Source organism: Ambystoma mexicanum, chromosome 11 (genome assembly GCF_040938575.1).
Source record: "Ambystoma mexicanum isolate Mex_15411 chromosome 11, UKY_AmexF1_1, whole genome shotgun sequence".
Taxonomy (NCBI): domain Eukaryota; kingdom Metazoa; phylum Chordata; class Amphibia; order Caudata; family Ambystomatidae; genus Ambystoma; species Ambystoma mexicanum.
The window spans coordinates 230,606,619-230,894,976 of NC_090934.1; the positions used below are offsets into that span (position 1 = coordinate 230,606,619).

The 288,358-nt window shown below is 45.7% G+C and overlaps 1 protein-coding gene across 5 annotated transcripts; it reads left to right on the plus strand.

The window, feature by feature from the left end:
- The first annotated feature begins 46,464 nt into the window (after positions 1-46,464).
- LOC138503306 (ryncolin-1-like) lies at positions 46,465-218,136 on the plus strand. 5 transcript variants are annotated; one of them, XM_069622915.1, is made up of 8 exons: positions 46,467-46,733; positions 53,602-53,742; positions 63,917-63,970; positions 77,013-77,069; positions 84,197-84,330; positions 91,236-91,365; positions 141,948-142,082; positions 165,735-171,768. In XM_069622915.1, exons 1-8 carry the CDS (start codon positions 46,523-46,525, stop codon positions 165,980-165,982), a joined length of 1,110 nt encoding a protein of 369 aa, XP_069479016.1. In that variant the 5' UTR covers positions 46,467-46,522; the 3' UTR covers positions 165,983-171,768. The 5 variants fall into 5 exon arrangements, with proteins under 5 accessions (XP_069479019.1, XP_069479018.1, XP_069479016.1 ...); XM_069622916.1 differs by lacking the exon at positions 165,735-171,768 and adding an exon at positions 217,099-218,136 and having other exon boundaries at positions 46,468-46,733; XM_069622919.1 differs by lacking the exon at positions 46,467-46,733 and adding an exon at positions 50,128-50,333.
- Positions 218,137-288,358: the final 70,222 nt, after the last annotated feature.

The following is a 288,358-nucleotide window of genomic DNA, read 5'->3' on the forward strand; positions in this document are numbered from 1 at the left end:
GGTCCCCAGTCCCACATGACCCAAAACTGGTCAAACTTGGGATCCGGGGGGAGGGAGATCACACCAGGTACGAGAAAGTGTTCCTTGCTATTGTGCTGGGGCTGTGGAAAAGGCTCATAGCCGCCACATGGGATTCCTCTAAGAGACTGTGTCTTAACTGTTGGGCAAACAAAATGGACCAATGCGCGTCCCTAGAGAAAAGCATTTATAATGCCAGGGTAGGCCCTTGGAAGCACCTTAAAGTTTGAGGAAAATGGATGGATGACTCATGACTTCTCAGCGTGCATTGAGCCACCGGACAGGGGTCACAAGGCATGACGCGACACATGCCCAGACTCCCCCGCCGGCCCACACCTGAGACTCCTGGCGAGGCCAGACAACTGCACACTCCCCCTGTGCACCCTTGAAACGCACTGTCTTATGTTATTTTTGTAAATTCTGCAAGTTGTGACCCTGCACTATGTTTGATTACGCTGGAATGTTGACTGTGAACTGTTGAAATACCAATAAAAAGAGGTTTAAAAAAAAAAGAAAACTGGACAGAGGAGGGAGGGGGGTTCACTTGCACAAAAGTCCTGTGTTGCATTGGTTATATGTCTGCTCAGTGCTTTACTAATAGTGCTCATCAATCCACAAGAATCTGGAGTGGTCTTTATTTGCCACCACAGGGTAGAAAAACTTTTGGCTTGAACAGGTCAACATGAGCTTCCTTCATAGCATAGGTCACAAGAGGCCTCGGTAGAACAGATCGGATACAGAACTGGCCACAGCAGTGCACGGTTGCACAAATGGAGCACATCAACATGGGCAATAGAAGTGAATGTTTGCCCTCACAAACATGTCACCATGGACAGCGGTTACGCAAGCTTCCCTTGCACAGAACAAGTCACTGTCAGCCTCAGCATTAAGACCTTCACTCAAGTAGAAAATGGCACTGTGTGCTGCACTGGTGCACGGTAACCTTCACTCAAAACACGAGCCACAGAGGTGCAAGCATCCATTGTATAGAATAGATTGAATCAGCAGTGTAAGCGTCCATCAAATAGGATGGTTGCAGCATGGGCCTCAGCAGTGTACACCTCCCTCACATACAATGTGCATAACATCAGGCTTAGCAGTTAAAGCTCCACTCACAAAGAACATAGGAACGGCCTCAATAGTTCAAGCTCCCCTTATGTAAAATAGACACAATATGGGTTTCCCAAGTTCAAGTTCCTGCAAGAAAAAGAGCCACAGTATGTGCTTCAGAGGTACAATTGCACCCCACATATAACAGTCGCAGTATGGGTCTTGGTTGTGCCCACTCCCCTCATGTAGAATAGTCACAGTTTGGGCATCAGCATTGCAATTGCACTGCTAGAGTCACGTAATTTAGACATAGTAGGTGCCTTGCAGTCGTTGCTCCACTTACATAGAAGACACATTGTGGTGCAAGCAGTGGCCATGCAAGCTCTGCTTATGTAGAAAAGTCATAGCTTGGGCTTCCACTGTGCAGGTTTTCTTCTAATATAACAGGCACAGCATGTGTCTAAGCAATACAGTGTATCTTCACGTAGAAAAGGAACAGCATGGGTTTTAGCAGTTAGAACATACCCCATTATATAATATCCACAGCATGAGCCTTGGCAGTGCTTCCTTGATATATCCAGGCCCTTTGCAAACTTCCGCAATCATTATGTTGGGTGTCCAGACTGCTAAATTATATCAGTTGAGGGTGCAGATTTAAAAAACAGTTGTATATTTGTAGATGGCCTTTTCTTATTTATAGTAACAGAGCACTTGTGGACAACAGGGCATGTTTTGTTATATGCTTGAACTGAGCTATGTGATGAACTGAGGGCATTCATCCCTTCTCCCCAAGGTGGATCCCCCCACCCCCATGAGGCTAGCGAGGTGGGCCTGCTCTGCAACACCATCCACAGGGGTCGAGGCAAGTGGGACCTCACAGGGAGAGACTCCCCCCCATCCCCCCTTGTAGGACAAGAACTATTTTTCCCATGGGGAACTCCCTGATACCCTCAAAGTGATCACCTACATGGATTTGTCTAACATAATGGAACATTATCAATTCCATGAAGATGAAGCAAACTTATCCTATCCACAAAAGAAAACTAAGACTACCCCTTTAAAGCAGTCCCTCCAATGGACTGTACCGAGGTTGCTGAAAAGGGATGATATTGCAAGAGAGAGGTGGTGAGTGAGAGCAAGAAGCGGAGCAAATCCCAAAAGCAGAGAGAACCAGGGGAAGCCCCCATTTGTAGCAAGGATGGTGAGCTCTCGCAGAACGCAGAGCCCGCGTAAACCAGTCAAGCACTGATGTAGAGTCAAAGACGCTGGGAGACCGGCATATGAGGGCGGAAGACAACACAACACGATTGAAGAGAGAGTTTGGTGGTGGTGTGACCACACAGCAACAGTAGTGCCCACTACCGGGAGAAACCCACTCCCAAACTGCAAAACAAACAGCGCGACAAGTGAACCGCAGAGCAAAAAAGAAAGAGAAAGAGTGTCCAAGACCTTACCAGTGACGTTACCTCTCAGAATAGAAGGTAATACAGGGAAACAGATTACTGGACAGTTAAGATGGACTAATTAAAACTCGAACAAAACTCGTCATAGTGATAATGAGAATAGTATTGAAAATAAGCTGAGGAATGGGATCCATGTATATAAAAGGCAAAGCTACATGAAATTCACAAAGTGGGAGAGCAGTAGAGTAGAAAATGTGTTGCCAAAGTCAAACCAGGTCCCGAAGAACAGACAGATAATATAATAAACAGACACCCAGGAAATCAGGAAGACAAAGTTCATACATGAAACAGCACTCTGGTAAGAGAGGCTAGAACCTAACTCGAAAAATAGAAGGAACTTTATATAAAAGTAAGATTGTGCACATAAAAGGGGAGAGGAAAACTATCAGTCCCCTGCAAGAGTTATAGAAGTTAATCCAGAAGATTATTTGCGTATGCTCTACTGAGTGGAACAAAAGAACATAGAAAACCCTGTAACAAGTAACATGACAGAGTTACCAGGAGAAGGGAGTCATTCTCCTGTCCTGTGCTAGTTACATTGGTGGTAGAGTCAGATAGGTTAGGTTTGGTCAGTGGACGGACATTCATCCTGACTGAAAAATAGTAAAATAGGTAGGGAACACCCCATAGATATAGGTCTAGATATAAGGAGAGTTAGGCCTTATTTTACTTTAGCAGTTGAAAAAGTTGTGTTGTGCTTTTAAAAGAGAGAACAGCAAACATTAGAAACTTTGCCAAGTCCCTCACAGAGGGAGAAGAGACATATAAAATAATCATTGATGTAATCATGGACCTGTTACAGATGTAAGGGACTAGGCCGCTAGTACACAGGGAGTGCCACAATGTTGATAAATAATATAGGGGGTAATATAGAGAGAGTACTTATTTTACTTTAGAATACGTATCATGCTTAAAATGTCTTTACAGCCTCTGTGTCCTTCTTCTGATCCCCCACATTATCTATGCCATGCCCGGTTTTGAAGTGCTACTCTCCGTTAGTTTTGCTATGCTACCCTGTGTTATGTTATGCTATGCCATGTCATGTTTTAAGCTGTAGAACCTTATTGTGTAAAGTATTGTTTTGCTGGGATCCATGTGTTATTTTTCGAAAGCTAAATGCACGTTATCTAGGATGTACCTGAGTGCTGCTGCATGTACTCGTTCACTCCTTTGTGGGCAGGGTGGGGATATGATGTTGGTTTCCTTTTATACTATCTGGATAGGTCGTGTTATATTATGTTGAAGTTTCATCATAATGTTTTGCTTTAAATGTCTGATGTTCAAGTGGCTTTGAAGCTGCCATAAGACAGCAAGTACTAACCCCTAAACATTCAAAGAAAAGAAAGAAAAACCAGAACGGTAGACTCGGAAATCTAATCTGTTAAATAGATTATACACCCCTGTTTTGATCTAACTTTCTCATGGTGTCCTTCTATTAACAGGACACAGTAACTGCAGCCCAGGGTGAGTAGGCTAGTCAAAGGCGGGATTACGTAAATTAACTTCCATAAGCACCAAGCCTCAGTGTAAGAGGATTCCTGACTCACACACATATATAACCATTACCTTAAAGGCACTAGCAGGACTTGGGAACCTCTGGACAAGCTGGACAGGGGTTCCTGCTCCCAAGGAAGACGTGGTTGAAATGCCACCCTCAGTTAAATGGGCCCATATTTCCTTCCAGCTTTCCCATCTATTGAACCTATTAGTTTGTGGGCCAGTGGAGTGTATAGAGGTGCTTTGTATGATGTGGTTTCTTGAGCATGTTTTCTACATTCCTTGGTTTACCATAATACTCTGGAAGGCTCAGAAGTCTGGCCACTGTTCTTAAGCACCTTGCACACAAGCCTATGATTTTAGTAACCATGACATAAATACATGAGGAAACCGAAAAATGTGTTTGTTTTAACTTGCTTTCCAGGGAGCTGTTGCAAAATGTGTCAACATTTGGATTTCTGTAATACAACCCCTGCCAAATGTTGTTGGGGGATTTAGGGGAGTAATTAGACAGGCTTTGCTGCCTGTGTTTTCTTGGGAATGGCCTCAACATGCCCCATCTCACCATGCAGTGAGTAAATTCCAGACATACACCCGTTCGCAGCAAACGCCTCTTCTCCAGCCATCTATCCTTTTGATGCTGCGCCTCATAAAATACAGTTGTGTCCCACGATTAATTCTATCCAATTGTACACATAGCTCTGCCACCTTTTCCTTCTCATGCCTTCCTGAGCATCTTATCTATTCCTTGCCCTCATCCCAACATTCTGCCTGACTTTGCTCCTCCCTACAACTGCTGGATGTTCTATCATATTCCTCCTTTGCCTTTCTGACAGGCAAAAGCACTTCAACACCATAAACTATGACAGTAGGCGCTATGCAAATGCAAGGTCACATGACATGGAATATGTGTCCAAAAAATACTTTAAAACTACCTACACAAACCACTTAATTTATCTTAAACTCATTTTCTTAATGCACACTTCTCGCAATAACCATATGCAAGGCTGGGCAAATTCATTTCTGTTACCATTCAATGTACAGTGCTGTGCCAAAAACAGAAAATACTCATGACATGTACTTATAAATATAACTGTGGTACATCCTTGTGCAAATATACACAGGGGTGATACATTGCCTTTGCAATTTTTGTTCACGATGACCGCACAGGAAGGCCCATGATGACCACCACAGATGTTTAAAACTGAACGCAAAAGTCAGAGGCTGTCAGAGCAGCTTCTTATCATAATCCCAAAACAGAACTGTAGACCCTCTTTTTGTCAGTGTTCACAGAAAGACCTCAAAAATATATTTCCAAATATTAAAATAGAAAAGGGGCAGGTGGGGCATGGGTTTGTGTAAGCAGGATACAGGCCCAAACTCTCAGAGGTGGCAGCAGATAACAAAGCACATGCTGTGCATTCCTCACACAATGCCAACTTCAAAGGTGTCAGGAATGCCGGTGCTCAGCCCTGCCTATAAATTGAGTACCGGGGCTGGACACTGGTTAACACTAACACAAATTAAGCACGGGAAGTTACCAAAATCTGACAGACCCCTGCTATTGCCCAGCTGACATTCAGAAGTGGCAGGGCTCAGAGTAGACTGTGTGCAAAGCGAATGAGGTGGACACATAGAGGAAGAGCAACGTTGTGTGTGGGCCACTCCTCCGAATGCCGTACTGGCATGGCCACATATTCTGGGGCAGGTGAAGTTGGAGAGAATAGTGTAATATTCTGATAATATATTGTTATATATTGTCTGAGAGTGTGCTGCTGTACAGACCAGGGCATCTGTGCAAGGGGCTTCATGTGTTACATGATTGTTACCACATAGAGCCTAATCAGTTATAAATACGCAACTAAGACAACAAAAAAACAATTACGCATCTAAAAAAAAAAATGTTTAAATCCTGTATCAGTGCCTCGATGCCCGCGGGCTGTGTGAGCGCTTTAAAAATACTAAAATAAATAAAAATAAAACAAATAAATCAGTGCCTTGACGGTATCCCAGCGGTAATTGCACAAATAATGTTAACACTACTCGGTCCGGCGCTGTTAGCACCGGATCCCGAGTAATAGTAAGGCAGTAATTCCCATTTTTTTGAGAGTCCACAGGACTCCATTTCAGCGATATTACTGCATTTTCATTTGACAGATCACAATATGTGTGGTCCCGGACCCCTTTTGGGTATGTCAATAGTGGTAGTGAATTTGGGATATTCCTGAGCAAGGCACTCCGGGATGCAGCTGAAAGAGGGACAATAGTCTATGTGGATGATGTGCTAATCAAAAATGAAAACTTAAAAAGTCACCTCAATGAGATTAGACATGAACTCAGTCAGCTACAGAACGCTGGGGCAAAAGTATCATTACAGAAAGCACAGTGGTGCAGAAAAATGGCAAACCTCCTAGGTCATGAAGTGACAGAACACGGGTTAAATCGACAAAAGAAAAACAGGGAAGCGATCCATAAACTAAAAGATCACACTAATTTGAAAAGTTTAAAGAGTTTGTTAGGAATGATATGTTACAACAGGAAATGTATTGAGAATTATGCAGAGATTACACAACCTTTAACGAGATTACTGAAGCAGGGTGTACCCTGGAAATGGGAAAAGGAGCAAAATGAGGCAGTGGCCAGGCTAAAAGAGTGTCTAACAGAAGCGCCATGTTTGGCATATCCAATGAAAAACCAGGATTTCTTTGTGGAAATATGATTCACCGATCAATGCATGTCAGTTGTGTTATATCAAAACATGATGCAAATAACAAAAGCATTGCATATGCTAGCAAAGCATTGTCACAGGTAGAGTCCAAATTTAGTAAATGCAAAAAAGCGCTTCTGACCACTGTCTGAGCATTACAACATTTTTGCCCCATAATCCATAATTCAAGGGAAGCGGATGATTGTTGAAACAAAAAGAATCAGATGAAGGAATTTGACCCAGTCAAGAATTACTTCCTGGACATTAGCACTTCCGGGATTGCCTGTAGAAGTGAAATATGGAGAAAATAAAAAAGAGCCCAGTTGCTCAAGGACTAGCAGAGTTGCATGATTGTGCAGCTGTATGTGCGCTTGATGTCTCAGACCTAGTAACAAGTTCGAATTAATTTGAGCAGTCTCCACACAAGGCATTCAACAAAGAAACCTGTAAAGATTTACCAACTGTGTATGTAGATGGATGTGCATATCATGTAGAAAATTATACAGAAAAGAGCTTGCAGCAGGAATAGGAAATATATGGTTTAAATGTGACAACATTTCAAGAGTAAGCATGAGGATAGCTCCCAAAAGTCATCAAGTGGCAGAACTGGCCACTATTTATAATGCAATATCTACAGTAGTAGACAATAAACTCAAAGAAATAGTTCTAGTCACTGATTCTGATTATGCGTGAAATAGTTTTGTAGAGTATTCACCTGGCTGGAAAGTGAAAGGCATGCTCACCTATAACAAGAAGCCACTTAAACATTGCAAGATGATTCAGGCTTTAGACAAGCTTGTGTCAGAAAATTATCTGATAATCCATTGGAGGAAAATACGTGGTCATTTGAAAACACCAGGTGAGGATAAGGAAGGAAATGATAAGGCAGATCAATTAGCCAAAATTGGAGCTCTAATGCGGGAGTTATTTCCTATTGAACACCTGCTTGGTGAAATACAGGTAGATGTAATAACACGCTCCAAAACTCCAAAAGCAGTTGAACAGCCTGTGGCACAATGAAGTTTGGATACTCCAGATCAAGACTTGATCAAAGCACAAAAGGAAGACCTTATTCTAGGGATGTATATGTTTTGGTTGTGGCACAATTGGTGACAGCTGAATTGACTGTGGTCAATTCGCCCATGGCCAAAACCACCCTGTTTAAAAAAAACACACCCGCCCTACCTACCTTTTCACCGTCCGGGCCTTTACTGACCCTGCAGTGTCAGATCCGTCCCTCCTACGCGAGTTGGATCCGACGCCGCTGTGTCCGCTTTTCTTTTTTTTTGTCCCCCACCTCCATACCTCTGGAAGCAGGGGACACACCGGTTACCCACAAAGGCAATCACTACCAAACATGGGGAGCGGGGGACAACCCTGCAACCCCCCTCCCCATGTTTGTTAGTGATTACCCAAATTGGTCGTTTCAAAACGACCAAATGGTACTGGCCGAATTTGGCCAAATGTGCTATTTGGTCATTTCGAAATGACCAATTTGGGTAATACCTATTCAGGGCCTATTTAGAACCATTTGCTAGATGCAGAACAAAATCTTCTAACTGAAGAAGACTGCAAAGGGAAAGAGGAATTGAGAGTGCTATTAAAAAACAAAAAAATAATTAGATTACAAGATGGAGTTATGATTAGAGAATCTGTGACAGGCCAAATCCAGTGGGTTCTCATTTTGGGGATTGATGTTACATAATGCCCACAATGCCATAACTGTAGGACACAGAGGTTCCCAAAAAACTTTGGAAATTTTAAAAGATTACGCCTATTGGACACACATGTCCCTAGATCTTGAGCTCTACACCACAAGGTTTTTAGTGTGTGCACAGTTTCAACCTGCATCATCGGCTCATAGAGCACCATTGATGAAAAGGGGCTTGACACTCCCATGGTCTGATTTACAAGTCGACTATGTCGGGACCGTAAGAAGATCAGGAAGGGGAAACAGGTACATGCTGACAGTAACTTGTCTAATGTCCAAATGGTTGGAGTGCATTTCAGCTCCAGACTGCAGTACACAAACGGCGGCCACTTTACTTGTAAATCATATTTTTTCAAGATTTGGTTTGCCTCAAAGAATAGAGTCACACCGTGGAAGTCATTTCACTAGTGCATTAATGGCAAACATATGGCACATTTTGGGTGTGAGGAGGAAGCTACACTTTTCATACCAGCCTCCACTTCAGGGGGAGTGGAATGGTGTAACAGATCGATAGTTGATATGTTCAAAAAGTTTGAAGTTCAAGCAGAATCTAGTTGGGATGTGCAACTTCCATTGGTAATAATGGCTATCAGGTCGACGCCCTCTAACTCAACACATTTCAGGCCCCATGAAATATTGACAAGAAGGAAAATGTTTCTGCCACAACACTTACTTTACAGAACAAATGAACAGGTGCTTGTAAATGCGTCCACAATTCATGACTATGTGGAAGAATTAAGTAAGCACCTAAAATATGCGTTTGCATTTGCGCAGTGAAATTTGTAAAAGGCCGCTGATGGTGTAAAGACATACTATGATAGGAAGGCATCTGTCAGAGAATATGAAATAGGAGACTAGATATACACGTTTAATTTCGGAAAGGGTAAGCATAAAAATTCTAAATTCCTTGCAGCATGGCCATATCGAATTGTAGATAAGGTTTCACCTGTGGTCTACAGAATTGCTAAAAAGGAGGGAGAATTAACAGTTGAACAGTTTGTCCATGTTAATCATATTAAGCCCTTTAACCCGAAACATGAAGTGAAAATACTGCAGCGAGTGGAAACTAGTAGGGATTAAGAAAAAAAAGTGAAACGCTTACCTATTAAATAGAATTGCCATAGCAGGTGGATAGGTGTAAATAGTGCGAAGATGTCAAAAGGAGATTTAAAGAGGTAAAAAAAAAAGAAAGAGGGAAAATATATCAAGTTAGTGAACACAAATCCAAGGGAGCAACTAGGGGAAAGGAGTGTTGTGTTTGAGACACTTATCTGAAAAATGCCATATGATATTATTGTGATTAATTCATGATGTTTTCAGCAGTCATTCGGAAAATGTCTTGGCTGCATGGCATGTTATTTGGTATGATTTCCATTTGTGTGCATAACTAAATTTGATTTCAGATGCTCCAGTGAGAAAGGAAAAATAAAGGCTTTGATGTGCTTGATACTTAAGTTGTCTTTTCTTTTTACTCTAGAAAAATTATTGTTTTCCCCGTCAGCACTGGATCCTTGGAGCGCCGGATCCCTGGAGGATACCACTGGAATGGAGTCCCCTGGAAAGCCCCCTGGACTGAAGAAGGGGGTGAAGATGATGACCCGAAAGATGTGAAGATGATGACCCCGAAAGTTGTGAAGATAATGATCCAAAAGGATGACTGGCTCTTTTTCCAATGTGGCAGAGCAAAGAAGGAAATCTTTTGGCTACTGTTGGTGTTAGTAGCTATGAATGCTCCATGTGCCATGTTTGCGGAAGGCACACGTTCTGATACTGCCGGCACCGGTATCAGGAATTGCAGCAGAAGAAGCTCTGGGCTTTATATTGGGGTATAGAATCTTGTTGTACCAGAAACTGTATATTAGCCTAAATCATGATATAATCATTGAAAAGTTTCTTAATGGATCAGAAATAAAATCAGAGCAAGTGACGGGATGGGTGCAACCCTGTAAAGAAGAAGCTTGTTGGGCAACCAAGGAAATAATGCTAAAGTTAGAAAAGACGTTTGTGAGTTCATTTAGTGTTAAGAAAAGGAGGGGGGAAAAGGAATGCTCGTTTATTAGTGGCTACAATCATGATGACAATAATTGGCACTGTCGTGGGTACGACAATAGCTACAGCCAGTGCTGTATCTGTAAACACCCTGAGTAATAAGGCACATGAGTTGAGTTATGATTTGAAAGAGTTGCAACAAACTTTAGATGGGTTCAGGGGTGGACAGGATGAAGCGATCGATTACGTGAATGAAACAATTCTGGTTCTTATTGAGCGAGCCAAAATGTTAGAGCATCGTACCAATGTCATTGTTAAACATGATAAATGGCTGCATGATATTTTAAATGTGATAACTCCATTTGAAAGCATTCTGACAAACCATTTACAGGAAATTCAAAATGTGGTATCTCAATTGATTCAAGGCCATATACCTCTGTATTTTGTGTCATCTGATATCATCCGTCAAATGATGCCACAGATTACACAAAGGGAGGTGGAGATAATCCAAGAAAGAATTGTGTTTGAAATGGGAAGTGCAATACCATTATATATTAATATGGAGGGAATGGAAATAGGTTTCCTACTGTGCATTCCGTTTATCGCCCCACAGTTGATCTATCAAACTAATTTGGTACGTAATGTAGGTTTCTGGCAAGGTGACAAATATGTTAAGATTGTAACCCGGGAGATGGTAGCATTTCAAACATGGGAACCTGATGAATATCTGATACCAATGTAGGATACCTGTGTACAGTTCAAGGAACAGAATTATATATGTCCAGGCAAGACATTTATGCCTAATGCTGCAGATACTATTTGCGGATTGAGGTCCGACCATGTGGTGTCTAAGGGGTGTGAGATGATTATAAGTAATACATATTGATTAAGGATAGGTGGTTAGTGAGTACTTCAATGACAAATTACACAATTGCTCACTTTAACCATGGATCTTTTATTGTCAAAAATTTGAAGCATTGCGTGTTCTACATATCTAACCCTGAAGATACAGTAGTGTCGGTGTGTAGATTGACCCTGTTTCATGCTGATGGCAATTTATGGGAAGGAAAGGTGGAGAACATTAATTTCTTTCAGAAAAATGCATTTCCTATTGATCCAGATATTCAATTCTTACTGAAACGTAAAAGCGTACACACACAATTAGAATGAATCTGAATAAAGATAACATTACTCTGAGCAGTTCAGGCCTGAAAGAGGCAGATAAATTCAATTGTGGGACCTGGGTGGAAAGAAGTTTGGAGATGTTGGCGGTTCCAATGGTGATTGTTTTGATATGGTTGATTGTACTCACCATTAAGATGAAAATGATAATATTTGATTTAATGACGGTTGGGAGGGAGAAGATCCAATTGGGAGAAGCACATGTGTTTTAGAACATCTGTGTTTTTCTTTTTCCTGCAGTGATTTCGGGTTATATCCCGGCAGAAAAAAGGAGGGAGTGTAGGAGTATGGACTCCAAATTTCAACACTTAGACTCAGCATTTTAGCATTCTCATTTTAGTGTGGGCTTGAACTTTAACTAGGGGCAAGGGTGTGAAACTCATTGCTGGACTCAAGAGTGTGAGTCTCAGGCAGAATTAAAATGGATGGCAATGCGCAGAGATTTGTCACTTTGCTCTACGATGCTATTTCAATTAACTGAGCTGCACTGAATATAATACTAACATAATCTAACATACTAAATAACTCAAACCCAGTTAACATGTAACTGAATCCCATAATAACATTTAGTGCAAATTAGTCCAAGATGAAATGAGCTGGATGCAGACTGATGAAAATGCATAATGCTCTGAATATGGGAAGAAAAATTGACTTAAAACGTGCAGGCTGAATCTGCGCTGTGTGGTAGCTGAAAAATGTGAAGATCCGTTCTGCTAAAACATGGCTTTGTTTTGTAGCAGGAAGCGCAATTTTCAAGAGAAAATTGAAAAAATGTTCTCTTCAGTAATGCAGTTAGCACAATGAGGAAAGCAAATACGGCAGATTGTTTGATTGTTAGTGGGATGATCTGGTCAAGGTGAGGTGTCTTTCTAGATTGACGAAGGGGTTTGATAAAAAGGGTTTTGAAACAGAGTAGCCAGGCATTCCTGTTCTGGTACTGACTGACAAAGTAGGCAGAAGTGCTGGTTGCTGAGCAGACTGAGTTACGGTGCTTGCAAGCTGACTGTCTGCTGGGCTCAGGCTGAAATATAAGCCATCTCTCCCTGGGTTGGTAATCCTTAGAAAAACTGCAGTCTCGAGGATTCTTATTTGGGTTGACCCTGTGCGAGGCAGGCAGAAAGACTGGGGAAGATTTCACTGCCAAGCTGAGTCAGGAGTATCGGCAACAGATCTAGATAATTATCGAGTTAATTGCGGGGCGAGTGGAGTGAGTGGTAATTTAGCTTAGCTCAAATAGTTCTGTTCATTTTAGGTGCTACATTAGAGATTCAAATTTAAAAGTAAATGCCATTCTGTGTCCATATTTCTCAAAGTCTTGTTGTTTTTTTAAATGGTATTTTTCAATTGGCAGAGCTTTGCACAGATAGAATGCTGAAAGCCATCGCAAGAAAAGAAACATAGTTGCACTGTGAAGTACAATGTGGGCATAAGTGTCCTTCTGTGTAACGTGCCTAATTCTATTTTATGATAATGAACAGATTTTAAAAAGTTATTTTATTTGATTATATTTATTCTGAATTTAGTCACTTTGATTTGACATACATAGAGAGATGCATACATGCGGTAAGAAATATCTCAAAGCAAAGTAGCAGCAGGGAATTTTGTTACGTATAGAGGCTGAAAGAATGTGTTGTATTTCAAATGCATGCTTTACATTTGTTGAAACTCAGCCAAAAGGGCGTAGTTTGGTATTGTACATAAGATACCACAAGAGGACATGAGCCATCTACTCAGAATGTATTAATTCCAGTATTTGTTGTTGTTAGTGGCCCTAGTAAAATCATTATTAGGCACTATTCTGAAATTAGACCCACCACTATAAAAATAAAATACGACAAATATACCACCATAGCAAAAATATCACAAAGTAATATATAGAACCACAAAAATATATCTAACAGTCCACAGGACTCTATTGGGATTTTCAGCGCTATTACGGCCAGAGGTAATAGCGCCAGCAGTAATAGCGCCAGCATTAATAGGGCTGAAAACAGGCACAAAGCTTTACCTCCAGCTCAGAGGTAAATCTTCAGCTTTCCACCCAAACTCGGAATTGGGAAGAGCAGTAATGCAGCAGTAATAGCATTACTGCCTCATTTTTGCCGCTCCTCCCAACCCTTGATGAGGCCCAAAAGGTTTAAGGCTATGTCATGTTTGTTGCTTGTATATCACTTTAGGCCACAGGAAAGCTTGTCTCGCAACACTGAGGATAAGACAAGGGAGGGGAATCTTTGAAGCTTTATGCCCACAACGTAAACACCAGCGCTCCCAAACGTCTGCACCATAGAGGCATTCAGCCTGAATGGCCATGATCTACCAGTTCCATAGTAGTGATAAGTCTGTGACCCTGAAGACACTTCTATGTTAGGCTGGCTTTTACTATTGGCCTTCAGTATTTAGGTTCACTGCTGAGAATACAGTCCAGAGGCTGAGCAGTCACTGGCCCCTTTGTGAGAAACCTGAGGGTATTCTCCCAGTAAGACCTCGAGAATCCCTAATTCAGGTGGCCAGGACATGGTCATCGCTGTTGGATCCAGTTCCTGGGTGTGGACCAGTGGGGGAGGATCAGCTGGGTATGGGAACCCGGGATTATGCTCGAGGGAATATCCCAGGTGAGACGCGGTTCGATCACGGGGAACAAAGTCCCTGAAGCTTTTATAAGCTATTCCCACTCATCATCTCTTCCACCCATTGAATCTTCCTTACCCAAAGGTAAACTTGCTAAGCACCACAACTCCCAGACTCCTGCTTTTCCTGGTTCTTATCCGAATACTCCCGGTCACTCTTCTGCTCGTCCCTTTTCTGAATGCCAACTCTACTTTGACAAAACCCTACAAATCTCGTACTTCTGATTATCATTTCCTGCAATCAGGACAGAACACTACTATTCCCACAATCCCCTATGTTCTGTTCTCCATCCTGGTCATTCTCGTCCATTTCACAAATCTTCCCTATCCCATCCCGTAGGATACTCTGACACGCCAACCCCTCCCCTTTCCAGCACAAAGACTATAATTTCCGGTAATACCTTATCCCCATTTTACCACGCAGAATATGAACAAACTCTGCCTTTTCCCTTTTCCGACACCCACGCTTTCCCCAATGTAGAAAACAATGGATTTGTAATAAGAATGTTTACCTGACATGTCCCGAAACGAGCGTCAGGCGAAGTCAGGCAATTGACATAAACCACACACACCTGATAGGCCTTCCTTTTCCCAACAGGGATAAAAGGTGGCACAAAAGAGCACTGTACAAGCAAGGAGAGCACGGCAGACAGCACAACTATACAGCTAATCAGGCACAGCAGTTCAAGAGAAGGAGAAAGACAGCAGGAATCGAGAGGGTGGTGGGGAGAGAAGTGACCTTGCCCTTTTTGTCCCCGCGGAACCTTCTGGGAAGAGTGCCTAAGACCACGAACAGTAGCACAAGTGTCTTGCAGCAGATGTCAATGGTACACGGGGCAAGCCTATGGCGATAAGCAGGAGCGAGGGAAGTTCTCACGACCATGGTACCGGGGTGACTCCAATGAAGAGGAAAGCCAAGCGGTTCATCACAGCCAGTGAGTAGACGGGAGAAGCGATAAGAACCGGGCTGTGTTAATTGAGAATTGCAAAGTGGCAAGTTTGAATCAAGAAATGAACTGTGAAAAAACTGTAAAAAGTGTTAAGGGGAGACCAGCTGCTGAGGGAAACTGGCACCACGTGGGTGCTAAATCCAAAGACTCTGGTCGATCCACATCTGATCAAAACTACAGATACCAGAAGGCTGTAGGAGAAGCCAACGAAATAGGAAAAAGTGGTCATACTGACGGTCAAGCAAAATCCCTGTTCAATCAAAAAGCTTTGATCTACAAACGGTAGAAAGTAAGGGAAATGAATCCCGCAGTGAGAGGAAGTAAGGGAAGCGAATCCCACCAATATTGAATTGTGTCAAAGAAATGGCAAGAGTGAACCCGACCGAGAAGAGGGGCAAAGTCTAAAGTCCCAAGAAACAGTGTGTTGAAGTGAACCCGGCCAAGGGAGGTCTGCTGGAACTGTTTAAAAAGACATTAAGATTTGTGAAGAAGGAAAAGTCATAGTGACCCCGACCGAGGGAAGCTAAGATTCAAGAGGGGGTCCAAGCCCGAACGAGGGAGATCCAGGGGTGAAGCCATCACCCAGGAACTGTAGGTCAAATGGGGAAGCTATCATCCAAAGTTAATTGAGAAAAAAACTGCTATATGAATTGTGGAATACAATATGTGAGGGGTCCGCGCTCGGAAGAGGGGGAGTCAGGGGTTAAGCCATCACCCTACATAACTGTGGCTAAGTATTAAGAAGGGTCAGCGCCCAGAACAGGGGGACCCAGGGGTGAACCATTATCACCCCAACAAACTTTCATTTGGTTGGAGGAACTTTGGTTTTAATATTTGGAACACGTCAGGCCTTCGAAGGCAAGAGACTTTCAAAGTGAAACGAGACTTGGTCATCGACGGCCCTGATAGCTGAAAGCTGAACTGTCATTTCGTGCTGGGAAAGCTTGAGAGTGTGCTGTGCTCCATGATCCCACCTTACCCTGTGCTGAAAACATGGGGAAGGGAGACACAGGCTACCGCATCTTCACATTTTATTTGAGAACACTTCTTTCTTTTCTTAAGAACTATCCCACACTCTTTCTCTGTATTAGTTGTAAGGTTTGGCAATAGGTTTCTTAGTAAAGGTCTTTTTATTTGACACAACGCCACTGGGACTGCCTTATTTTTCATTTGATGGTCGACGCTTGCTCCTATCTTAGATTTAGGTTTAGAATAGGTGTTTTTCCAACCTGCATACAGAATTCATTGTTCAATAAACACCCTTGAACTGTGATCACGTGTGTCTGTCTTACTTGATGCCACTATGAGTTCCTTACACCTGCCACAAACATATGGGGATGCATGGTGCGTTATCGAGACTGGAACTCTGTTGAGTAGTTACTGGTCTCCTCTGGGAATCATCTGCATACATACTATCCCTTTCCAACTATGAGGTCCAGTTGCTTAGTCAGGTTAATAGGTGGCACTACTTTGAACCCAAAAAACGTTGGGAACACAGTTCAATTTACTGTACAACCAGCTCCTTGCATAACACTGAATTAGGCCAAACGAATTGTGGGTGGGTGAGAGGGCATGGAAGATACATGAAAATGGAAGGAGTCCAAAATCTGCAAAACATAATTGCCCACTGCTGGAAAATAGGCTGGTACCTGTTAGTGATTTTGGTATATTCCACTGAAACACTGGAAAGTGAATGCTCTGTCTGTGGGATTTCAAAATAGACTGGAAAGGGGTGAGGAGCAGGACAGTCCTTAGGACGAAAGTGGAGAAAATGTGATGGAAACATAAACTCATTGGCTTAAAAATAGATTTATAGGGAAAAGAAATGGCAATCTGGGCAGCTGAAATGCTTGTAAAGCCTTTAAAAACACATGTAGGGTTGCATTAAACTGCAGGAGTTGCAGCTGTGTGCGAAGACAGTTTGGCAGAAGAGGCTGAGCTGAAGCTACGAAGTCTTTCCATTGGACCGTTAGAGAACTCACCTGCAGGTAATTGAAAAAGCTTAGCACAGGACGGAGCGCACGTAGAGTGTGTGGCTCTGTGAGAAGACAGTTTGGCAGGAGAGGTTGAACTGAAGCTACGGAGTCTTTCCTTTGTTTCCATTGGCCCGTTAGAGATCTCACCTGCGGATTATTGAAAAAGCTTAACAGCGCGGAGCGCGCACATGACCGTGCCGCTGTGTGCGAAGACAGTTTGGCAGGAGAGGCTGAGCTGAAGCTACGAAGTCTTTCCATTGGACCGTTAGAGAACTCACCTGCAGGTAATTGAAAAAGCTTAGCACAGGACAGAGCCCACGTAGAGTGTGCGGCTCTGTGAGAAGACAGTTTGGCAGGAGAGGTTGAACTGAAGCTACGGAGTCTTTCCATTGTTTCCATTGGCCCGTTAGAGATCTCACCTGCGGATTATTGAAAAAGCTTAACAGCGCGGAGCGCGCACATGACCGTGCCGCTGTGTGAGAAGACAGTTTGGCATTGTGCCTGGGATTTGCCTAGAAATTCTATGAAGCAAAATTAAGATTCTTTGCAGTTCAGGAGGGTGAGTGTTTTATACTATCCCGCCCTACACTTTGGTATATGTATAATCTATCAGGTAGAACCAATAAGAGCAGAATGACAGAGGATTTGTTGTCAGCTTTACAAAGGGCAGCTGATTTACCCCTGCCTGTGTCTCCGGGAGAAGACCCTGCTGGTGAAGCAGCGGACATTATATCCACCTCTGCGTCTGCTGTAAAAAGTCTAAAAGCGGCCAAGATCACTTCTTATTTTAACACAGTCCTAAATCATCCAGTAAGTCCGGTTACAGTAGCAAGTCCCCTCAGGAGTAGATTGTACCCTCTATGCGGTTTTCTTCTATTCTGGATGACGACATGTTGAGTGTTGTATATGTGAGTTCCAGAACTTCACTCTGTGTAGGTTCTGGCACTCAGAAGAGATTCGGTGGCTGACGGTTGAGAGGAGGTCTGAAACTAGCTGTGAGAAACTAGCCGCTGCTGTGGTCCCTTTCCCATTAAACCCATTTCGCCCTCGCCCATTGTCGGTGTGATCTTTCCACAACATATGGCGAGGAGGTGGTTGGTGAGGAACCGCAGCGGCAGATGCTCCAGTACATGACAAAGCGGCATAAAGTATCGAGCCTACCTACGGTCACGAACAAGAAGTCATCACCACGCTTTGCTGCAGTGCCTCTTCTGGGAATTAAAGTACCATTTCGCAAACGTTGTGCACCGTGCATGCGCACAAGTGAGTTACCCTGCCGAGCAACAGGAACAGGTTACCAAGGCTACAGTATTCAGCTGAGCTGAATCAGCAACTGGGCCACTCACCAATCTCGTTCCTTGGCCCAGCCACTCTCCCCTGCACTGCCTTCCTGGCAACCCCTACACTGCGTGACTGTCTCTGTATCCCTACAGCCCCCCTTCCCAGCACTTGTCTGCACTTATCTTGCACTTGCCACCAGCTGGCCCTTATTATTTATCTTGTTCATTACTAACCCTGTACTGCACTTTCCCCTCTCCCTTTCCCCCTTGCACTTTTCCCGTCCCCTCTACCCATGCACTTGTGCGATCTGAATGACACCTGGCCTAGTAGGATCGTTGTCTGTCTCCCCTTGTTCCCCCCTCCCTGCCTCGTCGCTCCTTGAAACACTTGTGTATAGGCGCGTTACAAATGCCATATCATATCATATCATATCATATCATATCAGGTACCGTAGTGCCCACACAACGAGGCGTGCCAGAATTCTTACAAGCCAATGAGAATGACACAGATGCACAGTGTAAAGCCACAAGAGAGAATATATATATTAACAATTTCCACCGCCCCTGGTCACAGAGAAAAGCTAACAACCACGAGGAGTTGTCAAAGTGCTGGACTGGCCAGTGAATTTACACACTTCTTTTAATTAAAGCAACAAGTGACCTGTTAGCCACATCACAGCACAGTGTGAAACTAAAACTGCAGGGGCCTCACACTTGCAACTAGTACAGAAAAACAAATAAATACTCATCATGCAAAATGTTGCCTCTCTCTGCTCTTTTCTTGCCACACCGGGAGAACCCCCAACTCCCTGGTAGCAATGGTCTGACTCGTTCCAGGTGTACCTATGAGCTATTGGTGGAGCAAAATTCAGTGGTGATCTCAGAGAGGCATCTATCTCTCTTGAACTGCCTCGGGAGGGAGGGTCATTGTATCTTTCACACCTTGCCGAATATAACGACACAAGAAGTCTCAGGTGATGCAGCTACCACATCTACCAAGAAATATGAGTCAGCCATAGCAAAATTGGAGTGGCACTTCGGCAAAAAACCAATGTAGTTCTAGAGCGTTACTACTTCTTCAAGAGGAAACAAAACAAGGTTGAGGCAGTAGACAACTACACTGCAGCTCTAAGAGGGTTGATAGCAACTTGCAAGTTCACTGGAATAGCAGATGAATACATTAGGGACCAGTTAGTGATACACACGGCAGATTTGCCAACTCTGCAACATCTATGGTAGGCAAAGGGCCCCGCTCTTGAACAAGTGATAGAGATTGCCAGAACAATAGAGTTAGGGAATAAGTGTATCAGAGTGGTTCAACAGAGTGAACACAACTCCCAAGCAGAAAAAGCCCAGTTAGTTACAGAGAATGATGTGGCATTGATCAGAAAAGGTTCAAACTTTGTGAAGACAAAGATGAATTGGCCAGAGAACACCAACAGGGCGAACAACCGTCCATCGTTGTGGTCATTTCAGACATGCTGAGGTTGTGAAAGAGTGCCTGGCCAGTACTGTAGAATGTTTCAAATGTGGCTTAATAGGACACTATGGGAGGGTTTGTAGAAACCCACGTAGGAGAAACACAAAGAAAAGTACTGTCAAAGTCCTAGAGGAAATTGGTGGCCCGAGCAACCTTCCCACGATTATACAAGATACAGATGGCCCCATATTCATCTTGTCCATCAACAACAACACAAAGAAAGGCCCACGGGAACGCATAGTTGTAAATCACTTTGGATATGATAATCGACACTGGCTCCCCCCACACCATGATAGACTATGATACCTACACCAATACCCTGAGAGGAACTAAGGCCTACAAACGATGGAGCCATTGGTTACGGCAAAAGCACCATCTACATCACTGGTTACAAGTGGGTCCACCTGAAATTCAGGGATAGGTGCACATATCGCAAACTTTATGTGGCAAAAACGGATCCTCTATTGTAGGATGGGAAGTGCAAGCTATGTTACGCATCAGGATACATCTGGGAGAGTCCCAGTCCATTCTGAGCATCACAGAATATGTTACTCTCTCACAAGATAACTTAATGAAGATGTTCCCGTAGGGGTTTACCAACACAGTAGGGGAACTCAAGGGTTTTCAACATTGCATAATCCTCAAGAGAAACGTAAAGCCCATTGTACACAAAGTACACAAAGTACACAACATACCTGTTGGAACGAAGGATGCCCTACAAAGTGAACTGAAGAGACTATGCATTGAGCAAATCATTGAGGCCATTGAGGCATCTGAGTGGTTGGCCACCATCACCTTCGTTCAGAAACCAGAAAACAGCATCAGGATGTGTGTGTATTTGAGAGACCTTAATGGCAATACATGGGTCGACAGACACCCTCTTCCTAATATTAATGAAATGTTGTTGAAAATGAAACCAGCTAAGATATTTACGACTCTTAACTTTTTGTCAGCGTATCATCAGATTGTTTTGGAAGAGGGATCAAGACATCCCACCTCCTTCAATACCCCATCGGGAGCATTCAGATTTAGGCACATGCCGTTCAGATTAGCATCAGCGGCAGCCGTTTTTCCGAGACTGATGCAACAGTTGTCCAGGGGCTTAGATGGAGAATATTACTTTCACGATGATATATTGATTGCAGTATTGTCAGAAGAAGAACATGACACAAAATTGTTAGAAGGTGCTACAAACCATCCACAACAGAGGGCTCACCCTTAAATTCAAACAATTTAAGATGAAAGTAACAGAGGTGACATATTTGGGGCACGTCTTCACACAAGGAGGAATAAAGCCTAAGGTTAAACTGGTTGAAACAATATCAAAAATACCTCCACCAGCAAATAAAGATCAGCTGTGCTCATTTTTGGGCCTGGCAGAATATTATTCGAAGTTTGTCCCAAGGTTTATGAGCCCTGACGAAGAAGAATGCATTATTTGAATGGTCTGAACAATGCCAAGATGAGTTTACCAAGATCAAAGAAAGGGTGAGAGAAGCCCCCACACTCAAAACGTTTTCCCAGTCTGCAATCAACATACTAACTGTTGATGCGAGTGGCATTGGGCTGGGATGCATACTGAAGCAGATCCAGGGTAGAAATGATGTAACGATAGTGTTTGCCTCACGCGTGCTAAACCAAGCTGAACGAAATTACTCCACGTCTCAAAGAGAAGCCTTAGGAATTAATTGGGCCCTTCGACACTTCAAGACATTAATATGGGGTTTGCCGTTGACAATCAAGATGGACCACAAACCTCTAGTTCATACTATATGTTCATCCAAGTTCCCTTCAATTTCATAAAGAATCAACAGGTGGTTAGTAGATATAATGCAGTACAACATCAAAGTGACATATGTTCACGGCCACGAAAATGTAGTAGCAGACTGTTTATCATTGCAAATACAAGGAATACTATGACAGAACGAGAGCAACTCGTAATGCATAATTTCGAGAAGGGGACTGGGTGCAGGTCAGGAATCCACAGAGAGTGCTAAAAGGAATGTCAAGATACTGGAAACCTCAGCAAGTAAGAGATGTTGGACAGAAAAGTGTTAGATTGGAGGACAGTATGAAGTGGTCGACAGCCAATGTGGTCAACGCCACGAGGGACACAATGGCGGCCCAGTCTTTACATGGCACTAGGTTCTCCACCCCGGCTGTACACAAAAAGAGATGGGATAGTGATTCAAGTGGTGGCATACTTACGCCATCCAACTTTGGTGAAGGCTCCTCCGGAAGAGCGTGAAGTATAGTCCCTTGTTGGAGGAAGGGCTACATTTAATTTTGAAAGGATTTCATGTTTTGTTCTCCTTTCCCCAACCCGTCCTTCCTTCTTTCCCTTTCCCCTGTTTTTCCCTCCTTTGCTTCCCCCATCTCTCCCCACCTTGTTCTGGGTTATTTTATGGGGGTGGGAGGGAGATGTTGTATATGTTAGTTCCAGAACATCACTCCATGGAGGCTCTGCAACTCAAAGGAGATTCGGTGGCTGACGGTTGAGAGGAGGTATGATACCAGCTATCTCCGTACCGCTGTGGCCCTTTTCTCAATAAATCCACTTCGCACTCACCCCTTGTCGGTGTGATCTTTCCACAACATTGAGTCTCCCCAATACGTTGGGCCATGAAAATGTTTCAAAAGAGGATTATTTTCTAGGCACACCACCCATTTTCTCAGAGGCTGCAACACAGGACTCTGATACCTCAATTACATCATATACATCAACACCTGGGCCAGTGCCACTCAGAAAGTTGTCAAAAATGCTAAAACAACTTGATAATATGACATCCGCTGGGCATGATGGAGTCCTACAAGAAATCAATCAAGTGTTCTGTGTACTAGTATCCCTATATGCAGGTATATAATTGGAAACTAAGATCCACTCTGCCATGATGGAGTCTTAACGTTTTACATCTTAAAACATCAGATTTCAATCCAAATTGAAGGAATTTGTACAAATTCAGAAGATAGGGGGATAGAAAGGAAGTGACCTACGTCCAATGAACATGGAGAAGGTGTCTGAAATCTTGATACAGGAGACTGAGGAGGTGGATGTTCCTGTAACTCTTGTGAATAATGAGGGGCCATGGGTGGTGGGCATCTCTCAAGGGGCTGATCCAACTGAAGTGGCCCTAGGGTCATTTGCTCCAGCAGGTATTGATATTATCAATATGAGGTGCTCAGACCAGCTTGGTTTGGAGCCTATTTCTTCTACGGGGCCTGAGATTGCAGATTCTTTAACCTTGAGGGCGCCTGACTCTTCACAGTCTGCCAAGACGGGTAAGGCTATACAGGCAAATAAATTTAAAACAAGCCCCCTCAAAATTGCGCCAACCAATTGTGATGAATCCTGTGGAGTCATCACTGATTCTCCGGCGATTATCTCCTCCAACATGGCCAGGGACGGCAGCCGCTACCTGATCCTGACTCTGCGGGTGGTAAAATGAGGGAGGATCATGTGGTAGGGGACGAATACTGGGAGGAGGTGATGACTCCATTGGAAGAGATGCGGTATTCCCCCCTTTCTTATGAAGAAAAATCTATGACACCTAAACCTCTGATGGCATACTGTCATTCCAGTCAAAATACCATTTATACCTCACACACACATAACACACACCTAACATCAACTGTTTCAATTTTATTTCTAAGAAAATGTCCTAAACAGTATCACTTTTTTAATCCTAGAAATTCAATGGACTTCAACCCCCATAATGCCTCAAGTACTGAGACGAGGAAGAGGAAGAAGGAGTTGATGTAGATTGAAAGAAATACAAAGTTTAATATGCAGACTAGTTATTTTGGTGAATCATTAGTGCACAGGACATTTAAAAATGCTATCTGCACTCGAGATGCAGGCAGAGGCACAGAAGAAAGCAGTACAGGAAAGGATCATGCTGGAGGAGATTAAAAAAGCAGTCACTTCCAGACAGCAGCTCTCAATTGCGAGTGTTACATAAGAGACACTGCAGGCACCATTGGAGGACCGTCAGATCACTAGCAGCAGAAGGAGAGCTACTGAAGATATGGTTGTGCCGAGAAGCAGAAGTCTTGTGTCCCGGTCGCGCAGAGAAGCCAGTGGGTGAGCGCGGAACTGCAGGGAGAGCTGCAGGAAGGTCTGCAGTGCGAAGGAGGCCGCCCGAGACAGGAAGCTTCATCGCAGTGACGTGCCATGGGTTGGGAACACTGCAAAATACCGGTGAGTCTGCCCCGACCCATTAGGGTCCCCAGGGCATACCGACAGGCATGTAAACAAATAAATCAAATAACAATATTTGAATACCAACCAAATAAAGCGCAAAGACAGAACTTGAACAAGTCCCCATATATGAGATGTCAATGTGTGGAAAGTTCAATAAAGTGTTACCCTAAGCAAATAAATGCTAAAGAAATAAATAAAGCTGCAGAACTTGTCCAAGTTCCCATGTATGAGATGTCAATGTGGGGAAAGTTGGAACAAGTAGTACCTCAAGCACATAAAGTAGAAACACAGTGAAGTACTACAACTGTGCAATACTAAAGGACAGTGAAAAGGAGAACATCAGGCAGTGAAAATCTGGGGGAAAGATACCTGGCAGAGAAGTATACCAGGGGATTAACAAGACCTCAGAAAGTGATTCCTGGCATGGGAGTATACCAGGCATCCCTGGCAAAATATATGGAGGTATAAGACATTGTGGGAAGATACCTGGCAGGAGAGTATACCAGGGACCTGATGAGCCCATAAAGAAGAGCTAAACTTTCTGGAACATATTGTTTCCAAAAGAACGTTCTGAACTAATTATAAAGAACCAAATAAACAGGGCAAGGGAACCACCCTATGGATCCAATGATGTATCCTTGGAAAAGACTGTTTCTGTTGGGTCTATCTGTTTGCTTTAATTATGAACAGTTTTTACTAAACATAAGCCAGAGACATTTTGTTGCACCCTTAGTTGATCATTTGTAGTGTGAGGGTCAGATTAGTATGTTTTGGACATTAGGACAGTTTATAATTTTGACAACTTGACACAGACTGATCTTTAGTTTTAGTTTCCTAGGTAGGGACATTCTCTTTAGGATAGGGACAGAGATGCCTTCATCCAGCCCTTTTGTTTTAATAAAGATGTCTGATAATGAAAATATTACAACTTTCCACCTCTCATTTCTGACCCCTCACAAAATCCTCAAGGAAAGTTCTTTGCACATTGCTAAAGCAGCCCTGTATCAAAGCTGCGTTAGGTAAATCAACAGTGAGGGCTCCTTCATCTAGTTCTGGTCAGAATACTGGCGTTGTAGGCCATCTTGTGTATGAAGAGGTGGTTATCCTCTCGCCGTAGCCAACCCCACGTGGGTCTCCTGTGAAATTGTGTGTCTCTCATTCGATACAGACTGATCCTATTCCATATTCAGGTCTTATTGCTTCTTCAGTAGGTGATACTCATATTTCGCTTTCAGGTCTGATCTGTAACTCAAGTGCTACTGCGACTTGGTCAGTTGATACCCATTCATAAGGCGTGGCTGCTATGTTGACAAAAGAATGTACTTCTTTGAAGAATCCTTTTTTGGTAAGGTTACAGGGTCTGACTCTGACACATAGGTTGGTGCACGATGGAGAGAATGTTGGCAACCAATGGCTGTCTAATGAATGAGAAAAATATCCATCAACCTCGTCTATAGTGTTCTTGAAGGCACTAAGGGCCTGGACTCTGCAGGCATTTTTCATCGAGTTGGCATCCTAAAGGCCCAACCCTAACACATGAATTGGTCTGGAGCACTGGGTGAGAAACCTGAAGGTGTCTCCCTGGCTAAACCCCGCAGATCTGAATCCAGTTCCTGGGGCTGGACTCGTGAGGGAGGATCACCTGGATGGGGGTTCTCAGGGAGTGGTAGTGGGACACTGACGGGTGAGATGCGGTATCCCCCTTCTTTCAACGCCTTTTCCCCATCCTACCATGTGAGACATTCAAAACCAATGCCCCCCCTTTTCCAACACGAACACGTTCGCACGACACACAAGAGAACGGACTAAGACCAGAGCCATTTATCTGACATGTCCCAATAAAAGGGTCAGGCAAAGTCAGGAAATTGACAAGAATCACACACACCCAGCGGCCCTTTCACTTCCCCACAGGGATAAAAGGTGGAGCAAGAGAGCACAGTACGAGCAAGGCAGACCGCACAACGAGACAGCTATCTAGATGCAGCAGTTGGAGTGATCGCAGTCTGCTTACTGAGGAGCTCAACTTGATGGCTTTAAAAGGTGAAACTTGTGGCCTAACAGATCTATCTGTAAACCCTGCTGGAAATAGAATTTCATGAAACTCTAGGAATGTTATTTGTGTCAATGAAACTCTGGCCTCATCTCTTAAAGTTACTACCCTAGACAGGAAATATTCTATCTTTAGTATACATTTTCATAAATTCATTGACAATAATTATAAAAGACATTTTGAAACCTGTATTGTGTTAACGGAAGATATCGATTCTCAATCAGTGTCAACGGCATCTGTATGCCAATGATAAATTATCCAATAGTTGTCATCATTAGGATTAAAAAGGTTAAACATTCTTATCAAAACTGGCTGTGGTGCAATCAAGCTCTTAGAATTCAAGGGGATACAGAGAAAATGCTTTGAATTTTAAGTAACAAAAACTTTGGAAACTTATTAATGAGGTGGGTAACTCTCAGCTAGATTTCCAGCTTAATGCAGTCTCGTAAAAATAAGAGAGCACTTTGAGGCTCTCTATGCTGTTCAGGATGTCTATGTGTCTCCTGTGCATGACAGAATGGTGGAATTGAGAGACAATTGGAAGCTTAATGTTGACCAGGAAACTATTGAAGAAGTTCTAAGTAAAATTAGGAACCGGCAAGGGACAATCAGATTGTTTCAAGCAAATTGATTGGCCCTTGCCAGGTCGTTACCCGGCCGGGAAAAACTTATGGCAGCAACAGATCCGAACTCTGTGTCCCGCTGTGTTCTTGTTTGCTTCCTCAGGCCTCCATGGAAAGGGAGCAGGGACTACTTGTAGTCCCTTCTCCCCGATCATTGGCACCATGTTTTTTCTTTTTCACATATCTTTTCAATGGCCACCATGGGAAGGGAGAAGGGACTATTTTTAGTCCCTTCTCCCATTCCATGGTGGACATTTTTTGTTGTTGACTTTTTTCCTTTGCTTTTCAATGGCTGCCATGGAAAGGGAGAAAGGACTATGTTTAGTCCCTTCTCCCCGATCATTGGCGGCCATGTTATTTTCTTTTTCATATATCTTTTGAATGGCCACCATTCAAAAGATATATGTAGTCCCTTCTCCCGGTCCATGGTGGCCATTTTGTTTCTTTACTTTTTTCCTTTACTTTTCAATAGCCGCCATGGAAAGGGAGAAGGGACTATGTGTAGTCCCTGCCACCGATCCCTGGCAGGCATTTTTTTCACTTTTTTTCTCGAGTTGAGAAATGGTTGTGACGCTGTTTCTCAATACGAGAACAAAATGCTATTAGTACCCCAGTGCAATGTGCCGGGGTACTAATAGCAATAGGAGGGGGGCATTACCGGTCTGGTAATGCGCCGGGGGGTTCATTTTTCTTGGGCTTTTAACTTTTGCCCGGGGGCATTACTAGACTGGTAATGCACCCTTCATCGGGTTCTATTGCTTCATTAGTAACTGACGTGCTCTTGGTCCAAACTAATTGTCCAATGTTCTGTTTAAAAATAATCCTGTGATGTGGTCCTCAATTTTGACAATGTTAATTAGGCAAGTGGCTGATACACAGATCTTCCCGATGTCTTGGAGAACTGTGTATGTTGTTCCATTTTTTAAGAAGGGTTCACGATCAGAACCTAAAAGGTACTGGCTCATATCTATTCTTGATGCTGACAGCAAAGTGTAGGCTTTACTGCTGTTGTTGCATCTAGAAAGTTGAGAGAGAGAGGTAGCATGTCTTAAAAAACTGCAAATAGGTGTTCGGATGCATTATGGCACATCAATCAACAGTTTCATTTTAAAATGTATTCAGAATCAGGTCTGGTCTAAGCAATAAGAATCTGTTTTTATAGCCACAGTTGATTTATATGTGGCTTCTGATGCTGTAAATAGGGGGCTTTTGTGGAGTACATTGAAGCTTTGGGGGATTCTGATTGGCTTTCTGTGATTGATAGTGGGCCTTTATGACCATGCAAATATACAAGTTAGCCTAGATTACGATGGGGCACTTTCACGAAAGATTCAGACCTATGTTGGAGTTAGACAGGGATGCATTTTGGCCCCATGTCTATTCAATTTGTATGCGTCCGATATTGGTGACCATTTGGACCCGGTTGCGTTTCCTTCTCGGAAGGTATGTCATCTTAAATGTGTTTGGTTAGCATGCGCTGTTGATTTTCTAATTTTTGATTGTACACAGAAGGGACTCCAGAAATTAGTTAATGCATTTGTTGGTTATGCCTCGCTTAATTAGTTGAAAATGAATCCAGGGAAAACCAGGATAATGCAATGTACTTTTAAGAGAAAATTGACTAATTATCAATGGCGAATTGTCCCCGACATTTTAGAAAGGGTAGAAAGCTTTGTGTATCTGGGGTTGCCGATTACTTCAAAGCCCCATAACTCACAGCTAAAAGAATGGATGTTGAGTAGGGTACTAATCAAATGTGCAGGATTGACACAAGAAATGGAAATGTTGCCTAATCCCACTACTGAAATTTTATGAGGCCAACATTGTTCCTAAAAACTTATATGGCATAGGAGTTCAGGAGTTGTGGGTTGCAGACTTTTATCAAAACTTGAAGGAATCATTTTGTGAAGGGTCTTGAGGATAACTAGTTCTCTGCCATTAGCCGCCATTAGGTGTGAGCTTGGGATTAGACCACTTGTAGGTTTGGCCCATTGGAAGCGTTTGTCGTTTTATTCCAAAATTCTTTCTCCTATGCAGGACTCTCTTTTTGCCAATTTCAGTGCTATTAACAAAAGGAATAGGGTTCAGTCTCTGAAGAATCTGTCTGCTTTTGTCATAATTTATTGGGGCAGATGGACTTCATTGAGACTGACCTCTTGAGTGATCCTGGAAATATAAAGCAAATATTGTATAGGTTTGATTGGATCGCACTCTTGAACAATTTCATAATTATGAGTCCCTAATACATATTAGTTTGGACCACAGAAAGTAGGTTATTGGTGTCAGGATTAGTCCTGCGAATACTAAGGCAGCGAATATGGCAAGGGAAATGTGCACATAGGAACAACAACTCATGTATGCTAGAAGCCAGGAGTGCAAACAGAGTGTGATATTAAACCCAATATGTGAAAAGGGATGTGGGGTAAGCACCTGACCGCGAGGAAAGTCGGCAAGCGCCTTACCCCCAATTGCTGTTACAGGTACTGACAGCGCTAAACCCACGTAGAGGGCAAGCAATGACAGGATCTGTGAACTAACACTCTGATGGTATCAAATAAGGGAACTAAAGAACTGTACTCACAAGGACGAGAATAAACCTCTTGAACGTCAGCTAGCCCATGAATCCTGTTGATGAACTGGGACCCCGAGAGGCTAGAACAGCAATGGGAGAAGTAGGAAGGTCCAGAGGGCACGGGCTGTAGGTTGCCAGGGAGAGGTAGACTGTAGAACAGGGGGCCCAAGAGGACAAGGGCTGAAGGCAGCCGGAGCGAGGCAGGCTGCAGGGCAGGGAGCCCAGAGGACAAGGGCGGAGGCTGGAATGCAGCAGAGCGTGATCCGCTGTTATGTGGGGAGCCCGACAGGGCAAGGGTGAAGGCTGGAAGGCAGCCGAGAGTGATCCGCTGCAGAAAACTAAATACCTAAGTTGAAATAGTGATAACAAATAGTGAGGAAAACATAAGCATTCACACAGGAGCTAGCTAACAACCGCACACCACACCTAAAATCAAATGGGAAAATAAATGCAGAAGTGCTAAGGAAAACCTGGAATGGATCCCAAAAGAAGTAAGGATCAGGAGCAGGGAAAAAGCTAAATAACCAATGCAAACTTCTCCCTATCCTTCCAAGGAAAAGACAGGAAGCTAAAGAGGAAGGCTAAGGCATACGGGTTAACAGCAGCAAAGGACAGAGTCAAAGAAATACCAACTGGGCTGCATTTGAAAAGGGAAAGCACTGAGAAATGCTGCCTGTAAACAGAGGAAGGAAAAAAGGGAAACAAGGGAGCAGAAATCAATTAGAGCATGAATCAGAGATTCAGGGCGGAGGGAACAAGAAAACAGGAACCAGGACCTAGGTAAAAGGGCAAGGAACAGTGAACAAGGGACTAGTCAAAAACAGGAACACTGCAAACGATGACCAGCGCTGGACTGAAGTGAGACTGAGGCTTTTAAAGCTGCTAAACGAGCACACGCCTCAGGTGTGCTGACTGCTGCACCTGCAGCCACAGGTGTTGCTTATCCTCCACCCAACCTAGTCCTGCAAGGGTGGAGGTGGAGCAGTGGGCCAGGCATTCTGGGAAACACAGTCATTTGGTTAAAGAAGCATGCTGGCTGCCAAAGACCTGAAATGGATCCGGAAGGGAAGTAGTTTGGAAAATAGGGATTTTGCGCTCCCAATTCATTACAGCACTGTGGCATTAGGTTCGGAGGAAATGTCCAGCAAGGAATAAGCCCCAAAACATGCCCCCAAGTGGCGGGAACGGGAGCGAAGGGAGCGAGTCGTGACAGTATACCCCCTCCTACGGCCCTCTTCGGGTGCCCGCCACCCGCACGAGACTTCTTCTTTCCATGATGGGAGTGCTTTTTCTTTGGAGGTGGCACTGATGGAAATGGTGGCTTGTGGGTAAAGGCAGATGGGCTTCCATGATAGGAGTGCTTTGTCTTTGGAGGTGATACTGATGGAATCAATGGCTTCTGGTGAGGAAGAGACTCATGGTTTGAAGAAAGGCATGAAGGACTTGCAAGACCTGAAGCAAAGTTGAAAGGTCCAGGAAGCTCAGTCACTGGGAGTGGACCCTTGTAAGTCTTTGAGGAGGGAGGCAGGCTGGTGCAACTTGCCTTAGACAATGGTAGAAGTTCTGTTAGCCTTTCTGCCGAGAGCAGACATGCGGGAGGTAAGGAAGTTGCTGGCTTCAGGAAATGTTCATGTTCAGCCATTAGAGAAGGTGGCGGCTGAGGTAGAGGTTCAGATCTTTTTCTGTCATCCATCTGGGAAAAGGCTTGTGGTTGAAAATGATCAAGGTTTGATTGCACGTTGGATACAACAGCAGGGACGTTTGGCATACTGATAGGAGTGATAGACACAGTACTTGGTATTTCAGGCACACTTGCAGAAGGAGCAATAACAGACACATCTTGAACTGCAGCAGTCATTCCCTTCCTTTGGCTACTAGCACCCAACTGGTGCTTCTTGGCGGAATTCTGTTGCACAAGTTCTGTAGGTAATACGCCGGTCTGCACCACTCCCTGTGCACACCCAGATGAGTGGTTCCGACTCACCACTTGGTCTAGCTTGATGACTCTGAAGCGGGAGCTGGCAAAAGTCTCAAAATCTGATGCTGCATTTTTTGGATGCTCTGATGCTAAAGTGAAGCAGTTGGGAGAATCGTCTTGTGGAAAAAGCAGGCATTCTGATGCTCCTCCTGAAGCAAAAGAAAGGCAATCTAAACGTTCATCGACAGTAAATGTTTGGGATTCAGGAGGACTGTCTGGAGCAGTAGAAAATACAGCAGGATCTGATGGTGTAGACAGGTATACCTCTGATGTTGGAAGCGAAGCTAAGCAGGATACCGGTGTATCATGAACTGAAGGCAAACAAGCAATAGACTCTGGAACTGAAGACATGCACATATGATGGACTACCGGAGGCTCTCTGGCTGAAGGATGATCTTCTGGATGAGTCACTGTAGACAGGCAGGCCAGAGGACACTTTGAAGCGGAAGGCATGCAAGTTGGAGCCATCTCGGTAGCTGAATCCAAACATGTCAGGGTCTTTGGGACTAACCCCGTGCATGGTGGAGGCTCTTGATGATATGGCAGACATGGCAGTGGTTCATTGGTTGAAGACACGTGTACCAAAGATGACTGCAGGGCTGTGGATTGGATCATAGAAGAGTCAATGGTTGTAGGAGGACACACAGAAGTCTCAGAAGTTGATAGACACATTGGTGTCTCAGGAATGGAGGGCACCTTTAGGGCATTAGACTCCTTGGCTCCCGTAACCAAGGACTGAACTGTACCCTTGCGGTCCTTTTCTTTAGTGGGTGACACAGAGTCTCTTTCTTTGTGGAAGTCAAAATCAACCAGTGGAATCACCATAGTAAAGTCTCTGTTAATCAGGATTTCGTCAATTGTCCATTCCTCTGTCTTAGCTTCTGAAAGAGGCAGATTAACAATCAACAGTTCAGGATTCGCCTGCTGGTCTTTTGGTTCTGTATACTGTGGAATGAGTTCATCAGAACATGCAATCTGTACAGTCTCTGACTGTTTGTATTGATCAGAATTGGCAGAAGGAAGAGTGAGCCCAGAGGTAAGATCGTCTTCCACATCAGCTTTAAACTCTACTTCAGTCTCAGCAGCTGTATCAAGAGCAGGACCTAAGCCTAGTGTAGTGACTGAATCTGTGTATGCCACCTTTGAGTATTGTGTTTGGAGATCAGAAACTTGTATGTGTGCTAGCTCAGAATTATGACCGACTGCTACACAGAAAACTTTAGGTAAAGGAGTGGCTTGTAAATCTTCAGCTAACTGCAATCCCTGATAATCAGCAGAACAATTGTTAGAAACTGTGCCCAGGTTGAGCGCTGTGCTAGAAGAAAGACTTTCACTTCCAATAGATCTAACATATTGGCAATTATCATGATTTACCAAAGTCTCTGCACTCAGGGGCTGAACTGTGTTCACTTCATCAACATCAATGGATAAAGTCTGAGGTGTATTCAGGAATGCGTGCAAGATCTTATTCTCCTCTTGTAAAGAAATGAATTCTTGTGTTAACTCCTCAAGCTTGGCTCTTAGTATGCCCTGCATTAACTGTACATCACTATCAGTAGGCACAGGGGGAGGCATAGTAGCATCAGGGCTGGATCCTGCACTAGCAATCTGGATGTGCACCGATTGTGCACTGTCCTCTACTGCTTTCAGGTTCTGAGATTTATGCTTTCTCATACTAACTTGGCCTGTGTTACCCTTAAGCAAACTATTGACCTTAGACCTCTTGACATTAGGGACTACCGTATGTACTTGTGCAAAGAAGTATTTGGACTGAGGGTAGAAAACAGAAGTTATGCAAGGAACCCCTCCATTCTTTATGTTTGTACCATGAAACTGTTCTATCTGAGGTGAAGCACAACTGGAATCATGGGGTTCAACAACCGAGGTACTCTTGTATAATAAGTCTGACAGTGTGTTGTTTTCTACGGTTAAGGCTTGCGCTGACATAGAATCGGGATCAGAACAAAAGATCGAACTAGGATCAGGCAATGTAGGGTGAGCCATCCTATGGGAAAAATACTCTGCTCGTAAATGCCCATTCGTGACAAGGAGTTCATTTAAACCAAGACTAGTGATTTGATTGTCACAGGTAAATGTAGGGGAAGCTTTCTGTACAAACTTGTTAGAGGCCTTGCTGCCTTTCTTTCTTAAACTTGCCATATTCAATGGGAATTTTGGGCTGGTCATTCTGTCAGGATTAGTCCTGCGAATACTAAGGCAGCGAATATGGCAAGGGAAATGTGCACATAGGAACAACAACTCATGTATGCTAGAAGCCAGGAGTGCAAACAGAGTGTGATATTAAACCCAATATGTGAAAAGGGATGTGGGGTAAGCACCTGACCGCGAGGAAAGTCGGCAAGCGCCTTACCCCCAATTGCTGTTACAGGTACTGACAGCGCTAAACCCACGTAGAGGGCAAGCAATGACAGGATCTGTGAACTAACACTCTGATGGTATCAAATAAGGGAACTAAAGAACTGTACTCACAAGGACGAGAATAAACCTCTTGAACGTCAGCTAGCCCATGAATCCTGTTGATGAACTGGGACCCCGAGAGGCTAGAACAGCAATGGGAGAAGTAGGAAGGTCCAGAGGGCACGGGCTGTAGGTTGCCAGGGAGAGGTAGACTGTAGAACAGGGGGCCCAAGAGGACAAGGGCTGAAGGCAGCCGGAGCGAGGCAGGCTGCAGGGCAGGGAGCCCAGAGGACAAGGGCGGAGGCTGGAATGCAGCAGAGCGTGATCCGCTGTTATGTGGGGAGCCCGACAGGGCAAGGGTGAAGGCTGGAAGGCAGCCGAGAGTGATCCGCTGCAGAAAACTAAATACCTAAGTTGAAATAGTGATAACAAATAGTGAGGAAAACATAAGCATTCACACAGGAGCTAGCTAACAACCGCACACCACACCTAAAATCAAATGGGAAAATAAATGCAGAAGTGCTAAGGAAAACCTGGAATGGATCCCAAAAGAAGTAAGGATCAGGAGCAGGGAAAAAGCTAAATAACCAATGCAAACTTCTCCCTATCCTTCCAAGGAAAAGACAGGAAGCTAAAGAGGAAGGCTAAGGCATACGGGTTAACAGCAGCAAAGGACAGAGTCAAAGAAATACCAACTGGGCTGCATTTGAAAAGGGAAAGCACTGAGAAATGCTGCCTGTAAACAGAGGAAGGAAAAAAGGGAAACAAGGGAGCAGAAATCAATTAGAGCATGAATCAGAGATTCAGGGCGGAGGGAACAAGAAAACAGGAACCAGGACCTAGGTAAAAGGGCAAGGAACAGTGAACAAGGGACTAGTCAAAAACAGGAACACTGCAAACGATGACCAGCGCTGGACTGAAGTGAGACTGAGGCTTTTAAAGCTGCTAAACGAGCACACGCCTCAGGTGTGCTGACTGCTGCACCTGCAGCCACAGGTGTTGCTTATCCTCCACCCAACCTAGTCCTGCAAGGGTGGAGGTGGAGCAGTGGGCCAGGCATTCTGGGAAACACAGTCATTTGGTTAAAGAAGCATGCTGGCTGCCAAAGACCTGAAATGGATCCGGAAGGGAAGTAGTTTGGAAAATAGGGATTTTGCGCTCCCAATTCATTACAGCACTGTGGCATTAGGTTCGGAGGAAATGTCCAGCAAGGAATAAGCCCCAAAACATGCCCCCAAGTGGCGGGAACGGGAGCGAAGGGAGCGAGTCGTGACAATTGGCCCCTTATTTGTCTATATATCCAAACAGATGTGTGTGTGGCTCCTTCCTAATATTTACATGGAATTTTTACCACACAAAGCAAATTTTAGTTAGATATGGAATGTTGACTTTTGACAGGGCCAATTGCAGTTTTTATGACGATCTAAAATAATCTGAAACCTTAAAAAATCTTTTGGTATATTGTCCAGCTCCCCATGAGGTCCTCCCGCATTAACCCGACCCTAGAGGGAATATTGGGTAGTGGCCTAACCTCCCTAGCCTCAGAGGAAAGGTCTCCCCCCACGAGAGAAGTGACGACACCTAGTGAATGGTCACATTTGGGTTGAGAAACTAGTTGATATTAGTGATGGTAAACAGTGGGGACAGGCCTGTCGGGATAAGACGAATACTGAGGAGCACAGGGATCCATGAAAATAGGAGGAAAATACAGGCTCTTTCAACAGTGCACATTGTGGATGAGGCCACATCTGGAGTAGTATGTATGCTTCTGGATTCCATACCTCAAGCATTGTAAACAGTTCTAGCTTTATCACCTGGAGCATCATGTTCAGTCTTGGAGGCTGCACGTGGAATATTGCCCACTGATAAAAAATATTCTTTTGCAGGCTCATGTGACACTTTAATTATGAGCCTAGCTCAAAAGGTCACTTTGGGAGCATGTTCCCCACTTTGTGAGGCCGATTCTAAATTATTACCTTGTTCAAGAGGTCACGACTGCAGTATTTTGTCCAATTCTGATGCCCCACTCTGGAGCATTAGTCCAACTTGATGAGCCCATCTGACGTATTGTATCTATTTCTGGAAGTCACATCTAGGGTATTTTGTCCAGTTCTGATGGTCATATCTGGAGTTCTGCGACCAATTCTCTTCGGAACTACTGTGATCAGTTTGTGATGCATCTTGAGAATATTGTGACTAGTTTCAAAAAGTAACTTCGGAACAAGGCTCTGCCATATTGGTACCATGTGGCCATACAAAGACAACAGCTGGAACATTTTGTGATTATGTGGGCATATGATAGCAGTCTCTCTGAAATGCCTATCTAGTACTTATACAAAAGCCAAAACTGTTGACTTTTTCAATTCTTGTTTTTAACAGTGCTTCAGTGCAAGGAAGAGGCATCAATGGTGCAAGACTTTCCCTTTCCAAGAGAGCAGCCTGAGGAAAACCAGCTCTGAGGGGACTCCAACAGAAGATCTGCTTCACCAACAGTGATGCAAGGGACTGAGTCTCCAGGACCAGCAAGATGACAAACCACTTTCCTCTGCCCAATCTCCATCCGAAGGCCACAAGAGGCTCCTGTAGGAACATCAATCAGGAAGAAATTGCCTCATCCCAGAAACACCCTGGACAATATCAGAGAGACCAAACATTGATGGATTAGGTGATTGAGTGATGAAAGTGTTTGTCATATCTTCTGAACTCCTTAGATGCATCTAGCCAGAGATGTCCCAGTTAAGGGAAGAACTGTGAAGGGTGAAGACCAGCTGTTGACCTGCCTCTTAACCTATGAACTTTTGCTTTGCTGTGTTCTGCTACTTGTCTGTAAGTACCCTTTGCTTCTTCTCAGCTTCTCCCTCACCATGCAGCTCTAATGCTATCTCTTCCTTTCCCTCCTTCTTCTTTCTTCACTCTCCTCTGCTCAGAACCATCTCAACTCTCTTTCCATCCCTATTATCTCTTCTTCGCGATGCCGCCTCTCTTCTCGCTCCACTACTCTTTCTATTCACAAAACCTACTCCAACACTAACTTCCATTACACTTCCTCTTCTCGTATCTACCCTCAGTGCCTGTCTATTTCTCTGACTCAACATCGCTATGCTTCTACAACTCACACTCTTTGTGGGTTGTAAAAGCACATTCTGCTTATTGCTCTTTGGAAAGCAGTCTGCCTGCAATTAAACCTTGTTTACCTCTGACCTTTCCTTTCTCATTCTCCTTCTCTTGACCGGATTACCCCTACTGAAACCTGGATCTCTCCCTCTGACACTGCAAACCTTGTTGCCCTTCATGACTCTGCCTACACCTTCACTCACTCTCCCCGCCCCACTGGAAGCGGTAGTGGTGTAGGGCTGTTTTCATCCTCCCAGGGGCATTGTTGGGTGGCCTGGGGGGCTATAGCCCCATGTCTTTTGGTTGCAGCCCCGGATAGAAGCTCAGGGGCTACAACCAAAAGGCTAGCTAGCCCCAAGTCCTGACAATCCCAACATTAGCGTAGCCCCAGATGTTTTCCAGGCCTAGCAGCACCCCTGAATCCTCCAAACTTCCTATCTCTCCTACTCCCATATCACAAGCTAATTCTCCCTCATTCAAATAAAGGATCCCCACAATCACTGCCCTCTATCGCATATATATGATTTCTCTCTCTTCCGGGCACCTGGTCCGGTAGGTAAATTGTTCAACCACATCTCCCTACTAATTTACTCTTTCCCTCCTGATCACTACCTCATTTTCATTGGTGACTTCAACCTTCCCTCCCTCTCTGCTGTTATATCCACTGACTTTAACTCTCTTCTACTTAACCACTCACTCATTCTCTTGTGTTCAATGTTCTGCCCACTCTGAAGGCATCATGAAGCAAGACATAGACAACAGATTCAGAGTTCAAAATAAAATGGTTTATTGACTTAAATGTCAGGATGGTTGAAAGCCTAACTTGCCCTATGCTAAGGTGGGATTTCCCTACTTGAATGAAAATAAGGAAAGTCTGAGTCAGTAGGTTCAACTTAAAACTCTGTTTATGTCCAATACGTAACCTTGCCCTCACAACTGAAGCTACACAATGTGTAACGATATCATAAATAAAAGAAATAGTGATCAAAACAAAGTTCAGAGCTTCTTCTAGCTCCTAGCTTCCTTTTCAGCTCCCCTTCAGCAAGTTCAAGAAAATTCCACAAAAATCTTGAGATTACCTTTCTCAGGTTCACAAAAGTTGTACAAATCCTTGGGGTTCCCTTACCCAAGTTCAAGGTAACATAGTTCCACAAATCCTAGGGATCTTGAGGGCTTCATCCTCAAGACAACAGTAAAGTTCATCAAGCCTGAGGGTTCCCTTCCCCAAGACTTAACTTGCCAACTTGGTTTCAGTGTTTCAATGGTCAATACAACTCCAGATCAACTTGACACTTCTTCTGGATTGAATTAACAGCTCACTTAAATTACTTTTTCTCAGTTTCCTTCAACAATGCCTTTGGCTTTCACAATTGAGGGTTCCATGGTCTATCGTCCACCCATTACAGGTCACGCAACCAGGAACTCCAGGCTCTTCAGCCCACACAGGTTCTTCTATACTTGCCCTTGTGTAAAGATTTTCCTTGTCGGCCTCTTGGCTTCATGTGCAGGTTCACACTCCCTTGGCTTCTCCTGGTTAGCTTCTTGGCATTGCCACAATGTGTCACATATCCTCTGGCAGTCTTTGGCCTTACCGCACTGAATTCCTGCATAAGGTTCACTGCGTGGTGGTTTTATTTATTCCCCACATTTCTGACATGCTGTTTGCAACTTTCACACTTGCTCTCTTATTTCGTATATTGCTTTCAAATGGGCACTTTCCCATTTATCTTTCATCAGTTCATAGCTTCGCCTATAAAGTTTGCATTCAGTTTGGTATTCAGTATTCATAACTATTTCACTTTGCTGCTCAATTTTCATTCAGCCTGTGACTTCGTGTTTGTTTCCATCTGTATATGTCATTCAGTATTCGTCTCACTTCCATGCATCCCCTATGAACGCCCTAGCTTCGAGTGACGTTCCCCTTCACTCACTGCTCTTCAGCGTTCCTTTCGGGCAGCTGCGTCTCTCCACTTCTGCTCTACCTGCTGGTTTGCTTGTAGCTGTGAACGCTGCTCGTACTTTGGATGCTTCTCTATGCTCGCCGCCAGCTCTGCTTTGCCTTCTGCGGACGCAGCCGGCGTCTCTGTTGCTTTTCCTTCGCCCGCAGTTCCAGCTACGGTTTTCCATGCACTGAGGCTCCCAGACCTTTGGATGTCGGGTGGCCCAACTTGCATTGGGCTGCACAGGGCCTTGAGATCTTCTGCCGGCGTCCTGGCTCCTCTGGCTGCCTCTGCATATGGTATCAGGTAATAATGTCCCCATACATAATGTCGCTAGGGAAAAGCCATTGGCGACATTATATTTGGTGACATTATGTATGGGGACGGTGATGTCCCCTGCTCCCAATTTGTTTTAAAACGGGGATTGCGGGGAGGCCCCCTGCATGTTTAATGCAATAAAGTCTATGCAAAAAACAGCAACTTTTTTGTCAAGCGACATTTTCGCGGGGACATTATTACATGGAACCCTGCATACACAGGATTCCCTGCTGGTCTCTCCCACCCAGGCATCCCTGTTGGTCTCTGTGTTGCTGGTTCCCTCCCTAGTTATACACCTGCAAACCCTTGACAGGTTGCAGGTTTGAGTTTTCAATTAGCTTTGTCGGACTACAATTCGAGGGACAGGCCTGATCTTCGTAGTACTCTTCAGGCATGTGCCTCGTCTCAGTACTAGAGTGGTGAAATACCCTACTGGTGTTCACTACTCCTAGTCGCCTTTTCCGTGTGCCAGTACTGTAATAGATTCAATGAGGAAAATTCAGGGGAGCTGTTTTACAGTGCCCTATAAAGGCTGGTGGAGGGTTACGTTGGTTCTCAAAAGGGAAAGGGTGATACCATGTCTCGCCTATGGGTACCCCTTTTCCAATCCCCAAGGACCCGCCACCCAGGTGATTCTCCCTCGCTTCTCCACCCCCAGAATCAGGATACAAAAGTGATGGCCTCTCCCTGGCCACCTGAGAAGAGGATCCAGGGGGAGTAGGAGTGAGGAAACCCTCAAGTTTCTCACACCACCCATTCAAATGGAAACTCCTTTAACCCCTAATCTCTTATGACGTTCTTACGAGACCCTACAAAAAGGGCGAAATGAACTACCCAGAACTATACATGTACTATCTGGCTGCCAGGCACAATATGCCACTTGGTGGTTCACTGAACATGAATAGCCTCATGTGAAGAGCAAAAAAGCAGTCATGCACCTGGCAAATTTAAGGTCTATACTGTGGGGTAAGAGGGTTCATAACCAGCAGGAAAAACAGACAGTACACATAACCTGTACTGCATGGGACAAGATGGCTGAGCTGGTGGGATTATGCAGGCTATATGCCCCAAACGTCTCTGTATATGAGGTGGAGGGGATTGAGCTTTGAACTGAAGCAGGAAAGCATATTCTAATTACACTTTGAGCCCTCAGGAATTCACTCACTGCAAGACCTGTGTGTGGAGAGGAAAGTTATATCATTAGAGCAGCTAAAAAAAGAGCAAGGGTAAATGAAAAGATGATCCTTTCATACATGATGCTTAGAAATGTGCTCAAACAATATTTACGGAGAGCACTTATCACACCGACCATGTCCCCTTTGGCTCTATTTATAACAAACCCCCTATATGTAACAAAATGGTGTCTACTATATATAAGATGGTCAAAGTGCAGACAGTACTTGTGCCTGATGTGGCGAGAAATAGATGGGAAAACTCCCTTAGAGAACCCTTTGCAGATAGGCAATTGAGGCAGGCATGCCTACAAACAAGGACCATAGCAATGTATTCACCATAAATATCTGTATCAAGCATATTATACCCCACACATATTTTACGAACACCCCTTCGACCTGCGCTAGATGTTGACGTGATGAAGCAGACTGCCTACATTTGGCATGGGACTGTCCACTGGTGCAAAACATTTGGAATCAAATCATTGGAATTACGAATGAAATCATTACAGGTGCTTTTTCGGTATCGCCAAAGATATTGCTCCTTGATTTATTTCAGGTGAAAAGATATAGGATTTACACAAAAATTGCTTAGGATGGTGTTCATAACGGCAAGAACTCTAGTAGCCAGGGAGCGTGCTATAGGGGTCCAACTCCGATATTGACATCCTGGCTCCATACATTCTCTCACTGTGCAGCATATGAGACTCAATATGGTAATGCGCTGCCAGTCCGCAGCACAAGACATATGGGCCCTGTTGAGGAAGTTTGTAAATACAGAGGCAGAATGAAGGGAGAGTAATGGGGAGTGAGTGGGCTTGGCTGGAGTACTTTATGCCGCTTAATGTAACAAGACACATAGGGTGACTGCTATTGAATGTAACCACTCATGATACATGGATAGGGGGGCAGGGCGGAAGAGTGAGGGTATACATCAGGAATTATTGTGTGATGGAATGGGGAGGAGGGAGGACGGGAATTGGGACAGAGTTCTACAATGTCATAACATTTTTTCTATATGGAAACTCCCTGAACCGCCTCTCATCTCTCTGTCTCGAATATGTCTACCCCACCTTATGCCTCCGATCATCCTATCATCTTTGCTTCAATATCCACTCCTGCTTCCTCCTCACTTTCTCCATCTACTACAACTATTACTAAGTGCAGGTTTCCCTCCACCAAACTCCTGGACCAACTCTCTGACCTACACCACTCTCTCCTCCTACATTGAACTCAACATTAGCCTTCACTAACTTTAACACTGCTCTTTATGCTCCCTTTTCCTCTCACTACCCTCTTACTACACTCACTCCTAAATCCACCCCTCCACGGCCGTGGATTACACCTCTCATCCGAATCCTGAAAACAACAATTTGGAAAAAGATTAGCACTTGGCAAATGTCAAAACAATGCTCTGATCTCCAACTCTATCTCACTGCTCTTCAAAATTATTCCTCTACTCTTGACTCTGCCAAACGTGGCTTCTGTCTTTCTCTCATTTCGTCTCAACCCTCCCAACCTGGGTGCCTCCAAAAAATCTCTCAACTCGATTTGCTCTCCTCTACTCTTTCTGCAAATGGTCTTGCTCTCTACTATGCTTCTAAGATTTCTACCATTCACACATTACCCTCGCTAATTACCTGATGTCCCCTCCTCCTGCTCACCTTTCTCCACCACTCTTACTCTCCTCTGCCGCTACTATGGGGGTCATTACGACCTTGGAGGTAACCATGCCGCAATTTGCAGCATGGTTACCCCCTTACCGGGTCTGGGTTCCTTAAATGAGGAATTACCGGGCCATTCCAACCTTGGAGGATCCGGTAATTCCTCATTCGAGGAACCTGGACCCAGTACATCCCCATTCCCATTCGAGCCCCCATAGGGCTCAATGGGAATGGGGAGGGAGCTAACAATGGGCCCGTTAATAACGTGCCTGTTGTTAGCTCCCTGGTCTGCTAGCGGGACCCGCTAAGGGTGCCTGGTTTTACCAGGCGCCCTTTGCGGGTCCCGCGAGCAGACTCGTAATGGGGCGGTAAGGGGTTGACGGCTCCGGCACCATTACCGGCGCTGTTAACCCCTTATCACCAAGGTCATAATGACCCCCTATGTCTTCCTTTGCCCCCAACAACCATGATTAGATTCTTCCCTACTCCTCAAGGCTAAACCTTCCTGTGCCCCCAATGACCCACTATCACCACACATTGTGAAGCACATAGCTCCCAGTGTTTTCTCCACATCATACTTCCCTTTTCAACGCCTCTCTTGACAATGCCACTTTTTCTCTCATCCTATTAGACAGCTACTGTCACCCCTCTCCTTAGTAAACCTGTTCTAGATCCTAACCAGTGGTCGAAGTGAGCGGGAGTGGACGCGAGCGGTGCTCCTCTACTTTTTTTAATTACCTTTTACAGCTCCTATACTTTTATTTTAAAAAGAAACTGCTCCGGAATGGTTTCGTTTTAAAATAGAAGTGGAGGAAGAAGTTGAAACTTGCACTTTCAGTGCACTGCACTGAACGTTCCCTTAAACAGCAGATGCAAGTGTTTGGGGTGTGTATTGTGTGTGGGAGGGGATGTGGTGATGGGGTTTGTGGGAAGTGGGTGCAGACAGGCAGGGAACATAGCTCCACTACTTCTTTTCGTACACTTCGACCACTGACCCTAACCGTTCCAAAATCATAAATTGAAAAGTATTCCATCTACTCACTGAGTTCCTTGATACTTACAACCTCTGGGACCCTCTTCAGTCTGGCTTCCGACTTCTGCATTCTACTGAGACTGCTCTCGTCAAAGTCAGCAACTTAATCTCTTCCGCTCGGCATGCAAATCTTTCATCTATCTTAATCTTCGCAACTGCTCTACTGTCTTGAATACTGTTGACCATTCTGATCTTCTCTCTAAATTATCTCTCCTTGGCATCAGCGATAAGGCCCTTGCTTGGTTTGCTTCATACCTTGCCCCCAGACACTTTCAGGTGCTCTGGCACAGCCTTACCTCCCCACTTACCCCCTTTAGTGTTGGAGTTCCCCAAGGGTCTGTCCTTGGTCCACTTTATTTCACTCTCTATATTTCAGCTCTTGGCACACTGATCTCCTCTTACAGCTTATCCTACCAACTCTTCTCTGATAACACTCAGATCTTCTTCCCCTTTCACTCCTTATCCGATGCGCTGTTGTCGAAAATTTCAAACTTCCTCTCTGCCATTCAATATTGGATGACGTTTCACTTGCTCATGCTCAACTCCACTAAGACAGAGGTTCTCTACTTCCCAGCCAAACAGGCTATCTCTTCCTCTCCCGCCCAGTGGTCGAAGTGTGCGAAAAGAAGTAGTGGAACTATGTTACCTGATGGCCTGCACCCACTCCCCACAAACCCCATCACCACGTCCCCTCCCACACACCATACACACCCCCGACACTTGCACCTGCTGTTTAAGGGAACGTTCAGTGCAGTGCACTGAAAGTGCAAGTTTCAATTTCTTCCTACACTTTTATTTTAAAACAAAACCATTCCGGAACAGTTTCTTTTTCAAATAAAAGTATAGGAGCTGGAAAAGGTAATTTAAAAAAGTAGAGGAGCACCGCTCCCGACCGCTCCCCCTCACTTCGACCACTGCTCAAGCCTGATTACTTTCCTTAGTCTGCTTCCGCCCGTAACCTTCGTGTCATCTTTGACCCATCACACAACCTCCCGCTCTTCATCTCAAAATATGCCACTGCAGCCAGACTCATCCTCCTCAATATCATAAAAATTGGTCATCTTCGTCCTTTCAATACTGCTAAACAACTAATATCCTCCTAAGTCCCCTCTAGATCTGACTACTGTGCCAGTCTCCTCTATGGCCTTCCCAACTATGCTTTTTCACCTATTGACAAAATCCTCAACTTCAAGGTCTGCAAACCTTTCCACCTTTACCTCTACCTCTTCTGCCCATCTCCACATTGGCTGGCTATCTATGAAACAAGGGGCAAAGTATAAACTTCTTCTCATCATATTCAAAACTATCCATGGACTTGCCCAACCCTAGCTATCTGCTCATCTCACTCCCTACTCTCCAACTTGCTCGTTAAGATTATCATCAGCTCACCTCCTTGACAACATTTGCGCCAATGTGCTCCCTCTCGCCTCCTCTTTGTCTCTCTCCTCAATACCCTACTCTGGAATGTTCTTCCTCTCCCTCTCTGTTCTACTCCAATTCAACCACTATTTAAATCCAATCTCAAAGCTCTCCTTTCTGAAGAACCTGTCTCCTAGCACTCTATGCTACTGCAGCACCCTTTTTTCCTCTCTCCCTACCCTTCGTGGAAAACGCTACAGCGCCTGTCCGTCACCCCTCCATCCTTAATTCTGCACTTCCTCCACCATCCCATTCCTATGTCTTTCTGTCCTGTCCTCATCCCTGGTTTATATTTCCACCTTCCCCTGCAACATCTAGTCTTCAAGTTGCATTAATTTACCCTATTGTAAAGGACCCATGTCGTACGCTCTGTTATCAATGGTAAATTCTGTACACGTTTTTGTGCCAAAAATGAATTGCTTTCGTGTGATTTTTATAAACAAATAAAACAAATAAATAAACGTAATTATTGTTTAGTTTGGGAGGCCACACTTGGAGGATATTTTCCAGAGCTTGAGTTTTGAAGACTACATCGGTTCTATGTGATTTGCTCAAAAAGAGTCCATCGTATTAGATTACATAAAATACATTTTTTGGGGGTAGATTTTGCCTAAAGCCCCCTCATAACTCCCCACATTAGTTATCATCCTGAACCCATGCCCCACATATATTTGGGGCAAAATGTGTTGACAAAAATTCGATAAACTCGAATTGGATTAGTTAACCCGCGGCAAAACCTCCCTATCCCGACCACATCTAATGTATGCCTAGTCCAGCAAGCCATACCTAGAGTATCGCCCAGTCTGGAATGCCACATTTGATGTGTTGCTTCAGTTTATGTAGGCCTCAGCTTGAGCATTGTGTCCAGTTCTAAGGGCCACTTCTGAACAGGAGCCATATCTGTAGTCTTGTGCCCAGGTCTGGACGCCATATCTGTAATATTGTGTCCAGTGTCTGATGGCCTCTTCTTAACAGTTGTTTAGGTCAGGCGGCCACGTCACTAATATCATGTTGAGTTCTGGAGGTCATGGTTAAAGTGGTTCTATGTCATTTCATCAATGGATTTTTTTACCAATCGGTTACCGCTGGACCCGTAATGAATTACCCGTGCCTGACTGCCCGATAACACCGGGGTATTCCGATCCCGGCGGCCGGGAACCCAAGCCTCCATCCCCTATTGGGTTTTCTCTATTGCCGACCCCCCACCCCTTATATGAACTCCCCCTTTGCCCCCTATATTTTTCGATGAGATTTTTTGTTGAAAAAAGTTCTTTAAAACCCTATTCCCGACCCCCCACCCCTTATACGAAATCCCCCTTGCCCCCAATATTTTTCAATGAGATTTTTTGTTGAAAAATGTTCTTTAAAACCCATTAAAAAAAAGTCTGTCGCTGAAAGGACATTGTATCGGTTGGTTCTGGAGGGCACTTCTACAGTATTGTATATTTCAGGAGACGACAGCTGTCCATTTATGGAATCTACAGGATGAGTGTGTTCCGATGTGCAGGTCACAGCTCTAAAATGACGAAGACCCCTTGGTGCAAGTCCAGAGACATACAGTGAAAATAGCACCTACTATAAGCTGCACATCCTATGAGGGGAGGCTCAACAATCTAAACCCATGACCGGACATTTGGATGAATTCTCTCGAGTTCTTCCTGAAAGCTCCCTTTTGGTAAATCTCCTGAACTACGTTAGAGTGCAGCCTATGACCAGGGCTTTTCTGCTGTTAGCGGCTGTTACTCCAGTCACTGATGTTTGCAGCGCCCCCGTATATCCCGCTAGGGATCTAGTCAAAGAATTGTTACATCAATGTCGGTGATAGGGTAAGGCAACACTACGAGGCTGCCAATGGGGCCTCCGGTAGGGGTGGCCAGATTGCCAATACAAGCAATACATGTTTCCAACGTGACTTCTACGTGCAGCAATATGTAACTATGCCTACAGCAGCCAAAATACTTCCACTACTGTTGCTTCTCGCTGTGGATGGAGAGTTTGCTCAATCTTACTGCAAGATCTCACCCCACCGGGGCTCTGTGCAATGAAGGGAAGCTGCCCCCGCTGACCACTTCCCATTTCCTCGTCCAGCTATGTTGTGTAATTGCACTTGGTATATAAGTACCACAGTGCAGTATCCTGTGCACACAGCCTCTTTGATTGGAACCGACCTCAAAGAAATTCAGGCGCGGAAGCACAAAATGACGATTTGGGGAACCATGCTCTGCTCGTTGGCACTCTTGATGTTTTCTTCTTCCCCAAGAGGTGGCTTTTCAGAACCCGCCGAGTCAGATTGCTGTGCACGTGAGTGTTGTTTTTATTTTTCCATTGTAGAACAAGCTGCCTCACCTTTTCCGTTGGGAATGTGGCATCTATCTATCTGTGGTGACTTGGACCTGCTTTTCTGCATCCTGCTTGCATAGAGCTCATACATATTTCAGCTGCAGGAGCTTTACTCTTTCCCGCTTCATGGGAGCGGCCATCTTGGTATGACCTTTCTATGCCCATGTCTTAGATCTCTTTTGCTCTTCTCTTCTCTATCCTCTCGTTTTCTGGTTGAGGCGCCTTGGCTGAGCGGGCCTCCATTCTGATCAGAATCCCTGGGAGGCCCGTCTTCCATCTTATAGGGGGTCATTCCGAGTTTGGAGGCAGCCATGGTGCTACTAGCACCATGGCTGCCTCCAAACTCGGGTCCAGGTCCGGGTAGGCGGAATGGGGACTTACCGGGATATTCCGACCTATGCGGACCTGGTAAGTCCCCATGCTGAATACCATTCCCCATTCCCATTCAAGCCCCCATAGGGCTAAATGGGAATGGGGAAGGCGCTAATAACGGGCCCGCTATTGCGCCCTGGTCCCCTAACGGGACCAGCTAAGGACGTCTGTTCTGAACAGACGTTTTCAGCAGGTCCCGCTAGGGAACCTCGGAATAGGGCGGTAAGGGGTTACCGGCACCGGCATCCTTACCGGTGCCGGTAACCCCTTACCACCCACCTCGGAATGACCCCCCATACTGTTGGCAGGCAGTTACTTCTTGGATCACTCCTGTGGAGATAATATTTCCATTTATTTTTCTAGAAGGAGTCTTGACTCTCCTCACCCACTCTGTACGGATATGCCATCTTGTTGGAGCCTCTCTGGAGTTCTCATCTCCTTTCTCTCTGTGCGGGTGGCAGTGCTTCCTTGGTTCCTCCATTCTGCTGGTTGTGCATTTATGATCCCTTTTTTCCTGTGTTCCCTTTTGAGTGATAAACATTCTTTGAATTACATGTATCATACTGATTCAATTTGTTTCATTTCATGTTGGCTTTCTTACAATTTTGAATCATTTTCAATTGTATTACAGCTTGCGCAATATACATACTGCCTCATCACGAGTTTGGCGGTAACCCTTAAATGCAGTGTTAATGATATTACCGCCGCATTTAAGGGTCTGCAAATCATGGGCTTGGTGGATTTACCCCCAGCTCTGAGCTGGGGGCAAATCCGCGGCAATTTTGCCGATTTTCAGTGCTATTACCACCGGCAGTAAAACCACCGGCGGTAATAGCGCTGAACATTCTCCATTGGGCCCAATGGCGAATGGGAAATTCCCAAATGGGCCCAATGGGGAATGGGGACTTACTGTTATGCCAAACCTGTGATCTGGCGCTAATAGCACCGGGGGGGTTGGCGGTAGGGCTAATAGCCCCAGCAGTAATACCACCGGGGATAGCACCCAACTTGTGATGAAGCCTTAATTTAAGGGGTTGAATCTTAGTGTTGAAGAATGTGAATGTTTTGTTTTATAGAATAAGATTCAGAGGGTTTCCCTTTGCATAGGGGTTTAGGCTTGGTGGTCAATATTTATGTTTTAGTATATGAGTTATTGTTTAGAGATTTTGGCATAGGGATTACGGTGTATAACTGCCTTTAAACTGTTGGGGCTTAATTGTCTAGTTTTAGTGATTCTAGGAGACATGCTTAAACATAAGACATTCAGCTCAATTGTTTTATAGGCTTAGGTGCTACGTTTTTGGGGATATGTTTAGTTATTATGGTTTGATTTTGGAATGTTAGAGAGAGGCTATTTTTTACCGACTTGGACATGCATACTAAGGGGCTTATGTGTTAATGCTTAGGCATTTTGCTGTGGGTTGATATGCTTAGATTTATGGGCTGAGGCTGGGAGTAGGGTTATGACTTGTGCTTTGTAATTTTGGTTTAAGCATAGAAGTTTAAGCTTGGGGGCCTAGGGCAAGCGGTTTAGGTTTTTGACTTAGATCTTTTAATTTAGGCATGTGTGTTTAGTTTAAGGGGTATAAAGACAGGGGTTTAGGAGTTGATGCCTAAATTAAGAGATTCATTACTCTGGGTTTAGGTGTAGGGGGTTTGTTAGGCTTAGCTGTTTATGATCAAATGTTTAGTTTAGTTTCAGAGGATTTAGTTGATCACATTTCATTCAAGTCTGTCAGCCTCAGAATTCCGGAATGCAGGCAGCAGAGGCAGCAGCATAGTCCTGTAGCTCCTGACTCTCTCCCATTTGTGATTATATTGGATTCTGAACTCAAAAAAGAAGATTGACACTGCAGAAAACCCTATCCCCAAGAAACCCAAGCCAGCCTCTGAGATGGGTGAGGTTCCGAATACTCAGGATATTTATTCTCTGCTACTGAAAATGGCTCAAGATTTGGGGAAAGTGGCACAAGATATGGGGGATGTTAAGTCAGCTATGGAGGATATTTCCCTGAAGGTCTCCCAAATGGACTGCTGTGTTTCTGCTCTGGAAAGTGGTTCAACATCAATTTCTACGGAAATAGCAGGAAGTTTCAGAGCTTTCAACAGTTTGAAAGAAGATTTACAGAAAGGGAGAGATAAAAACCTGGAGTTGGATTTGAAGATCAGAAGCAAGAACCTGAGGCTGGTGGTGATAGAAGAAGATAATTCTGAAGATTTGCTACAGATGGTATTGGATATTTTGAAAACATCCTTCAGCTGTGATCGAATTGTTCATGGTGACATTGATAATGTTTACAGAGTTGGCAGAAAATCTGGCCCTAAAGCAAGACAAATTCTCATCTCTTTTATGTGTACAAGGGTCAAGGAAGAGATCCTGAAATATGCAAGAAATAAAGGCAATGTATTCTGCAAGGGCAAACAGATCTTTGTTTATCCTGATTATCCCAATGAGCCATTGGCTATCAGGAAATCATTTAAAGATGCTTAAGATTTAGCAAGACTGGTGGCAGTGAAAGTATTTTTTAATAGGAATAATATGCTAACTCTGGTCCTTCCTGGTGGTGATAAAAACACAATAGATCCTAAGGAAGCTGTGAGCTGGCTGGAGCCACTTCATAATAAGGATAACTGAAGGTTATTGAACTAACATACTCCCCACATTTATTGGTTTTGACTTTTCAATTTATAATTAAAAATACTATGGTTTGATATGGCTGAAAATGGCGCTGCAGTTTAGTACAGTTGAACGATCTTATTTTTAAAAGATCACTCGCTGTACTCGCACTTCTTTCCATCCTGTGTTTGGACTCGTGACAGCGTGAAGTTTGAAGAAAGGACCCGGCATGTTGTCCAGTATCAGCTGATTTAAGGAGGTCACATTCTACGACACTACGGGATTGTCTTACGATTGGCTTATCAGTAATGTAAGGTCGGAACTGTGTGTTCGTGCCGGGCTGTTCCCCTCACCTTTCAGTGTGCTCCTCTGCGCTCACGGGCGCACCTCTGGGCCTTGTTGTTGCTCTCCTCCACGCAGCTCGCCTCTGGTCCGTTCCCCTGGACACTCCGGGCATCGCCAGTGTTTCCTGGCTGCCTTCCGAGCCCCAGCGGCTGGGGTTTCCCATCACTTGCTCGCCCTCCACCGTCCGCTCCTTGTGCTTTCTACCCTCTCCCATCAGCCTCCACAAGGTAATGGAAATAAATGAAAATCGGGAATGCGATGGGTTAATTTGTCAATCCAGCCTTATTATTGGTAAATCAGATACGAATAGTGTTTCAGTATGGCCAGGCTCTCATGACCAAACGCACTGCAGACATTTCTTGTTCACTGTTGATATTGTGGTCTGCATATGATGTATACTGTCTTCTCCTTAGTAGTTTTATTTTTCCTCCGTTTAAATGGAGCAAATTGTGTGGAGACATTACGGATCATCGTGCAAAGCAACCGACTATAAAATGCAACGTGTCAATATATAAGAGTGTCAATATAAAAGGATTGAACTTCCTGACGTGGCGTGGAGAGGAATATGAGAGGTGTATACAAGACACGTAGCCATCGATGGTCTGAATAGTCCGTAGGTGTTGGTGTCTACGTTTGGCTGATGTCGGAAGGTGTGAAAGGTAGTTTATCCAAATCTGATGAGTCCTGCTGCCTATGAACCACTACACTGCCGTACCTGCTGAAAGTCTTCAGTGCCATGGCCGATGTACTTAATATATCTATGTCTGGAACTATCTCGGCCATATGTACCCACACCCACATTCTTCCAGTGGTATTTCCAGTGTAGGTGACCCACCATTGTCTTGCCCCGGGAATTTTAATTGAGCATCTGTTTGATTTTTGGCATTGGGCTTGGCAGTACAACAATGATGTTAGATAGCTTCTGGTCTGGGTCCTGCTATATAATCAGATCACAGGACAAGATGGTGATTATTATTACACTACATGGACATATGCAACACATATCCTGTTGGAATGGAGATGGAAATCTGATATACAAAATGTTTATATATATGCTTTTAGTAGGATTGACAATAATCCTCATGTGATTATCACACTGTGTCCCTGATAGGTCAACAGATTCCTTTTTTACTGATCTATTAATTGTATAGTGTTATACCGCTCCTGCTATGGACCAGGATCCTAGTAACTGTATTTCACTAGGTGTTGAAATTATAATATGCCCGAATTGTTTTAGAAAAGATCGTATTCATGATATTGTAATGTGGTTTTGGTTCATCAGTTGACAGCAATCCTCATCATGATAGATGTTGTGGAATGAGGCCAGAATTATCTTTTCTTACACTGTTATGTCTGCATGGTTGATTACATATTAGTTTTGGCATAGCTTGGAAGTAGTATGTAAATACCAACTGGAAGCGTACTTTTCAGGGGTTCGAGTGTTCTGAAGTATCTAAATTGCATGAAGAAAATACAGTTTACATGTGGTTCTTGATGTGTCTGTTTGTGTGGAGATTTGAGGCATGTTTATGTGTGGTCTTTATACCTCACTCATTAATTTGGGAAGTTGTGTGCCCGTGAGGTTGGTGCAAGCATGGTTGGAATTGAAGGTGTGAGTTGACCATTTCCTATTTTTTGATTGTTCAGCTGAGGTGTTTAAGGGGGTGTGGGGGGTGGAGGGTAGTTGGCACGACTGAGGTAATGGACACATTACCAAATGTCAATAATCCACAGTATGAGTAGCCAATAAATGTTTTCATGGAATTAGAAAATATGGGCATACAATATTGATGCTTTTGATTTGTTGAATAGTATACAAGAAGAATGTTATTGGATTGAACAAATAACTGTGGGATGTCTATTGATTTCACGCAGATTTGGAGGGTGTGGTTGAATTAGAGGAGCGATAGAAGTCATAGGGCCTCATTACAACATTGGCGGTAGCCATTCCGCTATTGCCGGCATGGCTGCCACCAAAACCGGGTCCGGGTTCCCTGAATGGGGAATTACTGGGCCATTCCGAGTTTTGAGGGCCCGTTAATTCCTCCTTCAAGGAACCCGGGCCCGGACCGTCCCCATTCCCACTCAAGCCCCCATAGGGCTCAATGGGAATGGGTGCAGGGAGCTAACAACGGGCAGATTACGACCGGCCCGTTGTTAGCTCCCTGGTCCCCTCTCGGGACCTGGTAACGACTCCTGGTTTTACCAGGCTTCCTTACCGGATCCCGCAAGGGAACCTCGTAATCTGGCGGAATGGGTTTAACCGGTCTGCATCCATTTGCGGCACCCGTTAACCCATTCCGCCAATGTTGCAATGAGGCCCATAGACTTCAGATTGTGATAGGCCAATGGAATCAACAAGTTGATTATGATCAATGGTTGCTGATGTCTTTTGGGCCCTGATTGCAATGTCAGAAAAAGTGGTTGTTCAGAGGGGTATGACTGGTAAGAAGAAAATTTTGCACAATTGGAAGTCTACTTTGACTTTGGATATTGAGACATGGATAGCTGAAATGCACACATTGGCAAAAATGGAAAGAGTGCTGTACAGGAGAGAGGGGAAGATGGGTTTGTTTGGGAAAATCTGGGGAAAGTTTCTATTATTGTACTAAACGTGGTGTAATAACTGTGTGTGTTAGTGGGGGGGTGATTAGGGGATGAGGCAGATTTAGTGGAGGATTATGATTTATTATATCTTGCGATGTATATAATTGTATTGTTAAATGCTTTGTTTATTATTATTTGCTTGTTTCATGAGTTGTATTTTTTTGTTGTAAATAAACGTTTAAAAAAAAAAGAGTACCAAGTCTGTCAGCCTCATCACGAGTATGGCGGTAACCCTTAAATGCGGCGGTAACGCTATTACCGCCGCATTTAAGGTTCCGCCAAATAACGGGTTTGGCTGCATTTACCCCCAGCTCTGAGCTGGGGGTAAATGCGCCGGGAATTTGCTGACGGTAGTTGCGCCGAAAATTCCCCATTGGCCAAATGGGCAATGGGGAATTCCCGAAAGGGCCGAATGGGGAGTTACCGTTCCGCCAAAACCGGGATCCGGCGCTAATAGCGATTGGCGTTAGGCTGTAACGCTATTAGCCCCAGCGATATCCGGGCAGTAATACCCGTTAGCTGTACCACCCGTTAGCACTGTGCCACCCGTTAGTGCACTTTATTACCTGCACTTCTCCATCCCCCCTGACCCTCAATCGGCACTTCTCCCCTTCCCTGCACTTGGCAATCGGAATGAAACAAGGCCTAGTAAGATCTTTGTTTTTGTCCTCCCTCTGTTTCCCCCTCCTTGTCTTGTCGCGCCTAGAAACACTTGTGTACAGACGTGTTATAAATGCATATCATATCATATCAAATGAAAGACTAGCAATGTAATCCTTTTGTCTCCAAGAACCAATATTTTCATGCATTCTGAATCTGTCTCATTTTACCTACGATATCTGAAATCAACACTATGTAAACGTCTTCTCTTTTCTGCCCCATGAACAGAGCTCAAGAGAGTTACCCTGTGTGGCCCGGATAAAGGTGTCTTTTTCCAGGGCCAGCCAGGCATGCCTGGTATTCCTGGAGTTCCAGGAACCAATGGGATCACTGGCAACAAAGGAGAACCTGGAATCACAGGCCCCAAAGGTGAGGGCCAACTTGGACATCAGTAACCTGGCAATATTTTCGCGAGAGATGAGGAACACCAGGGGTGGGAGTGGACGAGGGACAGAATGATTGGGAGGCAGGAAGGAAGGAGAGGGGTTTAACATGTACTATTGGAGATGGGAAAGGGAAGCTGGAAGATTTAAACACATTGGAGGTCATGTTTGCATTTATGTGCTGTTGGGTTGCCGGCATGCAATTTTCAACTTTTGCAATGTGAAGTTCAAAAGTAAAGTAGACAACAAGACAATATCATCTTTACTCTTCTTTCGCTCTCCATTTTGCAAAAATGTAAAGCCCGCCTGCAAATTATGCTTTGCAGGAGGCATTTACTAATGTATTCCTCTGGAACCCAATTGATCATTAGCAGATGCTAATGCGAGGCAGATTCCATAGGGATCCATTCATTTTATGCCTCTGTGAAAATCTCATAACGGTGTAAAACCCGGTGCACTTCCAAGACTGAGTAGGAAAGCCTGGCGGAGATGCAAACTACGCTTCATGCCGCTTCTGCATTGCAAGACGACGAAAATGGGCTGGAGAGGTAAAGGAAGGCCTAAACGCATTACACTTCGCATTGACACCTTGTTTTACCACTCCTTCCAGTTTAAAATAACCCCATATCTGTAATAGGTTGGTTGAGGCTGATGACTTAAGATATTTCCATGATTACACAATACGTTTGTGACAGAAAGGGGACTTTTTCTACTACATTTTAATCCGAAATGCACAGAATGCTGGCCAAATATAAAGGATGAGAGAGCATGTGAGTGGATTGCTCACAGATTAGCAAAGGGTTACTACACTAAATTCAATTTAATTTTAGTTTAAATTTAATAACTATGTCTTGGATAGTCCTCAAATTCATCCTATCCGGTGATTTCATCCCTCCAACTTACACAGAGACTGCCACATGGACTATGATAAACGTTATTTTTACAATATGTAATGTCAAAAAAAATATTTTTTAGATATATTTCATATTGTAAATTATTTAACTCAAACTGACATTTCATATTTAATTTGTAAGCAGATAGAAAAATGCTACACTCAAAATGCACACATTGATTACAATACATAACTCATGGTACAGAAACTGCCTAAACGTACAGACCAAAGACGAAAAATGTCAGGCAAAGATCATCACAGCATTCTATCACATTAAGAAAATCATACAGAAAAGGGGGCATCTACATACCCAACCCAATACTCATAGTTCAATGCATGATCAAATAATCCACATCACAGCCAAGCTACCCAAAGAGTACACATCCAGCACCCTCCCCAAGCCAACATTCATCAGCTAACCCCAACCCAGTCACCTATGAGCAGCCCCCCTCACCCACTGCCATTCAGGGTCATCCGAGCACCCCGCCCGCCACTCAGGAGGCATTTAACCAGCCCCGCCTTGCCAAGAGCCCCCAATTCGCCCCTCACATGTCCTCCACTCCCAAGCAAATTGTAGCCAAGACCCTAACCTCCAACCTTACAAGGAACGCTATGCTTTGCGAAAGGACAACTAGAGTTATCCCATCCAACCTGCCAGCACCAACCCTAAGGAGAAATAGTAACCTGAGTGTAAGGTCTCACGCTAGGTGCCCCCCTATAAACACCACGTTGTCTGCCTACCAGTTCGAGGAAAATACAACCGGCCCATGAAGAATGTCAGCTACAAACTAAACCGTGCCCCTAATTCCCACCACCTCCTGTCCCTGCCCGCAGACTAAAGGGATCGCCGTCACCAACAAGGAGCACACCAGAGAACGTAGTGCCAAAACATATGCACGGATAAACACTGAACAAACAAGCCCCAAGGTATATCCTTCTCATTCACCTCTAACCCCCATCCCAGAACATCAACAATGCCACACGCTAGACAGAGTCCTCATAAATGCCAGGTACCTATTTGCACATGCCCTGGACATCAATGACCTGATTAAAACCCTTAAACTAGACCTACAGGCCATCACTGAAGCATGGCTTCACCACAATGCAGGCCCTGCGCTGTCCCTAGCTCTGCTAGAGGGCTCTAGTCTCCTCGGATGTGATAGAACAGACTCCTGAGGTGGCAGTGTAGCTCTCATCCACAGTGATTGCCTCCATGTGAGACCTTGCAGATTCTCCACAGAAGGCCACTGTGAACGCCTCTCTGTTAAACATGTGTCTCAGTGGGCTCTCCTGCAATGCTAAAAACTCAGCCCGCAATTCACATCATTCTTGATAGATGGAATACAGATTCCCGTCTCAGACGCAGTAAAATCCTTAGGTGTAAACATGGATGCCTCTCTTTCCCTCACCAAGCAAATCAGTGCATTAGCCTCATCAGTAGCTTACACCCCCAAGCTCATCAATGGAGCAAGACAATTCCTTACCACAGAGAGCTGCATGACCATTGCCATAGCAATCACAGATGGGAGATTGGATTACTGTAACGTCCTATTTCCGGGCACCTCCTAACGGAACATAAACAAATTACAGGTAATTCAGAATAACGCCCTCCGAGCAGCACTGAACATCCCAAAAAAGGACCACATCACAGCCGCCAGGAAAAGACTCATTGGCTCCCTATCAGGAAAAGGGTTATCTTCAAGACTCTTCCTATTACACACAAATGCTTGAGCAAAACCGCCCCACAATGGCTGTCACAGAGAGAGACCTAAGTCTAACAGACCAGTAAGGTCCCTCCATGCCCATAGACTGGCACTACCGAAATTGAAAAGAGCCAAAGGAGGGATGCAGGAGGGGGTACGTTTCTAATCAGTCGCTGTAAACTACTGGAACTCCCTTCCCTCAGATCTAAGAGCAGAGGACTCCTACTGGGCCTTACACAAAGCCCTGAAAACATGGTTATTTGCCTAATTGCCCTTCTGCCTGGGAAAGTGATGTATATAACTTGTGTCCTGAATATCTGTTGCCCGTTTTGATAGTTAAGGCGCAATTCCGTGCTTAAGGAAGGTTTGTATCATGTAACTGGCTAGCAACAGCACCCTGATTCCTGAGGGTTTAGGCGCTTTACAAATGAAAAAATAAATAAATAAATTAAATAAATACATGTGCAACATACCTGCCTCAGCATCTACTGGGACTGATTGATTCCACTCTGTTATTCTTTATTCAACAACATGAGTCATTGTGCATCATTATGACCCTTCCAGTCCGGAAACAAGGGTGCCGGTAAGCTCACCGGCACCTTTATTTCCGGTCCAGCAAACCACAGGTTTGCATACCGGAGCCGCTGTGCCTGAGAGGTCTGACCCTGCCGGGCGCATCAGTCATGGTAAGCAAAGCCGTCACAGAAGCACCGGCACCGTTGTTAACGGTGCCGGTGCTTCTGTGTCCCCACTCCTATAGAGTTATATGCGACTCTATGGGAATGGGGATTAACAAAATCACCGCTGCCTGACTTCCCGGCCACCGGAGTTGAAATCTCACGTTGGCACCGGGAAGTCAGTCGCTTGTCATCTTTTACGGGTCTGGCGGCAACCCGGCGGTTGCACCAGAAGGGTTACCGCCGGGCCCGTATTGAGGCCCATTCTAAATTAACAAAGAATATTGCCCTATGTATATAAGCACTAAAATTCTGGCTTAATCCAGGCACAGCTATCGGAGCCATTTTGTCCTCACCTCCAAAATCATAAGCTGTCTGAAGGGGTGTATGTGGTTCATGATTACAAACACTTTTGTGGGATGAATGTAAAAAATTGAACGGGCACCAAGCTTAGTGTGCATTATGTACTTAGTAATTCCAAAATACAACTCTTTATATTTGTAAATTATAAAGTTCAGTGGTCATTCTGGTGTTCCAGAATACTCTCTTTGATTTCATGCAAATCATCCAGTGACTCTCATTAGTGATATTTGTCCACTTCCCTTTCTCATGGGGGTATGTCGAAAAGGTACAATAGCAGTGTACCAGACGGTCCATCTTGGAATGATAACCTATCAGAAAGTCATTTAAATCGCTATTCTGGGTTTTTAAAATGTGCTTTGCTCAGTAAGGTAATGTAAAATTATGTTTATTATTACAATATATACTGGAAGCAATCATTAGAAATTAACATCACATTGTATTTTGTGTTTAACAAAAGACATTTAGAATGTTAGTACAATTAAAATTATTCTTTTTTTAATACCTTATTCATTGAGAGTAAACACCACTGTGTCTCACAAAATGCCCTTCCTTCTTGGTTAGATTGAAATAAATGAAATGTTTCTTCAGGGAGAGCCAAGACATTATAACATTTTTCACAAACACTAAAAATTAACAACAAATAGAAAATAATAAATGCAGTTTTAGATCTTGCAGCATGGTCCTCGGGTGCCTTATTAGAACCCCAGCAGGTCTGTCAAAATCCTGGTACCCCCCACAGAGCTTCGAGACATCCAGACATCCCCTCACCCCCGATTGTACGAACAATGCTCTCTTAGTGTGCTGGAATGTGGCTACAGGACACATGGAACGACAATCTATGTCTCCAAATAAAAGACCGGTTCCCACCTCAGGGGATACCTCTACAGCACTAATTCATCTTTTAATTTTAAAAAAATCACTCCCTAACCCAGATATCTGTTTTTCCCCTCTGGTTGTGCTGTTGTCAGCCATGGCTGGGATGACTGTAGCAAACATGTAGCTAAATATAGGACTCTTGTCTACAGAGAGAGACAGAGGGGGAGAGAGAGAAAAGGGGAGTGAGATGTGGAGGTATAGGAAATGGAGAGAGAGAGAAGATGGGGTCAGAGAGAGAGAGAGACAGAGAGAGACAGACAGAGAGGGACAGAGAGAGAGGAGAATGAAAACGCTAGGTCAAGCAGGTTATGCTGTGTACAGCTAGCTGAATTATAATTTTGCAGTTAAAATTGGTTATGATTTTTCGTCCACATATAATTCATGTTATACTCTTCAGATTCATAAGTAGGAAAAAGTTTCCAAAATTACCACACCCATTTCATATCTAATCCAAATGGTCACACCCTCCATGTAGGTTAAGTAAGATGAAGGAAACACCATTACCTTATATAAAAGATGGTTCTGGTAGAAAAGTGACACCATCATCCTCTCATTATGAAAGATAATTGTTGTAACCTGGCTGTGTGTTAGGGCCCTTGGAATGGGATGACACACAGAGGGTTCTGTAGTGTCATTCCATTCCAGGGTTGCTGCTGTGGGTGTTGGTGGTGCGGCAGCTTGCATCAGCGGGATGTTCCCAATAAACCAGTAGACCAAAACATTTGCTCTACCACCTTTCTGCTGTGGTGACGAGGATGGGATTCGAACCCAGGCAGGTAAGGACAAGGCGTGCCTAGGGAAATAGTCATGGACAATGGTGTACAGTTTGTTTCTCGTGAGATGCAAGATTTTGTATCTGCCAGCACAAACAAACAGCCCTAAATCCAGTGGTCGAAGTGAGCGGGAGCGGTCGGGAGCGGTGCTCCTATACTTTTTAAAATTACCTTGTACAGCTCCTGTACTTTTATTTTAAAAAGAAACCGTTCCGGAATGGTTTTCTTTTAAAATAAAAGTGTAGGAAGAAGTTGAAACCTTCACTTTCAGTGTACTGCACTGAACGTTCCCTTAAACATCAGGTGCAAGTGTTTGCGGTGTGTATTGTGTGTGGGAGGGGTTGTGGCAATGGGGTTTGTGGGGAGCAGGGGCAGGCCAGCAGGGAACATAGCTCCACTACTTCTTTTCATACACTTCGACCACTGCCTAAATCCTGCAGAGAATTGAATGGTAGAGCGTATGAACTGTTTCGTCAAAGGCAGTATCGAGTTGGCGTGGCCAGCTCCCTTGGGTGGGAGATAGTTCTCAGAGAAGCCATTTCTGCATACAGACTGACACCTCATTCAAGCACTGGAATAGAACCCTCCACCTTGTAGAGAGAGCGACAAGCCACTTACAGACTGAACCCACCGTGGTTCAGAAGGACAATGAAGCTAGGATCGACCTAAGGGAGTTTATAGAAAAGATCAAGCAGAATCAATAGAAGTACTAGGATTGCCCTAAGGGAGATTATAGACAAGATCAAGCAGAATCAATAGACGTACAAGGCTTACCACGATACCAGACGTATAGTGAAGGAGCTCGATGCTGGGGACTGAATTTATCGGGTGAGAGAACCTCGACGAGTGCCCAAAGGTTGGCCCCAATTCCGAACACCATCCGACGTTGTAAACAAAGGGAAGACATCAGTGGTGCTGGACAGTGAGCAATGCTGGCCATGCTTGGGAGAGGTGAAGGTTCGCAGCGTAGGGGAGAAAGGGAGGGCAATAGCCGTAGAGCCAACTGTACTCCTGTTTGGACCAGATAACGAAGCCCCAGCCAATGATGAGCCTCTTCCTGAGGAGTCAAGTTGGAGGAACGTCAACGGATGGAGGGCCGCTTGCCCCGTCGTTTCATCAAGCCAACCTGGACAAATGACTATGCGTACTACTGACCTTGTCTGCCTTCTTTTTTGGTATTGCCACATTTTTCTCCCCGCCTTATTTGATTTTCCCTCATACCCCTTTCTATATTGTTCGGTTTATCGGGGAACCATGGTGTAACCTGCCTACGAGTGAGGCCTCTTGGGATGGGATGACACACAGAGGGTTCTGTAGTGTCATTCCATTCCAGGGTTGCGGCACCTTGCATCAGCGGGATGCTCCCAATAAACCAGTACACAAGAAAATGTGGCCTAAGACTTTTCTTCAGTAGCCCCATCAGATTGCTCATTCTAAATAAAATGAGACCAGGTCATTAACTCCAGCACAACTTTAAAATTAGATATATTCAGACAAATGGGAGTAGACACGTCTTTACTTAACCTGAACAATTAGTCTGAGAGCAAAGTTCTAGCTCAGCATTTTCAGGAGCCGGGTCCTTTCTCTAGAATATCGATTCTAACTACTTATGTATGGACCCATGCTAAAAAGCAACACGGGTAAGAAATAAGAAGACTCCAAATGAGGTTACACTCTGTAAACGAGAGAGAATATGATTAATTAAAAACCTCTAGTAAAACCATATAACACCCGAGGGAAAGGATCTGGCCAGACTGGTGGGCGGCAATGGGGGCAGAATCTTCTAGAAACTGCCTAAATTCTCTGAGACAGCTGAGCGCCTCCCCAGGGTGTCCACTACTGCTCTCCCACCCAGTCATGGCGAGCAATGGAAACAATAAAGGGATTTAGTCCCTTTCCTTTTTCCTATGGTGGCCATCTTGGTTTTGACATTTTTAATGGGAAATTGGCTGTGACCTTTCATTGCTGCTGCTAATTCCCATTTAAAAAAAAATATTACACCTCGGGACAAAGGTTTTGGGTGCTAATACTGATAAGCCATGCATTCCTGGATGAACATGGTGGATAATAGCGCTGAACACTCGCAAGGGCCTCACCTCGCCCAAGCCTACCTCACCCAGAGTGGTGGGCCATTACCAGTCCTGCCCACCCTGGAATGCAGGGCCAATGGCTATAGCAACTCACCCGTAGATGATTTACATAATCACACTAGGTAGAAGAAAGAAAACCAGTTGTACCTCTTTTACTGCCAGGACTAAGCAGCAAAGAGCTAGTCTAACAGTGCATAAAAGATTTTACCTGGGCCTCTATTGATGTGTAATTTCCACAAGTGATGTTTGATGCCACCATTAAGAGATCCACCATCTTACTTACAACACAATAAGTACAATCACGTACGACTTGCCAAGTAGGTTAAGATGCTAACTAGCGCCATCTGATGTGGGCCTTTTATTCACCCAATAATGCTCAGGGACAGCTTTCCAGTGAAAATAGCGCTTTTGTCAGGTGGTCTCCCAAAAACGACATGGATTAAACATAGGTAATTATTGCTCGACAGCAGCTATATCGTGCACTCCTCTAACACAACACCGTGTATAGCAAATGAGTCGCCATTTTGCAATGGGCACCTGAATTCTCACTGCACTAAAGTAGAACAAACGTGCATATAGAAGCTCTGTGCTGTAGGCCAAAGGGCGTGCTTGATGCACATTATCCCCCAGACCTTCATCATCTTGTTGGGTTCTCATCTGTATTTTAACCTGACAAATTATTCATCCTAACCTACAATACGCAGGAAACATACTCATTTATTTATTTATTTTAAATTTGATCCTCAATGATGTAGCCAGCAACATAATTCATCTTGAAAAAGATTGACCAGTATTTCATTGAAGACATGAGCTCCTAGGCACTAGATTCGTCTCTCTTACAGCGGCAGTGCACGAATAACATTTCTCTGGCGTTGGTCTTCGACCGCTGTTTCCAAGATCCACCATTGCGACCCAGTATCTGAGCAGTTCGATTCCAGATAAAGGTGAGCAGTGAGGCCTCTGCGCTCTTGAATCTTGTCCTCGACGTGTGTTAATCGCTCCTTATATGTTTCTCTCTGATGGCTTTGCCCACATAGAACATAAGCCCTGGACACCTGATGCAATAGACAGCCCACGTGCTCTTATATTCTCTCTATATCTGCCAAGACTTCTCTGCAGGTGGAGAGAAATCACCTTCAAGGTACATTTGAAAGCTGACCCGCCACCACATGGGTAATGGCATAAAACCGGAGATAGACCCCTCGTCAATCTTCCTCAAGTAACTTGCCCCCTCTGTTGCTGGCATAAATGCGCCAAATCAAGCTGTTGCCCTTGTTGAATGGTTGGCATGCAAAGAATGTTCGAATGAGCAAAGGTGCCCAAGTGCACCTCTTAGTAAAAACGTATATAGCTCTGAAGGGGCATCAAGACTGTGAAATGACCAATGTAAGACGCTAACAAGATGGACCAGTCCAGCACTTCACTTCTGAGCAGGGTGGTTTGCACAGAGGCAGTTGGGAAACTGGCACTGAATTGTAGGTTCCAACAGGTTTCCTCTTAGAAAATGCCCAACCAATGCAGGCGTGTATATATAGACATACACATTCTGGATGATTTCCCATTTCAAGGGACACCGTCCTTCCGGTCTCATGGTTCACTTCCTGTGGGATGGGCCGAATGCCAAGGGTCTCCTCTCATTGGCTACCACACTCTTTCTTTCAAAACAGTGTTCTTCCCAACCACTAACCACCATATACGTATGGCACTTTACTGTTCAGGTACGGGTGTGCTATGGCAAGGGATTGCATTTCTGTATCCATAGGGACACATCACAAAACAAGCGCCATATTTTCGAAAATGTCCACAACTCTCAAAGTCTTGTCCGTAATGCACAGTTAGCACGATGACTTAGTTTGTATAATTCTCCGATGAGAAATATCACATGCAGAAAGCAAGTTAGGACCAAGAGCACGCATTATAACAGGCACAGCAAGTAGGGCGAATTGCCAGGTCATTCAGTCACTAAGACATTAGCACTCCCACAAGTGAGGATTTGGGGATCGCCCCGCTCACCCAAGCACACATACTGCTGGCACGGCCTTTGCCATTTCAACAGTTGGGAAGGGTGGCAGAAAAGCACAGGCCCATCTGATTGGTGGGCAGTCTACTTGGTACTCAAGCGTGTCAAGAGGAAGGTGAGAGTAGCCACATTTTGTGAACATTGAGTGGGGAAAAGTGGGCAGAAGTGGCAGTCGACTGGGCGATGAAGCCATGCTTGTGCCATGTGGTTTGCTGGGTAAGGGCACCTTGAGATTCCTGGCACCGGGGCTAGGTGAGGATGGGGAGAGGGAATGAGAGATTGAAGAAGTCCAAGTCCATCTGCGTGATGCTACAGGATGCGGCCGCGCCTGCGCCTCACACACATTACATCTGAGCTGTAGTGTCATTTGAAATGGACCCTTAGGATTGGTCTGTGCTGATGCTCGATGTGCACCCTGTGTGGAAAGGTGCAAGGATTTAGGCCAATCCAGACAAAGTGGCAACTTCATTCCCCGGGGGCATTACCTTAGGCGGTACTGGCCCGCCGGCTCGGCGGTTATTGCCATATTATGACTCCCCATGGTGCCCATTGCTGGTGGCACTGTGAGGGGCTGCCCACAGGCCACCTCAGTTCCCTTGTTTTATAAGACGGGGTACAGTGCTTACTGCTTGGCGTATTCAGGGATGCTTCCCATTGCCAGGGCTCCATCTGAGGCCCAGAGATATATAGGCTGGGACAGTGCTTTGAAACAGAATGTACTGGTCTGGAATAACCCTGAAAAGTGCTGTGATTTCTCTCCCTGCAGGCGAGAAAGGCAGCGCCGGAATCCCCGGAAAGGCCGGCCCACGAGGAGAGAAAGGTAGGTGGTGGTCTCACCAAACACCTCAGGTGCGACGCCTATGTTAACATTGCCTTGTGGCGCATAACATCGGTTTGGGGTCAGCTGCTGAAAGACTTATCCATATCTAAAGACCTGAAACCACCATGAGACATGGGAGGAGGTGGGGCAGCAGGAAGGGGGGGGGCGGAGGGGGAGAGGCGGGTAGGGAGACGTCATGGAGCGAACCTCAGTGGAAGGTGTTCAAGAGCAGGGTCTGCTATTCAAGGGAAGTGGGGAGAGGTGGGAGATGGGGACGAGGTGCCACAAGGGTCATGGGAGAATCGGCCAAATGAATGGAGGGTTAGAGGTGATGGGGGGAAGAGTATGGGAGGGAATGTTGAGATTGTTTTTCAGTTTGTTGTTACAAATGCCATAAAGAGTGTTTTAAATTAAAAAGCATTGCCTTGAGACGTTTGTGCTGAGAGATTCAAGCTGGCCGCCCTTACTCCCAGGTTCCGCCAGTTAAAGAGCGTCCATTCAGCAGCACAGTGCATGTCAGCAATATGCAGCGAGGATGTTTTCTCAGTTCAGCAATGCTTAGGAATGGAGTCCTCTACCAGACCACCCCTCTACCAGAACAATGCCTGAGGATAGGGCGTGCTGTGAGGGATAGCTCTGCTGTCTGGGCCTCCTCTACCAGAACAATGCCTGAGGATAGGGAGTGATGTGAGGGATAGCTCTGCTGTCTGGGCCTCCTCTACCAGAACAATGCCTGAGGATAGGGCGTGCTGTGAGGGATAGCTCTGCTGTCTGGGCCTCCTCTACCAGAACAATGCCTGAGGATAGGGCGTGCTGTGAGGGATAGCTCTGCTGTCTGGGCCTCCTCTACCAGAACAATGCCTGAGGATAGGGAGTGATGTGAGGGATAGCTCTGCTGTCTGGGCCTCCTCTACCAGAACAATGCCTGAGGATAGGGCGTGCTGTGAGGGATAGCTCTGCTGTCTGGGCCTCCTCTACCAGAACAATGCCTGAGGATAGGGCGTGCTGTGAGGGATAGCTCTGCTGTCTGGGCCTCCTCTACCAGAACAATGCCTGAGGATAGGGCGTGCTGTGAGGGATAGCTCTGCTGTCTGGGCCTCCTCTACCAGAACAATGCCTGAGGATAGGGCGTGCTGTGAGGGATAGCTCTGCTGTCTGGGCCTCCTCTACCAGAACAATGCCTGAGGATAGGGCGTGCTGTGAGGGATAGCTCTGCTGTCTGGGCCTCCTCTACCAGAACAATGCCTGAGGATAGGGAGTGATGTGAGGGATAGCTCTGCTGTCTGGGCCTCCTCTACCAGAACAATGCCTGAGGATAGGGAGTGATGTGAGGGATAGCTCTGCTGTCTGGGCCTCCTCTACCAGAACAATGCCTGAGGATAGGGCGTGCTGTGAGGGATAGCTCTGCTGTCTGGGCCTCCTCTACCAGAACAATGCCTGAGGATAGGGCGTGCTGTGAGGGATAGCTCTGCTGTTTGGGCCTCCTCTACCAGAACAATGCCTGAGGATAGGGAGTGATGTGAGGGATGGCTCTGCTGTTTGGGCCTCCTCTACCAGAACTATGCCTGAGGATAGGGAGTGATGTGAGGGATGGCTCTGCTGTTTGGGCCTCCTCTACCAGAACAATGCCTGAGGATAGGGAGTGATGTGAGGGATGGCTCTGCTGTTTGGGCCTCCTCTACCAGAACAATGCCTGAGGATAGGGCGTGCTGTGAGGGATGGCTCTGCTGTTTGGGCCTCCTCTACCAGAACAATGCCTGAGGATAGGGAGTGATGTGAGGGATGGCTCTGCTGTTTGGGCCTCCTCTACCAGAACAATGCCTGAGGATAGGGCGTGCTGTGAGGGATAGCTCTGCTGTTTGGGCCTCCTCTACCAGAACAATGCCTGAGGATAGGGCGTGCTGTGAGGGATAGCTCTGCTGTTTGGGCCTCCTCTACCAGAACAATGCCTGAGGATAGGGAGTGATGTGAGGGATGGCTCTGCTGTTTGGGCCTCCTCTACCAGAACAATGCCTGAGGATAGGGCGTGCTGTGAGGGATGGCTCTGCTGTTTGGGCCTCCTCTACCAGAACAATGCCTGAGGATAGGGAGTGATGTGAGGGATGGCTCTGCTGTCTGGGCCTCCTCTACCAGAACAATGCCTGAGGATAGGGAGTGATGTGAGGGATGGCTCTGCTGTTTGGGCCTCCTCTACCAGAACAATGCCTGAGGATAGGGAGTGATGTGAGGGATGGCTCTGCTGTCTGGGCCTCCTCTACCAGAACAATGCCTGAGGATAGGGAGTGATGTGAGGGATGGCTCTGCTGTTTGGGCCTCCTCTACCAGAACAATGCCTGAGGATAGGGAGTGATGTGAGGGATGGCTCTGCTGTCTGGGCCTCCTCTACCAGAACAATGCCTGAGGATAGGGAGTGATGTGAGGGATGGCTCTGCTGTTTGGGCCTCCTCTACCAGAACAATGCCTGAGGATAGGGAGTGATGTGAGGGATGGCTCTGCTGTCTGGGCCTCCTCTACCAGATAGGCATACGCATAGAGGCCTAAACGTGTGCGACTATCTGCACTGTGTGATAGCTATAGTTCTGTCCTGGGGGAGTGGGCGTAGCCTGAGAGGTCTTGCCACTTTCTAGGACCTTAGCCTGCAAGACTCTGGGTTCTGTAGCCTACACCTTGGCTCTGTCATCTCTGATCTGCAAAACCTTTGTAATCTGAGGGTTAGCATGGCTGTCTGAGACATCAGCCTGTCAGGTCTGTGTAGCCTGGGGTGCTGGGGGAGGGCGGGGTTACATTAAGCATATTTATAAAATCAATCTCTGAAATATGGATAACCTTAAAAAAACGCTTGGAAAACGTTTTTGTGATGACTGATCTAATGCACAGTTCTAATACATAAGCATAGGACATAGTCATGTTCTGAAGGACAGCTTGGCTCAGGCCTATAAGATACATTGAGGGGCAGCTCTGCTATCGGAGACCTCAGTCCACCAAATAGGGAAATGTCTCCGGTCAGAGGACTAAGCCTGTATGATCCATAGAACTAGAAGGGAAGCTCTGTTGTTTGTCTGAGCCTGTACAACCTGTGACCATGTAGGGATAGCTTGCCTTTATCACTGTGAGCCTGTAGGGACTGTTCCGCTTAAGAAGTTACTCCTGTGGGAGGTGTCTCATGCAACCCAAGAGCTAGCTCTCCTGTTTAAGAAGGCCCAGGTGTGCTTTGCTGTGTGATAACATGCACAGCCTTGCTATCACACGCCCCAGCCTGTAATATCTGTCTAACCTGATGAATATCTCTAATGTTTGAGGCCTAAGCCTGTAACATCTCCCCAACCTGAGGAGTAACTCGGCTGAGTAAGAGATGAGCATAACTGCAAGGGTAGTGCCGCTGTGTGAATTATGAAAGATCCAAGCACGTGGGAACGTTATGCGAAAACCTTTGCATCCGATCAGGGACATCTGGTCGCCCTGGCTGTTTTACCACATTTTTGCAGCTTTCATTATGGGAGACAGGTCACCCTACCTCCCTACCCACCAACCTTTTCTGACCACCCACTATCATAAAGATCAATATTTTATGCAAATGTTATCCCACCCCGCTAAAAAACACAGTATAAAAGCCAGGAAAATTGCCGTTTCACCAAATGCGGCGAAACAGGAATGGCACAGTGGGCGGCGTCTAAGGTTTGAGGCATTAATCGCTGTTATACTTGCAGGATACCTCTGCTGTCTGAGGGCAGCGCCATTAAGGACTGTGCGAGCTGAGACATGGGTCTACTGCTTTTAAGCACGCCTCTGGAATACCTGTGTTCCCTGCAGGGTAATGCTGATGTCATCAAGCCAGAGGCTGAAATAACTGTGCACCTGGAGGATAGCTCTTCTGTCTTGAGGTCGGTTGTGTTTACATACAAAATACAGTACAGATTTAAATTGTGAGACCTGGGCCCGGAGTATGTGTGTTGACTTCTTCAATGGCCACGCCCTCTAAAGAATCCGTCAGTAATGTATTTTCGGCCTGAGGGAAACCCCTGCCCTCCAATGCATCCCACTCACAGCCACCGCTGTGTTCTGAGCATAGGTTGCTTCAAAGACTGATTTTGTGGCTGTGCCATTGTAACTTTTATTGACCAACCAGGCAGCAACATGTGTCTGGGTGGTGCTGTCGTTCAGAGGAAAAATCCCTCCCTATTTGGAACTGGACTGTCCTTATGGGCAGGTCCATAATGAAATGTGTATTCATATTTCTCCTCTGGGAAGGGTACAGTGAGCTAAAATGTGGTTGTAGACCCTCCTGAGTAAGACAGCTTGACCTTCGTGGGTGATCAAGTTATGTGTGAACTGCAGTCGGTCCTTTTGTGCGGCTGAGAACTGCCTAACATGCTACTGGTGGAGTGGCCTTGTCGCACCACTCTGATATGCAAATTAACATTTCTCCTCTCAGAAAGGTAGAGTGTGCGAAAACTTGTTTAGACCCTCCTGAAGGGGACTCATCCCATAGAATGTGGTATATTCCTGTGTTTGTTCTCAGTAGAGGGTTTCTCACAATTTGGACAACTTGTTTAGACCATCCTGAAGGGGACTCATCCCATAGAATGTGGTATATTCCTGTGTTTGTTCTCAGTAGAGGGTTTCTCGCAATTTGGACAACTTGGTTAGACCCTCCTGACGGGGACTCATCCCATAGAATGTGGTATATTCCTGTGTTTGTTCTCAGTAGAGAGTTTCTCACAATTTGGAAAACTTGCTTAGACCCTCCTGAAGGGGACTTATCCCATAGAATGTGGTATATTCCTGTGTTTGTTCTCAGTAGAGGGTTTCTCACAATTTGGACAACTTGTTTAGACCCTCCTGAAGGGGACTCATCCCATAGAATGCGGTATATTCCTGTGTTTGTTCTCAGTAGAGGGTTTCTCACAATTTGGACAACTTGGTTAGACCCTCCTGAAGGGGACTCATCCCATAGAATGTGGTATATTCCTGTGTTTGTTCTCAGTAGAGGGTTTCTCACAATTTGGACAACTTGGTTAGACTCTCCTGAAGGGGACTCATCCCATAGAATGTGGTATATTCCTGTGTTTGTTCTCAGTAGAGAGTGTCTCACAATTTGGAAAACTTGCTTAGACCCTTCTGAAGGGGACTCATCCCATAGAATGTGGTATATTCCTGTGTTTGTTCTCCTGAAGGGGACTCATCCCACAGAATGTGGTATATTCCTGTGTTTGTTCTCAGTAGAGGGTTTCTCACAATTTTGACAACTTGTTTAGACCCTCCTGAAGGGGACTCATCCCATAGAATATGGTATATTCCTGTGTTTGTTCTCAGTAGAGGGTTTCTCACAATTTGGACATATTTGGAATGCTTAGGGTTTCATTTTTCAATTAGAAGGGTGATCCAGGTGTGGCCCCCTTGCTCTCTGCCTAAATAGATGAAGCTTCAACACATATATAAATATATATAGAACATAACATAACACACTGAGGGTGCGCGACAAAGCAGACACGTGTGTCTAGGGTTGCTGTTGATGCCATTTTCCAGAATTGCCTGGAATTTCAGTGCAGTCTGTCCTTGTGGGCAGGACCACACTGAGGTGCAAACTGATTTTTCTCCTCTGCGAAAGGCACAGTGAGCTAAAATGTGGTTGGGGGCAGACCTGAGTGGAGCCATCCCAGAAAACAGGGCTTTGGGTTGTGTCGGTTCTCAATAGAGGGAGCTCCAACAGTTTGGGCATCATTGGCAGTCTTGGCAGTATACTGCAGATTCCTAGATTACTCGGGTAATGCAGGCAATGCTTCAGATAAGCCTTTCCAGAAGCCTTTGAATTCTGATAAGAACTACTGAACATGGCGCTTCAAAGACATCCAGAGACTTCAGTCATTGTAAAATACCACTTCTAACTGTTGCACGTGTCTTCTTTCAGTGGCTGATACCAATTTTTAGATTTGGCTTCTGGGTGACGCATTACCCGCATGTTTCCAAGACTAATGTCATAGGAAGTGTAAAGGCTGCGCGATGCACTGGACAATGAACCAGCTATTGGTTTGGCACATATGGCTGTGTATTAGCACCACCTTGCAGCCAATACATTGCTGCAGTAAGGGGAAATAAAGGAAAGTTCTGAGAATCAATATGTTTTAATAGCGTGGCATTTGGCAATGCTATCGGCCTGCATTAGCTGTATCTCAGATTATAATTGAATGTCCACGCACTCATCGTTCTTTTACTAGTTCTTCAACAGAGTTCTTATCATCCAGTATAGTCCTTCTTCTTCTTCCTTTGCCTTGGTCATAATCCTTCTGCTTTGCCATAATCCTTAGTTATGATGGTCCTCTGCATTTTTCATCCTCTTCTTTCTTCACCATAGACATCTGCACTAGTCCTACTTTATCATCATAATCCTTTATCATAGCCCTTGGTCATAATCCTTCTCCTTTGTCATAGTCCTTCATCTTAATTCTTCTCCTTCGTCATAGTCGTTCAGTCATAGTCCTTCTCTTTTGTCATAGTCCTTAATAAAAGCCCATCTTCATAGTTCTTCTCCTACATCACAGTCCTTCATCATAGTCCATTTACATCATAATAGTTCTTCTAATTTGGCATAGTCATTCTCCTTTGTCCTGGTCCTTCTCCTTCATCATGGTCCTTTTACTTTGTCTTAGTTTTTCTCCGTGTTATAATCCTTAGTCATTGCCCTTCTCCTTAATCACAGCTCTTCATCCAAGCCCATCTTTGTCATAGTCCTTCTTCTTAGACCTTCATCATAGTCCTTCATCATCATAGCCCTTCTCCTTTCACATAGTCCTTCGTCATAGTCCTGCTACTTCACCGTTGTCCTTCTTCCTAGTCCTTCATCACAGACATTTTGCTTTTACAAAGTTCATTATAGTCCTTCATTATAGTCCTTCTTCTTTGTCATAGTCCTTCACCAGAATTCTTTTCCTTAATCATAGTCCTTCATCCTACTCTTTCTCTTTTTTCATAATCCTTTACCATAGCCATTTACTATAGTTCTTCATCATAGTCCTACTCCTATATCATAGTGCTTCATCCCAATCGTAATCCTTCATCATTGTCCTCCTCTTTCACCACAATACTTAACTCTAGTCCTTGATCATAGTACTTTTTTCTAGTTCTTCTTCTTCATTAAAGTTGTTCACCCCACTCATTGTCCTGTTGAGGGACAGATGAATATGTCATCCATAACGAATGCCCCTCCCCCAGGCCAATACCACCCAGGTGAGAAATGTTATTCACCGAGGCAACAATACTGCCCATATCCCAGGCAGGTGCAACAAATGATGAGCATGATGTGAGCTAAAGATGGTGAGAAGGACTAGGCAGACGATAGAACCATACACACGCATCGAATAGACATGAAGCAAATATGCACTCACCATGAAGAAGGAACACTCGGTCAAATATGCATTTATACACGAAGAGTATCAATAGCATCCACCTAGCTAGACATGAAGAATTCTAACTTAAGCAATGCATAAGCTGAATGCAACATGAACAACATATGTATATAGCTCACTAACATAGAAACGCGACAGTCTGAGCAAGCATCTTTTCCGAAATGGAAGCAGCAACATGTATTGAAGTAAAGGAGAGTCCTCAAGGCTTCATTAAAACCCAAAATGCTGAATTCACCAAAATACAGATCCGTGCATGGCACAGACAGTAGCGATGCAACGCGCAAGCCAAGATTACCGAGAAATTAAGGAGGTTCTGGATGGCTCTGAGAGACCACAAGATAATAATTCCTAAGGCATGAGCCATATTTTTCTAACATTGAGAGAATAACCCATTTTTTAAGGCCAGGAGCAGGATAATTATAAGCTAAAACCTTCATAGGGAACGGACCAAACAAGTCTATAGTGGTGAAGAAAGTAGTAACAGTTTCACTTATATTATCTAAATCCTCAATAAATGGAGCATGGTCCCAACACATGTGACCCAACTTGAAGAACAACATCCATTCATTAGCCCCAGACACAGATAGAGCACCTGCCTTACTCCTAATGCATATTCCCAGACGAAGGGCGCCAGGCAAGGCCAACTTCCGAGGAATCACCCTGGCTCATGGCCTAGGAATAAGGGATAGTATCTTTTTTATATTGAAAGGAAAGCAGTCCGCGGACCTCTCGCCCCCTACTCCCATTTTGGCTCATGTGTTGATGACCTGTCAGTTGCTCAAGGCTGGTCAGTAACATGCCAACCAATGAAAGCCCTCAGTGCTAGGCCGCCGGGTACATGTTGCATTAACCAATCATATATTTTACAGATGCCATGTATTTACCATTATCAATTTAGAGGTGGTCCCAGTTGGAGCCATCAGATATGTCATAGCCAATTGGAAGCATAACCCATATATAATATATATATGTTTTCAAGTCCCTCAATAAATCCCTATGCCCCGTAGGTTTTTGTAACCAAGATTGAAGTATGACATCAGTGATGATGAAATCTTGCCTTAGAATCTGTTGCTCTGTATGAGAGCCTTTGAGAGTCGCAAGATTCAATGCTTGTATTCTGTCCAAACTTTATGGTGGATTGTCAATAGAACGGGTGTTGCCTTTCACTTTGAATATTTCCATTATTGATTGCCGGATTTCCCAGCCTCTCATTTCTACTTCAACTGGAGTTTTCCAGATCATTTTAACCATCCTTCACCATAATCCTTCATCATGGCCCAGCAACTTTATCATAGTCCTGTGTCAAAGATCTTCTCATTGTCCTGGTCCTCCTCCTTCATCACAGTCCTTCGTCGTAGTCCTTCTCCATCATCACCCTTTCACCATAGCCTTTCTCATAATCATTTGCCCCTGTCATAGTCCTTTGTGTAGTCAGTCATTTTCATTTGTCCTTGTCCTCCTGCTTCATCATAGTAATTTTCCATTATCATCTGTTTCATCATAGTCCTTCTCTGTCATCAGAACCATTTTCTCTAGTCATTTTCCTTCATTTTAGGACCTTATGCATAGTCTTGTAGACTTTGAGCATTTTCCCAGACTTTTGAACTGGTCCTTTCGTACAGTAACTCTTCTTCATCATAGTTCTTTGCCCAAATCCTTCTACTTTATCATACAACTTCATCAAAGTCCTTCTCCATGATCATATCCCTTATTCATTATAGTTCTTTGTCCTAGTTTTTCTCTTCCGATACAGTGCTTCATCAAATTCCTTTTCCTTTGTCTTAGTCCTCCCCTTTATTATTGTCACAGTCCTTTTCTTTTGTCATAGTCCATCATCATAGTCCTTTGGCATAGCCTTTCACCTTTATCACAGTCCATCCTAGTCCTCCTCACCAGTTTTTCATCCTATTCTTTGATGACAGTACTTCTGAGTCATCATTGTCCTTCCTCAGAGTCCTTCTTCATCATAGCCTTTCATTCCAGCCCTTATTCATTATAGTCCTATGTCATGGTTCATCATCCCAGTTCTCCATCAAAATCCTAACCCCTAGCACTTTTTCAGCATAGTCTTTAGTCCTAGTTCCTCCCCTTCTTCATAGTCCTTCATCATAATACTTCTCCCTCATCATATTTCTTCATCATGGTGCTTCATTATTGTCCTTGTCCTTTGCAATAATCCTTCATCATAGCTTTCATCATAGTCCCTCTCCTTTTATTTGGCCCTCATCCTTGATCATAGTTATTTTCCTTCATGATGTTCCTTCTCCATTGATGTTCACCCCAGCCCTTCTCCTTCCTCACAGTCCAGAATCGTAGTCCTTCACCTGAATAATTGTCTTCATCACATTCCTTCATCAAAGTCCTTCCCCTTTGACATAGTTCTTCTACTTCATCCTAATGCTTCAACCTAGAATTCAAGGTAAACTGGGTATGTACTCCACTAAGCATCTCCCTCCCAATTATGAAACAATTTGTTAATTCTAATCAGTCTTAAAACTGTATTATTTCTAATTTGAAGGTACAGGCTAGAATTGGTCCAATGAAGTGACACTAACTCGATGTCGCTACACATACAAAATGACAGGACACTGGACCACTTGTGCCACACCTTATTCATACAACATTAGTGGGCTAGATAATTATTTCACAGAAGCTGACAAATTCAGTTGTTTGTGCATATGTTCTTTTACTTGTTTGCCAACAAGTGTTTCGACCTTCTCAAAAAGGTGCTCACCAAGGCTACAGTGCCAACAAATAGATCCATGTTTTAACAAAACATTTTAAAAAAAATATAAAACATGACAAAATATATGTTCACATATCCATCGTGTTTGATCATAATTTGTATTATATTACAAGACCATTATAAAATGATAAAATATCACAGAAAAACTGCACAGCATAATTCCATAATCAAATAAAATTAACAACAAATAATAAAACATACAGACCAAATGCCAGACCATAAATGGGTTGAGGTGAGAGGAAAAAGAAAAATATATACACGGAATAATTACTACTAAAATAATATAACTGTTGCCAGGTTATTCAGCACCTTGTGCTTAGTGCTCGACCTTGTTATGTTTTGTGTATTAATACATGCCATTACCACTACACACATGTTGCCATCACCAAACCAACCAAAGCGTGTGTATTAACAACTATACCTGGATAGATGCCCTGGTGTACCAAGGTTAGTTATTCATTGCACCAGTCAAACCCCACCACAAAGCTCTAATATATAGGCTACTAAAATAAAACCAAAGTGTGTCATAATTACCAGGTTTCCTTGATTCTGAATGTAAATCTTTTCCTCACTCAATTGGTTCATTGTGTGTCCACCTGAAAGCTTGATTCATAAGTCCATTCCGAGAGGGTTATCGCCCTGCACAATTATATGAATATGAACTGAGGATAGACCTATTCTAAAGCATCATCACACTCTTCAGTTCAGCTCTTATGATGGACCCTTTTATTACCTTAATGGAACAGCCAATGGTAAATTCTACTCTTGAATGTCAATTCATACTCCTTCTGTTGCTCAAAGTCATATGGGATCAATCCCACTCCAAATTCTCCTAAAGGGTCAAAAAAACTAACAAATACTTACAACAACACACGTTTAGCCAAACCATGGCGCAACCCTTCACCAAAAAGTCACCCCTGTGTTGGTGAGGACACTCTTTACCTGATTTTCGCACGTGAATAGTGCTAAGATTTAGTCTGCTTTCAATAGCGCTTCACTCAAAAGGTGCTTGACAAATATCTAAAAAGGACACAGCACCAACATCTTAAGAATTCCATAACATCATCCAAACCAATCTCTGAATCTATCTTCTAACATCAAAACAATCCAGGTTTCCTTAATCAATCCTTAACCTGACTACTTACTTCAGTATATAAATCCCAGTCCAAATGGGCCTTTTTTCGTGGCGATCTGTGTTTCAAAAAGAACCGCCATCTAGTTTTCGTTACTTTATATATGCTGTGATGTCTATGACGTCAGACGCATTGGTGTTCCCATTACAATTGTGCCCAAAGCATAATGCTCAGTCTTTTTTGCAGAGCTTTAACACAACCGCCTCTGCCTGTTCTTTCTCATCATGCAGTGGGAAGTACTGCCACACCCAGGAATGGCCCAGGATAAAATGTGTTGGGTGCAGGGCTTTTTTGCTTGCTCCCTCCTCTAACCTGCCCCCCCCCACACACACACAGGACAGGGGCCACCAGTGTCAGCTCCATCAGCCTCCTCATCACCCCCCTTTCTCTGGCTGCCACACTTTCTCCACCTCCTAGTCTTCCTCTTGCTCCTCATTTGCTTCCCTCTGAACTGCATCTGGCTCCTTTTCCACCACCTCCTGTAGCACCTGCTGCCCACATCGCCCTCTTCATTTGCTTCCTGCTGCCAGTGCTTCATTTGTGGGGGTGTTTGCCAGGGCGCAGCCCTTATTGCACTTCTTTTTGAGCCCAAAAAAGAACAAAGAAATGCATTTGATGCATATTTGTTTGATGCTAAATAATTTGATGGAAATGCATTCGATGTAAAACATTCTTGGTGGGTGCTGTTCAGGCTCTCCTGCCCTCTGCCTCTTTGTATCAGCCCTATTGCTCCCTCCTGAAGCCAAGCACAACTCAAGGAGAACCAGGACATGATCAGGCCATTTCCTCAGCCCTCCAAATCTCCCCAGGGAATTGGGGGCTCTGATTGGCCAGCCGAAACCCTTAGGGACATTCTGGCACTCTAATTGTCCCACTGATGCATGTCTCGCATGTCTAATTTCTAACGAGCTTTAGGAGGGATTTTGGGCTGTCAGTGGGCCCACCATGGCTTTACAGGCATGACGTATATTAAGGCTGATATTCAGCTCGTCCCGCGAGATCGGTTTGGCGGGGTTCACTGACGCTTACATTTTAGCACCACTTTGTACCACAATCAGTCACTTACAAAGATGACGGGGACGCTCCACTGTTTTGCTCTCATAATTGTAAAAATGGAAATGTGGGGGATTCTGAAAGGATTCTCCCCTGAATATTGGATGTTTGCATCCACAGCCCACGCAATTTAAAACACGGAAGGATTCCGACTTCCCCCAATAAAAGTGAATGATCCATGGAGCCGTGGAATGTCATTATTGTTATGCCGGAATATAAAAATCATGTGTGGAAATCTAAACCTTTGCACTTTTTTATTTGCTGCCTCATTTTCATTGATTTGTACGGGGCACCGAGGGGAATTACTGCTTCAGCTCCGCCATACAAACCCAAATAACTTACTGCCATCATCTGATTTTCATGCTGGAGGTAATTCGTTGGATTCCTCTGGAATCTGCCTGCTTTTTGCACCTGCTTAATGCAGGCGGATTCCTGTAAATGCTGGCTGCAATTCCGCCTGTTTTTACCTCCTCCTTTTGCACTTCTTAATGCAAATTAAAAACATTACACAGAGGGGACCTTTTGAACTTACTGCAACAGGCCCCCCTCTGTGAAATTGACGAGGTCTTAGAAAATAACCTCTATGGCATTGCATGACTTTCTCTTCCAAAACCTTCTGTCAGTGAAGTTCTGGTATCAAGGGGCAACAACCCCGATCACAGGCCGAGTTCTCTCTAATTCTAGTATTTTCTCTCCCTTCCCCCAAGGTGACCCATGCAGATCAGACACAGCACTGAACTGTGGGCAAGATAGCGGAACATCAAGTAAGTCTGTTAGCTCGATGCTTGCACTTTTCCAGCGCAGTAATACCCTGAGGTTTCCGCAAGGAGGGTGAACGGTAAGGAGGTGACCTGTTGGCTGGATCAGGTGACCGGGCTTTAGCAGTCATCCGGGTAAAGACTGTAAATAAAGTAAAAGAGGGTTCAGGGAGAGTTCAACGCTTTCCCTGCTGGAATCCCAAATCTGATCCGAGCAGCTACTGTTAGGTTACTTTGCAATGATTGGGTACTTGGCAAAAAAATCGGAACCTCCAGCTGTAATCCGTGATTTGTAACGCCTATTGTGCGCCTAACGATGCCCGAGGGCAGTTGTGCGCAATGCAAATGCAAATAAATAAATAAATTGTGGAAATCCTAATGTGCAGGATATCAGCAAACTACTGCTGTTATCAATGGGAGGGTAGTATGGGGGAAGGTGGAACAACACGCCAATGCCCACCCTTACACTTTCAGGGGCAGCTATTCCAAGGCCTCTAAATTGAAGCATACTAGAGGAAACCGCGCTGGGGTCCCCAGTACATCAGTGTAGGAATGAGTGTGGACTCGACAGTAGAGATGGCCCCAATGCCCTGAGTATCAGTGTTTATGGTACGGAGTTGGCCCAGCAGAGGCGGTGGCTCAAGGGCTGCTAACAAGCAGAATTACCTAAAGGAGGCGACACAGAAAATAAGACTGTCCCAGGGGCCGGGCGGAAAACCCAGGGGCAACACACTCGCTTTGGAAGCAAGACAACGTGGAGCAACACAGGTTTGATCCACGGCTCCACGCTTAGAAACAGCTGGGTATTAAGCGCGTTATAAATGCCCAATTACAAATTACAGGATCCTTAACTGGCTGTTTTGAGAAGGGACTCTAGTGTGCAGACGTTGCGGTACGAGTCAGTGGTATTGAACAAAAAACCTTTTTATTATTTTTCGATTTAAAAAGAGATACATTTGGGAAGACTGCTCTGAGACCGCTCAGAGTCGTCTTTCTAAATCGATCTGTCACGCTCCTGTCTCACACGATTGCACGCAGGGGCTGGCAGGCAAGGCCAGGTGAAGGAAGTCATGGGAGTGAGAGGTAAGTGTTCTTTTTGGTGTGTATGTGTGCAAGTGTGTGTTTGTGAGTGTATGTGTGTGAGTGCCTCTCTGTGTGGGAGAGGAGGGAAATGTTTGTGGTGGGAATGGGAGGAGGGCAGAGGAGAGGAGAGGACAAATGTCAGTGAGTTTGTGTGTCAGTTTAAATCATGGGCGTAATTTTAGGGGGGCACAGGGGTGTTTGTCCCCCCCCCCAACTTTCATGGCGCACCATCTTGTCACCATTCATTTGGCTGGGGCACCTTTTCTTCAGATGCCATGTCCCCCTCAACATTTTCAGCAAAGTTACTCCACTGGTTTGAATGGTGGGGAAGTGATGGGGAATGTGTTGGGCGGGGAAGGGAGGCGGCAGGGAGATAAATGGGGGTGCTGGGGTGAAAATCCCAGATTTCTACAAAATCCTGGCAGTGGGGGAGAGGGTGGGGCACTATTGCCTTCCCAGGGTTTGGGAGAGTTGATTGATTGATAGTTTATTTATATAGCGCCTTTACACAATGGGCCTCATTACGACTTTGGAGGTAGCCATGGCGCTATTGGCGCCATGGCTGCCTCCAAAATCAGGTCCGGGTTCCCTGAATGGGGAATTTCCGAGTTCGGAGGGCCCGGTAATTCCTCCTTCAGGGAACCCGGGCCCAGACCTTCCCCATTCCCATTTGAGCCCCCATAGGGCTCAATGGGAATGGATGCGGGAGCTAATAGCGGGCCGATTACGACCGGCCCGTTGTTAGCTCCCTGCTCCCTGGTCCCCTCGCGGGACCCGCTCTGGACGTCTGGTAAAACCAGACGTCCAGAGCGGGTCCCGCGAGGGTACCTCGTAATTGTGCATAGTGGGTTTAACGGCGTCAGCACCATTAGCGGCGCCGTTAAACCCATTCCGCACATCTTGTAATTAGGCCCAATGTGTTTCAAAGAGCTTCAAGGCAAGGGAGGGAGCAAGGGAAAAATACAATGACATTCTTACAAGGTCTTGAGACATTAAGAATGTGAAATTACTATCGTACTAGGCCTGGCGACATTTCAGATAGTGCAAGAGCTATGACAAAGATATGGAGGAGAGGGGTGGGGCCGAGGGGGATAGGAGATGAGACAGACAAGCAACTATCGTACTTGGTCTGATGACATTTCTGGTAGAGCCGGAGAGTTGACAAGAGATGAGGGGCAGGGGGGATGTGGGAGGAGAAGAGGAACAAAACAAGCAACTATTGTACTAGGCGTGACAACATTTCAGGCAGTGCTGAAGGGGGAGGAAACAAACAAGGAGGGAGGGGGAAAACAAACAAGCTACTATCGTACTATGTCAGATGACATTTCGGATAGAGTAAGTGCAAAGAATATAGAAAGTGCAAAGGGCCGAGGGGAAAGATGAGAAGAGGAAGAGAGGACTGAGAAACGGTGAGTGTGGTAAAAGAGAGAGGAGAGGCAAGCAGGAGGGGGGCGCATGCAAACAGGCAAAAAGACATCACAAGCAAAAGCAGGCTGGGGTGCTAGCGCTAACGGTACAACAAGTTTGCATGAAAAACACAACCAAACCTGAAACAAGCTAAATGCATGAAAACACTGCCAAGAGTTAAACAAGCTAAATTCATAAATGCATTAAAACACAGCCAAATTTGAATAGCAACCAGATTCAGAAGGTGACAGTGGGTGCAAACACACAGTGCAATCAGAAGTGCAAACATGGGGGACAGCAGAAAAGGCAACAGAGTCAAAGGAGGGTAGCAGCGTGTCCAGAAGAGGGAATATACCCATGGTTGAGGAGGTGTGTAATGGTCCAGATTTCTTAGTGAAGTGAGGTAGCATCATCATGGTAGTTCGAGTGCAGGGTGACAAGTAAATACCTCAGGAAGCGTTCTGGTAGCGGACAGGGAGCAGACAGGGGCCTTCATTTTGGGCCTTGTTTCAATGGGCCGGCTCCCTCCTCTCCGGTTGCAATGATTGGCTTAACAGGCCCTGAACAACCAGTGGGAATGGAGAGCAGGCCAGGCCAGGCAAAAACAGTCAGATGTAAAAACAGGCGGCCATGATGGAAGGCACAAACAATGGGCAAAAGGCTGCAGGAATACTGGCAAAGGTTTTAAAAATCACCAGAAAGGACAAGCACTGTCCTAAAGAGGAATCCTCGCCGGGGGCGTTTAAATGTTGATAATTTTAAAAGCAATTTCGTTTTCATTTTCTTTTTTTTTCATTTTCACCTAAAAAGTTAACGCCTCAACATGTGCTCACAGAGAAGCAACCAGGCATACCCCAGTAGAATGAATAAGCTGCACAAGCAAAGGGCAAGCAGCAGGAGATCCTCTGCGTCATCGTCGCAGGTCCGCAATTTTGAAGAAGGAACGTTGAACCCACAACACCCGCCCCCCACCCCATGGGACAATTTCGCAATGTTGGGGCCCACATAAAATCAGCCAAAAAAAATCAGTCTTTTTGTGTTTGGCCTTCAAAATGCAGAAATGTCATATGGAATGACATAAGACCAGTAGAGAATGCTCGGGTTGCTAGTAGTAAGGGTTTAGCAGGGTAAAGAGGTTGGGACTATCAGAGGAGCAGCCCCCCAGCATTACTACGATCCCCAGGAACCTGACTACTAAACTGTTACATTATCGAGTTGGTTTCGAAGCGGATCCATATCCAGAACCTCTTGGAGTCAAAACTGACTCCGGCAGAGGGTAACCCCGGCTACCCAAAGCCTATGGGGAATTGGAGAGTCTCCTGAGCAGAAGAGGTGACACCATCATAATGCTTAGTGCCCAGAGTTTAGAATAGAGCAGAGATGGCCTAGGTGTCCACTTTTAGGATACACAGTTTTGGATTAGCAGAGAAGAGTGCTCCTGAATCCTTAATGCTGAGGAGTAGGTGTAAGGAGCTGGTGAAGCAGAGACTCCATCAGGGCCCTGATTAATCTTTCACCTCAAATGCAAGGCCTTAGTGACTGCAAGGAAAGGCAAATCCTATCCTTAGAACTCACGCTGTAGGAAAGAGAATATTACAGTTGCAAAAGCTGTGTCACCCTGTTAGGAGTTTTGGACTCTCTTGGTTTGTCAAAACTCTTCAGATCTGTCTACTGGACTTGTTTGTGATAGCTCTGTTCACACAACTCCCTTGTTGTGGTCCTTTACATATGTCCACCATATTTGGTGATTGTGCTGTATGGATATATTCGCCTTGTTGTGGTGTTTGGCTTCGGTAGATATAGCCCCAATATCAGACTGCCATAGTTCTGCAGATCTGTCTTTTAGAACTATTCGCACTGTCATACTTTTGGGTTTCCATTGCCCTGTACATCTGTTCAAGCAATTTGGGTTGTCACAGACTTGCCGGTCTGATCACATTTTTGGGTTGTCACAGTCTTGCTGGTCTGATCACATTGTTGGGTTGTCACAGTCCTGCTGGTCTGATCACATTGTTGGCGTGTTACAGTCTTGTCGGTCTGATCACATTATTGGGTTGTGGCAGTGCTGCAGATAAATGCTAACCACATAACCCTGTGTTGGCACAACCAGGAGTTTGTTTGATGAGGTTGGATTTTACAGTACATCTGCCGATGATATAACACTGTTGTTGGACCATTGCACTTTATTTTGTTGTTCATGGTGAGTCTTTCTAAGTACTCTTCATGATGGATTGTAAAGATTGCTAGCATGGCCTATGCCAATACTGTCCTTATTATATGGGTGTGCTGACATCACCTTTGAAGGCATTGGGCCTCATTATAAGGCTGGAGGTAGCCTTGCCAATAAAACCGGCAAGGCTACCTCCAAACCAGCATGAAACTCTGACACCCACGAATGGGCAATTACCGGGGTATTCCGGCCCCGCCAGACCCGGTAATCTCCCTTTTGCGGGTGCCGGTACCGGTATATCCCCATTCCCATTTGAGCCCCAAAAGGCTCAATGTGAATGGGGATGCCTTTAGCACCAGCACCATTCATAACGGTGCCGGTGCTACAGGCTTGCTGTGCTCGCGGTGCCTTTCATTCCACCAGGGCAGACCTGGCGGAATGAAAGACACCTGCGGCACAACTCAGCGTTTGCCGGTCCGGACACAATGGTACCGGTAAGCTTACTGGTACCGTTGTATCCAGACCGGCAACCTTGTAATGAGGCCCATTGTGAGCAACCCCTAATGTTTAGTTTGAAAAGTAACTATCTTGGTTGGACCTTTCTGGAGCTGGCCAACCCTTAATGCAGACCGCGAGTGTCCATTTATTACGAGAGCCACTCTTCGTTTAAGGATATAATTCAAGAGCCTCTGACCATCTCAGCTGTTGAGAGGATCCTTATACACTTAGAAGAATGTTTTGGACCCTATACTGGGCTACTGCTGATGGTTTCGCATGGTACCCTAAATGTATGCTTTACAGTGTTATAGTCACCCTTGAAGCCCTGCATACCTCTGCATGAAGCTCATCGATTTTCTGTACCCCTGTGTGCCCTCTGAAGGTGTTTATCCTTGTGAATGTAGGTCCCTGACTAACTATATCCCTACTATGTTAATTTGTGAAGTATGTTATAACTCTGTATGTAGTTCATTGTGACCCTCTACACTCATGCTTGTATATCTTTTCAGTCCTGACTAGATATGTATGTACATCCTTGAAGATATGCAGCAGTTCCATCGACTGCAACTCCTACTTCGACGCTTCTATGCTCCTATATCGACTTTTTTCGTGCATGTGTGTGTGTGTGTGTGTGTGTGTGTGTGTGTAAAGAAAAGAAAAGAAACGTGAAAAGTCAACATAGAAGAGTCGAAGTAAATGACCACAAAGTAAGCGTTGCCGATGGAAACACATAGATCGCTCTTTGAGCATATGCATCCTCATGTATGTATGTAGGGTTCTTGTAAGCACTAAATACAACTCTAAGGATATTTAGAGTGTGTCAATGGGGAAAGAATGAAGATAGCGGGGGTAACTCCCGAAAAGATGTGCATAGCTCCTTGAAGACTTCTATCCTTCTGTATTTATCACTTTCAAGGACTTTATCCCTATGTCCATAGCTTCTTCAGGGGCTGAATAACTATGTATTTAACGCTTTGAAGGTGTCCTATGTCATACGCTCTTGTAGAGCAAGGCATATGCAATAACTAGGTCCTCTTGGCGCTACGTGTTTAGGTGGTACTTTGAGAATTCTATTACTATGCACAGTGCAGCTTCTAGATCACAGGTCTACAACCGTTGGCTCTTCAGATGTTTTGGACTACCCGCCAGCATAGTCAACATAGAGAAGTCATCAGAGTTGTAGTGCAAAACATTGGGGGAACCACGGGTTGCCTGTCCTAGATGCTCTATATTTCTGTGTATCTAGCACTTTGAATGTCTCTTTTCCTGTGTTAAAAGTTATTTTAATGCTTAATCCACCTGGATGTAGTTCCACAATATCCTTCATCTGGGTCTCAGTGCGCTCAAATAACAGAAGACATTATTACCCCACAGAGTGGCACTCATTTTATCGACCTCGGAACGTTGAGTTGACCCTGCCGGGATTCGAACCTGCCACAGCAGGCTGCACACAGACATCAGGGGCGAGCACTTAGCTCGCTGTGCTATCTGACCGGCTATATATCCGTTTGAAGGCATACATTCCTGTGTATGCAACATTTTCAAGACCTCTAACCCTCTGTGTGTAACTCAGTGACAGCATGCATCCCTTTGCATGTAGGTAGTTTAAGTCATGAGTCGCTACTAGGCTGTCCTTTTGAAGGCCTGCATCCATTTGTATGTAGCTCTTTGAAGGCCTATAGCCCTGCCTTCCTGTGTATACAGAACTCTGAAAACATGTTTCCTTATACAAGCAGCAGCTCCTTGAAGGGTGTATACCTGTATATTCATCGCTTTCAAGGCCCCTATCCCTGCGTTTGTAGTTACTTGAAGCATATAGCATCGCTTGAAGTCCTGCATCTTTTCTCATACTCCCAGGTAGAGGGGCGTCTTCTAGTGTTAAGGGAGCAGGGTCCCATCGCTGAACCACATATAGGGATTGTGTCATTGTGCTGAGATTAACCTCTTTGCATTTCTTTTTTGTGCTCTTGGGCAGTGACCAGGCCAGCAAGCTGCAAGGAGCTGCTATCCAACGGGCAGACCCTCAGTGGGTGGTATACAGTATACCCAGCAGTTGGGCAAGCAGTGGCTGTCTTCTGCGACATGGAGACTGATGGAGGTGGCTGGCTGGTGAGTGAGATGGGAGAGGGGCTCGAATGAAGCCAGCACATTATCGCTGATACGGTCAAGGACCAATGCATGCAGTAGGGCAATGGAGGCATAATGCCGCGCTCCATGACAAACTCTCACCCAGCCATTTGAGCCATACACATACATCCACCACCGAACCCACGACTTCCTCCATCAGCATGCCAACCACCACAACCATACAAAAGGCACATACAGTTAAAGAGCATACATTAATCAATAATGCTGTTTTCCCAGGGCCATTACCAGATGAGTCAGAGTGATGCAGGGGCCTTTAACAGGCAGGGGCATTACTGCCAATCACTGCATGACATTCAGAGTTCACAAATTTTGTTAAATGCATGTAAACCAATGCATATTAGATGTTTGCAATGGTGTGCATGCATCGCAAACTATTTTGTAAAACTTTGGTTTACATGTTGGTTTACAAATGCGCAAACCATGTGGTTCTGTAAGTCCATTTTCGTCTTCAGGTTCCAGAATTTGGTAAACATTAGGTTTACCTGGTTTACAAACAGGAGAACCTTGCAAACTTAACGTACACTCATCAACATATTGTCTATCACCAGCTATACATTACGTTTGCAAATGGCTTACAACACTGTTGTAAACATTTGTAAATCTTGCTTTTATGGTTTACAAAACCATACGAAACCCTAAAGCCTCAGGTTTATCATGGTGTACAAATATGCAAAACATAGTAAATGTAAAGTTTGGTAATGTTTTACATCCTTGGAAACACTTTGCACACAGAATGTGCGCTATGCAACATGTTGTGTAACCACCAAATAAACACAAGGTTTGCAAATGATTTGCTACATTGCTGTAAACTGTTGTAAATCTATGGTTTTGCAATGCTTCACACTTTCTGCAAAATGTGTAAACCATTGTTTTCATGCATTGTTAGAACTTTGTACGCAATGAGGGCAGAATGTTCTGCTGAAAACAAATAAGGAAATAAAGGAGAAGCATTGGCGCAGTGTGGGAGAGATCCTTTTTGTCAAACTGTCCTTTTTTGTCCCCAAGCACTTATTCTGCACACATAGCATTTTTTTAATTGTTTTTTAATTGATTTTATTTCAAACCTCACACAAAGTTTAAAAGTGAACAAAAAACATACACTAAATACATCTTATATGTTCCATCACGTTTAAAGAAGATATCAACTAAATCTAAGATGAACTAGGACAGAATGTACACAGTAATTAACAGAATTCAACACAAATTTGCAAAATACAAAATAGCTGCCAACCTAATGTCACTTGAAATTCTTCAAATTCATTATTAAGACTAAGGGCCTCATTACAAGCATGGTGGTCCGGGAATTACAGTACCAGTAAGCATGCCGGTACCGTAGTTCCCAGACCGCCATACTACGTGCTCTGTTCGTGGGTGCCATTTCACCCACCAGGTTTTTCCTGGCGGGTGTAACGGCACCCGTGAGCCGAGCACGTCAGATGCACCGGCACAACTCTGTATGTGCCGGTGCATCCAACCTCCTCATCCCCATTCAGCCCTATGGGTTGATTCCGGCACCCGCAAATGGGCGATTACCGGGTCCGCCAAGCTCGGCATGACCTGGTTCTTGCCCATTCGCGGGTGCCAGAAAAAATGCAACTCCGGCAGCAGCCGTGCCCTTAATAAGGGCACGGCTACTGCCGGAGTTGTAATGATGCCCTAAGTATTTAAATTCCTGTATTTTAACCGGTTAGTAATGTACCATAATTAAGGCTTCCGGTTTTATGGTATTTATTTTTCTGCCATTTCTGTCTGTATCTATCCATATTTATTTTTCGGGCTTTTTTTCTGTATTTATCCACATTTATTTTTTGTCATACAAAAATATTATTTTCAACCAGTATTTTTCTGCATTTTAATTAAAAAATGCATTTATTAAAACACATGCAGCCATATAGGAAAGAAATGCTAGCTCAATTTTTTCCATAACAACAACCGTTTGATCCTGTGAATGCTGCTGTCTTAATGCATATGTTGTCAGCAATTTGAAGAACTTTAATGCTATTTTTATACAGCTTTTACACTCTGCATGCTGCCAATCTGCAATGCGATTGCCCTGCAATGTATGAGTGGCATCATAGAGAACTAGACAGAAAGACTGTTTTTCCACTTTTATAAATAAATACAGGCAGAAAGCAGATTGATTTCCGTCTGTATTTATGTATAAAAATCAGAAAAAATGGGAAACTGGAAGCCTTAATTATAACTGCATATTCAGCAGAATAAAATCATTTTAAAAAACCTAATCAAGGCCAGTAACCGGGAAGCGTAACGACTGTGCATGATGGAAGTCCATAAACGTTCTCCCACATCACTAAAAGGGGTATTAATTAATTTATAGAAGTAGTGTACTCTGAACTTGTGCAACCATCGGAAAAGAAATGACTAGATGTTTGAGTGTTTTGACATTAGCATTCAGACATAACCTACAACCTTTTTCATCAGCTCTGAAGCCCATTCGTGGGTCGATACAATCCAATGTGGTTAGCAAATTCAACTTGAATCGTATGTATATGTTTCTGGATTCCCTAAACGGGACGAGCTTCAAGTTACATGGTACGTGATCACGCCTGTGGAAAGTAGCATTTCTTATTTGTTCAATAGTTAACTTCTAGTACAACTTTTTCTACATCCACAAGGGATTGTTTAGAAGTTCATCAGCATCAGAGCCAATTTCCCTGAAGAAATAAAGTTGAGATAAAGCGAAGGTCTCCACAGAAGGCACTGTGCGCTGCTATAGAACTCTACCAAGATCTACAAATAGAGAGTTCTTAAATCTTACCTAGCTTGTGTCATAAGACACAGTTTGGCACAAATAATGGGAGTCCTCAGGATCTCTTCCATAGAGAGCCTTCTAAGATATTCAAAACCCCCCCTGGGTCTGAGACTGAGATGTCCAAGCCATAAATCAGGATTGAGACAATGTTTCCAGTATAAAATTTGATTAGTGGTAACAATTTGATTTGATAGAAACTGCAGTAAATTTGGCATAGTTGGGACTGTGGGGGTATGATCTTGTCCCTCAATATTTGTTCTTGAGCTAATCTACAAGAGCGATTTGTTACGGTACAACATAGGTATGTCAAAACGTCCACTCTGTCCAGCCTAGTATTAACAACCGCCCACCGACAGACCTTGGAAACCCGCTTCTTATAGAAAATAATCATTTTAGATTTTGTGCCATTGATTTTAGAATATTTAGTTCTGCGTATTTTGCAATGTCTAATTTTCTCTGTAAACCAATTGGACTAGGGTTAAAGAATAGTAAATCGTCAGCAAACACCCACCAGTGCATTCAAATTGATCCTAATTTACCGGTAAGCAGCTGGAGTTTTCCCAAGGTCTGTCGATGTCAGATATGTACAGATTGAACAATTTAGGTGCCAAGATGCAGCCCTGGCACAGCCCAATATGTGTCTGAATTGGGCGCAACAGGGACCCCTCTTTGATATGTCTAATTTGCATTGTAGAATGTTCATGTAAATGCATGCTCAGTTTCAGGAGGCCTTCCGGGAGGCCCGAACTTTTCAGTTTGAACCCTCATTTCTCCCTGGTAACTAGATCAACGGACAAGCTCATATCCATAGTAGCGATGCAGATGTTCCTACACGAGGACATATGAGATAGAGCATGTTAATTATTTAGGAATTGTGAAGGCATCATGAGGTAGACACAGACAACAGGTTCAATTATGGTTCACAAAAAGCCTTCATTAAATTAAAAATCAGAATGGAGTAAGGCTTTACTTGCCCTATGCTAAGGTGGCGTTACCCTACCTAAAGGAAACTAAGGGTATTCTGGGTCAGGAAGTCCAAATCAAATGTCTGCCTGTGTCCAAAACCTATACTTGCCCTCACAACTAACTGTATACATTGTGTAGGAATGTCAGCACCAAAATGAATAGTGTTCAAAATAAAGTTCAGAGCTTCTTCGAGCTCTTGGCTTGTAATCAGCTTCCCCTTCCCCAAGTTCAAAATAGGTCACAAAATAGTGGGGTTTCCTTCCCCAAGAGTTCAACTCTTCTGGCTTTCTCAAAGCAATACAGCTCCTTGGGACTCTTCCCAGCTCTTTTGATATTGCTTCTTTTCACAAGTTCATATAGGCAGTTTAATATTTTGGTTTCAAACGCACATAAAAGGTTACTGCACAACATAAACTTCTTGATGGAACCTTTCAATGGCTTCTTTATACATGGCCCTCAGTCTAGGTGCAGTTGTCAGACCACACGGTCCAACCATTACAGGTCATGCAACCCATACCCATTTCTTGACTGTTGTCCACCAATACTCCTTCCATGCAGGGGCCCTCTCAGTCTAGGCGCAGTTGTTGGCCAACACGGTCCACCCATTACAGGTCACGCAAACAAGTCCCCTGCTTAGCTTCTCCTGGCTCTTGCCAATGCTTCCTTTCTCTTAGCATACAGTTCCTTGAACTCTCTGGGCTGTGGCCAATGCTGGATTTTTCACATCTTGCAACTCTTCATGTTTCATTGGCTTTGCTAGAACTTGTTCCTCTGGTAATATATTTCCTTATATTTTGGCTATTGCCAATGCTTAGTTTCTCATAACATGCACATAACTCTTTGTGTTCTTCTGGCTTCGCTGGCACTTGTTTCTCATACCATACCCTTCTGGGTGTTATCTTGACTTTGCCAATACATGTGTTTCACAAAATACATTTCGTAGCATCTGTTAAATTCACAACCTTTCTTTCACTCCACTCACGAGTGCTCAACAGTTTTCCACTGCTCGGCTTCCAAAAGTGTTCATAATGACTTTCCGTTAGCTTGTTGTTCAAAAGTACTTGTAATAGTTCTGTGCAGTATGGCATCCTTTCATCACCAGGCTTTCTAACGAGTGCGTTTTAAACGTGGAGAAAATAGCGACAAAGTTAATTGCATTTTTTTGGGGGGGTCGGGAATCGTAGAAAATAGTTGGGGGAGGAGGGACTTGAGGGGGGGACCCCCCAAACAAAAAAAACATTTGATGAACTTTATCGTTATTTTCTCCACGTTTAAAAGGCAGGCATTAGAAAGCCTGACGATGAAAGAACATAGAACCGTTCTGTGCGGTATTCAATAAATGACTTTCAATTCATTCAGCCTTCAAAAGCATGTTCACTGCATCTTCACCTGCCAGTCCGGTGTCTCCAACATTCATCGGTCGGAGCTTACGGCATTGCGCGGTCTCTGCCGCAATGGATCTCGGCTTTCCCATGAGTTACATCGCCTTCCTCTCCCAGCGGCTCTTCATGGCTCAAGTCTACTTGCAGGTCAGGATTCCTGTGACCACTTTGCTCGGTCACTCTGGTCTCCCTCTCGCAGACCACTACCGGCTCCCAGCACATCTTAGCTTTGCTTCCTGCTGCAAAAACTCTGCATCTGCACATGGTTCTCAAGCGCTCCTCTTGCCACACTGCTAACCTGGAGTTGCTTTCCTGACTGGTGCCTCGGCCTCCACAGCTTATTCTGCCTTCCCAGCTGACTCCATTTCCCTCTTGATTACGGCTTTTAAAGTTCCGCCTCCATGGGTATTCCAAAAAGGAATAGACCGCTCACCATTAAAATGCTAGTCCTGCTTTACTCATGTTGTCCTATTTCTCATCTCGGTACTTGGTTGGGGTCGATATGTGTCTGCATTAATTAAATGAGGATGTGCTGTTCTTGTTCTCCTCTTCTTCGTCCTAGTACCCAAATGAGGTGGATGTGTGTTTACATTAATACAATGAGGATATGTTGTTCCAGTTGTCTTCCTCTTCATCCTATTAGCATATTGGTGTGTTTTGGGGAAGGTTTTAAGGGAGGAACAGGGAAAGGGCTGACAAAAGCATATAAAGGCGTGAGGGATGGATGGTTTGTTGTGAGAGGGAAATGGAGTATACCATGTCTCACCCAAGGACGTCCTCTCTGCACTTCCCAAGTCTCCTACTCCCAGGCGATCCTCCCTCGCATATCCACCCCCAGGGTTTTGAACGAAAAGCAATGGCCCTTCCCTGGCCACCCGAGAGGAGGCTACAGGGGGAAAAGAAGTGAGGACGCCCTCAGGTTCTGCACAGAGTGCGCCATTTAATTAAGTACCTTGTCCCATTTGGAAACCTACTTGAAATGAAGGTATGAGTCTCTGATGTTCTACACAATCAATTCCTGATTCTGACTTCTCTGGTGAGCAGGCTCAGCTTTAACAGAACCCCCTGTGGCCATCAGTTGAGGGGGTTCCAAGATGATTATCTGATTAGTAGTCCTCGGAACGCCTGCAGACTTTTGAGCACACCTTAAGGCCATCACGCATGCACAAGAGGACTTAGCGTAATACCTCCACCATGCTAGTGATTGCTTCCAGGAAAGTTTTTCTGCCCAATAAGGGAATCTCTCATCCCTTCTTCTTCTGATTGCATTTTTTTCCTCTGGTGAAAACACTGACAACTATATATACTAAAAAAAAAAAAGATATCAAAATATATATATATTCATCCCAACAATCACTCACCCTTATGTTTTCATTTCCGCTCATTTTGTGAGTTTAAGTCTGCACACTTTTGTCTCCCTTGCTTTTCCCACTCTTCTTCTTTGCTGCTAACCTTGGCACTATTTTCTTTTCACCCCACAGACAACTATGGTCTGGATGCAACCCTGAGCCGGGCCACATTTTGATTCTACAGAGACATGCTTCAGCGCTTTAAAACTACTATGGTGGTGATGTGCGCAGTATAAAATAGAAATAACATAACATTATAACCTGTTGGCTCTTGCATTTAAATGGCTGTGGACAGCGATTTGTGACAAGTATACATTCCTTCCTGTAGCATGCCTCTGATCCTCAGTGGTCTGCGGTCTCACCTGCGCTTCCTGGCTTTTTCTCGCCTGTCCCCAGGTGTTCCAGAGGCGACAGGATGGCTCAGTGTCGTTCTACCGTGATTGGAATTCCTACAAGAGAGGATTTGGCCGGCAGGCGTCAGAGTTCTGGCTGGGCAATGACAATATCCACCTCCTGACCAGCACAGGTGAGTCCTCCCACGGCCAGACACTGTACCTCCTGATCCACAGGCAATGCGCTCTGGCTCGTGCATAGGCGCACCATCCATAAGGCTCCCGTTTCTATGGTATTTATGTTTTCAGCATTTGTGTCTGTGTTCATCCATCTTTATATTTTAGTCTTTTTATCTGTGTTTATCCACACTTATATTTGCTCTGTAAAAAATAATAATGTGCAACTATTGCTTTTCTATATGAATCCAAATTAAAAATGTAGCACTTTGATGCCTGTAATGGGAAGGTCACAGAGCTAGGTTCTTGTGCATCCAGCTAAGATCCATGTACACCTTAAAATCAAACAGCTGCTCTTAATGCTGATGTTATACCACATCTCTGTAGCACTTTAAACAACTTCAAAAGGAAAAAAAACAAATCACTTTTATCACCCCTTCCACTGTGATACTTTGCACAGCCGTTGGCCTGCAAGGTACAACGCACCACCTGAAGCACTAATCAGGATACATTCATGTCTGCCTGTTTCTGTTTTTTACAAACAAATATTGAAATCAATCAGAGGGATTCCCATCTGTATCTATGTGTACAAATCTGTAAAAACGGAAACCCAGGGGCCTTAATTATCCACCAACCCCCCTGTCCACTGTCGATCCACCAGCGAAAATGATGTCCACCATTACTTGCATAAAGGCACAGGTGAGTAACTCACCCACCACTTGCTGTCCCTGGAGCGACAGTTGTTAGCATGCTGAACCAGCGTAGGTGACGTCATCTGAGAACCAGTGGAGCATGAATCATCTTGGCATGATGGTTCACATTGGATAGAAACATGTGCAATGTTGTCAATTGTTTAAAGACAATATTGTTAATTGAAACATTCTCTTGGGAAGCTGTTAATGGGAAACAATGATATTTTAGAAGGTACCAGTTGCCAACATTGTGAAGTGAGTAATCTTAGTATTTATGTAAAAGAAAGTGAAGTGCATCCATTAGGCGGTTTCCGCTGACACCGATCATGCAACCATGTTAGCTGGACTCATGTCATACATTAACAAAGGGACACTTGTGCTGTAGGAATATAAGGTCAGACCCTGATGACTTCCTTTTTTAGTTAAATATTTAGTTTTTAAAAAGTGTGCATTTATAAATGCTTATATGCAAGCATACACGCACAGATGTTCTTGAACATGGACGCACACACATAGTCAATTGAGAAACACGTTAGTTAAAAGCAAGGGTATCAAAAATGAGATTGACTACAAAACCTATACAAATGTTAAGTCTTCATTAAGGTACAAACACTCCGTCGAAAGGTTAAAAAAAAGTAAAGTCTTGGAACATTGGGAAGTGTTAAGGTACATTTATGTGCACATAAAGTAGTGTGTGTGTGTGTGTGTGTGTGTGTGTGTGTGTGTGTGTGTGTGTGTGTGTGCGCATGTGCTTGTGTGTGTGTTTGTGTGTGTGTGTGTGTGTGTGTGCATATGTGTGAGGGAGAGAGAGAGATGTGGGGGTGGATGTGCATTAAATACATATTTATTCAGAGCGTAATCTTTATGCTAATGCATATCCATACATTCTGAGCATGTTGTATGTTACATATTGTAGACATGTTGTATGTATGGAAACTCTGAGCGTGTGGTCTGTGCTACTTACATTATGTGCATGTTGTTTGTGCCTGCTATGATTACTTCTACTCCAATTGTAGTCTATGTTAACTATTCCTGGTGGATGTTTGTAGCTGTCGTGTGTGTGTTTCAAGCATATTGTGTGTTCTTATGTGCGTTGTGTGTGTTCAGGAGGGGTTTGTGGGAGAACGCGTGTTCGGGCTGAATGCATATTTATTTAGAGGTTGTTGTTGTGTCCATGCATATTTTGAGCCCATAGTCTGTGTTTACGTGACTTTGGACTGTATTGCATATGTGCATACTGTGCCTACTTATACTCTGTGTCTATTCATTATCTGTATGCATAGTCCGGGGCGCAGTTGTTGTGTGGGTTGGGGTGGAGTTCATAGAAGAGTGTGCATCAAGGGGCTTTCAGGTGGTGAAAAGAGGAGTGTATGTGTGAGGGGGTGTGTACGCGAGTTAGGAGATGGGTGTGTGTCTATTCAAGTATGTGTATTTGTCTGTGGGGTATGTGTGTGGAGCGGTATATGCATTTTCATTCAAAGCATATTTATTGGTCAACTGCTTACTCTAAGCATATAGCCCGTGCATACATTACTAAGATATTGTGTGTATTGTCATTACTTGAATTTCGAGTGCGTTCCATGTGCGTAAAAACACATTCTGAGCGTGGAGAGTGTGTTTGTATGTGTGTATGTTGGATATGCGCACTGCACTTGTATCCTATTTGCATACTCATTGTCCGAGGAAAGGAATTGGTGAGTGGGGTGTGTGTGTGGGACGGTCTATGTTTCTGTGGGTGGTTGGGGTGTTTCAGTGGGCATATGCGTGTGTGTTTGTGTAGTGTGTGTTTGGGGGTGTATATGCATATTCCCTTTGTGCATATCGGTTGCCTGTACATACTTATATTCCAAGCATATTGTATGTAAAAATTGTGCTTACTTGTATTGCGAGCATGTTCAATTTGTGTATACTTATACTAAGTATATTCTTATGTGGTGTGTGGTAGGAGGTTGGGGTGGTGAGAAGGGGATATGCAGTGTGTATTGGGTATGTGTGTATGCATGCATTGAGCTTACTTGTATTCTGAGTGAATTCAATATGCATATGTATATACACACGGATCGTGGGGCAGGTGTGTGTGTGTGTATGTCTGCGTGTGTCTGTGTTTGAGTGTGTGTGGGGAGGACGTGTGTGTTTATGTGGGTATGTAAGAGCCAGCCTACAAGCCCCCTGCGCATGGCCTGGAGCTATGCCCAGTGAGCACTTTACCACTGTCCTCGGCCGGGCGCTTGGCTCTCAGGGATCAGCTATTTGCCATCATCGATCTTTCCATGCTGTCAAAAGCCTCCGCATTCAGGTTACAGAGATGTCCAGTATCCGGCACCTTCATTCGCATATTAACTTTGGCCAATTCTGACTTAACTTATGCGATCCTGGGGATCTTACAAGCACGATCACTCTACCACAGATCTAAAATGATTGACTTGGTTATCTTAGAATTGTGATTTGTTAAAGTTTACAGGAAAAGGTCAGTGGAGAATAGACTAAATTCCTCCTCCAGAAACCTTAATCCCAGCTCCCTATGTCCGGAAAAATTGGGTGCAAAATTCTGAAAGGCCAAGACTATTTTACAAAAAAAAATCTTAATTTGTTTCTAGATGAACTCCTAAATGCCAGAACCATAAGAAGCCACAGATCTAATTTAAATTTGACTGACTGGGTCTTACATTTCTGTGAGAATTTAAATATACCGTGTACTGCTTGTTTTCTGCGTTCCCCTTGTGTGTATAATATATATGCCTGAGGTTGGATAAAGTGAAACAAAATCTCAGACCTATATAATCAAATTCCTCTACATCTAAACCTGACGCATAACATCTACCAATGTTTGGAGTGACATGGGAGAGCAGATCAGGCGTATGCTATTATCGGCGTAAGAGAGTATCTGAACCCGAATACTCTCTACGGTTGGAAAATCTCCTTCAGTCCCACTCAAGACTAAGGGCCTCATTACACGGATGGCGGTAGGGATTTACCAGTACCGGTAAAATACCGGTTCCGGTAAATCCTTACAGCCTTACTACGAGGTCCCTTTGCGGGTTGGGGGATTTAACGCCTGCTTTTTGCAGGCGTTAAAATCCAACCCGCTAAGGGACCTCGGAGCTAATTACGGCACCGCAAAATTGCGGTGCCGTAATTAGCGCCTTCCCCATTCCCATAGAGCCCTATGGGGCAGGAATGGGAATGGGGAAGGGCAATGGTGGAAGGGGGATTTACCGCCCCTCCAACCTTGGAATGGGGCGGTAAATCCCCTTTCCGCCAAGGCGGTGCCGGTATTTTACCGGCATGAGCCATGGCGCTAATAGCGCCATGGCTCACCGCCTACCGTGTAATGAGGCCCTAAATCTCCTCGTTTAGTGAGGAGATTAAACAATAGTGGCGCATGTAAACCGCTTTGGCTCCTCACTCAACTGGAAAAAGGAAGTAAGCTGGCCTTGCGGGGAATAATGGAGAGCTGCAGGACTAGTTTCGCTTATTACAATCATTATTATTCGGATCACGCCATCTGGACCATTCATGGCAGCCAAAGTCTCTGACAGCTGTTTCGTGTCCATAGAAACTAATGTTGTGGCTTAGTCTATGAAAGGCAAATACAGTGGTTCTTGTTTGATGTATAGGGAGTAAGCCATGATAAGATAACTGTTAAGACCTTGATGTTGGGTGACTATGCCAATGCGAGACCCTATCAGAATCAGAGCTAGAATGGTTTCTTCAGTGATCTAATCTCTGAGCCTTTTTAATAGCACCTCAAATTAAAGGTATTAAAAATAGGTGCCAAGATTTCTGGGTAGATTTATACAAATCTGCATTGGGTGCTTAAGCTGATTAAGAGAGCTCAGTGCTGCCCCCTACTCATTAAATGAAAAAAAGATGGGGCATTGGGCAGCTCATTTGGCTCAAGAATGATGGCCGCAACACCAGGCACTCCCTAAAACTATCTCCGCTTGTATAGCATATAAGCTGAAGAAGTGATCTAGCCAGGGTCTGGAGGAACAGTATTTACCATGCAGCGCCTGCTATTAAAAAATGAAGCATGGGAAATCTGTTTCCAAAAGTGGGGACTATTTTGTGTCGTTTTGATGCTGCTCGCTGCACTAAGCCCTCCTGTAACCCCTTGGCAGCTGGTGAATTTTTTAATTGGAGCAGTGTAAATGCTTGCCCTGAATATACAGGAGCGAGCACGATATCCAGGGGGCTCCAACAAAGCAAGGAGGGATCGTGGGTTTCTCCGCCATAGAAAAAGTCAATATAATCAGGGTCGATTTGGTCCATCGGCCTTTCGGGCCGTAGCCGGGCCGAAATCGTCCCTGGGGAGTGAGGCCGGTTTCTGGCCATGCCTGGGCCGGTTTGGAAGAAAAAAGAAAAAAAAATGATAAATCTTTTTTTTTTAATTATTATTCTTATTTTTTTTTTTCAAAAAGCCTTTCTTCTAAGGTCGATAAATGAGTACCAACACATGTTGGGTGATATTGTATGCATATTTGTTCTATGAAAAAGAGCTTAAGCGTAAGTGCTATACAATAACATATCTTTTGGCATTGGACGTCTGCTTGGATTCACAGTAATTTAGTGTACTTAGGAACAATGCTATTGGATGCCATTTCCTGTTTTGTCAAGGGGTGAAAGGTCGTGTTTCATCGCTTCCTGGGATGTCACTTCGGGGTGGGGTCAAATGACAACACTTCCGGTGATGTCATCAGAGGTCAAGGGTCGTGAGGCGAGGGGTGGCCCACTTTTTTTTGGGTGACCGGGCCTATTTCTTGTCCCAGTCCGACCCTGAATATAATGGGTAAAAATGGCACATTTTTCAGTACATTTTCTGTGAATAATTGGGTAAAAAGTTTTTCCATCGGTTTTGTATGTTAGCAATGCCAATGCATTTACATGATACCTTTACCGACAATATGCGCCAGTCTAAAAAAAGATTTTTATGCTGGCTGTGTCCATACAGGTTGCACCCATATATGCCAGTATTACCCTATAAGAACATTCTCCTGTTAGCTTTGCCAGCTGTAACAAAAATGCCATGCAACAGTAAGAAAGTATATCCAGACTGGCCAGAGGAGCTAGTCTTGCCATCTAATAACACTTTTCAGAGCTGATTTTAGAGTTCCCCTGTCACTACTAAGAGGGGAAACGCTACATGTGCACCTTGGCATACACAGGTGTCTTCTGTATAATTCTCATCTCTGCAGAAGAGTGTAAAATGATGCCATATCCACTTTTTTGCACTCCACCATGCAAAATGAGTAAACGCTGCATGCCATTTACGCATGGCATGCAGCGTTTACAATGGATTCTTATGGAATCCACCTTCTTTTTGCTGGTGTATCCACAGCATTTACGGCAGCATGAAGATGTCATGCTGGTGTAAATGCTGTAGTATTTGTATTGTAGGGAGAAAGGCAGAGGCAGAATCGTAACTTATGATATGGCCCTCCACTCAGCCACACAAATGATTGAAAATGAGGTCTAACATAAAACAAATGTGTAAAAGTTTTACACATGATTTATAAGCATTTAAATGAGCTCCATCTTGTTTACTTTACATTTGATGCTAAGAAAAATGCAGTGCCACAATAAGAAAGTATATGCAGACTGGAGCCACCAACATAGGTCAGTCAAGCTACATAATAACACTTATATTGTTTGCTTATCACTTGATGCATAGTAAAAAAAAATCCCACACCACAGAAAGAACATTTGGGCAGGTTGGTGCCACCGATGTAGGCCAGTCAAGCATGTAATAACACTTAGCATGTTTTTATTACCCTTGATACCCATAAAAAGTTCCATGGGTCAGTAAGAAAATATATGCAGACTGGTGTCAGCAAAGTTGGCCAGTCTTGCTATGTAAAAACACTCGCCATGCTTTCTTTACCCTTGGTGCACTGAAAAGTATGCCATGCTGCCCCTAAATTGAGCAGCCTACTACACCTTCACACACTCAGACACACAAGCTGTTACACACATTCATCCAACGTAGACACTCACTCTCATTATCCCATGTACTCATACAACATTCTGAAAATCCCCTGCATGCCCACATACATAAAAACAAACACACAGTGTAAAGGTGTAGAAGTAAGATTCAGACACAACGGTGACATATTTTTGGCTATAAACATTTATTGATCAAGAAAGGGTTGGAACAAGGCTTCTCTATCCCTAAAGCTAAGAGGGGCTTCCCTACCTCAAAGAAAACAAGTGAAATGGTCAGGAAGTCCAAAACTAAAAAGTGCATCACTGTCCCAAAAAGCCTACTTCTGTACCTGACACTAATAACTTAAATTAATTGTGCAAGGAGGATCTCGTCCCAAAGTAAAGTGTTCATTGTAGGTTCAACCAACAGAAATGTTCCCAGTCTCTTGGGTAACCAAAATTGGCGAAAGAAAAAATATTCACAAATGTAACACTCGAAGGCTAGGGTCATGTCCTTTCGCCTAGACTCCTTCATGTTCTTCTTTCCTTCCTCAGGAGCCCTGTATTTTCTTTGGTAAATGTCACTAGGTAATTCAGAAAGATATGCATCTCAGATTCAAAGTTCTTTATCCCACCAACTTGAATCACTTCCCTACCAAGGTTAGGTTTCCCTTTAATTAGTCCATTTCACTTCCAGGGATCCTGACCCACTTATTCTCAAACTCTTATTCATTATTCCTTGTGGGTGCACTCACAATATTCTACATGGCTTGGTTTACCCTCCTACCAGACCCTCTTATTCCTCGTTACTTTAGACGTTTCTCTCTCATACGGGTGCAGGTCCCAGACTTGCAATGTAGCATTGTACCAGCTTGGTTCATTCCCCTGCCAAGCATATATCTCTTCCTTGTTTGTTTCTTTCACAGTTAGGGTCTCAGACCCACTTATTCTAGGATTCTCATATGGATGTGGGTCCCGGACTCGCAATTCATTATCATAACTGCTTGGTTCACTCTCCTTCCAAACATATGATTTCTCTTTCTCTATCTTCATTCCTTTCGGGGTCGCAGACCCTCTTAGACTTTGATTTCCATATGGGTGTGGGTCGCAGACTCGCAATCTCTTCTCAGTGTCCCAGCCCCTCTTATTGCAGCTTCTGCTTTCACCCCTAGCGTCCCCAGACCTCTAACACCTCTCAGGTAACCCGCATACCTGTTTGTCTCTTCCGTGCAGGTATCAGCATTTCCCGAGCAGCTGCGTCCCTTCTCGAGGCTCTGGTCGTGTTCAGGTAGCTGGTGAAGTCTGCAGCGGCCTTGCTGGGGCCTGGAATGCCCAGAGATTTGACTTGTCAGCACCCTGAGTAGGTCTTCCGTTCTGGACCATGGTCGGGTTCTCTTTCACAACCGTTCATGGCATCCCTTTTGACCCTCGTCTGTTCGCCTGGTGCATTGCTCCCGTGGTTCCTCGGAGGAGGAGAGCTCTCGCTCAGCGCCTCAGTTTAGCTGACTTTAAACTCCTGCGCTGGCTTGTCATATTGCTTTGGGCCAATCACATACCGTGAGAGCCTAGAGCGCTCACTCTGTTTCTCTAGACTGATCCAAGGTCTCCCCGTCATCTTCTTCTTCACAGTACTTGTATTAGAACAATATGTAGCATACTTTGTATTATCTAGTGTTTTAGTCCTTTCAGGTATATTAGGTTGACTAACTTGACAATAGAACACATTGGCTCTGTCTAAACAGGGGGAAGGAGGATTTGGCGTTGTAGAAAGGGTTGGGTGTATTGAAGCAGAGGTATAGCGCGTTCTCTGTGTATGGACGACCCCAATCCCATAAGGGTCTTCCTTCCCAATGTGATCCTCCCTCAATGCACCACCCCCAAGGGGACTATTGTACTGTGGATGCACCGCCCTGGTCCCATAGGAAAGGTCTCCCCCTAGGGGACAAGGGACAACATCCTCAGATTTGTCACATATCCTTCCCCATTGGATGGTGGCTTCCCCATCTGAAGTTAAGCATGGGGATACTGGTACTTTCACAGAAGGTGGTTTAGTTATAGTACCAATCTTCTGCATTTCTGCTCACGTCACTATTTGGGTGATTTGACCCATCCACTGATCAAATCGTGGGACTGTACTGCCCAGGATCAATTGAGTGGGTAAACTAGGGATCACGGCTGCTATAATCCAGCTCTCTTTTCCCAGGATAGTAATAGGGATTCATGTGTGGCTGTATTCCCTAACAGGCCCATGAATACATTCAATTTCTTCTTTCTTCATTATCTTCCAACCCCAGGGAAGTTGTTCAGATCTTATGGTGCAACCCCTGCTTCCACTATCTAATTGGGCCCAGCTGGTTTTTCTTTCTAGGGTAGCAGGGATTCTATAGTTGGTTTTATTCCCTGCATAGAAAAGTGCTGGGTTTCCTCCTGCTCTTATTTTTCCTAGTGTTCTTATTTTTCTTCCCTTTCAGGAAATATCTCTCCATGATCTCTTCCCAATTTGCCATTATTTCATTGGGTTGGGTGTAGAGGATACTTGCATAGGATGGCTCAGCCCTCGTTTTCTTAATTATTTGCCCATGCTGTCTAGATTCGTTTAACGATGGTGTGGTTTGGAAGTCCATCCTATTTTTAGGGCACTGCCTCGCAATGTGGCCAGATTCTCCACACGAGAAACACATTTTTGTTTCGGGTAGGGGATGGTGTTCTAGAGGATGATATGTCCCCCTCTACATCTCATTCTATCAGAATGTGGGTATATTGTTCCCTGTCCTTGGGTCTTATAGGTGTCTCTAATTCCCCGGAACTATGAGGGGGTGTTAGTAGGACAGATAGTTCTCCCTTCTCATCCTGTCCTATTTGGAAGACATGTTGGGGTAAAGTCTTAGAAGGAGGGATTTTGATGATCTCTTTTCTGTCTGCTGGGAAGAACAGATCTGGATCTTTTCCCTGGAGTTTGGGGAACTCTGCTTGTGTGAACGGGGTGGGCAGAGGGTAAGTCTGGCTGTCTTGTCTCAGTCCCTCCCCTGTATTATACACTGATTCCCCAACTGAGGATAATTGCATTACTAGAGAGGTAGGATGACTGATACTTTCCATGGCAGATGTCTTCAGGTTGGCCTGGAGAGTGATTCGGGCATTCTCACTCGGTTCAGCAATTGTAACCTTCTCGGGGTAGGGAGTGGTATTCTTATCACCTCCAAATTCCATTATGGGGTCACCCTTGTAGGAGGATGTTGAGGCTCCTAACTCACAGTTTTCTATTCTGAGGGGAACAGAACTTTCCCAAGATGTTAGGGAACTGGGAAGGTTGTTATTTTCCCATGAGGACTTACCCTCTGCCTGATCCTGGCCCAAGTTAAAGCCCATCTCAGTCTTACCTTTCGAGTGATAGAAACATTTTTCTTGGGTCCTGCTCTCCCCAGGTTGCTTCTCATGGGCTTTGGGTATGCCAATAATGACATAATGTTCAGTATCAAATAATACACCATTTTCCACTGCACCAATCTTGGAGCTAAAGTCTCCACATGGTATAATCTGGACAGAACACTGCCCTTGCTCCCTTGCTCAGGCAGCATAGACCCTACAGCTTTGTTCAGTCTTGTAAAAAGAATTCTCATTTTTGGCCATTGAACATATACCACCATAATTTCCACCTCTGCTATTTGATTTGGCTGGGTTGCAAACAGTTTCATACTTGTGTAGGCAAAGTGGCTCCGAGCACCATTTTTTCTGCAGACAAACTATTTAATGTTTGGTAATACATTTTATCAAATCTGAATGCCCAAGTTTCTCTCCCTCACCAACTATATTCAAAGATAAAACACTGTCAACTGGCATACATGAGTGGTGGCAGAGTATCAATTAAAAAATAAACGCCGTGACCATATTTGTTCACAAGTTGGGCTTTTCTTTTCTGGCATATTGAAAGGATGAAGAATCTCAAGTACAATATTGGGCGTATGTCACATTTTCACCGCCTACTTTTTTACACCTTTGCCTTTTAAACATGGTGTTTTCACAGCCGCTGTTTACGCAGACTTTTTTTTGCAATACATATTTGTTCTGTGTTTGCGGTAAAGGTTTGTAGGGTGGTGGGTCGCAGTGTGAGATGGTGGGGGTGGTTAGATGAGAGGTTGGGGAGAGTCCCCAATTTCTTTTAAATGACAAAAACAGCAGCGGTGAAACCTCTACATTTAAAAGGCAAATCTGTACTTTTTTGTCAGAACAAACACATGGATCCAATATCAGGGTGTTTGTAAGTTAGAACTACATAGTCTCTATTAAGTGTCTTTGGGCTCTTGCCCACAAAAAGGCAAAACTCAACAGATTCCCTCCCTCAGTCTCATATTGTGACTCACTCACTTACAAACAAATACAAAAGCAGTTGTGAGGACTGGGGAACCTTTTACCAGACCAACAAGTTCCCAAAGGACAGCCAACGTATCATCTCTCCACTGCCAATGGACCATTTTGACCCAGCAACGTAACTGATATCAAATGATAGAAAGGAGGCATATCCATAACAAGGACGTGACTTACTCAAAGAACACATGCTTCCCCCATCCTCACTTCTCTCTTTCCTACCACTCTTTATTTTTTTGGCTTATCTTTTATTTTATACCAGGTACTATTCAAAATGCAGCATGAAAAAGTATGCTACTTTGTCCGTTCATTTTGGTTGTTTAACTTTGGTTGTGTGTTTTTTTATGCTGCATTTTGTTAACAATAATGAAACGCCAGTAAGTGATTCTTTTGAGTGACAGAAAGTTAAAGTCTAAAGTTACATTTGCTCCGGGGAACATGTCATTATGCCATATCACTGCTTCATTATTATGGGATTGGAGTTAGACCTTTTATGATCATTGACAGTTTTGTTATCACACAATGTTTCTAGTGAGAACAAGTGTTGAGAAGCCTTTAGGTTTTAAGCCACTTTCATTATTCTGGGATTCTCTTTAAACCCAGGGTAAATTGGTGCTCTGTACTAAGGAAGAAGAGGCATACCCATTGGTATAAATATCATTGACTCCAGAGCATTTCTCCAGGTGTTTGGTTTTGAAATCGTTTTATTGAAAATACCAATTGTTGCATGAGCTCTTCTGACATGTATTTTTGTCAGGCCTAGCATTGAGCGTTATCTCATGCCATGTAGATGTTAGTCATGCTGACATGTACATTGTGAATTGCATTACAATATATAGTATTTATTGACCTTATATTAGCATTAATAAATAGAATTCCTCATTCAGTTTGAATGTCTTGGCTGTGCGCCAGACTTATCAATTATTTTGGAACACGCAGACACATTACAATAACAATGGTCTGGGATGTGTTCCAATTGTCTCATTTTGTTTTGATCAATAAAACTGAATGTTCCTGTTAACAATAACAATATTTCAAGAAATTGCAATAGACTACAATGATTCAGGGCAAGGTCCGATATGAGGGAAAATGTAGGCTAAAGGTTAGAGTTAATTCGGCAACTTGCCATGCACCTTGCTTTAGAGATATGTTAGCAACTTGCTATTAGCTGCAACTAGCTAAGAGCTGATAAATCGACAACTTGCCATGAGGCAGCCTGCTATGGCATTGTATAAGAGATTATTCTGCAACCTACTAGAAAGGGAGGAGATGGCTTGAGTAAACAATGCTCCAATGCCATATTAAGCTGATTTCTAGGAGAGGCACACAGACCAAGAGAGCGAGCTGTTCGCAGGGAGCTGGAGGAGGCAGACAGAAGCTGGAGGACCACCCAGAAGTAGACTGGAACCACTCTCTCTATGTAACCCTCTGGAAAGGGGAGGGAGAAATCCATCCTTTTTATTGGCTGGATTTTGAAGCACCTGAAATAGCATTTTGGGTTTTTTGAGACTCAAATTTCTTTTCTTTTTGCTTTTTGAGAGGAACTTCTCTAGTTTTGATTGAGCTGCATAGAGGGGCATTCCTATTTTAATGAGCTCACAACCTATGGAAATATTTATTCTTAATTTGCTGTTGTTTCCACAATGGTCAATTCCAATTGACACTAAATCTTTTTTGGGCATTTTTGCCTATTTTGGTTGCTTTTTGCCAAGAGACCATGGCGACTTTGATAGGTGTTTTTTTTTTCCAATTGGATTTGATATTTCTTTAATTATTCTTGGATTATTGAGACAACAGGCCTCCAGGCTCCAGGAATCCATCCTCCAGCTCCCATCTCCCTACCTTCTGGGGACAGTAGTGAGTATGAGAGCATGTTTTATCCATCTTTAATATTACATTGGGAAAGAAGAGCGGTCTAGTGAGAACTATTGAGGTAGACAGCTACTTTTGAAGTGGCTTTTATTCTTCTGCATTGGTTGTCTGGTCTTGAGTAGACATAGGGACAATGAAAGCTGCATATTCATTGATAACATTTTGCATATTAAGTGTTTTATGTGTAGTTACAATATAAGTAGCAATATTTCTTACTATTTATTTCACATAATAAAACGAATTACAATATACAAGAGAGTGTAAGAGCATTCCTTGAGTGTTCATTATTGAGAATCCAGTTGGAAATGTTAAAGCACATATTGAAGTGTGAGGCTCTTTTTTTTTTTTATTTCATTTAGTTTTTACAAACTTTTTGAAAACTTTTACTTTTACCATTCTTAAATCCTAATTTCCATGGTGACAGAAAAAAAAACAGAAAAAAGGCATCTATTTGAAGTACTGTATATTGACATACTGTATACGATTCATGTTTTGATAAGAAAAGGGCTAGTAGATAGCGCAGTTGATCATCAATAAAATATATGTGACATTAGTATATCAGTCCTGTGGAGAAGAGTCAGAGTAGCTACCCACCGCAATGTTTGTTGCCTAATCTCCCTATTGATGCACAGTGGCAGGTATATGCTTTCTTTTGTCTGCCTCTATTCCTGCCACATCCCCTACTGGGGGGGTCTACGACACTCCCCTGAGGGTGGAGGAAAGGCTCAGTGAGGTAGAGGCGATAAGAATCTCGCCACTTCCTATTTTGATTACCAGATATGTGTATACATTGTTTTTTTTCATATATGTTGTTACATTGCCAAAAGCCATGATTTGGCAAAGGCACAAATAAATAAATGAATAAAGTATATGTGTTTCGTAAACACATAAAGGTGTACAGTTAGTGAAAAAACTGGAAATGTTTATAATAATAGTTTTTGGCACCTACAAACATTTTTTTGACTAATGTACCCTGGAATTTACATTGGTCCTTGCATCCTTATACAACTATGGGAGTGATGTCAACATAGAGGAATGGACTGACTTGTACATATTTTGTTCATATCATCTCTGAGCTAGGCACAACATACTAGTTCACTGGAATAATTGTCCACTTTTTAAACATAAAAACTAAAATAATACCGTATTGAGGATGAGTGACTATGTTAGAATACAACTGAATCGGTCTCAGAAACAGTGGGAATTCTAATTTTTCAACACTCGAAGATAAAAGGAAATCCTGCTCGCTGTTGTGCCAGCAATGAATTACTGGATGACATAATTCTATGAAGATTAGTAGTTCCGACAACAGATTGGTCATTTTGAATATTGTCACATTATGTGATGTAATTAACAATATTCCAGGTAGATCCATTATCAAGCTACGGCCATGGCTCTATTGTTAAGGTTACACAATACTTTGCATAGTAAAATGAAAAAAATAATTTGGGCTGTAACTTTTGCTCACTTCCCTGTGAGTTCACCATATTTGGCCTGCACCTGATCTGGTCAAATACAAACACTTGTGCCAAATTCGGTCTTAGCTAAAGGATGTTATGCCCAGAAACATTGCTGAATAAAAGATGTTTTTTGCAATACGAGTTCCCTAGAGAGAGCGCGGAAAAAAATGCTTTCAGGCACTACATCTCGAAATTGTCCTCTTCAAATGTCTACATTTGTTCAATGCATTTGGTCTTAGCTCAAACTGCTGCATACCACATACATTCCAAAAATTGCATCAGCCAAAGTTGAGATATTCACTTTAAAATAAACATATCAATATGATCATACATGTGCTTCGGCCATGTGAGGAAGCATGACATTATCAATGCACCACCTACCACACAAGATCTTTGGTTGCACCCACAAAACACACACATACACACACCTATAAAATAATGCCCCCCCCCCAAACACACACACCACTTTCCGGTTTCATAATTGTTGTGCAGTAGGACCAACGGAACACCACAAAAACATAAATACTCCATGGAACCCACAGGATAATACATTCAAAAAAATCCTTCTAACCCACAAAACACACACAAACGTTCCTCCCATGCCCGATCCCTGTAGATAAAAGAAGACATAAGTAAATGGTATCAAACAAGATATATTTGCCAAGTGATCACTTCTGCGAAACGCACACACACACACAAATGAGGAAATATGCTTATTTGAACAGAAGGGAAAATACATTTAAAGTGTTATCATAAAAAACAGTACACATGATCGGTTAAATGCACTAAATCCCCAAACAAGTGGGTAATTGCAGGGCATTTTAAAGTGGCCTATTTGGGACATACCGTGATACTGCATGAAGGCACTGTGACGAATCGCAGGACTTCGTCCCTTCTCCCCAAGGAGGAGTCCCCATTGTGAGGCTAGGGAGCCGAGACCACTCCACAATACCCTTCCTAGGCGTAGAGGCAAGTGGGACCTCACTAGGAGAGACTCCCCCTTTGCGGACAAGCACTCCAGTTCCTGTGAGGAACTCCCTAGTGGACATTCCAAAATAACCTCTTCAAGCTTTTTCTAATATAATCTACCTGAAGAAGAAAACAGTATGTGTTATGTTCGACTGGAAATGGTACATCTTCCTTTAAATACACATTCTCATTCAACTGGGACGAAGATGACATTCTGGGGATAAGAAAAGCCACTCTGGTGACAGAGAGAAAGGGGGAAGGAGTTACGCCGGGGAAGCCCCACAGCTACATAAGTCCTAAAAAGGGAGGGGCCTGGAGACACGAGGGAAGAACCGGCAAATTATGAAAAGGGTTGAATGCTAGTTCAAGAGAGAGGCTGGACGTGCAGCATCCTGGAGGTGTGAGAGACTGAGAAGCAGAGAAATACATGCTACAACCTGTAGCAAGGAGACAGAGAGAAACGGAGCTAGACACGTGTCGTACTAGACCTGAGACATATAGAAAGATGGGGAGTGGTGGCGTGACCACGGAAGGCTTGTGGTGGACCGACGGTCACAGAAACAAAGTCGAAATCAGTACGCATTGGCAAACAACGAACAAGCCGGAATATGAAATACCGAACGGCAATCTAACAAGAAGAGACAGCAGGAAAGAAGCTGAAGGGACATAAGAGACCAAGCTGGTCATAGGAGATATCAGGTAGAAGAAAAACTGAAGAACCGGGAGGCAAGCTGCCGGCAAACTTGCACATTTTTCCGGTGACCAGGAATGGGCAATTACCGGGGTATTACAACCCTGGCAGACCCGGTAATTGCCCATTCCTGGGCGCCGGAAACTATTCTTCCCCATTCCCATTTGAGCCAATGGTGCCGGTGAATTCGACATGCTTTGCTCGTAGGTGCCAGTATGCCCGCCAGGTCAGATTTGGCGTGCAAAAAGGCACCCGCGAGCAGAACTCGTAGTTTGCTGGTCCGGTAACTATGGTACCGGCAAGCTTACTGGTACCGTAGTTACCGGACCGGCAAGCTTGTAATGAGGCCCATTATTATATTGTCACAAAGAAGAGTGAATGCGAAACATTATTGAAATGCTCATACTTATCCCAGTCACGAGAAAGACATTATAACATTGTGTGAGGAATCTTATGATGTTGTCCCTTCTCCCTGATGGGGAGACCCTTCTCATGAGGCCCGGAAGGTGGGGTTGCTAGCCGATAGTCCCCGTGGGTGTGGTACTCAGCCGGTGGATCTCATGGGGCGGGATTCCCCCTCTGGGATGCAGAGAAGAAATTGTGGGAGAATTCAGTATTCTTCTTCCTCACCAGACGCTCACTAACCCTCCTATCCTTTCACCCTCCCATCTACCATTCATACTTCTGTGTGTGTAGGTAAGGTATATATTCCAACCTCCTCAAGAAACACTGAGATAAGAAAGAGTGAAGGGGACCTAAAGGTAACCGCCTTAAGAAATACTGGGATGAGGAAGAATAAAGAAGGCCTAAAGGTGACCTCCTAAATAGACACAGAGGTGAGGAAGAGGCGCAGAGCAATGCAGAGTGCCCCACGGAAGCAGCATGAGCAGTCTAGGCAACTTGCAATAAGTAAGACCAACCAAATAATAAAAAGGAAAGAGGGTCTGATATGTTGGTCAGACCCCCCTCCCTGCAGAAGGATCCCAGAACATGGAGGACATCCTGCTTGGAGCCGAGAGGATACCGCTGACCTGGATGCGAGAGCAACCGGCAGACAGTCCATAGAGCTGGAGGAATGGAAGACAGGCAGAAGCAGGGCAACAAACCACACAGTCATGGGGAGAGTCTCCAGCCGCCCAGCCTCTACCACTGTGGAGCCGCTGCAGAGAGCGCAGAGCCCGTGAGAGAAAGAGAATGTGTGAGACAGAACGCAGCTGCAGGAATGCTCTTTACCTGCAGAGAAAACCCAACAATGAACCCGAAGATACCAGGGTTGTTGGGGGGAAGCCATAAATGCATGGGAAGCCCAAGAACCAGGGTCTGGGCCCCATACACAAGTGCAGAGACTACCTTATGTAAATGGAGCCATGAGAGTACCTGTAAGGGAAGTGAACCGAGTATACTAGCTACAACATATAGAGAACCAAGAAAGGTCTGGGACCCACCACCGCAAAGAGAGATGGACATCACTAACCCTCTCCTTCATCACATACCTGGCAGGTTAGTGAACCAGGTCTGCTATGCAAAATCCCAATGTGAACTGTAAAGACAACCTGAGAAAGACCTGGGGAAGGGAGACATTCCCCCAGGAGTTGTGCATTGAAAATGAAGCCTGGGAAAGGCCAGGGTAAGGTAGACATTATCCCTGGCAATGCAAACCTCATATTACAGCTTGAGAGAGACCCGGAGAAGGGAGTTATTCCCCATGGCAGCTTGGACTGTCTTTTCAAGCCGGGAAAAGGTCAGGATAAGGGAGACATTCCACCTAGTGCTGCTAACTGCATAATACAGCCTGAGAGAGACCAGGGGAAGGGAGCCATTCCCCCTGCAATTTGAACTGTCTTGTCAATCCGAGAAAAGGTCAGGGCAAAGGGGTCATTCCCCCTGGGAATGTGGAAAATATTGAACAGCCTGAAGAGGGTTAAGGGTTGGGAGTCATCCTTCTAACACTTGTGAACATAAGAGACTTTCTTTTCATTGTGCATGGGCGGAGTAGACATACAAGAAAACCTCTGAGACTTTTGAGTTGACCTTTTTTGTGAAGAACATTCATTTTCATCACATGGAGATGAACATTGAATGAACCATCCAGAAGAAGAGAGCCATTCTTCTGGAACAAGAAGATCACAGTTTTGTTTAGAGTGCAAGTGTCAGAAATAGTTTTTGACAGAGGACGGTGGACTATTTGCTTTGACGGACATCCTGACTGAATACTAGCATTTTGTTGAGGCAGGGAAAAAACCCTCCAAGTAATAGGGTCAGGATGGGTTTTCTCCTTAATGTCTCACAAATAAAAGTCTTTAGCAACAATCATGCCACCTGTGTGTCAGTCTCATCCTTCTGCACCCTTACACTTGTCACAAAGAAGAGTGAAAGAGAATCATTATTGGAGTATTCATACTCGTCTCAGTCAAGAGAAAGACATTGTAACGTTGTTACAAAGAGGAGTGAATGAGACCGGTTATGGGAGTGGCCAAACATGTATCAGTCAGGGCAAAGAAAGCCCTATCAAAGAAGAAAGCAAAGTCATAAAAAAGAAGCCCGAGAATAAGGTTGGAATAGGATAAATGTCTAAGTATGAAGATCAAAGGGAAAACAAATACTGCAAACTGTGTAAAAAGAAAAGAATTACTAAAGAAGACAGATATTGGATAGTTTTTCCCTGGGAAGAGAAAAGAACATCTCATTAAGGAAGAAAAACAAGAGGCGAAAGAAAAGTCCAATAACGTTATGAAGAAACTATACGGCCTGATAAACACAGTCACCAGAGACTTCTTAAATATGTAATATTGAACATAGGTTGGTGAGAAACAAAGACCGCAGGAGAAGGGAGAGATTCTCCTGGCTTTTAGTTTTTAAGCTAGTGGTAGGGTCAGGACAGGGGAGTTTGGACAGTGGACTGTTTATTTTCAAGACATTCACTGACGACTGACGAGCACCGTCACTAGTTTTGTTAGATAGGGTCACGTCATGGGATAGGGGGAGATGGCATTATTCTGTTCTTTAATAAAACACAACAGTAAAATGGCTAATCAGAGTCTGTGTCCTTCTGACCCTGCTCAGCACACATACATGTATTACCGTTGTGGTGAGCTTTGTTGCATATGCCCAACAGTGCCGCATTAAGCACCACAGCCTCCATGCCATATACTTTTGAATCCAATCTCTTCCACTAACCCAAGTCCTAAGCTGAGATCATAGCATTTGAGCCAGAGTGCCCATGAGTCACCTGGGACCCACGACTTCAGGGGCATATGCACCTCAAAATAAAATTAAATTAAACATTGCATCAATATAAGTGACATCACCACATACTATACATATTCACGTGTAAATAAAAAGGATTTGTGGATCCAAAATGCACTACAGTGCAACATAAATCCACATGCTCCTATCCTGCCCACACATGCGAAAGGATCCATGCTACCACATGCGAATAAAGGAGTTGGGTTAGAAACAAAGAACCGGAGAACAACACAAATGCATATACACCTATACCAGCCACGTATACAAAAAGATCAGCACTATCATGCTTCAAATGATTATATCAGCAATGCACTGGAATGACACACCCCACCCTAACCACACCCTAACCACTCTCCAGTGTACCCACTCCACTTAAATATCAACAGCCTCACCGATCTAACGTGCCTTCCAAGTTCATGCCCGCTCATCAAATTGAAGAAGGCACTTGGAAGGTGAAACCCACTCACCACTAGCAAGTCTAAGTTTTCTCTTTCAGAATTGAAGCACCTATACACACACACACCTCGTCTTACATCCAAAACACAGACATCATGTGAACTAATATGGATGGATGTTTTTGTGTGTAATGTCTATCAAATGGAGCGTACACCTTGATTACGCCAACTCGGACAACGATGTGGGTAAGTTGAATGCATGCACATAATAGCACGCTAAAATGTGGGGAGGCCCTCCCGACCACTCATGCATGTACACCATACAGGCCTACAGCTGACTTATCAGAACATCACATATGTAAGACCACTGGGACATTTGCAGTATTGGGTGAAGCACTTAGATCTGTGCAGTGCGCCAGCCGTGTTCCAATATTTCATGGATGCCATCTTTGTGGTGGTGCTCGGCTGTTACTCTGGATCTATCTCCATGACGTCCTAATTTTTCCTTAATTCCAGAAAGAACATGTATGACACATAATGGTGGTTTTGAAGTGTCTACAACACAACCAAGATGGAGAAATATGAATTCCGTGTATCGCAAATTGAGATTTAGGTTGCGTAATAAGCATTAAAGGAATCCATATGGATCTGAATAAAGTACAAGCCATCCTCGACTTGGTTGCACCCTATGACCTTAAATCACACAATAGTTTCCAGGTTTTTCTCATTAATATTGTTGCTTTATAGCCAACTGATCTTGTCTGTCATTAAATATTTCCCACATATTTTGTGAACATCAGAGGTTTTTCTAATACAATAAAGCAGGGAGGCATTCCAGACTCTGCAAGATACGAACATCACGGCTCTGGTCCTGCAACATTCAGGAAACACCACGACCTAAGTTCTAGAAGCCAATGCATTAGATCAAGCAATAGAGGCCGCCCTGTTGCAAGTCAGAAGGAAACCAAGTAGGGGCGTCCTGTGGCACACTATTTCTGGAAACTAACCACTTGCAAACAAAACTATTCAATAATAGAAAAAGAAGAGCTAGCAATCAAAGCCGCATTTGGGGAATGCTGTCAATGGGGGTCATTCCGAGGTTGGAGGTAAGGGATTACCGGCGCCTGTAATGGTGCCTATGCCGGTAATCCCTTACCTCCGTATTCCGAGTTCCCTTTGCGGGTCCCACTTTACCTCCTGCTTTTAGCAGGAGTAAATTACGGGACCCGCAAAGTGACCTTGGAGTAAATTACGGCACCGTAATTTACGGTGCCGTAATTTACTCCTTCCCCATTCCCATTGAGCCCTATGGGGCTGAAATGGGAATGGGGAAGGGCAAAAGGTGAATGGGGAATTACCGGTCCCTCCAACCCTGGAATGGACCGGAAATTACTCCATTCACCATGGAGGAGTCAGAGCGGTATTGGAGGCAACCATGGAGTACCTCCAACCTCGGAATGACCCCCATTGTCTACAAAGAGGATTATCTTGTGAGGAAGTACATACAGGCCTCTGCAATCTCCAGTTTCTATGGTCCCTATAGTGCTGGTGAAGCCGACAGGCCCGATGGGACTTCTTCATGCATTATGACTTTTTATTACATTAATCCCTGAGGACACAGAAAAAGAAAGCAGACACCTTGTCCCATTCATTGCAACACGTTGAAAGCAAGAATTAATTTGGATGTCTTTTATCTTCTTCCAAGCACTTTCTGTCAGCCATCGTATCCCTTCTGGTCCAGATCAGACAAAGCACCACGACTGTCCCTGCAATTTCAGAATTTCTGTAAGCCCTGATCACCCACTTGACAGGGGTTTTCTGTTTCATCAGAACCAGTTGCACATTCCCTCCTTGGATTTACTAATGACCATCCTGTCCAATGTTCATGATTCACACATAGCTGGTCATCGAAGAATCCGCGCCACCATCGAACTGATTCAAAGACAATTCCGGTGTGCTAAATTGGTCACCCAAGTTACAGAATATGGGCCTCATTACGACCCAGGCGGTAAGTTACCGCCTGGGCCGTGACTTTACCACCATGGCGTAAACTACGTTTACGCCATGGTGGTTGGCGGACTTACCGCCCCATTCCGAGGTTGGCGGGGCGGTAAGTCCCCAATCCCCATTTACCCTTCCCCATTCCCATTTTTGCCCCATAGGGCATAATGGGAGTGGGGAAGGTGTTAATTACGCCACCGTAAATTACGGTGGCGTAATTAACTCCATGGTCCCTTAGCGCCATGGATTTTAACACCTGCTAAAAGCAGGTGTTAAATCCGCCATGGCGCTAAGGGACCTCGTACTCAGGCGGTAAGGGTCGGCGCTGTTTACGCCGGCGTAAACCCCTTACCGCCTGAGTCGTAATGAGGCCCTATGTGTTGTACTGCCTGACATACACCTAAATGAAGATGGGGAGATGGCGAGCAGTTGGTCTCTTGAAACTCACAGGAGACACATCCTTATCCCTAGTTTACCATCATCACCAACTTTGTTGTGGAGCTCTCATCATCCCAAGGAAACACCTGTATCAATGTTATAGTGGATTGTCGCAGCAAGATGGCTCATGCATTCCTATACTCAGGCTTCCCTTAGCAAGCATGATGGCAGAATCCTTCATTCTTCACATCTACAAATTATATAGGCATTCAAAAAAAGCTATTGTTTGATAGCGGGGCTCAGAACAATTCCTATTTTTGTACTGCTTTACATTCCAATATTGGAACATAGGTTGCTCTCAGTTCAGATAACCATCCACAGAGCAATGGCCAGACTGAGAGCACCAACCAGACACTCGAGCAGGATCTGCAATGTTTTGCCAACATTTTACAAACAAACTAGTGCCAGTGCATCACTTCTATTAACACATCTCACTGTGCTACTGGATTCAGTGCTTAATATTGTGCCTACCGCCAACATCCACCCATTGTTATGATTTCAGTGGTAAGAGTGGATAATCTACTGAATCATCTTCAAGAAATCCATTATCTGGCTTGGGCACTCTTTCGACAAATAATCTACCTCTACAGAACAGTCCTCGAAGGTTCGACCCAAAATACCCATGTCCTTTTCACATTCTATGCTGTATTTCCTATGTGGATATTTGACTCCAGCTATCTTCAACCCATTGAATCCATCCAGTGTCTACATCTCTCTGCTGAAACCCTATCGACGTCCCAAGATGCACTTGGAAAACAAAATCTGTCATATGAACTGGAGAGTTAAAGTGGGGTATGGGAGAGGGCAAGTGAGGACTTTCCTAAGGAGGGTGGATGGGGAACCTGAAAAGACTGGAGGGGGGGTCTGTACTTCTGCTCTCTATATGGTAGAGGAGAGGCACAGAAGACCCCAGCCAAGATTCTCTATTAAGGTAGCAATGGACGAGCAATCAAGGCCTAGCTTCTCAGGATGTGATGCAGGCTGGTTGTTAAGTACAGTGTAGCCCCCAAGCGCCCCACAAAGGAATGTCCACACACTGTATTAGTTAAAACACAGTCTTTATATAATTAAGGTTCAATGTTATATAACAATCACAATAACCCACTTTCTGCTGCTCAGTAAATCTACAATGGCAAATATATACAGTTCTAAGTGGTACCACAATTATTTCATCAAAGTGCATCAACTGTACTCTGGTTAAATGTCACACAAATCACTTAATAAAGGTAACCAACAATAGACATAGGAGGAAAGCAGTTGGTTACAACAATTGGCAGAATACTGGCCCTGTTACCTAGACACAGTTCTGAGTGGAGATCCCCCCAAATGGGCAACCTGTAAAATAAAGATATAACACAAGCACAGTCCATATATTGTTCTATAAGTCTTATTTCCTTCTATAATGTTTCTACCACCCCAAAGTACCTGGAATAGCAGAGTTCCTGGAGGAGGCATCGAGGGATCCTTCTTGAGTGACACCCTTTAAAGCAGGAGCCACGGATCATCGATGGGCCTTGAAAAAAGGTGAACTCGGTGTTGAGAATCCTTGATGGAAGTTCGGCGGCATCGAGGCAGCGGCTTCGATCCTGATGGTGCTCATCGACGACGAGTTGAAGACGTCCTGTGAGGATGAGGCATGCGGGGTACCTTGATGTCAATAGTTCAGGATCGCAAAGAGTTTGTGAAGAACTGTGGCCCAGCAAGGGCGTCGAGACGTCCAGCGTCTCTACAGTCTCTGGGTGGCGGGAAACCCACCAGCGGATGCTCCTCGGCGCGTCGACGGCCTGGCCTTCTCCAGCGGGATAAAGCAAGTAGCAGTGCGAACGAGTGCGTCCGTGAATCAAAAAGTCTTAGGCAAAGGAGTGTGCAGCTCCGGTCGTCGGTGGAACAGCGTCAATCCGTCCCCTCTTCTGGGCAACACGGCTTTGACGGGCCTCCAGCGGTTACGGCGATACTGTGAACCCTGGTCGATGTAATGGACTTCGCTGGTGTCGATGTCCGGGTGCTTCACTTTGTTCTCCTCGGCCGTCCCTGTCTCCGGTCGGCAGCCTTTCGGGGTCTGACTTCGAGGGCGCTTCGGCAAAAGTTAGCGGTGCTCGATGGTCCCTCGGAGCACAGGAAGAGGGCACCTAACAAGGTCCTCGCTTGGATCAGTCTCGCCGGCTTTCGGCTTTCGGATTTTGGTGAAGGGAGACAGCAGTCAACCTTCTTCTTCAGGCTTGGCTTCGAGATTAATACAACAAAAGGTGGTGCCAGGAATACGAGAACAACGGAAGAAGGAAGGCAGAAGAATATATAATTCAAATCCTTATTTTCATTTTATTTAGATTTGTATAAAAAACATATAACCTTTTAATCAATTCTTAAAAAACACATTCTACTAATCATGCATTCATACATTCACTCACTAAGTAAATCTCTAAAACATATAGATATTCTGAGATGTTAAGAGGATGGCAATTCATTTCCATTATAATATTAATGGTTCCAAACAACATTTCATAATAGATGACAGTTCATTCCAGACAAAATATCGACTATTGGTGCCCGTGAGTATCAGTCTTCTTTTTGAAAAGGGATTACCAGTTGGTAAATAGTTTCGACTTGACAAATCAGGATTTGATGAACATTAACAAAATTCTGCAAACCCAATTTAGTTTGCCTAGTGGCTTTTGTTCCAGTAGCCTCTGGTGTGTATATATAATGCTCGATTTCTCAAACAAAAATAATCTTCATTCCGCAAAATTGTGCTGTCAACTGTCCCGTTCACCTTTAGGGTCAGAAGAGATTGGTTATCAATTGCGTGGTCCTAGATCCACACTCGGCCGCTCCCTGTTTGTTTAAGCTGCTGGTATAAGGTGGAAAAGATAAATACACGGCTCTTCCCAAATGGGCGCGTGCATTCGCTCATGAGATGATCTTACAAGTTGCGTCTCGAAGATGCGGCCGAATACGCGGACATCCGGGAGATGAGGACCTCATGAGCGAATGCACGCGCCCATTTGGGAAGAGCCGTGTATTTATCTTTTTCACCTTATACCGGCAGCTTAAACAAACAGGGAGCGGCCGAGTGTGGATCTAGGACCACGCAATTGATAACCAATCTCTTCTGACCCTAAAAGTGAACGGGACAGTTGACAGCACAATTTTGCGGAATGAGGATTATTTTTGTTTGAGAAATCGAGCATTATATATACACACCAGAGGCTACTGGAACACAAGCCACTAGGCAAACTAAATTGGGTTTGCAGAATTTTGTTAATGTTCATCCAATCCTGATTTGTCAAGTCGAAACTATTTACCAACTGGGAAGCCCTTTTCAAAAAGAAGCCTGTTAGGAATATGGGGCCAAACCAAAAGTGAACACTTTAGGAAGTTTATTCAGCTGAACAGAAGGCACTGCCTCCAGCAGCAGGCACCAACTGACCACATATAGAACACTCTCAAAGCACAACATTCTGGAAAGAATATATTACCTCATAATGGTGCATATTAGTGATGAAGCAATGTACATAATATTGAATGTATGGACACATGTAAAACTCTGATGAACTGATGCTTAATGCACGTAATAGAAGCAATATCTCAACACATCTCCTCCCTTAAAATGTTGAATTCATTCAAGATAATAATCTCTTAACCAGAGGGGCTTGCTCCTCACTCTCTCCAAATTCACATTCACATTGTTATCCTTCAATGCATTATTGTTTACACTCTTGTTTGCATTTGAACCAGATGACAAATCATCATCATTGTCACCCTCCACACTTTCACAATCCTCGACTGAACCACTGTTGTTACATTTCACCAATCTTGACATGGACCAGCATTCACCTCCCTCCATGATAGCTACATTTCCTCTTACTACAGAAATTCTTTTTGGCCCAATGAATTTGCTTTCGATACACTCAGGAGACAATCTGGGGTTTTTATATAAACCATATCTCCTTTTTTCCAAGCTATAGCTTTGGACTTCCTTTCAGCATTCGCCCTCTCCATGTACTCATCCTGAGCCTCTCTTATAAGTGACATAACCTTAGTTCTGTCCACATAAGTACTCTTTGCCAAATCCAACCATCCCGGACACAATTTGGTCCCTGGTTGCCTGCCTTTGAGGGACATAAACGGAGAAACTCTGGTAACTGAATGCGGGGTCATGCAGTAGTTCCACACCATTTCCCTTAAAGTAGTCTGCCAATTTAGGCCTGACACCATGGCTAACTGTATTCCTCCTTTTATAAATCTGTTCTCCCTTTCTACCAAACCATTTGCCCTAGGTTGGTAGAGGGCCGTTCTGTAATGTCTGATACCAAACTTCTTAAAGAACTCCACCATTCTGTCAGAACAGAACTGCACCCCATTGTCTGATATTAGCTCTGTGGGGAAACCCTCCCTATAAAATACTTCTTCGAAGAATGCAATCATTTGGGCAGTGGTGGCCTCTCGTATCGCCTTCCACTCAACCCACTTTGAATGATAATCCACAAGAACAATTAAGTACTTGAAATCATTTCCTAAATCTTGCAGGGGACCCATCAAATTCACTGCAACCTTTTTCCAAGGCTCATTTGGAACACTCACAGGTCTTATGGGAGTCTCCCTAATAACTTTACTCTTGTCACTCTTTTCACATTCTCTGCAACCCCTCACACATCTCTCAACCTCACTATCGATTCCTGGCCACCAAAAGGATTGCCTGATATGTCTTTTCGTGCCCCCCATGCCTAGATGACCCTGATGTGCAATATTCACTAACTTGGGTCTAACATTACAAGGGGGAACTACCCTCACTCCCTTCCTGAGCTGAAAGCCATCCTCTGACAAGCTTAATTCTTCTTTTATTCCATAGTAACAGTCATATTTCTTCTCAATGAGATCTTTCCTGGGCCAACCTGTTTTGGTCCACATTTTCACTTTTTTTATTATTTCATCCATATCATCAGCATTCTTCCACTCATCTCTCCCTATGGCTTCATATCCAACCTCATAAATGCTCAAACCATGTTCAATACTCACTTCCCTAGAGTCCTTGTCTTGCACAGGCAGCCTTGACAAACCTGCCACAATGTTGTCTTTCCCAGGTATATACACAACCCTAAAGTCATAAGCTAGCAAATCAACCATCCATCTGAATATTCTGGGTGAACCTTTGGCCCACTCCACACTTCCCAACAATTGAACTAATGGCTTATGATCCGTTCTCACAGTGAAGGGTTGACACCAGAGATAAAATTTGAAGTGCGCAACAGCCCACGAGACTGCTAACGCCTCCCTTTCAACAACAGAATAATTTTCTTCAGCCCCCCTCAAAGGTCGAGAGGCAAAAGCGATGACATGTTCCACCTTGCCAGCATCAAACTGAGAAAGAGCAGCACCCAGACCCAAGGTACTCGCATCCACTGCTAGCACAGTCTTCCTATTGGCAACAAACCCCCCCAAGGAGGGCGCACTCACAATACAATCTTTGATCTTTAGAAAAGCACTCTGACACTCATCAGTCCATACATACTTTGCACCCTTTTTTAACAATTCTCTCAAAGGAGAGGACATGGTGGCAAAACCGTCAACAAACTTGTGGTAGTACTCCGCCAACCCCATGAATGAGCGTAACTGCTCCTTGTCTTGTGGTTGGGGAGCACATTTAATACTGTCCACCAGAGATTTCTTGGGGGAAATTCCATCACATGAAATTCTGTGGCCCAAATAATCCACCTCTTTTACAGCAATTTTACATTTTTCCCTTTGCACCATCAAACCAGCTTCTTTGAGTCTAATCAACACGGCTCTCAACGTTTCATCATGTTCGAGTTCATTCTCCGCAAAAATAAGAATGTCATCTTGAAAGACGGTGACTTTTCTTAAACCTTTGAGTACTTCCTCCATCACCCTCTGAAGAACAGAGGCCGCGGAGGCCAAACCAAAAGGCATGCGGTTATACTTGAACACACCCTCGGGTGTGATGAAAGAGGTGAGATGCTGGCTATCCTTGGATAACGGAACCTGATGATATGCTGACGAAAGGTCAATGACAGAAAACAACTTCGGCTCACCCAAAGTCGACAGAGTCTCAGAAATGTTTGGCAGTGGATGTCTCTCAACAACAATGTTCTGGTTCAAGCTGCGAAGGTCAACACACAATCTTAGCTTCCCATTGGCTTTAGCTACTAACACAATGGGCGACAACCACTCGGTGGCCGTAACCGGCTCAATAACACCCTTGCTAACCAAGTTATTAAGCTCTTCCCTAAATTGATCTTTCACCTTCAATGGTACTTGCCGCACCTTGTGGACGACAGGCTGCGCATTGCTTTTGAGCTTTATATGATGCTCAAATTTCTTCAGTTTGCCTAACCTTTCAGAAAAGACCTCTGGAAAATCCTTGGTCCAAATATCTTCAACTTCTGCTATGGTCACAGGATTGGGAGCACTGGCCTGAACTCGCACCCCTAAGTTCTTCTGCTCCTCCCAACCAAACAAGGAGGTACCTTTCTTTGCTACAAGTACAATAGCTTGACAACCTCTTTCTTTATACAGTATCTTTGCTGGAAATTCTCCCAGAATGTCTATGGCAGATTCTCCATAAGCACAAGCCCTGACACTGGTGGGCCGAATCATAGCTTCACTCTTTTTCAAAACACTGACTAGGGTATCTCGGGATATAATAGTCCAAGGCGAGCAGGTGTCTACCTTAATGACAAGCTCGCACCCATCAACAAGAAACGTTTCCACCGGGCCCTTCGTCTCCCCAGATAAGGCTGATATTTCAAAAACATACTTGGTGATCGATTCCCTCACATCCGACACCTCTTGTATATCATATCCCTTCCTAACATTTTCTTCTTTGTTATCTTGTGCTCTGTGTTCCACACAAATGACAGCAGAGACTTTACAGACATTGGCAAAATGTCCTTTGCCCCTGCATTTGAAGCATTCACCAAACCTAGCCGGACAAGATGGAAAATTTGCGCCGTGTCTGGAGCTCCCACAGCGAGGGCAAGAACTTCTCATGTTCCAGTTCCCTTTTTTTCCACAGGAGAAATTAGGCTTCTTCCTTTGGTCTACAGCGCACACAGCCACCGATGGTGCAACAGATGTATCCACCCTGAGTTCTTTGACGTACTGGGACGTTCGCTCAATGCTCCTGGCCAACTCCACTGCCTCATCCAGACTCATTCCTTGGCAAGGAGTTTTTCTTGAACTCTGGCATTGTTGGTGCACCTGATTAACTGGTCTCTGATTAATGAGTCACCCAACTGTCCAAACTCGCAGGAGTAGCTCAGGGACCTCAAGCATGCGATGTACGATTCCACAGGTTCTGACTTTTCTTGTATTCTCTGGAAGAATCTGTGCCTCTCAAAACTGACATTTTTCTTTGGCTCAAAGTGATCCCACAGGCGACCAAGAGCCAACTCATATTCATCCATGTCGCCAGATCCTGAGACTTGATTTCCAGCAAGGCCATCAAAAATTCTGTGCCCTTCCACGCCCAAATTGTGTATCAGAAGAGCCTTCTTGCGTGCAGGCGAGAATCTGTCTCCCCCATAAGCCACTAGATAGTTCTCAAAGGCATCTTTCCAATTATCCCACATGACGGCAGGCCGGCCTGGTTCATTTAGAAAAGAGAGAGGGGGTGGTATGGAAACAGCCATGCTGAACAGTAATACGGTGGGAAGATAATAGAGTGTAGGAAACCAGTATAGCTTCCAGTATTAATGCACAATTTGATTTGTGGTTATAGCCTTGGCTTTTCAATCTTAAATCACAATTAAAGTATTCCCGGCAAGGAACAATGGCAGTCCACTTGGTTCTGGGACAGTTCAAGAATGCAATTGACCAGGTAAGGTTTTAGAGACTTTCAGCTGTAAAACAGAACGAGCGTTCTACAGCAAAGGCAGGAGGCCGCCAGTGTGCGGAAACAATGTTGCAGCAGGGACGACGTCACAATGGCAATGTTCGGGACGCTTCTCCTGAAGTGATAATAATATGAATCCAAAGGAGCGGGGCGAATAGTGCGGGGGGCGGAGCTTGCGCACGGCACAGCTCAGGGCTCGAGGGCTGCAGCACCTGCTCAGCCGCTCGCTCACCTTGCACGGCTCGACAGCTGCAAAGCTGAGCTGGTGCTCGCGCTCCACTGCTCACTCTCCCAGTGCGGCCCGAGGGCTGCAGAGCCCGAGCCGGTGCCCGCACGCTCTCCACACAAGGAGACACCCCTTCCGCACAGGCCCGCACCCCCAACTTGCCTCAGCTGAAAGCGTTGCGTCGTGGTCCGCCTCTCCCTCCTCCTGCGGATGCTCACTTCCTCTGCCTGCTGTCACGGCCGCAGGGGAATCAGCGATCCACACAGCAACAAGGACGCGTACGCCGGGGCAGCCACACTAAGGGTCCTGATAGTTCCTCATCGCCAATGTTAGGAATATGGGGCCAAACCAAAAGTGAACACTTTAGGAAGTTTATTCAGCTGAACAGAAGGTGACAGCAGGCACTGCCTCCAGCAGCAGGCACCAACTGACCACATATAGAACACTCTCAAAGCACAACATTCTGGAAAGAATATATTACCTCACAATGGTGCATATTAGTGATGAAGCAATGTACATAATATTGAATGTATGGACACATGTAAAACTCTGATGAACTGATGCTTAATGCATGTAATAGAAGCAATATCTCAACAAAGACTGATACTCACGGGCACCAATAGTCGATATTTTGTCTGGAATGAACTGTCATCTATTATGAAATGTTGTTTGGAACCATTAATATTATAATGGAAATGAATTGCCATCCTCTTAACATCTCAGAATATGTATATGTTTTAGAGATTTAATTAGTGAGTGAATGTATGAATGCATGATTAGTAGAATGTGTTTTTTAAGAATTGATTAAAAGGTTCTATATTTTTTATACAAATCTAAATAAAATGAAAATAAGGATTTGAATTATATATTCTTCTGCCTTCCTTCTTCTGTTGTTCTCGTATTCCTGGCACCACCTTTTGTTGTATTATATGTCTCTACCTCAAGGTGCCAGTGATTACTGAGGTTCCCACCTTGGGTTTTGTGTTGGCTTCGAGATTAAGCATCAGTTTCAACTTCAGCTTCTGAACGAATTCTAGCAGTGAGAGGCCCCCAGATATACTAGTTGATCTCCCATTCATTCTGCTGGGTCACACTCAGGCAACCAATCACTCAGAAGGGCATTCAGCAGTCAGTCAGCCAATCAGGCATACAGTGCATTCAGGCCATTCTCCTCCCACTCAGACACTCACACCAAGGAATGTGTATTGGGACAAGTACCCATCCGTTCAGCACTACAAACTGCATTCATACCACATACAGTCACTGGGAAGGTTCCAGCCAGTCTGGCCTGGACTTCACAACAACACCATATATGGAACTTCCACCCAACTTCCAGTCAGGGGGAAGGGACAGAGTCAGGGCTTCCCAGGACTTTGGGAAAACAAGGTAACAGACAAAAGAAAGCAAGAGGCCACAGGTGCCATCTTGTTTCCTATCAGGAATCAACTGATTCCAATGGCAGGGCCTGGGTATCCCAAAATGGAGGCTACCCAGGGCACCTGTCAAATTCAGCATGGAGCTGCCACCAGCCCATACCATGCTCTGTGGGTCACACACAGGTGCCCAAAAACATACACTAGGGGCACAGGGTTGCACCCCCACCCATGGGTGTCATAAGGGTATCCCTTGGGTCTGTACACCAAACCAAAAACAGGAAGAGCTGCACCGCCAGGAGTACCCAATGGACTCCTGGGCAGAAAACAATACAGAACACAAGACTGAGGTTAGGGTGCCTAATCTCCCACAAGATAGACACCCTCATCCAGGCGGTCAACATACCTTCTGGAAAGGCCATCTGCATTATTGTGACTCTTCCCAGGTCTATGCTCTTTGGTGAAGTCTACCCTTGCAGGTAATGGACCACCTGAGCAGTTTTGGGTTCTCGCCCTTCATCTGCATAAGCCATTTCAGGGGCTTATGATCTATTTGGACCTTGAAGGTAGACCCCGTAAGGTAGGGCCGAAAATGCCTAAGGCTCCAAACTATACTGAAACATTCCTTTTCAACAGTAGCCCACCTAAATTCTCTACCCTTGAGTTGTCTACTGATGAATATGATCGGGTGTTCCCTCCCTTTGTCATCTAACTGGGACAAGACAGCTCCAATTCCGGTGTCGCAGGCATCCGTCTGGACGATAAAGGGTTTGCTGCAGTCAGGCACACACAACACAGGTACCCTACACAGACTTTCTTTCAAGCCATTAAAGGCCCTCGACAGTCTTCAGTCCAGTTAACCTTCCTAGGCTGTCTGGGTGAAGTCAGAGCTGTCAGTGGTGCAGCTATGGTTCCATAGTCTGCCATGAAATTGTGATAGTACCTATTGAGGCCCAAAAAGGCTCTCATCTGGGTTTGAGTAGTGGGAGTCTCCAGTCCTGTACATCCTGTACTTCACTGGGGAGAGGTTGGATTTGACCCCTCCTACCTCATGACCAAGATACATGACTATCCCCTCAGCTATCTGGCACTTGGTGGCCTTGATAGTGAGGTTAGCCTGTTTCAGGGCCTGCAACACCTTATCCAGATGTGTCAAATGCTCTTCCCAGGTGGAACTGTAGATGGCAATGTCGTCTAAGTAGGCCACACAACAGGCCTACAACCCACTGAGTGCATGATTAACCAATCTCTGGAAGGTGGCAGGGGCATTCTTCAACCCAAAAGGCATGACCCTAAACTGGTAGAGTCCCTGAGGTGTTGAGAACATCGTCTTTTCCTTGGCATGGTCCGTCAGAGCTATTTGCCAATAGCCTGAGGTAAGGTCAAAAGTGCTCACAAATTTGGCAGCACCTTTAGTGTGCACGAGCTCATCAGCCCTGTGTTTTGGGTGCACATCAGTTTTGGTGATGGCATTGACTCCTCAGTAGTCCACACAGAACCTTGAATCCTTGGTACCTGCCTGGGAACTTGCCTTGGGGGCAAGGACCACAGGACTGGACCAGGGACTGGTTGAGGGTTCAATAACACCTAGATCCAACATCTTGGCGACCTCAGCCTGGATGTGGTTCTTAACGGTATCTGACATATGGTAGCACCTGCTTTTGACAGGTACACTGTCACCAGTGTCAATTTCGTGCCTACACCACGGTGTAAGGCCTGGTGTCAGTGAAAACAGAGAGGCATACTGCCAGAGCAAAACCCTGCAGGCCCTCTGCTGCTCTGTCGTCAAATCTGGAGAGAGAAGTACTACCTCCACTGAGCCATCCTGAGGGTTGCTATGTTGCAAATCAGGAAGGGGCTCACTCTCATCCTCTTCTTGCTCTGAAGCTAGCAAGAGACATGAGACTTCTGCTCGCCTATGGAAAGGCGTGAGCCTGTTAACATGGAATACCTGAGGGACTACCCCCGGGACTCCCATATCAACCAGATAATTGACTTTGCCCATCTTGGAGATGATCCTGAAGGGTCCAGTCCACTTGTCTGCCAAAGCTCTAGGCTTGGTAGGCTCCATCGCAAGGATTTCCTGTCCCAGAGTCCAATCCACTTGCAAGACTTTAAGGTCATGCCAGTACTTATTCAATTCCTGGCTGGCCTTGAGATTCGCTGTCGCCTGACCCATCATCTGTGTCATCCTCCGTCTGAGGCCTAACACATAGTCTCCCACTTGCTTGGCGGGACCTGGAGGGGTGGCCTCCGAACCTTCTCTGATCAAGGCAAGGGGCCCCCTCACGGGATGTCCAAAGAGTAACTTAAAGGGGCTGAAACCAACACCGTCTTGAGGTACCTCTCTGTAAGCGAACAGCAGGAGGAGATCCCATTTCCTCCTTAGGGGCTCTTCCGAAGCGCCTAGCATACCCTTGAGAGTTTTATTAAATCTCTCAATCAGACAATTGGTCTGGGGATTGTAAGAGGTGGAGAACTTATATAGGTTACCCGCACTCTTTCCACATGGTTTTCATGTAACTAGACATGAAGTTGGATCCTCTGTCTGAGACAACCTCCTTAGGAAATCCAACACGGGTAAAAACGCCCACAACAGGTGTGGTGTTCTGTTGGCAACTTCAACTCGGTATACACCGCGTGCTGTGCTTGGGTGCGAGTATCAGATCGATGACCGGAGAGCCCTGGCAACCACCTTGGCAGTAACAGTCCGAAGGGGTATAGCCTCAGGGTACCTGGTGGCATGATCAACCAAGACCAGGATGAACCGATGTCCACCTGAAGTGGGAGTGTCCAGGGGACCGACAATGTCGATGCCCACCCTCTCGAACGGTGTGCCAACCACTGGCAACGGTTGCAGTGGGGCAATAACACTGCCTCCAGTCTTGCCAGCCAACTGACAAGTTGGGCAGGTCCAGCAGTGGGACTCCACTTCTACTCCCATCCAAGGCCAGTAGAAATGGGCAGAGAGCCTCTGCTTAGCCTTCTTGGTACCAAGATGACCAGCTAAGGGCACCTCATGCGCCAACTGCAGCAGGAAGGGCCGGTAAACCTGGGGTACCACCAACCTCTTGAGAGCACCAGGTTCAGGCTTAGTGGGCTCACTAACAAGGAGCTCACCCTCCCAATAGATCTGGAATGTCCTAGGCATTTCTCCTTGTGCCTGTGACAGGGCCTGTTTTCTCAGACCCTCGATCTCTGTTCCTTACAGAAGACCGCTCGGGAGGGTCCCCTTTCAGCCAACAGGCATTGAAGGTCGGGGTGATCCTCCGAGTTAAGAACCTCTCCCCCAGGAGGGTCTTCTACCTCTTCCCCCTCAGAAGTTGAGTTTGGGTTTTCCACTGGACCCAGCCTGTCCGGAGCATGGATCCCAATGGGTGCTGTAGGAACAGCAGGAAGAGAAGGATACCCTTCACAGAGGTGGCCTTCTTGTTCTTCCGTCTTCTTGCCTTAGGTCTCGCCTTTGGCTCGGGCACCTGACGCACAGCCAGACCCTGTGTCACCTGTGGCCTAGTGACTGCAGCAGCAGTCATGGGTACACCATCTGAGATCAACCCCAACTCTACTAAATCATTTCCTAACAGAATGTTAGCAGGGACATTGGTCTGAACCAGGACAGGAAGCTTTGCTGTCTTGTCTCCAATCATGAGTGTGACTAAGGCTACAGGCGATAATTTGGGAGGCCCACTAGCTAACCTGGTGGTTCTCAGATGAGCACCGACATAGTCCTCTGGCTTGAGCAGGGTCCTGTCCACCACTGTCATGCTTGCCCCAGTGTCTCTCAAACCAGTAGAAGGCTGGCCATTCAAGAGGACACTTCTTAAAAACCTATGGGTGTTCTTTGGGTAGTTGCCAGTACTTCTGCGTACTGGTCCCAGGCCCCAAGGGACACTAAAGAAATCTCTACAGGAGCACCAAATGTGATCCCTGTACAGGAGGGAGGAGAGTGGCCTCCACCTCAGACATGGGGTAACGGTAGCTCAGGCTGACAGCCTGTACTCCAAGTGCCTTACCTTTACACTTGGAGTCACCCTTCTTGTGATCAAGAGCCCCACATTCCCAACAAGTGCCAGGAATGCGGGGTACGGTACTGGAATCACTGGGAGCCTGCTTTGCAGCAGATGGACCACTACTCTTATTCCCACTCACAGAGGACTTATCCCCACTAGATTTTTGGGTTTTAGGAGAGGAAGGTTTTGGTTTACTCGACTGTGATTTCTTCTGGGACTCCTCAGCTTTCTGAGAAGTCCCCTTTTCTTTGTCCTTGTCCTTCACATGGGAGTCTTTAGGGGACACCCGGTGGGAGACCCACTTGTCAGCCAGCCTAGCCAGCTTAAAGGGATCCAAAATGTTCTGGTCAGCAACATACTGACACAGCTCTGGTGAACAGGCTTCAGAAAAATGCTCAAAAAACAAAAGGTAAGACGATTCAACAAACGTTTTCACTTTGTAACCATCTATCCACCCCATTATGTTCATGTGCACAGCACTCACCCAGTCAACCCAAGACATATTCTCTCTATTCTTAAAATCCCTGAACCTTTTAAGGTATTGGGCAGGTGTCTTGCCAAACTTGCAATCAAAGCAGACTTCATGCACTCATACTGACCCCTTTCTTCCACACTCAGTTTCAGAATACAGTCATATCCAGTCTGAGGCACTCTGCTTAACAAACACTTAGCCCAATCTCTCTTATCAACATCATGAGTTGCACAAGCCATTTCAAATGCTTCATTCCATTGGAGGATATCTGAACCCTCCACAAACATACCAACCAAATCTTTCATAAACTTGATGGCTGGGGACCTGACACTCTCAACGGGTTTAGCTGAAGTCCCCACTCTAGCTTTCTCTAGCTGGATTCTCTGTCATTCAGTGTCCTTGTTCTTGAGTTCGAGGTCCTTATTTTTGAGTTCAAGATCCCTATTCTTGTGCTCCACTTGTTGTGCCACCTCCTCTTTCTTAACCTCAGCATCTATTTCCAACTTGCGGTATTCAAAGGCCAATTTCATCCTTAATAACTCAAGCTCCAAGGAATTGCTGGAGGTCGGAACAGAGGCAGCAGGAATGGTGGCATTCCCAGAAACAGATTCAGCAACATACCCAGGGGAGAGTCCTCATTGTTTGCACCCTCCTACCCCCCTCAAGAGTATCACCATCAGTCTGGTAGTCCACCAGGGCAGCTATCAGCTCAGCCCTAGACTTATCCACAAAGTCTAACTCCCTGGCTTCACAAGCACTTTGGAGAGCCTCTAAGCTCATCCTAGTCAATTTACCATTTGCAATAGATTCCATTGCTTGTAATGCAGTTATCTTGTACACAACTAAACCTCAATTTAACAAAGTGCAGATATTTTTTAAGTGGCACGGTTATACACTGATTCTTAAAACCATAAGCATCCCACCGCTGCCACCAGTGTAAAGACTGGAAGGGGGGGGTCTGTACTTCTGCTCTCTATATGGTAGAGGAGAGGCACAGAGGACCCCAGCCAAGATTCTCTATTAAGGTAGCAATGGACGAGCAATCAGGGCCTAGCTTCTCAGGAGGTGATGCAGGCTGGTTCTTAAGTACAGTGTAGTCCCCAAGCCCCCCAGAAAGGAATATTGACACACTGTATTAGTTAAAACACAGTCTTTATATAATTAAAGTTCAAGGTCATATACACAATCACAATAACTCACTTTGTGCTCTGTAAATCTACAATGGCAAATATATACAGTTCTAAGTGGTACCACAATTATTATTAGATTTCATTAAAGTGCATCAGCTGTACTCTGGTTAAATGTCACACAAATCACTTAATAGAGGTAACCAACAATAGACATAGGAGGAAAGCAGTTGGTTAGAACAATTGGCAGAAATACTGGCCCTGTTACCTAGACACAATTCTGAGTGGAGATCCCCCCACCTGGGCAACCTCTAAAATAAAGCTATAACACAAGCCCAGTCCATATATTGTTCTATAGGTCTTATTTCCTTCTATAATGGTTCTACCACCCCAAAGTACCTGGAAGCGCAGAGTTCCTCTAGGAGGCGTCAAGGGATCCTTCTTGAGTGACTCCCTTTAAAGCAGGAGCCACAGATCGTCGATGGGCCTCGATAAAAGGTGAACTCGGCGTCGAGAATCCTCGACGGAAGTTCAGCAGTGTCGAGGCAGAGGCTTCGATCCTGACGGTGCTCGTCGATGACATCCTGTGAAGATGAGGCATGCGGGGCACCTCAATGTCGATAGTTCAGGACCGCAAAGAGCTTTGTGAAGAACTGTGGCCCAGCAAGGGCATTGAGTCGTCCTGCGTCTCTGGGTGGCCGGAAACCCACCGGCGGATGCTCCTAGGCGCGTCGACGGCCTGGTCTTCTCCGGCGGAATAAGGTAGGCAGCGGTGTGGACAAGGGTGTCCGTGAATCAAAAGGTCTTAGGCAAAGGAACATTCGGCTCCGGATGTCGGCGGCACAGCGTCAAGCGGTCCCCTCTTCTGGGCAACACGGCTTCGTCAGGCCTCCAGTGGTTACGGCGATACTCCAAACCCTGGTCGACAGTAATGGACTTCGACGACGTTGATGTCCAGGTGCTTCACTTCGTTCTCCTCTGCAGTCCCCCTCTCCGGTCGGCGGCCTTTCGGGGGTTTGACTTCCAGGGCGCTTCGGCGAAGGTTAGTGGTGCTCGATGGTATCTCGGAGCACGGGAAGAGGGTGCCTAACCAGGTCTTCTCTTGGATCAGTCTCGCCGGCTTTCGGCGAAGGGAGACAGCAGTCAACCTTCTTCTTCAGTTTTTGCTTCGAGATTAAGCATCAGTTTCAACTTCAGCTTCTGAACGAATTCTAGCAGTGAGAGACCCCCAGATATACTAGCTGATCTCCCATTCATTCTGCTGGGTCACACTCAGGCAACCAATCACTCAGAAGGGCATTCAGCAGTCAGTAAGCCAATCAGGCATACAGTGCATTCAGGCCATTCTCCTTCCTCTCAGACACTCACAACAAGGAATGTGTATTGGGACAAGTACCCAGCCATTCAACATTACACACTGCATTCATACCAGTTTCGGGCAGGGCTGTCTCAGTCATTGTGTCAAACACCAGAAACCAGACATCCACAACAAGAAGTGCATATTGGTCACAAACTCCATTCACCCAGGTCCCACCCACAGGGTGTACCCACAACATACAGTGACTGGGAAGGCTCCAGTCAGTCTGGCCTGGACTTCACAACAACACCATATATGATACTTCCACCCAACTTCCAGTTAGGAGGAAGGGACAGAGTCAGGGCTTCCCAGGACTTTGGGAAAACATGGTAACAGGCAATAGAAAGCAAGAGGCCACAGGGGCCATCGTGTTTCCTATCAGGAATCAACTGATTCCAATGGCAGGGCCTGGGTATCACAAAATGGAGGATACTCAGGGCATCTGTCAAATTCAGCATGGAGCTGCCACCAGCCCATACCCTGCTCTGTGGGGCACACACAGGCATAGGCTTTGCTAGGGGGTGGCTAAGTGGGCTATAGCCCCTGGTCTTTTGGTTGTAGCCCCGGATAGAATCTCAGGAGCTACAAACAAAGGGCCAGCTAGCCCCCAGTCCCAACAGTTCTGACACTAGCGTAGCCCCGGGTCTTTTCCAGACCTAGCCACACCCCTGCACACAGGTGCCCAAAAACATACACTAGGGGCACAGGGTTGCACCACCACCCATGGGTGCCATAAGGGTATCCCATGGGTCTGTACACCAAACCAAAATCAGGAAGAGCTGCACTGCCAGGAGTCCGATATGGACTCCTGGGCAGAAAACAATACAGAACACAAATGAAAAAGGACTACAGGACAAGGATAGGGAGGCCCTGTCCCTCCAATGCATTTCCAGCATCACAGAATCTAGAAAGTAGGAGGGAGACACACAGTCGGGAGCATTGAGAATGGGCAAGACTTTTCATTTGTCAAGTATTTTCCCATTATCATGGAAATTGGCATAAGGCATACGCTGCATTACTACCCAAGTCTGCAGAAAGGACGACTATAAAGTAAAGCCAGTGGTACAACAAAAGCATGTAGCACTCCCAGACACGAACCGGCACAAACTGGCTCAGACGTGCTGGCACTGATGGGCTGACGTATCTTTAAGAGCACCAAAGGGCTGCTGGGAGATGCAGTCCACAACACAGACTAAGTTTTAAAAATACAGTCACTCACAAGTATAAAAAGTCAAATAAAATGCAATTTAAAAGAGGGTTATGATCGGGTTATGCTCCCAGTGAAGCAGTAAGAAAGGGTGATGACCGCATGGCATGTGGGACACTTAGGTAGGAACATGGCCAAGAGGCGCATCCAGGAGAAGTACTCGTGGACAGAAATGTTCTCAGATGTGGAGGATGTAGTGACAGACTGCTCACAATGTGAAATGAATAATTAATCTAAGACGACAGTAACCACCCCTAAATTCTAGGACCGTCTACGGTATACATACTGATAGTCAGAGACTACACTGCCAAGTGGGTTGATTGAGATGGGTGTGGTCCTGTGCAGCATCAACACAGCTATTGTTACAAAGCTCCTTAAAACAATGTTCTACAGGGAAAGAGTACCTAAAGAAATTGTAGCCAATAATGGGGTGCACTTTATCTCATTAGCACCCTGGATAGGGGCGCTGGCCAATCAGGGGGCTCGTAACACGGCTTGTACTGTAGGGTACAAGCCGGACGTTGTGTACTGCCTGGGCAGCCAGAGCCCCCTTTCCCGTCCCCTCCCCCTGCCCCTTCACCAATTAGCACCTGTGTAGTTTCCTACACAGGTGCTAAAAAATAATTTAAAAAAAATAAACACACCTTTGTTGTGCGGCCCAGGGCCACTGAGTGCTGCTGTTCATGAAGTAAATGTTCATGTTGATGACGTCACAGTCATCAACATGAAAACGGACTTCACACGAACAGCAGCACTGCCAGCACCGGGATGCGCAAGAGAGGTACGTTTATTTTCTTTCTTTAAAAAAAAATAAAATACAGCATTAGCACCCTTGTAGGTAACTACACTGGTGCTAGTGGCGATATGGCCTTCAGTGGTAGTCTGACCCTTTCGGTAATGGCATCGCCACCCTCATCAAGCTATCCTCACCGCACTCAGGCCCTTAACTTGGGAGGCAGCCTGTTACCTACAGGGTCGGCCCTCCACCTTTTGGGGCATATCGTCTCAGTAGAGATGCAAGACTTCCTAAAGGTTTACAAAGTGACAAACGTTTGCACTGTGGCGAGCTGGATGAACTCCCCATCTTAGTTTGTGTGTGGGGGGCGAGCTGCTATTGACTGGGTTGGTTTAGCCATTACCCAAGGTGTCCCCTTCAAAGGCGGAAGGAGTGGGCTCACCAACCCCCACCAAAGCACAGTGCACGGTATGACATCCCAAGGGCTGTTGCAAATCCAAATTTACCGCCAAATTACCCACCTTCCACCTCCCCTTTGTTAGATCCTCGTCCCCTTGTAGCTCTGCTTCCTTCTATGTGTACTTAGGACTTGCAAAAAGCTCCGTTTGTTCCCTGAAGTTAGGTCAGCGCACAATAAATATATTGATTGCAATCAAAATAATCCCTTCCTCAAAGCCATCCAGAAACATACCATGAGGAATTTCCAGAAAGCCCTGGATACAAGACTTTCATACACACAGGCGCAGGAGGGTGACTCTGATAACTGGAGCAGACTTGACTAGAAACACCCGGCAGTGAAACTACCATGCAATGTACCTGCCAGGCTCTGTCAGGCCAGCACAGCCTTTGTTAAGCAATGTTCGTGCAACACAAGCAAGTAGTTCCCTGGCTCGTGGAAGTAGGAGGGGATGGAACAACCATGATCAATGCGGTCAAAGAGACAGCCAGACACCAAAGTTCATTTCCCTCTAGCTGCAACACGCTGCGAATATATGAAAGTTATGATTGGTTATTTATGTTAAATGTTAAAGGTATTTGCTCCGCGCACCGTCACCAACGGAGTTGGTCCCCAGGCGCTCTGGCGGATCTGTAAACGAGAAGGTGGGATGGGTTAGTAAGGTGAAGAGGGAATAGGATAGTGAGAGGTGTAGTGTTCTGTTGGCAACTTCAACTCGGTATACACCGCGTGCTGTGCTTGGGTGCGAGTATCAGATCGATGACAGTCCTCGTGTGCTGTTGGTCCGGCTTATGTGTTGTTGCGGTGTGGTGAAGTGCGTGCAGCTTGTTGTGCAAGAGATGGTTGTGCGAGTTTTTTTGAGTGATAAATATGCAGAAAATGTGAGCTTTTTGGTTAGTAGGTTATATGACATTTAACATGCTAACATTCACAGTTCTGTCTATGTGTGTCACTGGCTACCCTTCATAATTCCATCTAACCTTCATAATTCCATCTCCCCTGCGGACTTTCTGACTGAAACTGAAACTGCGCAGGTTACCTGGCCACCTTCTGATCTCTGGCACAGGTCCCCTCCCCCACCAGTCGCACACCTGCACTGCCTTCCCGGCAACCTCTGCACTTGGGGACTGTTTCTGTATGCCTACAGTCCCACTACCAGCACCTGACACCTTTTATCTGCACTTACCCCTGCACTTGCCACCTGCTGGCCGTACTTTTACTTACTGTTATTTATTCTATTATGTACTGCACTGTTCCCGCCCTTTCCCTCCCGCACTTTCCCACTTCCCCCTCCCATGCACTTGCGTGATCTGAATGACACCTGGCCTAGTAGGATCATTGTCTTCCGTCTGTTCCCCCTCCCTTACCTCGTTGCCCCTTGAAACACTTGTGTAGAGGTGCGTTATAAATGCCATATCATATCATATCCTTAGTGTGGCACTTGCTAACCTTCACAATGCTATCCAGATGCGGCTCAGGCCAATGTTCACAAATCTATCCAAGTGTGGCACATGCTAACATTCACAATCCTATCTAGATACGGCGCAGGCTAATGTTCTCAATTCTAAGTGTGGCCCATGCTAACATTCAAGTTCCATCTAAGTGTGGCACATGTTAACATTCAGTTCCATCTAGGTGTGGCAGATGCTAACATTTAGATTCCGTCTATGTGTAGCGTCTGCTAACCTTCATAATATTGTCTAAGTGTGGCACATGTTAACCTCCACAGTTCTATCAGGATGCGACGCAAGCTAGTGTTCACAATTATATCTAAGTTTGGCACATGTTGACCTAGACAAGTATGTTAGTATATAGTGCAAGGCAACATCTACAGTTCTGTCATGAATAGGTTCAGGCTGGTGGTCCCAAATGTTACCAATTATGCCTGGTATAAGTCTATGACAGTCTATGTTATGGGAAGGTAAGATAGAGTGGCAGAGGTTTTCTGGAGTAGAGTAATTGCTCTACACCCCACCCATGCCACACTTACAGTTTTTGTTGGTGTCTGTTAGCCGCTGGCTTCACTGGCTTCGCCTGCTGACACCTGCAGACACATCTTGGAGCTGCCATTGAAGGAGCCATTTGCCTCGGGGCCTCTAGCTGCGGGGTCTGCCCTGGGAGGGTCGCTTATGGCCAGTGAGCTGGCCAATCAGTGGAGGTGGGAGGGCTTGGGAGGAAATTGAGCACTGAACGAGTTTGAGAGCAGGCCTGCACGCGGGATTGTGGGGGTCTTATGGGATACAAATGCAGCACTATGTTGGAGGAATGGGAGGCAGGGGGGCCACATTGCACACGCTCACCTGTTTGCCCGAGTTGTAAATGGCACAGGGAGCAAGCGTGCAGAGGGTTAGGACCTCGTGCAGAACCGGAACAAAAATCAACCGGGGCCGGGGGGAGGGCACGGGACGCGGGCTGTTGCCAGGGACACTGGGATGCGGGTTTACAAGCCTGCGAGGACCGCACACACTGAGTAAAGCGTCATGTTGGGGCAATGGGGATCAGGGGGACCACAGTGCACGCGCTCACCTGTTTGCCCAAGTTGTCGCGCTTAATACCCAGAGGTTTCTAAGCGGACCCGGGAATCGAACCTGTGTTGCTCCATGTCGTCTTGCTTTCAAGGTGAGCACGTTGCCCCTGAGCTATCCTCCGAGATAACGCCCAAATACTCAGATGCAGCAATGCTATGCAATGCATTTAAAAATGTGGATCGAACAGGTAGAAGAATTCACCTAATTATACAAAGTCAAGCGACTTATTTAGATGAATCTGAAAATATGTTAGGGGAAACACAAACCAGGAGCGAATCCGAGCATACGGAATATACTCTTTGCAGTCCCAGCCAATTCCATGGATGGAAACAGTTACTAATCCCCATGAGGGACTAAAATGTAGAGTAGGCAGTGAAAGAAAGGGGGCATTGGAAGGAAGCTGACAAGCATCCTGTTGGTCCCAGGATGCACAGGGACCACCACTTCCTGCGAGAGGCAGTGCGCATGTCAGCAGCTGTGCAACAGTTCTTCTGGAGAAAGGTACACCAGAGAAACGACGTGCAAGAGTGTATGCTGAAGGAAGGAATGGACCTAGGCGAGGGTGCCTGAGACACGCATTGAAGGCCGAAGGAATCCTGAGCTTAAAGTACTTTCTACAGACTTACATTTCTTTTTTTTTTTTTGTTTGTATTTGGTTGAAACAACCTTTTACAAAAAGAAAGCACAGCAAATTTCTTTCAGTGATCATATATTACAAAAATTCTTCGATTACAAAATATATTACAAGACAAAACTAAGCAAAAATAGAAAACATTATGATGGTCTAAAATTCTATAAAATGTCCATATCCAAAGCACAAATAACATAAAATTGTGATATCCTCTTCTAGATCTTACAAGTGACCTATATCACTAAATTAAAAAGAACAGAAAGGTAGAAGGCAAAAGGAAAGAAAAATGGTGAATCAACAAAGTTATAACTAGCAAGCACCCGTACCACTGCAATTGTTAGGGAATGGGAGTCACCAGCAATTAACCAATCCCAGAACATGTCTGGTATAAAGTTCTCTCTGTGAAGGCCAAATCTTCCAAACAAACGAGATCTGGCTTGCCAGGTTCCTTGACAATCCATTAAAAGATGTTTCAATGTTTGATCTTTTGGATTAGAACACCTATCACACAGCCTTGTCGCTAGATCACCTTTACCTCTCTGTGCCAAGACCTCTCCTGTTCTTGCTATATTGAGCTGAACTCTAAGGGAATTATTCCTCATTTTCCAGTCAGGGAATTTTACTAAGTATCTTGGAATATAACCTAGGTTCTTCTCCTCTACCATGAATTGATTTGTTCAACCTCTAGCCTGCATCGTTTCTATTGTATCAATGCAATCCATTTCCTCCAGAGCTTTTTTAGCCTTACAGGGGTTTTGAATTAGAGTGTCCAGGTCAGTATTTGACCTAGATAATTTGCTCAACACCCACCCTTCCAGTTTTCCTAATATCTCAGAACCACCCATCTCGAGATGTGCTCTGTCACCATATAGAGAGTCCTCTTGTGCATCAATAAGAAGCCTAAATAAGGAGATTAGTTTCCAACCTGCTAGGGCTTTTAAAGAACTTAACCCTAATTCAAATCTGAGGAACGCCATTGAGAGGCTCATGGGGAGATTAAGGACTTTCTTCCAAACCAATCCCTCCCATTTCTGCCAATCTGTGTACCATAAATAGGGTTTGGTTTCCAGTCCATAGAGTATTACCGGGATAACCTTAGCCTTTTAGAATCTAATCAATGGTAGAATTGAGAATCTGCAATAATTTAATGAGTTTTATTTCATCTGAGCTGGTAGTTGTAGAATTTTAGTTTGCAGATCTTTCTCAACCTTACACATAGGCAGGGAGGCGTAGATTTTAAAGCCTAAATATATCAGCTCATCCACTCTCTGGATTTGCTGCCCCCCCAACTCCCAGTGAGAATAAGGCACTTTTTTAAGACTGTGGGCCTCATCACGACTTGGGCGGTAACGGTAACGCTATTAGCGCGGGCGGTATTAGCCCTACCGCCGAACTCACCGGCGCTAATAGCGCTGGATCACGAGTTCGGCGGTAATGTAAGTCCCCATTCCACACTGAGCCCATTCGGGAATGCCCCATTCCCCATTGGGCTCAATGCGGAATCTTCGCGCTAATACCGCCGGCGGATTTCCCGCCGGCGGTAATAGCGCGAATTTTCGGCGGATTTCGGCGAAATCCGCCGAAGCCCTGATTCGGCGGACCCTTAAATACGGCGGAAATAGCGCTACCGCCGGATTTAAGGGTTACCGCCGAAGTCGTGATGAGGCCCTGTGTCTAAACACCAGAATCTTTGATTTTTTCAGATTGAGGTCTAAGCCCTTTTCACTGGCATAACTGTCCAACTTATTGAGCAATCCCACATCATCGGGGTAGGCCAGCCAGTGAATCCTTGATCTACCAATCAACGGACTGGCCAACGCAAAATGTTTCAGACATTCCTCTGCGTCCGCCAGATATACGTTAAAGAATAAAGGCGCACCGAGGCAGCCCTGCCAAACCCCCTTTTCCACACTGATAGACTCTGACAGGTTCCCTTCCTCATCTAGGCGAACTCTTATTATATTGTCATTGTGAAACTCAATCAACATGGCAAGCAACCTCTCAGGTATACCCCAGGCTCTTAACTTTGACCACAGTCGACTCCTGTCCACCTGGTCAAAAGCTCAAGAAGTCCACCCAGGCCCCATACAGCAAATTTCCTCCCTGCTTCCCAGTCTTCTCCGACATGACGTTGAGAGCACCACCATTTAGAGCTGTTGAGAGACCCTTCCGAAAACCAGTTTGGTATTTGGAGAGAATTTTAGACTCCTTTGCCCATTTTTCCACTTCACCCAAAAGGATTTTCATGAAGATCTTTCCATCAATATCCAAGAGGGCAATTGGGCGGTAGTTTAATGGTACCGTCCGATCACCCCCCTTGAACACTGGGATAATTATGGCAGACTTCCAGGAGGGTGGCAGCAATTTCCTACGTAGTATCTAACCGCCGGTGGACTGAGTGAAAGTAAGGAAGGTCAGGCAAGGGTCATCGAAATACCGGGCCCCAGTTTCATATGTCCAGTTGCAGTTTCGCATGCTCATGTATTGTACTGCATCGCCCAGATAAACACATATTGACATGCCAGTTCCTACATTGACCTCAGACCGTGGCCAGGCCTGTTTCCACATTGTGGTGGTAGGAACAGCATGAGCAACAGAAACACATGCTTCACTGATACTCCGCAAATACTTCAACAGTATATATCAGCTGAAGCTCCCATTATCCACATGACGAAACAAGAACAGTTAATAGCAGTGCAAGCGTCTCTCACATAAGAGGTGCAGCAGCAACAGCAGCACACACGTCTCTCCCACATAATAGGCGCATCGCAGGCAGCAGCAAAGCAAGCTCCCCTCTCACATGACTACTACAGCGCAAATGATGGATTGAACGATTCCCTCACACAAAAGACATAGAACGGGCATGAACCGGGGAATCCACGCCCCCCCCCCCAACCTCTGCGCCATGGCGGGGCTCCAATGCAGGTCGCAGGAGTACCAGTGTCCCACATTAGAGATATAGAGCACAGGCAGCGGCCATGCACCTTTTACCAAGTAGGAACAGCACAGGCAGCAACTGGGCGAGCTTCCCTTGCACAGAATAAGTGCAGCACAAGCAGCAGCATCTCCACAGCCAGCACGGATCCACACCACAGAGCTGCAGTGCAACCATCCTTCCCCACACACCGCCTACTGCACTGATAGCAGCAATGCAGCGGGTATCGGCATCATCAGTGCAGGCTTCCTACCCACTGAACTGGTTGATTCTTGCACGCCTGAAATGGGGCTGCTTGAGGTTGCTGCACCCTCTGCTATGGGTTGTTGTGCTTCAGGATATAAACACACAGCCCTGTGGAGCCTGTGTGATTCACTCACCCGCTGTTACCCATCGCATGGCAAACACTTGCAGCTTGCTGCAATGTACGGTGTGAATAAAATGCACAGTGAACACTTCTTTTGCATTTAAGAAATAGATATCATCGTCTACTGAGATTTCCAACGCTGCAAAAAGACTTTTGCTATGTGATTCAACAGCACCTGCTTTAAAATGTGCACGTGCCATTGCAGTGCTAATTACCAACCATGAAGACATATTCGAAGCTGCACCTGGCGTGAGCACAGGGGCTCTCGTACGTGTCATTCATCATTGATTGTGGTTTCTGCTGGAGCCCATTATCACAAAAGCATTGTGAACCATGTGCTGTGTGAAAGGCACATTCATTGCTGTCAGTGTGAGGGAGTGTGAAGGAGTAGGCGTGGGATATCTCCGGGCATGGGCGTAATTTTAGGGGGGACAGGGGTGTTTGTCCCCACCCCAACTTTCATGGCACACCATTCTGTCCCCATTCATTTGGCTGGGGCACCTTTTTTTCAGATGTAATGTCCCCACCAACATTTTCAGCAAAGTTACTCCACTGTCTCCGCACTGCTCTGCTTGGGTTTAGTTTACCATCCAGTATAAAGAATGATAGTAACCAGAACAACATTCCTAACCTTGCCCCCCCCCATTCAAACCTGGAACTCTCGCAACATAACAGTGGAAAAGCTGCTCCCACTACTGCAGCCGATATTCAATGCCACTAACACTAAACACTCAGACCATACGGTCTTAGTAGACCTTTACAACCAAACACTACTCAACGCCCTAGACACCAATGCCCCACTCAAACTACGCAAAGCCAAATGACTCGATCACTTAAACTCATGGGTCACACCTCAGAGCGCTGCGGAAAGCTAAAAGAAATGCAGAAGCACTCTATAAGGGTCACTCGACTGCTACTAACAAAGAGAATTTCCTTTCAGCCTCCTTAACCTACAAAGAAGCAATCCTACAATCTAAAAAAGAAACTTACAACACCTACACCGTGCAAGCTAAATCAAACACGAAGGAACTCTTCAATGGAATCACCAGAACCTCCACCAGTTACATGCATCAAGGACGCCTCATGGTGCTCTAACATACAGGCAGCACTACTAAACAAAATAACCATGCTGCAAAATAAAATTGAATGAAAAATCTTTCTTATCTTAGACAGCGCCTCCAAACCCACAACCTCGATGCCTGCCACTAAACATTATAAACCTTTCAACTTCTCCCCTCTCACCACCAAAAAGGTAGAGGACATAATATCCAAACTAAAACCTTCAAGATGCCCGGGAGACATCTGCCCAGCGTCCATCATCAAGGAGGCTGCCAAAGGACTTGCGCCATTAATCACGTCACACATTAATACGTACTTTGAATCAGGCATAGTGCCTAATAACCTCAAAGACACCTGGGTCCTCCCTCTTCTTAAAAAGCCCACCCTAGACCCGGCCATCCCCACGAACTATAGACCGATCACTATGGTCCCTTTTCTTCTAAAAATCATTGATAGAGCAGCTTATCTGCAAATTCAGGAGCATTTAGAAATTAACAACCTTCTGGGCCTCAGGCAATCTGGTTTTAGGCCGAGGCACGGCACAGAAATGGCCCTTACTGACCTAAATAGAGGAGCTCAAAGACAAAGGGAAACTAGCCCTCCTCTTACTCCTAGATCTATCAGCAGCATTCGACTTAGTAGATCATAAAGTCCTCTGCTCGCATCTGAAGACATCAGCACACTTCTCTCACAAAGCCACAACATGGATTCAATCCTTCTTAGACAATAGAACAATGAGAGTTTTCTCTCAAACAGCATCAGCTAACCCTGCGCCAGTTGCATGCGGTGTCCCTCAAGGCTCCTATGTGTCTCCCACCTTCTATAATGTATTCACTAAGCCTCTGTTCGACGATCTTGATCATCTGGGTGTCACCTAGACTAAATATTCAGATGACACCCAGATACTCATATCTGTCACTGGTGACTATAACACCGACACCAAATTGCTTAATAAGATCTACAGTATCATCCAAGCATGGATGGCCAAACATGGATTCTGTCTCAATGATGAGAAGACAGAGCTTCTCCTAGGATCAAAACTCAAACTAAATAAACTTAGCAAGAGGTTTGACACTTTCAACATTGATGGCAATTTCATCAAAGTCTCCAAAGAGATGAAAACTCCTAGTATATACATTGACTCCTCATTAAACCTATCAAGACAGGTCAACGCATCAGCTTCATCTACTGCCTACACCTGCAAGCTATTTACCGTTTGCAGACATTTTCTCTACACCTAATTGCATTACCATACTAGAGCGTTAGTACTTTCCAAGCTAGATTATTGAAAACACACTCTATCTTGGAACTAGTCAACAGAACTTGAGAAAAATGCAAGTTTTACAAAAGAACACCATCAGGGCAGCTCTAAATATCCCCAGATCCCATCACATCTCGGAGGCTAGACGCAACCTGAACTGGCTCTCGGTTAAGCAAAGGATCGCCTACAAAACCCTCTCACTGACCCACAAATGTTTTGCCGACCTCGCTCCCACTTACCTGACCAAAAACATTGTACGCAATACTTCAGACCGCCCTATGAGATCGGCCCAGGCACACTGCCTCAATGTCCCAGGCTTCAAACTGCAAAAGGCAGGTGGGAACAGCTCCCCAGTGCTTTCAGCCAAGTTATGGAACTCATTACCCCTCTCACTAAGCTCCAAACCAGCCTTCCACCCATTTAGAAGAAGCGCCAAAACCTGCCTTTTTGCGCAGGAACCTTAGCTCACTTTGTCTCTAGCAAAATTACCTTTGTAATTACTGGCATATCTGCTTCATTTTTGTAAATGTATGATCTCATGTTTAAGTGCTGCATATCCTAGCTCATACATATTGTATATTAATGTAGAAATCCCAATTATAGATTGTAGTAATTTGTATTCCTGCACCCTGTAATTTGCTGTACATTATCAATGTATCTTACCTTCTGTAACCATCTTTGTAAGAAATGCGGCCAGATGCCCCTGGGCTTGGAGCGCTATACAAATAAACAAACCAAACCATCCTTTGGTCATCACTGTGGAGGGGCTTCAGCCCTCCCAGGTTTGTGTCCAGTGCCATGACTGCTCTCCCGATCGCTGACTAGGCCTTCCTGCTTCTCTCTCTCCCTCTGTCTTCCTCTCCATCTTTCTGCCCTCTCTGCTTTCCCACGCCTTCTTTTCTTTTCTTGCTGTTTAATTGATGGCCTGTTTATCCCTCCCTTGTTCTCAGGTACTCACCAGCTTCGAATCGACACTGAGGACTTTGATGGAAACTTGGGGTTCGCCACATACAGCAGCTTCAAAATCCTGGGGCCTTCAGACAACTATGCACTGGAGCTGGGGCAATATTCTGCTGGAAACATTGGTGAGCTTGTGCCCGGACCCGAGGGGAGGGCAGCATGTGTGGTGGGTGGTGGGAGGCAAGGGGCATAAGGAAGGAAGGAAGGGTCTGCTTCTCTGCACCCTGACTGTCAGCATCTCTGCCTCCATTAGAAAGATGTGAACCTGGGCGACATCTCGACAGCACAGACCTGTGCCTCCAGAAGGCTAGTGGGGTCTGTGCAATTAGTTACCTTGCTGATTATGTTGCTGAATCTGGCCTAACATCGCCAGCCTGTCAGAAGAGCTGGTCTGATTCCTCTACAGCTAAGCCTGTCTCTGAGTCTGTCCCTTCTCGTGGAGCGCTCTATCCAATAATATTCAGTATTTGTTTTTTTATGGATGGATGTATTTACGGTATTTAAATAGCACAAACCTAGCTAGAAATCATATGTAGGCACTTTAAAATCGTGCCCTAACTTGAACCCCATCACTAACAGTAACACTAAAACCTAGCAACCAGCTGTAACCTTCTCACCCACATCCTTGCTCCTATTCAGCCATCCCTACAATGCCTGTAGATGTAGGATGATAAGATGAAAGGTACTTGGGTATCAATGGGCGAAGGCATTCCTGGGTAACAATTTAACAAGGCCATTCGGGCTCTGCTCATGTTGGTGTAGATTTGGGAGCAGTACAGCCAGCTCCAAAATACCCAGGCATTGTTTGCTACATTTATTTGCTTATATGTGTGCTCTCACAGTTTGTATAGTTACTTATTTAAACAGTATAGTTTAATAGTTAATACAGTTGTGCAATTCCACTTACAGTAAATTTGCATAGTTAATATAGCTCCTCAGTATTATAGCTAGTATAGTTACAGATTTGCAGGTAGTAGAGTTACACAGGTATTATAGGTACATTGTTGCAATGCTATAGTTGCACATTTAACTGTTTTGGGCAGTCACTGGGTGCATAGCATAGTTATGTAGCTAGTTTAGGTATGCAATTATGGTAGTTGCATACTCGATCTACTCAATTAAAATGTGTATGTAATGCAGTTATACAGTTAAAGTTATGCATCTCGTTAATTAAAATATGTATGTATGCAAAATGTACACTACAGTGCTCAAAGCTAGGTCTGCGCTTTATAAATCCCATACATTCAAAATAGTTCCTGTTAGATGCGCTTACACATAATATACTATTGTACAACCATCATTTCAAATCTCATTAAAGTACCAAGCCCAGCTGGGTCACTAGATCAGGGTTATGCAATCTGCAGCTCGCCGGATGTTTTGGACTATGACCCCCATGATCCCTCACCAGTGGTTATGCTGGCTAGTGTGATGGGAGATGTAGTCCAAAACCTCTGGCGAGCCAATGGTTGCAGACCCCTGCTGTAGATGGTGGCTTGCTGGTGTTGGATAAACCAGCCCTGCCCAAGCACCTTCAATCTACTCTTAGGGTCTCACGGTGCTGTATGAGGCTCCTAAGTACCGTGCCAGCACTCTCAGCTCCGCCCCTTACCCGACTCCAGGTCATAGAGCCATTGAAGTGGGATAGTAAGTGAGCATTGTTAGGGCCTATTTTAGCATCTCTACGACGCTTAATTTAAGTTTCACTGGGGACTCATATAACTTTCATAAGCTTACATCTTCCACGTGTCTTGGCAGTTTCGACAAGAGCACTTTGTGTACTGGAAGTTGCAGTTTTACTGTGGGTGTGCACATCCCAGCATGCAGAGTGCTACTAGCTCAAAAGCCACACATTCCTGACAGAGATAGTCGTGACATGTGGCAGTTTGAGGTGCACAATACTGTGAGTGACTGCTATCTGTTAGGGCAGGACACTCCTGATCTGTTTTGATTTTGAATTGTAAAGCAATGCTGGCAATTCTGTTTCTGAAAGTGGGATCTGCCAATCAGACGCCACTCTCATGATGCTGCATGCCAGAAAGCATAGTGCACCCATTTACCTCTGCTGTGACTGCCTACTGACATTCCCCTGCATCCACCCTGCTGTGGCATCAGGACAGGTGCAAAGGTCACATGTGCATCCCTGACCACAGCTGCTGGAACCCAAAGTTACAACAGACAAGGGTGGCTTTTTAAATGTATTCACCCTAGTTCAAAATATGTTATGTTATGCTATGTTAAAGGTTCTTGTACTGTACACTGTTCCCACTTGTGAATATGCAATGCAAGGGGGTGGTGGGATTTGTTAGTTGGATTGAGTGGGAAAAGAGCAAGAGAGCTTTGATGTGCTGTTCAGCTTCAGTTTGGAGAAACCAGTCACTGAGTATTGGTACGTTTTTGGTCGGTAGCTGTCATGTGGTGTTGAGGAGAGATTTGTGTGGCTTGGTTTCATGTTGGGTATTGTGAAGTGGGTGTGGTTTGCTGAGTGTTAGAGGTATGGTTGTGTTTAGTACTGAGTTTGAGGGTGTGTATGCAGAATGGTGAGTTTGAAGTGTGGTTAGTAAGTAGCAATACATTTCCCACCCCCAACAATCCATCTAAATGTGACACATTAATGCTCCCAACAATCCATCTAAGTGCGGTGCATTTCCTACCCCCAACAATCCATCCAAGTGTGGTGCACTTCCTACCCCAACAATCCATCAAAGTTTGGTGCACTTCCTACCCCAACAATCCATCCAAGTGTGGTGCATTTCCTAGCCCCAACCATCCATCTAAGTGCGGTGCATTTCCTAGCCCCAACCATCCAGCTAAGAGCGGTACATCTACCTACACCCCCAACAGTCCATCCTGGGTGCGGGACACAGCGCGATACAGACTCCACACCAGGACATCTCATGGCGCTGCAAGGAACACAAGGCCAGGTCACTTAGCCAGACCAGATGCAGAGCATGACCACTCTAGGCATACCGGCAAAGTGCACAATATCATAATTGTGCCCCCAGGACTCTGGTGGCAGTTGTTAAAAGCTAACTATAAGCCATGTCTGCTTTTCACCTAGTGACTACTGAGATTACACAATTATACAGTTACAAGCAATTGATGCCATTTTATTGCCAGTTTAGTCGATAGTGAATCATTTATGACAAGCCCTGGTGTGTATTAAGCTATCTGGGCTGACCATACACAAAATAATCATGTGGACCCCATCCAGGAATCAATCTCATTGATCTCCATGAGAAGATATGACTCATTCTCCAGAGGATAAGAATACTCCATGGGGATTCAGCGGGGAACCAGAGTTTCAAAGACAGTCCTGTCATTACAATGACCACCTCTCACCACGTTGCTGATTGCTGGAGCCCTTTCGATGTAGGCAGTCAGAGAAAGGGGCGGAGGTAAAGTAGCCCAGGAGAGAGTTTCAGTCCACAGTGGGGGACCCACCATTTTGAATTCAACCATCCCACTATCTGGAGACAGAGCACTCTCGAATTGACATCAGAAGGCAAAGGACACTTGTTACAGCAGTCTGGATTCATTTGAGCTCCAGGGAGTTAAGCTCTTCTCCCAAACCATACCAATGGGAATATTTGGGATGACTTCTCGGAATCAATGGCTGTCTGCTGCCTGAACACTGAACTAAGTTCCTGCTCACTGCAGGTGAAGGATCTCTTCAGGTGCTCTCTGTCAACATTCCTGGAATGAAAGTGCAGAATCAAGGACTCACCTTGCCCCTGGAGACCCTGCAATGGGTCTCCCAGCAATTAGAAAGCATCCCAAGCATGTCTCCCACCTCAAAATGCTTTTTTAGCCAGCTTGATCATGCTTGACTCACTTTGAGATGCTACAGGACCTGTGATGCGGTCTTTGGCACCCCAAGCACTCAATCCTCTTATCTGCTTTTCGCTCCATCTTGAGGCCGACTTGACCCATTAAAGACAACTGGTTTCCATCCTTTTGACTGCAGGCTCAACTCTGTTGAAGTAACTGATTCACTGTGTCTTGACCGCTGACTTGATCCAACGGAAGCACCGTCTCAACCAGACTCGATTGCTGACTTGGCCCGCTGGAAGCCATTGACTTCACCCGTCTCGAACACTTATTCAACCCAGCAGAAGCATTGTCTCGATGACGACTTGAACACCGTCTTGATCTGCTGGAAGTCATCGTCTCGACCCATCTCAAAAGCTGATCAAAAACACTTGAATTAAATTGCAATGCTTATTTCTAAAGATCATGTATAGTATATATATATAGTAGGCATCATAAGAATGTTACTCTTGTCGTACTGAGGAAAGGACATTGTCAAAGGCAAGAAAACACATATTTTCTAATTCAAGGTAATCATTCAAAGATGCAGAGTCTGGTAGACTCCTATTGTGCTCCTTCCAAATACACACATGAGAAAGGAAAGGGGTCAGATAGCTGCAATAAGGGGTATCCGGATACTTTGCATCAAATCATCAAATATCATTTTGGGAACATAAGGATTACCAGAAATCTCGTATTTGGGGTCCATTGTATATGCGATTGTACTCCCTTTCACACCTGGTATGGAAACCTTTGTGCGTCAGTCGACCACTCCTTTAGTTACATGGGCTACACATATTTTCAACTTTGCTTAGCTTCTTGCAATGCTTAAGCTGTGACAGACACTTCTTATGCTCTGCTCCCAGATATTGTTATGCAACTCAATAGGACCTCCTGTACAGAGGAGGGGGTTTCACTGACGGGCCCATAGATCAGGCTGCACCCTCTACTACTTGTAAGGCAAGATAGCTGCACCATGTGAGGACTGGGGGTGCAGGATTCACTTACCACAACACCACGCAATAATGTGGACTCAGTAGTTTGGCAAAGGGAAGTCTGTTTAATGACAAGTACATCAAACAGAGAAACAAATGGAAATCAGCAGCATTGCGATCACCTGTCTCGCTCCAACTTCCTCGAACTTCAGTTGAATAGTAATTCTTATAGGCAATATTCGTCATCATTGACATCTAATTCTACAAAACTTGACATGCAATATAATTGGTTAGGAAAGGTAACTTAAGTATAGGTGCTATATCTGTATATGATAATAAAGCATGTGGGTTGGATAATTCTTATCGGGTGGGTGTCTAGGCCCATCCCACTACATCACACGTGATTGACGTCACTACAAGTACAACGTCCTATTGGTTCTACTATCTATAGGACTCCAGATAACCTGGTCCATTGTGATTGGGCAGGTTACACCCCTAGACATAAATCCCCATTTTAATTAGCAGCATGCAGCATGAACACCCATGTGCCTGGTGTCCCAAGTTTCACCCTGCCTCCCTTCCATCAATCAGTATTTTAGGGCTATGTGTCAATTAGTTGGCTGGGCATGGCCTCGAAACTGTAGCCTCTTATCAGGAAATGTTATGGCATCCTAGGGTCCTGGATGACATCAGGCGGTGGTACCTCTTTGCGCCTGGCCGGTCACGTGTCTGTTCACCATGAATCTGCTTCAGTTTCCAGCTTTTAGTGTATTTAATTCTGTTTCGGCCTCGCCACCTGCATGGGCCCCCGTTATCTTGACCTTCATGGGGCAGGCTAGTATGCTCTGAAGTTTGAGTCTTGTTGTTTCCTGCGTCCATTACATATATTTTCACAACTGCTCGCACTGGCGTGCTATCTTAGATAGCCATTTTGTTAATTCACGAGTCCGTTAAGGCCCTTGTGTCGTTTCCACTGGCCTTCCATTAGGGCTCTTTAGGTCTCTTCATGGACTATATGTAGGTACTCTTCGTTTCGTCTCAGCGGCTGGTACGGCTGTCTGATATGGTACCGTGCTGCCCAGGGTTGTCTGGTTATGGGCGCTTCAACAGGCATGGATCTTCTGATGTATACTGGGCAAAGTCCCAGTGCAGCTCTTTGATGATTCATTTGCTCCTCATACATCACATACCTTGGCGAGTACGCTCCTGGGACCTCGAAATGAGGAGATGTGGTGCAGGCCATGTCTGGGACCTCCTCTACACTCCCCCCTCTAGTCGGTTCATCGAACACTTTTGAAACCTTTTTTGTATTTATTTCTTTTGATTCTTCGGTGTCATGCTCATCATCTTCAGGATTTGTTCATGATGGTGTGAATGTGTGTGTCTTTTGAGTCCATATTATTATCACTCCTTTCAAACTCCCTGCTGTTTTCACATGTTCTTGTTTGTTCCATGTCATTAGCTGACATTGTCCATTTGGACTGCAGTAGATCAATTTTCCTTCATATCGTCTTCGTTTCTTAGGATATGTGAACTTTGTTCCTTCTGGTGCAAATTTGCTGACTTTCACAAAGTCTCTTATTTCTTCATCAGTCAGGTCTCTGGGCTTCCACCCTGGTTCAACATCAACCATTATTTTCACCCCTATGGCTTTCTTCGCAGTTTTCTGGCACTGTGCAATGATTATCTTGATAACTCAGGATCCTAGCAACACCAGTTCTAGTAGGGCTCCCGGAACCTTGAATATATCTGCCATCCATTGTGGGACCCACGAGAATAGGTCTCCAAACCAGCTGTCATCGTCCACTTCATCACTTTCATCGATCATCTGGTTTTTCAAGTTTGTCAACATACTTATGGCTTCTGTTAAGGTTCTGTTTTCTTCATCGTGTGATGGTAAAAATGTGCAACACGATTCTCTGATTTTTGCACAAACACCTCCATCCATTGCTGTGATCATGTCAAGCACATATCTGTTTTGGAGGGTCATCTGTCTGATTGCTCTTAGCTCTTCTTTGATCGCGTTGAATTCTTTTATAGTGGTATTGATAGTCTGCAATAACTCCCATCTGGTTATCTGCAACCATTTAGCATTCACTCCAATTTGAATGTGTGGCAAGAGCATTGTGGTGAATACTGTTGAGGTGAGGCTGTACAGCCTGTGTTCATATGGGATTGCATGGAATGCCTCTTCTGATTTGGTAGAAAAGTAATTTTCTCTCTTCATTCTGGATACCAATTCCACAGCTCTCCTTCTTCTTAGATGAGCATCTGCTTTCGGGAAACTGTCCAACTTCAGGTCATTCTTAGGGATCACTAGCACGGGAACGTGGATGTTCACCAGTGTGCATATGCCTCCCCAGTTTTTTCAGCAGCCTTATGTATGCCTTGGACCCACATGCCCAGTAATGGTCCATAATGACTGCGGTTCTTGTGTCATTCCTGGGGCTTCAAAGATTTGTCCGCAGTTTACATTCTCTCCCATCTTCCTCGTGCCATTACTTCTGAAGCATAGCTTTGGGCTTTCCAGTGGTACTATCTGTCGGGGTCCTCCTCTGTCTTCGACCCATGTTAGCAGCTTTATCAATTTAGGCCATAGAGGTTTGCATAATTTCTGCGAATTCTCTATTGCTTCTCGGCAGGCTCCAAAGACCATCCAAGCTCGGCAGATTACTACTCCTTCTTCCCATCCATCTGGTGAAACCACAGTTCCCCAAATCTACATTTGGCCTCTGTTCTTCCAGATTTGAGCTTCATCTGCAGCTTTTCCTTGAACATTCAGTCTTGCGTTTACTTTCCATCTTATCCCTGATCCTTTGACGCCAGGGTTCTCGTATCTGATCACGTGATTCCTCGTGTGCGCCCTGTTTCTTCTTTTAATGTCCTGGACGTAGCCGTCTTCATCCGGGTAGTCCTTTTCGGTGGCCCATATCAACGAGGCATCTCCTGCCATAAATTGTCCTCTGGTGTTGCACATTGCTACATGTATCAACAAACGAATGAGCAAGGTCAGGTCGATCTCTGCTGAAGAGTAACCACTGCTACACCCTGGGTGGGTAACCCCTTGTGTGGGTGGTCACATAATTGTCATGAAACTGTTCTTCTGCACAAAAGGGTTTTATTTTGAAGGACAGTGGTGTAGTAATACACTGGAATTTTTCTAAAACATAGGACATTCACATTTGAGGACATACAAAGTGTAGTACCTAAGTACGAATGATCAAGTAGTCAATATTTGAGACATCTACCTGTACATTTTGTTCATTCTCTATAGGTTCCTTGGGAAGGAAGCTTAGAGAACTCAGTGGAATCATAGACAGGTAGGGGGTCCATAGAGTGTGGGCACAATCAAGAGTTGAACAACAACATATAATACATGTCAACACAACAGTGTTTCAGCCATTTTACGTGGAGCTAGGTGAGATCTAATGGTGTAGGCCTTCATCAGGACAGGAGTGTCTTTACGAGTGGAGGGTCCTATGTGGTCTGTAGGAGTGAAACAGACAAAAAACATGTCAGGATGCACGTGGTCAGCAAAAGATCTAGCAGAGATAAGTTATGAATACTATGTAAGGCGGATGCCAGTGCTTACCGAATCCGAGGAGCTTAGTGGCTCAGATTAAGAGGTGGAAGGATCCACTTCTTTAGGATGTAGTCGTCATCTTGTCAACAGGTGCGGTCACGCCAGTCACGGGATAAGGAGGTAGGATTACTAAATGGCGCCCCAAGGGTGCGGTTCCTCTCTAGCCCATAGTTAGTGTGTGACTAGGGAGGTGGTGCTGTAGGTCTTAACAGATTTGGTGAGAGTAGACCTAGTGGTGGTCCCACTAAACGTGGAGTGCGCTTAAATGAGATAAAAAGGGCTTCTGTGGAATCACAAATGCCATTTATCAAGTGTACAGAGAAATTAGTGCAACATGGATATAAAGTGGTGTGTCTTACAGAAAGTGAACACCGCCCGTAGAGATGGAGACATTGACAAAACCCTGACCAGACTAGAACAAATACCAGTGTATTACTACACCACTGCACTTCAAAATAAAACCCTTTTGTGCTGAAGAACAGTTTCATGAGAATTCTGTGACCACCCACACAAGGGGTTACCCACTCAGGGTGTAGCAGTGGTTACTCTTCAGCAGAGATCAGCAGAGATCAACCTGACCTTGCTCATTCATTTGTTGATATTATTGTACCGACCTGGGCAGAGCAAGGCAGTAACCAGGTACCCTTCCGAATACTACATTGCTACATGTGACATACAGTGTGCTGTGGGTGCATCAATTTCTTGGACTTGCCCATGCTGTACGGCAAGAGAGCACATACGAAGCATTCTCCTTCTGACTGTCTTCGTCCTACTTCCTTCATGTGCTGGTACCATATATTGTTTCTGAGATGGGCTATGCAGTCTAGATAATCGTTAAGTTCATTGTTATCTTCATGAGGGCTTCTCTTGATTCTCAGGGTTTTGCTATAGTTTGCTATGACTCTGTCTCTAAATGCACCTGTGCTGCTTTTCCACTCTGTGCGTCTTAGTGGAGCAGGGTCCTTTGGCTGCATTGTTGTGGTAGGAAAAGGTTTTTCGTTTCTCTTCCTCTCCTCTTGTAGTTTTTCATCGAGGTTCCCTAGCCGCCATTGGCTAAACAACTCGTCAAAGTGTGGCTGTGTGGTAGATCCGGTGCTTGTTAGCAGTGTTCGAGCTGACATACTTGTCGTCATAGTCTCTGCAGTTCTATGTTTCAGCTCCTTGTGCAGTTTCTTAACTCTGACTATGAATGGGAACAAATAATCTATCAGCGTTTGTGTTATCTGTGTGAGTTCCTCTGTGGCTACTTCTGTTCTTTCGAGGGATTTTGCTATGCCCTCTCTCTTGGGTTTCTCACTTGACTTCTCTTGGTTACTTCCACTATGTTCTGGAACTGATTGTTCAGCAGGCTGGCTCCCATTCTCTTCTGCCTTCGTTGGAGGCCCTATAGCCATTGACACTTGCCCTTGTCCGTGTACATCCTGTGTGTGTGTGTGCGTGCAGTGGTCAGTGCTATATTTTTATTCATTTCGTGCTGACCCTGTCTCTAGCTTTTCTCTTCATTTGTTACCTCAACTGTGTGTAAGTCACTGCCAATTACAGTTAACTTTAGTTCGTTATCTTTACCATCAGGTTGTCTTGGAACTGGGATAACTATATAGGGTCTAGGCTTCTTTGTGGGATTCGTATGTACATTATCCGGTGGGTGCACTGAAATTGGGACGCTTCGTGCACCAATTAAGAAAGCAGTTCTGATTGTTAATGACAGAAAAACAATAATAATAACTATACATATGAAAGTAGGGGCACCCTTCTACTGGGGGTAAAACTAAGATACTGTTCTGGGCCCCCATTTCGAATGAGTTCATACTCAGTTATTTATTCCTTCTCTTGCTCTGATCTCGTAGTTCGAGAATTAATTACTATTAAAGTGACCAGTGCTTTCCAAATGTCCACCCTCTTGTGGGTGATGACGGTAGTCTCTAGGTATGCAGTACAGTTCCTGTGCTAGACTATGGAAAAGGGTTAGGCTAGCAAGTTTGGTACATCACATTCATAATGCATATCTATAGTAGGTGAGGTCCCAGTGCACTCCTCGAATTTCCTTTGGTCCTGAGGACATGCTGGAACCTGTTCAATGCGAAGGAATGAAAAGATGGAACTGCTAAAAATCACACAAAAATAAAATGTTGTAAAAATAAAATAAAAATAAAAATGAGTGAACATGAAAAATAAAAATAAAAAACAAAAAAATAAAAAATACGGAAATGTAGAGGGAAAATACAAAGAAAAAATAGGATGGTGTAGTTCTTGTCTTGGTTCTCCTCGATCTGTCCTGCGGCTGAAAATTGAAGAACTGTGTCTCTGTCCTCGGTTTGTTCCACGGCAGAAAGTCTTACTGGAATCTCCTAAGGTATTCTCGCTGGAAATTCGATAGCTCCGCCTGGAGCATTATGCGGTGGAGGAGTGTGCCCATGTGTGGGGCGTTGGCCGGATCTCTAAGGAAGGTGATGACGTCAACATCTGCAGGCCTCCCCACCATTTCCGGATAGTCTGTTACTAGTCTAAGCAGGACATTGCGTGCCAGCCGGGTGTCCTCGGGAGATAGGGACATTTGTCCTGTTTTGCTATGTCCTGGTCATGGGCTTTTCTTTTGATTCGCACAGTCTCTGCACCTTCCTGTTGCGTGGACTACCACGAGGTAATTTAGTTCAGTCCACAGCTGGTTCAACTGGGCTAGATTTCTTGGGTCTCTGATGAAAGTGTGTGTGTCAGTTGTTCTCCCGGCACGTCCTGGGCATTTCTCGATTACTTGAAAGAACAAATTAAATGTGAGTTCATCAATGTCTAATGGTAGTGGAAGCATTTGTGTCCTCTTCGCTGTACTCAGGTAGCTCGGCGAAGGCTTCCGTGATGACAGTCAGTAGTCGCCTGATTACTTTTTTGTTAGCTGGATCTTGAATAAAGTCTGTGACGTTGGCTTCTCTCCCTATGAGTGACGGATAAGATAACACCACGAGTTGAAAATAGGTGAGTACATCCCACTTGAGACTTCTGCTGGAATGTACCATAAATTCTGTGAACAAAGTCTCGATACTGGTTGCTTCAGGATACTGTGGTTCACTCTCAGAAAATATTTTGTTTGTAGTCTGTCCGAGTCTTGATTCTTTGTACTACTTGGGCATGACGTGCTTTCAAAAGTTCGTTATATCAATGTTGTTGTGGCTTTGGATGTGCTTTTCTTTACTTTGCAACTAGGATGCACTGAGTGTTCATTTTATGTCCTTTATTATCTTTCACTGGTTTGAGAAAATGTCTTGTTTATAAGCCACAATTTAAATCAGTGGTTTTTTTTGCCTTTATTTTGCTGCTCATGCGTCCTTCTTCCTCGCCATGGATCTTGTCTGCACGTGCTGAGGTTCTTCCCCGTTGTCTGTGGTTTCTTCGCAGTTGGATGCAGCAGGAGGGCTCTCCACTATATAAGGTTTAATGTAATTTATGAAAATCCATGCCCTTCTGCCCTGGAGCTTGACGGCGGAAGGAGTGCAGTCCTCTACGATGAAAGGACCATTGAATCGTGGCTCATCCCACCTTTTGCTGGTAAAGTTCCTCACGGGCATATTGTCACCAGGGAAGACGAGGGGCGCATGTAGACTTTGCGTGGTGTCTGCTTCAGCACTTCCTGATGTGTTTTGTGCTGCACTGTCCCCTTTTCGCCGTCGCTGCACCTGGCCTGAAATGACAGAGGTGCTGGATGTCATAGAGTTAAGGTACTCCTGCATCTCTGTTCCCAGAACCTCTCTAGTTGGCTGGGCATCACATCTAGCTCTATTTCGGGGGAGAGAGGGGTCCTCATCCTTCTGCCTGTAACTATCTTGTGCAGCGTAAGATGATGGTCGGAGCCGGGTTGGTTCCGAAGTGCATACAATGCCAGTGGTAGACAGTGCAGCCATCCCTTTCTTAATGTGAGCTTCAACTTGGCTATCTTCTCCTTTAACAGGCCGTTGAGTCGCTCACATAGCCCATTCCCTTCCGGGTGATACGCTGACGAGAACCTGTGCTTTATACCAAGCAATAAGCTGATCTGTTTGAAAACTGAATTCACAAAGTGAGCCCCATTGTCTGATCTCATTACCTCGCACACCCCCATCTAGGGAACACTTCCCTTATTAGAAATTTGGCAGCACAGGTAACGTCTGGGTGTGTGCAGGGACCTGATTCTATCCATCTAGAGAAGGGACACACCACCACAATTAAATACCTGTACCCGTTGCACACTTGAATCATGTCGACGTAGTCGATATGCAAGTGCTGGAATGGGCCATTTGGCTGGGGGATAACTCCTCTCATTACTGTTAGTATGTGCCCAGCAGTGAATTTCTGGCAGATTATGCAGTTCACCATGAAGAATTCAACGTGCTCTGCTAAATTCGGTGTGAACCAGTCTTCTGTGAGCGTTGCAGCGATATTTTCTTTAGACATGTGTATAGGGTAGTGTAGTTGTTCCAATGCTACTTTTAGCAGGCTGACAGGCATTACTGGTTTACCAGTGCTGTCTGGCCTCCGTAACCCGTCAGAGGGGTTTAAAGAACACCCTCTACACTTCCACAAATTTTTCTCCTCCTGAGGTGCCTCTCCTTGGAGTTCCATTAGCTGAGTCTGCCCCATTTTATTATAGGCCTCAGGTGTGGTTCGTGCTACCGTCATCCTCTCATGGGTACGTGCTACCTCCACGTCCATGATTGTTTCATTTTTGGACCCCATGCGCTTGGCTTCCATGTCCTCTTCATGGTTTCCACGTGACATGAAATCTGTCCCCTTGGTGTGGGCGGCGCATTTCACGACCGCTATGCCCACTGGGAGCTGTAGTGCTTTTATCAACCTGTCCAGTAAGGCTGCGTGTTGCACTGGTGTGCTGTCCGCTCAGAGGTATCCCCTCTTTTTCCAGCGTGCTAGGCCTGTGTGCATGGTAGATGTCACATAGGCAGAGTCACTGTACACCGTTACTTCCTGGTCTGCATGATTCTCAATGGCGAGTCACCAGGTGTCTCATTACGGCCACGCCAATGTATCTTTGTCCGTCCTCTTGGTCGATTCTTGATGAACCATCAATTAACAAGATTTCACCACCCGCCAGGGCGTTTTCCTTTACCCTGGGGATCTCATCATAGAATTCCTCATAATTCGCACCATCGTTTTATGAGAACAGGTTGAAGTCCTTGGCATAATTAGGAATCGTGAGAACTGGGGCCTTACAAATTGCCCCCTTAAGTTCTGCAAACCCCTTCTCCATTGCCTCAGTCCATTCGATTTTCTCCCTTGTCGCCTGGGCCTTCCTTAGGCCCTGAAGCAAGGGCTTGGTATACGAGCTGTAGTCGAAGACCCATGCTCTGACATAGTTGCACAGGCCTAAGAAGCTTTGCATTTGTTTTATCGTGAGTGGTTTAGCCATGTTCATGATAGTTTCAGCCCTTTCTGGGGTTACCTTTCCCTTAGTGCGGGATTAACTGGCCTATGTACAGCACCTCTTGCTGACAGTATTGTAACTTTTCCTTATTAACTTTATATCCTTTCTCAGCCAGGATTGTCAGTAGCTGGACAGAGTCGCACCTGCATTGTGCCTCAGTGATGATGCAGATCAGAATGTCATCCACATACTGCAAAACAACACTGTCTACTGCAATATTGTTTAGGTCCATTTGCAGGACTCTGTTGAAAATGGATGGAGACTCACAGTACCCCTGTGGTAACCTTGTGCTTTTCAGGTGCATTTGTCTGAAAGTAAATGACGTCAGGTCTTGAGAGTCATCGTGCAACGGGATTGAGAAAAATGCATTTTTCAAGTCAATCACAGTGAAATATTTAGCCTCAGTGGGTATGTTGCGCAGAATTGTGGATGGATTAGGGACTAGAGGGAATTCAGCTTCAACTATATCGTTTAGTGCTCTTATATCTTGGATTAAACGCCAAGACCCTCCCTTTGATTTCTTGACAGGGTAAATCACTGTGTTGCATGGTGATTCTGACGTCACTAGAATTCCCTGCTCCATCATGGCGGAAATTGTCTTCGCGATTCCTTCATCTGCCTCTCTGGACATAGGATATTGTCGTGCTCGTGGTAAAATTGCTCTTGGTTTCAGTTTAATGTTCACTTCACCTGCCCCCCTCAGGAGGCCTACGTTATAGGGCCTGTAGTCCATACCGCGGCAGGCACTTGGGCCATATCGTCATCAAAGTATGCTGGACGTGTCAGCGCCAACATCATTCTCTGTGGCACCTCCCATTTAATCATTTTGACCCAAAATGTGAGACTTACTTCCACCCTCGTCTCTTCTAGTTCAGGGTGTTCTTCGAACAGATCGTCATCAGTGACGTCAGTCACTCGATACCCTTCTTCGATGGCGATAATCGCACACCATTGTATGCCTTCGTCATCGTATCCTTCGACCAATACCACTTTCCCTCGCACTGCGGCAGATTGTATCATTAAGGGAAATACTTGTCCCTCCTCTTCGTGCATAGGTATTCTGGGTCTGAATAGAAACTCATCAGGTGTCCTCATGGTTCTATCTGCGAAGCCTGGCAATCCCGCCATGAGCACTCGTACTCCATATGCGAAGACTTCTGGCTCTAACGCTATAGCCCTCATGGTTATGCATCCTGAGTATGCTCTGATCATTTCACATCTGTTTGAATAATGCATTCCAGGAGTGGAGCATACTATACCATTCTCGGTAAACAAGATCGGCATATTCAACTTAGTCATTAAGTCCCAACCCAGGATGTTTACTGGGGTCTGACGCGAATATAATAAGGGTACATTCATTTCGCGCTCTCCCACAGAGACTGGGAGTGCGTCTGTAAAGGGAACTCTACTGCGAGCTCCCGTGATACTCTGAGTATCTATGGCCTCGCCGGACAAGGAAAACCTGCCTTCTCGTATGCACGAGCGCGTTGCACCCGTGTCAACTAAGAAAGAATATTCTTTACCCCCTATGACGACATTCACCCTAGGTTCCCTATTAGGGTCTGGTGTCACTGATAGGATAGAACACATTAGAGTCTCCTGTGAGCTGTCCTATTTCATATATAGGTTCGGCCCATTGTAAACTTGCTGATTTTCCCCAGCCCCAGGGTTGACCCCCCCTCCGGAGCTAGTGTCCTGTGACATTTCCGGTGATGCTTGCTGGGATTGTCCCTTCAGTACGTTCCCCATGTGCGGGGGTTGACCCATAGGCTGTGCACCTTGCTGTAGGGGTCTGCTAGAACCGGGGGTGTGGATGATGAGCCTGCTTCCGGGGACGCTGGGCCAGTCTTGGCTCCTCGGGAGTAGCGCTCATGACAGCACCCCCCCCTCAAGGTCCCTCCCAAACTTGTCCTCCCCAGGGGTTTTGGTTTATCGGGAAAGATTCGGTGGAATTTCCTGACTAGACGAGGAGCATGGACGTAGTCATAGGGTTCCCAGGATCTTTCCTGGGGTCCGTAGCCTTTCCAGTCGATTAGGTAGAATAGTTTTGATTTGATGATCTTGGAGTCCAAAATTTTTTTTACTTCAAATTCGGGCTCTCCATTCACCTGAATGGGTTCTGGAGGTCTGGTCAGTCTGGTTCCAGGTTGCATGGGTTTCAAAAGAGATACGTGAAACACAGGATGTATTCTCATATGGGTTGGCAAATCTAATTTAACGGCCACTGGATTAATTATGGCCGTAATTGAATATGGTCCCAGGTATTTGGGGTTGAAGGTGCGAGGTCCTTTTAGCGATAAATGTTTGGTGGACAACCAGACTTGATCCCCAACCTGGTATTGAGGGGCATCGCTTCGGTGTTGGTCTGCTCCTTTTGTGTACCTTTCTTTAGCTTGTTGTAGATGTGCAGTCGCTTCCTTGAAAGCTTGGGTAATAACAGAGTGCAACTGATCTACGGCGGGTGTTCCAAGATCTTAAGGTGGGTCGAGGTTGGAGGTTCGAGGATGAATTCCATACAAGATGTAGAAGGGACTCTTCCCGGTTCCCGAATGAACTGAATTGTTGTATGCATATTCAGCTATCCAAAGGATGTCCTTCCAGTTGCTTTCAGACTGTTGTAGCATGCATCGTAAATATTGTTCGAGAGTCTGGTTTGTTCTCTCGGTTTGCCCGTCGGTCTGGGGGTGATGGCTGGTTGAAAGTCTTACATCGATTTGAGCTGACCGACAACAACTACGCCAAAGGTGAGAAATAAACTGGCTTCCTCTATCAGAGATTAGTACCGACGGGAAGCCGTGTAACCGGACAATGTTTTCAAGGAATTCTCTGGCTAGCATTGAAGCTGAAGGTAAGCCTTTTAGCGGAATGAAGTGGGCCATTTTAGAAAACAAATCCACAATAACGAGAATAGTGTTGTACCCGGAACAAGAGGGTAAGTCTGTGATGAAGTCCATGGAAAGGGTATGCCAGGGACACAGTGGAATGTCTAATGGTTGCAGAAGACCAGCCGGCCTTTTCTTTTGACCCTTGTTTTGAGCGCACACACCACAGGACATCACAAATTCTTTTATGTCTTTTCTCCATGAAGGCGAACCAGAAGTGTCTCTTCACTTTTTCTGTGGTTTTGGCGATGCCAGGGTGACCCTCCATTAATGAATCATGATAACAGGAGATTACCTGTTTTTGTAAATCGGCGTGTGGTAGGAATAATCGTCCTTGGAAATAAGGCAAGTCATTGTTTACGGTGAAGTTCTCTCCTCTTTGTAACCAGCTCTGTAAGTCTGATGGGGTCACAAGTTGTTTAGTTTTTGCCTCAATATCCTCGATGGATTGCGAAGAAATCAGACCCAAGATCCTTTGTTCAGGAATTATTGGTACGGGTTCGGGATTGACAACGTTATCTCCCATTCCAATTCGGGAAAGAGCATCCGCTTTGCCGTTCTTGTTGCCCGGGCGGTAAGTGATCACGAAGTCAAATTCAGCAAAGAATAGAGCCCAGCGAAGCTGTCTGGAGGATTGAGCTTTGGCGGTTTTCAGAAACTGTAGATTTCGATGATCGGTGATCACCGTAACGGTGTGTTTGGCCCGAGGAGATAATGCCGCCAGGCCTTAAAGGCGTATTTAATATCTAAAAGCTCTTTGTCCGTGATGGTGTAATTAATCTCAGGCGCTGAGAACTTTCGAGACCAAAACGCCACAGGATGCAGTTGGTTAGTCTCTGGATCCCTTTGTGATAGAACTGCTCCCATTGTTAAGCTGGAGGCGTCGGTTTCAACGATGTAAGGGAGATCCGGGCGTGGGTGTTTCAGTATTGGTGCCGAGGTGAACTTGGCCTTTAGCTCTTGGAAGGCTTGTTCAGCTTCTGCAGATCATTCAAAGCGCTTATTTTTTCTTAAGAGGGATGTGATGGGTTGTACCACTCGTGAAAACTCTGGAATAAATCAGCGGTAAAAATTGGCAAAGCCTAGCATGCTTTGAACGCCTTTCACGGAAGTAGGAGATGGCCATTTGAGGATTGCGTCAACTTTTCTCGAGTCCATGTGGACTCCTTTGGGTGTCAGAATAAATCCCAGAAATTCGACCTCGGTGACATGAAAGGCACATTTCTTGAGCTTGGCAAAGAGTTTATGTTGGCGAAGTTTTTCAAGGACCGCCCTAACATGATTTCGATGATCAGCTTCCGAAGATGAGTACACAAGAATGTCGTCTATGTAGACGACAACACAGACATCAATGAGCTCTCTGAGGACGTCATTCATGAAATATTGGAAGGCAGCCGGCGCATTGCATAGTCCGAAGGGCATCACTTGGTATTCAAATAGCCCATACTTAGTGCAAAATGCCGTCTTCCATTCATCACCTTCCTTGATCCGTACCAAATGATAAGCTCCGCAGAGATCAAGCTTGGTATAAATACAGGCGTTTTTTACCTGGTCGAGGAGTTCCGGGATCAGAGGTAAGGGGTATCTGTTTTTTACTGTTATCTAATTCAGAGCAAGGTAATCAATACAGGTTCTGAGGTCACCTTCTTTTTTTGGTACGAAGAACAGAGCCGAGGATGCAGGAGACCTTGACGGACGGATAAAGCCATTGGCCAGATACTGGTCTAAATACTGTCACAGATGAAGGTTCTCAGGCTCGGTGAGGGCGTAAATCCTACTGCAAGTGGGAGTTGCACCGGGTAGCAGATCTATCTGACAATCGTATGATCTGTGAGGTGGCAAGGTGTTAGCCTGTTCCTTTTGAAAAACATCTTGGAACTCTCGATACTCTTGAGGTAATTGTGGACCGTCAGTCGTTGCTGACGCTAGGCCAATGCTGGGTCGTGGATAGCAGGTTGGTGCACACTCAGGGAACATTATCGTCTTTGCTCGCCAATCAATCTGAGGGTTATGTTTCTCCAACCAAGGGATTCCTAGGATTACTTGGAATTGAGGAGCCTTGATCACGTCGAACACAATTACCTCCCGATGCCCGTCTTGGCCTAGTAACGTCACTTCAGCAGTGGTATGGGTTACAGGTCCGGAGGCGATTTCGGTCCCATCCACCGTGGTAATGACGTCTTTAACCGCCTTTGGACAAAGAGGTAGGTTCATCCTGGAAGCCAATTCGCGGTCCACGTAATTTCCTATTGCTCCACTATCAATGTATGCCTTAATAGCATGCAAACCTTCTGGTTGCTTTGGGTTTACGAGGACCATAGGCATTATGAAGTGCAAGGTCAAAGAACTGGTTTTTAAGCTCGGCAAGCGGACCTCTACACTTGTCGGGCGAGGTCGTTTCCCGGCTCAGGCTTTTCAGAGTTCTTGTCAGAAGCTCCTACTGTCTTCTTAGGTGGTTTTACCGGGCAATCTCGAAGAAAATGTCCAGAGTTTCCACAATAGAGGCACAATTGCATTTGTCGTCTTCTGTCACGCTCTTTCTGGGTTAAGGGACCCTTTAGGGCCCCAATCTGCATAGGTTCAACGGTGTCGACCCCTTTGGCGTTGCTTTGTGTTTTCGTGAATACTCGGGTTTCAAACCTGGATCGGTCCGCCTTTCTGTTTTGGAGCCTATGATCCAATTGGACCACCAAATCAATATATTCCGAACAGTCCTGAGGAGGATTCACGACCTGGGCAAGGACGTCTTTAAGTTCACCACGCAGACCTCTGTGAAATAGCGTGATCCTTTCATCCTCGGGCCATCTAGTTTCCACGATTAACCTATTAAAAGATGCAATGTAGGCTAAGAGGTCCAGGTTGCCCTGTCGCAGGGAGAGGAGTTCGTTGTCCAGGGCCTGCCCTTGGGAATGTCTTGCAAAAAGTCTCTCCATACTTGCCTGGAAGGCTGAGAAGTTCCGAAGAATTGGGTCATCCTGTGTAACCGGAGGGATCGACCAATCAGCGGCGCTGCCGCTAAGATACGAAAGTACAAAGGCTACCTTGGTCTGGTCAGTTGGAAAGGCTGCGGGTCTACAAAGAAAGTGCAGTCGGCATTGATTTATAAACACTGCAAATCTTTTAGGGTCACCAGAAAAGCGTTCAGGTGGTGCCAATGGCACATTTCCAGGTAGGTTGATTTGAACGGGATTGGTTGAAGTAACTGGGGTATAATTCCCCCCTGAGTTAGGTAGAGGAGTTTGCCCCGTTTGACTCTGTAATAACTGTCTGGCGAGATCGTCAGTTCGTTCTTTTGACATTATCAATTCCCTCTTAAGGCCGTTCGTTTCCTGGCGAGCAGCATGGACTTCAGCTCTTAATTCCCCCAACAACTGGGCCAATTGGTCTGTGTCGGAAGTTTCCATAGCGCCTGGGTAGGAGATTATGGGTAGGCTTCGCGTTCTGTAACGCTCACCTGATTCCCACGGAGGCGCTGACCCAAACTGGACTGCTACAGTTGCTTCTATGACTATGATGAGGCGTAGAACTCGGAAGACGCTCTGGGCAGGACCTGCGAATATTGACTGTCTGGCTTGTAAGGTGAGTTTTCTGCAGGTTGAAGAAAAAGGGGTAATTACAAGCTGGTTGGATAAGTTCTCCCACCAATCTTCTGCTTTTCCCACTTCTTGGTTCTCGACTGGTCTCCACGAACTCTCACCTTTGGTTTAGTAAAGCCGAGCTCTCCATCCTGCTTCTGGTGCAGGGGCGCGTGGAATCCAGTTACGTCATTGGATGATTTCAGTGTTTAGTCTCAGTGTCCTTTTGTGGCTTGTAATAGTCCTTCAGGTGCCGAGGAGCTGTTGGCGACACCACCACTGCTGTGCAAGAAGAGGCTCGTGAGTATAGAAGATCTGAGGCCGCTTCTGAGGGAGCACCCTTTTATAATGTCCTTTTCTGTCTTTCAGGTGCCGAGATGCTGTGGGCGATGCCGCCGCTGTTGCACGTGCGGTGGCACGTAAGTATAACTGAATTGTGGCCGTTTCCAAATGGGTGCCTCTGATAATGTCTTTTCCTTCCTTTCAGGTGCCGAAATGCTGAGGGCGATGCTGCCGCTGCTGCGCGTGAAGAAGCGCGTAAGTATAACTGAGTTGCGAACCCTTCGGCTCGGACACCACTAACAATGTCTTTTTTCTTCCAGGTGCTGGGATGCTGCCGAAGTCGAAGGCCGCGGTGAACTCCAGTGTGATCACGGATGGATAAGGTAAGCGAGCGCAGCTGCGAGCGTGTTGCCCGTTTTCTAACCTTATGTCTTTATTTGCAGGTTGTTGGAGACTGGATTCTTGTGGCTGAATTCTGGTGAGTAGATGTTCCTGTGCCTTTTCTTCATCCACAGGTTGCTGCTCGAGAAGCTGAGGGTGTGTCTGGACCTGGAATGCAGGAGCCGACTCGGTGAGCGTCCTGCTGCTGTTGCAGAATAACGCGAAGCACGTGAATTCTATCGGGCGTGGTTTAAATAGTGGAGAAGTGCTTTGGTGCGTATTCTTCCTCCAGCCTCACCCAGGTAAGAAAAGAGTTCCAGTGTCAGAGGATTAGCATCAGCCCCACCCAGGTAAGAAAAGAGTTCCTGTAACAGAGGATTGGTCCCTCCCAGCCAGTGGCTGGGACTTCACCCAGCTTGGATTGTTCTAGGTGAGTATGCAGCATGGTCTGCCACAGGTAAGTCCACCCAATCACTACTGCACACTTTAAGAATATGAGCCCGGCGCCATGCTGTGGTTCCTTATGAGCCTGGCGCCAGAGGCACCAGGACATGGTCCAAAGGGCCCCTGTAGGGGTCTGCTGGAACCGGGGGTGTGGATGATGAGCCTGCTTCCGGGGACGCTGGGCCAGTCTTGGCTCCTCGGGAGTAGCGCTCATGACATCAGCCAGAATGATGAAAGGACTTGTGATATTGCCGAAGGCCCAGAGTTACTTCGTGCCGTCGGTCTAAAGGTGTCTTAGTATTATATAATCAATAATCAATGGCCGAAACCATCCTCACGCTACCAAGTGTACAGAGGAGCGGGGTTTCACTGACGGGCCCATAGATCAATGCGCACCCTCTAGTACTTGTAAGGCAAGATAGCTGCACCATGTGAGGACTGGGGGTGCAGGATTCACTTACTCCAGCACAACGCAATAATGAGGACTCAGTAGTTTGGCAAAGGGAAGTCCATTTAGTGACAAGTACATCAAACAGAGAAACAATAGAAATCAGCAGCATTGCGATCACCTGTCTCGCTCCAACTTCCCCGAACTTCAGTTGAACAGTAATTCTTATAGGCAATATTTGTCATCATTGACGTCTATTTCTACAAAACTTGACATGCAATATAATTGGTTAGGAAAGGTAACTTAAGTATAGGTGCTATATCTCTATATGATAATAAAGCATGTGGATTGGATAATTCTTATCGGGTGGGCGTCTAGGCCCATCCCACTACATCACACGTGATTGACGTCACTACAAGTATGACGTCCTATTGGTTCTACTATCTATAGGACTCTAGATAACTTGGTCCATTGTAATTGGGCAGGTTACACCCCTAGACATAAATCCCCATTTTAATTAGCAGCATGCAGCATGAACACCCATGTGCCTGGTGTCCCAAGTTTCACCCTGCCTCCCTTCCATCAATCAGTATTTTAGGGCTATGTGTCAATTAGTTGGCTGGGCATGGCCTCGAAACTGTAGCCTCTTATCAGGAAATGTTATGGCATCCTAAAATCCTGGATGACATCAGGCGGTGGTACCTCTTTGCGCCTGGCTGGTCACGTGTCTGTTCACCATGAATCTGCTTCAGTTTGCAGCTTTTAGTGTATTTAATTCTGTGTCGGCCTCGCCACCTGCATGGGCCCCCCTTATCTTGACCTTCATGGGGCAGGCTGGTATGCTCTGAAGTTTGAGTCTTGTTAGCTGATGTTCTCCTCCCCTTCTCTGGTTGACCTCGATTTCCCCGGCATGATCTGCTTTTGTTGACTTTCGATTCCGCTCCTTCTCTTGACTTTGGCTGGGTTCTGAAACTCGGCCTGTCAGGCCCCTGGCACCCTGGGTACATTTCTGTTTTTACAAAATGGAGTTGCACTTGTATAATGTGCCTTATTGAGGTAGATATATGGTTGGCGCTTGCCGCTCTAATCTTCTACTAAGCATTGCAAGCAGTATCAATATCTTTAGCTTCTTGCGTTCCAAGCCTATTTACACAGGTTTAACTGGTTGGTTGTTTCCATCTTGTCTCCTAGCAATGTTTCCTCACGTTTTAACATCGTCTCTTTCCGGCGTCCATTACATATATTTTCACAACTGCTCACAATGGCGTGCTATCTGAGATAGCCATTTTGTTCATTCACGAGTCCGTTCAGGCCCTTGTGTCGTTTCCACTTGTCATCCATTAGGGCTCTTTAGGTCTCTTCATGGACTGTCTGTAGGTACTCTTCGTTTCCTCTCAGCGGCTGGTATGGCTGTCTGATAGGGTACTGTGCTGCCCAGGGTTGTCTGGTTATGGGCGCTTCAACAGGTGTGGATCTTCTGATGTATACTGGGCAAAGTCCCAGTGCAGCTCTTTGATGATTCATTTGCTCCTCATACGTCACATACCTTGGCGAGTACGCATCTGGTACCTCGAAATGAGGAGATGGGTTGCAGGCCATGTCTGGGACCTCCTCTACACTCCCTTGATTTCTTATCCCCTTAAAGCACGACAAATTCATCATGCTAGCAACATCCTAACTTAACCTCTAACATGTCTGAATTCTAGAACATTCTTTAAACAAAGGTTTAGTGAAGTACCATTCACTAAAATGGCATCTTATCCAGTGTTCCTTGCCTAATTTTGCATAACGTATATCTCAACCTATCCTTCCGAGCATTTTGGCTCCAGCAGACAGATGTATCCATTGCTTGTGCTTGTGCTACAGTTGAATGACTCTCCCCCACACAAGGGGCAGAGTTGCAGAGTATCCCAAAAGAGGGTTAGCTATCTATTACAAAAGGTACAGCATGCACACATTGGTACAGTCTTGTTTTCACTCAAGGGCTGTAGCCCCACCAAAACAGAATTCACCTTACAAACAGCCAGGTTTGCTTGGGCAGTATTTTGCTAGGTGGAAATCATTGACCACTGAGATGCAACTCTTTTCCACAGGTGACTCCTTAACCAGCCACAATAAAGCACCGTTCACAACTAAGGACCAAGACCATGACCAGTCTGAGGATAACTGTGCCGTTCAGTTCAAGGGAGCCTGGTGGTACACAGCCTGCCACGCGTCCAACCTCAACGGGATGTACTACCTGGGCAACCACACCTCATTCGCTGACGGCATCAACTGGTTCTCTGGGAAAGGCTATCAATACTCTTATAAATATGTGGATATGAAGATTCGGCTGGTATAAAAGGCAGGGCAATGGCAAACATATCTAAGCCTGTTCGTTGTTGACTGAAGATGTTTACATCGTCTGTAGATGCTGAAGTGTTTACATGTTTTGGCATATAAGGGCTTCTGGAGCTCTCCCAGCAGGCATGGGAGTCTGAAAGGCTAGAACGAATGTGGAGATCTCTAAAAGGCAGCAGGACTGTCAAGGGTCAGTTGGGTGCCTTGCATGCATTCTTCTTTTTGGTAGGTGTTGGCCTGTTCCAAGGACTTCCAATTTTTCAATATGCCATCTCACCCTAGTATCATCATTGTCTCCCCTATACCTTCCCATCACTATTAACGTTTCCACACTCAGTTTGTCTTTTCTGTGGCGCCTTTTTTTTTTGGTTCAGAGCTGTCACTTAAGCGACACTTAGTGATGTAAAACTGTTTATATGGGAGTGTGATTATGGACACATAGCATAGAAGAGAGTGACAGAGCCTGCCTTTACCCTGTGGCTATGTACCCTCTCAAATTCATTCTGCTCTGCTAAATTGGATTTAGCTGTGCCCAGTGGCTACATTGTGTTTTGATTCTGTTCTGCTAAATTGAACTATGCTGTTCCCAGTGGCTGCACTGTGTTTTTATTCTGCTCTGCTTAATTGAACCATGCTTTTCCCAGTGGCTGCATTGTGTTTTCATTCTGTTCTGCTAAATTGAGCTAAGCTGTGCCCAGTCGCTGCATTGGGTTTTCATTCTGTTCTGCTAAATTGAACTATGCTGTTCCCAGTGGCTGCATTGTGTTTTCATTCTGTTCTGCTAAAATTGAACTTAGCTGTGCCCAGTGGCTGCATTGTGTTTTCATTCTGTTGTGCTAAAATTGAAGTTACCTGTGTGAACTTCCCTCTATCTCCCGCCCCTTGTGCTCTCCTCACATCGTTCGTGTGCCTCAGTACTTCAGACTGGTAAGTGTCCTCCTCACCACTGCAGCTAACTATGTCACTATCTATCTCTCCTATCGACTCTAAGTGCTTCTCTATCTCCTATCCTTCTCCTATCATTAAATCTGTCCAGAAGAAACTTAATAAGTACATACTGGGCTCCAACGCAGGCCTTCCAATTGCAGACATCTATTTCATGGCTTCCACCAGAGAGACTCTCACAGGCATCCTCTTTTTCGTTAACACACCTGACCTATGGACTCGCCACTTGGTCGGCTTTCTCTCTCCTAACGCCTCTTCTGCCATTAATGGTGGCACTCGCTGGGAGGTTCCCCTTGCCCTCTTCGCCATTTCCAGAGTCATCATTAATGTCTATTTCAATGGAACCGTCATGGTTTAGGGTCCTCAACCCAACCTTCTTCCAGGGACGTCATTTCACCAAAATGCCAGGGGTAGCGGAAGTGACATCACACAACCCTTGACCACTGATGATATCACAGGAAGTGATGTAATTTGACCCCACTCCAAAGTGACATCACGGGAAGCAAAGGAATATGACCTTTCACCCATCGACAGAACAGGACGTACAATACGAAAAATATGGTTACAATATCACTGTAAAGTGATATACATTTCATACAAGAATGGATCACCATATGTATTGTTAATATCAGTGCGTATAGGCCCATATTACCAAAACACTGTGAATGCAAGCAGACGTCCAAGGCCAAATGATAATGATGTGTTATTATATAGCACTTATGCTTAAGCGCTTCATATAGAACAAATATACAGACAATATCACCCATCCTGTGATGGTACTCATTTATCAACCTCAGCAGGATGAAAGACTGAGTTGACCGTGCTGGGACTTGAACCTGCAACCTGCAGATCACACACACATTTCGGCAGCCAGCGCTCAACCCACTGAGCTATCTTACAGACTATAGCTATCAGAAAACCGCCACTTCAGAAACAAAGAACCACATGCTGCTGGCCACCGCCCATGAACCTCAATTTAAAAATATAAAAATTAAAGAAAAACATTTTTTTATTTTAGTGGTAGCAACGGAAACCACGGGGGTAGCAAGGGAGACCTCGGGGGCTGCAGTTGCAACCCCTGGCGACCCCTAAATGAAGTCCATGCCTTCATCTCTTTGACAGGTACTTCCCTCGCCTCTCTAACCTTACCTCTCCCTCCGGCCAGGCTCCCCTGCCTTCTGTGCCTACTTCCTCCTCTGCACAGGCTCCCTTGCCCACTGTGCCTTTCTCCTCCTCTGCACAGGCGCCCTTGACTTGCTGCACTGTCCCAGCTCCCTTGTTGGCCTTGGCTCCTCCGCCATCCTCCACTATCCCTCTGGCTCTCTTGCCACCCTCGGGCGGACCACCGTCCCCTGCACCCCCCGACGGAAGAACTTAAAAGATGGCAAGCTGCTCCACATTGCCATACTCAACACTCGCTCCACTGTCAAACACTCGTCTGACATCTGCAAACTCCTTAAACTCATGGATCTTGATGTGCTCGCCATCACAGAGACAAGGTTCAAGGATTGCTCTGTCACAAGCTTTGACACACTCCTCCCTGAAGGCTACAAGACCCTCTCTGCGCCCAGGCCAAAGAAGACAGGAAGGGGAGTGGTGCTGATCTTCCCAGAATGAATGCCTGTGTCCATCATCCCTACTCTGGCTAACTACTCCTTCGAGTGCCTAGTCTGCAGGCTCTCACGCTCTCCTAAATCTTCTCTCCTTCTGACCGCCTTCTATCGGCCACCAGGATAGTCCACTCTCTTCCTCCCAGAATGGGCTGACCTGGCCTCCTCTCTTCTTTCCTCCTCTTCTCAACTCCTCCTGATGGGCGATATCAACATCCATCTGGACTCTCCTGACTCCTCAGGACCTTTCCGCAACCTTTGCGACTCTCTCTCCCTCTCTATCCTACCCTCTGGCTTCACGCAGACTGCGGGCCACACTTTGGGTGCTCTCATCTCTGCTGACATCCCTCTCTCTTTATCCCTCTCACTACCTCTCTCTCTTGGACTGACCACTCTCTTCTCTCATCACACTTGAAGCTCTCCTCTCCTCTTGCAGTAGCACACCCGGCACGGCCACTCAGCTTCAAAGTCACCAAAAAAGAGTGACAGCGGCTGCCTTTGCCTCCACCTACTCTCCTCCTCCTATTCCTGCGGCTGACTCCTACCCTGACACAGCCCTTGCTAACTTCAATCTCTCTATTTCCAACACTCTTGATACTCTTGCCCCTGTCATGATGGTCCAACTGAAGCTTTCCAAAAAGTGCAACTCTTGGTATGACTCTGACCTGGCTGCCCTTAAATGCAAGTGTAGGGCAGCTGAGCGGAAATGGAATTTGTCGGGCGGACCCTCTAACAAACTGGCTTGCTGCCTCCTACAAAGGCAATATCGACTCTGCATCCACTCCAAGAAAAGAGTCTTTATTCAAACCTGCATCTCTGCGACATCAAGTAACACGGCCAAACCTTTCAACGTCTGTAAGGAACTGGCCAATCCTGCAGCATCCTCTTCTTCTGTCACATCCGCCCAGGACCTTTGGTCGGCCCTGGCTGCACACTTCATCAAAAAGACCCAACACATTCTTTCCTCCGCTCTTCTACACCACAGCATACACCAACACCAGAGGTTGCCAGACAAGCGATCTATGACGGCTTCATCCAAACAGGTGGACCCCTGCACCTCCAAAACCATTAAGGGCAACATTGACTCCCTCGCTCCAGCCTTGGCTGATCTCTGCAATCTCTCTTTTGCCACTGGAGTTTTCCCAACTTCTCTTAAGCACTCCTTTGTGCACCCTCTACTTAAGAAACCCTCTGCTGACCCCTCCATTCTGGCAAACTAATGCCCTATCTCTATTACCCCTTTCCTGGGCAAACTCCTGGAGAAGTTGGCTATCTCTCAGCTGACCCTCCACACTGCATCTATTGGTTGCTTCCATGACCAACGGCCTGGCTTTAGAGCATACAGAGGCTGGGAAACTGCTCTCCTGAACACCTGTGAAGACTTGCTCTTAAATCTTGACACTCACACCCCCTCTGTCCTCATTCTCCTTGCCCTCTCCTCTGCCTTTGACATGGTTAACCACAGCATCCTGATCGCACGTCTCCGTGGCAAACGGAATTACAGGCCAGGCTCTGGCATGGTTAACCACCTTTCTCGCTGACCGCACATCCCAGGTGGAACTTGGAGCCTTTCTCTCTACTATCGCTATTTCAACCTGTGTTGTTCCCCAGGGATCTAACCTATCCCCCTGGTCCTTCAACTTCTATATGGCTGCCTTAGCATGCGTGATTGCCACTTTCTATCTTTCAGGCTACCCTCAGCCCCCTCCTCTTCCTCGCTCATATCTGACTGTCTGTCTGCTATTCAGTCATGGTGTGCTGAAAATGACCTCTGCTTCAACATCAGTAAGATTGAGATCGTCTGCATTGGGACCACTGCTCACGCTTTCCCACTTTCACTCTGGGCAGCCTCCGTTGTCCCTGCGCCTGCACCCAGTTGCGGGGCTAAAAACCCTGGGGTCATCTTTGACTCCACTCTCTCCTTCTCCTCTCATATTTCAGACATCTCTAAAAAGTCTATCAGCTACACCTCCTCAGAGGTACTCTTCATTTTCTCACTTTCCCTCAGAGGCTCACTGTCTCCAGAGCCCTGATTCTCCATAGGAAACTCCCTGCTTCTGCTCTGTGCCCTCTACAACTCATCCAGAACAGAACCACAAGACTTATCCTTGGCCTCAAGCCCAGGGACTGCATCTCTCCAGCGCTGGAATCCCTCCACTGGCTCCCCGTGGCTGCAATGATTAAGTTCAAGACCCTCTGCATTGTCCACAAGGCTTTCTGGGTCCTGGGACCTAGCTATCTGCAACAATGCCTACCTAAATACTGTCCCTCCTGAGCCCTCTGCTCATCTACCTCCAACCTTCTCCGAGTGAGCTCGTTCTCCAAGCAGAGATTTAGAGGGAGATGTTGATCCTCAGCAGGGGCCTCCCTCTGGATTAGCCTTCCTGCCGCCCTCTGTCTTGAGCCTGATCTCCTTATGTTTCAGAAACTCCTGAAGACTTTCCTCTTCTCCTCTCCCTCTACCCTGCTAACCTGTCTCTCTGCTCTTTCCCTCTCTCCCGCCTGTTCCGTACAGCCTGCTGACTGGCCACCTGGTGCACCTCAGAGTCTAAGAGGTTTCACGCACCGCAGCCAGTCCTCTCGCACTCGCCTCATCATCACTGTACTTGATCAATGACCAAAGAGAGTGGCATCTCTCTGCACTTACCCAAGTCTCCACCGACTGGGTGCACTTGAACCCCCCCGGTACTTGCCCTCCTCCATCTCTCCCTCCCCTGTATCCCTCTCTGCACTTGCGCAAACCGAATGCACCATGCCTGAATATCGTGCCTGAATGTCGTCTGTTTGTTTCCCCTTGTCTTCACTCCCTGGATGGTAGCACCTTAATTGCACTGCAGAATCGTGGTCAGACCTATTTGCTGTTATCCACACTGTTAATTTTATTATATGCACTTACTCTGCCTGTGCAGATTATTATCGTTTCAGAATTTCAAGGGCTCTGAACGACTGTTGTTTTTCCCCTTGTTCCCTCCCTCCTTGAGCGCTTTGAAACACTTGCCTTGTGTATAGGTGCTTTCCAAATAAACATTACCATACCATACACCCACTGGGATCTCCTGTGGGTCTAGTGAACTTGGATGGGACGTCTCGTAGTGATAGTGTTTCAAATCCAGTCATACAGCAGCTTCACCACAATGATGACGATAATTTCATAAACGTTAAATATTGTAAAAAGAAACAGTTTGTATTTTCGAATAAAGCCTTTGATGTATAATAAAACAAATTACATGTATATCAGATTTCTCAGGCTGTGAATACAATGTGTTCTGATTATTTCCTTCACACAAAGTTGCATTTTGGAGCAGGGGGCTGTTCTGGTTTCAGTGAGTGTTTTACGAGTCCCATGACATCTGTTACATTGCAGCTTTGGTGGAGTGACTCCTCATTGGGTGACTTGCTACCACCTATGTGGAGGACTGTTCCTCCCCTCAAGGCCTTGATGAGAGTGGCATATTAAGATAACAATACCCTTGGCAGGTTGTGTTCCTGCTTGCCCCCAGAATCTATGCCGTGTGGGTCACAAAGACGTTTCATTGCAAGAAGACGAGGAGACCATAGAACCCGCAACCCCCACCAGAACAGTGACCCATTACAATACCTTCTAATTTATTGGCATGACAAGGGAGACGAATATTGACAAAGCAAATAATTAGGATATATACAATGTTGCATTTTTTACAGTAGTGGCAATTTGGGTTTTCAGCTTTTGAAAAGTCCACATTGCCTTTTGGCACTGTGACTTCTTGCTGAATTACATAGTTTGTTGTTCTCGCTGCTAATTCTGGTGGTCGTCTGATGCTGATGCAGAGCTTTTCTTTTCCTGTTTTGGTTGCAAGGAGCTCCTTATTCTCACAGAATGCCGTCTGTGCAGGAACAGTACAGATGAAAATGCCTCTGAGTTTCTACTTTTCATATGTCACACAGCTGACAGGCTGTCCTCTTGGGCATCTTGTTTGCGCTGTGTTGGCTATTCTCTTTTTCCAGTTTGTGGTCAGTCACATTGAATTTGACTGTGTATTTTTATTATTTTCTCTATTAGGTGGTGCCAGTGGTCGAAGTGTACGAAAAGAAGTAGTGGAACTATGTTCCCTGCTGGCCTGCCCCTTCTCCCCACAAACCCCATTGCCACAACCCCTCCCACACACAATACACCCCCCAAACACTTGCACCTGCTGTTTAAGGGACCGTTCAGTGCTGTCCACTGAAAGTGAAGGTTTCAACTTCTGCCTACACTTTTATTTTAAAACAAAACCATTCCGGAACGGTTTCTTTTTAAAATAAAAGTATAGGAGCTGTACAAGGTAATTTAAAAAAGTATAGGAGCACCGCTCCCGACCACTCCCACTGACTTCGACCACTGGGTGGTGCTAATAGGGAAATGGCATATGAGGAGGGACACACGTCTTGAGGGTGTTCTTTGTTTATTTATCCACGGCAAGGGTGTGGAAGGAGGAGACTGACACACAGGCGGCGTTGTTGTGGCTATAAACTTTTATTCTGTGAAAATAAAGGAGGAAAACCCGAACGGTCCCTAACGCTAAGAGGGGTTTCCCTGCCTCAACTATATAGTAAGGACTCTGTCCAGATGTCCATCTCAATCAAATAGTCCACTGTCCTTTGTCAAAACCTATGTCCATCCCTTATACTCTTAACTAACTATGGAAACAGTGGGATCTTCTTTGTCCAGAAGAATGACTCCCTTTTTCTTGACTGAGGGTTAGTGTTCACCTCCAAGTGCCGAATGGTATCCTCCAAAATGTGCAAAACAAAAGGTCCAATAGTTCTCTTGGGTGGTTTCTTTATAAACAGTAAGGACATAAAAGAAAGTCTCTCAAAGTCACTTATCCTGTTCAAAATGCCGAGAGTGGGGGATGACTCCCTACCCTCTGGTTCTTCTCAGACTCAATGTGAGAATGTACAATGCCAGAGGGAATTACTTCCTTCCCCTGGCCTTCCTCAGGCTTCTCACAATGTTCACAACGCCAGAGGGAATTACTCTTTACCCTGGTCTTTCTCAGGCTTCTCACAATGCCAGAAGGAATGACTTCCTTCCCTTGGCTTTTCTCAGGCTTCTCACAATGCCAAGGAAATGACTCCCTTCCCTTGGCCTTCCTCAGGCTTCTCACAATGTTCACAATGCCAGCGAGAATGACCCCTTTCCCCTGGCCTTTCTCTGGCTCCTCACAATGCCAAGGAAAGGACTCCCTTCCCTTGGCTTTTACTACAATGTTCTCAAATACCAGGGGGAATGACTCCCTTCCCCTGGTCTGCTCTTCACAATGTTCACAAACATCAGGGTGTATGCTTTTCCTCCCCTGGTCTTCCTCAGGTTTACACAGTTCACAATGCCAGGGGTTATGCCTCTTCCCCCGACCTTGCTCATTCCTTTCATACAATTCACCAAGTGAATGTCTCCCTTCCACTGGCCTTTCTCAGGCTCTTCCACTTTCCCAACAACTTTTATCTCCGTGTTAGGGGTGCGGGTGCCAGACAGGTATGCTTTCTCATGCTGGATTCCACACTTCCGGTTCACTACCCTGCCAGACACTGTGGCGCGCAAGAGGATTCTTTTCATACCAATTGAAAGAAGGGCTTCTCTGTTGTACATCGGAGGGCAGGACTCAGGGCACACTTTAGACAATATAATTGTCAAAAATGTTTATCAAAAATGTTTATCAAAAAATGATATTAATGATTCAACATTTAAGTGGCAAGGAAGATTTTTACTAATTGGTGCAATTTTTTTCTTCAATTGATAGCGTTCAATACAGATAAATATTTTAAATCTCACAAAATTGAAGGTAAAGTGACAAATGTTACATACAATACTTATGGTTTTTCTTAGACAGACAATAAACCATAGTAATCGATTTGATATGAGGTAAGTAGGATTGGCAAACAATGTGTTCAATATTTTTCAATGTCCAATACAGTTAAATATTTGAAAATACAAGATATCTCAATTGGGACAAATCTTCACAGTTCTTTGTGAGAGCAGGTCTCTCTCGTGATCGGCTCCTATCAATTTACTACGTGTTTCGGGCTGTTATGCCCTTCGTTAGGTAAAGATATGTGGCAAGATAATTCAATTCTGAAAGTAGGGATAATGACATGTCAGTGTCCGCTTAACTGCTTCATTTTTACAAGAATACTTCATACTTTAGTTAACCAGATCAGTCAAACTCAACTACTGACCTTGGGCTGCGTGTTAACAGGACTAGCAGTGTGCTTCATATATAATAATAATAATAATAATTAGGCTTTTTATATAGCGCTACAAACCCTCAGGTATCCGAGCGCTGCTTATTATTACCCACGGTGTGTGGTGCTCATTTATCGACCTCGGAAGGATGAAAGGCTGAGTTTGGCCCCGCCGGGATTCGAACCTGCGTTAACAGGCTCTGCACGGGTGTCAAAGCGAGCGCTCTACTCGCTGTGCCACTTGACCAATATGTTCAATTTAGCCATGGCAGTCTCTGTTAGTGAAAATACATAGGTCGTGAGTGTTGCAGTTGGGCATCTGATTTGCTCTCCTGTGGGGTCAGTCGCTACAGAAAGCGCTGGGTACCACATGTTGTTGGTATCCTGATGGGTAACAAGGACTCACCTAATTTCCATTTCCATCAATCTAACGGTTGGATTATAAGATATGTCGGCATTCCATTGGTAATGCTCCTGTTTGGAGGTTTGAATTCCAGGTAGTGTGGCCCAATGTCTCTGTGGACAGAGATGAAGCTTTCATTAGTGAATTAGATTGTCTAATTCACTAATGAAAGCCTCATCTCTGTCCTTATAATCCAACCGTTAGATTGATGGAAATGGAAATTAGGTGAGTCCTTGTCACCCATCAGGATACCAACAACATGTATTGTGAAAATGCTATCTGGCTGTGCATGTGCAGGCCTTTCCCCTATCTTTTGAGGACTGTTCAATTTTTAAATCTGGCCAAACAGGCCCTGGTCGTTCCACCTCCAGTTTTTCACTGTGTACGAGTCCGGAAAATGGTTTTGAGAGCAATTGATCCACTGAATTCATTTTCAGCAAGAGTGACACCTGTTAAGCAAATTATGATGTAAATATTTATATGGAATAATGTGGTATTTGTTCAAAGGTATGCTCTTTCATAAAACAGAAGTATCATTTGTCAGTAATGGGCACAGATAACATCTATTATACCCAACTCAGATGTAATTGTCATTGATCAGTATAGCTGAGTTGGGTCTAATTGCAGTTGAGTTATCATTCATGCCCATTAGTAACTGTGAAACCAGCCACGGGTATTGCATCTTGTTTGGCACATGAGTGCTTATGGAAGAAATGAGGCAAGTTTGTTCTGTTAATACTGTTCTAAAAAAACATTTTTTACAATGTTGGGAGAAATGCACTTTGATTTTTCTGACTGCCTCACCACCCCTATCCCTCCCAAGCACTGTGGGTGTAATGGTAAAGAAAGAAGACATTCTGAGGTTTCAAAGGTCATGCGATTTCCCAGCTGTAAATTAAACTGAAATCACTGCAAACCATTCAACTGGAAGATGCCAGGACAAAATCAGGTAAATGGGAACAGACACCCCAATCCTATCCTTCTCAAAAACACTTTCCAAATGGATAATAAGTTTGCTTCTGTTTGAGCCATATGCAGGTTTTGTTTAATTTTATGTCTTATGACTTTCCATTTTCAGAGTTGCCACCCTCTCAGCTAGCCATAGATACCATTCTTTAGTCTGTACCGTTCATCAGATTTTCCCCACCACTTTGGTCCCCACAAACATGGGCTTCTTTTCTATTTTCTTTTAAGTTGAGCACCCAACCCTACGAAAGACTCATGCTAGCTCACCTGGCTTGTCGTTCTGGAGAATGGTCACTATCTGGAAGGTGCACTATGCAGTTTGAAGTCCAATGTTTTTTGTTCTGCAACTAACCTGGACGGGCTGGATTTGTTCATGAATGGTGTTTTCGATGGTCTGTAAAGAGAAATCGAGAGACTGAACTGAGAAAGTGCAACATAGGCTCACAGCAGTATGAAAATGCTTTCAGACGTGAACGAGAGAGTTAGCAGCCTGTAACATTGAAGCTGCACCAGCATAGTCTCATTACAATGTATAAAGAAGGTAGATTCCCCCCACAAGTAGGTATGCCCTTCCCCCAAAGTCTCTGAAGCTACCTCTCCCTACATATGAAGGGTTAGGCCCCCTCCCCACCGAAATGTGTTGCCTTACATATTATAGACATAATTAAGTAAACACCCAGAACAACTTAAATGTTATCCTGAACTCCCCCTAGTGCATTTTACAGCTTTTGCTTTAATATTTATGTATGCACTCATTACTGTCGAATATTGAATTATGATGTCACATTTTGCCTTCATGCAGTGGCACCCGCGCGCAGGAACGTGACTGCAAGCCCTCACCTGTGCTACATTCTAGAAACAGAACCTTGGATTTGTTTTCAGTGTAACTGCTGGGTCCGCTGACTAAAATACTAATGTGGAAAAGTGGGTACATTGAAAATATTGTAACACAACATCCACCAGTATTGTATTTGTACAGCTAAGGAGAAATAGCAGTACCTTATCTAAGTGCAAGAATGCCTCTGGTGTCGGAATTCGGCCTACTGTAGTAGGAGGCCAACTGCTGAGACCGAGTCTGAGAGGCATTAAATATGCTAACAGTAGAGGCGAGTTACCTGCCTCAGTTGGCTTGGCTCTTAGCGAGGGTTAGGTTGGCATGGTATTTCATATTTGGTAACTAGGCCACTGTGCACATGTGTGGGCCTCGTGGCAGCTCGGAGTCCTGCAGTCCACCATCACTCAAAGAACACAAGAAGTGAATGAAATGCGGGCACACGCGTGCACCCCATGACCCAACCCAACCCACACTATGATTGTCATTGGCTGGCAAACAGCCAATGACATTCTTCAAATAGTCTCTTGCTATGCTAGCCTGGCCATGCCTTACAGTGTGTAAAATCGCTGGTGCGCTGTTTGCGCGCAGATTATATACTGGTGGAGCCACCCCTATAGCGAGCTCCACACACTTTACACTGGGGAAAAGCTCTGTAAAACGGGATGAGCCCCTCTGTGAAAGATGGCAGACCCAACCACAACAATGTGGAAGACCCAACACAGAGAAGCAGATTAATTATTTCACAAAAATGAATCTTCCGCTCTGCAACATTGATTTGAAAGCAGCGCACTCACACAGCATCCTGTACTCTGAGTACTTGTTACCTCATAAATGCAAACAAACATCCTGAACAGCATGCCATGGAGATAGGAACAATAGACACATTACAACAGAGCTTTAATTGTGGCACAATGAAATCAAGGGCCACTTTATGTGCTATGGTCAAACATTTCTTCACTGTACACAAGCTTTTAGGCATAAGGAATTTGTCAAGTGACTGAGGACACCGAGATGGAGTATCTTGTGATGATCGTAACAGAGACAACGGCAGAAAAAAACATGCTATAACTGCAACTTGCAAAAATCAAAATACATAGTGCAAAATGGATGCTTACTGTACTCTAAATGCTTTTTGGAAGTTTTTGTCTGCATTGTGGATTTGAGGTGTTTAAGAACAGACTAAATCAGTGAAGTGTGCCTGAAATAAACCTTTAATTAGTCTAGCAAATATTGTATAGAATTCTAGAAAGACAATTTATTTGTTATTCCTATTCTTTCTTATTTGGGGCCACTGCTCAAAGTGTTACACTTGTGGAAACACCTGTTTTTTAAGAGGCCTGAAAAGAAAGCCAGCCACTACAGAAACAAAGAGCAACACTGCACTGGCCACATCGCAGGAACTTAAATTTAAACAATAAAAATAACAGCTTATTGTTTTCTCTCTTTTTTAGGGGTAGCAAGGTAGACCATAGGGATAGCAAGGGAGAACTCAGGGGTTGTAAGTGCGACCCTTGGCAACCCCCAGATGATGTCCTTGGTATGAAAGATGTGGAAGGAAGTAGAGGAGCGATGATCAGGCGGAAGTGAGTTTCATAAGTTAAAGGCAAGAAGAGAAAAAGAGCAAAAGGAGAGAGAGCATGGGGGGTGTTTGGAATATTTTTGTTGACCTCTTTTTATTACACTTAATTTTTTTAAAAAAAACTTTTATTTACAGTACCACTAATACAGACAGTAACACAAACAATGAATAATAAAAATAACAATACAAATAACAAAGAAAAAAATCAAACTTTTTACACAGTAAAATGAACAATTCAAGATACATGAATCATTAAACCCCCCTACCCAACATCAACAATGCACAGTCAAAACAGCTGCAAAAATCTACCCCATATTTTATCAAACAAACTCAATTTGCCAATTCTCCGAAACAGCACCCACTCCATGTCCGCAAGGTCATGCATCTCGGACAACCATGTCCCAATGTCCAATGTCAAAGCATTTTTCCAATTCCTCAAGACGATTCTTTTGCCAATCATCGCCCCTCTGAACAACCACTTCTTCTCACTCAGAGTGAGTGCATCCAAAGGCACATCACTCCCCAGAATAATCACACTAAAATCCAGAAGAGGGATACCAACAATCACTTCACCAAACACCCGTTCAATCTCAACCCAGAACAGTCTCACCTGCCTACAGTCCCATATCAGATGCTCCATCGTCCCAGTCTCACTCGAACATCTCCAACAATCAGCATTCTCCAACAACCCCCTTTGATACAGTCTCTCAGGTGATCAATAGACTCGATTCAGAATTTGAATCTGTCTCGATCGCTCCGTGAGTCCCAACGAACACAACTTCACATTCATGCACATGTTTTGCCACAAATCCTCAGTGACATCCAAGCCAAGCCTCCTGCCCCATTCCTCTCGTAAAGACTCATTTCCCTGAAAGCAAGATACAAACACTTTATATAGGCGACTGGCCAGACCCCCACTCGATCCCCCCAAATTCACTGCAAACGGACTCAGTGCAATTTTCTTCTCAAAATCCACAACACCAACTGCACGTTTAAGCTTCACAAAGTCAGAGGCTCTAAAGTTTTCAATACCATTCCGTTGTTGCAATTCCCTAGCTGTCATCCAACGATCATTATTAAACAGGTCAGCAACCCACCTCACCGCTCCCAAAAACCAATCCGCCCAAAAAACCACATTACCATCTATTTTGATAGCAGGGTTCAGCCACACCGATGCGCCAGGCTCCCTGAAAGCATCCACACCCAGAAAGCGACACAAACATGGTTTGGCATCGAGAAAAGATGTGAAGTTTGTGAACGGAGAGATTGAAAAGGGATGTTGGGAGAGACCAATGAGGAAGGAAAGGGGGGGCAGCTTGACAATGATAACATTTGAAAGCAATACAAAGGAAATTAAATAAAAGACAAGAATTGAAAGAGATAAGAGAAGACTTGAGAAGAGACAACGAAATAGAGGATCGGGGTAGAGAGAAGAAAAGCCAGATTGGCGTAGTTAAAAACTGAGGAAATCGGGGGAGGGAGGAGGGCTTCACTTTCCTGTCTGATGTACATAGGACACAATCCCGAATTGATTACATTTGGGTATCGGCCAGTATGGTGGGGGCGGTGAAGGCGGTGGAGGTGGGGCCCCTGGGGGTGGCGGATCACAGGGTCATAGAGATGGTCCTAAAACTGGGGAGACGTAGGCCAGGGGTGTGGAGCTGGAGATTTCCGAACAGGCTTTTGAGAGACCCCGTGATTTGCGGTGAGCTAGAAGTTAGGATTCAAGGATTTTTCGGGAACAATCCCCCCTCCGATACGAGCTTGGGTACGAGGTGGGACGCCTTTAAGGCGACTCTTAGGGGGGATCTTATCGCCCTACAGGCAGAAAGGAATAAGCGGCTCAGGGGTTTGGAGGCCCAATTGGAGGGAGAGGTGGAGGTCGCCAGAGCCCAACTTCGGATCACTCCCACGAGGAGAGCCTTCAAGGCATATAGGCTGGCGGAGGGCCAATTGGGGATTCTGCGGAATAAGAGGGCGGAAGAAGCTATGCTCAGAACGAGACAAACATTTTACGCTAAGGCCAATAGAGCGGGCACCCTCCTGGCTCGTCTGTTGAGGGGACAAAGGGATCGGAGGGCCATTACCGCACTGAAAGATCAGGGTGGTGGGCGTCTTAACCGGAATGATGAGATAAGGGAGTGATTCGTGGAATTCTACGAGACCCTGTACTCCTCCCAGGGTCCACCCCCTCGTCTACAGGGGGGATTTTTGCAGGGCCTGCCTCTCCCGCAGGTATCCAGGGAAGTGGCAGAGGAGCTGGGCCGCCCCATCGCGGAAGACGAGGTGAGGGCTGTTATTGCCGCTCTTCCTCGTGATAAGGCACCGGGCCCTGACGGCTATCCTGCTTCTTTTTATAAAAAGTTTTCTCACCTCCTGGTCCCACACATGACGCAGCTGTTTAATGCGTTTAAGAAGGAGGGCGGCATATCCCGGACGATGGAGGAAGCTAAGATCACCCTTATTCATAAGGTAGGAAAAGACCCGGAGGACTGTACCTCGTATCGCCCTATTGCTCTTATTAACACCGAAGCAAAAATTTTCACTAAGGTTTTGGCACGGCGCCTGGAAAAACATCTCCCAACTCTGATCCATCAGGATCAGTCAGGGTTTGTCATGGGACGGCAAACAGCGGATAATATCAGAAGGGTGGCGCATCTTGTTGAGAAATCCCGCAAAACAGGTACCCCGGCGATCCTTCTGGCGCTTGACGCCGAGAAGGCGTTCGACCGGGTTGAGTGGGCCTTCCTGTTCCGGGTGATGGAGAAGATGGGGTTGGGTGAGGGCTTTATCAACCTGGTCACCGCTAATTATAAAAATCCCATTTCACGCATTCTGGTTAACGGAGAGGTGTCTAGACCGTTTAGGCTTCAGAGGGGGACGAAACAGGGGTGCCCCCTCTCCTCATTGCTGTTTGCTATCTATCTGGAACCCCTCCTACTGGCGATCCGCCAGACAACGGAGATCGAGGGGATTCCTTTTGGTGGGGAACAACATAAAATCGCGGCCTTCGCAGATGACATGTTGCTTACACTTACTAACCCTAGAGAATCCCTCCCAGCTTGCATAGCACTATTATCCTCCTTCGGGGAGGCATCAGGCCTGCGGGTCAATTTCCAGAAATCGGAACTTATGAATCTTTCCCTGCGGGAGGAGGAGGCGCGGGTTGTAAGGGACCTGTCCCCCTTCAGGTGGAGCCCCTCGGGGTTGCGGTACTTGGGAGTTAGGATCACCCCCTCACTGCCTGGCTGGATTGGAGCGAATTATGACCCCCTGCTTTTAGCAATTCAGAAAGACCTGCGGAGATGGGGGACCCTTCCGATCTCCTGGCTGGGCCGGGGGGCGGTGCTCAGGTTGGTGGTACTTCCCCGGGTCCTCTACCTTTTCCAAGCCATCCCACTGAGGGTGCCTGAAACGTTCTTTAAGAGGCTGGATAGATTGGTACAGGGTTTTGTATGGGGGGGAGGAAAGCTTGTATATCCAGGCAGCTGCTCACTGCCTCCAGAGATAGAGGGGGTTTGGCCTTCCCCGATTTCCGCCGATATCACGATGCAGCACAGCTCAGGATAATTAGGGAATGGTTTTCGAAAGAGTACTTAAAACACTGGGTGAGGATGGACAGGGCGGTGGCGAGGCATCATCTGGGAGAGGTTCTCTGGCTCCCGCGACGGCTACGCCCCTCACACATTTACTTGAGCGACATCACGAAAAATGTGGTTGACTGCTGGGATCGGTCTGTGCTAAAAGGGGGGATCTCGTCTTTTCCTTCGCCGTTCACCCCTATCTTCCGGAACGGGGATTTTAGCCCAGGGATGGAAAAGGGAGCGTTTCTGACTTGGGAGGAGGGGGGTTGCAGGACACTGAGGGACATGTTCAGTGGTGAGAGAGTGAAATCGTTCGTGAAATGTAAAAATGAATTTGGTGTGGGAGAAAGAGAGAGGCACCGTTTCAAATTCGCCACTGGGTGATGTCTCCGGCTGTTAGGCAGGCGGCGACAAGAGATCTGACTCACTTTGAAAGGTTCTTAGCAACTCACGAGGGCACAAAGGGACTAGTCTCAGACCTATACAGACAACTTGAGAGGGGTAACCCAAGCATCAAGTGGACCTACATGACTAAGTGGGAGAATAACACAGGGGTCAGTATGGAGCAGGCAGACTGGGAGAGATTATGGGCACGGATACCCAAGCTAGCGAAAGCGATCCAGGTTAGGGAGATGTGGTACAAATGCTTGGTGGGTTGGCACTACACTCCCGCCCGCCTACATGCAATGAACTCCGCCGTTTCAGGAGAATGCTGGAGGGGATGTGGGGAGAGGGGCACAGCTACACATATCTGGTGGGACTGCCCTGTTATACAGCCCTTCTGGGATGATCCTAAGACAGCCATCGCTCAGGCATTGGGAGGAGGCCCCCTCCGAAACCCAGGCGAGATATTGCTGGGGAAGACTGGGAGGGAGGAGGGTGTGGGGGTAGAGGAGAACGGACGGGGCTGCAGCAAAGCTAGGGTGATATTCATACTGGCAGCTCTTTCACTCATTGCGCAGAGGTGGAAGGGGGCTGCGATCCCGACAGAGCAGGAGTGGCTGAGAAAGTTATGGGATATAGTCTCGTTGGAGTGTGCCTCCTATGCTGCAGAGGATAAATTGGGCTCTTTTCATGCGGACTGGGGGGTGACCCTGGAATTCTTAAAAGGAGACTTTAGAGCCCAATGGTGTCCACAGAGACTAAAATTATTGGACATATACGATCCGATGGAGGCCCGGGGGTGAAGGGAATGAGAAGTGACTCTTGGGTGCTGCACCACGGGGGGGGGGGAGAGGGATGGGTCGTAGTTTATAAATATGTTACTGTTTATGTTCATTGATGTTTGTTTCTCTCTTCTTGAAAAACGAATAAATAGAAGTTTAAAAAAAAAAAACTAAGGAAATTGGCATAAACTGAGAAATGGGAAGGCCTACTAAAAGAGTGGAGCAATAGTCGAGTCAAGAGAAAATTGAAGAGGAGATAAGAGTTTTAGTTGCATGGGAAGATAGAAACGGTTCTATCTGACAAAAGTTGTAAAGATAGTAGTGACAGATAAGAACAACAGTAGAATGCTGAATATTTTTATATTTTTTTATTCATGTTTTCAGTTGACCAAATAAAACCTTTTACATATTTATTCCTATTTACATCATTATTTCATTATTCACATTTCATATTATTAAAAATCCCTGAACCAATTCATAACAAAATACAGATTAACCTTTTAAACTTCATTTTTGTAAGCATGTTAATCCCCCTCCTTTAAAACATATTCCACAAATGTCATTACCACTAAAACTAAACTTATTTTTTCGCTAATTAGAAAACTATTCCACCATTTCAATAATGTTCCAAATGTCCCCCTAAAAAGCTCGTTCTTATTTCTGTCAGGGTCTTACAGGTGGTTATTAGATGAAATAACAACTCTTTCTTCTTATCATCTCCACAATATCTACAGTGAGCATTGCCCTCCACAATCTGTTTCCTTGCCAATTGTACTTCTCTTGTGGGGAGAATGTTTAATCGGCAACACATAAAAAGATCTCCATAATGCGCCAAAGAGAACTTTTGCAAATAAATGGGTGTTTGATTTACACCTCTTGTTTCCCGTCTCGATGTTAACCTCAACCTACCCATACTTCTCAACTTCATAGTGGCAATCCAATGATGATATTGAAGCTTTTTTTAAAACTTTTGCTGGATTCCAAATAAGCGAATCTGCTGTGATATCACATCATTTCAGGTATTTCTCTCATTTGTCCTTCCAGAATTTCAATCCCTTATCTAGGGCATTTCCCCTCCTTGTCCCAGAATGTCAAAGGCCAATGTGCTATCCGGGGAAATGCACTTTCTGTATAAAGATAAGGTTTTCCATGCTGCTATCGTTTCCATGCATTGCAACCCCAGCTCGAATTGGATCGAACACACTGGCAACAAGTTGGGTAGTCACAAGACTTTCCTCCAGAACAACTCCTCCAGCTTTCCCCATGCTTTCCATGACATGCTCACCAACACTTCTGCACCATACGTTAGGATCTGCACCACCTTCTGCTTATAGAACTTAAGAAGAGGGAGAGCTGAGTACACCCCATACCTCCTATGTAGGGCTGTTCCCTGGACTGCCAATATTCCAACTTTAACTCGCAACATCGCGAGATGGGCGCTTTCATCCAGATTTCTATTGGCTATAAATTCAAGTAGGTTATGGATTCCACCACCTCCAATCTTTCCTCATCCACCCTCCATGAATAGACGCCTTGATGTTTCCTGCATGCCGAAGACATAATAAGTACTTTGGATTTTTTGACATTTACTCTCATTCCATTCTTTTTTAGATAGATCATAAATATGTTTAATCTGCGCTGGAGTACAATCAGAGTCTGGTCGATAAAGACCAAGTCGGAAGCATATAGGACCCAGGGCATGTCAGTGTCATTCAAGGTGGAAAAGCTCTCATCATTATTTGGGACTCCCTCGAAAGGGGCAGATTTTCCTTGAGAGAGCTCCACCTGTCGATAATCCCACCTAGACCGACCTGTTGGACTACAGAGCTCATATAGCCTCGATCATGTCATCTGGGCAGTTCCAATCGGCTAGTTTGGACCAACGCCGTTCCCAACTGACTCCATGAAATGCCTGCTCCAGGTCCACGAAATCCTAGTAGATGTTGGTCTTGGCTTCCATGGACCTCCGCTTCAGAAGGTCAAACAGGAAGAGATTAAGGAATGTACCCACTTCCTTCACAAAGCCGTCTCTTTAGGGTCAAGCTGACCCGATCCCCTTGCCAATGCATTTAGGTCCCTTAATAGGATTGATGCAAATAGCTTGCATAGGGTGTCCCAAAGGGCAATTGGGCGGTTGTTTTTCCGATCAGTGTTATCTCCCTTTTAAAATATTGGCACCAAGATCACCTCCCGCCATGTAGCTGGGATCTGCTTCGTCACCATGATCTGATTAAACAGCATTACCACAAAGTCCCCCAGATCTTCGCATTTCTCTTTAACACATGATTAGCTAGGTCCTGCTGCCCTCGATTAACTCAATTTCACTATCATCACTCTGATTTCCTCTATGTCAAACGCAAATGACCACCTATCTCCCACCTTCAGAATGCACATATCCGCAACTTTTCCACCTAGTGCAAATAGTTTCGAATAGTGGCACAGCCATCTTTCCTCCGGTAAGTGGTTGCTTGTATGCGGACGCTGGAAACTACCCCTATTATCAATAAGTTGCCATAGGTTCCTGATGTTGGTTTTACAAACTGCCCAAAGCATTAGTTCCGCACCCTGTTGCAACCTCGCAGCTTTGGATGCATGAAACCAATTGTGGTATAACTGCTTCCTTTTTCTTATTTTTGTGGCCACTAGGTCATCTCGACTGCTTTTAAGTTTCCTGATATCGGCTCTGCATGCTCTCCTCACCACTAATACCTCATTATTGTAAGAGTGGACAGGCACAAAGTTCACCTTACCACTACGGACACTCTCTTCCCTATATGCTTTTAAAATCCAAGCATAGTCTGTTCTGGTCGGTTTTCAGTTGTATAATGCTGAAACTGGGCTGTCAGCTTTTGCAGCTCGGTTTGCTTAATTCTAAGTTTATTTTCGCCAAGTTAATTCAATTGATTCAGGGGCCGACATCTTCCCTACTTGTTGAGCCACAGTCCAGCTAATTGCCAGTAGGTCATTATCACTAGTTGGCATCTCATTGACTTCAAACTTTCCTACTGCTCCTGAGACATTTTATGAGACAAAACAGTAATCCAGACACAGCTTCTGGGCTCCCCCGACCCAGGTGCACACCCCCGGGATAACCCCCATTTTTTGGCCATTTAACATTACTAGATCATGAGCACTAGCCTCATTTAACCATGTCAAAGCCCTTTTTCCCAACAATGACTCGCCAAGCACCACTCCCTCCATATTCAGTAGGTACATCTTGAAGTCTCCACATATAATAATGTGGTGTTTTCCACTGAAATGAGGGCTTAATCTAGTAAAGCAATTATTGAGTCAATAAAAACACATTCCGAACACATATTCACACTCCAATATACATTTACAAGAAATATTGACATTTTCCTGCTACTGTCCCACCTTTGTCTGCCCAGCCTCGGCATCTGAACAAATGGTTTAGGTTGGGTAATGGTCTCCACAGCCAAGTCTTTATCGATTTTAACCAATGTTGATAATGCTGAATAGGGCCTCCCCAGTAGTCCTTTCTGCGCCTGATTTAAATACACCTCACAGCCTTCACAAATTGATTTGGACCGAAGCCAAGTCTCTTGCAGGCATATAATGTCAAACTGTTCCAAACCTAAATTCTCATTTGAGAATAACTCTTTGAACCCTCTAGAGTTCCAAGAGCCAACATGGAGTGTCCCCTCCGCATTCTCTACGTGGCTCTGTTGTTGATGGGGTTCAGCAAATACATCCGCCAGCCATGACCAACTCTGGGGCTTTCCTCCCTCCTGCAGGGGCTTGTGTTGATTTATTACCTTCCATTTATTTGGGATCGAATTGTCAACCGTAATTGCCAATGGGTGATAGTTTTTCCCTTCTTTGTGCTGACTTTCCCACTTGAACTCTCTTTCCGATGCCATCAGGGGATTCTGGTTCCTCTCATCACTGGCCCTATCTGTTTGGTCTGTATTTTGAGGGGTGTCAATATTCTTTCTCATCGCATCACAATGGTGAATAGAGAAGGCTAAGGATTTATTCAAAAGTCACCCCAAATATGTGAGGAGAGGGAGAGAAAGAAAGAGAAGAGGAGGAAAGGAGAAAACAGAGGTTAGGGAGGATGGAGAGGAGGAAGAGGCAGGGGAAAAGATAATTTCTAGTTTAGTTGGTTTAAGGTGTAAGAAAGGAGAGGACATCCAAGAGTGGATAGTAGAAAGGCAGGCTGAGATGTTGGAGTGAAGGGAATCGGAAGGGGAGGAAAAGTCGGCATAGAAATGACACAATAGATTAAAGAACTCAATAAGGGCAGGTAGAGGAATAGCATTGACAGAGAAGAGTAAAGGGCCTTGTGGGACACCATAGAGAAGGGGACGGGCGGAGAAGTATGACCAGCCCAGGAAACTGCGACTGGAATCGTAGGACCGGAACCATAGAAGGACCTCATCAGAGAAGCCAATGGATGTGAGAGCAGAGAGTGTTGTGTGGTGATCCAAAGTATCAAATGCAGCCGAGAGGTCAAGGAGGATATGAATTGATGAGAGCTATGCTGAGAATCTTTGAGGCACTGCTAAAATAATTCCCTTTTGTGATATTGAGGAGCAGGGGGAATCTCCCTAGCTCTGGTCTTATTATTTGGGCAGTTCCTATGAACACAGAGCACCTGTCTGCTGACCTGGAGGTGCAAGATTTCTGTGGGATTTATGCCCCATTCTGCATGCTCTTTCTTCAGTGTTGGGCATCACACCCTATTCCCATAAAGTGGGATTTGGGAGATGGCGCTGACAAAAGGTTTAATCATTAAAGGCATGGTCTAGTAAAATTTTTTATTGTCCCTACGGGTCGGCCATGTTTTTTTAATCCTAAGTGGCTCGATTTTAGAAAACTTTCCTATGGACCTTACCCGAGTTTTCGTCCATTAAACGCACGCGAAAACAAGCACCAGGGAGCCGCCATTTTCTGATAATCCTATCATTTCCCCCATCACCTTGGCTGACCTGCTTTTGCGGCACTAAATCAAATCCCCCGCCCCTGAGCCTGTCATCAGCAGACTCGTACCGCCCATTTCCCAACGCCAAAGCACGTCTTGTGTCAACATTCGCTGCGCTTCAGCTAATGACGTGTCGCCATGGAAATGGCAGGACGCCTCTTTCCTCAATAAGTATAAACAGATCGTTTCACAACACACAGCAGCAGATTTTCGATTCCATTCCTCTCTCTGTGTTACTTTGAGTATTCTGTGACTCGTTTCAGTGCTCTGGTCAGCTACCTTCGCCGCTTGTAGCCCGTGTGAACAGATACCAGTACCACCGCTATAAATTATTTTAGTTTGTTTAACACACAATGGCTACAATAATGCCCTACATGTACAAGCCCGAGTATACAGAGGAGGAACTACTGGAAAGGGAAGCCTGCGAAAACGATGGGGATTCGGACGGCAGTTGGCAGGACGAATCAACAGATGAAGAGCCTGGGCCTAGTCAAATGGACGGCGTCTCCACCTGGTGCACATGCAATCGGTGCGAGCTAATGCCAACTGAGGACGAGAGCTGCTGCTGCCGAGAAAACTCGGGATGCCTGGCCTACATTTCGGAAGGCGAGCCACGACCGCAATGCATCACCGAGCTGCCAGACTTCAGGGCAGCCTGCCTCACACGGGCCGTGTTGAGAATAATGATGGTGCTTATGCACGAACTTCGCGCAACTGTTCGTCCTCGTAATCTGAGTAACGACTAAGTATACTCTGCTTGTCATGCCACTCCTATTTCATGTTCTTCTACTATATCCAAAATTACATCTACATATCATTGTAACGCATGTAAGTCGTTCAATAGTGTGCATTGTCTAGATAGCATTTGTCCGTGCAGAATGCCATTAGTTACAAGAATTGTCATTGACAACAAACGTTTATTAAACTTATCTTGGTCATTTAAAAACAGTTTGTTTCATTCCTTTTCACAGGTGGTACAGGCTGGTGGCCTATCGTTCCTTTACATGGTGGCTCCACGGGAGGCTTGGACACCGCGTTCGAAGAGTGATACCCGCCTGTGCCGTTCGTGCCATTAGAGAAACGTTCCCGAGTGACAGCGGTCAGTACAGGGGATTTTCTCTCGCTGTGCTGCAACCTGACCTGTATAATCTGTAAAGTCTTGTATTTTTGTGTCATGAAAATAAGATACAAAATAAAACACCACATATATTTTAACAACGGTTGTTTCGATTTTTTAAATGAATCAAGTGTGTCTCCATTCAAGGATGGACGTCAGACATCAGTGCTCCGAATGGGTGAAGGTCTGGTCGCTGTGAAGCAGGGTGGTCACTATCTATCTAAGCTAACATAACATATTCTCGATAATGCATGCACTAAATAACACTTGTTCAAAGTCTTTCAGTGGGCTATGTCTCTAAAAAGTCACACATATATCTATACTAACAATTACCATTGGATTATACAGGCCTTAGGGTCTTGACCACTATAATACACCGGTTGAAGTGTGGGTCTGTGCTCACAAGAATCTCTGGTATGTGGCATTTGTTATTGATAAGCAACGATATACTATCATTGATATAAAGACGATATACTATATATTGATATAAAGGCGGTTCGCGCCAGTGGATGAGCGCTGGCATGGGGGGCTGTCAGGGGCGCAAAAGGCCAAGGTGCCAAAGTACATGTACACTTCAAAAGGTATCCCACGCCAAGGGGCCATCGGTCACATGGCCTCCTCAGACCCCGTGTCTCCAGCCAGGCCTCCCCTTGAAGCAGGCCGCCCCCCTGCAATCCACATAAGTGTGTCTCCATTCAGCAGTCTTCCTGTGCCTTATCTGCACGCCCCAGGCCCATCCATCCCACCCCCCTCTATCAAAGGCGGTTCGCGCCAGTGGATGAGCGCTGGCATGGGGGGCTGTCAGGGACGCGAAAGGCCAATGTGCCAAAGTACATGTACACTTCAAAAGGTATCCCACGCCAAGGGGCCATCGGTCACATGGCCTCCTCAGTCCCTGTGTCTCCAGCCAGGCCTCCCCTTGAAGCAGGCCGCCCCCCTGCAATCCACATAAGTGTGTCTCCATTCAGCAGTCTTCCTGTGCCTTATCTGCATGCCCCAGGCCCATCCATCCCACCCCCCTCTATCAAAGGCGGTCCGCGCCAGTGGATGAGCGCTGGCATGGGGGGCTGTCAGGGACGCGAAAGGCCAAGGTGCCAAAGTACATGTACACTTCAAAAGGTATCCCACGCCAAGGGGCCATCGGTCACATGGCCTCCTCAGACCCCGTGTCTCCAGCCAGGCCTCCCCTTGAAGCAGGCCGCCCCCCTGCAATCCACATAAGTTTGTCTCCATTCAGCAGTCTTCCTGTGCCTTATCTGCACGCCCCAGGCCCATCCATCCCACCCCCCTCTATCAAAGGCGGTTCCCGCCAGTGGATGAGCGCTGGCATGGGGGGCTGTCAGGGGCGTGAAAGGCCAAGGTGCCAAACTACATGTACACTTCAAAAGGTATCCCACGCCAAGGGGCCATCGGTCACATGGCCTCCTCAGACCCCGTGTCTCCAGCCAGGCCTCCCCTTGAAGCAGGCCGCCCCCCTGCAATCCACATAAGTGTGTCTCCATTCAGCAGTCTTCCTGTGCCCTATCTGCACGCCCCAGGCCCATCCATCCCACCCCCCTCTATCAAAGGCTGTTCGCGCCAGTGGATGAGCGCTGGCATGGGGGGCTGTCAGGGGCGCGAAAGGCCAAGGTGCCAAAGTACATGCACACTTCAAAAGGTATCCCACGCCAAGGGGCCATCGGTCACATGGCCTCCTCAGACCCCGTGTCTCCAGCCAGGCCTCCCCTTGAAGCAGGCCGCCCCCCCCTGCAATCCACATAAGTGTGTCTCCATTCAGCAGTCTTCCTGTGCCTTATCTGCACGCCCCAGGCCCATCCATCCCACCTCCCTATATCAAAGGCGGTTCGCGCCAGTGGATGAGCGCTGGCATGGGGGGCTGTCAGGGGCGCGAAAGGCCAAGGTGCCAAAGTACATGTACACTTCAAAAGGTATCCCACGCCAAGGGGCCATCGGTCACATGGCCTCCTCAGACCCCGTGTCTCCAGCCAGGCCTCCCCTTGAAGCAGGCCGCCCCCCTAAGACCAAGACATACATACGTCATTCATTCACAAACACACCCCTGTTTCTAATACTTTATAAACCACTTGATATGTCTCATGAGAACATCTTTGAGCTTTGCAAGTCAACTCCTGAACGTATTACCTGGCAACCACTGAGATCTACGCTAATCTGCTCGTCGTCGTGCTATCCGTGAACTTCTGTGACCGCTTAGAGCAAACCTATCAGTGTGCTACCTGTGGCCACCCACCTATTCTCCTGCAACATACTGCTCTGCTTGCTGAATCCAACTGTTTGTTGGTCAAGGTAAGGCCATGTATCCTAGTCATATTTCGCCGATTTTTAAATTTCTATCTATTTGCGAGTTGAGTACACAATAGTGCTAGGTTTGTTGGTCTCATTGCTATTGACTTGAGTTTCCATTGCTATGCTATCAATAGATCTATTTATTTTCATCTGTGTCTATTGTCATCGAATTGCATCCTTCGGGGGTCCAGTCTATAATGTAAGCGTGTTTCCTTCTCGTGCAATACAGAACATCCAAGGGATGAGTCACATGTTCAGTTTTTAGTCACATCATTTATACATTTCTGCAACTTATGCAAATATTAAGCCGCACATAATGTACTGGTATAGTTCCTGCGACCAAAACAAACCTTGCCTTGATCATTGTATGATTGATTTACTTTTGTATCAAATCTTTATTCTTGAAGATTGTATAATAATGTCGATATTTACTTTTCAGATTTATCAACAATGCCTGCCTGTTCGATTAGCGGTTGCCCTTCGAAGACACATGCGAAATCTGAAGGCACTAAAATGCATGTATTCCCGAAAACTGTTGATCGAATAAGAGAATGGGTCAGACATTGCGGATATCCACTGGATGAGCTGGAAAGTAGAGTCCAACAAGTCTTACAGGACAATAGGGGTTATCGATACCGCATCTGCAGCCGGCACTTTTCCTTGGATATGTACACAACATCTTGGGTAACAAAGAAGAATAAACGGCGAACGACACGGAAATTGCTCGAAAACGCTATTCCCACTCTATTCGTCCACATTCTGCCACCGGTGAGTCAAGTGTCCGGATTTAGCTTTAGGCCTTGCGGTAGTGTGTAGATATCCGAACGGATTAATTGATATTGTAGGTGTCCTATCCCTTGTACTAATTTCGATATTGCTATGAGTGTATGGTTTTTTGAATAATGACATTTATAAATATATTCTTTTTCGATTTCATAACCCACAAACGCAATGTATATATATGGGAACAGGGAACTGTGCTGTATTGAGCATTTCTCAAGTATTCTGTCGCCTTACATGGCTATTTTTAAGTTTGGCATTTCATTATCAATCATTAATTTACCTTTACAACTTCTTGACTATCCCTTGAATCTGAAGCAAGAACATTCTACATCCTTGATGTGGTCGCAGTTATCAACCACTTCTAGCGCGTATCAGGTAATCTTACTAGGCTAATCCGCTACAGACTTGTTTTATGCATGTCAAGTAATAGTTTTATTTTATCGTGTAATTATTTTACCGAATGTTTGGTTAGTGCTTTCCAATTGATATACACCTTAGTTATCCTCCACTGGTGTTTGTTTTCAGTTATAATTAGTGTTATCCATACTAATGCAAGTACTGTCTTTCAAGGAGATGCTGAAGCATCCGCCACATCTACAACATTTCTAGATGTTCTTCACCAGCAGAGGTATGGATACTGACAGCTCCATCGAGCATCATCATCAGAGCTGGAATTCTTGTCGTTTGATTGTTCTACACAATGTTTCATTCATGGTTAGCCGTTGATATGTACCTGTGCTGTCGACCCCAGGTGTGTGTTATGTTTTCACTATTGTGATCCTCACTAATGCAAGTACTATGTTTCAGGCAGTTGATGGAGCGTCAACCCCTGCACTTGATGCAGAGCCTGACATTCAAGTAATTCCAGGGGAAGTGGAAGCGGGACCATGCGTATACGAATCGGTGCAACAGCTTTCGGAAGTGCGCACTACATTTGCAACATCCATAGATATTCTTCAGCAGCACGAGGTATGGATAATGACAGCTCCATCATGCGTGATCATATAACGTGATTCCATTTGCTATACTTTCTTTCCTATTAACGCAAGTGCTGTGTTTCAGGGAGACGACAAAGCTTCCACTACAATCACAACATCCAATTTAGATGCTGCAGATGTAAATAAATCGGAGAAATAAGTCGATGAAATGTGATCATATTTAGATTTTCCTTCATTCTTTTGGACAATGCATCATTTGCGGTTATCTCTTTATATGTACCTGTGCGTTCGACCCCAAGTGTGTGTTATGTTTCCAATATTGAAAACCATACTAATCCAAGTACTGTGTTTCAGGGAGACGACGGAGCTTCCACCACAATCACAACATCTCATTTAGATGATGCAGATGTAAAGGAATCGGAGAAATAAGTCGATGAAATGTGATCATATTTAGATTTTCCTTGATTCTTTTGGACAATGCATCATTTGTGGTTATCTCTTTATGTGTACCTGTGCCGTCGACCCCAAGTGTGTGTTGTGTTTCCAATATTGAAAAGCATACTAATGCAAGTACTGTGTTTCAGGGAGATGCGGATGCCTCCTTTCCAATACAACCATTCATGGCAGTCCATGCAGAGCCAGAGGTATGGATACTGACAGTTCCATCGAAATAGATCATCACTGGTCGAATACTTGTCGTTTGATTGTTGCACACAATGTTTAAATCGTGTTTGGCTATTGAGATGTACCTGTGTGTTCGTCCTCACGTGTATTTTATGCTAACAATATTTTGTTACATAGTAATGAAAGTACTATGTTTCAGGGAGACGATGGAGCCTCATTCCGTGCTGTCTATGCGGATACAGAAAATATAGTCGTTGCAGCGCAAGAGGAAGGGAGGACACGCGGAAACGAATTGGAGCTACAGCGTGCAGATGTTGAAGGTCGAGTCAAAAAAGTTGCAAAGAAAAAAACCCAAAAAAGGTTAGTTACAAACAGTTCATAACTTTAAAAAAATGTTTGTGCTGGGGACTATTTTATGTTTTTTTCCAGTCAATTCTACTACACTCCATCTTGTGTTTAAACTGAACATCTCTTTTCCAATCTCTCCTCCAGTTACCCGTGGGTGTCAGAACTATACACACACAGACAGTGAAGCGAATGAGAGATGTGGCTTGCCAGACCGTGTACACTATGGAGGAACTATTAATTGAGGCGAGGCGTGTTCAGGCTCGAGATGCTCATGTCCAATGGCCAGAACATGAATTAACTCTGTTTGGAGACTACAGCAAAGTTGCATTGGACCATAGCTACAGTGCGACCGCACCACCACAAGAAGATGTTATTGAATGTATTGAAGATAACTCTGAAGTAGTTGCAGATCAATTCACACAATCTACACCCGCCAAAAATTTGCCACCAAAAAACCTGTCGACATTGTTGTGTTCTCCCATCAATGTTGAAGTAATAGATGTCGAAATGACAGAGAATGAACCAGCCAGCAGGCAATCTACTGTGTGCAGCTGCATCACTTTTTAGTGGCTCCAATTTTAGAAAGTTAGAGGCTTTCTTTCAGTTTGTGGGACTCCATTTCATTTCTAAAGCGCTGTACTTCATATACCAACGTGATTATCTGTTTCCGGCCATTAGTGATGCTTGGAAAATTGAACAATTGTCTCTAGCAAGTACATTCGAAGGCAAACGATTCAGGCTAGCCGGCGATGGACAGTGCGACAGCCCTGGATTTTCTGCCAAGTACTGCACCTACCACTTTCAGGACATGGATAGTAAGAAAATTGTGAGTTCGGTGGTCGTGCACGTAACACAATGTACATCGTCAGTGGCCATGGAGAAACTAGGATTTATAAAATCAGTGGAATATCTACAATCAAGGGGAATGCACATCGACCTCATGACCACGGATAGACACTTTTCAATTTCCAAGACAATGAGAGAGCAGTTCCCACATATTAAACATCAATTTGACGTATGGCATCTTGCTAAATCAATCAATAAGAAAATCTCGGCTGCAGGGGAAAAAAAAGGTTTTGAAAGTATTTTGCAGTGGTCACATTCTATCACCAACCATCTTTGGTGGAGCTCAAAACCTTGTGAAGGGTCAGTGGAAATACTTCTTGAAAAATGGCGGTCACTGATGCACCACTGTACCAACGTTCACCGCTGGACAGCAAATCAACATTTCCACCAATGTGAACATGGCCCTTTGTCCCCAGAGGAGGCACGGAAGAAGAAGTGGTTGATTCCATCTTCACCGACACACAAAGCCATTGAGAAGATTGTTTTCGACAAAACTCTATCAAGAGATTTGAGAGGACTGACAGAATTCTGTCACACAGGAGATTTGGAGGTGTTCCACAATATGTGCCTAAAGTACAGGCCAAAGCGCTTGCATTTTAGCTTTCGGGGAATGAAACATCGCACTTTACTAGCGGTCTTGGCCCATAACAGCAATGTCGGACGTGAACAATCTAGGACAAGGGGTAAAGTAGGGATGCCTCGCTACACTAAGGTGTTTTCAAAACGAAGTAAGCAATGGGTGATCAAACCAGTCTATGATGAAATGCAGTTCGACTTTGTGAAAGGCCTTATTGTTGCTGTGTTAGAGAAGCACAGATATGGAATTTTTGACGTTTCTGTGCAGAGCAGTGATTCATTGCAACCGAACATTGCGACTGTGCCATGCCCACCCGAAGCACAGCTGATTGTGAAGTACAAATCCCGGTTTAAATAATTGCAATACGATTGTCTTTTTGTAAATAAATGTTATTGTACAGTGTACCTGTAAACCTAACCCCTACCTTCACCATCATGGGTGGCGAACAAGCTGGGTATCATCTTTGAATTCTCTCTATTCACCACATATATGTGTATGTATATATTTTTCTCATGTCTCATCTCACGTAAATGTAAATGCTGCGCCTTGTTAACAGAGGGGAGGCTTGCGTATTGCAAATAATAAAACAAACAAACAAACAATAAATCTCACTTTTAACTCAACTCCTGTGGTACTTTATACTTTCCCTGACCGTCCGCCAGAAACTAAATGTCTCAATTTGGGCTGCAAAGCTCGCAGACAACGGGGACAAAATTGGGGCACTTAGAACGCGCCAGCCAAGTGGGCCGTGGCATTTGGGAGAGAAGCCAGTTTGCATTTGCACATTGAGGCGCACTACATAGACGGATTCTAAACTTCAAGTTCTCACAGATGCCTATACTACGTGATGTTGCAAATAAAGAATGCGAAGGACAGCGGCTTTTATTTTCAGCTCGCGCCCAGATGAGGCCCACAAGTCGCACTGGAAGTATAAGGGTCTATTGTTTTTTGACCTTGAGACAGGGACCATGCCGAAAGAACTACATTTGAAGGGGGTGCGCAATAACGTAAGAGACGATAAGGCAGAAAACTAGACCGAGTTTCATTTTAGTCCAGTATACGAAAAATCGTTGTCAAGAGCACGGTCCGTTTTACAGACTGCATTACGAAGAGACACAATGGAAATTTCAAATATAATGTAAGTAAATCTTTACACGCTATTATACCGGAATGAAGATTTAATGAATGGATGCATGAATAAATGAATGAATGAAGGGCTAGGAAAAGCAAGGAAAACGTGTTCGTAGTGGGCACATGGGCATGCAGGTCCACTGGTCTCACCGATCTCGGTCCTTGGCCCAGCCACTTTTCCCTGCACTGCCTACCTGCACTACGGGACTGTGTCTGTATCCTTCAGCCCCTTCTCCCTGCATTTACCTTGCACTTGCCACCAGCTGGCCCTATTATTTAATTTGTATTCAACTAACCATGAACAGCACTTTTCCCTCCCTCCCCCCTTCCCCATGCGCGATCAGAAAGACACCTGGCCTAGTAGGATCGTTGACTGTCTGCCCTTGTTCCCCACCTGCCTCGTCGCGCCTAGAAACACTTGAGTATAGGCGCGTTACAAATGCCATATCATATATCATATCATTCCTCACGCATGTAGACTAACTGTCGTTTATCATTGTGTGTTGGCCTCGATTTATTTTGTTACTTTTCGCATTGATTTTAGAGCCGAACATACTCCATTGAACTATCCTTGCAAGCAAATAGTTTCTGATCGGCTGTAATAAATAAAATAAGTAATATTAATGAAGATCGGCTGGCGAGACTAATTATAATTTTTCGTTTTCATAACAGGTATTTGCTCCCTTTCTGCTACTGCCATCGGTTTGAGACACCAGCAGATGGCTTTTACTGTAGACACCTGCAGCTTCGTGCGAACAGCTGGAGCACACTGACAATTTTATGGGACGATCGCCAAGGGCCCACATGCCCTTACGCTGTACTAGTGGCTAGAAGCAACATATCAACCTTTACGATGGACTAGTGCCTAGTTGATGGAACAGCCTTGCGGTTCACCGTGCTTCCAAAGTGCTTCTTTTAACAAAAAGCAACACCCTGTGTACCATGGCAGATACAGATAAAAGAAAATAAATGGCTTTCAGAGTTCATATGGCAATTGCTGAATATTCTCTAAACATTTAATGTAAAATAAATGTACTTTACCAAATGTACTGTGTTGCTGTTTGATTTTAAAGTACAGTTTCATATTCCGAATTGTGGCGCGCTGTGTTGTGAGATGGTCTGTGTTGGTTTCCGGGTTCTGTGTGGAGTCGCGTAGAAGACGACTGGGCGCGTTTGCCTACGCAGCACAGTAACGTCCCGGAGAGAGGCGGGGAATATGAATGTTTTGATAATGTCAGGCTCAGGGGCGGGGGAATTGATTTAGTGCCGCAAAAGCAGGTCAGCCAGGGCGATGGGGGAAATGATAGGATTATCAGAAAATGGCAGCGCCCTGGTGCTTGTTTTCGCATGCGTTTAATGGACGAAAACTCGGGTAAGGTCCATAGGAATGTTTTCTAAAATCGAGCCACTTAGGCTTAAAAAAACATGGCCGACCCGTAGGGACAATAAAAATGTTTACTAGACCATGCCTTTAATTATAATGGTGCTTTGAGGTATACTAGTTGTTTCTTGATGGCATAGAGTACACTGAGGGCTTTTTCTTGAAGTGCTTTTGCTGCCATTTTAAAACATCTGAGATATAGGTACGTGTAGTCTGTAACATGTTCAACCTCTGCCATTCATTTCTTTGTGTTATTTGCTTTATTATGGGATACCATAGATTTTGGTCGTTTATAGGTCCACCTCCAGGGCGCATGTCTTACACACCTCTTTGAGGATGTTAGGACTGTACTGGAATCCTTCTTTTGTTGGGTGCTGGTGTGGCCAGACCATGTGCATGTAACAGGAATTCTATTTCTGAGCTATTCAGTTTCAGGCCTGGGGCCTTGGAGTCCTCTAGGGATGTAGGATGGTCATTGATATAGAGAATGAAGATACATGGGCTGAGGTTGCATCTTTCCTCACTCCTCATTCCTGTCTGAAGGTCCCAGTTTGCATATTGTTAAACTCCACCTTGGAGCTGAGTGAGTTCCACATAGACTGTATTATGTCATATGGATTGCCTCCTATTCCAGAAAGCTATAATTTAAGGTTTAGTGCTGGGTGCCAGATTGCATCAAATAGTCTTTGGAAATCTATAAAGCAAGCAAATAGTGCCCCCTGCTTTTGTTTTCTTACATATTTTCTGATAAGAGCCTGCAGGTGAACATATGGTCTTTGGTCCAATGTTTATTAGGAATTCCAGCTAAACCTTATGTAAAGTGTTACTGTTGATTAGGAAGTTTCGTTTTATTTGGTTGATGAAACTGCATTTGCAGAAACGTTTGCTGAGCTAACTGTTCACACAGATTCTCCCATAGGTGTCCAAAGAGCTGAGAGCTATGAGGTCAGCATTGCATGTTTGGTAGAAGGTCCTGGTTTCAGCAGATGGGCATCTAGCCAGGGGGCGTGAATCCGAAATCTGTCATGTCAGCAGAAGCTTTAAGGAGGAAGCAGCAGAGACATTGCAGCTCCACAACTGAAGGTAGGATCACTGCCGTAAACAATCAAAGCTGTCAGTGGTCCAGGTTTGATGGTAGGTAAGTCATCAGCAGAATATGGATGCCAAATTCTGAAGGAGATCTGCTTTGAGAGATGCATGTCACTGCTAGTAGATAAGGAAGAGTCAATGAGCGGTAGACACTTTGAAGACAGCAGAGGATCATGCAATGGCCAGAGAGTGAGAGGAACCACCTAGCTGATAAATCTCCGCTCATGCGTAGGAGATGGTCAGCATGGCCTGAAGAATGCAGCTTGTGAAGACCATTGCAGGGGGAAGGAGGGACTGATGGAACCAATGAAAACCCCATCTCAAACACCATCTCAATTCAGCATAAGCCTCCTCTCGGCTGCTGCCTTGACCCACTCGAAGTCATTGACTCAACCCATCTGGGACACCTGCTCAAAGCCTTGGACTTGAATTGACTCAATGCTTACTCGCCATTGGGAAGCACGACTCCACCACTGCGTTACCGGCTCATCTGCAGTAAATCCCCCACAAGTCTGACTCAACAATGCTTAACCCCAAAGACAAGAGAATTGAAGGTATTTTAAGTAGGTAAGTCCTCCTGCCCCACCTTAAGGGCACAAAGTGACACATACCCTAGCTCGACAATGCTGAGCCCCAAAGACAAGAGAAATGATGGTATATAAAGTAGGTAATCCTCCTCGGCCCACCTTAAAGGGAGGTAGTGACTGGTAAGTCCCTCTTGTCTATCTTTCGAAAAACATATTCAATACATTTAACAATTTGAATCATTGCCTTCGCACCCCTGTGAACGAACAAACCCAGAGTGCCCCTTTATTCTAATATCTATTTTTATGAGTTTTTGGATAGTTCAAGTTAAGATCCTCTTTTTATAGAACCTTGGTGGTAAATTCTTTTATTTTGGTGCCAGGGTACAATTGTTTTTTTGACATGATTCCGTACCAGCTCACACTCCTCTTGAAGCATATATCCTGTCCTTAGCTACTCTGCCCTAAGAGTTGAAGGTGGTATATCTGTTGGGATGTGCATGTTTCACCTTTATGATTAGGAGCACTGCTGGTTTAGTAGCACTGAGGGGCCAAGCAGGAGTTTCACTTACTATTCATCCTTGCACTAGTCATTTTTCATCATCAACATCATCAGAGGACAAGACACCTCTAGTGGTATTGGCATTACCAGAGTGATTTTAAGGATACTTTTGCTTTAGGCACCACATGCTATATTGCAGGAGTCTGCAACCTGCGGCTCTCGAGGTGTTTTGAATTATGACTCGCATGATCCTTCATCATTGACTGTGTTGGCTAGAGTTGCTGAAAGTTGAAGTTCACAACATCTGGATAGCCAAGGCTGGCAAACCCTGCTGTATTGTATATATTTAAACACAGACTTTGGATACTTGAATCTAAAGAACACAGCATTGAAATGACTTGACGCTGGAAGACGTTCCCTTTTTCCTCACCAATGTTTTTAACAACTATAGGCATTGCTCATTTTTCCTAATGTATATTTGTGCCCTGCATTCTTCAGCTTTAGAGATGATTTAGACTGAGGAATCATGGAAGTCATAGTCAAAAGCATCTGGAGAGTGTGAGGAGCCAGGAATGAGACGTGGACACAGAGAGGCCATAGTTTTGGCTATAGACTTTTATTTCAAACAAAAAGGGGTTGGAATATGCTTTGCTGTCCCTACTCTAAGAGGTGTTTTCCCTACGTAAACCAAAAGTAAGGGTATTTCCGATGTCAAGATGTCCAAAGCAAAATGTCCTGTGTCTGAAACCCTATCCACTCCCTCACATTCCACAGAAGAACATTAATATGTGAAGGGCAATGTATTTGGCCTTGCAAGTGCCAAAATGGTCAAGTTCAAAAGAAATGTCTAACTCTAACACAAAAGTTCCCAATGGATAAAGGTCCCAGTTCCAGGGGACCACTCCTTTCCCCAGGTTTCCTCTTATAAATGTCCAAGCTGTTAAGAGTAGGAGATTTCCTTAAATGGCTCTGTTCAGCAAAAATGGTTTGTATGTTAAACTACTTGGCTGTTAGTCTTAACTTCAGAGGTTACCTGGTGTGTTCCCTTGCCAGGTTTCTTCTCCTCTTTAGTGTAGTTTCAACACTGTATTTAGCTAGACCTGATGTATCCTCATACCAGGACTTCCTCATGTGTTCTATTTTACACATTTGCCAACTTGACTTTGCCTGGTATACTGTCCTGCCAGGGCTTTCTCATATACCTTGCTTGACATACTTGCAAACTTGAATCTGATTGGTATACTCTCCTGCCAGGGCTTTCTCATATGCTTCACTTGACACACTTGTAAACTTGAATCTGCCTACTATACTCTCATGCCATGGCTTTTATAACAGAATGGGCCTCATTTTAAGTATGGCGGAACAGGAACAAATTGGCGGTAACAGAATTACCACTAATATGCGCAGTAGTGTTCATTACTCTTGGTCCCAGTACTGTTAAGTGTTATATGTGGGGAAATTAGGGGACAGCTTTATAATAACCTATAAAGGTCAGGGGAGGTTTTGGTTGAGTCTCGACAGGGTAAGGGGGATACCATGTCTCTCCTAACTGTACTCCACTCCCAGTTATGATATGATATTTTATTTATATCGCGCTCATGCACAAGTGTTTCAGAGCACGACAAGGCAAGGGAGGGGAACAGGGGAGAACGAAACAACGATCTTGCTTGGCCCAATGACATTGAGAACATGCAAGTGCATGGGAGAGGGGGAGGGGAAAAGTGCATGGAGGGGAGGGAGAAAGTGGAAAGTGCAGAGCAAAGGAGAAACAGGATAAATAATCATAACAAAGATAAATAAATAAATAATAACATCAGCACAAAGTTGTAGTGCAGCCAAGTGGCAAGTGCTAGGTTTGAGCCAGCAGATCAGGTGGGTCCGATAAGTGCAGGAGGGAAAAAAAGGGGGGGCTGTATTGGTACAGATACAACCCCAGAGCAAGGGGTGGCCCGGAGGCAGTGCGGTAGGGTGGCAGGATGTGCAGGAACCTGGGACCAGCGACATAGGGTGTACCAGTGCAAGGTGCCAAGAGAGCAGATCAGCAAGGGAGAGGGGGGGCGAAGGCAGAAGCAAAGAGGAAGGTCTTGAGGTGCTCCCGGAACCTGAGATGGTTTTCCTCAAGTTTTAGAGTGGCAGGGAGGCTGTTCCAGAGGGAGGCCCCAGTCGAAGACAGAGATCTACCCCCAGCTCGTTTCTTTGAAAAATGACTGACCCTGAGGGAGTTAGAGGAGGAGGAGCGAAGAGCTCAAGAGGGGAGGTATTTACGGGTAGATAGCTGAAGATATTTTGGACCCAGGCCCCAGAAAGCCTTGTGGACAATGCAGAGGGTTTTAAATTTAATCCTTGCATCCACTGGGAGCCAATGGAGAGATTTCAGAGCTGGAGAGATACGATCCCAGGGCTTGAGGCCAAGGACAAGTCTAGCAGTCCTGTTTTGGATTTGTTGCAGAGGGCAGAGAGAAGAGGCAGGTAGATTTAGAAAGAGGCTGTTACAATAATCCAACCTAGAGAGAACCAGAGCTTGGGAGACAGTGAGCTTCTGGGGGAAAGAGAGGAAAGGTAGAGTACCTCTGAGGAGGTGCAGTAGGAAGTTTGACTTTTTAGAGACCTCAGAGATGTGGGCAGAGAAGGAAAGTGTAGAATCAAAGATGACCCCGAGGTTCTTACCCTCGCAGGTGGGGGTAGGAGGAGGGCCAAGAGAGGCCGGCCAGAGAGTGAGGGGAAAGGATGGAGAAGGTGTCCCGATGAGGATTTCAGTCTTGCTGGCATTCAGACATAGATCGTTGGCCGAACACCAATCTTGAATGGCAGTAAGGCAATCAGAGATGAGAGAAGGAGAGGAGGTGGCCGAGGGTAGCCTGAAGATGAGTTGAGTATCATCAGCGTAGCACTGGAAATTTGAACAGAAAATGGCAATGCAGTGGGCGAGAGTTGCCAAGTATAGGTTGAAAAGCCAGGGTGAGAGGTTATATCCCTGGGGAATACCACACGTAGAGAGAGAGATAGATGACAGGAAGGACCCAAGTTTGACCTGGGAAGGTCTGTCAGAGAGGAAAGAGGTCAGCCATGCCAGAGCCTGATCAGTGATACCGAGGTTATCACGGAGACGGTTGAGCAGGATGGTATGGTTGACCGTGTCAAAGGCAGATGAGAGATTGAGTAGGATGAGGACAGAGGGAATGTTAGCGTCAAGGTTGGAGAGCAGATCCTCACGGATGTTCAGGAGAGCAGTTTCCGTGCTTCTGGCACCTCTGAAGCCAGATTGGTGGTCATGGAGACAGCCAACCGTGTCAGAATGAAGGTTGCACTGAGAGATGGCCAGTTTTTTCCAGGAGTTTGCCCAGAAAGGGAGTAATGGAAATTGGCCGATAGTTAGCCAGACAGGTAGGATCAGCTGTGGGTTTCTTGAGAAGAGGATGCACAAGGGAGTGCTTCAGGGGGGAGGGGAAGGATCCAGAGGCAAAAGAGTGGTTGCAAAAGTCAACAAGGATGTCAATATGGTCCTTGATGGTTTCAGAGGAACAGGGATGAGCCTGTTGTGATGAGGCTTTCATAGATCGGACTTGTTTAGCAACCTCATCGGGGGAAAAATGAGGAAAGGACGAGAAGGGGATGGGGGTGGCTGAAGGAGGGTCAGCAGGCATAGACGGAGAGGGGCGGGGAAGGGAAGGCAAAATAAGGGTGGACAGGATGTCCTGGGTTTTTGAGGTAAAGTGAGAGGGTAGGGCATTGCAGAGAGCCTGGGAGGCAACAGGAGGGGTAGAGACTGCAGCAGGGTTGGCCAGCTCCTTGCAGATTTTAAAGAGTTCGACCGAGTTGTTTGATGCCGCCGAGACACGGGCTTGAATGTGGACTCTCTTCTTGGTGAGGACAGAGAGTCGGTATTGCCTTTGGAGCAGGCGACAGGCCAGTTTGTCAGAGGATGAACAAGAAGCCCTCCAATTCCTCTCAGCCGCCCTACACTTATTTTTAAGTGTAGCTAGGTTGGAGTCAAACCAGGAATTGCACTTGGCTTTGGACTTCAAGCGGATCCTCATGACAGGGGCAAGAGCATCAAGAGTATCGGAAATAGAAGAGTAGAGCAGGGAAAGGGCTGTGTCAGGGTGTGAGCCAGCCAGAGGAGGAGAAGGTGGGGAGAAGGTGGCAGTGAAAGCCTCAAATGACACACGCTTCATAGGTCGGATGTCCGAGAAGGTGGGTGGCAGTGTTGGTATGGGCTTGGCTTGGTGGGAAGAGAGTGAGAGATGAGAGGAGAGGAGGGAGTGGTCACTCCAGGAGAGAGGAGTAGTCAGAGGTATAGAGAGGGGGAGGCCTGTAGAGATCAAGACATCAAGTGTGTGACCTGCAGTGTGTGTTGGGCCAGAGGGGAGGATAGAGAGAGCAAGGGAGTTGCAGAGGTTGCGGAAAAGCAATAATGAGGGACAGGGAGAATCGAGATGGATGTTAAGGTCACCAAGGAAGAGGAGTTGAGTGGTAGTGGCCTGGAGGGAGGAGGAGAGGTCAGCCCAATCAGAGAGGAAAGAGGTGATTTGACCAGGGGGCCGGTATAGAGTAGCAACAGTAAGAGAGTGGCTAGGCGAGAGAGAGAGCCTGCATACAAGGCATTCGAAAGAGGAGTAGGTCTGTGTGGGAATGATAGAGGCAGGAATCCACTCGGGAAAGATCAGGGCTACACCGCCTCCAGGCCGGGTGGATCTGGGTGCAGAGAGAATCTTGTAGCCATCAGGGAGGAGAGTATCAAAGCTTGTGACAGAGCTAGCCATGAACCATGTCTCAGTAAGACCGAGGACATCAAGGTCAAGTTCTTCCAAGAGGTGGCAGATGTCAGAGGAGTGTTTGACAGCAGAGCGGGAGTTGAAAGTGGCAAGATGAAGGAGGTTGCCAGCCTTAAATACCTTCCGGGGAGGGGTAAAAATCAGAGGTACACCCTGCGGAGGGGTAGAGGTAGCCTGAAGTGGAGCAGAGGAGGAGGGAGGAGAGGGCAAGGTAGCGGAGGAAAGAGAGGAGGGGACAGCCGGAGATGAAAGGAAGTTGATGAGGCGAGGGAACCTCCTATCGATGAGGATGAGATTGGCCTGAGGACCTTGGACCATGACAGTGCCATTTAGGTAGACATTGAGGATGACTCTAGAGGAGTCAAAGGAAGCCATGAGGACTTCCCAGTGAGTGCCACCATTAATGGGGGAGGAGGAGACAGGACAGAGCACAGAGATCATATATGGGGTCCATAGATCCGGCGAAGGAACGACAAAGAGGATGTCGGTGAGGGTCTGTCTGGAAGAGGCGCTGGAATAGGTGTCAGCGATAGGGAGACCTGGGTTGGAGGCCAGGATATCCTTTTTAAACGTCTTCTTTCCAGACCTAGTGAGAAGGGAAGGATAGTTGATAGAGAAGCAATTGGAATAGATGGGAAAACAGAAAGCGCCATGAGTGGGAAGTGATGGAGGCAGAGGGAGGAGTATGCAAGTACAGCGGTATGGAACAGTCACAGGGCTAGTGGATTACAATCAGAGGGCAAAGTTAAAAGCAGAATACACCCAAGTTTGATTTTCAATTAAAATGCAGAATACACCCAAGTTTGATTTCCAATACAAATGCAGAATACACCCAAATTTGATTTTCAATACAAATGCAGAATACACCTAAGTTTGATTTTCAATACAAATGCAGTTTGATATTCAATTCAAATGCAGAATACTCCCAAAGAGTCTCCACTCAGGTGATTCTCCCTCACTTCTCCAACCCCAGGGTCGGGATCCAGGAGCGATGGCCTTTCCCTCCCCACCTGAGAAGAGGATCCAGGGGATCTAGGAGTGGGAATACCCATAGGTTTCTCACACCCTGGAGTGCAGAATTTACCTCCAGCATAATGCTGGAGGTAAATCCTTCAACTCTCCGCCGAAAATAAGCAAAATCGGCAGAATTACTGCAGCAAACTACTGCTGCAGTAATTCTGCCAAAAAGCCCCATAGAGTCCTATGGACTCATACAAAATGGAGATTTACACCAACACTGCCACTCGTAATCTAGCGCTAATTCTGCCGGACCAAATGGCAGTAACATTAATTCAGTTGGGCGGTATTCCAACAGATTTATTTCCGGAATACCACCCAACTCGTAATGAGGCCCAATGTCTCTGGTGTCATACAGCAAACAAGGGGGTGGTCCTTTCCCCTAATTACTTTCTTAATTGCCTGACTCTTTCATCTATAAGGAATTTTATATGCAATTTCCTTAATGACCATTCAATATCTGAGATACGGGTCTCTGAGTTGTACTTCTCATTAGACTTCATGCTTGCCTTCACCTTTTAAATTTGGTCTGAGTGTGTCAGTGACACTTTTCCCATTACCTCTCTCTCTTCTCTGTTAGGTTTTCCTATTCCCAGCTCCCTGGTTTGGTTCACCATTGTCAGAAGCCCAGTGATCTTCAAACTGTGAGGCTGACCACCCCTGGGGGGGCCCGAAGGGTTTCCATGAGGGTTGCAAGGCTCTTCCCAAAGGGGGTACATTGACTGATTAAATAGAAAATGTAAGCAGAAATTACATCTAAGGGGTCCAGCCACTTTATTTTCTACTCAGCAACATTTTTACTCAAGGGGGCTCGGCATAAAAATGTTTGAATACCACTGCGAGTAGCAGTACACCGTTTTTTCCAACAGAGCCCGCCTGTCTCGGCTTCCCAATCTCCCTTACGGGGCTCATTGGTGTCTGTTGGCGTCTCCGATGTCCCTCACCCCCTTGTGCTGCTGTCATTTGGATGGCTGTGGGAGCATCTCGTCGGCCCTACGGGTTTTCTTTTTTATTGCTTTCTGTGGCTTGCAGCACTTCACTGCCCCAAATACAATGACAGCAAATGCACAATGTTATGTTTCATGGTAGGGCTCAATCCATAAATACACAGACCAGCTGTGGAGCTAAGAGGTTTAGTGCAGGACGCTTTATTGTACATGTATACACTATGTATAGTATCCAGTTACTTTCAGTATGTACAATACCAGTTCACGTAGTTACAAGTGGACATTACAAGTACAGAGACAGGTACAGACCCACCGGCCACCCTTTCACTCCCAGCTCAGGCCCCCAACTCACATCCATAGACCACTCACGCACAACATTCACTCAATATTCTTCTGAGCTGTCTATCATGCATACATCAACATTCCATCAGCATGCCCTCCTGGCCAGTGATACAATACAAGACTGACTCACATTACAACATCTCCCTTCCATAACATTCACACATCACAACACACAGCAACTCAGCTTTACGGACTGATTCCTCCAGCACACCTTTGTTTCTCGTAGCCCCCAGCTTCCTTTCCGTAACCCAGCTGACATTGAGGGGAACAGCTCTCTCCAGGGCCTCCTTCTCCCTTCATCTGTAACCAATTTATATCCCAGTACTGTGTAACTCTTCCCCACAGGTAGAGTGGCAAATTGGATTTTGAGTTCCAGTAATATTGGTTACTCTAGGCCTTTTCCTCATTGCAGTGCTTCCTTGTCGATTCTCATGAGGAATTGTCAAAGTTTTAAGAAAGGGCCTTACTGGATGTTTGGATGTTACATTATAATAAGTCATAAGGGCTTGGGAAGTTAAGAAAGGGATATTGGGTGTGGAAGGAATATATGGATATCAGATCTTATTTGACAAGTCACTGTTACTTCCCTGACTGTCGTCTCCCCCTCGGTGATCCTCCCTCAAATAGCCACCCCAGGGTTTGGATCAGGAGGCATCTGCCTCACCCTGGCCACATGAGGGCAGCCCCCCCCTTTGCTGGAAGTAATGATGATATCACCAGATTCACACCCCTACCCTAAATGGGCATATTAACATTATGTATGTATTACAGGGTGATCAGATGGCTTCATATCTCTGAGACACCATTTGTCCAGCCCTGGTTAAGTACATCATCAAAATCAAAAATACAAATTATTTCCTAAAAAAAACTAATAATTCCAAGATGTACAGTCAGGTAGACTCAGACTGGACTCTTTACAAGTGACAAGTGTCCCTCTGCCGAAGGACAATTGGGTAAATAGTACCAATGGTTCATGGCTGCTTTGCATAAAATAAAATAGCATTTTGGGACCATGGGAATGACCAGAGATCTTATATTTGTTAAATATGACTGTAGTAAAAGAGTTGTATGGATGAATCACTAAGTACAAAATGCACACTGGCTTGGTGCTCATTTAATTTTTCACAACACTCACCTTAACCTTAAAGTGTTTTTAAATATACATGTTATATACTTATTTAGAGAGCTTCAGCATTTGGACTTGAGGATAAAAAGGCAGAGGCATATGTCAATTTATTGAGTCAATGTATATGCGTAAGGGGCTGTGCACATGGCAGTCCCCATTGCTGAGACATTATCAGAGAATTATAAATGTACAATTTGACTCCCTTTCACCCGATGTATGGAAATTGTACTCTGTTGTTAAGCCACTCCTTTATTTACAGGGGCCACACATATTTTAAAGTGTGCTTAGAGTCTTTCAATTCTTAAGCCGTGACAGACATTCCTTATGCCCTTCCTTCAAATATTGTTACGCAACTCTCTAGGGCCTCCCTAGATTTCTTATCCCAGTTAAAGCACTTATGGCAAGCCAGAAGAAAGGACTCAGACCAGAGGACATGTTGGAACATATTTTTATTTAAATTTATAGAAACTTCCTCACTGACCCTATTTCTAAAAGGGAGGGATCTTCCTAACCAAACTAAACCAAAGTGATTGTCAATAGTAAACAAAAAAAATATATAGTCCTCGGTCCAGAGCTAGCCACTAAACTGGCCCTACAATTTAGCAAAACTTAAATGAAAATAGGTTGAGTGGCCTGCAAAATTGGCTCTATACAATGGTATATCTGGTTGTCCCATGTACCTCTCCTGGGTCTGGATCCAGTGATTAGATATAACTAGCAGTTCTACTCAAAGGAAACAGTTCTTGAGGGTTTATCAAAAGTTACTCAAAGCCCCCAAAGTTCAAACAACAAGTCTCAAGTTCCTGGAAAAAACAAATGTGCTCATTTCTTTAGGTTGAAGGATATTTTCCTAATTTTCCACCAAGTTGGTCGATCTCTCCCCACTTTGGCATGCAGTTGGGTGCCTCCGTGCTACCGTGATATTAGGTTTTCACTCTGCTTAGCCTGCCCCTGTGACTCCTTTGGGTTCCCCAGACCCAATATCTCACTTAGTTCTTTAGTGTTCCTATGACACTTCTCTGATTCTGGCTCTCTTAGTTTTCTTGGGTCCCTGTGACCCTTCCCAAGGTTTATGCTGCTTGGGTTTCTTGGGCTCCCACTACCCTTCTCCTGGTCCCATGCTTTCTCTTCTCTCAGGTCCTTATGACCCTTGCTTTGGGCTAGGGTAGTCCTCCCCTCTTCCCTGCTCATTCTCTAGTTTACGTCCTCCAACCGTGGCAACCTGTGTACCTGCTGTATTGCGGCACTGCTCCAGTGAGGGTTTGTCTCATAAACCACTGCAGCATTCATCCCCGGCTTGCTGCTCTTCCGCAATGAATGCTAGCGATCTTTGTTTCTCTTTCTCTCTCTCTCTCACTCTCTCTCTCTCTCTCTCTCTCTCTCTCTCTCTATCTCTATCTCTCTCTCTCTTTCTCTCTCTCTCTTGTCTCTTGTTGGCTCTTGGTCTGAGAACGGAGGACCCAGTCCTCCCTTCATCCCTGGACTCGGAGTATGTTTGCCGGCTCTGGCCCGCCACGTCCTGTATGTGGTCACACCTCCAGGTTCTCTTACCTTTGCGCAACCTCTGTCTCTCAGGCCCTACACTCTTCCTTGTCTGACGGATAGTGTCTCCCTCAGGTGTCCACATCCTACCGCATGGCATCCGGCTATGCTGGTCTGCGCGGCTCTTCCCCTTGCTGATGTTCTCACGTCTGAGTCTCGCCTCAGCGTTGGGCTTCTCCTCTGCCATTCAAGGGTTGTTGGCCCTTTATTCTTGCTCCACTTTTCAAAAGGGGTGTATTGTTCATCACAGGCTGTCAAGCATGTGGAAAGTTCAGCATTACCTTGAGACAAACACAGGGTATTTGCAGTATTTATTATTACTATACTATCAGGTTTGTCAGAGTCTTTTAAGGCTTCCCTCCCTTCCTCCTCACCTGAGGTATCCGTAGGGTAGTCTTGTGTCGCCGACCTTCTTCCTGGGCATCTTCGAGCTTGATCCTTGCTGTCTTTCTTGCCTTCCTTTCTTTGACGTAAGTAGGGGCGAGCTCCCAGGGATGCCACGCTGTCGGGTGATTGGGGAACCGAACAGCGGGAACTCCCGGGAGCCGGCTCCTGAGCAGGGAAAAAGCACCAACGGCAGAAAAAACCCTGCAATGAGAGTCCTGAACAGGAAGATGCCCGAGGTGATATCTTGGGAGGTTGAGGATGACCGGAGTACAAACTTGGAGAGCTGAGAGTGGCGGATGGACAATAGGGGAAAAATCCCAGGTAAACAGATCACCGCCAGAGAGGGCGAGGATGAGGGAAAAACACGAGGAGAGAAAGCAGGGATTTCCAGAGGAATGAAGTGGATCACACTGACCCAAAGAATGGTAGAGCCAAGGCGCCAATGAGGGAGAGACCAAAGGAGCCAAGCTGAGATGAGGGAACACAGAGAGACCGGTCAGGGTACCGGTAAGCAAGCAAAGGCAGGCAGCAGGAGCGGGAATAAACAACAAAGTCCAATGGAGGGGGGTCAAGCCAGAACGCGGGGGAAAACAGCGTTACCTTCGAGCCGGGAGAAGCAGAGAGGTGCAACGCTAAGAAACGCTGCTCGAGCCCGACACTAAATTACATCGGCGGCCATCTTGAAAAAACACTAGAGCGGTGCTTCCCGACGGCCGTCGAACGTAACAGCACCTGTCAATGGCGTCTCCACAAATCCAAGAAGCGCCGCCCGACAGGAATCATGACAGTATGACCCCTTCTACTTGGGGGACCTCCTGATTTGCCCAGATGCAATCTGTGAAACCTCCTAATGAGTCGTGGGGCATGAATGTGACTCACGGGCTCCCATGTACGTTCTTCGATGGGATAACCCTTCCAATGAACCAAGTATTGAAGGATTCCATGATGATAACGGGAATCAACTAACCGGGAAACCTCGTATTCTGCTGGTTCACACTGAGTGTCACTAAGCAGACTCTCAGATCTTCTTTTATAAGGGTCCGGACGGTAGGTTTTCAAAAGAGAGGAATGGAATACAGGATGTACGTGTTTGAGAGAGGAAGGTAACTGAAGACGAAAGGCAACAGGGTTAACCTTCTTGGTGATCCGAAAAGGTACGATGTATCTGGGTGCAAATTTCCCTATGTGTGTCCAACGAGGTAAGAATTTTGTGGCCAACCAGACCTTATCGCCTTCCGTCCACGAGGGTACTGCCTTCCTTTTCTTATCGGCCCATGTCTTGTAGGAATGTCGACTAGCGTTCAAAGTCTAACACATGAGTGTCCTTGAGTTCCTTCAGGAGATGATCCATAGCAGGTAATTTCGACGGGCGAATCTCTGTCAAAGGCAAATGTTTGGGATGGTAGCCAAATGTACAAAAAAAAGGAGACATATTGATGGCCGTATGTCTGGTATTATTATAAGTGAACTCAGCCATGGGGAGAAAGGCATTCCAGACATCTTGCTTTCTGCTACAGAAACATCGAAGATATTGTTCTAACGTATGATTGAGCCTTTCTGTCTGCCCGTTGCTTTGCGGGTGGAACCCAGAGGAGAGAGCTCGTTGAATCCCCAACTGTTTGCAAAGAGAGCCCCAAAATTGGGAAGTGAATTGAGGGCCTCGATCAGACACCACGGTTTCTGGTAGACCATGAAGCCGCACAATCTCTTTCAGGAATATCTTGGCCATCTCAGGGGCCGTAGGTACCCCCTTCAAAGGCGTGAAATGGGCCAATTTGCTCAGAGAATCAACAGTTACCATGATGGCTGTGTTTCCTTCAGAATTTGGCAACTCCACAATAAAATCCGTGGAGACATGGGTCCACGGTTGTTTGGGAGCAGGTTCCTGTTGTAATAGGCCTATGGGCTTGGAGGAAGAATACTTATTGGCTGCACAGATGGAACAGGTGGATACATAAGAATGCACATCCCGATTCCAACCCGGCCACCAGAAACTTCTGGACAAAAGATCCTTGGTAGCTCGTATGCCCTTATGTCCGGCCATGGGTGAATCATGACACCATGAGAGGGCAAGTCTTTGATGCTTCTTGTCGGGTAGATATAGGGCTCGACCTTTAAAAAGGATTCCCTCTCTTTCTTGTAATTCAGACACTAAATCAGACCCAATCGGAGAGCAATGTTGCTGGATGCGGACTTCGCGCAAAAAAGTATTGGCCACGGTACGGATCTCTTTACCCGCTAGCAGTAAATCATGGCTAGAGTCTGCTTCACCAACCGAACCATAATTCCGAGACAGGGCATCGGCTAAGATATTCTGTTTGCCGGGGAGGTATGTAACCTCAAAATCAAATTACGAAAAAAAATACGCCCAACGGGCGTATCTGGCATTACGACATTCCATCTGTTGCAGAATGCGAAGATTACTGTGGTCGGTGCGTACAGTAAACCTATGTATAGCCCCCTGAAGGAGGTGTCGCCACTCTTCACAGGCATGCTTGATCGCCAACAACTCTCTCTCAATGACAGAATAATTCCTTTCACTGGGAGACAAGGTTTTAGAATAATATGCCACCGGATGTTCAAGACCATCCTTTCCTTTCTGAAGGAGAGCGGCTCCAATAGCTCCTCCTGAGGCATCCGTCTCTACAATAAAGGGGAAAGTCTGATCAGGCTGCACCAGAATAGGTGCCGAGGTGAATGCCACTTTCAGAGCTTGGAATGCAGAATCAGCCTCTTGAGACCAAGAAAAGGTTACTCCCTTCTTCAATAGTGAGGTGATTGGGAAAACCTTCTTGGAAAATCCAGGAATGAATTGACGGTAAAAATTAGCCAGTCCGAGGAAGCGTTGAACTTCTTTAATGTTTCTGGGGGCTGGCCAACAGGTTATAGCTTGAATCTTCACGGGATCCATGCGGATGCCCTCGTGAGAAAGGATGAAACCTAAATAGGTTACCACTGGAGCTTCAAAAACACACTTTTCGGGCTTTACCAAAAGCTTGTTTTCCAGCAGACGTTCTAGTACCAGCCGAACGTGTCTTCTATGTTCAAGGAGGGACGAGGAAAATATCAAGATGTCGTCTAGATACACCACCACTGAGGAAAATAGGAGATCGGCAAACAACTTATCCATAAAGCGTTGGAATACAGCAGGTGCGTTAACTAAGCCGAAGGGCATGACTCGATATTCAAAATGCCCTAGTGGTGTCCTAAATGCTGTCTTCCATTCATCCCCCTGTCTTATACGGAGCAGATGATACGCTCCCCTGAGATCAAGTTTTGTGAAGATAGATGCACCTTGTACGGCTTCCAATATCTCCTTGATAAGAGGCATTGGGTATCGGTCTTTAATGGTAAGGAGATTCAAACCTCGGTAGTCTATACAAGGGTGGAGTTCCGATGATCCCTTCTTTGGTATGAAGAACAAAGATGCTCCAGCTGGCGATTTAGATTCTTGGATGAGTCCATTTTGTAGATTACAATCTAGATACTCTTTGAGAGCCTTGCGCTCGGGTAAGGATAGGGGATACATCCTCCCGAAAGGTATAGACGCATTAGGTTGGGTTTCAATGGCGCAGTCTTCTCTTCTGTGAGGAGGAAGGGAATGTGGTTGCTTGTCCAGGAAGACTTCTAAAAAGTCTTGATAGTGTTCTGGGATCATATGAAGTGATGCTGTCAACAGGGGATCCGCCTTGTTCGGGGAGGCCTTGAGATGACTAATCTTTAGGCATTCATTGAGACAAAAGGATGACCGAAACTGTATGGTATTGTTCGTCCAGTCGATCAATGGGTTGTGTCTGCGTAACCACGGAATACCAAGAATGACCGGAAAGTGTGCAGCCTTGATGATGTCAAATACCATTTCTTCCTGATGCTGAAACAATTGGACTTGCAGAGGTAGAGTCTCTTGATTAATGGGTCCTGAAGACAGAGGTTGACCATCTACCCCTTCCACAGGAATGGGCAGATTCTTGAAAAGAAGTGGCACGTCGTTCTCTCTGGCCCAGGATACATCAATGAAATTCCCTGCTGCACCACAGTCCAGCATGGCTAAAGCTTCCCAGACGGTAGAAGGATCCCGACACAACTTAACCTGAAAGACCATCATCCGATTGTCTTCTCTAGGAAGAAGAGACAAAGTGTTGGTACAGGGATTCTTTTCAACACCCCCGGACCTAGCCCTGATTAGGTTCGGGGAGATTCGTTTCCCTGGCGGCGCGGAGGAACCTCTGGGCAATTTCGAAGTAGATGTTTACTAGAACCACAGTACATACAGAGGCCCAACTCCCTTCTTCTCTTCTTTTCTTGGTCTGTCAAAGGCCCTCTTGTAGTACTGATCTGCATTGGTTCCTCCCCAACGGGGGAAACCGGACGATCCCTCGAAGAATTGGGTGAGATAGATAAGGGAGGGAGACGTGGACGTCTTCTTTCCTGTCTTCTTTCTCTCAACCTGAATTCAATCTGCAATGCGAGTGATACAAGTTCTTGAAAGGTCTGGGGTCTTGCAATGCGTGCCAGTTCATCCTTAATGTCCTCATGTAAGCCGCGACGAAACAATGTCTGTTGGGCCGAATCTGGCCATCCAGCATCTGTGGCTAGTTGCATGAAGGATGTCACGTAAGTCTGTACATCGTGGGGGCCCTGTCTAATGTCAAGGATGGCTTCATATGAGGCATACTGAACCTCGGGTCGGTCAAAGCGGGTCTTTAACAGTTGTACAAACTGATCAAAGTCAGAGGTAGCTGGATGAGACTGTAGAACTAGTGGTGAAGCCCATGCCAAGGTGTTTCCTGTTAAATTTGAGACTAAGAAGCCCACCTTGGCCTTGGTGGTCTCATAGGTGCGAGGACGGAAAGTAAAATATAGCCGGCAAGCATCCAAAAATTCCTTCAATAACTTCGGATTGCCATCATACTTTCCGCAAGATAAAGGTAGAGGAGGTAGGTCTCCGCGGGTCTCCTCACGAGCTGCTACCTGCAGCCGTAATGATTGGTTTTCGGATCGAAGTGATTGAACCTCTACCGTAAGCCCCTGAATGGCGGCTACCAATTGCTGGTACTGTTCGAGAGAAGCCATCTGTGTTCTTTGGCGTTGCACGCTATCAGGTTTGTCAGAGTCTTTTAAGGCTTCCCTCCCTTCCTCCTCACCTGAGGTATCCGTAGGGTAGTCTTGTGTCGCCGACCTTCTTCCTGGGCGTCTTCGAGCTTGATCCTTGCCGTCTTTCTTGCCTTCCTTTCTTTGACGTAAGTAGGGGCGAGCTCCCAGGGATGCCACGCTGTCGGGTGATTGGGGAACCGAACAGCGGGAACTCCCGGGAGCCGGCTCCTGAGCAGGGAAAAAGCCCCAACGGCAGAAAAAACCCTGCGATGAGAGTCCTGAACAGGAAGATGCCCGAGGTGATATCTTGGGAGGTTGAGGATGACCGGAGTACAAACTTGGAGAGCTGAGAGTGGCGGATGGACAATAGGGGAAAAATCCCAGGTAAACAGATCACCGCCAGAGAGGGCGAGGATGAGGGAAAAACACGAGGAGAGAAAGCAGGGATTTCCAGAGGAATGAAGTGGATCACACTGACCCAAAGAATGGTAGAGCCAAGGCGCCAATGAGGGAGAGACCAAAGGAGCCAAGCTGAGAGGAGGGAACACAGAGAGACCGGTCAGGGTACCGGTAAGCAAGCAAAGGCAGGCAGCAGGAGTGGGAATAAACAACAAAGTCCAATGGAGGGGGGTCAAGCCAGAACGCGGGGGAAAACAGCGTTACCTTCGAGCAGGGAGAAGCAGAGAAGGTGCAACGCGAAGAAACGCTGCTCGAGCCCGACACTAAATTACATCGGCGGCCATCTTGAAAAAACACTAGAGCGGTGCTTCCCGACGGTCGTCGAACGTAACGGCACCTGTCAATGGCGTCTCCACAAATCCAAGAAGCGCCGCCCGACAGGAATCATGACATATACAGGCAGATAATACCTTGGGTATAGGGAGTCCCCCATAGGAATGGGAATCCTTGTCCCCTACAGGGGAGTCACTCCAGTGAGGTCCCGGTTTCCCAAACCCCTCGGGTGGTTTCGCTGAGCGGGTTCATCTCCCTAGCATCAAAAGGGGTGGCTCCGTCCTTGGGAAGAAGGGATGAAGTCTCCAGATTCTTCACACACTACGCATTCATCATATTAGCAAACGCCTATTTTAAGTAACTGAGATTTCCTAATTCTAGAAAATTCTTTAACCAAAGGATTAATGATGTACCACCTGGCACCTTACCCTGTGTTCCTTTCTAATATTGCACACTGTATGTCTGAACGTATGTTTCCGAGCAGTTTGGTTTCAACCTGTGGGTGCATTCATTGCTTGTTCTCCCCTTAAATGACTCCCTCCGCACACACAGCGCGGAGTTGCTGAGTAGTCCAAAAGGCTTGACCATTTATAACAAAAGGTACATCATGCACTGATTTGCTACTGTCTTTTGTTTTCATTGGAGGGTTTTAGCCTTCTGACAATACAAATTTACCGTACAAACATATGTGTTTGCTTTGTCCAATTTTTCGCCAGATCAAAATCATTGACCACTGGGATGCAACTCTTTTCCACAGGTGACTCCTTAACCAACCACAATAAAGCACCGTTCACAACTAAGGACCAAGACCATGACCAGGCTGAGGCTAACTGTGCCGTTCAGTTCAAGGGAGCCTGGTGGTACACAGACTGCCACGCGTCCAACCTCAACGGGATGTACTACCTGGGCAACCACTCCTCATACGCTGACGGCATCAACTGGTTCTCTGGGAAAGGCTATCAGTTCTCTTATAAATACGTGGATATGAAGATTCGTCTGCTATGAAAGGCAGGGCAATGGCAAACAAATCTAAACCTGATTGTTGTTGACTGAAGATGTTTACGTTAATAGATGGCGATTCTGGAGCTCTACTAGCAGGCATGAGAGTCTGAAAGGCTGGAGAGGAGTCTGTCATGTTGGAAGCATCTGTACAGAGTCAGTTTGGTGTCTGACATGCCTTTTCCGTCTTTTCATGGTCATTGGCCAGTTGTAGAGTCTTCATATTTTCCTTAAGGCACCCCCTCCTTAGTATTATCGGATGTATGTGATTTCTTCAAATATATTTCTCCTACTGGAAATTTCACTGAATCAATTTCACTGAAAAACAAAATCTTCTTTTTTACTTTTTCTACTTTTTTGTTTTTTTAAAGCGCGGGGAGACCCCCTGCAACTCCCATCACCCCACCCTACCCTAACGTATACCCTTACCTCACCCATTATGCATTACGCATATACCATTTCCCAACCTTTATCTGAGATATATATTCGGTGAAATCTCATTAGGGGAAAAGGTATTCGAAGAAATCTACAGGAACGGTATTATGATCATTCCATCCATAGCCACCAGAAACCCCCACCCCCTGAGGGACCTCCTTTAAGTCTAGGCAACTACTTGGAGGCTGCACCAAACAGATGACACAGATTGTAGTGAAAGTATTTCAAATCCATTCCTATAGCTGGTACACACAAAGACAATGATGACAGAAATTGCCTACATGTTGTTTGTGAAAAGAAACAGTTTTGTGTTGTCGAATTAAGCCTATTATGTAAAATAAAATATACATTACATATAGAAGAGATTGTTTTTTAGAAGGTGAAAAAATTATGTTTTCTGATTATTCCCTTCACAGAAAGCTACATTTTGGAGCAGGGCGTGAGTTGTTCTGGTTTCAATTGATATTTTTACCAATCCCATAACATCTGTTACATTACACCTTTGATGGAGTGATTCCTCATTGGGTGTCCTGCTACCTCCTATGTGGGTGACTGTTCCTCCACTCAAGGCCTTGATGAGAGTGGCATATTAAGTTAAAACTAGCCCTGGAAGGTTGTGTTCTTGCTTGCCCCCAGAATCTATGCCATGTGTGTCACTAAGACGTTTCATTGAAAGAAGACGAGGAGACTCAGGGCTCTCCATCCCCCCCCACCACCCACACCAGAACAGTGACTCATTACAATATGAGTTAATTTATTGACATGACGAGTTAGACAAATATTGACAAAACAAATCATTAGGCTATATAAAAATGTTGCATTTTCTACTGGATTGATCATTTATTGTCACCTTTTGAAAAGTCCATATTGCCTTATGCACTGTCACTGCTTGTTGCTTCTGCTAATTCTGGTGTCTTATGCCGAGCCGTTCTTGTCCTGTTTTGGTTGCAAATAGTTTATTATTCTCACAGAAGGTGTGGGAATATGTCTGCCGAATGTTTTTGTGTGCAGCGAATAGCAGGGGAAAGTGTCTGATAAGTCTCTACTTCTCCTATGCCACACTGTTGACACACTGTCCTCCTGGGCATCTTGTTTGAGCTATGATATGATATGGCATTTTTAATGCGCCTATACACACGTCTTTCAAGTTGCGACGAGGCAAGGGAGGGGGAACAGAGGGAAGATAAAGACAACAATCTTACAAGGCCAGGTAACAGAGATCGCGCAAGTGCAGTGGAGGGGGGCAAGGGAAAGGGCGGGGTGAGGGGAGGGGGCAGTGCAATACATAGGATCAACAGTAAATATGAATAAAAACCAATAAATAAAAGGTACGGCCAGCTGGTGGCAAGTGCAAGGGTAAGTGCAGACTGGGGCGGTAAGGGTTTACCGGTACCGGTAAATCCTTACCGCCTTACTACAAGGTCCCTTTGCGGGTTGGGGAATTTAATGCCTGCTTTTTGCAGGCATTAAAAACCAACCCGCAAAGGGACCAGGGAGCTAATTACGGTACCGCGATTTGCAGCACCGTAATTAGTGCCTTCCCCATTCCCATAGAGCCCTATGGGGCAAAAATGGGAATGGGGAAGGGCAATGGGGGAAGGGAGAATTACCGCCCCACCAACCTTGGAATAGGGCGGTAATTCCCCTTTCCACCAAGGCGGTGCCGGTATTTTACCGGCATGGACCAAGGTGCTGATAGCACCTTGGTCCACCGCCATCCGTGTAATGAGGCCCTTAGTGTCGGGTGCTGGTAGGGGGACTGTAGGCATACAGAAAACAGCCCGAGTGCAAAGGTTGCCAGGGGGGCAGTGCAGGAGTGCAACCGGCGGTGAGTGGACCTGGGCCGAGATCAGAGGGTAGCCAGGTGACCAGTGTAGTTTCGGTTTCAGCCAGGAGTTCAGCAGGGAAGAGGACGAGAGAAAGCAGATGCAAAGAGGAAGGTCTTGAGGTGCTTCCGGAACCAGAGATGGTTCTCCTCAAGTTTCAGAGAGGCAGGGAGGCTGTTTCAGAGGTAGGCCCCAGCCAAAGAAAGAGGTCTACCACCAGCTGGTTGCTTGGAGAAGCGAGTGGCCCTGAGGGAGTTGGAGGCGGATGAGCAAAGAGCTCGAGAAGGAAGATATTTACGAAGAGAGAGTTGACGGTATAGAAGCTGTGTTGGATAGTCTCCTTTTCCAGTTTGTGGTCAGTCACTCTGAATTTGGTGAGAGTTTGCTTATGTTTTTCTTTTCTTTTAGTTTTAGCTACGAGGTTGCGCTGAAGCATCACCGAATGTAGAATCTATTGCATTGGATTACAGCTAAGAGCGAGATGGATACTGTGGATGCTTGTGCGGCGTGCATAGACATTTTTTGTTGTTCCCGCTGCTAATTCTGTTTGTTGCTTGAGGATGATGCTGAGCTGTTACGGTCCTGTTTTAGTTGCAGATAGTTCCTTAGTCTCATAGAATTTTGGGACAGACGTGTCCCACATGTATGTGTCTGCAGGGTTGCAGAAATTGGCACTTAGTCTCTACTTCTCCCAAGCCGCACTGTTGACAGACTGCCTTCCTGGTCGCCTTCCTGGTCATTTTGAGCTGTGCCGGCCGGTCTCTTTTTCCAGGTTGTGGTCAGTCACTTGGAATTTGGGGAGGGTTTGCCAGTACATTTTGCATGAGCTCTTTAGGGCTGTGCCTGGCCCGTTTCTCCTCCTGTCTTTGGTTTGCTATGCTATGCACCTGCTGCAGTGAGATGGTAGTTCTATATTATATTGGCCAAGGGCTTGTATCAAGCGTTTTATTGTTTGCCTGTGCAGTGCCTGGTAGTGGAGTGAGTTTGTGCTACTGCTCTTAATATGGCACCGGAATTGAAATGCACTTTTTGGGTATTGAGCAGCTGGGGTAATCTCCCAGCTCCAGTCTCATTATTTGGGCAGTTTCTATGAACACAGAGCACTTGTCTGCAGCACTGGAGGCGTGGGGTGTCTGTGGGAGATATGGCCCATACTGCAAAGTGCTTCAGTGTTGGGCCTCACACTGTTCTCCCATGAAGGGAGATGGGGGACGTGGTGCTGACAGAATATTTTACCATGAATTCTAATGCTGCTAGTCCTGTCTTGATGGCATCGAATGCACTGAGGGCTTTCTGTTGAAGTGCTTTTATTGGCAGTTTAAAACTTGCAGATGTGTTTATTCTGTTCAATCTTTGGGTCACTCCTTTCTTGGTGTTATTTGCTTCATTCGGGGATGCCATTATTTTGGTCTTTTCTAGGTTTACCTCCAGGGCCCATGTCTTGTAATATTCTTCGAGGATGTTACGACGGTGCTGGAATCCGTCTTTTGTTGTTGCCGGTGTTACCAGCTCATCTGCATGTAGCAGGAACTTTATTTCTGAGCCATTCAGTTTCAGACCTGGGGCCTAGGATTCCTCCAAGAATGTGGGTCGGCCATTGATCTAGAGAATGAATGAGGTGGGCTCAGGGTGCACCCTTGTCTCACTCCCCGTTCCTGTCTGAAGGCCCCAGTTTGCATATTTGCAAACTTCACCTTCCAGCTGAGTGAGTTGCACATGGACTATATTTAAGCACTATTACCCAAGATTGGGTGGGTGGTATTACTGGGCGGGCCTGGCATAGTAATAGTGTTTTATTTAGGTGAGAAAGGATGCGTAGACTGTTTTTCAACTTTAAAAAAAATAAAAAATAATGGCCGCCATGGATCGGGGGAGAAGGGACTACACGTGGTCCCTTCTCCCTTTCCATGATGGCAAGTTGCATGTTGTGACACTCTGGGAACACTACTGTTCCCGGTGCCGCCGAGGGACATGGAAGCAGAAGGAAAGTGGGTCGGGGATGGGAATGGGTGATATGTGTGGAAAAGGGGCGGATCGGGAGGCGTGGCGCGGAAGAGCACTTACCTCATTATCCGGCAGTGGAAGATGGCAGCCTACACCTCTGAGGAGGCTCAGAGCTGGAGCTTTACCATGTGGTAAAGCCCCCGTTATCAGCCTCCTAATTGGCTAGGAGGCCAACACCACGTCCCCACCGGGTACTATGTCATATAGTTTACCTCCTAATCCAGCAAGCTATAATTTAAGGTTTAGCGCTGAGTGCCAAATTGATAAAATATTTTTGGGAAATCTATAAAGCAAGCAAATATTTTCCCCAGCTTTTGTTTTTTATTAGCATATTTAAGCAATATTACCCGAGCAGGGGGGCGGCCATTACCGGGTCAGGTAATGCACCTGGGCAGCAGTTATAAGCCAGAGAAAAGTGCCCACTAATGCCCCCCTGTTTCGGTAATATTGCTATTAGTACCCCGGCACGTTGTAACAGTGAACTAATAGTTTTTTTTAAAGGTTGACGCATCTTTAAAAAAAAAGTTTTTTAGTTGGCTGCCATGGATCGGGAGAGAAGGAACTACATAGTCCATTCTCTCTTTCCATGGTGGCAAGTCGCGCATTGGGATGCGTCGGGAACACTTCTGGGAGTGGAAGGTAAGTGGGGTGGGGTTGGGATGGGGTAAAAGATGTGGAAAAGGGAGGTGGGGCATGGGGGACTACTTACCTCATTACACGGCGGGGGAAGATGACGGCCTCCAGCACTGAAACAGCTCGGAGCGGGGGCTTTACCATGTGGATATGGAGCAATATCATTATATACAAATAAACTATGCACTTCACGCTCATTTTCTACACTGCTTTGACATTCCACTTCACTCTCCATTAGAAGCTAACTTGTTGGAAGAAAAGGTTGCAAACAAACCTACCTCGACACTGAACCAGGCCATTCTCACATTCATCCCACACTCCCTACCCAAATTAAAAACGAAATAGGAAAATAACTTGGGACTCATGGAACCTGAAGACTGGGGAGCTTCTCATGTACCCCTCTGCACCCCCACCCTCCCCCTGAAGTAACAATATTCGCTAGATTCCGGCTGGTCCGGCTAAAAGAACTTCACTGAGCATACTACTCAAGACCACTCCTCTACAAGTGTGGCAGAGCGGAACAACCCCATTGTCTCAGATGCAATGACACCAAATGCTCTTTTTTCCACTTGATTTGGCCAGCCCAATGCTTAAAGCAACCTTTCAGCAACATTAACTGTCATAAACTTAATCTGAATCTGTCAGAGGTTCAGTGAAACCCAAATCACCCGAATCCAGTGAAAAATCGGGTGATTCCTGGTTTGTGCCGAATTTATTCGCCCCCAGCTTAGACATTTCATTTCTCACAGAAAGCAGATGACCTAACATATTGAGAAATTATACCAGGTGCTTGTGACTCCCAATCTACACTCTAAATGAGCGTGAAAGTCTTCACTGTGCTTGAGAGCAAGAAAGTAATCAGCTGAGCACCTCTTAGAGGTTCACCCAAGGAGCTTCATACGAAAGGAGGACTCTTTCGGCCCACTCACCCTTGGTAGTCAAGTGGGTACTTAGTAACCAACCTGCCCCGATACCCATGTGGAAACTGCTGTTGGAGACCTTAATGGATGGACTGTTCAGAGAAGAATTAGCTCAGCAGCTAGTCGAATATTTCTGCATTAATGAGGGTAGTGTCCATGAGGAGGGAATTGTGTGGGACACCTTTAAAGTAGTGGTGAGTTGGGTAGCCATAACGAAGGCCGGAGGGATTCCAAGAGATCTGGCGCGGAAGTTGGCGGGCACAGAATCTGAGATTAAGGAAATAGAGAGCTCCAATCATATGAGGATGGAGACAGAAGGGAAACGTATTGAACTCAGGCAGGAAGGTTCTGAATATTGGGAGAGATTGGGGAGGTATAGTTACACAAAATACTGATAGAAGTTGCACGAGCAAGGCGATAAGTCCAGTAGGTTGTTAGCCTGGTTGTCCAGATGCATAGATGCCCGAGAAGGGATAATTGAAATAATAGATAAATGTGAGGGAAAGTGGAGATCGCAAAAAGAAATCAATGAGACATTTCGTACTTTCTACCAACGCCTTTATAAGGACTGAGGAGATACTAGCGAGCAGGATATTGATGAGACTCTAGCTGAGGTCGGTCTGCCCACCCTAAGTACGGAACAAAGAGATGTGCTAGAGGCCCTGCTCACGATAGAAGGATTATGGGAGGTGATAACCAAGCTATACACGGGAAAAAATCCAGGTGGGATCGCCTACTGGCAGAGTTTTCTAGGGAATGTATAGATAAGGTGGCCCCAAAATTACTTCAAACTCTTGAAAAGGTATATGAGATGGGGAAATCACCCCACAGTATGTAAGAGTCTATCATAATCCCAATTCGAAAACCGGGTAAGGAAGGAACATTTTGCAAATCATATCGTCCGATATCACTCATCATAAAGGACACTAAGATCATCATGGCAGTCTTAGCAGAGAAGCTGAAAAGGGTGATTGGGATGCTGATACACCCAGACCAAACTGGCTATGTCCCGGAGAGAGCAACAACTGAAAACCTAAGAAGGTTGCATGAAATAATTGATGGGACACAAGACTGACCAGAGGAATGTGCAGTCGTGGCACTCAATGTCATAAAAGCTTTTGACTCTGTCAGGTGGGAATGGTTGTTCGAATAGCTGAGACGATTTGGGATAGGAGAGGGGTTCAAGAGGTGGATCCAGATGCTCTATTCCAGCCCTGTGGCAAGAGTACAAACTAGTAAATTCATATGAGAGCACTTCTCGATACAAAGGTGCACCAAACAGGGCTGCCCCTTATTCCCCAAGCTATATTTCTTGGCCCTAGAACCCCTGGTGATATTTCTGAGGAGGGAATACAAAGACACAGGGCTTTACGTGGATGGGGTGCACCATGTGATATCGCTTTATGCAGATGATATACTGCTATACATACATCACCAGGAAAAGATCTTGAAGTTATACCTAGTAGTAATGGCGAATTTTGCGGAGTTATCAGGGATCTCGATTAGTAGGACAAAGTCCTGCATATTTCCACTCGCGGGGTGGCACGGGATGGAGAAAGAGCGACTTCTGTGTCTGGGATCGCAATGGAAAGTCAATACTTTTAGGTACCTAGTGGTTGATATTTATCACGAGATGAAAGACACTCATCAGAACAATACATTGAAGGCAAAATATAGACTAGAAACCTGTATCAAATTCTGGTGGAAGCTACCCCTCTCGGTAATTGGTAGGATAGCGCTCCTGAAAATGGTTGTCCTCCCCGTCTATAATACCACTAAAGTTTGTGAATATTCTGTATCTTATACCGATGTCCTTCTTCAAAGAGCTGACTTCGACAATAGAAGGTTTCATATGGGGAGGAGGCAGAAGAAGGGTGGCTCTAGAAATTTTGTACAGAGAATATGCAGACGGAGGATTGCGCCTCCCGCAATTCGAACTCTATTATTTGGCCGGTCCGCTAGTACATATGGCAGGGTGGCTGGTGGATTTAGAAACAATTTAACACGCTCTCCTGAGCACTAGAATAGCCCTGTATCTACTGAAGGAAGTGTTATGGTTGAGGAGATATAAGATTATAGATCCCCCAGGTCTTTTGCGGCTGGGTACGCAGATATGGGCTAGGATCAGGACAATACTGAAGCTTAAGGAACCCTACTCTCCCCAGATAGACTTGGCAGCTATTCACAGGGAGAATAAAGAAGACTTGGCACTGAGTAGATCGCACTGGGAAGAGAAAGGCACAGTGACGATTGGAGACCTGCTCTCCTCAGACAAGCTCTTGGCCTTCTGGGATTTAGAACAAGGATTTGAGATACACAAAGAACAATTCATGATGTACTCCAGAATATTATATGAGGTTAAAAGGAAATGGCCGGACTTTCCGAGCCTGTGTGAAGAGAATAGTGTACTAGGGCTATTGTATGATGTGTCGGGGGGTGGACATGGATGTCTAGGCTATATCAAGGGTTAGTAGAGGTGTTACCCAAGGAAATAACCAGAGGGAAGACCACATGGGAATCAGAGGTGGGCAAAGAGCTTATGGAAGCGGAATGGTCCAGACCGCTGTTGTACCCGAAGAAGGTCTCAGGAAATGCCAGACTACAATTGACACAATTTTACATACTTCATAGAGCATACTTGACGCCACAGCTATTATCGTGTTTCCCGAGATCAGATGAAAGGGGGTGTCTGAGATGTGGTGCAGGTAGGGCGGGAATTGCACACATGTTCTGGACCTGCCCAGTAGTTCAGGTGTTTTGGCAAAATATGGAATTAAGACTGAGAAAAGGGGAATAAACAGATGTAAATGGACGCCTGAAGCTTGCCTCCTCTGGGTGTTTGTCCGTCCCAAGAGGGCGAAGTCGGAAAGTAGAATGATAGATCTGTCCTGGGTACTAGCAAAAAAGAGGATCGCCCTGGCATGGAAGTCTTGTGATGGTCCGAATATAGATAGGTGGTGGGAAGATCTCAAACATTGGTCTATGGCAGAAGCCGCGGTATTGGCATGGCGCAATCCAAATGAGGAGGAAAGAAAGCTCAGACGACATTAGAACCTGGAATGCCTTAGTACATACTCCGTTTACCTCAGCCGATGATAAACCTACTTGGATCCCCGGAGATGTTGGATGTGATGGGAGAGGGGACGGATACGGGAGATGGGAGAGGATTAAAGAGTTCCGTAGAGGACAATACTCATCAATGTAAAGGGAATGCCTGTGACTATCCAGTGGGTTTTACCCGTGGTTACAGTTTCAGTTAAATTGGGGTTTAGATGGGATGTTGGGGTAAGGGTGGGTAGGGGGAGCGATAAATATGCAATGTAATATGCTGAACAGAATATTGTACTGTGATATGACGATTAAAAACTCAATATTAAAAAAAGGTTCACCCAGTGCAACTCACAATATACTGCAAATCCATATGACACCATAAGAGCGCGCAAGCGAATGGACGCAGGCATCATAAAGAGTGCGTATAGCTATGCGCGTCTCTAGCAAGCCCATTCCCCTTGCTATGCAATGCGGGTATTCATGGCGCGCCCAGGCAAAGAAGGTTAGCATTACAAACAATGGTGCCCATAAAAGTGCCCATTGATGGACATTTGTGGCACTTAAATAGAACAGGTTAATAACTCACTCGCAACTGATAGCAGTTCCTCCTGGAAAGAAAATGTGTTTACATCTGAAAGAAGCCATTATGCTTTAGCACATTATGGGTCCGATTCTGAGGTACATGCAAAGACAGAAAAGTGTTGCTCCATGGAGGAACAACTCTTTTCTTAAAAGCACCATGTTCTGTCAATGTAAGAATATGGCAGCCTGGCTTCAAACCCTTGCATATTGCATGTGACTGATTTATGTCCTCACAACATCCCTAGCAACCGTCACTAATGCAGGGCAGGCGCTTCGAGCCCAGGTTTTCATGTAACAAATAGGAGGCAGAATATGGCACCTGTGGGGTGTCGTTCACATCTGCTGCACATGTCTTTCTTTTATAATGAAGACATTTCTCCGTCGGCAGCACACATTTTCTTATTTACTGAAGGGTCAATGTGACGTTCATAAATAAGAAAAGTGGCAGACCTTTTAGAAGTGATACTGGTGCACAAGCAGCTACCACAAAGAGATATTTGTATGACCTTTTGCAACTGGAAAGCAGAACTCTCCCTCCAATACTTCCACCCACCTCAGAATGCTGGTGCTGGAAAATGGAGGTGAGAATCATAGCTTTTCAATCCAGTTTTGGCCCCAGCTCAGCAAGGACGTCATTTCACCAAAATGCTTGGGGACAGTGACATTACATGACCCTTGACCTCCTCGATGATACAGGAAGTGATGTCATTTGGTGGGGCATGGTCAAGTGACATCACAGGAAGTGGTGTAATGTTATTTGACCCTATGAGTGTATCGGGTACCAGCAAAAGGCAAGTCTCGACTACGTAGAAACAGTCAAGGTGGGAGTCAACGATGGGATTCTGGGTAAAGGACCAATGAAGATGACGGGAGACTCAATACATACTTAGGAAAATGCCTCTGAAGCTGCTCACTGTGTTGAAGATGAAGGAGTGTTTGTGATGGACTGATATTTGCATGGTAGGGGGATGGAGCTTCTGGTTTGGTTCTATTGGTGACACAGGCTTACAGGCTGCAGTGTGGGGGTGTGTGTCAGCTCTGGAGCACTGGTGATTGATCATTGCTGGAGCTAAGCCTTTGGATGGGTTTTATGGGCCTATGAGTGCAAAGCAATGCAGCAATGCTCCTCACTGCTTCAGGATACCTGTGCATTTACAGAGTTGAAGTCAAAATTGTTAGGCTCTCACTCTCTCTCATTCATACGCATGCAATGAAGAGACGGAGCCTGCTCTGCCGTGAACTTCCTTTATTCACATCCTAACACCAACTGCCGTTTTTTCTCTCCAGCCCCCTCCCTTTCCGCTTTCCTCCCGCTCTTTCTCTGTTGGTGCCCTTAAAGGGGCAGTGTCTCTTTGTTCATGTACAACACCTCCCCCGTACTTAACATGAGAGTCCAGTTACATCTGTTCGATTAGCCTCACTGGTTTCTTTATTGTCCTAGAGGGTCTCCCTGGTGATTCTCGGCTTTCGCCGGTCGATTCCACTGGGGGATCTGTTTCTTCTTCCTCGCTGAGGTTCTCGTCGGGTGTCTCTTGTGTTTCGGGTTCTTCCAGATATAACTTCTTGAAGAATGAGGAGTTGCGGGTAATGTCTCCCAGTTCTCCAGTCGCCGTGATCATGGGCCCCTTGATGGCTGTAATGATTCGTGGCTCTGGGTTGTATCGGGTGTCCGTTTTCTTGCGTTGTGTTTGTCGCACCAGGACGGTTTGCCCGATCTCTAGTTGTTGTTCTTTCGCTCTCCTTTTTGCGTCAGCCCATTGCTTGGCCTTCCTCTTCTTTTCGGCGTCTCGTTCTTTGATGGCTAGGTCTTCTTCAGGTGTGTAGTCCTCCCATCGGGGAATGCGTGTCCTGGGTTGATACCTCACCATGAGTTCAGCTGGTGGCTTTCCTGTTGCGTCGTGTTGGGTATTTCTGTAGCTTCGGAGCATGCTGCAGATGGCTTTCGGGTGGGGCATCTGCTCTGATACTGCTTTTTGTCTGGTCAGTTTGATGGTGGCCATAAACCGTTCCACCATCCCGTTGGCTTGGGGCCAGAGTGGTGTTATCTTTTGGTGGTGGTATCCTAGGTGGCTTGCGAAGTTTGCGAATTCCCGTCCTTGAAAGGGAGATCCGTTGTCGGTCTTGACGACATTGGGGATGCCCCATTCGCTGAATAGTTCGTCCACTATGGGTGCGTTCTCCCCAAATGACGTTGAAGGTGTTTGTTTAACAAAGGGGAATCTTGAATATTCATCTATTATTACTAATAGATAACCTCCCTCTTCTAGAGGTCCATAGAAGTCCATTGCAACTTTTTGCCAGGGTCTTGTCGGGAGTGTGGTTAGTTGCAGAGGGTTTGGGTTCGGTCCTTTCGCTGTCAGTTGGCAGGGCCTGCAGTGTCTGAGCATGTCCTCTACTATCACGGAGAAAAAGTTTGTGAAAAAACAGATCGACTACCCCTCTCTTTAAGTCCTGTATGGGTCACAGGTGAAGATGAAGGTTAACCTGTACAATTTGTTAGTAAGGTTATCGCCTTTTTGGGAAGAATTGCAAAAAAATGCTGCTAGGTACAAAAAATTCTATCTTTTTAATAGTCACAAGAATACCTAAAAACGTTACAAGCTTAACAAAACATAGCAAACTTAATACATTTTCAATTAAAACATTCAGTCATCATTCATCTATTCTAACAGGGGAATACTACAACTTAAACAGCTTTGTGCATAACAGTGAGTCAAAATATGCATTAGTGACAGGGGAAAAAACATTAGGTTTTCCCTTTAGCAGTCGACATATGTTTCGGCCCTTTGTAGTGTACCACCTCTGTCAACAGTGATCACTAAGGTAAATGTTGGGCCATCTTCAGGACAAATGGTTACTTTGTGGTAGATTATTCTTGTTCCCCATTAGGCACACTAGCACATCTATGGTCCATAGACTGAAGTTAGGACTATTGAGACTGGTCAGACTCTCGGATGTGGCCGGGTATTGCCATCTCTGGTCTTGGTTCAGATTAGCAACTTCTGTGGCTTTGTTTTCAAGGTTGGTCTTTGTATTTCTGTATTTCACTTGGTACCATTCATTGGCAGGGCATGTACCGTTATTCTGGTGGTTATAGTGCTGCCTTGATCTGTGTTGTTTATGTCCGAGTGAAAGCTGGAAGTCTGCAAGAGCGGCAAGAGCTTGTTCTGCAGAGTAATGGTGTGTTTTTGAATCACGTGACTCGATTCAAAAACACACCATTACTCTGCAGAACAAGCTCTTGCCGCTCTTGCAGACTTCCAGCTTTCACTCGGACATAAACAACACAGATCAAGGCAGCACTATAACCACCAGAATAACGGTACATGCCCTGCCAATGAATGGTACCAAGTGAAATACAGAAATACAAAGACCAACCTTGAAAACAAAGCCACAGAAGTTGCTAATCTGAACCAAGACCAGAGATGGCAATACCCGGCCACATCCGAGAGTCTGACCAGTCTCAATAGTCCTAACTTCAGTCTATGGACCATAGATGTGCTAGTGTGCCTAATGGGGAACAAGAATAATCTACCACAAAGTAACCATTTGTCCTGAAGATGGCCCAACATTTACCTTAGTGATCACTGTTGACAGAGGTGGTACACTACAAAGGGCCGAAACATATGTCGACTGCTAAAGGGAAAACCTAATGTTTTTTCCCCTGTCACTAATGCATATTTTGACTCACTGTTATGCACAAAGCTGTTTAAGTTGTAGTATTCCCCTGTTAGAATAGATGAATGATGACTGAATGTTTTAATTGAAAATGTATTAAGTTTGCTATGTTTTGTTAAGCTTGTAACGTTTTTAGGTATTCTTGTGACTATTAAAAAGATAGAATTTTTTGTACCTAGCAGCATTTTTTTGCAATTCTTCCCAAAAAGGCGATAACCTTACTAACAAATTGTACAGGTTAACCTTCATCTTCACCTGTGACCCATACAGGACTTAAAGAGAGGGGTAGTCGATCTGTTTTTTCACAAACTTTTTCTCCATAGAAAATCCCTTCTTACAGTTTTGACCCCCCGTTAACAAAAAATAGGGATTACCCATTTATATATACCTCTACTATCACGTCCATGTAAGGGAACCAGACATAGTTCCTGAGAAATCGTTTTGTGTTGTCGATTCCCCTCTGGCCTTCATGTGCCAGCGTTGCTAGGGTCTTCCTTAGGTCCCTCGGTGCTACTAACCTCTTCCCCCGTAGCAAAAGTCCTTGGTCAGTGGCTATGAGTTTGTCGTGTGTCTTGGCTAGCCGGTCAAGTTCCTTCTGGTCTGCGTCCTCCTCTTCGGTTCCTTTTGGGTGGCGTTCCCTCCATTTGTTGGATCGGGTGAGAGAGACAGTGGCTCTGATTGTTGGGTCCGCTTTGCTCCTTTCTTCGAACGTTGTGGTTGAGATGGTAGGTGGCATGGCATTTGATGACAGGTATGAGATATATGCAGTGGCCTCATGGGCCAGGGTGTCATCTTTGTCCAGTAGGGGTGTCTGGATAGATAGTCAGCTGGGTTTGCGTCTCCTCCTGGCTTGCGGACAATAGTATAATCGTACTCTTGCAGTCTTATCCCCCATCGCTCTATGCGGGGTGGCATTTTCATTTTGGGGTTCCCAAAGATTGATATTAGGGCTTGGTGGTCTGTTACCAGGGTGAATCTCCGGCCAATGATAAAGTGGTGGTATTTCTTGCATGCCCATACTGCAGCTAGGCTTTCCCTCTCTGCTTGAGAGTAGGCCTTTTCCGTGTGTGACAGGGCTCGGCTGGCGTATGCAACTATTGCGTGATGGGCGTTGTCTGCGGAGTCGGTCTGGGCAAGGATGGGTCCTAGCCCTACTGGACTTGCATCGACCGTAATGATGGTGTGCCAATCCGGACGAAAATATGCTAGTTGTCGGTTGCTGGTAAGGCCTTCTTTTATTGTCCTGAAGGCTTCCTGGCAGGGTGCATCCCATATGAATGGTTGATTCTTCTTTAGGAGGTTGCGGAGAGGGTCAGTTGTTGTGGCGTAGTTCGGGCGGTGACACGCACAGTATCCCGCCATGCCTAACAGGGAACACAGTTCTGCAGTGGTCATAGGTGCTTGGAGATCGGTGATGGCCTTGATCTTGTCCGGGTTGGCTGTTATACCTTTGTTCGAGAATATGTGGCCAAAGAATGTGAGGCTTGTCTTATTGATGTCGCACTTGGACTCATTGAGAGTCAGTCCCGCATCTTGTAGGGTGGAGCAGGTGGTTTTTAGGGCACTGTCATGTTGCTCTTGATCCCTTCCAAATATTAAGATGTCGTCACTATAGTTTAGTCCGTTCATCTCCGATGCTATGAGGCGTCTGATGGTCTCTTGGAAGATCTCTGCAGCAGACGATATGCCGAAATTTAGCCTTTTATATCGAAATAGGCCGTCGTGCGTTGCAAATGTAGTGATGGGTCGTGATTCTGGGTCCAGGACGAGCTGATGGTAGCCCTGGTTGAGGTCAAGCTTTGAGAAGAACCTCGCTTTGTTTAGCCTGATCAGCATGTCCTCCAAGCTTGGGCCTGGTTGCCTTTCCCTCTGGATGGCGGTGTTCGGGATGCGCATGTCCACGCATATGCGGAGGCGACCGTTGTCCTTGGGAACGATGACTATTGGCGATACCCATGGTGTTGGCCCTTCTGCTTTCTCTATGATGTCGTTGAGAAGAAGTTGGATTTCTTTTGATACCTGTTCCTGAAGGTGGAAGCCCACTTTGCGTGGGTGCTGTGGTACCGGCCTGATGGTATTGTCGATGTGTAATTTGATGCGTGAGCCTTTTAGCATGCCCACTCCTTCAAATAACCTGGGGAGTTGGCTCTTGAGGTCTCCTTTCGCCAGGGGCCTGTCTATCATTGCCCTGATGGATTCGTGGGGCAATGGTGGTCCTTCTATTACTGTCATGATCTCTGCTTCCAAAAGGTCAGGGTTTTCCCAACTCCCTTGGAAGCAGATCCATAAACCAGGTTCCGAGTGCCAACCAGTCCCAATTGGGACCTTTTGGACCCAGTCCTGGCGCCAGTGGCACCAGGCTCATAAATATGCCCAGTCCCAGCGCTGGAAGCGCCGGGCTCATAATGCTTGGGTGGACTTACCTGCAGCAGACCATGCTGCTTACTTGCCTGCCAGTTGAGCCTCTGATCCTCTTCTGTTTGGAACTACTTTTCCTGTTGGGTGGGGCAGGAGCCACTCCCTAGGTTCAGAACACTGGAACTCTTCTGGAAAGCAGGAACTCTTTTCTTACCTAGGCGTGGCTGTGGAAGGAGACACCTAAGCACTACAGGAGGCTATTTAAACCACACCCGATGGATGAATCTTGCTTTGCGTTATTCTGCATCCTCTGCAGCAGAACGCTCATCGTGTCTTCTGCATCTGATCCTGGGCCTAAGGAAAAAGGCTTACCATCCTGAATCCAGTCTTCAGCAACACCTATAAAGACAAGAAAGAACAGGTTAGCATTACGGTCTTCAGTGACAGCTCTTCACTTACCTGGTCCATCGGCTGTCACCAACGCCTCGCGCTGCATTCCGACATCTGAAAGGCAAAGGCTTACCTACTCTTCGTGTGCTCCGGAGGTCTTCACACTGCATTCCGGCATCTGAAAGACAAAAGCTTACCAACTCTTCGCACGCTCCGGAGGCCTTCGGCGCTGCATCCCGCATCTGAAAGACAAAACAAGGTACGTTTAAAGACATTGGGGAACTTTAATACTCACGTGCCATTACTCCTTTCCACATCTAACCCAGTGGGTATTCCGGCTCCCTGCACCCGCTCCGAACTTGTACCTGCAAAATAAAAAGACAGTTAGAGCGCATCGTGAAGCAGGCAACAAGCGCTTACTTACGTGCTTCCAGGCGCTTCTATTCATCACACGGGCTCCATCTTCAACTCACTTCAGCCCGTCATCCACCATCGCCGGAACCCTGCAAAACAAGAGACATCATTACTAAAGACTTTAAAGACATTAGAATTACTCGAAACTTACCGTTCATGCAGTAAACAACGGACAGCAGTCCTCTGAAGTCAAGAGGCCTGCTCCCTTATCCAGTGAAGAAACTGGTTACAGCACCCTGCCCCGAGGCAGATGGAGAGCACGGCGTTCACTTACCTAAGGTGAGAACGTTAACCTTCGGGGTTCTACAGGAGAAAAGAAAGGGAAGAAGAGAGAGACATTCAATAACCCAGTTCATTAATCCCATATTTTCTATCTGCAGACATCTTACCCTTCGAGTCAGACATACAGTGCACAGAGGTCCAGCCCAAAGAGCCAGCCATGTGTTACACATCACCTTTGAAGATACGGTATACGCCCAGTCAAGACCGGCGCCTCTACGGGAATCAGGTGAGCGTTACAGAACGCAAAGCCTACCACAAAACTCCCGTCCAGGCGCTATGGAAACCTCGGATACCGACCAGCTAGCCCAGTTACTTGGGGAACTAAGGGCAGAAGTGCATGCAGCCCGTCAGGAAACAAACGCTCTAAGAAGGGAACTGATTATTTCCAAGGAGCGAACAGATGATCTCGCTAGACAATTGCTACAGTCACAAGCCGGACAGACCCCGTTACCCGCATCTGGGGGAAATCTTCCTTCTACATCCTCTATGAATCCAGTGCAGATCAACCTACCTGGGAATGTACCTCTGGCTCCGCCCGAACGATTTTCTGGTGACCCAAAGAGGTTTGCAGTATTTATCAATCAGTGCCGGTTGCATTTCTTATGCCGGCCAGCAGCCTTTCCAACTGATCAAGCTAAAGTAGCTTTCGTGCTTTCGTACCTTAGTGGCAATGCGGCAGACTGGTCGATCCCTCTAGTAAATCAAGATGATCCGGTCCTCCATGATTTTCAAGCTTTTCAGCTCAGTATGGAAAAACTGTTCGCAAGACATTCACAGGGGCAGGCCTTGGACAATGAGCTTCTTTCGTTGCGACAAGGTAATCAAGACCTTTTGGCTTATATTGCGTCTTTCAACAGACTGATAGTGGAAACTCAATGGCCTGAGGACAAAAGGATTACGCTGTTTTATAGAGGTCTATGTGGAGAGCTCAAAGATGTGTTAGCCCAAGTAGTGAATCCCCCACAAGATTGTTCGGACTATATAGACTTAGTCGTTCAAATAGATCACAGACTGCAGAACAGGAAGGCCGATCGTTCCAAGTTTGATGCTCGAGTATTTTCCAAACCGCCAACTCCTTCCAAAGGAGTAGACTCCGGGGAACCCATGCAAATAGGGGGTCTGAAAGGTCCTCTAACACAAAAGGAGCGGGAAAGGAGAAAACAGTTGCAATTATGCCTCTATTGCGGAAACTCAGGGCACTTTCTTCGAGACTGTCCGGTGAAACCTGCCAAGAAGGCAGTAGGAGCTGCAGTTACCAAAGTTACAAACTCTGAGCAGGGAAACGACCTCGCCCGACAAGAATAGAGGTCCTCTTGCCGAGCGTGAAAACCAGTTCCGTGACCTCGCATTTCATGATACCTATAGTCCTCATTAACCCTGATAATCCGGATCGATTACATGCAATTGAAGCTTACGTCGACAGCGGTGCCATCGGCAATTATGTGGATCATGAAATGGTTTTGAGGATGAATCTAACTCTTTGGCCCAAGGCTGTAAAGGACGTCATTACTACGGTGGATGGTACAGAGATAGCCTCCGGGCCAGTAACGCATACCACTCAAGAAGTGACACTAGTAAGTCAAGATGGACACCATGAGAAGATCGTGTTTGATGTGATCAAGGCCCCTCAGTTTCAGATTATTCTAGGAATATCTTGGTTAGAGAAACACAATCCTCTGATCGATTGGCGAGCAAGAACGCAAGAACGGTCCAGTTTCCAGAATGTGTCTCTACTTGTCACCCTCCACCTGGTGTTGCACTGGCAGCAATTTCTTCAGAGACTCCCCAGTTACCTCCCGAATACCTAGAATACCAAGATGTTTTCCGGAAGGATCAGGCTAACTCTCTACCTCCTCATAGGTCTTATGACTGCCAGATAGACCTGATACCTGGATCTACTCCTCCTTGTAGTAGAATTTATGCCCTCACCGAGCCTGAGAACCTTCACCTTCGACAATACCTGGATCAATACCTGGCAAATGGGTTTATTCGTCCTTCCAAGTCCCCTGCTTCTTCAGCTTTGTTCTTCGTTCCAAAAAAGGAAGGAGACCTTAGAACTTGTATAGATTATCGCTCCCTGAACCAGATCACTGTTAAGAATAGATATCCGTTACCTTTGATCCCTGAACTCCTGGACCAAGTCAGAAAAGCATGCATATATACAAAGCTGGATCTTAGAGGAGCTTACCACTTGGTACGAGTAAAAGAGGGCGATGAATGGAAGATGGCCTTCCGCACCAAGTATGGGCTATTTGAATATCAGGTCATGCCCTTTGGACTTTGCAATGCCCCGGCCGCCTTTCAATATTTTATGAACGATGTCCTCAGAGAGCTCATAGATGTGTGTGTTATTGTTTACATTGACAACATCCTCGTTTATTCTTCATCGGAATCTGAACATCGGAAACACGTGAAAATGGTCCTCGAAGGATTGCGTCAACACAAACTTTTCGCTAAGTTGGAAAAATGTGTTTTCAACGTGACTGAAGTTGAATTCTTGGGATTCATATTATCACCTGGCGGAGTGCGTATGGATTCAAAGAAGGTCAATGCAGTTCTCAAATGGCCATCACCATCCTCCGTAAAAGGTGTGCAAAGCATGTTAGGCTTCGCTAACTTTTACCGCAGGTTTATCCCCGAATTCTCTCGAATAGTCCAGCCCATCACTGCCTTGTTAAAGAAAAACAAACGTTTTGAATGGTCTACCGAGGCGGAACAAGCTTTCTAGGATTTGAAGACTAAATTTATCTCTGCACCAATCTTAAAACACCCTCGCCCCGAACTCCCCTACATCGTGGAAACTGATGCTTCAAGCCTTGCCATGGGGGCAGTTCTATCACAAAAGGACCCGGTAACCAATCAGTTGCATCCCGTGGCATTTTGGTCCCGCAAATTCTCGCCTCCTGAAATCAATTACACGATTACTGACAAGGAACTTCTGGCTATCAAGTCTGCCTTTAAGGCTTGGCGGCATTATCTGCTGGGGGCCCGACACACCGTTACTGTGATTACGGATCACCGAAACCTGCAATATTTGAAAACCGCAAAAGCCCAATCCTCTAGACAACTCCGTTGGGCATTATTCTTTGCCGAGTTTGACTTCATAATTACCTATCGACCTGGTACAAAAAATGGTAAAGCTGATGCCCTTTCTCGGATGGGAGTAGAAGAACACTTGATCAACCCTAAACCTGTACCAATCATTCCCGAACAAAGAATTCTGGGTGTAATCGCCACACAATCCATAGAGGAAGTTAAGGATAAAGCCAGGCAACTTGTAACTCCAGCAGACATACAGAATTGGCATCTGCAGGGAAAGGACTTTGCAGTAAAGGACAACTTATTGTATTTCCAAGAACGATTATACCTGCCCAGCACAGATTTACAGAAAAAAGTAATCTCTTGTTATCACGATTCTTTAATGGAAGGACATCCCGGTATAGCCAAGACCTCAGAAAAGATCAAGCGCTACTTCTGGTGGCCGTCTTGGAAAAAAGATATCAGAGACTTTATAATGTCCTGTGGAGTATGCGCCCAAAACAAGAGTCAAAAGGAAAGACCAGCAGGCCTCTTACGCCCTATTGACATCCCACCTCGCCCTTGGCATACGCTTTCTACGGACTTCATCACCGATCTACCTCCATGCTCCGGATACAATACGATTCTAGTAATCGTGGACTTATTCTCCAAGATGGCGCATTTCATTCCGCTCAAAGGCTTGCCAACAGCAGCAACTCTGGCCCGAGAATTTCTCGAAAACATCATCCGACTGCACGGTTTTCCTTCGGTTCTAATTTCGGATCGAGGTAGCCAATTTATTTCGCATTTTTGGCAAAGTTGCTGTCGGTCGGCTCAAATTGATGTGAGACTATCGACCAGTCACCACCCTCAGACCGACGGACAAACCGAGAGGACCAATCAAACTCTGGAACAGTATGTACGCTGCATGCTGCAACAAACTGAAAAAACTTGGAAAGACATCCTTTGGATAGCCGAATATGCCTACAATAACTCTGTCCATTCGGGAACTGGGAAAACCCCGTTTTTTCTTTTGTACGGCAGTCACCCTCGAACCTCGGAGTTGGATCCCCTCCAAGATCTTGAAACGCCAGCAGTAGACTACCTGCATTCTACAATCACCCAAGCCTTTAAGGAAGCTGTTTCTCACCTTCAAAGGGCTAAAGAACAATACAAGAAAGGAGCAGATCAACATCGGAAGGAAGCCCCTCAATATCAAGTAGGGGATCAAGTCTGGTTATCCACCAAATATCTACCTCTAAAAGGGCCACGCACATTCAACCCAAGATACCTTGGTCCCTATTCCATCACTACCATAGTAAACCCAGTAGCGGTCAAGTTGGACTTGCCCCTGCACATGAAGATACATCCGGTCTTCCACGTCTCTCTATTAAAACCCGTGCAACCTCAAACCCGACTAACTAAATCTCCAAAACCTATCCTAGTTGATGGCGAACTCGAGTTTGAAGTCAAAAGCATTCTTGACTCCAAGATCTCCAAATCTAAACTATTTTACCTAATTGACTGGAAAGGCTACGGCCCCCAAGAGAGATCCTGGGAACCTGCTGAATATGTCCACGCTCCTCGCCTAATCAAAAGATTTCACCGAACATTTCCTGACAAGCCAAAACCCCCAGAGAAGCCCGGTTTGGGAGGGGCCTTGAGGGGGGGTAATATCATGATCTCTGCTTCCAAAAGGTCAGGGTTTTCCCAACTCCCTTGGAAGCAGATCCATAACCCAGGTTCCGAGTGCCAACCAGTCCCAATTGGGACCTTTTGGACCCAGTCCTGGCGCCAGTGGCACCAGGCTCATAAATATGCCCAGTCCCAGCGCTAGAAGCGCCGGGCTCATAATGCTTGGGTGGACTTACCTGCAGCAGACCATGCTGCTTACTTGCCTGCCAGTTGAGCCTCTGATCCTCTTCTGTTTGGAACTACTTTTCCTGTTGGGTGGGGCAGGAGCCACTCCCTAGGTTCAGAACACTGGAACTCTTCTGGAAAGCAGGAACTCTTTTCTTACCTAGGCGTGGCTGTGGAAGGAGACACCTAAGCACTACAGGAGGCTATTTAAACCACACCCGATGGATGAATCTTGCTTTGCGTTATTCTGCATCCTCTGCAGCAGAACGCTCATCGTGTCTTCTGCATCTGATCCTGGGCCTAAGGAAAAAGGCTTACCATCCTGAATCCAGTCTTCAGCAACACCTATAAAGACAAGAAAGAACAGGTTAGCATTACGGTCTTCAGTGACAGCTCTTCACTTACCTGGTCCATCGGCTGTCACCAACGCCTCGCGCTGCATTCCGACATCTGAAAGACAAAGGCTTACCTACTCTTCGTGCGCTCCGGAGGTCTTCACACTGCATTCCGGCATCTGAAAGACAAAAGCTTACCAACTCTTTGCATGCTCCGGAGGCCTTCGGCGCTACATCCCGCATCTGAAAGACAAAAAAAGGTGCGTTTAAAGACATTGGGGAACTTCAATACTCACGTGCCATTACTCCTTTCCACATCTAACCCAGTGGGTATTCCGGCTCCCTGCAGCCGCTCCGAACTTGTACCTGCAAAATAAAAAGACAGTTAGAGCGCATCGTGAAGCAGGCAACAAGCGCTTACTAACGTGCTTCCAGGTGCTTCTATTCATCACACGGGCTCCATCTTCAACTCACTTCAGCCCGTCATCCACCATCGGCGGAACCCTGCAAAACAAGAGACATCATTACTAAAGACTTTAAAGACATTAGAATTACTCGAAACTTACCGTTCGTGCAGTAAACGACGGACAGCAGTCCTCTGAAGTCAAGAGGCCTGCTCCCCTTATCCAGTGAAGAAACTGGTTACAGCACCCTGCCCCGAGGCAGATGGAGAGCACGGCGTTCACTTACCTAAGGTGAGAACGTTAACCTTCGGGGTTCTACAGGAGAAAAGAAAGGGAAGAAGAGAGAGACATTCAATAACCCAGTTCATTAATCCCATATTTTCTATCTGCAGACATCTTACCCTTCGAGTCAGACATACAGTGCACAGAGGTCCAGCCCAAAGAGCCAGCCGTGTGTTACACATCACCTTTGAAGATACGGTATACGCCCAGTCAAGACCGGCGCCTCTACGGGAATCAGGTGAGCGTTACAATTACTTCCGACTGGTCGTAGTGTAAGTCAATCAGGGCGAGGGCATTGGCTGTCCGGTAGCTGAGGAGACAGGGCTCCTTATAACATGTATCGTGGCAGTTACTGTGATGTTCCTGTGCCTTAGATCACATTGAGATTTTTCTTTGGAAGTCATAGGTTGAGCTGCTCCCCATTGAAAGATGTGTGTCTTGGATTCTTGCAAGGGGTATGAGGAGGCTATTTCGCGGTAGATATGTTCGTTCATGACGTTTACCGTCGCTCCCGTGTCGACGATGAATCTGTTTCTGGTGTTTCCCATCTGGATTGTGACTCTGGGAGCCGAGGTGTCTTCAGCTTCAACACTGAGGAGGCATACGTACTCTCTGTTGTAGCCATCTTGTAGGTATTGCGCATGTTCATTCCCTCTTAGCTGATATTGTGGTGGGGGTTTGAGGTATGGTTCTCTGTCTTGCCCAAGGAGATTTGGGGTTTCCGCTTTGTAGGTCTCTTCGTGTTCCAGGTTCTGCATGAAGTTACTATGGTGGATGTCATATCGTTCGTGGTCTTTCCTATCTGGCTCGATCTGAAGTCCCTCAAGGGCTCTTACGGTGTTTGGGCGTTGATAAGTATTCGTGGGGAATGACGCGTTCCTGACTGTCTGGCAATGTTGTTCCGTGTGTGTCTCCATCATGCGAGTGGCAGGCCGTGGGCGTGTTGATCCTCCTTCCGGTAGTAGTTCCTTGCCTATCAGTTGGAAGTGGTTTTCCATTCCGCATCTCATGCAGCGTTGGCCGATGGCAGGGCATAGACCTCGGTGTGGATACTCGAATCCACAGCGATAGCATTGGCGGTCGCTTTGTGTCCGTTGTGTTGGGTACTTCGGATTTATCCTTGTCTGTGGAGCTGGGTGTCGAGTGTAGGGGTGTATTGCTGCTATGACTTCTCCTTTCTTGGGGTTCTCAATGGCTGCTGCCTGAATGTCCACTCTCTCGTAAACTCTGGCCAATACCTCTTTTAGGGATAGGGGTTTCTTTAGGAGGTGTTTCCGGAACATCGAGGATACGCAACCTTCTATTATGCGTAATCTGATGGCTTCTTCGTCATTAAAGTTGGCAAAATCGCACTTCGATATTTTTCTTTGAAGGCGAATGACAAATTCCCCTATTGATTTGTGTGGTAATTGACCACATTGGTTGAACGTGTATCTCTCATAGTCACGATTGGGTGAGATGACAATTTTCTCATTTATGGCTTGCAGGAGTTTTCCATATGTAGTGCGGTCCTGTAGTGGAATCGTGCGTATGATGTTTTTAATTTCCCTCCCTGCAACGTTTGCGAAGATGCTTAGTATGTTGGGAGGTTCTTGTGTGCCGATGGCACCCACAAAGTCCTCGAACTCTTCCATCCACTCTTCCCATCGTTGGCCCTGGTCGTGATGTGGGTTTAATGCTAATGGGGTGGGTCTCCTCATTAGGCTTGCGTGAGAGGAGGGTGCTCCTGGTACTGGTGGTTGGGCATTGGGGTCCGCTGCATCCGGGGCCGACATGATGGTGTCGCTTGGTCTGCTTTCGTTAGTCAGGTGGCACGTGGGCGTTGGTCACAGTTGACTCTTGGTGCTATGGCTTCCTGTGTGGGTCTCACGTGGGAAGCACAGGCTTTCTTTCTTTTGTTGGGGTTTGGTTTAACTGTATGATCTCTTTAAATGTCACGTGTGGGGAGACACAGGGTTTCCTTCTCCCTCGTAGCGTGGCTCACTCCTTTATTTTTGAATGTCACTTGGGGAGACACGGGTTTCCCTCCTTCTTTGGCTTTGGGAGTCCCTTCTTTGTTTTGGTTTGTCTCTGTTATCTGTAGGGTTGTCACTCATGGGAGATACAGGGTTCCCCTCTCTGCTGTGGCGGTCTCTGTCGCACAATTGCTTTAATGTCACACGGGGAGACACAGGGATTTCCTTTTCCCGTAGTGTTTCTTATCGTTTTGTCCCTTTGGATGTCACGTGGGGAGACACAGGGATTCCCTTCTGCCCTAGCGTTCTTAGCTTATTATCCCCTTGGGTGTCACGTGGGGAAACACGGGGATTCCCTCTTGTCCTATCTTTCTTACTTAATTGTCCCTTGGGATGTCTCGTGGGGAGACACGGGGATTCCCCTTTTCCGTATTGTAGTCCCCCCGTATTTTTTTATGTGTCACGTGCGGGAGACACAGGGATTCCCCTTTTCCGTATTGTAGTTCCCCCGTATTATTTTATGTGTCACATGCGGGAGACACAGGGATTCCCCTTTTCCGTATTGTAGTTCCCCAGTTTTATTTTATGTGTCACGTGCGGGAGACACAGGGATTCCCTTTTGGTCAGAATGTGGTTCTCCCGTATGTGTTTGAATGTCACGTGGGGAGATGCGAGGTTCCCTTTCCCCGACACCCTACTTGCTGTGTGGTTGCCGCGGGCCAGCGGGTCTTCTCGCGTCGCGGTGTCGGCTCTTCTCTCCTGGGCGCACAGGCCCGCCGGGATCCTCCGGCGCTTTCTCCTCACTTTCCAGGCACACGGGCCTCTCCGTCTCGAGGCGCACGGGCTTCACCTTTACGGCACATGTGCCTCCGGTCGATGACGGGCGCACGGGCCCTCTTCGTCCTCCCAGGCACACGGGCCTCTTCCTCTCGAGGCGCACGGGCCTCACCTTCTCAAGGCGCTCGGGCCTCAGCTTCTCAGCGATCAGCGACGGGCACACAGGCCCTCTTCATCCACATGGGCCGCTGCTCGATGACGGGCACGCCGGCCTCCCGGAACCACCGTTGGCATACAGGCCGACCCGGCTGCCGCAGGGGGCACGGGCCTTCCAGCAAGGCTCAGAAGCCGCTGCTCGCTTGCGGGCGCACAGGCCCTCCTCGGTCACTGCTGGGCTCACGGGCCCTCCGACAGGGTGCACGGGCCGCTGTTGGGCTGCAGGGCACACGGGCCCTTCAAGCTGCTGGGCACACGGGCCCTCCGGCAGGGCACACGGGCCGCTGCTAGGCTGCAGGGCACACAGGCCCACCACAAACTGCTGGGCGCACGGGCCCTCCTGTTTTGCTGGGCACACGGGCCCTCCTCGGTCACTGCTGCGTTCACCGCCCTCCTGCTACTGCTGCCGGCACGCGAGTCTTCGCATCGGCTTCGTCGCCAGTGTTAGGCTCTCACTCTCTCTCATTTATACGCATGCAATGAAGAGACGGAGCCTGCTCTGCCGTGAACTTCCTTTATTCACATCCTAACACCAACTGCCGTTTTTTCTCTCCAGCCCCCTCCCTTTCCGCTTTCCTCCCGCTCTTTCTCAGTTGGTGCCCTTAAAGGGGCAGTGTCTCTTTGTTCATGTACAACAAAAATGTGCAATTGTTTTAAAGCTGTTGAAACACATGCCAGGTTCTGAGATTTAGCTGTATACCTAGTGTCGAAGATGCTCGTGGTTTCACAGAGAGACGAGCAGTCAGAATGCCAGTGCTGTTTGCGTGTTTTGAGTGGCAGCATATTTTCAGAGGAAGAGGGATGGAGTGTCTCTGTATTTCGAGCCAAGAGACACAGCATGGTGGCACAGTATGGAAGTGTTCCGCACATGCGCACACCCAATGCTGGCCTCACCCAAGTAATGCAGCCACGGCTCCTCATAATAATTTAAGAATACAGTACTTTGCTCTCTATTTTGGTTAATTGTAAGTAAAGGGATATTTTGGGAGTAACAACAAAGTTCTCAATCCCAACTGGTTGATTTTGAGGCGAGTAAAAATTCTGTTTAATTTTACAATACAGGCATTTGTCTTGTAAACGAAATATAAGTTGCAGCTAGAAATTGCTGTAAATCAAAAGACACATTTTTATGACATGAGCAGTCTTCACATCCGGCAGCACTGTGGCAGAATACCTCTTTGTGGAAAGTTCTGCTTGTCCAAACACATCACTTGTTCATTGTGGGTGTCAACGGGCCAAATTAATTCATACTTGTTACTGTCTTTTTTTTTGTTTTGTTGGTAGTTTTGACCAATTTAGCATTGAGTCCCTTTTAGGGATCAAAATAGGCAGGTAGATGTTCATATCGATCCCTGAATGCCACCCTAATGTTTAGGTCAACAGTGGGATTATAAAGGCAGGTGTTAGCAGCCCCCTTACTGACTCAAACGGACCAGAATTAATAGTCATATGAGCTGTGTGCCACTAGCATGGAGCAGCGATGTCACCTTGTGTTACAGCCACAGGGCTTCGGATTAGAGCATCATGAAAACCTGAAAGCAACACTTATTTTAATACATTGGGCCTCGTTATGAGACCGGCGTGGCGGTAAAACTGGCACGGCTGCCGTCGGTATTGTCTTTTTTCCGGCGCCGGGAATGGGCAATTACCAGGTCATTATGGCCCCACTGGACCCGGTAATTGCCCCTTCCCAGGCACCTGAAAAAAATTCTCCCCATTCCCATTCAAGCCCCATAGGGCTCAATGGGAATGGGGAGGCCGGATGCACCGGCACCATTCTGAATGGTGCCGGTGCATCTGACATGGTCTGCTCGCCAGTGCCGGTCCGCCTGCCAGGTCAGACATGGCAGGCGAAAAAGCACACGCGAGTAGAACTCGTAGTTTGCTGGTCCAGTAACTACGGTACCAGCAAGCTTGCCGGTACCAAGAGCCTTAAACCATGAGTTTTCTGTACCATGTAGAGGGTAGAGGCACTCATGCACGTTGTATAAGTGTGATATTTCTTTACCTATAAGACAATGGGCCTCGTTATAAGTTTGCCGGTCCGGTAACAAAGATACCGGTAAGCTTGCCGGTATCATTGTTACCAGACTGGCAAACTATGAGTTCTGCTCGCGGGTGCCTTCCCGCCCGCCAGGTCTGTCCTGGCGGGCACACCGGCACCGGCGAGCAGAGCATGTCGGATGCACCGGCACCATTCTGAATGGTGCCGGTGCATCCGACCTCCCCATTCCCATTGAACCCTATTGTGCTCAATGGGAATGGGGAGCATTTCATTCCGGTGCCTATGAATGGGCAATTACCGGATCCGACAGGGCCGTAATGACCCGTAATTGCCCATTCGCGTGTTCCGGAAAAATTCACACGTTTGATGGCAGCCTGCCGGTTTTACCAGCAAGGCTACCGCCAAACTTGTAATGAGGCCCAATGGATTATCACAGAGACCAAGAACACATTCACCAATAATTCTTTGGTATTATCCAATAGACAAGGGACATCACATTTAGCAATAGAACACTCACGAGTAAGTATCTCTTAAACTCTGAGCATCTTAGTTTTGCCAACAATGCCAATGGGGAAGGAACTCTCAGTTATATACACTGAATTCACAGTGACCCAAGTGGCCGAGAGGGTTCAACATTTTACATCACCAAGGTAACCATTGAGCAGAAATTTTAAACAGATTCTGAGGAGTAATTATTTAATAAGGGACAGATCTTTAAGCGTGTACGTAGCTCCACATCATCCATATAAACCTTTGAGACAGGATTGCAATGTAATGGGTTATTTATAACATGCTTAATACCCAGAGGTTTCTAACTGCGACCCGGGGATCGAACCTGTGTGGCTCAGCATCGTCTTGCTTCCAAGATGAGCGCGTTGCCCCTGAGCTATCCTCCTGAGACTGGATGAAGCACACAAGTAGAATACATTGCTTTAACATCCAGCTCACTGTACAGGTGCACACATATAAACTATCATTACCTGCTATAGAGAGCTCTTTAGGTCATGTGTTAAACATATGCACACCGCTAAGTGTGCTTCAAGGTTGGAGGTTTACTGGAGAGGATACCATGGCACAGATGAAGGGGCCAAGAAAAGCCCACATCATGACCTGAATCTTGGAGACAGATAATCCCATAACCCAGTTATGTAAATTCTACGGAAACAAGAGATTCCAATTTGTTTAAGGCCATTCCCCTGGTATCAGCTCAGCATTTAGAAGACCACCAGACCTCATTTGTTTTAACACTAGATAAGACTCTTACCAAAATACGTGGTATCTTGGTAGCCTCACCATTTCCTGATCCGCAACTGCCTCTCTACTTGTCTGCTCCCCCCCTTCAAAATGGTGTGCCCCCCAAGCCCATACAGTGAGTCACAATGGAACCGCCGGTGTGCGCAATACTTTGGCAACCTTGCCTAGGACTCTACTTTTGTGCATACTGCATGTTAGGAGGAGTGCCATTTCCCCAGTTTGATCATTGATGCAGGCTTTGTACAGCAACTCAATCTCACGGCAAGAACAGGTTAACTGATTGCAACCCTAATTGGATCCTGGAATACCGGGGATTTGTCCATCTGTTTCCAAAGGACAAATGCAACCTAAAACGCTTTGATGTCTTGTGCCTGCCGCAGACGTGGATAACCAAACTGCCAACCGCAGATGGATTCAGCATGTACATGAATCTAGCAATAGAAAGACAAAAAGGAGGACCAATGGCAGGTTTGTTGACGTTTATAAGAAACGGTATGGGCTTCCAAGTGAAAGAAACCCAAAAGCCAAATCCATATATCCAAATACTCATCTTGGAGCCTGTTAAAGAATCAAGAGAAATTATTTAATCAATAATAGTAATGAATCTATATTGGGAACATAAAACAGCTTTCTCAATTAAATTTGTAGATCAAATAATCCTAATTGATGATTTCAATGTCGCAGTGATGAATCCCATCATTATCCTTTGTGGTGAGTTGAATATCAATTGCCTCGCCTCATGCTCTGGAGTCGAGAAAACTCCTAATAATACATCGATAGAAAAAATCAATATAATGAAGAATGGATAGACGAAATGGAAGAGCGAAACATTTGCATGCTGGATGGAAAGACTACAGGGGACATTCCGGCAAGGGCAACATGGCAACAAAAATCCACGTTAGATTACTTCTTTGTCTCAGGAAATGTAAATCAAAGAGTCACATCACTCAAGATAATGCCAATGAACAACATTAATCATGACCTTTTAGAACTAAGATGTCAACTCTGAAAGAACTCCACATGAAGTTATTGGAGGCAAACTCTCTTAGTTGAGCCTGGAAGAAACAGACTCCGCCTACCCCCTAATAACGTGTGCATGCTGAACAACAAATACCAAATGGCAATTTAATATTAAGCAATTGGAGATGAATATTCATCTCTCCTCTATGAATACACAGAAATACAGCAAGTACATTGCAGGCTTGGCTTTAAACCGAGACATGGGCCTCATTACACGGTAGGCGGTAGGGATTTACCGGTACCGGTAAAATACCGGTACCGGTAAATCCCTGCCGCCTTACTACGAGGTCCCTTAGCGGGTTGGAGTTTTAACGCCTGCTTTTTGCAGGCGTTAAATACCAACCCGCTAAGGGACCTCGGAGCTAATTACGGCACCGCTAAATTGCGGTGCCGTAATTAGCGCCTTCCCCATTCCCATTGAGCCCTATGGGGCAGAAATGGGAATGGGGAACGGCAATGGCGGAAGGGGGATTTACCGCCCCTCCAACCTTGGGATGGGGCGGTAAATCCCCTTTCCGCCAAGGCGGTGCCGGTATTTTACCGGCATGAGCCATGGCGCTAATAGCGCTAATAGCGCCATGGCTCACCGCCTACCGTGTAATGAGGCCCATTCTCATGATGCAGAAAAATAACTACAGAAGAGAGTGTATTGAAAAGCGATCAGGCATACTGCTAATCTACCAATCCTGGAAAGAGCTGGAAAGCATACAAAAACTGGCTCATCTCTCACAAGGGCATTACACAACAATGTGATGCAGAATCTATGATGCAAACGATATCAAACAAAAACTCAAGGGATTTCTGGCAGCTATTAAATCACATAAACAATTCACAACAAGCCCTACAAAGTAATATGATATCACAAGAGGAGCAGGTATGATATTACGATTAATTATACAAAAAGAAGCGAAAGACCCCAGATCCAGACTTGCCCTATCCAAGCAAATGGAAAATTTTATTCGATAGAGATGACATTCTCTTGTTGATTAAAAAGGACAGCAATTTGAGGGTCCCGGGTCCTGATGTACTGAGCAATCAGATGCTGCAAACAGCCCCGGAAGATTGGGCAGATTTCTGTGATCTTATTTACCCAGATAGTAGAAAAAAAAGTATCAAAGTGCTGGAAAACAGCAATCGTGGTACCGATATTTAAGTAGGGCGAAATGTCACACCCAACTCCTGACTACGGAAGCTAAATGTAGTTGACCAATCCCAGTTTGGTTGGCACAGGCTCCTGAATAGTATTCACAGGTAACCACGAGGCAGCCAATAGGAGGAAGAGGGTTAAGGAGAAGATGTGGATAGGTAGGGGGTGTTAGGAAGACTGGAAAGATGGTTAGGGTATGTTGAATTGGATAGGTACGGGGAGTAAGGGGGAAAACATACATGTCATGAAACACATAAAGGTAACTAACTTTCTTAATTCGTGAGTTACTAGATCACCTGAAAATCTTCTCCTACTACCAGGGCAACATCCTTCTTGTTTTAGAACATTGCTTCCTAGGACCCCTAGCTCAAACAGTCATTCCTTAAACAAGTGACTAACATAAGCATAGGAGTGCTCATGGATATCTCCTGAGCAGCAATTGCAACACAATATGAAATGAGACATAAGCAGGAAATTCAATATGGTGCATAACATATATCAGCAGACCCCAATTGGTCTCCAGGGTACCCACTGTCACTTCTGCCAAGTAGTGATGTCTTCCAGTGAGTGCACCTGTGGCAGGTAAGGTGGTAGAACATGCCCCTTACAGACTCATGACAAGAGCAGGTAGCACAAAAAAACATATATCGTCCCTGACACCTCAAATGTTCATTTTCCCTGAATCTCCACTCTCAGTGGCTCAATGATTAGGGTTCATGAAGACTTAGCATTTCATTCAGAAAAGCATGTGGAAGCAAACAATATACCATACTTCCTCTCGCCGTGACTTTCACTCACAAGTTCATAAGAATACAACGTTGTTAAGCAGTAAGCACGTAGCCAACAATCACCAACAAGCAGCACGGCCGGGGAGGAGTTTAAATAGCATGCAATGGCGTGCCCATGCGCACAAACACAATCCCGCAGGTGTTAATGGGTATTGTAGTTTCTGGGCTCTCTTAGCCCACAACCAGGCCCGCCAAGCACCCAACAAGCCCCTTTTCCTCACATTACCACCTCCGCTAAGGCCCTTCCCAGGCACTGGTTTCTCCGGATGGCACGATGAAACAGTCTTACCAATCGGGCTGTATGCAGTGCCTCTGACGGTTCCCAAGAATCATCCTCAGGACCACAACCCATTCAGGAAATCAAATACCAGAGTTTCTTGCCATGCCACTTGGAGTCCAAAATAGGCGACACCTCGAATTCCTCTGGACCATCCCATATCACAACCGGAGCCTTCCATGTCATTACACCAGAAGCCACAGGCTTAACAAAAGAAACATGAAACACAGGATGGATCCTCATATGTGAGGGAAGATGCAAATGCACCACAATCTCTGATATACATTTCACAATCCTATAGGGTCCAATGAAGTGGTGCAGAAATGTACAAGACCCAAGCAGCTAGATATGCTGAGTGGACGATCACACTCGATCCCCCACCACATATTTCGGATTGACTCATCTTTTCCGGTCTGCCTGCCTCTTATAGGCCACTTTGGCTCTGTCCAGATTTTGTCATGCCTTCTCTGATATACCGAGAAGCTCCCGAGTATGTTCCATCACAGCCGGAATCTTGTTAAACTCGGGAACCTCTTCCGGCGAAACGTTTTTTTCAATTTTGTCCATACAAGCAGAAATGGGGGGACATAGCCAGCAAATCATGTTTGGCATTGTTATAACAAAATTCTGTCAGCCACAAAGACTGGACCCAAGAGGATTTTCCCTCAGCCAGAAACACCTGAGATATTGCTCCATAGTCTGATTAACCCTTTCGGTTTGCCCATCTGTCTGTGGATGATAACTGGTGGATAAGGCACAGGAGATTCCGAGCAACTAACAGAAAGCACGCCAAAACCGGAATGTAAACTGAGAACCCCGGTCAGATACTATGGCTCTCGGTAACCCATGCAACCTCACTACATGTTGCAAAAATAGTTCTGTCAGTGTTACTGCACTCAGAATAACATCACAAGGTACAAAATGAGCTTGCTTAGTCAGGTAATCAACCCAACTAGAATGTTATCAAAATCTCCATATCTGGGCAGTTCGGTAACAAAGTCCATAGACAAACATACCCATTGTTCCTCGGGCATGCGTAGTGGTTGTAAAAACCCTCCTTCCTCTCATGGCCTGCCTTGGACCGAACACAGGTCTCACAACCTGCCACATACTCCTGTACATAGGAGGCCCAGCCCTACAACCAGAGGTACCGCTGCACCATGTCCTGAGTTTTCCTGAAACCAGCATGACCTGCCAGGGGAGAATTATGGCCCCAAAACAAGGCTTTTTTTCTCAACATCTCCGTGGGTAGAAACAACTTTCCTTCCTGATAGGATAATCCCTCCCAAATGAGTCTGGTAACTACCCTTCTTAACCCATCCTTTCCACTCCTCTTTAGGGAAATTCTTCCGTACCTCCCAGATTACCTCCTGAGTCACTGCACCAACAATCTTGACCACTGGAATAATACATAGTCTTCCTGGCACTGCCCTCCCAAATGGAATCAGTGCCTTATTGAAAGCGACCTTTAACCACCAAAATGCTTCCTCCGCCTCCTGATCCCAGTTGAACTTGGTAGCCTTTCTTAACAGACAGGTAATGGGTGTGATGAGGGCTGAAAAATTGTTTATAAATCGGCAGTAGAGATTAGCAAACCCCAGAAATGACTGGATTTCCTTCACAAGCTGAGGGGACAGCCATTTGGTTACAGCCTGCACCTTCCTGTCGTCCATGACTACGCCAGATGGCATCAAAATAAATCCCAGAAATTCAACTCTGGTGGAATGAAATTCACATTTCTCCAATTTAGCAAACAAATGATATTCCTGTAACCTGGTTGGCAATGCCTTAACATGTTGCACATGTTGCTCAATACACTTTGAGAAAATCAAAATATCATCAATATATACAATCACAAATAAATCCAAATACTCACGTAACACCTCCTGCATGAAGTGCTGAAAAGCTGCAAGAGTATTACATAAACCAAAAGACATAACCAGATACTCAACCAAACCAAATTTTGTACGAAAAGCAGTCATCCAATTGTCACCCTCCTTCACCCTGATAAGGTGGTACGCCCCTCTCAGATTTAACTATGTGTAAATCCTAGATACCTTTACTTATTTTATTTTATTTTGTCATTTGTATAGCGCACAAAACCCAGAAGCATCTAGGCTCCTTTAGTCAAGAAAGTTGGTTACAGTGGTATCTTACAGAGGTAGCAGGTTACAGTCACTGCATTGAGTGAAGAAACTCCCGGAGATCTGCGCCAATTGATTTACAACCAAAATTTTATTCCATATTTCACACGGTGCCCCTCCTGATGACATGTGTTTCGACAACTTGCCTTTATCAAATCAGGGCATATTCATATCTCATTCTCAATTCATATTATTCTCGAATTTCTCATTTGACAATTGATCTCTGGGAGTTTCTTCACTCATTGTATCTACTTGGCGGTTTTTTGGCCTTTCGTCACTTAACTCCGTTGAGGCACGACTAGTAACAAGAATTCAGTTCAAACATTGAAATAGCTCATATATGAAGAAAATAGGAACTTATGTAAAGGTGTCGCTGAACAGACCAGCTTCAAGATAAAAGCCAGTTTTGTGATACAGACATTGCATGATTTGCTCGCAAGGGTAATAGCTTGCAGAGGTAGCTTACTTTGGTTACAGGACACTTGCACAGGAGAACTTCACCTCATGGTACGGGTACTACATGAAAACATCCAGTTACAGGTAGGTAAAAAGTGGCATAAGTTTGGGTCAACAATTTGGAAAGCCTCACCAAGCCTCGCTCATGGTACGGAGCGCCACATCTAAACATGCAGTTGCAGGTAGGTTAAAAGCAACATAAGTTTGGGTGCACAATTTGGAAAGCCTCAACTCATGGTACGGGGTGCTACATCAAAACATGCAGTGACAGGTAGGTAAAAAGCGACGTACGTTTGGGTGCACAATTTGGAATGCCTCTCCTCATGGTACGGGGTGCTACATCAAGACATGCAATTACAGGTAGGTAAAAAGCGGCATAAGTTTGGATGCACAATTTGGAAGAGCCTCACCTCATGGTACGGGGTGCTACATCAAGACATGCAATTACAGGTAGGTAAAAAGCGGCATAAGTTTGGATGCACAATTTGGAAGAGCCTCACCTCATGGTACGGGGTGCTACATCAAAACTTGTAGTTACAGGTAGGTAAAAAGTGACATAAGTTTGGGTGCACAATTTGGAAAGCCTCACCTCATGGTATGGGGTGCTACATTAAAACATGCAGTTACAGATGGGTAAAAAGCGACGTAACTTTGGGTGCACAATTTGGAATGCTTCACCTCATGGTATGGGGTGCAACATCAAGACATGTAGTTACAGGTAGGTAAAAAGCAACATAACTTTGAGTGCACAATTTGGAAAGCCTCACCTCATGGTATGGGGTGCTACATCAAAACTTGTAGTTACAGGTAGGTAAAAAGTGACATAATTTTGGGTGCACAATTTGGAAAGCCTCACCTCATGGTATGGGGTGCTACATTAAAACATGCAGTTACAGGTAGGTAGAAAGCGACGTAAGTTTGGGTGCACAATTTGGAATTCCTCACCTCATGGTACGGGGTGCTACATCAAGGCATGTAGTTACAGGTAGGTAAAAAGCGAAATAACTTTGGGTTCACAATTTGGAAAGTCTCACCTCATGGTATGGGGTGCTACATTAAAACATGCAGTTACAGGTAGGTAAAAAGCGACGTAAGTTTGGGTGCACAATTTGGAATTCCTCACCTCATGGTACGGGGTGCTACATCAAGGCATGTAGTTACAGGTAGGTAAAAAGCGAAATAACTTTGGGTTCACAATTTGGAAAGTCTCACCTCATGGTATGGGGTGCTACATCAAAACATGCAGTTACCGGTAGGTAAAAAGCGACATAAGATTGGGTGCACAATTTGGAAGAGCCTCACCTCATGGTACGGGGTGCTACATCAAAACATGCAGTTACAAGAAGGTAAAAAGCAACATAAGTTTGGGTGCACAATTTGGAAATCCTCACCTCATGGTACAGGGTGCTACATCAAGACATGTAGTTACAGGTAGGTAAAAAGCGACATAACTTTGGGGGCACAATTTGGAAGAGCCTCACCTCATGGTACGGGGTGCTACATCAAAACATGCAGTTACAGGTAGGTGAAAGTGACAGAAGTTTGGGTGAACAATTTGGAGAGCCTCGCTTCATGATACGGGGTGCTACATCAAAACATGCAGTTACAGGTAGGTAAAAAGCAACATAAGTTTGGGTGCACAATTTGGAAAGCCTCACTACCTGGTACTGGTGCTACATCAAAACATGCAGTTACAGGTAGGTAAAAAGCAACATAGGTTTGGGTGCACAATTTGGAAATCCTCACCTCATGGTACGGGGTGCTACATCGAAACATGCAGTTACAGGTAGGTAAAAAGCAACATAAGTTTGGGTGCACAATTTGGAAAGCCTCACTACCTGGTACTGGTGCTACATCAAAACATGCAGTTACAGGTAGGTAAAAAGCGACATAACTTTGGGTGCACAATTTGGAAATCCTCACCTCATGGTACGGGGTGCTACATCGAAACATGCAGTTACAGGTAGGTAAAAAGCAACATAAGTTTGGGTGCACAATTTGGAAAGCCTCACTACCTGGTACTGGTGCTACATCAAAACATGCAGTTACAGGTAGGTAAAAAGCAACATAAGTTTGGGTGCACAATTTGGAAAGCCTCACTACCTGGTACTGGTGCTACATCAAAACATGCAGTTACAGGTAGGTAAAAAGCAACATAAGTTTGGGTGCACAATTTGGAAAGCCTCACTACCTGGTACTGGTGCTACATCGAAACATGCAGTTACAAGTAGGTAAAAAGCGACATAAGATTGGGTGCACAATTTGGAAGAGCATCACCTCATGGTACGGGGTGCTACATCAAGACATGCAGTTACAAGAAGGTAAAAAGCAACATAAGTTTGGGTGCACAATTTGGAAATCCTCACCTCATGGTACGGGGTGCTACATCAAGACATGTAGTTACAGGTAGGTAAAAAGCGACATAACTTTGGGGGCACAATTTGGAAGAGCCTCACCGCATGGTACGGGGTGCTACATCAAAACATGCAGTTACAGGTAGGTGAAAGTGACAGAAGTTTGGGTGAACAATTTGGAGAGCCTCACTTCATGATACGGGGTGCTACATCTAAACATGCAGTTACAGGTAGGTGAAAAGCGACAAAAGATTGGGTACACAATTTGGAAGAGCCTCACCTCATGGTCCGGGGTGCTACATCAAAACTTGTAGTTACAGGTAGGTGAAAAGCGACATAACTTTGGGTGCACAATTTGGAAAGCCTCCCCTCATGGTATGGGGTGCTACATCAAAACATGCAGTTACAGGTAGGTAAAAAGCAACATAAGTTTGGGTGCACAATTTGGAAAGCCTCACTACCTGGTACTGGTGCTACATCAAAACATGCAGTTACAGGTAGGTAAAAAGCAACATAGGTTTGGGTGCACAATTTGGAAATCCTCACCTCATGGTACGGGGTGCTACATCGAAACATGCAGTTACAGGTAGGTAAAAAGCAACATAAGTTTGGGTGCACAATTTGGAAAGCCTCACTACCTGGTACTGGTGCTACATCAAAACATGCAGTTACAGGTAGGTAAAAAGCGACATAACTTTGGGTGCACAATTTGGAAAGCCTCCCCTCATGGTATGGGGTGCTACATCAAAACATGCAGTTACAGGTAGGTAAAAAGCAACATAAGTTTGGGTGCACAATTTGGAAAGCCTCACTACCTGGTACTGGTGCTACATCAAAACATGCAGTTACAGGTAGGTAAAAAGCAACATAAGTTTGGGTGCACAATTTGGAAAGCCTCACTACCTGGTACTGGTGCTACATCGAAACATGCAGTTACAGGTAGGTAAAAAGCAACATAAGTTTGGGTGCACAATTTGGAAAGCCTCACTACATGGTACGGGTGCTACATCAAAACATGCAGTTACAGGTAGGTAAAAAGCAACATAGGTTTGGGTGCACAATTTGGAAATTCTCACCTAATGGTGCGGGGTGCTACATCAAAACATGCAGTTACAGGTAGGTGAAAAGGGACAGACGTTTGGGTGAACAATTTGGAGAGCCTCGCTTCATGATACGGGGTGCTACATCTAAACATGCAGTTACAGGTAGGTAAAAAGCGACGTCCGATTGGGTGCACAATTTGGAAGAGCCTCACCTCATGGTACGGGGTGCTACATCAAGACATGTAGTTACAGGTAGGTAAAAAGCGACATAACTTTGGGTGCACAATTTGGAAAGCCTCACCTCATGGTATGGGGTGCTACATCAAAACATGCAGTTACAGGTAGGTAAAAAGCAACATAAGTTTGGGTGCACAATTTGGAAAGCCTCACTCCATGGAATGGGTGCTACATCAGAACATGCAGTTACAGGTAGGTAAAAATCGACAAAGGTTTAGGTGCACAATTTGGAAGAACCTCACCTCAAGGTACGGGGTGCTACATCAAAACATGCAGTTACAGGTAGGTAAAAATCGACAAAGGTTTAGGTGCACAATTTGGAAAGCCTCACCTCATGGTACGGGGTGCTACATCAAAACATGCAGTTACAGGTAGGTAAAAAGCAACGTAAGTTTGAGTGCTCAATTTGGAAAGCCTCACTTCATTGTACGGGGTGCTACATCAAGTATGCAGTTGCAGGACGGTGGGAAACATGCAAGGGGCAAGCTAGTAATAGGGAGTACAACATTAAAGCAACCAGCACAGTCAGGCGATGGCGTGAGGAGATGGGAAGTGTGGTTGGGAGGAGTCGGGTAAAGCTGATGGCCTGACAGTGGAGCTGATGCCGGCTGATCTCTTTAGTGTGGGAGCGGTGGAAAATGTAGAAAGCACAGAGTGCGTATGAGGGGCATCTTGGGATAGCGCACAGTAGTGGGGGGCAGTGGATGCGGCAGACAGGCATTATCAAAGCATGGGTGGGGCAGGGAAGTAGCAGAGCCAGAACGATTTGCAGGAAATACAAACTTTCAGGGAAGCAGATAGGCAGAGCAAAAACGATCTTCAGGACGCACAATACTTTGATATACAACAGGGTTGCAGCAAGGCACTGCGGTGGAAGGTGTAAGAGTCACAGTAGATAACGGCTGAAAAACAAAGTCACCGTAGAGCGTTGGGCCATTCCAGGGTTGACGGCTTGATAAGTCTCAGAGGAGGGAGTCAAGGGGCTGGGGAAGCCACTGATGCCACCTGATGGTACGGCGTGAGAAGAAACCAACCGGCAGAGCGGTGTGTGTGGAAAAATTATCTGCAGTGGCATGTGGATTGATGGGCTAGGAAGTAGGGCCAGGGGCACATACTGGCACTGAAAGGGACAGATAGGGCCTTCAGTGCAGGCCTCAGAACAGATGAGCACGCTCCCGCCTCCCAGTTGATTCAATTGGCTAATAATAACAAAGCTAGCCAATGGGAGCGGTAGTAGGCCAGGCACAGCAACATGGGGAACTGCAGTCCTAGAGGGTGGCCATGTTAACGGGCCAGTACTGGAATCATAACTTGATCTAGCAACACTGGAATCAATGGTAGTGGGAACCGATTCTTTTTTTTTTATAACTCTGTTTATTGAGTTTAAACAACATAACATAAAGGAATGAACATAAATGAGACATGAATCAGCGAAATACATATGACAAAGGCAATTTTTCAGTAATAACAGCTCGCATGGCCCCACAGGGATGAGGACCGTAAGACAGAAATAGGCCAAGGCAGACAAACAATGCTAACAGTGCTGCTTATGCACCCCCACCCACCGGTCTCAGCTACCGTCGAGCCATTTAGCCCATATTTTTTCAAATTTGAGTTATAGATCCGGCGCTCTGAGGCTGCGCACCTGTCCAACTCATTACTCCAACGGTTCAAGCACAGTGGGTCGGCTGATCCCCAATTGGCCGCAATAAGTCTTTTGTCTGCCCCCAGCGCAATTGTCAAAACATTTTCTCGTATTTAGACAGGTCTACTTCACCCCCGATGCCCAGGAGTACCATCTTGGGATCCATAGGGATTGGTGTCGCCAGAACAGCTGAAATTGTGTTAACACAGTCCACCCAGAAGGCCTGTATCACCTGTCAGTCCCATATCATATGGTAGAAGGTGGCGGGTTCATTTTTGCATCGAACACATGTCCCGTCTTCTATTCCACCCCATCTGGCCATTATAGTGCGTGAGTGGTTTGAGCGATGAAGGATCCTCAGCTGTATTAGTCTAAGCTTAGATTCTATACCAATTTCTCTGGGGGACATTAATGCCTCCACCCAATCTTCAGGTTCCAGGGGACCTACATCCCTTTCCCACTTTGCCTTGAGCCCATCGAGCTGCGCAGCCCCAAACGAGTTAAGGGCCTGATAGAGAGTGGAGGTGACCTTAGAAGAGATGCGGTGCGGGAGAATATTGGTCTCAATGGGAGAGCAGGGGGGTACGATCGTCGTGTCAGGGAATTGGGTGTGGATGGTGTGGGACAGTTGCACATGCTGAAACCGGTCCATGGGAGCCAGGTCGAATTGTTCTCGCATGGTCTCAAAACTCAGGAGGCGACCCCCTTGTATCACCTGTGCTAGTGTGTGTATTCCTTTTGCTTGCCAGTGGCCAAAGGAGCCCATTTTCACTAGTTCCAGGAGGAGCGCATTGTGCCATATGGGTTGTGTCAGTGTTGGCTGTCCTTTCCAGCCGATTAGTTTATGTGCGTCCCGCCAGGCACGACGGATGTGGTGGGTCATTTTGGGCAGCGCCGGCAGGTGATCATGGGTGGCGTAGAGGATTTGCAGCGGTGTTAGCGGGGCCATGGTCTCCAGTTCTATACTGGTGTGTGGTAGTGTGGGGTCCGTGTGCATCCAGTCATTCACTACTCCTATCTGTGTGGCCAGGTAATAGGTGCGAATGCAGGGTAAACCAATGCCCCCATCCCACACCGATCTCTGGAGCGTATCAAGGGCGATCCTGGATTGTTTCCCACCCCATAGCAGTGTGCGCAGGTTCTTGTCAATGAGTGCAAAGGTTTCACGGGGGATGGGGAGTGGGGCATTCTGGAGAACGTACAACAGTCTGGGGAGGGTCATCATTTTGAATAGCGCGGCTCGGCCCATTAGCGATAGTGATTGCCAATAGGGGGTGTCTCTGTTGAACCGCTCAATTACAGGTTGTAGATTAAGTCGGAGGAACCCATCGAGCGTCGGGTCAAGCCGTATACCCAGGTATTTAAAATCCCTGATAGAGACATGGTATGGGCAGGTCTCCGGGATCGCAGACTCACCACCCTGAATCGGGAAGAATATGGTCTTGGCATCATTAACCTTTTGGCCTGCAAAGTACTGATATTCCCTGAGAATGAGGGAGACAGCCGGGCACGAGATACTCAGGTTACTGAGGTATAGGAGCAGGTCGCATAGAGCGAAAGGCGGTTTTCCCCCCCACCTGGCCAAACGAAACCAGTCCAGGTGGTATTAGCTCTAAGCTCAATCGCTAGTGGTTCGATGGCCAGGAGGAAGAGGAGTGGGGAAAGTTGGCATCCCTGTCTCGTGCCCCGACCCAAGGGAAATGTTTTGGAGGACCTGGCGTTCACCCTCACCGTGGCCTCCGGGGATGCATATAGGAGTTTTACCCATGATATAAATGTCTGCCCCAGATTCATCCTAGCCATGATCTCCCACAGGGCATCCCACCCCACAGAGTCGAATGCCTTTTCAAAGTCCACCACCAGGAGGGCCAGTGGGGCTGGAATTTCCTTTGCCCTGGACAGCGCCAATTGGACTCTTCGTAAGTTCGTTTGAGTTGATTTATTAGGCATGAAACCACATTGGTCTGGATGGACGAGGGTCTCAATCACCTGCAGTAGTCGGTTGGCTAGTGTTCTGGTGAGGACCTTTGCTTCGCCATTAATCAGGGATATCGGACGATAGGAGGCGCATTCCTCTGGGGGTTTCCCGGGCTTGTGTATGACAACTATGCATGCCTTCCTGAGGTCTGGGGGGAGAGCTCCCAGTTCTCTGCTGCGTAGGAACATGCGATGCATGTGGGTAGGTAACATGCCACCGAGGTATTTCCATGTCTCTGGCGGGAACCCATTGGGGCCCAGGGTTTTCCCGGGTTGGAGTTGTGCTAGCGCCTCTTGCACCTCGGTGTCGGTGATATCAGCATTCAGGAGATCTGATTGGTGCTGTGGAAGTATCGGGAGCTCGATTTGGTCGAGGTAGCGTGAGGGTTCAATTGGTGGGTTCCCAGTGGGTGGGGTGTAGAGGTTTTTGTAGTAGGTTGCGAATGCCTCGACAATATCAGAGTCTTCTGTCAACAGTGTTCCATCTGGAGATCTGATTGCCCTTACGTGTCTTCTGCTTAGTTCGCGTCTCTCCAACCAGGCCAAAGTCTTGTTAGCCTTGTCGCCCCGTTCGTATATTTGGCTCCGGACTAATTGGTGGGCAATCCATGCATTGTCTAGAGATAAGTTGCTGAGGGCGTCTTGCGCCGTGAGCATCGCCTCCTTTGCTTCTTGGGTGTTGTGTATTAAGATTTGTCGTTCACACTCCAAGACGCGTGCTTCTGCTTCTCTGACCTTCTGGACTTGCCGTTGTTGGTAGGCGGAAACCGTGGAGATAGCCTCCCATCGGAGGACTGTTTTGTACGCCTCCCAGATCGAAATCGGCAGTCCACGGAGCCTTCATTGAGTTTGAAATATTCTGTTGTCTTTCTTTCCAGCTCCTCAGCAATTTCAGGAAGACAGAGATGGTATGCATTGAGGCGCCAGTTACGATCCGGGCAGCGGCAGGAGTTTTTAAACGTTAGAAGGAGCAGGGAGTGGTCCGAAATTCCTCTTGCGAGGAATTCTGCGTCGAGAAGCCTATGGGTCATATTGCGGGGGATGAAGGCGTAATCAATCCTGGAGAATGATTTGTGGCCACCCGAATAGAAGGAGAACCCTGCCTCGTCTCCATGGAGTGAGCGCCATGTGTCCGACAATCCCATAGCCTCGGCGAACGCGGCGAGCGGTGTGGAGATGGGCGAGTTCCAGATCTTCTATGGGTTCTATCGACTGCAATATTCATGACTTCATTAAAGTCCCCTCCAAGCACCCACGTATCAGCCTCTTCTTCCAGGAGCAAGCTCTGTAGTTCGGAGAATAGTTCTTTCGTCAGCGTGGGGGGGGCATAGATCGCTGCCAGGCCCCACTTCTCGCCCCAGATGTCTGCTAGCAACAGTACATAGCGGCCCCGGGGGTCCGCTCTGATCTTCCTAACCTGGAGAGGGACTCTCTTGTGAACGAGTATCATCGTGCCCCTAGCACCTTTCGTGAATCCGGCATGGTAAACATTCGAGTAGTTGGATCTTTTGAAAAAGTTGGTGTTTTTGCCTATCAAGTGTGTTTCATTTAAGAGGGCAATGTCCGGCGAGTGTCGGTTTAGGTACTGGAGCACCAGTCTCTGTTTTATGCTGGAGCCGAGGCCGTTGACGTTCCATGACAGTATTGTCACCTTGCTGGAGTTAATCCTGTCTGCGTGAGTCCTCTTGTTGGGATGTCTGGGAGGATTAGTGGGAGTTGCGCCTTTCTTGGGAGCATATGTCGGTTTCTTCTCAGAGGAGACATCCAGGGGTTGCCTCGCATTGAAGTGCCAGACGACTGGCAGACAGTTGCGTCCACGGTCCTGGCCAAAAACAGTGTTCGTTTACATTGCCTGTACTCGTCGGTTTCCGGCCCTCTTGTCTCGTGATTCCGTTTCCTTGAGCCCCCAAAACTCACCCCACCCTGCACTTCCCCCCCAACTGGGAGCACCTGTCGCCCAAACATTGAACTTATAACTTGGTGAACAAACTTATAACTTGGTGAACTCCCTCGGGATAACCCTGACTGTGATAGTGCCCGTGCCGCATCAGGGCGGCGGCCGCTAGTTGAGCGCTCCCATGTTATTACGTTGCAGATTAGTACCCCCGTTGCATGGTCCTTACCCCTTTTCGGTGAGGGTCCCCGTCACGTCATCGCGATAGACTCAGCATTCTGCTGAGAGATAAAAGGTCTCAAGTGTGCCAACAATTTCATGTAGTAGGTGGCAGATGAGACTATGCTGGCTACACAGGGCTTCATGTTGAGCGACTGATCCAGGATCACACCCAGGATTTTTACTTTAGGGAGGGTGGGGATTTGATCATCCCCTAACTGGAAATGCTTGTAGGCTGGATCAAGTTTAGCTTAAACGCCCTCCGATCCTACCACCATAAGTTCAGTCTTACCGCGATTAAGTGCAAGGTTATTTAGCATCATCCATTGTTCGATAATGGAAAATATGCGATTGAGTTCCTTCTCGTCCCAGTCATGCTGACCCATAAGAGGGATGACACATTGTGTGTCATCAGCATAATTAGAAAATAAAATACTCTCTTAAGCAAGATGGGCGAATAAGGGAGCCATGAATATATCGTAAATGCAAGGAGAGAGACTAGCTCCTTGTGGATATCATGTTTTTTATTGAAATAGATTTGTAATAAAAAAATGTCCCTTTTTTACATTTAAATCAGAATGAAATAAAACAATGATTTAATACTTACAGCTCTTGTCTCGACCTCCCAGGTTTTTCCTTGAATTTCTCCTGGCACTGCCATTGTTCTATAGATTATTGTTCTACCTCAGAGTGCCAGTGGTAGTAGAGGTTCCCACCCATGGGTTTTTGCTGGGTGGTAATAGGACCAGATGTCAAACATGACCCATCTACTGCCTGTACCAACTAACTCTCCTTCTTTAATCAAGTGGGGAGCCCTAACTTTGTTGCCAATGCGATGTCAATGGAATTTCTGGTAGCCCCAGAATCCACTATTGTCGACACCATGTCCTTACTCTTAGCAAAAATCAGGGTCACCAGAAGATAGATGTGAGGTGCCTTAACCTGTGTTGTGTTAGCCACCGCCGATGGGAACTCCGCCTCCTTTAGGCTCGGTGTAGTCGTTCCCACACTTACCGAGCCCCCTCCTTTCCCACCTCCACCTTTTTCTTATCCAAGTTTCGTGCTGGGGTGTTAGGACAGTTCCAATTGTAATGCCCTCACTTCCTACAATAAAGACACAAATTGTTAGTTCTCCTCTTCACCTTCTCTTCAGCTGACAATGGTCCCCATACACTCCCAATCTGCATGGGCTCCCCCTGCTCCCCTCCTGCGTGTCCCCCTACCTCCTTACTTTTGTCTAGGCCTACGAATGGTACCCCATCAGTCCTCCTTTTTCCCCTTTGCGCTCACACAATCTGTTATCTAACCACAGAGCTAAATAAATCAATGCACTACATGACTCTGGCTGTGGTTCCACGTGAGATATCGCATCCTTCAACTCCTCTCTCAACCCTTGATAAAAACCAAACTGCTTGTTTCGGTTCAGGCCACGCAGTCTCTGCCACCAAGTGATTCAACTGTGTCACATATGTGACCAAATCCTTAGTGCCCTGTCCAAGGGCTAGCAGCTCCTTATCCTGAGCCAAAGACACATTGGGCCTCATTACGACCCAGGCGGACTTCGCGGTGCTAAATGCACCGCGAAGCATGGCGGAAAGCCGCCGATAGCGCCATGGGGGTTGGCGGATTTACCGCCCCATTCCGACCTCGGCGGAGCGGTAAATCCCCAATCCCCATTCTGCCCTTCCCCATTCCCATTTTTGTCCCATAGGGTATAATGGGAGTGGGGAAGGAGTTAATTACGCCACCGTAAAATACGGTGGCGTAATTAACAACGAGGTCCCGTAGCGCCATGGTTTTCTCCGGCTGGTAAAACCAGGCGGAGAAAACCTCCATGGCGCTACGGGAACTCGTAGTATGGCGGAGAGGTACGCCATGCACTACGCTGGCGTAATACCCTCTCCGCCAGGGTCCTAATGAGGCCCATTGTGACGATCAAACACACCTGCGAATTCTAGTGAAAATTCCTCCCAGTCATACAGTATGGGATCATCCTTCTGTACTAAAGGGATTGCCCAAGCTGCAGTATCCCCTTACAAGTACGAGATAACAAATGCCATCCTAGCTTGGGCAGACTCAAATGCCATAGGCTTACACAGAAAATGTAGTTTACACTGGGTTAAAAAGGTGTCAAACTTTCTAGGATCCCCGACATACCTTTCTGACCCGGCCAGCGGAACCACTAAATTTTGTTGCACAACCACTGTACTTGATCAACCTAATGACCCAGAGGTAGAAGCCGCTGCGGCATCTCCCTGAAGCGGCGTACCTTGAGCAATTAACCCACTAACCTGCATCTTTAATGTGGCGGTCTCCTGCTGAGACTGGACCAACTCTGCCTGAATATCTTGAGCACGTCAGTTAAGGGTGGAGGGGACTCCATATGGCTTAGGTGGCGTTATTTTTGCCACTTCAGGGGTTTGCTGATTATGTCACACCCCTGGAGTATCTTGCAACTCCTTCCTGACCACGGAAGCCAAATGCAGGTGGCCCCTCCCACCTTGGTTGGCACAGGCTCCTGAATAGTATTCACAGGTAACCATGAGGCAGCCAATGGGCGGAAGAGTGTAAGGGAGACGTTGTGGATAGGTAGGAGGTGTTAGGATAACCAGAAAGAGGGTTAAGGTTTCTTGAATTGGATAGGTACGGGGAGTTACGGGGAAAACATACATGTCATGAACACATCAAGGTAACTAACTTTCTTAATTCGTGAGTTACTAGATCACCTGAAAACATTCTACTACCAGGGCAGCATCCTTCTTGTTTTAGAACATTGCCTCCTAGGACCCCTAGCTTAAACAGTCATTCCCTAAACAAGCGACTAACATAAGCATATGAGTGATACGATACGATATGATATGGCATTTATAACGCGCCTATACACAAGTGTTTCAAAGTGCTCAGGCATATCTCCTGAGCAGCAATTGCAACACAATATGAAACGAGACATAAGCAGGAAATTCAATATGGTGCATAACATATATCAGCAGCACCCCAATTGGTCTCCAGGGTACCCCTTTTCACTGCTGCCAAGCAGTGATGTCCTCCAGTGAGTGCATCTGTGATAGATAAGGTGGTAGAACATGCCCCTTACAGACTCCTGACATGAGCAAGCATCACAAAACAACATATAGTGTCCCTGACACCTCAAACGTTCGTATTCCCTGAATCTCCACTCTCAGTGGCTTAAGGATTAGGGTTCATAAAGACTTAGCGTTTCATTTGGAAACGCACGTGGCAGCAAACAATATATCGTACTTCCACTCTCTGTGACTTTCACTCATGAGTTTGTAAGAATACAGCATTGTTCAGCAGTAAGCATGTAGTGTCACAGACACAATACACATCCTCCCCTGTTCTGTCAACACCCCGCATGCAATTAACTGATGCCTGGGGGGGGCCGACGGCACCTCCTCAGGCAATCCAGTTCCTGCTTTGAACAGCCGAGCCTCATTCTCAGTGTCGTGTTCTGCACCCCCCGTAAGGGACACGGAAAGAGCCGTAGCTCCTAGGGCTCCAAACAGGATCTGCTCCTCCCTACTCCTCACTAGTGGGGGCCCGGGAGCCGTCCTGTTCTCCTCTGGCACGTGCCTGCACACCAACAATCACCAACAAGCAGCACGGGCCAGGGAGGAGTTTTAATAGCAAGCGACGGTGTGCGTACGCGTGCACAGAAAATCCTCAATGTCCTCATACGAATGGTAGTTTCTGGGCTCTCTTAGCCCACAACCAGGCTCGCCGAGCTCCCAACAAGACCCTTTTCGACACACGAAAGGATAAACGCAAAGAATTAACGTCATATAGACCATTTGGATGTACTGGGGAACGTTTTTGCCTCATTGGTATTGATGCGACTGAGGAACTGGGTGCAAATCTCACAAAACTACGACTGTCGACAGACAGGTTTCGTAAAGGGAGTGGGCTACAAACTTAATCTATTACTAATAAATCTGCTAAAAATTAAATCAATCAAGGATGAGAGCAAAGTCTACTTAGCATTCATAGACCTGGCCTAGGCCTTGGATAGAATAGACCGAGAGTTACAATGGACCAAACTGCAGAGATTAAACTGTCCAACAAGTCTCCTTTTAGCCATTAACGTTTTACACTCTGGAACAGTAGTAATAATACGTTTCAACCAAACTGGCCTTCTATCAAAGCCAGTTAACACATATAGAGGTGTCAAACAGGGATGTCTGCTGGCATCCCTGCTGTTCAATCTATTTATATCGGACCTCAGAGAGGCGATGAAGAAGTCAAACTAATTTCCGCCACAAATCAATGGCAAACCATTAGGTTGGATGCTTTAAGCAGATGACCTAGTTATTTTGGATCAAATTCCCATTGGCCTACAAAGAAAATTAGATATACTACAAACTTATGTTGAGTGTAACGGTCTTAAAATCAACACAGCTAAATCGGAGATATTAATATTGCAGAACTTAAAAGGAAGGAAAAAGAAGATTGTTTTGGTGGTGCTCGGCGAAAGAACGGTTGAATCAAGTGGAGTCTACAATGTATCTTGGAAAGTGCATCAGCATATGCCCCCTGGATTGCTGCCATTAAGTCTAAGACCAAGAATCTCGAGGCACAGGGCAGTATACTCCACAAAAAATATGGCACATTTTCTCTGACACTGACAATAACATTCTACAAACAGAAAGAGGTTCCCACTTTACTTTACTGAGCCGATTGCACCCAGAGCTGTTCTTGGGAATTTTGGTTAACACTTGAAGCAAGCAATTTCCACGGGAAAACATTACATCTACCAAGATCTGTTCCCGCAGTCATCATGCAATATGAATTAGAACTGCTTTGGATGAATGCAAGAGTTTATAAACTTACAAAATAATCACGGTGAGAGATCACACACAATTCCATAACTGTACTCCTATGGAGCGAAAGAAATCTCTAGGTTTTTTAACAGTCAGAATGTTGTTTTTTTTTTACCCCGAGATTTTGAATACACATTTGTTTGTCATAGTGAAAAGAACAACAACCAAGGACACTTGTCAATTTACAATTTTGTACACAATACACATGAGTACAGTCCAGTCAAATAGACTAGATATTAGTGAACATAGAACATGTTTCTCATTTTTGATCGACGGAATTCAATTTACAAATAACATGTGAGAACAAAACAAAGTTACAGTGAACAAATATCAGTGTTAATAATGGACAGTGAGAGGGTGGAAAAGTGGTCAACACTATTGTGTTTTGGCGAAAAGAATAAAGCTGTTTGGTAGAGCTTGCACATGGTTGGCCTTCATCAGGACGGTAAGACTGGTAGTAGAGAAGAGTGTCCTGTAGGTCTCGTATGCAAAACTTAGCTACGGTGAAAGGCTCGTAAACTGTTCCCCTGTTGCGAATGTAGGAGAATGATGTCACCAGATACTTGGTGGATGCAAATTACCCCAGCTGCCTCATTGGGAATAATTGGAGAAACTGCACACTCTGTTCCTTTTTCGTGCCAAGTGGCTGGGCACTGGTAGGATCCAACAGCGTACTGGGGTCTAATCCCGAAGTTGAAAAGCCAATGTTAACGCGTTGCTATGAAACACTGTTGCTGGGTCCAGGACGCTGCCAGGAATGATGGAACGAAGCAATTCCTCCGGCTTGCGAGCCTTTCACCGTAGCGAAGATTACTGATGAAAGCGGGAATGATTTCAAGCGGGAGAATACTAACCTTTATGGCTCTTGTGATATGACCATACAGTCAGTGTTGAAAATAAAAACATTTCACACAAACACAAACAACTGTCCCCAAGCTCAGACTGCCATCCAAGAAGTATGTTACTTTCCCTATATTTTACACATTTGCTTTATATACTGTGTATGAGTCAGGTGGTTTATGTCGGCCCTGCTTTGTGTACAGCTGAGAATACACAGGCAGCACTTGATACATAACACCAATACTAGCAGAACAGGAAGAGATTTAATTGTATGCTCATTACTAACTGCATGTGTTCTATCTTCTCTTCCTTTCACTTTACAGGGTCAATGGAAATAAACACACTGGTGTACGATGCGCTGCATCACACACCAACCACCACACAGCACACCAAAAGGAGTCCGTTTATTTCCTTGGAAGGGTCCTCCGCCTTCTGCTGTTGACTCGTTCAGGCAGAGAAGACATAATAAAACACCTGCCCGACATGGCCCAATGTCCTCTGCACCGCTCCTTAGCTCTGAAGAAGCGTTGTGAGCTGCAGGTCTTAGTCGGGTCCAGTGAACCTGCCATCCAGGGAAATGGGGACTCAGACTACCCGGCTAGCAGACGGCTATCAAGCTGCCATAATGACGCACTGAAGCCTATTATCCTGTAATCATTAAACGATGCCTGGGATTGTCGGTCTCATGTTCAAACCCCTCGCTGCTTCTGAGCTAATGAACCATTGCTGCCCATCACGGCGAGTAATAGGGGAAAAAACAAGACAGTTTGCTAATGGGGCCTTTATAAAGGCATATTCTGACTGGATGTGAAAAATAAACATATTAAGAATAGATCAATAGGGGAATCTGTGTACCTTTACCACTCAATCATATATTGTTTAAGTTAAGTTTGCCACCGGCTTCTTCACACATGTGTATGTGTGCTTCCGCTGCTGGCCTTGCTAACAGAATGAAGCCCAAAGAAATGTGCTGCTCATGTCTCGAATTTACCCATGTCCCTCCCCCATTCTGCATTCCCATTGGAGGATGCCCAGGGGTCGCAAGGTATTGGCTAGAGGTCGCAACCAAACATTCAGTGGTCGCAGCTGCGACACATATTGACAGCCAAATTACGTTCCTGCAGCTCAGAATCGGTCCTTCTTAGCAGTTCAGAAATGTGGCTTTGGAAACTATAATGAGCAGTGCAAATATACAACACCAACATTCTGAGGTGGATGGGAGGAGTGGTGGGAATCAGCCTGGATTTCCATGTCTCAAATAGAAGGGAATTCTTCCTATCAGCGCTTCAAAGAAAGAGTTTAGGTGACAGATCCCTCCACACTCACGCTTTTCGGATGTAATGTCCCTGAGCCTTTAGATGCTTAGGGACACATTTGGTAAATAAGAAAAGTCCCCGCAGGAGTTTCACAGTTCAGAAACAAGGATGTTAATAGGAGTGTGCTGTCCTCCATGAATCCAACGTAATAAATAGATCCAGTAAATTAATGGCATAGAAAAGAAGAACAGTGACAGCAAAATTACTTATGGCACCCTTCCCCAACACTGCATGTTCTCCTCCCTCCTATAAACACCATGCCGGCGCCTAACACACATGAAACCCAATCACGATATGCAATGTCATGAAGCAAGGCATCAGGTTACTTTTTGTGAGACTTCAGAATGGTACCAACATCTCAAAGGGTGCTGTAATTTTATGAGGAAATAAACTAATGAAAGGATGGCAAGGGAGGTAAATACCCTGACAATGCAGGCACTTTCCCCAATTCTGAGGTGAATGCAAAAATAGAAAAGTGGTGTTCCATGGAGGAACAACACTTTTCTAAAGAGCACCAGATTCTGTTAAAGAAAGAATGTGGAGGCCTAGTCTTGGAGCTCATCTTTTGCATTTGCCAGATGTATGGCCCACCAACAGCAATAGCAATTGTCAGTAATGCAGGGCAGGACCTGCAACAGTATTCTGCTTGTAAAGCACTGGTTTTGCATTTATTGTATTGTATTGTATCTTATTAAACTTCTAAAGTGCTTTACACCAAAGCACTGTACATAGTTAGGGAGATGGTACAAAAAGAGATCTGATGACAACTCAGTACTGAAATGAAAAGCAAGAAATAAAACAAGAAAAACTAAACCATAGAAAGAATATAATGGCCTAGCAAGTAAAGAAAATTGGCCAGACAAAAATATTCACTACAAAGGATAAAAAGGACAAGGGAGACGGAAGCAGCCATCCCAACATTAATGGCAGGAGACAGATGTCAAAGTCACTCTGAGAAGCAGCACAATACAAGGGCAAGGAAAGGAGGGCCATTCCAGGAATAGACCCTACAACAATCATCAGTTAATGATGATAACAAAAATAAGGAGTTTCAAGGGATTTCACCCATACTGCCCTGTAGAAGCAACAGGTGAGATACCATTTCATGCCAGAATTCTCCATATTTAGTTAACCAGCATTAACGTGACAAGGCCTAGAAGAATGTAGTGCCTTGAAGAAAGAGAAAGTAATGTGCTATATTTAGTATTTTAGTATTTTATTTATTTCTATAGCGCACCAGGCCCAGGGGCAACCGGGCGCTTAACTTAGTTACAACAAGATGAAAGCATAAAAGGCATAAAAGACTGCCCTTTAAGCATATATGCTTAAAGGGCAGTCTATACTGCAATGTGAACAATATTTAGAATAGCGACAGTAGTGCTTCAAACAGCAGAAGTATACTCAAAGTGCTTTAATGCTCAAAGAGGCTCCTATAGACCTGTGTTAGTCTTGTATTGCAAAGTAGCTACATAGCAAGAGTTTTTATAATGTATCACACACGTGTTTCATTCCTTGATTCATCTAACCATTCATTATAGCAAAGCACAGCTTCGCAACTAAAACAGTTTATTCATAGATATGTACATGCAAATATGCTTATGCTTACATGTGTAGTTTTGGGCAGGCCTGTGTGGGAACCCCATATGCCATGCACATTGGTCGAGCAAATAATCAAACCCACTTTAGTTTCCACATTAAGGGAATAAGCGGCAGTCTGCTTAGGAGAACAGGAGAACAACATGAGGTCCTTTAGATCGGAACTAGAGATATCATTTAGCGAAACGCGGATACATTGTCACATTGCTAAAGGGAGGTACTTTGGCTTTCTTGTTTACATACATCACACATATCAGGTGAGGAACTTCCAAGTTACACAGGTTAGAATCCTTTGCAGAGGTTCTGCCCACCACATGACAGCATCTTTATGATAAGGGAATTTCCAAGCAATTCATTCCTATAAATATGCTACCAGCCCCTTTACAGAGGCTGGCTGACTGGAGGGCTTGCAGAGGAAGGTGTATGCTAGCTCTTAGCTGCACCTTAGAGACATGCAATGAGTTTTGTGGGGTGTAATGGCAACAGGATCAAATGAACTGAAATGCCAAGTTAGGTCCAAACTGTGCAGCAAGATACTTGACAAGATGTGGCTGACAAACAAAAAGCAGAGCAGTTCATTTTCAAATCGCATAACATGTAAACGCAGTGTCCTTTTTATAAAGCAGAGAGGCCAAGGAAATGTGGGTCTTCTGCAGATTGAAAACCGCAATAAAATGCTGTTTTGCATTGAAAGAAAGGCATACAAATTGGGTTGTGCAAATTAAATGACAAAGAGGTAAAATCAGAAGCCTACCTTTTCACTATGGTATGAAAAAATGAAAGCCACTTTTCACAACTAAGAACAGCATGGAAAAATAAAGATATTTGCGGATTGGAAAGAAAGGAACTGTGTACCAGTGAAAACCCCCTGGCCTAAACCTTTTAAAGGTATATTATAGTGTCAAGTGGAACATTGGTACTTTTGCAGCAAAGAACACTATACACATGGGAAAACAAATCTCCATGGCCAGAGTCCATTGAATGTACATATGAGGATATAAATATAAACATTGATGGCATGATGCGAGATATTAAAAAGGCCTCACATGAAGGGTAAATGTGACCGATTGGAAATTAAATGTTTCTATTATTCAGAGCACAGAAGGCTTGTGTGAGCTTAAAGACTTTTCACCTGAAACTTAAAAACAGTGACCTTCTCCCATCATATGCCAGGCTCTCCATCTGAAAGACTCTTGCTTTGAAGTGGCAGAGACAGAGATGAAGCTGCATGACACATGAATTTATTGGTCTGGCTGGGTCAACAGAAAGGCTGCCATTAATTAGGTGAACTCTGGAAAATCCCCAAAATTCAAGAACTTATGTGGTCCCTCTCTCGGCTGGCTGGGGGGGATGGCCTGCTATAAAGATTGTCACATGAGGCCAGAAACCCATCTGGACAGCAAGGTAAGATAACTTTAGCATCCATTATCCCAACTTTTGACTATACAAGAATATTAAGTGATTTACACTAGCCTTAGTCAACAATTAAATCAGATGCCTATGACTCAGGTTGAGTGGGGGAAGTGAACCTTAATGTGCCATTAAAACAGATTATGCACATATGTAATTATTTTTCCATTAGTTTACATTGAAGATCAAATTCAGTTGATTGTCCCAGGAACCGTAAATCGTAAAATGATAACCCAGATATCATGGGAAAGCTAATGAACATACCTTTGTATTGATTCAACTCTTATAACAATCCGACCTTGGGAACAAAAGGTATTACCTAATATGTGGCAGTAACTCCCCAGATTTTTTTTAAAAAGAGGATATTCAGGGAGGTTATAGTTTAATAATTTAGAACATGTTATGGTGAGAACTGTTATACATTTTGACGGTCATTAGCACATGCAACATCATGTAGAACCAAGCTATATTGTATTAAGTTTGGTATGGTGAGTAGAATTCAAAGATATATATATATTGTCAGGTTTATTTATAAATTAGAGAAAGGTGTGATGTAGAGAATTTTTCAGTGCAAAAATAAAAATTTGTAAAAAGTAAATGCAAGTGGGTGGACTGATCCCCACCCAAATCTGGCCTTGGTAAACTGAAGGGGCCAATCAGAGCAGAGGAGCCACCCCTGAAAGAAGGGGATGGAGAATAGTTGACCAAGAAATGACTAGCCGATAAGCTGGCATATGATAATTCAGACATTTTTGTGGGTGTGATTATGGTTTTTATAATGTGTTGCATAATAGAAATCAAGGATCTTCCTGGGAAATGAAGAGAGCGCTTCCTACAATCATCTGGGTGGAACAATTGATGGAGTTTTAACAGTGCACGGGAGACTGCCTGACTTTACCTGGGTTGGAACTGCATATGAGATTGCTGAAGGAAACCAGGGAAACAGAGATATATGCTGGGATCTCTGCAAGGAAAGCTAAATGCTGGTGGATATACCTGACTGAAAGGCCTAACCAGACCCCTGTGTTCCCATATAGTTACTGAATGTGGTGAGGGAGCTCGGGGGAGTTCGAAACCGCTGTCCTCTTTCCTAGTGCTCATTCAAGTTATAGCCATTTAAAATAATTGAGTATTCTTATTTGTGATTTAAATCCAACTTCAGAAAAGGATTACTGAGTTCATGATTTTGTAATGTTCCATGGCATTGTTTAATTTTGACATTCTGGGGTTTTTGTGGGACATAATGGTTGAACTGTTTATTTGGCCTGTGTTCCATGCACATGAGACCCAAATGTCAAATCCCAAAAAGTGAGTTTTTGTATGGAGGCTTTGTTTTGTGCCACAGAGAAGGTGGCGTGTGCAATCATTTGGTGCAAATATTAATTGGACATATTATTCAATATATATATATATATTCTGTCTGTAACACGGCCTGGTTCTTGGCTTATTGGTGGCACAGGGGGAGGGATCTACGTGGCTCTATATGATTCATGCAAACAATCCAGACCAATATAGGGCCTCATTATGAGGTTGGAGGTAGTCTTGCCAGTTTTACCTCTATACCGGCATTAAAATCCGGCACCCGCGAATGGGCAATTACCAGGGTATTCTGGCCCCGCCAGACATTCTCAAGGGGAATGGGGTTGCCTGTAGCACCAGCACCGTTCATAACGGTGCCGGTGCTGAAGGGCTTGCTGTGCTTGCGGGTGCCTTTCATTTCACCACGGGAGACCTGGCAGAATGAAAGGCACCCGCGAGCCCAACTCGGAGTTTGCCGGTCCAGTAACAATGGTACCGGCAAGCATACCGGTACCGTTAATACCGGACCGGCAACCTCGTAATGAGGCTCATAGTGTGTGTTCGAGAGTACACATAGTGCGCCACAAAAACTGAGACGATGTTTTTTGAAAATGTGGCACTGTATTGCTAACCCCACTATTGAAGTATTTGTTGCAAATGAAATTGGTTCTAGTGTGAATTATACCAATTTTAGACGTATTCTGTGTTTGGTATATTGCTTTTACCATTGTGAAGTGCACAAGAGATATATATATTGTTGTTTTATACATGGTTTTGATAAAAATTGGCAATCTTTTTTTAAAATATAATAAAATAGTACTTTAAATCTAAAAGGCGTGAGTAGGCTCCGAAATATGTTGGGAAGGTGTGAGAAGTGGGGTGAGTGAATGAAGGGCGAACAGATGGCGAAACAATTGTCTCTACAAGGAGCTCTTTTTTGGTCATTTACCTGGTAGGAAAAGAGACAGGAAACCAGACCCCATCTTTTTTGATAGATCTATATGAGTCATAGACAGGGCTAGACTGAATCAGACAAATTATATATTGGGGTAGCCTGTAAACATATCATTACAGAATTGTGTGCACTGTTCTGTTTTATTTTGATGCAGTGATTCTGTGCTTTGGATATCAGGACAATATATATCGAAATGCAATGATTGCTTTAGTGTTGCAGCTTTTGGTTTAGTTTGAAAACTGTAGAGTGGGTTTGAATGCCCATCCTAGAGTGTTGCTCTAGTGTTGCTGTAAGTGACTTGAGCATTGTATTGTGGCTTTTGATTTCCTTAGTGGAAAGGGTAAGGCTGGGCAGGGCCTTTATCAATGGATATATGATTTGAGCCCATGTTGGGTTGGACCAGGATTTCTGTGTCGCAAAAGCCCTGTGTGATTGAAGCCCCATGCCGAGGACAGTGATGTAGATTGATTTATCCACCAAGCAAATGTGGTTGAATTCTATGTGATTGTAGTAGGAAAACCTGAGGGTTTAAAGATGAAACATTGAGTTGATCTAGAGAGAATGTACAAAGGGTTTTTATATATGTGAATAAACTATTTCTTTTTTACAACCTGGTCATTCCTGAGAGACATTGGTACAGTGAAATGCTAATGAACAGCACTGTGTACTGTGATGCATTACGCCTCTCTCTCAGAAGTCTTTCTGTGTGTCAATCTCGATACCCACCTATGTGCATTAGAAGCAACGTCGTGGATGTGTTGCAGAGCTCGTAAGTCATCAGGTTTAGAGGTTGTAAGTCAACAGAGTTGTGACAAGTGAATTGGGAAGAGGATACACTTCTAAGCCCACGTACATACTTCTTTTTTTCAGAAACATTTTATTAAGTTTCCAATAAACAACAACATTTTCATAAAAAGTACACGTCTCATACTAAGCAGTAATAATCAAAATTACAGTACATTGTAAATATCATATTTTGCACATTCTAGCATAATAACTATATCCAATGAATTCAAGGAACACACAACTAATACACATATACAAGTACAAAAGACAACACAAACAGGAAGAGGAAAAAAGGGAAAATTGGGACTGTAAAAAGATGAGACGAGACGTCCTGTGGGTTCTAAATAAGTGGCCAATAGCGTCCCTGTTGCATAAGAAGGGCTCTAGACCTTACTCTTAGCTGAGCTGAGAGCCCTTAAGGTACGAGCTCTTACTAACTTGGGTGCTCCTAAAGGACACGCAACACAAGTTAAAATATGGCACCTGTGAGGTGTCGTAACATATACTACACACGTTTTTTTTTTTACATGTACTAAATAGGTTTTACTTTTATAAACAAGGCATTTCCAAAATGGCGACACCACTTTTCTGATTTACTGGAAGCTCAGGGACAGTCTCGTAAATCAGAAAAGTGGCAGAGTTTCTAGAAATCCTCACAGTGACACTGGTCCACCCGCTGCCCCCACAACGATAGACGTTAGCATCTTTTTCTGCTGGAAAGAATATCAGATTCCCTCACATTATTCCACACCCCTTGGAATGGTAGTGCTGGAAACTGGAGGACAGAATGTCTGTTTTTCACACTAGTCTTCTGCAGAGCTCAGAATCAGTCCCGGAATCGTGGACTGGATGGTTGGATATCACCATTAACCTAAAATACTGAGGGCCTGGTTCTGAGGTGCATGCAAAAGAAGAAAAGTGCTGTTCCTTGGTGGAACCACACTTTTCTTAATTGCACAAGATTCCATTTAAATCTGTAGGTGGTCGGTTGAAGTATAATCAGCCATTTTCAAGCAACGTGTGACTGCTGTGCTTTATTGCTTGCCAACCCCCGCGCCAACCGTTGTGCCAACATATGTGCAGGGCAGCAGCTAAAAGGGTATTCTCCTCCCTTTACTCCCTCATAGCGCCGAAAAGGAGCTGATAACCGGTATCTTGGGAGCTGTCCGGAAGTGTTCTGGATGGTTTTTGAAACAGGTTTTCTAATTACCTGGCTTCAAAAGCAATTCAGAAATTGGCCACAAGATGGCAAAGAGCTGCACTGAAGCACATCCGGGAAGCAGATAGTTCAAGCATAATACAGAATGTCAAAAATAAGGTTAGAGCTCTTCCTAACTCGGGTGCTCATGAAGGACATACAACAGGACTCAAAATATGGCACCTGTGAGGTGTTAACATCCACTGCACACAGTTTTCTTTTATAATCAAGGCATTTCCCAGATTTACTGAGTACTCTGGATTACTAAAAGCTCAAGGACACTTTCATAAATCAGAAAAGTTACAAACTTCCTAGAAATCCTTGCAGTTACACTTGTCCACCCGCTGGCCCCAAAGCGATAGATTTGAGCAGTTTCCACTGCTTGAATGAACAACAGCTCCCTTCCACTCCTTCCGCCCACTGGAGAATTGTGGTGCTGAAAACTGGAGGGGAGAATGTTGGCTTTCAACACTACTTTTCTCCCTAACTCAGAATCGGGCCATCGTTCACCAGGTCCATTGATATGCCACCAGGCACGGATGGTGCGTCTTCAAGAAAAATGGCAGGGAAGCTGTAATGGCAGGAAAGCAGAATTCTGTGCAAATAAGTGAATTGCTGTTGTGAAAAGGAGCAACACTTTCCTTATGTTGCACATGCATCAAAAGATCGAATTAAGAGGTCTGTGTAAAATTGGAAAAGTGCTGTTCAATGAGGGCACAAAACTTTTCCTAAAATTGCTATATTCTGCCCCTATTCTGTGGAGCATTGAAAAATAGAAAAGTGTTCTTCCATAAAGTAAGAACACATTTCTTAAAAGCACCATATTCTGTCAAATTAAAAATAGGACGGTCTGGAAACAAAGCCTTGACTTTTGCAGTTATTCCACCGACCTCAGAATGATGGTTCTGAAAACCTGAAGGGAGAATCTCGTCTTTCTGCAATCACTGTATCCCGAGCTCAGAATCAGGCCATCTGTAATACAAACAAAGTTGCATACAGACATCAAAAGGCCAATTTTGAAAATGGAACACATTTAGAAAAGTGTTTTTCTGTGGCAGAATAACACTTTTCTAAATAAGACCACATTCTGCAGCAATACAAAAGTGACGGGCTGACATGGAATCTGCCACTTTGGTTCCGTGCTCCATGGCCTGGACTCACGGTGTGACGGTGATCCTAGTGACCACAAAAATGCAGAAGTGCTGGTGTGAGTAGATTCTGAAAGCACAATATCAACTCTGCACCATTACAAAAAAAAAATTCTTTAGTAAATTATGGCACCACATGAAGTATGGTAAGTGCAGACAGGCAGTTGGTTCCTGTTGAGAAAGAAAAACCTTCCATTAAGCAGGCTAAAACAGTTACCACTCATTTAATTCCGACATCGTCCACAAGATGGCAGAGTGTGTTCACCGTGAAGCAATGAAAAGCATTATTTATTTACTTAAATTTGTGTTGCACTGCCTGTGCCAATTTTACAAGAATCCACGTCAAGTAAATACAGGAGCGAGTCTACACATTCGCAAACTGTAATATCTGGGCAACATTTCTATGTCACTAAATGTGCCGCCGGGGATATACAGGCTAGGGGGCACTCTCAGGGGAATATTCTGAGGGGCGTGTAAACGAAAGAAAGTGTTCTTCCATGAAGGAGGAACACATTACTTACAAACACCACATTCTAATAAAAGAAAGAATGTGGTGCAGCGACATGAAAGCCTTGGCTTTTGCATGTGCCTGATTAATGGTTTATCAGCCCTAGCAACCATCAGGAATGCAGGTCGGCCACACCGAGTTTAATAAAAGTTTAAGAAAACCTTCTTAAATGAGAACAGTGGTAATCTTTTAAGAAATGCTAGCAATGCCACTCGAGCACACGTTTTCCCCACAACAAGTTATTTTACCAGCTTTTGCTGCTGGAAAGCACGACATCTCCTTTCCAATACGTCCACCCTATTCAGAATGGTGGTGCTGGAAACTGGAGTGGGGAATGTCGTAATGTAACACTCTTTTGACCATGAGCTCAGGAACGGCACCTGAGTGTTGCAGAAACGTCTTTGATTTGGGATATGTGGAGCCTGGGGTGCTCTGCGCATGGTAACCCTGCAAAGCTCTTTTTGTCAATGAATTTAAGAGAATTTACGTGGTTGCAATCACAGCATCCCACCCAGTGCTTAAAGTGGGCCGGGGCCTGCCGGGGCTGGGCCCCGGCAGTCTCCAAAAAGTGGGACTGAGCCGGGGCCCTGCCGGGGCCCCCCGACCTACCACAACATTGGCGGGATGCATTATCCCGTCGCGGCCGCAGCTGCGACGGGATGATGCGCCTGCAATGAAGTCAGGCAGGCTGACAGAAGTGGCAGCCAGCGACAGCAACGCTGTGACTGGCTGCCACTTCCATCAGTCATAGTAACTGCATTTGGTGACCCCTCGCGCGAGAGGTCACCAGAGGCAGTTAGTGTCCCTTTGTTTCCCCAGGTCGCCGAGGCGTCTTTAACCCTCAGCGAACCTGGGGATTCCTCGACATATTATGAGGTTTATAAAAGATGACTTTGAAAGTACACATTTCAAGCCATCTTTTATAAAGCTTTGCCGACGGACAATTTTGTCCGTAGTCAAAGCTTTATAAAAGATGGCTTGAATTGTGTACTTTCAAAGCCATCTTTTATAAACCTGAAATGTTTAAAAAAGATGGCCTGAAAACTAGGCAAACAGTAGGGTATTCACACAAATATATATAAATGTTATATATTTGTGTGCGTACCTTGCTATGGTTTGTGTACTTTGCAATCCATCTTTTATAAACGTAGAAATATGTTACATATTTCAATGTTTAGAAAAGATGGCTTGCATAGTACACAAACCATAGTAAGGTACGCACACAAATATATAACATTTATGTATATTTGTGTGTATACCCTACGATTTGCGCCCCTCCCACAAGCCACGCCCCCAAATGAGGGCCCCCTCGATTTCTTACCCCATGTAAAGCTCTGATCCCACCCACCCCCAGAATCGTTGTGGAAGGATTTAGCCGGGAGCCTGTTGGATTCTGCACCGCATTCGAGCGCAGATCAGAATCGGGAGAAAAGTCTTGATGTACGGCCTGACAACGGCCCTTGTGACCATCATAAAGGCAGGGCAGACAATGCAAGGGAATTCCCATTGCAAAGCCCCACTTTTGCATTTTAAAAAGGCGTTATAATGTAGCACCTGTGAGGTGTATTTAACATTTACTAAATAGGTTTTACTTTTATAATCAAGGCATTTCCCAAATGGCGACACCACTTTTCTGATTTACTGGAAGCTCATGGGACAGTCTCGTAAATCAGAAAAGTGACAGAGTTTCTAGAAATCCTCACAGTGACACTGGTCCATCCGCTGCCGTCACAACGATAGACGTTAGCATCTTTTGCTGCTGGAAAGAATGTCAGCTCCCCTCACATTATTTCACACTCCTTGGAATGGTAGTGCTGGAAACTGGAGGGCAGAATGTCTGTTTTTCACACTAGTCTTCTGCAGAGCTCAGAATCAGTCCCGGAATCGTGGACTGGATGGTTGGATATCACCATTAACCTAAAATACGGAGGGCCTAGTTCTGAGGTGCATGCAAAATAAGAAAAGCGTTGTTCCTTAGAGGAAACACACTGCTCTTAATAGCACTAGATGCCATTTAAATCTGAAAGTGGTCGATTGGAGTATAACGAGCCATTTTCAAGCAATGTGTGAATGCTGTGCTTTACTGCTTGTTACCCCCCCCCCCCCCCCAGCCAGCCCTCGTGCCCACCATCATATGTGCAGGGCAGCAGCTGAACGGGTATTGTCCTGCCTTTATTCCGCCATAGCACCGATATAAAGAGTTAATAACCGGTATCTTGGGAGGTGTCCTGAAGTGTTCCTGCTGGGTTTTGAAACAGGTTTTCTAATTACCTGGCTTCAAAAGCAATTCAGAAATTGGCCACAAGATGGCAAAGGGAGCCACACTGAAGCGGACCCAGGAAGCAGATAGTTCAAGCATTTTACAGAATGTCCCTAAAATGACAGCTGATTCAAGAATCTTCTAGAAATTACTGCAGAATATACTGGCGTGTCCATTGAAGCAGCACTAACACGACGAAACAGATAAAAGCTAAACTGGTGTCCTAGAAAGCCGTGATTTTTTTCTGAGATGGGTGTCATGTTTATTTTACTGAAAAAGCCAGGAGCAGTCGGCTCTGTGACACTTTTTATAATGTGGAAATGTCTCATATGTGGAGTGACCATAGATGTGCTCTGCACATGCCAACCCTGCAGGGTTCCTTCTGTCGTCATTTTACAGCACTTTTCAATGCGGCTTACACGACTCCTCTACTGCACTCCTGTGGGATAATGTCAGGGTTGCTCGCCGGTAATCTTCCTTACCCCGAGTCCTACTTTTGCTAATCCCAGTCCTTCACAAATAAGGGGAACCCATTCGCCAGACAGGTTCTGTGGCGCTGGCCCTTTAAGGACGCGCACGCGACGGGGTGACGTTCACTCCGTCGCGTTCTCTGTATAAATAAACAGGGCGTTCACCAGTGGCGTCAGAACCACCGTGGAGCCCACACAAGTAACATCTCTGTCTCCATGTGTGTGTGTCAGGGGGGTGGGGGGCTCATGGACGGCGGTGCCGGAACACCGCTAACAGTGGCGACGAAGACCGGATCAAAACATTGGCTGAAAGGAGCTACCCTCATGCAAGGGGAGGTGGCTGGCTCCTCCCCTTAGTACCTGCATAAGGACACCCTCAGCCTCTTGCTGCACCTGTTTCATCCCCCAAGTGAATGAGCAGGCCCCTTCAGGGACGGTGAACCAGAAAGCAGGACTGAGATGAGGAAGAGTAGGACTCAGGGTAATGAAGATTACCTGTAAGTAACCCGGGTATTACCCCCTCATCCCTCTTCCTAGTCCTTCACAAATGAGGGTTATATCGAGCTGGCCAGGTCAAACGCAAAGAAAAACCAGACAACAGAACAGGGCTACTGCCAGTGGTAGATTTAAGGCAAAGAGCCACATGGGCAAAAATGACGTGGAGGGCCCCAAGTGGGCGGGTCATGGAGGCAGAGCCTAGAGTGGGCAGAGTTGCACAATGATTAACTTTAGGGATAAATGATTCTTTTTTTTAAGTAATTATTTTTTTTTGTTTTACAGTGTTCTGTGTTTAGGGGTCTGACTCTAGCTAGAGACCGCTGGGCCTCCTAGCTAGGTTTTGCTGTCAATCAATGGTGGCACTATTGAAAGATCAAGCCTGAAGCTAATGTTGGAAATGACAGGGTTCAAGGCAATGGGCAATGGGAGAGGACATTACAGGAGGTGATATCACAGGATAATTCCTACAGCATGCAGATCCATTTTGTGCATGTCGCCTGTGTCCTTACCCCCACACACTTGAAATATAATTAAACATCACAGAAAAGGAGTGTCCCCAAACTACAGGTTGTTAATAAAGTGTTCATTCATATATTGCACACCACAGAATTCGCTTGGTTTACACAGGAAAACCTGGCATCCAGGATGGGGAAAATAAATGTATAATCACATTATTTTGTTTGACCTATATATATATATATATATATATATATATATATAGTCAGGTTAATTAATTTATTATGTGGGTGTAGAGTGCAGAGTGGGTGTAGAGTGTGGAGTGGGTGTAGAATGCGAGTGGGTGTAGAACGGATGTAGAGCGTGATGGTGTTGAGCAGATGTAAGGTGTTGAGCGGATGTAGAGTATGGTGCGGTTGCGGAACGGGAGTAGAGTGCGGAGCGAGCAGCGGGTGTAGAGTGCGGAACGGGAGTAGAGTGCGGAACGGTTGTAGAGTGCGGAGCGGGGAGCGAGTGTGGAGTGCGGAACGGGCGTAGAGTGCAGAGCGAGTGTCGAGTACAGAGCAAACGGGTGATGTATATTGACGGAACGGGTGAGGTGGTTGGAAGGAACAGGTGAGGTGGCTGAAAGGAACAGGTGAGGTGGTTGAAAGGAAGGGGTGTAGTAAAGGGATGAAACGTTTGAAGAGGGTGGTTGCAACGGAGGATGGATCTGGAAGAACGGGTGATGTATATAGATGAGACGGGTAAAGAATGAGAAATAACGGGCAAAGTATGTGGACAAAATAGGTCAAATATATTGAATGGAACGATTGAAGTATGTGGATGGAACAGGGAAGTGGATCAATCGAGTGAAAAATGTGGTGGAAAAGAGGAAGTATGGGGTTGGAATTGATGAAGTATGTGTGGGGAACGGATGAACTGGGTGGAACGGATGCACTGGGTGGAACGGATGAACTGGGTGGAACGGATGAACTGGGTGGAACGGATGAACTGGGTGGAACAGAAAGGGTGAAGTATGTAGATGGAAAAGGGGAATTATGTGGATGGAACGTGTGAAGTATGTGAATGGAACTGGTGAAGTACGTGGATGGAACAGGTGAAGTACCTGTATGGAACGGGTGAAATATGTGGAATGAACGTGTGAAGTACGTGGGTGAAATATGTGGATGGAACGGATTGGAGTGCAAAGAATCCAATTGAGTGCAAGGAACCGATTGGAATGCAAGGAACCGATTGGAGTGCATGGAATGGATTGGAATGCATGGAACAGATTGGAGTGCATGGAACGGATTGGAGTGCATGGAACGGATTGGAGCACATGGAATGGATTGGAGGGCATGGAGAGGCCTGACTTACATAGAATGGTTTGGAGTGCATGGAACGTTTGAAAGAGCAGAGAAAGGAATGGCTTTGAGTGCCTGAAACGGTCGTAATGTATGGAACAGGCAGAGTACATCGAACGGATTGAGTACATGGAACTATTGGAGTGGGCCCGATCTCAAACACCTAAGGTAAACCACCATATCACATCTCCACGCTTACGCTCTTCCTTACACCACCACTCAACTAGAACACAGCGATACTATGACACCATTTGGTATAGCTGCTCCCATATCATCATTTACCGCATTCTCCCATCAACCTATCTAAACACTGCTGGCTACACACCCTCCAGCCTAGGCGTTCTCCTCAGGCCTAATGCAGCCAGAATCGGTCTGGATAAACCTGCCAGAATGAACACATACTCTTGATCTCCTAACCACCACACCAACCACTAAGAAGCAGCTATCACACGAATGCCACATCAGCTGCACACATAACCGGTGCTCACACGCACCTTTGACTCTCTCTACTCTCTCTACTGACTTGAACTTCGGTTCCCAAGGGCGTTCAACCTACCAGCGCCTTGAGACCATACCAATGGTACATAAGACGCTATATAAATGCAAAGTAACATAACATAACATGTGATTTGTGTACTTTTCAAGGCATTGCTAGACAAGTTATTTTTTGCCCTTTTGATTACCAAACCTTTAAAATACTGGTATGAAGTATGCCTGGGTAGATATGTTGTCAAGTTCTTACAGCTCCACCTGGAACAGAATCCTGGTTTCGCGAACATTAAAAAAAGTGTTTAATCCTGGGAAAATCATGCAATCTCATTGTGCCTGATCTACCAACATTGGGAGCCCATAAAAGCAATTCAGTTTTCAACATTTGCTATAAACTAAAATCTACTCACAATCAAAAGTAATTAAACTCTAGTCAATGATAATTCATTATTATTACAGGGGGAGGATGGTTTACAGCGTGGGGCACGAAGGCTGGGAAAGGAAGCCCACCAAGGCCCAGGAACGGATGGTGAAGGGGATCAGCTGGCGCAAAAATATCGGGCAAATCTGGGCTGGGCCCCAGGGGACAGAAGTTGTGGGCCCAGCAAAAGTATCCCCCGTCCCCAAGGTCGGGAACAGGTGAGTGGGGGGGAGCTCAGAGTGGCCTAAAAAACGGGAGAGGGCCCAAGGGAATGAGATAATCATCCTGGCCCAAGTGAACCAGAAGGGGAGGGGGCAATGTGCAGCAGGGGCTAGAAAGGAGAAGACATGCCAGAAAATCAGGACAGAGCCCCAAAGGATGGGTGTGGGGCCCGGCCTTAAAACCCCCAGTGTACAGGTCACAGCAACATGGATAATGGTTAAAATTAGTTTGTGCAGTTAGTGGTTTTCCTGGGGGGTCAGTGACAGCAGAAATGTATGCAATAAAACATGCATGATGGAAAGCAGCTGTGTTTATAATTTCAGTCCAGATGCTGTATTGATGGATACAATCTCTGCCACATGCACCAGGTGGCTTCTGCCTAGCTCACTGCAGAAACCTCTGTTTGCACATCTTAAACCACTTAACGGATTTGTACAGGGTTCTTCTGCCTCTCTGCAGCGACAGTGGGCAGATGAGTACTGCCTTAACAACATCATACTATTGGAGTAGCAATTAAAAATGTTTGTATGCAAACTGAATACATCATGTGTATTGTGGATCTTATTTGCAAAGTATGATATGACTGCTAGGTGTTTAGGCAGTCCCAGAAAGGGAAGTAATTTACTGTGGGATCCCACCAGTGACAGGGGGGTGGGTGGCGGGACTGGAGGATTGTTCCCAATCCCCCCCCCAATAAACATTTGGCTCTCAGAAGATTGATCATGAAACCTTGAAAATAACACAAGAAAAGAACATTTTTTTAATGTTTCTGGCAAAGTATAAACGGTGCACATCTGTTAAACGTAAAAAAGGGTATCAACATATTTCATGCAGAGTGCAATCAGAAGTGGATTTAACAGTCGGACAATGGACAAATGTCCGTGGGGCACCCTTGCTCTGCCTTTCTCTCTTTAAAGTCATTCAGTGCTGCACAGGTGCTCCCAGTGAGGCCTTAGCTTTTTAACATCGCTCAGAGGCAGATTATTTAAAATAGGAAGTGATTAGTGATAGGAAAAGATACTTTTTCTTTAAATTATATACGTTTTTAATAAGCTTTTTAAATATGATTGTTGAGTGATTAGAAATGATGGGGGAACAGAAGAAGCTTTGTGAAACAATGGAGGTCATTACGACCCAGGCGGTAAGTATCTGACATTACCGCCATGGCGTAATGAACGTTTACGCCGTGGACCGATGGCGGAAAGAGCGTCACATTCCGACCCATCGCGCACGAGCATTACGCCATGGCGGTAATGTAAATTACGCCATGGCGGAAACGGCCCCTACCGGCATCGTACGCCGCGCAAGGTGCACTACCGCCACCCATCTTAGCGGCGACCATAGTGAGCGGACACCGTAGTTAGTGGTGACCGTAATTAGCGGTCACCGTAAATAAGCGGAACCGGAAGTAGCGGCATCGCGGCAGAACGGGAAACAGCACGGCGGCCATCTTGAAAAACACAATCCATTGCCATCCTCCCCAACCATACCAGATCCAACCCTGAGACCTGTCCCAACCCATCACCCACCCAATTACCTACCTAAAAATGCCCAAAGTTGTGAAGAAGGCATGCGATCGGCAGCGCCAGGACCGATTTTCTCGGGAGGAACTGACCATGCTTGCTGAGACTCTTCAGGACAATGCTGCCGTAGTATTTTCTACGCAAATGACCAGGCCGGCAATAGCCAAAAAGAAGGCCATATGGTCCCTGGTGGCAGAGCGTGTCAGTGCGGTGGGGACCGTACCCCGCAACCCACAGCAGTGCAGGAAGTGGTGGGATGACCTGAGGCTCCGCGTCAGAAGCATCATCTCCGCTAATCGCAACCTGGGCCTGGCTACCGGGGGAGGATCTGACTCCCCAATCAAACTCCAACCATGGGAGGAAATATGTGCCAGCACAATAGGCATGGAAGGCATCGAAGGTGTAGGAGGGATGGAAAGAGGAGCGCCGACATCAGGCGATGAAGGTAGGTGCCTCAAATCAAGACATGCTATAGTCACTGAAGTCCATTCATGTGTAGCACAATGTTGCCCTAGAGTGTAAATGCAACACATCAGCTGGACACTGCCCACAGCCACATGCGACCTCCATCCTGTATACATGTAGCATGCACACCCTAACTGCAGGCACCCACATACCTCCATCCTTATTCCACACAAAAAGGAGACAACCTGCATGCCCCTGCCTCAAATGTGCCTCATCTAGTGACCAAAATCATGTCAATCATTGCCATTCCAATGTCCGCAGACCCATCAATAACGCTCTCCCTCCTTTGCTCCACCACAGGCTCAGAATCCAACCCCGAGGATGAGGACACCCCTGCCACAAAAAAAGCCAAGAGGGCCAAGACCACCGTGCACAGACCCTCCACCTCAGCTGCAGTGAGCCAGACACCGCAGCAGGCAAAATCCTCTGCCAGCACACAGGACGGGCCACCGACAGGCACCCCAGCAGGCAGCAGGCCAGCAGCAACAGCACCACACGTCCCCACATTGTCCGCCACAGAAGGCACCGGTTCTGCAGGCAGCAGCACCATAGGGGAAACAGCTGCCATTGCAGCATGCTCTGACTCCGATACAGAGGAGCCCGATGTTTGACGCCCCACTGACCTGCCTCATTCCCCCTGTCCGTCCCATACCAGCCCCCATGAGGATCCCACACAGGGGCACCCAGAGGAAGAGGACTGGCCATCCACCCCATGCCCCGCTGAAAGTCCACAGGAGGGGAGCAGCCCCTCCGTGACACCACCTGCAATGGGCATGGCCCAGCAGAGGCAACAGTCCCTTGAGGATGTCATTGCACGTCAGCAACAGCTGTCCACACTCCTCAATGAGCATGCTGCGGAATGTGGGGGGGCTAGGGCAGCCATATAACAATCTACGTAGACCCTAAGGGCCGAAATTGAGCGGAGCACGGAGACCCTGAGGGCTGCAATGCAGTCCACCTCAAGGGACATTTGTGGGGAACTTGCCGCCGTGCGCCGTGTGCTCTCAGAGCTGTCCCACACCCTTCAGGACATGTATGCACGTGAGCAGCCAGGGACATCCTCCGCTGCCAGTTCTGCCCAAAGCAGCCCCGTCCGACGATCAGGACGGAACCTGCGCTCCACAGGCAGGGGTGCCCCGGGGGCCGGGAGAGGGGGCTTGCAATAGCGTGTGCCCACTGTTACAGGCATCTTTAGCCACTCACAGGGTGTGTGTTGGGTTGTTCACGGGGGAGGGGGTGTGTTGGGGTGTTCAGGGGGGAGGGGGTGTGTTGGGGTGTTCAGGGGGGAGTGGGGTGTTGGGGTGTTCAGGGGGGAGGGGGGTGGGGGAGGGGGTGTGTTGGGGTGTTCAGGGGGAGGGGGTGTGTCACAACAATTTACAATTGAAATACACATTTTCCTTTTTCCCAAATCAAATGTGTGGACATTTTCATTGCGTATGTGTGCTTTATTGGTGTACAGTCCACAGTGTGCATGACCCAGAGACACACAGTGCCCCAAGTGCCGTCTCCATGTGATACACACCAGCCGTGTGTGCTAGAAGCATTGGTTGATGATATTTTGACGCATTTCACGCCCCTCCTGTGCATCGCCTCCTCCATGAGGTGCGGTCCCATCTGCACCCTCCTCATCCTCATCGTCAGGTGGCTGCAGTTCTGCGTCAGGGGGCAGGGGCACATTTCGTCTGACGCACATATTGTGTAGCATGACACATGCCATGACCATCTTTGCCACCTTCTCATGGCGGTACATGAGTGCCCCACCAGACCTGCTGAGGCAGCGAAACCGTGCCTTCAGTAGGCTGAATGCCTGCTCAATGACCACACGGGTACGTGTATGTGCACGGTTGAAGTCCTCCTCGTGCTAGTTCTATGGGTTCCGGACTGGTGTAAGGAGCCACCTCTTCAGGGGATAGCCTGCATCACCTGTATGTGGGCGAGAATGTATGTGTCAGTCATGACGTCTAATTCAGAACATGATGTGCCACCATGGTTTGCATCCAACTGTTACTTTGGACCACTTCTAAATGCACTAATTGATTCACACTATGCGACCGGTATATGCTCATGGCTCTCATGGCCTGTTTTGCATGCCATCAACCAATGTATGCAGAGGGGTCGAGTGCCTTGTGAGTGCCCATCCACTGTGTTTGTTCATGCCGTTTGTTTTGGTGGCCTGGCACGTGTCCTGTGATGTCAATGCTCACATCATTGCAACATTGCTGTCGGCCTCATCATGACCCCAGTGAACAATACTGATGTTGATAGGGACATTTTGGGGGACCTGCTGTCTGTGTAATGGTGTGTTGAGGTTTCTGTCCGTCATGTGCCTCCTTCGTGCGCAGTTATGGGGGACAGGCCTTTCGGTTGATGGTGTTTGGTGACGTGCATGTAGGTGCATTTCGTTGTAGTTAATGTGGTCTGAAATGGTACAATGCACTTGCAGATGGTTGTGTCATGGTTGGGACACAACCTCATTCACATGGTAGGGCTACATACATCATGATTGAGTGGAATTGTTTCCGGTTGCGGTACGGTACCTCCATGGCATGTGGAACCACCAATTCCACATGGGTGCAGTCGATGGCACCAATGCAACCAGGTATGCCGGCTAGTGCATGGAAACCCACTTTCAATCTCCTGGGCAGTCCGTGGTAATGAGATGTGGTTGTCTGTGTGCTTGAGGAGGGCATCGAGCACTTGGATAAGTGTACGTGAGAATAATGGTTGTGAAATGCCATGCAAGTGCCCCACTGTGTGCTGGTAGGTGCCTGTGGCCAGGAAGTGGAGTACAGACACTACCTTCAGTAGGGGTGGGATGGCGGTTGGTGTTTCTATCATGCTGACGATGTCGTTGTGTGTCATGTCTACAATGGCGGTGATGGTGTCCCAGTCCAAACGGTACAGGGTGTGGATCTGCTCAGCAGTGAGGTTGAATGGACTGGCTCTGATGCGTGGGATTGGGGGCTGCCTGCGTGGTGGCACTGGCTGTGCTTGTGGGGCTTGCTGGCCCTGCCTTGCCCTCCTTCTCCTCCTGCGTCTCCTCTGTGCTGCCTGTTGTTGTTTTTGTTGTTGTTGTTGTTGTTGTTGTTGTTGTTGT

What these genes read in the sequence shown, in the direction of transcription:
- LOC138503306 (XM_069622915.1), top strand. Translation starts at nt 46,523, where the DNA reads ATGTTGTGTAATTGCACTTGGTATATAAGTACCACAGTGCAGTATCCT. An exon ending in CTGATGGAGGTGGCTGGCTG is followed by an intron (nt 84,331 to 91,235) that starts GTGAGTGAGATG and finishes GCCTGTCCCCAG; the next exon opens with GTGTTCCAGAGGCGACAGGA. An exon ending in ATATTCTGCTGGAAACATTG is followed by an intron (nt 142,083 to 165,734) that starts GTGAGCTTGTGC and finishes TCTTTTCCACAG; the next exon opens with GTGACTCCTTAACCAGCCAC.